The following is a 244,290-nucleotide window of genomic DNA, read 5'->3' as shown; positions in this document are numbered from 1 at the left end:
AGACCCGAATAACGACGGGGTAGACGTCGTTATGGGTCTCGCACCAAAGGGGGCGTGCTGTCGATGGTGAGTGACAGCACGCCCCCTTTGGTGGGCGTGCCGGGGGTGTGGCTGCCAGACGGAGGCATTCCCATGGGAACGCCTACCGTCTGGGTCCGGCCCCACTGACATCACTAGTGATGTCAGTGGGAGTGATTTTGGCTCTGATAGAGCCAAAAATCACTCCAGGGCTTGCGGTCACCGAGACCCTACCACAGGGTCTCGTCGCGATGGTCTTGACCATCGCGACCATCATCATGGACGCTCGCATAAGCTGTGGGTGGTAACCCACAGCTATGCGAGCGTCCAAAAGGCCGCTTTGCAAAAAAAAAACACGCCCTGATTCAGAACAGGCGCTCGTTCAGAGCGTCCGGCTCTGAATCAGGCCCTGTGTCCCAACATTTTTACCTTAAAATAGATTTCTACTTCCGGGTCCATAGGGTATCCACAGGATACCTTGGGGTATAGGTGATGACGTCAGGCACGGACACCACAGAGTTAAATTTTCAGCCTCCCAGGATGCACCAGGGTCCCTCTAATATACCCCACCCCCCAAGCCAAGGCAATTCAGTTTTGTGGGTGTCCGGCCAGAGGTCGGATCACATTCACAGAGGGGGCTGTAATAGCCCCAGAAGATTTCTTCAGAGTGCAGCTGTGGCTGCACAAGATGAGCCTTACAGCATGGACAGTCAGTACTGACGTCCAAGCTGTCGCTCCTACACCCCGCCGGTACCGATCCGGGGATGCTGGTAGGTAGCTGGGGTCACTGCTAGCGGTGACCCCGGCTACCTGGACTGTGGCCGGATGTACGGGGGACAAGGTAAGCGGCGGGGTCCCGCGGTGGGCACCTGCCGGTAACAGTCCTTTTTGGTCCACAGGCAGGGGGCTCCCTGGGGACCGGCTGCGCGAGGGGGCCCAGGTACTGATCCTGCGCCTTCCACTAGACCACCAGGGACAGCGGACCGCAGCATGTGCGGTACAGCGCGGCGTCCCAGGGGTTAATAGCAGGCCAGGGGAGAATGCCTTCCCTGTCTCACAGCCGGCGTCTCCCCCGCTGCACAGTGCCATTCCACAGCGGGCTGTGTCAGCGCTCCTCCCCCGGGCCCGCCTCCTCTCTGCTCCTCGGTGGCCATTTTCTCTCTGCATGTGCTGGGGATGGCAAACGCTGCTGGAAGCTGATACAGGTGCCATTGCGGTCCGGGTCCCCCGCATACCTCTCCTTCAATTAAGGTCAGTGTATGCAGCACTGTTTCCTACCAGGCTCTGGTCTGTGTAGTTGATCGCAGTGCTTGTAATGCAGGATATTATCTTTGCATTGTATGTGACTTAAATGCTAGCGCTGTTTGCCTGTACTTTCATTTCTGACTGTCAGCCATTTTCCTATCCCTGTTCTTCTTCTGCTACAGCCCTTGCGGTGCAGTGTTGCAGGGTGTTTATTACCTCACAGTAAACGTGGTTTTTCTGTGTGGGAAGTCACATACGCTCCGTTCACACTCCTCATGTCGGAAAGTGAACGAGGATATCCTCTTCCAGCTATAATGTACTGATATAATGTGCAGTTAGCGGAGGGATATGTAGACGCTGAGGGTTTATGGTTAGCATGTTGTATTATATATCACGCCCCATTTCTGTCACTGTGCCTGCACAAAAAGGGACCGCCCTCGGCTGGCTAAGATGCTTACAGCCCTTGTGGTGCCATAGGGGTTATCGCAGCGAGTGGTGGTCTCATCACATGCAGGGCTCCCTGGGCCGTTGATGGTACCCCAGTGTATCCTGTTTTTCGCCCCCTCAGGTCTCGCAGGAGCCTGTGTGGGTGAATTTATTGTCCAAATGGTATAGCACCTGATGGACGTTTTACAGGGGGAGTCACCATTTCGGCCTTCTAAACGGCCTTTCGGGTCTCAGATGGCTAAGGAACATGACGTCTGATGACTGCGACATTATTGACTTTTTCAGACACGAGCCCCTTAGTGCAGAGGAGGCGTAGTCTGGGTCTAAAGTCTATATACCTGGCCTTATACGGGCAGTCCGTGCGGCTTTGGTTATTACATATCCCCCGTGGCTAAATCCAAATATCCCTTCTTTAAGGATAAGGGTGTTGCCACTGTAATTCCTCTATCTGGTCAGGTGGATCATTTAGAGGAGGCGTGGAAAATCCGGGTTAGCGGTTCCAGCCTCAAAAACGGTTGACCTTTTGCATACCCCTTTGCGGATAATTACTTTTCCGAATGGAGTTACCTTTACGGGTAGATTCTCATGTTACACGCCTAGTGAGGAGTGCTACGTTGCCCATGCCCTCCAGGTCCTCCTTGAAGGAGGTTACAGATTGCAAGGTGCAAATATATCCAATTATTCCCTTGCTGGAGGGGCGTCCAGGCCGGCTACGGCCGTGTGCTGGGGGGCCAGAGCCATGGAGCGCTGGGTAGGTAACTGGATCTCTGCACACTGACTCCAGCAGAGCAGGTGGATAGTGGCAAATTCTCAGAGACTTAGCCACGTTCATAATGAGACAGTCTTACATATAGCCTGCTCTTTTCCAGAATCTCCTCGGCAGCAGTAGCGGCTCGCCGCTCCCTGTGGTTGCGCTCTTGGAAAGCGGACGCAGATTCCATTTGGAATGCTTTGCCTTTTACGGGACAGGTCCTGTTTGGCCCTCATCTGGACACAATTGTGGCCCTGCAGGCAGCAGCTACGTCTGCGTGTCTGCCATTGGCTACAGTCCCATCGGGGTCTGGGGCTTCGTCTTTTCGGCCCTGTGAGGCCAGGGTAAGTCTAAAATACAGCTTTCCAAGACAGTCAGTAGCCAGGAAATCTGCTCAGCCATAAGAACAGGCTTGGAGTACAAGACGTCCTACTCCCAAGTTGGACTATAAGCCTGCAGCCTCACGGGACGGGGCTCCTCTCGAGTTGGAGGCCGGCTTCTCCAGTTTGCCCAGTGCTGGTGTCTGACCACCACGGACACTGGGGTAAGAGAAGTATTTTCTTGAAGGTATGTCCTCTCCTCCCGGTAAAGGCCTCCCAGCCGGTTTTTCGTTACAGGTCTTCTGTCAATTTAAGACAAGGCCCTGTAATTTTTGAGGGTGTTACACTCCAGGCAGGAGTTATAGTACCTATTCCGTTGCCCCAAAGGGGAACGGGGTATTACTCCATCCTCTTTCTGGTACAGAAACCCAATGGGTCTTATCAGGACATCCTCAACCTCGAATCCTTCAACAAATTCTTAAGAGTTCCTCGGTTCAGGAGGGGGACCCAGCATTCCATCATTCAATGGAGCCTGGGAATTTTGTGGTGTCGTTAGATATATTCAGGGTGACTACCTGAATATCCCTATTTTCACCAGTGTTTTCCTCAGGTTTGCAGTGGTCGATAAGCATTTCCAGTTTCTGGCATTGCCCCTTGGTCTGGCCTCTGCGCCTCACGGTTTACCAGGGTCATGGCAGTTATGGCAGCCCACCTGTGGATGCAGGGGGTCCGCTTGTTACCCTATCCGGGTGACCTCCTGTTGTTACCAGGGTCTCCAGAGATACTTCAGTGCCATCTGCAATGGACAATATCTGTGTTGCTACGTTACGGCTGACTGATAAACTGGAAATGGTCCTCTCTGATTCCTCACAGAGGATGCTCCATATCCCAACATCTGAGGATCTTTGTGATTGAGGATAAGATCTCTGCATTACAAAGCAAAGGTACGCAGTTGCCTGCAGAGTCGCCGAGTGTCTATTCACTCGGCAATGTGGTTCCTGGGTTCCAGGGTGTCACTGTTCGACATGGTGGAGAGTACCCAGTTTCACTCTGAACCTCTAGAAAAAATTTATCCTCTCCGGATGGGATGGGTTGCCCCATAGGATAAAGTCAATAGTGCTTTCCCCGGAGGTTTGTCTCTCTCTGGCCTGGTGGCTGCGGAAAGCTCATCTAAACAAGGGGCACCCCCTTTGGGATTGCGGACAGGGTCCTTCTGACGACAGATGCCAGTATCCGTGGCTGGGAAGCAGTGACGGGTCCACACTTGTTCCAGGGCAGGTGGACACCAGCAGATTATGCGCTTCCCATAAACATCTGAGAACTCTGAGCAGTATTCAAGGTTTTCCAGCATGCAGGACAGGTCCCCCACGGAAATACTGTGCAGGTACAGTCTGACAACGCCATCATGATGACTTATGTAAACCACCTAGGAGGTTCCCGAAGTCAGGCGACACTAACAGTGGTGTCCCAAATTCTGGCTTGGGTGGAAGGCTATATCCCTGCCATCATCGGCAGTGTTCATTTAGGAATCCTCAGATGGAAAGCAGGCTTTCTTAGCAGTCATGACGTGCATTCAGGGAAATGTCCGCTTCATCAAGAGGTGTTCAATTTTCTGGTGAACAAGTGGAGCCTTTCAGAGATGAGACTCTTCTGGTAGACGTATGTAGGTCCAGTGGACCTTCCAAGTTGTGTACCTCGTCCCTCCGTTATCCCTTCTTCCTCCAGTAATAGCAAGAAGAAGGCACGCTCCTGCTGATAGCTCCAGCGTGGGCCAAACGGCACTATTACTCAGATCTTCGGAGCCTCTCAGTTAACACTCTGAAGCTGTTGCCTCTACGCCCAGACCTGTTGTCTCAGGATCCTGGCTGACACCCAGACCTGGGTTGTCTGTCCTTGACGGTGTGGCGGTGGAGACTGCCCTCTTAAAGTCTAGGGGTTTTCCAGCTCTATAGTTAACAGGGGCTCTGTCCATGCTAAGAGCTCGGAAGCTTTTATCTGCAAGAATTTACCATCAGGTATGGCATACTTTCTTTCAGTTGTGTCGCCCTATAGGCTTTGCTCCTCGGGTATTCCGGATATCCAGAGTGTTGGCTTTCCTACAGGTGGGCTTAGATAACGGTCTTCGCCTTGCTTACCTGAGGGTGCAGGTTTCTGTCCTGTTAGTATGGTTTCATCGTAGGATTGATACTCTTCCTGAGGTCCGCACCTTTGTGCAAGGTGTACGTTATATTCAGCATCCCTTTGTTCCACCGGTGGCTCTTTGGAATTTGGCCGTGGTCCTTAGGGCTCTCCGAGGACCGCCATTTGATCCATTGGGCTCAGTGGATTTCAAATGACTTACGGCTGGGACTGTATTCCTTCTGGCCATTGATTTGGCCAGTAGGATCTCAGAATGGGGGGCTCTGTCATGTAGACCTCCCTTTTTCTCATCTTTCCTAGGAACAGGGCAGTGCTTCGCACTTGCCGTGGATTTTTACCTACAGTGGTGTCTAGTTTCCACATCAATGAGGAAATTATGGTACCGGCGTTTACTTCCCCAGTCCTGTCTGCTGGTGAGGCCTCCTTGGATGTGGTACGGGCTCTACGAATTTAAGTTGACCGTACCAGTCCATTTAGGAAATCAGACTCTCGGTTTTGTCCTTTCTGGTTTCCATAAAAAGGGTTGGCCTGCCACTACGCTAACTTTGGCAGGATGGATTCACAAGTCTTCCTGTTCCATCCTCTGTTAAAGCTCTTCCACCAGGTCTGTGGGTCCTTCGTGGGCAGCTTGACGTGGCGCCTCAGCGGTTCAGCGGTGATTGGCAGCTACGTGGTCATCTGTCCATATTTTTGTAAGGTATTATGCGTTTGATACCTTTGCCTCTCAGGATGCTTCCTTCGGGCGGCGGTTTCTCCTTACAGCACAGGAGCGTCCCACCCTTAAAGGATACTGCTTTGGGACATCCCCAAGGTATCCTGTGGAGTAGAAAATATGAGATATGGTAAGAACTTACCCTTGTTATCTCTATTTCTACGAAGTCCATATGGTTCCACAGGACTCCCGCCCTGTCGCACCTGTACTGCAGATGGGCTTTGATCTGGTCACCAGTTTCTCCGTCTCCTTCTGGTGAGAATGTGATTCTTGTGTGTTCCTTGTGTGTTCCAGACTTTCTTCTCTCTCTTTGTTCTCCTCCGGCCTATGGCTTGTTACGAAACTGAATTGCCTTGGCTTGGGGGTGGGGTATAGGAGAGGGACCCTGGTGCATCCTGGGAGGCTGAAAATTTAACTGTGGTGTCCGTGCCTGACGTCATCACCTATACCCCAAGGTATCCTGTGGAACCTTATGGACTTCGTAAAAATAGAGATAACAAGGGTAAGTTCTTACCATATCTCATATTTTTCCCTACCTTTTCACCTGATCAGGGTGGTGTGCACAAAAAAATTGTATTGCCTCTGAAAACTCAATGAGAGTTTGGTATTGGATTGCAAATGTAATTCGCAGTGCAAGTTCGCTATGAGGAGACTGGCTCCACAAACTAAAAACTCTTTTGTGTGGAACTCCATCAGTCAAATATTCCTGCTCTGCAGGAAGTAGCTTTGTTAGGAAGGACGGGCTTCTTAAACTAAGTTGCAACAACTAAAATAATTACATTCTCAGCTGTTTGATCTGTATCTGTGCCAATTAGGAGAAGTTTCAGAGGTCTGTAATAAGTTGGGTAACATAGGATAGAGTAATTGTGGACCGCCACCGGGCTTTACATCTCATCCTACTCCGGAACCACCAGGTATATAGCATCCCTTAACAATTGATCTGATTATCGTGCATCATTCCACCACAGACAGTGACTGCTACAATCACATCTTGGTTTGTTTGCTTTCACATGAACTAAATTTCTAGCATCAATTACACTGGTCAACATGATTTTTTCACAAGACAACTGAATAGTGACTAATGCAGTTTTAAATTCTGAATTCAAATATGTGATTAGAATTGTTCCATCAGGCATAGTGTGTTTGTGAGAGTTACTTTTCTTTTTTCAGATTTTAGTGTTCTTTATGGCCGGTCAGACAGACAGACAGACAGACTGGGGCATACAAACAATATGTCACCCTATAGTCCCTCCCCACTCGCCCCTCTCGTCTTTATGTGGAGCCTCCAGCAGCTTCCTCCTCCTCCATGCAGCCTGACCTGCAGGTGTAGCCCCGACCCCTGGTTGGGTCAGGGGAGCATGTGTGCTGGGCTCCTCCAATCAGGGCTCAGCACATTGTCCTGTGATCCCTGGGTGTCACTCACCATAGAGTAGGGATGGCTATCGGTACAGTTACCATCGATGGTAACCAAACCGATGGTCATCCCTGTTCAATCCGTGCTCGGCTTATGGACTAATCAGAACTGGGAGCGTGGCTTCACGGATGTCGGGGGCGGAGCTATGCTCCATGTGTCGGCACCTTGTGGAAAAAAAAAAGCCTTCGGTTATGTTCTTAAATCAATGGAGGGAAACCATCTAGTTCTCCCCCAACGATGGGAAAAACATTGACATCGGCCATCAACCATCAATGATTATAAATCATCGATTGTCGATGGCAGTCCCTACCATAGAGGAGCCTGTTAGCACAAGTATTTGTTGTATTAGTTAATGCCAAGATAGTGTTTAAATAATCCAGACAATTTCTGTTATGTGTGTGGTGAAGTAACCTTCCAATCTCAGAGGTGAAATTTCAGGCCACTTGTAGAAAGTGTTATGAACTTTACTTCAGGTGTAAATTTGGTGATCAGGTTAAGAACTGGACCCCGCATATATGCTATGTATCATGTGTTAGGCTTCTCATTGGCTGGAAAAATGGTTCACATATGCCATTTACAATCTCTATGATTTGGAGGGAACCGAAGGACCATTCAACTGATCGTTATTTATGCTTAACTAACATTAGGAATTACATCTAAAACAAAATATATGGTAAACTATTCATCTGCAACGAGTCCTGTGTTATATAGTGAAGAGTTTCCTGAACCAAGGCAAATGGCGTTCCAGTATGCTAGCTGGCTATTGCTGGACCATGAAGTGAGACATCCCAAAGGCAAAATATGCCTGAAAATCGTCATCTACAACTTTTTAGGTCAGCCAGCATGAGGTGTATATTTATCATTTAAACTTGCGTAAGTACTAATTTTATAAAACTTTAAATGTATGTCACACAAAATAAATCTGCCCGATAGAAAAAATCTGAATGCATATTCTAGTTCAGCACGAAAAATACATTTGGATTTAGTTTATTTAGTTCTTGTGAAAGAAAAAAAGTTAATATTTGTAGACCAGTGCTATTAGCATTCCTTCAATTCTTTATACTTATTAACAGAACTGCAGTGAAATGACAGAACAGTATATTTTAGTTTATACCTGAAAATGTTAATTCTAGGATTTATTTTTCCTTAAAATCTGCCTCTTTGTTCTTGATGATGAATATTTGATTCACTATCACTTTCACATAGTTATTAATATTTATTGATATCACAATTTTTTTTTTATAACTGAATGCAGGTATAGCTTAATAACATCTGTGTTATTTCTACCAAGATTGTGAACATTGATCTTATGTATCTTTGGACTTTGAAATGTTCCAAGTTTTATGCAGTTATAATATCAGGAATTGCAAGTTGGTAAAACTTTGATTACATTTAAGTGTTGTTGTTCAGAATGGAGGAACTCATTCCCATGTCAATGGGCACAGAATACATAACATATTTTGGAATCCCCGTCATATCGACAATCTATACTCCTATAATATTAATCCAATTTTCCAACAAATTAGCAAAAAAATTAACTTGCGACAGTCCTTGGGCCACAACTTCTATGGTTGAAGCAACTTACATGTCATGCAAATGACTCATCTTCTATTACACAAAACTGATCTAAAAAAGTTTGATAAGAGTATCACAACCTTCATAGGAAAGGGGTAAAAAAAAGGTAAAATTTGTCCATATAAACTGCATTAATATGGCCAATACTAGCTGGGATGAGACGGGTACTCATTCTCTTAGTAAGCCCATGATTTTTGACTCCCCTAGAAATGGAATTTGATGACGACTTCTGCCACATCCTCAAATTTGATCCCTCAGGTAGCCTCTACTTCTTTGAGATTTGTGTCATGGACTGTGGCAGGGCTTAATTCTGCTATTAACCGATGTCTGGTTTTGTCACATCTCAAACGTTTAGCCCCTGATATTGTATCACTGCAAGAAATGCACTGGCTACGGGGCACTCAGGCCACATAGAAATCTTCAATATATTATTATTAAAGTTGTGTCGGATAAAGAGGGTTGTTTCCTATTATTACGTTTATCGATCCAGGGTGAACATTTCACGATTCTTAGTGTCTATGCTTCCAATACTCCAAATTTGGCTTTTTAAATCTGGAGATTTAATTTCTTTCCATGACCCTCTCCTAAACCACTCAGCTCAACCCCTTGTCACTTCTCAACAACGTACAAATGGCATTGATTTAATTGCTCCCACCATGATATAGTTGATCCCTGGAGATTGCATAATCCTTATTGTAGGGATTATTCATTTCATTCCCAGGTCCATAATGTGTTTACAACATTTTATTATATCCTGGTGGCTGACTCTTTATTTTCTCGTGTACATAATGCACACATTGATTCTATCATCTAAGACCATGCCCCCATACTTTTTTACCTATTTAGAATTAATCCTTGGCACATGTCCCGCTTTTGGCGCTTCCCCTCCTTCTTGTCTCAAAACAATGACTTTCAGACATATCTGAAGAACAAATGGAGAGAATATATATAGACGATAACCTTGAACACTGGTATGACCTGGTTTTATTTTGGGAGGCCTCAAAAGTGGTGATGAGGGGTCATGTGATTTCCTATGCAGCTAACCGCAATTGTGCCTATAAATCTGATTTGCACACTCTCCAAGTCCATCTAAAAGATGCTTTTCGTCATTACCTTAGATTCACAACTGCTGATAATAAGAAACTCTATCTTCAGCATAAACAAATTTTGGAGACTTTTCTTCTGAAAGAAGCCAAGCTCAGGATAGATTATACCAAAAATACTTATTTCCGTCAAGGAGGTAAATCAGGTTTTGGCTCATATGGTGAAGCGGCAGCAGAGAAAAATACTATTTATTATGAAATTGCTTGACCCTGCTACCAATAATGTTGTGACTTCGCCTGCTGACATAATCATACCTTTTCACTGCTATTTTACAAATCTGTATGCAGACTCTCTAATTGACCCGGAATTGTCCCGTTCTTTTTTGCAAGAGGCTGCTTTACCTGAGTTGTCGACCCAACAGAGCTTTTTAATAGTGCCATAACGGAAGATGAGGTAGGCTTTGCCATTGCCGGTTTACAACTTAATAATACCTCTTTTCCACCAAAAACCCGGGTCCGACCTGAGTTTTCAGACATGGTTCCATCCCGGATCAGACACTGTTTACACAGCACCATCGATCTGGGTTATTCTCAGGTCAGCCCCGTTCACACTGAACCCAGGTCTGCCCTGCTAAACTTGTGAAGTCTTAAAAAGTGGGAGGTGACTGCTCCACAACCACCAATCAGCTCATTTTAGGCATGACCCAGGTTGGATAACCCAGGTTGCGCTGTTTACACTGCACCATTACCCAGGTCCATCCTGGGTCTGACCCTGGTAGCTACCTGGGTTGGATTGCCGGGTCACTTGACCTGGGTTATTTTTCAAGGACCCTTTTGCACTGAGCTACGACTAGGGTAGATCCAGCAATAACCAGGTTTTAGCTCTGGGGTAAAAGGGGTAGAAGTCACCAGGCCCCGATGGCTTTAATGGAAGTTACTATAAAATTTTAAAAGATGACTTAATTCCTACTTTGACCAAAGTTTTTCAGAAAATTCAAGAAGGGAGCCTACAATATCCTACTTTTAATACCATCCACGCAATTCTTATACTGAGGCCTAATAAAGACCTCGATTCTCTTAACTCCTATAGACTCATCTCCCTTCTAAATCAAGACTACACAATTTTGTCTGATATATTTGCTAGTCGATCACAATCTATGATCCCTTTTCTTTGTGCGTGCACTGCTGAATTAGGCACTCAATGCCTTGTGTAGGATGGACTGGTTGGAGACATATAAGGCCTGATTCTGAGGAGGACGCAGAAGCGCATGCAGAAATGTCTATTGGCGGTTGGCAGTTTGCGACTTTGCAAATGCTGCCACAAACTCCTTCCTGTGTGTACAGTACATCCATGTGATGTGCAAGGGCAGAGACCGCCACTTTTAGCGTCTGTACACACAATAATACTGACTGATGCCTCCATATAAGCCACTATCAATGGCAGGTAAGCATGGCACCCAGTGGCGTAACTACTGTGGGTGCAGGGGATACGACTGCTATGGGGCCCAGGCTGCCTCCAGGGCCCGCTGTTCCCCCTGCACCCATTAGTCACGCACGGACCTGTGAGTCCAAGGCACCCAGCCGACCGGCCAGAGAAGGAATAAGAGTGGCAATGGCACATGGGATTTGTAGTTTATCTTCTATTGCTTAAACTCTGAACAGTTAAAGATGAACTACAAATCCCATGAGGCTATGTGTAAGGGTCGGGCTAGGCAGCAAGGGACCAGGGAGAGTGTGGCGCGGCGGCCGCCGAACACCATCATACGAACAGCATCTGTCATAAGCTCTGCTCCGTGAAGGTGGTCAGCCGGGTGATCGTGGTGACTGGGCTGTCCGGCTGCTGCTGATGATTGGGGATGGGCTGCTTCTGCTGATTGGAAGGTATCCTAAAACCTGAGCCTCCATGCAGTGCCTCTGACTAAAGGTATGCTCCACCCCCTCTATGAGTGCACTGCCATATATATATATATCTTTGTTAGAAAAGAGCACACTCACCAGGAGCAATAGCAAGTATTGTATTTTTCTAAATTCACAGCATAGTAGCTTGGGGGGGGGGGGCTTTCAAGATTTTGCTATGGGGCCTACAACTTTCTAGTTACGCCTCTGATGGCACCTGTGCGCCATGGTTATGTCAACATTTGTCATGTTGAGCAAGGTCATGTCTACCAAACTTACCAGCCGTGGGGACAAACCAGTATGATGGGACAGTTAAATTAGGACTATCCCACCTAAAAAGGGCCAGTTGCAAGATAAATCGTTGTGCAAAGTGTGTGAGTAGTTAATGACATGTTCACTTTCATTGATCGGCTTGGATCTTCATCTGACAGCAAACCCAGGTAAGTGGACTTTTATCAAGTAAGTTAAACTCTAGTGTACAGTATGGTTGGCAACAGTCAATACAGTGACGCAAGTTCATCCCAAACGCCCGGAGGCAAGTTATAATTTGGCTCCACCCCCCCTAAAAAAAAGGGATAATAAATATGGTGCATATCTATCTATCTATCTATCTATCTATCTATCTATCTATCTATCTATACGCACAAACACACTAAAAATAGAATATGTGAATTTGTTTCTATTAAGACTATTTGCTCAAATAAATTTGTAGGATATCCCCCCAAAACACCCTTTTTCGGGTATATACAGCTATGCGTTAGTCACAGATAAGATAGTTACCTGTATAGTGCAATTAGCATGAGGCTCAGAGTCCACCTGAAGGAGCAGAAAGCCATTGGAGAAAGCCATCTGATGTGGGGTGGGGAGCCCTCCTGATACCCCTGATGGAGAGGAAAGCCATCTGATGTGGTTGAGGAGTCTCCTGATTCCCCAGATAGATGAAAAAAACACCTGATGTGGGGGCTTTGAGGACTGAGCTTGTGTCAAGATACTGTAAGACTGCTACTGAGCTGGAACTACAAATCTCAAAATGCCCAGTCTACTGCCGACTGCTTCACATGCCGGGAAGTTGCTCCACCAAAGATCTGCCCCCAGACTCTGTTGCTGGTGCCCCAGGCCCCCTCCTCCCATGCCCTCTTTCCCGCAGCTCCATCTGGTGCATCCTTGTTGACATCCAACTCCTGGAAGATCTGCAGCTGCGCTTATGCTCGGGCCCGCAGCACAGGTCAGCGGCTAGAACTGCCACCATAGAAGAGGTGCCAAGTATTGGGCGGCCGTGACGGTACACTCTGGGTACATATTTACAGCCCTAAGAACTTACAGGAGCTTTAGGCACTAGAAGGGACAGTTAGGGTCAGGAACCTTCCCCGACGGTTAGGGTTAGGTACCAGGAGGGAGGGTTAGGCACTAAGGGGAGGGTTAGGGTGAAGATTAGGGTTAGAAATAAACAAACAAAAAAACGTGCTGAACATTTTTTTTGTCGACCATATGCATGGCGACCTTTCGACTCCGTCAACCATTTGTACATGTCGATCTTTAGTGTATCGACCTTTTGTCCCTGTCGACCTATTGACTGTCTAACATCAGGTTTCTATCTACTGTAGACATTGTCTACCTTTTTACTGTAGATCTTTCAATCCACATATGTCCTTTATCACAAAGCAATATAGTGATCAGTGAAACAATGTCACACTGTGATGCCATGCTAATTTTTATGGTTTATTTTACTAGTGTGATGAAAAGTTGATTACCTTATTATGGCCAGTCTATGAAATGATAATGGCAGTACACCTCACGGGGGCTAAATATCTTATTAAAGGGTTTCAAGTATACCTAACCATTTAGAAAATAGGTGTTGTATGTGTAGAAATATAGGAAAACACTATGGCCCTGATTCAGAGCCGGACGCTCTGACCAGTGCGCTCGCTCTGAATCAGGGCCCACCTCCATTAATATGGAGCGTCCTCCTGGACGCTCGTATAGCTGTGGGTCACCACCCACAGCATATACGAGCGTGCAGGATGATGGTCGCGATGGTCTTGACCATCGCCACTGCGAGCAACAGCCTGCGGTTGAGGTTTTCAACCGCAAGGCCAGGAGTGATTTTGGCTCTATCAGAGCCAAAATCACTCCCACTGACATCACTAGTGATGTCAGTGGGGCCGGCTTCATACGGGAGGCGTTCCCTTGGGAACGCCTCCGTCTGGCAGGCACGCCCCTGGCACGCCCACCAAAGGGGGCGTGCTGTCATCCAACATCGACAGCACGCCCCCTTTGATGAGACACTCTGAGCGAAGGAAAGTCCTTCGCTCGGCGCGTCTCGCGCATGCGCACGACGGAGCTCCCTCCATCATGCGCATGCGCAGTGCAGACCATCGACCCACTTGCGAGCGGACAGCCGCCTGCGAGTGGGTCTGAATGAGGGCCTATGTTTTTGCAGAGTTTTCATCTTTCCATTTCAGGTGATATAAGGTATTTCCTTTTATTTTTTATCTGACACTCTTGTAGGTGCAAAAAAAGGCCTAAGTTGTAACATGTTCATACTCACAGAATGACAGGTAAAAGTCATGTTTATGTAACATGAGGGCGGTAAGTGTTACCGGGTGACACCTCTGTGTGGGCTCTGAACTCACAGGTCTGTCAGTAATGTGTGTACACACAAGGACGCTGCTGCACTGACAGGGACACTGAGCCGGGGGCGGGGCTAGTGATGTCAGGGGGCGGAGCAGGAATCTGTGCTGGGGCTAATGCTACTGCTGAGAGGACGCATCATCAACCTGCAAGGAGTGGCTGCTCCTTCCCTGCTGCAACAAGGCACCCTGGTCTACCCTGCTGCCTCCAGCACCCTTGCTGTGCCACATCCTGGGAGAGGGGGGTAACGCATTGGAAGGAAAGGGGACTATTTAAGGTATTTGCTATGGCAGCCCTTCGTTGATAGCCTAGTAAGAAGGATATTAAGAAACACCGGTCTCTAGGTTGTTTACTGTGTTCATGGCAGGAAGATGCTTACCAACCAATGGTCTGCGCTTTCATCAGCTGGCCTGTGTCTGCATTATTGGCAATGCAATTTGCAGATCTGCCCAGTGCACGCACACACGTATTTATATAGATATATTGCATTACACTGCTGCAGTACTTGTTTTATATAATATGTATCTTTGATGATGCTTATCTTCCCCATTATATTCTACAGCTGTCTCATTGGCCTGGAGAGAGAGTCCAGTCTGCTGACATTCTCATTCCTTTTACTGACATGCACCTTTCGTTTCTATTTGTTGTGGATGTTGTATATACATTGAGTTATATGGTTGGACATAGTGCATGTTTAAATGCTCTGCTTAAAATACAGATGTAACTGCCAAGTAACTATATTAAAAATAATTACCTGAAACAGCCATAGCTAACCTGCTGATTATGGGGTATACAGCTGAAGATGTAAAGAATTATGCCAATTTTAGTAATACAATACTTTGGTCTTCACTACTTCTGTAGGGGGCTGGATATATGTAAAAGCACTTTCTGTATTTTGTTTTAATGCTACTCGAAATCTTTTTCTAGTTACTAAAGGTGTTATAATATTTTAGTGTATATACTGTGGAATCATTCCTCCTGAAGTAGGGGTAGTGGTTAGTAATGACACTATATCCAGATAAACTCTGAGTATGCAGCTTGCCTTGGTTAGTGTGAAATATATACTGTACAGTCCTAAGGGAAAGCTGCCTTGTCACCAAGTCCTCCAGTGCTAGTTTTTGCTTTGATCCAATGGTTCTCAAACTCTGTCCTCAGGACAGTTCATGTTTTCCAGGTCCCCTTTGGATCTTTAAAATGTGATAGTTGGGAATACACCTGTGCACCTGCTACGAAAATATGACCTGTTAGGGGTCCTGAGGTCCATAGTTGAGAAACACTGCTTTACTCCTTAGTGCCATATGGCAACAAATAGACTAGGTTTCCCTCCTTACTACATTCTCCTATCCAGATGCTTTGATCTTTCCCAGGCAGCCTTTCTACCTGCACTGAATTATTGTCATACAGGTAAACTGTTTCCTGCCAGCCTTGCTTTATTCTTGGAGATGACATTGTTTTGAAGTGGCAATTAAGTATCCATTAGAAAATAAAGTAATAAAACCACTGCACTCGCCACTCCTAGATTTAGGGTGCAAACCTGCACCTGCCATTCCCAGGCCTGGGGTGCAAAGTGGCCTGTGACCACATTGCTTAAACAAATAAAAACACAAAACTCAGCACTCGCCATTGTTAAATCACTCACTATAATACATAAATAATAAGAGTTTTGGTTCATGCATTGATCAATGCATTTAAGCCTGCAGCCCACATCACGGGACCCCACTTCTCTGCAGGTCCTACATTATCCGTCATACTTATGGAAACCTGGTAGCTGCTATCACAGAGTTTAAACTGAAAACATGTTATCTGGTTTAAAGCTCACCTGCTAACTAACTTATGAAAAAAAGATATAACTTGGCCAGCAATCCATAAGGATATAGCTTTCTGTTGTGCAGAGGTTATGTGGCTGGCTCCTGTATGGCTCACACAAACATTGTTGACAGCAGGGCTTCCAGGAAGTTTGTTTCAGATATATTGTGTGTGTGTGTGTATATATGTATATATATATATATATATATATATATATATATATGTGTGTGTATGTGTGTATATATATATATATATATATACACACACACACACACATCTGTGCAATACGAATGGTTGTGAGTTTGTGGTGTGTTGTAGTATTTGCTGATACCACTTCTTGGCAGGAGTCTGTGTACTATTCACAACATAGCACCTGTGATTGGAAAATCGCTTTAACATGGATATTATACCACTATGTACTGTATACCTTTCAACATGGTTCAATATTATACGATTATGTATGCCTAATGATGGCTTCAACCAGGGCCGCAACTAGGGGGGGGCTGGAGGTGCACGTGCACCGGGTGAGCCGCTGTACCTGGTGCCAGTGACCTCCAGCCCAGCGCTGCAGAGAGGCTCCAAGCCGGACGTCCGCTGGTAATATTTATTACCAGCGGGCGCTCGGCTCCTTCTCTGCAGCGACGCGGTGTAGCCGGAGCCGGAGGCTGGAGTTCTCTCCCGAACTCCAGCTTCCGGCTCTCCCCACGGGCACTATGGGGGAGACGTCATGACATCTCCCTCATAGTCCCAAGGAGCAGCCCGCGGACCGGACGCGACGCTGGATGCAGGAGCGGGGTTCAAGGTAAGTATTTTTTTTTTTAATAAGCTGCACTACAGGGGCATTATTATGGGGGCAGGGGCATTACCACAGGGGCATTACTATGGGGGCATAGGCAATAAGGGGCATTACTAATGGGGCATGAGCACTACAGGGGCATTACTATTGGGGCATGGGCACTACAGGGGCATTACCACAGGGGCATTACTGTGGGGGCATGAGCACTACAGGGGCATTACTGTAAGGGCACTACAGGGATATTACTATGGGGCATGGGCAATACAGGGGCATTACTATGAGAGCATGGGCACTACAGGGGCATTACTATGAAAGCATGGGCACTACGGGGGCATTAATATGGGAGCATGGGCACTACAGGGGCATTACTGTATGGTGGGCACTACAGGGGCATTACTATGGGGGTATTAACATATGGGCATTACTATGGGGGCATTACAATATGGGCACTACTGCAGGGGGAATTACATGGGGGGCGCCAAATTACTGTCTTGCCCCTGGTGACAAAAATCCTAGTTTCGGCCCTGCTTCAACACTCTACCAGCTCTACCTATATGTATATTTGTGTCATCCTCCACAGATGTATCGAACATGTTTGAGCTTTATAAATACCTGACAGACTAATTATTCTTGACTCACAGTGAAAGCAGCAAATACCACTGGCCTGTATGTTGGTATGGCACTTAATTGTTTGCTGTCCTGTCATATCAATGGTATTTATCTTTAATTAAGGTAATAATTTCTTTGATATTCTTCAGAGCTTATTTATTTGTGCAAGCAGGGCTTGTGCTGTAACTCACAGGAACCAATACAATATTTGCTTTTACTAGGCTAACTACAGTGGACTACATAAATGTGATTGGTCACTATTGATTGCAGTATATTACCTCTTTTCCACCAAAAACCCAGGTCCGACCTGGGTTTTTGGACATGGTTCCAACCCTGGTCAGACCCATTTACACTGCAGCTTCGATCTGGGTTACTCCCAGGTCAGCCCTGTTCACACTGAACTCAGGACTGCCCTGCTAAACCTGTGAGGTCATAAAAAGTGGTGGTTGTGGGGCATTCACCTCCCAATCAGCTCATTTTAGGCATGACCCAGGTCAGATAACCCGGGTGGAACCGTTTACACTGCACCATTACCCAGGTCCATCCTGGGTCCAACACTGGTGGCTACCTGGGTTGGATTGCTGGGTCACTTGACCTGGGTTATTTTTCAGGAACCCTTTTACACTGAGCTGCGACCCGGGTAGACCCAGCAAAAACCCAGGTTTTTGCTCTGGTGTAAAAGGGGTATAACACAGAAATCTGCATCATGTAATTAAATATATCTCATTGGTTTGATTATCAGAGATGTTTGGCTGTGCATATCCCCTATATTTACGGTGGCGCAACATTGTTCATTTTCCTGTGCACCTCTCAGTTTCCAGAGAAAAATGTTGATTTTGGTGACTGCAACCTACCAGTGTTCCCAACGGTACTTCATAAACATATGCGAGAATGAAATTTCCCTCATGGGATAACAGTATAAAGGTAATGGTAGGTGGCATCACTGTACTGTGACACCTTGGAAATGCCCAGACCTGCATCAGTTGTAATCTGACATCTTGTGAGTAAGTTTAAACACTGGCTACGCTGCTCATGGCCAGGAAAAGCTGGTGCTATAGATGAAATCCCTTATAGTCTGTCAGGAGTAGTGCGGCTACCTGGGCGAGCATAACAGTTTGCTTTGATTTTGTTTTTCAATTCTTGTACATTTCAAATTATGATCAAAGGAATATTTTGAGATCAGTAAAATTGTTAGAAAATTTAGTGACCGATATCTATACTGACTCAAAGCCCTCTTAATATTATTTGTAAAGGCTGCAATTATCGAGCTGATTGGCCCGATAATCGCATAGTGTATGGCCACGATCGAGCATCAATTTTCAGATCTATTGAGTATGAGAAATCTTCCAGCATGCCTGACAGATGTGAGAATTGCTGCCCACAGTAGATATATTCACCATCAGACAGACCGACCAATTATCTGACCGTATATATAGCAATGCCAGATATTTGATCTGTCAGATGGTGAGTTTGTTCTCACAGTGTATGGCCAGGATAGGACGCAGAAGTGCCTAGCAGCAAAGTGTTTTCTGGAGAACAAATTGTAGGCAGCAACACTGTAATTACAGTGGTAATTGCCTTTTCTGAAATACAAATTGATAGCTATGTACTATGACAGTTGCTGTTTTGGGGGCGGTTTACTCAAAGGCTTACGTTACATTCGCTTTGGTCCGTTTAAGACTGACGTGTGTGGTAGTATGATATACCCTGTATGAATAGATCCACGTGAAGTACATACTGCACATAGAGGATGCACTTCAGTGGAGGTATATAACACTGGCATAGAATACAGTGGGGCAGAAGTACATGGTACAAAACAGGTAATAGCATATACAGCAAACAGTGATGCAGTTCGGGCAAGACCTATACGGGTGACTGAAACGTATGTAATATGATACCCACTGAATCAATAGATCCACGTGTTTGTTCATCCTGCCCAAAAAAAGAACCATCCGAGGCAGCCATCTGGGGCGCACTGCATAGGTTGCATCTGGCACGTTATGCAAACAGCGGAAGTATTACATACAGGCAGAGAGAATAAATAAATAAAATACTGTATTAAAACAATGGTGACAGCATTATAAGTAAAAAAGTATGTTAAAGTTAATCAGAAATTAAATATTATTGAGTAAACTGCAACAAGCCGCATGCGCCTAGCGTCTCCCCCGCTCTTTGTGTGCGGTTTAGTCCTATCCAGCAGTTTATTGAGTGTGATATGGCTGCAGCATGACACTGCCCCTGGTCCCAGTGTCAGGGGAGTTACATTGAAGGTGGGGTAGTAGCATTCCCGAGCTGCAGTGTTAGAGAAATTGTTTGATTTTGGGTTAGAAAGTTGTCCAATCCCAGTTCAAACTCCGGTTCTAACTCCATGCTTACATTTAAAGTCATCTCTGAATGGGCCTTATGGGATTTTTATTCAAATACTATTCAACCACTATGAGCAGTGTGTGCTGGGCTGCTGTGGATGGGGAGCTGTGCCGGAGTAGGGTAAGTAGTACCCGCTCGCGGCTCCCCCCCATTCTCTGCACCCCTGTGTACGGGCGATCGGCTGATTGCCCGTAGACACTTGTGTTTGGACAGCTATGTCTGCAGACATATCTGTTCATTGGCTGTGCAGCACAGCTAATGCGATATGTCTGTGAACGACGTAGTTCAGACATATCGTCTGTACACACTGGCCAACAGGGCCCGATATATTGGCCGATCAACTGATCGCCCAATATATCGGCCAGTGTGTACCCAGTATTAGTATGTAACTGTCAGTGAATCTGATATAAGATAGATGTTTCTTTTTAGAAGTTGTGGGTTAATTTGAGCTTACTTGATTATACACTTTGACTGTGGAGTCTTGCTCCCAATTATTATGTTTACATTTATGTATAAGAAATAATTAGCTCTGAATATTTGTCTATTTAGATATCATGATACTGTTTATAATTCTAATGTTTCTGTATAATATACAGTTCTGTAATAAAATATTTAGAAAAGATGCAGGCTAAGGTGGCAGGCCAAAGCTTTCCGAGAAAAAAACAGACGCCATTCTCTTTCTACAAGTGCAGTACTTGGCATCTGACCTGATCCTCTAGGGAAATCCTAAAAAAAGTACCCCCGTATCTGTAGAGTACCGACTCCTTACAGAGCTTTTGAGTAATCCACGGGAACCAGGTACTGAAGGTTCGTGGAGAAAAAGCCCTGGGCCCCTACCGAGCTCCTCCAACAGGCCCGGGCCAATGTAAATAGTACTTGGTCTTCCCACGCACCCCTGGCCAAATCATGGAGGCGTAACCGCGCCCCTCCAAAAAATAATAATACTGGGCCCCTCCAAAAAGACTGAGCCCGGGTAATCCGTAAATGTTGCCCTTTCTCTGTGCCACTGTCCTTTTCACTCCTGTGTAATGCTAGGTCCTTTTTCATTCCAAGTTATTTTATTTGCAACAACAGTTTTTTTTTTTGTTTTTTTTTTTAATAGTTATTTATGAAACTATACTTTATATTTTCTATTTTTGGTTTGTTTGTGGCCTGTTTTCTAAACACTAATACTTGTTTGGTAACAGAGATACACATACTATTACTACCGTGTATACTCGAGTATAAGCCGACCCGAATATAAGCCGAGGTACCTACTTTTACCCCAAAAAACTGGGAAAACTTATTGACTCGAGTATAAGCCTAGTGTGGGAAATGGCAGCAGCTGGTAGTGCCCCCAGTAGTAATTACCCCTGGTTGTGCCCCCAGTAGTAATCCCTCCTGGTAGTGCCCCCAGTGGTAATCCCCCCTTTCAGTGCCCCCTGTAGTAATCCCCCACTGGTAGTGCTCCCTGTAGTAATCCTTCCCTGGTAGTTCACCCAGTGGTAATCCCCCCCTGGTAGTGCCCCCTGTAGTAATCCCCCCCCCCCCCAGTAGAGAGAGACGTGACAAGAATAAAAAAAAAAATCACTTACCTGAAACTCCCGCTCCTGGTCCCGCCGCTGTCCGCTCCTCCGGCCGCTTTGCATGGGAGAGACGTCGTCATGACGACGTGTCTCCCATCACCCACTGCGGGAGCCGGAAGATGGCTCCCGCAGTGGGAGCAGCAGCAGCCGCTGAGAGTCTGACAGACTCCCAGCGGCTGCTGATTATACCAAACACGCAGCTGCCGGCTCCGGCGGCTGTGTGTTTGGCAGTGTGTAGCGCTGACCGAACTCCGTCCGGTCAGCGCTACACTTGACTCGAGTATAAGCCGAGGGGGTACTTTTTCAGCACATTATTTGTGCTGAAAAACTCGGCTTATACTCGAGTATATACGGTAATTGAGAGGACAAATTGATAGTTGTGTTTTTAATGCAATATTAGATTTCTTTGTTTAAACAAACATAAATGCAGGACATATTTTGAACTTTTTATTTGTTTTTTTTAATACAGCACATTAAGTCAATCATAAACTGTATAGGAATTAGTTCTTTTAAAACAATGACGTGTTACAAGCATTTAAGTACATTTTTAATGTGTACAATTTTAAAATGCAATAGATTCTATGCTATTCTGATGACCACTTTGTCTAATCTATTGGTTTATAACACTTACCTCTGTATTTAACCTCTTCCCCTTGATGTTCTCCTTACCACATACTTTTTTAATATACAGCTGTGGGGGTGATTCAGCTGCGGACGCAGGAGCTATCGCAGCTACTAACGTGTTAGCAGCTGTGATAGCTGTAATATGGTAATTCAGCAGGAGGTGTCACGCTTTCTACATGCATTACTGATCCGAGTGCATCGGATCTACTTTGTGTCCCTCAGCCGCCTGAGTGACCATGGGATAATTGAAGCCGGCCATCGTGAAACGCCTTTGTTTTTCGGAAACTGAGGCCATTTCCGTCCCCTCCCCGCCCACAAACAGCAGCAGACTGTCATAACTGACCGCCTGCATGATCACGGAGGACCCATTCTGCACATGCACAGAATGGGTAATCAGGAATCTGCGTTCAGCATTGCACTTACGTGTAATTCTGAATCAGGCCCTTAGTCACATTGCACTGGCTGTCTGCCTTCACCTCTGGATCCTTAATTTCAGCAGCCAGCATCTGAGGAGTACAGGGGTAGGTGTGAAGGAGAAGGGTCCCACCCTCAGATCGCAGTATTTTTCTTTTAGTGATTTGCTGCTCAGACCATCACTCTGTGAAAGTTATGTGGCTTATACATCTGATTCCCTGACTTACCGATAACAATCAGCGGACTCCGGTGATCGTCGATTCGTCGGGGGAACGGCAATATCCAGTATGTTAAGAATCTGAGTCTGCAAATTGAGATTGTCCAACATAATTGCTTTTCAAAGTCCCCCAACCCAGTCATCTGCAGGACAGGGAATTGCCCCAATAAATTGCAAATGTATGGGCCCTATGACTCTTTTAATGTGTGTGTTGTGGGGGGGGGGGGGGGCATAGCAAATGCAAGATACATTTAAACACAACTAAGGGCGTCAGAAAGTTTTATGTTGGGTGGTCAAGATATTATTCTAATTTTGTTCCTACACCAATTACCAACTCGCCTATTGCTGTGTGAAGGCAGAGGCTGTACTACGTGGGAGGAGGAGGCCACCATCGCGGAAGGAGAGAGGGACGACCAGGGAGAAGTAGGCGGGAGCACAGTGGAGTAGGAGGCAGGGGCTGTGCATTATAGCAGTAGGCTGCACTGCACAGAGAAGGAGGGGTAATGTGCAATCTTTTCACATCTGCCCATTTGCGGCCGTTGCTTCACTAGTGCCTCTGAAATGTTTTTCTGGGGGGGTGTGACCTGCCCCCTTCATCCTTCCCGCCAGTTTCAGCACCTATGCACACAACATGACTAGAAAGTATTAAAATAAATAAAATATTCTTGAAAAATACATTTCAAAGGTGGCCGCGCTGTACTAAAATAAGCCTGCTATTCATTTAAGTATGCAAACTATGTTACAAATACCTTTTTTGGTGTACCTACCTGCCAGGGCCGAAACTAGGGTTGTGCGGCCGCGCAGAGTGCAGGGCTCTGGGGGCGGCAAAGTCGCCACCCCACAGCCCCTGCTCCTGGCTGAATGGTGCCTGGAACGGCACTCTGTAGCCAGTATTGCTGCGCCAGTGCTGCTGGTAGCGTCCATTGGACGCTACAGGCAGGCACCCTGCCAAAATGACAGCTGCCCGAAACATCATCAAGATGCACCTGGCACTGCAGTAGTTCCAGGTGCCGCAGCTCCCTCCCCCTATGCATGATGTCATGCACAAATTGGGCGGGGCCAGCACAGGGCGCTCAGGGCCTGATTCAGAACCGGACGCTCTGACAGAGCGCTCGCTCTGAATCAGGGCTGTCCTTCTTGTTTTTCAGAGCGGCCTCCTGGCCGCTCGCATAGCTGTGGGTGACCACCCACAGCTATAGCGAACGGCCAGGAAGATGGTCGCGATGGTCAAGACCATCGCGACAATCGGGCTTGCGACGAGACCCTTGTGGTAGGGTCTCGTTGCCGCAAGCCCTAAAGTGCTTTCGGCTCTACCAGAGCCGAAAGCACTCCCACTGATATCACTTGTGATGTCAGTGGGGCCGGCCCCAGATGGTAGGCGTTCCCATGGGAACGCCTCCGTCTGGGCAGCCACGCCCCTGGCCCGCCCACCAAATGGGGCGTGCTGTTACTCAACAGCACGCCCCCTTTGATACGAGACCCGGAGCAACGGTTTGCCCGTCGCTATTCGGGTCTCGCGCATGCGCACGACGGAGCCGGCTCCGTTGTGCGCATGCGCACTGGGCCACCATCGACCCGCTTGTGAGCTCATAGCTGAATCAGGCCCTCAGTCTTTGTTACTCCTTCCCAATGATTGCGCTCATCTGAATTTTTATAAAATGTTTGGTCTGCTACAGATAGCAGCTTCTGCAAATGAAGATCCATTATCAACACCTGCTTAGTTTATTTGAAATATATTTTATATAATTATGTGTATAATTAAAAAACAGCAATCAGGAGATACTCACAGGACTTTACAAATGACTCAGAGTTTATCATGTTTTTTTTACACACACATTGCCATTACAGGCACACACACGCTCTTTATCAAGATATATACAGCGTTACTTTGAAAAAGGCTCAAGTTGTCACAAAACATCATAATGTCATTTACCTTGCTTTAATAAACCAGTGTTTATAGAATTTCTAGAATGCCGCTGCTTTTTTAAAATTTTTATTATTATTACTTTCTTGTATCAATTGGAGTGCCCATTATCCGGGTATGTATGTGTATATACTAGCAGTTGCCAGCTTCTGCCAACATTTTTTATTTTTTATTTTTTATTTGAGGTGTTCTAGTTGTATTGCATTGCAAAGGGGCCCTGTCGCGGGCGTGACCCACATGACCAGCAGCGCTATACAGACTGGTGGCAGCAGTGCCTTCTTCCACCTCTTACACCAATGTCACTGTGTGCCCTGTGCACAGACTGCTATGTAGCCTATCTTATTCACCCACCACTCACACCAATGTCACTGTGTGCCCTGTGCACAGACTGCTATGTAGCCTCTCCTATTCACCCACCACTCACACCAATGTCACTGTGTGCCCTGTGCACAGACTGCTATGTAGCCTCTCCTATTCACCCACCACTCACACCAATGTCACTGTGTGCTCTGGGCCTGATTCAGAGCCGGACGCTCTGACCAGAGCGCTCGCTCTGAATCATGGCCCTCCTACCCAGGGCAAGATTAAAGGCAGGGTGACAGGGGCGGTCGTCCTGGGGCCCCCACACATAATGGGCCCCCACAAACTGTCCCCTGCCTCCAGCCATTACTTCTATTGCAAACCGGACTACAGCATTTAGCTGACTCCGCTGCAGTACTCCTCGGCAGCTCAGCTGTTTCCTTTCAGCAGCCGCGGAGGAGCTTCATTACAGTCACAGTCTCGTGAGATTATGATGCCAAATCTCGCAAGACTGTGGCTGATCAGACCAGAGCCCAAGCAGCAACCCAGGGACCAGGCTGTGTGACGACAGCGTGAGGCAGAGCAGACTCTAATGGAGCGTACACACGGTCAGATTTGTCAGACTTGTCAGATTTGTCAGATGAACGATTAAACGATTTGAACGATTTGAACGATTTGACCAAAGTTTTGAACGATTTGAACGATTGAACGATTTTTGACTGCAAAATGAATGGAATCGTCCAAGTCTGACTGCAAACCCATCAGATGTCAGATATCGTTATCTGACAAACGGGAACGCGCATCGTTGATCGTCCATCGTTCAGGCATGTCAGATATGAACGATTTTCCTTCAGATATGAACGACTGAACGATTTTTAAATCGTTATCGTCCATATCTGAAGAAAAAATCTGATCGTGTGTATGCACCATTAGGTATCATGTTACTCTGCTTCTGCATGTCACCCAGCCATGGAGCAGAAGAGGAGAGAGCCTGTGTGCAAGTAGGTAATTGTGTGTGAGTGTGTGTGTATGTAGGTAATTGTGTGTGTGTGTGTATATGTAGGTAATTGTGTGTGTGTGTGTGTGTGTGTGTGTGTGTGTGCTCGGTTCTACTCGGTTCCGTTCGTTCTTTTTACCGAATCTTATTGGCTATCCAAAACTCGTGACAGCTGATACCCAATAAGATTCGGTAAAAAAAAACGAACGGAACCGAGTAGAACCGAGCCTGCACATCCCTTATATATATATATATATATATATATACCGTATATACTCGAGTATAAGTCGACCCGAATATAAGCCGAGGTACCTAATTTTACCACAAACAACTGGGAAAACTTATTGACTCGAGTATAAGCCTAGGGTGGGAAATGCAGCAGCTACTGGTAGTAATCCCCCCCCTGGTACTGTCCCCAGTAGTAATCCCCCCCTGGTAGTGCCCCCAGTAGTAATACCCCCCCTGGTAGTGCCCCCAGTAGCAATATCCCCCCCTGGTAGTGCCCCCAGTATTAATCCCCCCCCCTGGTAGTGCCCCCAGTAGCAACATCCCCCCTGGTAGTGCCCCCAATATTAATCCCCCTCCTGGTAGTGCCCCCAGTAGCAATATCCCCCCCTGGGAGTGCCCCCAGTATTAACCCCCCCTGGTAGTGCCCCCAGTAGCAACATCCCCCCCTGGTAGTGACGACGTCTCTCCCATTACCCACTGCGGGAGCCGGAAGATGGCTCCCGCAGTGGGAGCAGCAGTAGCCGATGAGAGTCTGACAGACTCTCAGCGGCTGCTGATTACACCAAACACATAGCTGCCGGCTCCGGCGGCTGTGTGTTTAGCAGTGTGTAGTGCTGACCGAACTCCGTCCGGTCAGTGCTACACACGCGGTGCAGCTGTGTCACAGTGACACAGTCTGCACCGCGGCCCGCATGGTACGCTACTCAGCAGCGTACCATGCGGGCATGACACGCTACTCAGCAGCGTACCATGCGGGCATGACTCGAGTATAAGCCGAGGGAGTGCTTTTTCAGCACAAAAAATGTTCTGAAAAACTCGGCTTATACTCGAGTATATACGGTATTTATATTTATAGTGATTCTGGGGACCGGCACTCTGCTATACTAGCAACAGTGTGCCTCAGTGCCGTGAGTATGTACCCAGTGCCGTGAGTATGTACCCAACACATTAAATATTTTTCTACAGTCTCCAAGTGCCGCCGATTTTTCTTGTTCATTATATATATATATATATATATATATATATATATATATATCTTATAGCAAAGTATTGCTGTGCTATAATTTGTTGTTTGTGGAGTCTTGCAGAGTGCTGCCCCTAGTCCCGGACTTGTGTTTATTGACAGGAAGGGCACCAGAGGCATGTTTTGATACAGAGAGTGCTGGGTCCTGCTATTAGTGTGTATATCTGTGTGTGTATATGTGTATATATATATATATATATATATATACACACACACAGTACATTATATTTTTTTAAACATCAGCAATATATCACTTGTATAATTTTATTGATAGGGGCCCCAACAACTTTGTTGCCCAGGGGCCCCCACAGAACTCAATCCAGCCCTGCTCCTACTTAAAAATGGAGCGGCCTCCTTGCCGCTCGCATAGCTGTGGGTGACAACCCACAGCTTATGCGAGCGGCCAAAAAGATGGGCGAGATGGTCAAGACCATCGCGACCATCGGGCTTGCGACGAGACCCTGCGGTAAGGTCTCGCTGCCGCAAGCCCAGGAGTGCTTTTGGCTCTATCAGAGCCAAAAGCACTCCCACTGACATCACTAGTGATGTCAGTGGGGCCGGCTCCAGACGGAAGGCGTTCCCATGGGAACGCCTCCGTCTGGGCAGCAACGCCCCCGGCACGCCCACCAAAGGGGGCGTTCTGTCAGTCACCATCGACAGCACACCCCCTTTGGTGCGAGACCCATAGCGACAGCTCGGCTGTCGCTATGCGGGTCTCGTGCATGCGCACGACGGAGCTCCCTCCGTCGTGCGCATGCGCATTAGGGCACCATCGACCCGCTTGCGAGTGCTCAGCGCTCGCGAGCGGGTCTGAATTAGGCCCTCTGTGCACAGACTGCTATATAGCCTATTCTATTCACCCACCACTCACACCAATGTCACTGTGTGCCCTGTGCACAGACTGCTATGTAGCCTATCCTATTCACCCACCATTCACACCAATGTCACTGTGTGCCCTGTGCACAGACTGCTATGTAGCCTATCCTATTCACCCACCACTCACACCAATGTCACTGTGTGCCCCGTGCACAGACTGCTATATAGCCTATCCTATTCACCCACCACTCACACCAATGTCACTGTGTGCCCCGTGCACAGACTGCTATATAGCCTATCCTATTCACCCACCACTCACACCAATGTCACTGTGTGCCCCGTGCACAGACTGCTATATAGCCTATCCTATTCAACTCAACACGGGCCCAAAGCACCTCCCCCACCCCTTACTTTCCACGCGCATGGTACCACACCTATCTCTTGCATTGATGTCAATAAAAATTGGTTGTTATTATGGTTTAACTTGACGGATCATGATTACACAAAGTACAGGTTATTTCTAGGAGTTTCCAATGCAAAATGATTCAGTTTTCATGAAAATCAGTTTAGTAGTTTTTGCCCCAACTTGGAAGAGACAGAAAGACACAACATTCTTATTATATTAGTATAGATACAAATTTTTGACCATAGGATCCTCTTGTTTTACCTGCCCCAGGCCCCTGGAGCTGGCTCTGATTATGTACAGTATTGGCCTGTCTGTTAGCCAATCAGAAGCCTGGCTGTTGATTGGCTGTGAGCTGCTTGGTTATCAATCAGCAGCTGCTTACTATAGTAAGTTGTTATTTTTATTGCCCGGGATGCTACAGGAGAAGAGGACAAACCTGCGCCAAGGGTTAGGTGAGTATTTATTTTTTTTCCAAACGACAGGATTCTACTGGACAAGAGGCCGCGAACACTGGGGACAAGGTGAGTATAGTGAGTGTACGTGATAAAAGTTACTTTCAACGGTGTGTGTACAGTGTTTGTTTTATTATGTCTGTTACAGGAGGACTATAGACACCATTGAGCCCTTAATGCCCTGCATGCTGGTACTTGTAGTTTTACAAGTACTGGCATGTGGGGAGGCTCGCTGGGAGCTATAGTCCCCCTGTAAAAGGCAATATTAGTTTATACACCATTATTAACCCTATCAACTCCGCACCCAAGGGCCAGGGGTGCGTAGAATCACCCCAGGGCTTCAGCCCAAGACTGGGGTACCCAGGAGAGGAGTGACCCCTTTATTGGGGGTGTCCCCACCTACCCTGTAATCCCCAGCCTGCGCTGACTAGTTTGGGGTGAGAATGCTTTGGGTATGCTTCACCGGGTCCCCCGGCTGCGGCATTGCACCCCAGCTAGAGGAGACCGGTGCTGGTTGTAAAAATACAGGGGACCCCACACCATTCTTTTCCCGTATTTTTACAACCAGCGAGCCTGGTGCTGGTTCATGAAAAATATATATATATTTTTTAAAATTTTTATTGAATAATTGAAAGACAATTCGCATATGACCTTTTGTAGGGGTCCGTAAAGATAAATGACAGTAAAATATAATAAAAATACAATAACCATAAACAGTTCACGCATAATTTGTAATGTAGTCTTATCCAATTTTATAGTGTGTAAATAGGAATATAGAAAGGAAGCTGGACACAGGACTTCGCTGGATACAACTACATAGATGGTAGGTAGGAGCCAAGAATAGGGACTGCCTGTCTACGTGCAAAAGTAGAGAGGGAAGAACGCTAAAGGATGTCAGGCAAATGTTGGGGGGACATGAAAATGGGAGGTCCATGGTTCCCATGTTTTAGTAAAGATTTTGGAAGAGGGGGACCATCAGGTTTTTGTCCCCAGTGCTAGTTATGCTGAGGGAAGCGGTGGGGTAAAGTTTTTTTTAACACTTTCTTTGCTCAACAATATAGAAACTTGCAGCCTGCACGTATCTCACTGCGGCTTTGCTGTATTTTCGATCATCTGTACCTCAGTCTACAGTTCAGCTGCACCATATGTAGCCAGACGCTGTTGCTTCCTGCTGCCCAGTTGTGTACAAGTCAGCGGTTCTCATTCATATCTGCGACCCTTACCAACTAGTGCAGCTCCTACCACAGCATATCTCCATCACTACCTGTGGTCCACTCGCACTCTGATGTGTGATCATATCTACAGAAATACCATCCCCGCTGGCAACAGGAAACTGCCCTGCCTATTGTTCACCTGCTGGTGTATCTGTTCTTGCTAAGTACATTGCTGGTTATTCAGATTCAGCCTTCACCCAGATTGAGATTGCCAGCTCAGGTATGTCCCAACTGTGTGCCATCTGCGACCTGCTGTGTTAATCAGATAAGCCCACACTGTGTCGGGAGTAAGACAAGGCAGCAGCCTAAGTACCGGTGTGCATATTAAGTCACTAAGGGAACAACGGGTTGGTGTTCTAGGCCGAAGAACTCACTTAGTAACTCTGAATTTTTCTTGCATCACACTGTAGCATCATAACACAGACACGATTCTTAGTAAATATATCCCTAGGCCTCAATCCATACAATGACATGAAAATCTATTTAATAATCCATGAAGATCGCTGACTTTACCAGCTTCTCTAATAAAAAAAACTTCTCTCAAGTGAAATGTTAAAAGCATATCTACCAACCATCCTGGCAGTACAGTTAATTTGAGGTACTGTCCCATGGTTCCATGCTCAACATGGAGGTATTTCCTCTATTGCATGCAGCAGAGGCAGGTGCCTCCAGTGTCTGAACAATAAATATATAAACCTATATTATGTTGGCGTAATAATACACACATAATTTACAGCTGATATAATCATCCAACTGTAAAATTGTAGATAGACTTACACACGTAACATATGAAAAACGCATAGGATGGAATGTAGCATTGTTCCAATTTGACTGCATTAAACTAATTAATGATTTGATCACAGACTACGCTAATTCGCCTTTTTAGCGTTTAGATCGCAGAATCCACATGCATCCATAAAACAGTCATGGCTCCAAACATTATATAAATATACACATTTTTATTATAAAAATATGTTTCATATTTTTATAATAAAAATGTGTATATTTATATAATGTTTGGAGCCATGACTGTTTTATGTAAAATATCAACTTTCAATTGACAGATACGCTATCACTTAGATTGCAACAATAAGACTCTACTGAGCATAAATAACTAAATTAGAAACACCACTTGAATAAATAGTGCATAAGAGTATCATGAGCAAACTGAATTGGAATAGTTGATAGGCACCTAATAGTGCAAAAGAAGTCCAGTTAAATTACTAAATTAATGTCCAGAAAAAAAGAAGAAAAAATGTGTCATGTGCAATTGGTCTGATCAGGTGGGTATGCCGCTGTGGGTCAATGGTACCTGTCCATAGCCAAATAAGCTGTGCAGCGCTGCGGTGTTTAGAGGACGGCTTTCCCAGAGACTGATGGCGGGTGCCAAAACAGGGCTGACGTTGCCTTTTTCAAAAAGCCCCCGTTGTTGGGGGCAAAACGTGTCAGAGGACTCCCCCTTATTGCATGTTGCATTTGCATGTGGATGATCTACTTTTGGATGTACCATCTCCATACTTTACAAGCTGTTTCCTGCTCTGCTCAGCGGTATCCCAGGCAATTTAAGGAGGTCACTTCATATTGGCTCTGACCCGGCAAGTCTAGCGGGCTGCACAGCCAACAAGGGAGACCTAGCGATTGCTGAGGCAACGTCAGCCCTGTTTTGGCACCCGCCATCAGTCTCTGGGAAAGCCGTCCTCCTCTAAACACCGCAGCGCTGCACAGCTTATTTGGCTATGGACAGGTACCATTGACCCACAGCGGCATACCCACCTGATCAGACCAATTGCACATGACACATTTTTTCTTCTTTTTTTCTGGACATTAATTTAGTAATTTAACTGGACTTCTTTTGCACTATTAGGTGCCTATCAACTATTCCAATTCAGTTTGCTCATGATACTCTTATGCACTATTTATTCAAGTGGTGTTTCTAATTTAGTTATTTATGCTCAGTAGAGTCTTATTGTTGCAATCTAAGTGATAGTGTATCTGTCAATTGAAAGTTGATTTTTTTACAAATTGAAACATATATTTTTATAATAAAAATGTGTATATTTATATAATGTTTGGAGCCATGACTGTTTTATGGATGCATGTGGATTCTGCGATCTAAACACTAAAAAGGCGTATTAGCGCAGTCTGATCAAATCATTTTTCCTCTTTTATGGGTATTCACAAACCCCATAGTACAAGACTTGCTGCTCTATTTTAATTAATTGAAAACATCTGTGTATTTAATTTATTTAGTATCTCCTTGATAAGCGCCAGGATCATTAGTTTGTTGTATAAAACTAATTAAATTAGAATACAAGTCAAAATAAATATAAATCTGAAAAAATTATATTTTAAAGGTGAATGAGTGAAAAAAAATAAAAAGTGTACAGGACTGTATATATTTTCCATATATAGCTATTCAGCAGTATATTGATGGAAGTCAAATGAAAAGGGAGGTAGTAATTCCATTCTGATGTTTGATTCCGCTTGTATGTAGTGACTGGGCCTGTTACAGAGGTGGGGGCAGTGCTGATATAACTGTTTTATTGTACTGCGCATACATCCAATTTGCACCACGATTGTCTGCGCACAGAGGCGCAGCACAGAATTGGATGCACAGTCTGTGAATTGTAGTGGGGGTTCCTGTGATGTAACGGTAGGGGCGGATTGGGATGGAAAAAACAGCCTGGGAAATTTCTGTTGAGGTGGTGGGGTTTGTTAAGGTGGTGGGCTCCCTCCTCATAGGGCCTGATTCTGAGTCTGAGGCAATCATGGCCGTCCTCGCGACTCTTACTGCAGTTGTATCTATGACTTTATGCTAATGCCACTACAAAGCCCTTCCCTGGTGTATACCCATGGATCTGAATGTGCAAGGACTATAGATGTGCATCGACGCTTATGTTTTGATCCATCTTCATGTTTTGGATTTATATTTTTTATTTTTTTTATTTAAAAAAAAATGAAAATGATGTCATTTTGATCTGTTTAAATGCAATTGAAAACCTTAGTTCGGTTTTAAAATCCGAATTCCGAACCGGGGGAAGATCTGAACCAGGATACGGTTCGACTCGCTACCCCTAAATACGGTTGCTGTCTGTTCCATGGAAACCAAACCTGCACATCTCTAGCAAGGATTGAGACGCCCTCTGTCAGTGTCTGCAGACGCTGCAATCATGCTTTGTGCGTCGCACCGTTGAAACTTGCACCATTCCTTTGCTAGGTGCAGATCATCCGTCTGTGTACAGAGATGCTGAATTGCTCACATTGGAGGCCATACTCCTGCACCTTACAATAACACACCCATACTACGCTACATCTGCATCCGATTAGCCAACCTCCTGTTACCAACCAGGAACGCCCAAAACACATTTTTTTATACACTTCTTTGTGCGTGCTTCTGTACTGTGACTCTGTATAAACACCACAACGCAACTCAGACGCATGAGCAGATGAAAAACATTGCACAAGAAAAAAATAAAACACATTGGCCACTGCAGGAAAATGAAAAAACACACAGAAACAACAAACAAACATTGGTCCTCATAGGAAAACTATCAAACACACTGGCCCCGGCTCTGGGCACTGCCACTGTCACCTCTCAACATTGTGTGCGTGGAGGGTTGATCTTAGTTTCCCTTCACCTAGCAGGCCCGGACGTGACGTCGAGTGAGGGGGGAAGTTCCATGCCCTTACTATGCTGTTATCTTGTTTCAAATGTAGTATCTGCCACCAACAGTAGAAACTTGTACCCTCGCGGGCATGGTTACTATTCCTATGGATGCTCCATGAGGCACTACTGCATAGATTCTGGCTGCAGGGTGCCATTCTATGCACCCTGATAGCCAGATGAGGGTAGCAGAAAAAAACTCAGAGGGCCAGACCAAATGATTCCGCAGGCCTTATACGGCCCCCGGGCCTGAGGTTCCCCATCCCTGTGCTGTAGAGTACATTTGTACCCTTTTCATAACATGATTTGAATAAAAAAAAAGTACATTTTGTAAGCCATTCACGTGCCCCTGTTTTTTTAATAGAGCTTTTTGGTTTTCCTATGCAGTCACAACAGCACTCTGCTGGACCTTCAGCCCATTACCAAATTCTATAATCCCCTTGCACTCAGCTCACATTGCAGGCATCCTGCTCCACCCAATGGTCCTATGAGGTGGTGAGGAAGGGTGACCACTTCCGTTTTGCGTTCCACAGTGGAACGGCAGGCAGTGTGTGCTGGACGCAGGTAGTGTAAGCCGGCCTGTTAGAGGAGAGGATGGGACCAGCCCAGCGGGAACTTTCCCGGTGGCCCAATCCACCCCTGTGTAATGGGGTGGTGAAGCCGATGCAGGTTGTTGCTGAAAGCAACTGCGTTTAAAGACTCACAGCCCCCTCACACAGGAGCCCGTAGTCAAATGGAGAAACTGTACCTGCCATAGGGCTGGTGCAAGCGATTGTACATCACAGACACAAATGGGTGTCTCAGTGCTTTGCAAATCGGAGGCAGCATTAGCATAAAGACACAGACACGACTGCGCAAAAGATGCAGCTGTCGCGTCTGCAACTGACGATATTAAATTGCATCACTAGATGCAAGGATGCTTAGCGGATGTCCATGATATGTTCAAGGTTGTTGCTGATTCCGGCTGTATTGACCGGTTTCCCCTCTTTTAAAGGAGTAGGAACCGTCTACAAGTCACCCCATCCAGGCACACTGGGCTCTCTGTTGTATGGTTTCTCCCAATGGAGATGGTATAGCAGGGACAGAGCTAAGCTTTCCTCTTCCTAACAACAGGTCTCCATGACAGCATCACTGGATCACGTCCTCTGGAGCTAAGCTTCATCCTCTGGATGTAAGCCTCAGAGTTCTGCTTCCTGCAGTGTGTGTATAAAACACATTGAACCACAGGTGAGCGGCTCTGTGGCTTCCCTAGTCACCAGAATGAGTGCAGAAGATCGGCACTGCCGTGCAATAGGCTATCCCCTCAGTGCCCTGATGTAAATACAGTGCAGGGACACAAGCAGGGTGCGCTGATGCACCGAATGTCCAGGGGAAGATACCTGTCACAGAAGAATGGCTGCTCGTAGTAGTACTATGTTATTACACCTCCCTGTGATGGTGCCCTATATACTGATTTCATCCATAAACTACATAGTGGGTATTACCCTGAATCTCAGGGCATATATTCAGTAGCCGCCGATGTTTATACTGAAGGGTACATATTTATGTAATTGTTTTATCCCTTCATTCTATATTTTTGCCATTTACTTGACCATAGTGTCTTTATTAGTGTGTCTGACCCATAATTTTGGGTATAAGATTATGGACACATAGGTGCCTGAAAAAAAGAAGAGATAAGGACAACTATCTCTGGACCTATTGTGGCCCGGACTTTGTTATGTTTTATTCATTCCTTCTGTTGTATGTGTTCTGATATCTATTTTTCTGGATATCATTATTTTATTTACATATGAATAAAAGTTATATTTTATAAATACAATTATAGTAGGTTGAGTGCACCACAAAAGAGAGTACCCTTTTCTCCTTTTTTGCTTCTTCATATACAATTTACTCTCAAGGGCGCACCTCCATACAGAGATTCCATTGGATCGGATCCATATATTATATTTATTTTGGAACATACCTACCACATTCAATTCCAATAGTAGTCCAACCAGTGCTAAGGATATCCCCTTTTCCCCTTTTCCCTTACATATTTTAGGCTGGTAAGTACCCTAGCCCTCCCCGCTAACCCAACCATAACCCTCCTTTAGTGGTGCCTAACCCTAAGACTCCTGGGTTGGTGAATAATCCTAAATCCCTCGTGGGGGTGCCTAAATCTAACCCTCCCTTCCCACACCCTAAACCTAACCCTTCTGGGGGTGCCTAACCCCCCCCCCCTAGTGGCGCCTATCCCTAACCCTCCCCGGGGAGGTGCCTAACCCCAAGTCACCCCAGGAGTCCCTAAATCTAACCCCCAGTGGCTGTGCTAAATTGCCCGGACTTAACTCGATCGGTCCGGCGTCCTTCTGCATTCCGGCGTCGGGATTAAGATAGGCGTCAGTATTTCGATGCCTATCTTAAGTCCCCCGTCGGGCTTTCATTGTCGGGATATACAGTAGACCTGGCCGCATTTCTCATATGCATAAAGCCCTAGGAATATGATCTATTCCGGGGCTTGGATGTGGTGGGCAATGCTATCTTTAGATGTCATTGCCCAATAGAAGCCTACGGAACTTTATGTGCAACATCCCTCTTAAAAAATAGCTAATTGGATCCACCCCCCCCCCCCACACGCGGTGTGTGTGCCCTTCTCTGTATGCGCAGAACATCGCCAGATGTATTCTGAGTCATAAACCTGTATGTCCCTCACTCACAAAGGATGGCTCTTCCCAAAAAAGCTGTCCTTTGCGTTTTCCTTCGTAATTAACGCCGGCATGCATTCGATGAGTGGCGGGATGCATTGCATACAAATTGCGATTCATCATGCATCCCGCCCCTTGTGATGAGAGCCAGGTGGTGGGGATTGAGCTGCGAGAGTAGAACGGTCCCAGAAAGGACAGTGGAGGAGATTTATCGAATCTTGGAGAGCGATAAAGTGGAGCGAAATAAACTACCAAATCACATCTAACTGTCACTTTGCAGGCTGTGCTAGAAAAATGACCGTTAGATGCTGTTTGGTTGTCTCTCTCTCTCCCTCTCCCTCCAAGATTTAATAAATCTCCCCAGAGTGGAGAGATCTTAATGCAGGAAAGTGGAATTTCCTGCATTAAGAGATTCAAAAGCTGCCAATATGGATGAAGAAGCGTCGCAATCTGCAAATAAGGTGACATAAAATAACTGGTCAATGAGATATATTGGGAGAGAATGTAAGCTCTTGCGAACAGGGCCCTCTTCCCTCCTGTGGTTCTCCTTTACTTTCATCTACCCCACATGGGCATCTAACACTTATTATTTAGTTATTTATGCCAGGATTTAAAGTGGGCGGGACGGGACGGAACTTCTATTTGGAGACTGAACCAGTTCCACCTCCGACCCACCTAACCATGGCACGGCGAGACTCCATTTGCCGGGCTCCTGCTGAGATTTTGTTACCAGCGGTCGCCCGGTTCCCTCCCCGCAGCACCAGTCAGAGGCTGGAGCTCACTCTAGAGCTCCCCCCACGGGCACTATGGGAGAGACATCATGATGGCAGTGGACGTAGGAGCGGGGCTCAAGGTAAGTATTGTTTTTTTTGTGTAAGCTGCTTCATATTGGGGGCATAACTTCTGGGGGCATTTACCCGGGGGCACTAGTACTGGGGTCATTTACTCAGGGGCATTACTATTGGGGACATTACTACAGAGGGCATTGCTATTGGCATTACTACTGGAGCATTACTTCTACAGGGGGCATCACTACAGGGGGCACCACTACTGTTGGTACTGTATAAGGGGCACTATCACTACTGGGGACACTGCATAAGGGGCATTACCACTGTGGGCACTGCATAAGGGGCACTACCACTACTGGGGGCACTGCATAAGGAGCATTAGAACTGTGGGCACTGCATAAGGGTCACTACCACTACTGGGGGAACTGCATAAGGTGTACTACCACTACTGGGGTTACTGCATAAGGGGCACTACTGTCGGCACTGCATAAGGGGCACTAACACTACTGTGGGCACTGCCACTACTGTCGGCACTGCATAAGGGGCATTACCACTGTGGGCACTGCATAATGGGCACTACTGCTGTGGGCGTTGTGTAAGGGGCACTACTACTGTGGGCATTGTGTATAAGGGGCACAACTGTGGGCATTGTGTAAAAGGGGCACTGCTGTATGTCATACATGAATAAGGGACACTACTATGTGGTGTAATGTTAATTGGATGAATCAAGATTGTGCGTAATTTGAATTGGGAATACTATTGTGTGACTACGCCCCTTTCTTTTAAGACCACATCCCTTTTTTTCAACGCGCGCCAACGGCGTGCGCTGTCCCTTTTTTTGCAAAAAAAGCTGAGGGGGAGGGATTAGTTCCACCATTTCTCTAGTATCACTTTACGCACTGATTTCATGCTACTTATTTTGAGTGTTCTGATCACTAATGCAGCAATGAGTTTAAACCACGTCCTTGTTCTGCATTGTATTGTACAGTATGCCACTAATTTCTTGTTCACTTATTTGTTTGTGTACTTTGTAAAGTCCGGCGAAACACTTGTGGCACCATATAAATAAAAGATAATAATTTATCAAAGCTTGGAGATAAAGTACCAACCAATCAGCGCCTAACTAATTTTTCAAAGCCTGTAAAATGACAGCTAGATGCTTATTGGTTGGTATTTTAGTTGCAGGTGGGTGTAAAGGTGCGTACACTCGGTACGATATCTATGAATGATAACTATTTCGTTCATTTTTATACAGTGAACGACCAATGATGCGCGTTCCCGCATGAACGATAACGTTATCTATGATCGTCCGTACATGCATGCCAATCTGGATGATATCATCAACTTTGTCTGTTCAGAGATGTGGCAGGATGACTTCACTGAAAGATATCTTTCTAGTCATTGGTGGTACAGATCGTTCCGTGTGTACCCAACATTAGAGGCGTATTTTGAAGGTTTTTTACAAGTGTTTTTAAATTAGACAAATGTATAATTATAGGCATTTTTATGCACCCCTAATTTAAAAAGAACATTTTATTTTGCAAAAAAACACTTTCTATCATTATTTGACTGTTTTAGAAATATGCATAAAACAGCAATTTGACACAATTTAAGAACCCCAAATATATTTATTAGGGCCACGTATACACTTCTATATTGGTTTCCTATATCACTTTTCCTTTTTTTGCGGTACAGGCAAATTTCCCCATTTTCACCTATAGTTATCACGGGTAAAACCAGAAAGAATTTTTGCGTTAATGCCACATTGCGACCTTTTGAATTTGAAATTTGAATTTTGGAATTTGAATGAAAAACGGGAGCGTGCAAAGAAGTGATAAGCAAAATTCGCATGCGAAGGGTGCGAAAACTTAGCCCACAATAAATTATCGTGGCTAATTGAATTCCCACCCAAGACTGCCATGGACTGCTAACTTGTTCATCAGGTCAGCCAACTGATCAAGAAATTGACTCCATACACTGCCAACTTTTTCACTAGGTATGGGTTATTCCATGTCAAGTGGACCAATTTTTAAGTTCGTCCTCACCTGACCATTTCCAAGTGTGATAAACTTTTACATGTAGGTTGGCAAATATAGCAAACTAAATTTGTGAAAGTTTTAGTTCACAATATGCAATAGTATTAAGACTATGACCCCCAGAGTGGGGGTAGGTAAAAATGTCACTGACTCCGCGTCGTACAATCAGCCATACAGGTTGAGTCTCCCATATCCAAATATTCCGAAATACAGATATTTTTTTTTTTTGCATGACTGAGGTAGTGAAACCTTTTGCTTTTTGATGGTACAATGTACACAAACTTTGTTTAAGGCACAAAATATTAAAAATATTGTATAAAATTACCTACAGGCTTTGTGTATAAGGTGTATATGAAACATAAATGAATTTCAAGTATGTACACAAAATTTGAGACACAAAATTATTCCAAAATAAGGAATATTCCGATATCCATCCAAAATACCCCTGGTCCCAAGCATTTTTGGATATGGGAGTCTCAACCTGTATTTAGGTTACTGTCGTGGTGGAAGTAGAGGAGTACAACTTTTGGAGACTATTTAAAAAATGTAAGCCCCAAGACTTCATTCCTTTTACTTTTTTCTGAGCATGAAGCCAAAGTAGGAAAAAAATATGTTGTGTAAAATGTATTTTTTAATTCAGCTACTTATATCTCCAAAGGTTAACATTATTTTAATATAACATCAATACTGATAAATCCCTAGGTGGACACCATCACACTGCTAAAAATAATCATACTCCAAACTCCTTTAATTCCTGTAATAGCATTCCCTAAAGTTGCTCAAATATCGCATTAATCTTTTCCCTATTTTTGAACTCCAACAGTAAAAAAAACAAAAAAACCATAATATTTAAAAAATAAATAAAAAAACGACCTTCAATAAAAAGATCAAATTTTGATCTACCACATACAGGGCCTGATTTAGAGCCACTCGCTCACGCTGTGCGTTCGCAAGCGGCCCGATGTTCTGCGTACGCGCATGCTCCGATCTGTGTGTGCGCGAACTATACACTGCGATCACGACCCGCTCGCCCAGCAAAGGCAGCCCAGGGTAATGAGTGACAGGAGAGGCCTTTTGTGGGTGGTAACAGAGGCAGGACACTAATAATGGGGGCTTGGAGATGCGAACGCAGGCGTGCCTGAGTGTTTCCACGCTGTTTTAGAGGCATGCATAATTAACAGGCAGCGTCATAGTACACATCACTTGGCTTTTTTTTACACTGATTTCCACGCAATGCTTGCGGTAGGGTAAAGCAATCGCAAGCACTGCGTTAGCATCCGATGGTGTTCGATGTACCAATGTTTTAATACACTTCCTGGAGATGACGTGTGCTGGTGGGTGGCTCTGCCTGTGCAATTGGGCGTACGCTCAGACAAAGTGGCCGCTCGCTAAGACATGGTGGGCGTGCTTATGCCTTGGAGAGCGTTCGCTTCCCGTGGCGTCACTTTGACAAATTTGCATACACATCCAGCGAGCATATACGCAGCTAGAGAGCGGGCCTGAATCTGGCCCACAGTTTTCTAGATAGGCGTTTTGCCACTGAAGGGAGAAAGCCAGCTTTAAGTAAGGTAATTTTTGGCTAGCGGCAACAATATTATGAAAAAGGCACTTCTCTATGGCTGTTATAAAGCAAGAAGAGCTAGAACCCTGTATTTAGGTGTCTTTGTACAACTTTTGGTGATAAACACTGAGTGCTTTTTGCATGTAGCCCACAATTGCTGCAATTTAGAATTTAATTTGTGCACGCCCCTCCAAATGTAAATCTCTCTGAGCATTTTAAATCTGCCCTAACATGCAGTGCTACATGCAGGGGCGTTTCTAGAGAGGAGGAGGCCCATGTGCAGTCTCCGACACGGGTCCCCTCCTCTCTGATCGGCGGCCGGCAGTGCACTGAGCTGTGCGCGGCCAGCGCTGGAGTTATAGACTCTGGGCACTAGAGTGCGATCAGAGTCTATAGACTATGTGCAGGTCACCGGGATAATGGCCGCGACGGCCATTTTTCCCTGTACTGCGCATGCGCAAACGATGGGAAAATGGCTGTGGCGCCCATTTTAAAGTCGTTTATACAGCGCCGGACCCCCGTGCCGACGTGGGAGTCCGGAGAGGTAATTAATACTATTGGTGCAGGGTATGCGGTGTTGGGCCCCCTGGACCCAGGGGCCCGTGTGCTCCGCACACCCTGCACCCATTATAGATACACCCCTGGCTACATGCCAACTCTGAATCAGCCCCATTGTGCATGTCCTGCCAGTCTATAGGTGAATCCTCCTTCTTGGGTCATTTGTCTACAGGTGTTCACTTTGTATCAAGAGGGTAACCATTTCTGAATACCCTCCCCTCTGAGCATTTGCAATTCAAATTATCCATGAACATTGGATGGTACAGTGATTCTAGAAGTACAGTAACCGCAGTTACTATATGGATTTGTCAGCTTAATGATCTTTAATTTGTATTAATACCCAGTTACATTCACACATGGTACATTTAGATGCCAAGTAAAAAGATTCCTCAATAAACCCCATTATGTCAGCAGACTGATTTCTTCAGTTTAAGGCCCTTTATCCAGTGGAATCAAATTATGTTTTTACTAGTGTTTTTTTTTATTTTATTTTTTTACCCCCTATCTATGGACAGCTGCATTGGCGTTGCTTTGAGACCATACATGCTTCCAATTAACTTTTATTAAATGCAATGTTATTAGTGTCCTCCATTAAACACACACACACACACACACACACACACACACACACACACACACACACACACACACACACACACACACACACACACACACACACACACACACACACACACACACACACACTACAAGTGTCAGTCATGAGGAATATCAGATTCTAAAGTGTTTAAATATCTATTGTATATATTGTTAATTAAATACTTAATGTCATTGCTATTGTACTGTGTCTTATTGTTTTGTTAAATTAGTATATTATAAAACAAAGGTACAGTCATTAGAAACTAGCAGTAGTATGTGATGTGTTCCTGCAGTATAAGAGCAGTTTGTAAGATGTTCTCTGTAATAAAACAATCTTAATATTCAACATGCCTGCTCCACATCATAATAATGCTTCTGCCAGTAATACACTACACTGTATATCAAATATTACAGGAGAGGAATCTGTTTCTAATAGTGTATAATTAGGTAATGGAACTGGTTTATTTACTATGTGGTTACGCTGTCTCAGATCTACTAATGTTATGTCTTTCTAGTACACTAGAGTCAGATCACCAGACTATAACCTATATTTGAGCCTGTGTTCATCACTTTGCAATACTGACATTAATATGAGTTGCCTCTCCAGTGTGAAATGAGGTTAAATAGATGGATCTATCATGAACATTTTGATTTACCTGCTTAATCCGATCACATAGGCTCTGTGGCTGTATTGCTATAATTCAGCCCAACACCCTGTATAGATGTGATTTGCCCTCATTTTCAAAATCTCATGTGACAAGTCAAATAATTTCTGAATTCCAAATGCTCCATTCCCAGCAGGTTTGTAACACTTAGCAGAAAATTGAAATGCTTACTGAAAATTAATTTCTTCCCTCACTTTCCTGCAGGGAATATTGTTCATCCTAAATATATAAAGTACACATTCAGGATTTATTAGGGGACTCACAGCTGCAATAGTGTACGATGGCTCACTTAATCTGGGTACACACCGAAACTATCGTCTGGCCATTCTTTCAATATTGTGTGTGTGTGTGTACGCACCTTCGATCATATTTTGTCGGATGAAAACTGTCCAAATCAAAGGATCACATCTTATGTGCTATTTAATGTTCATTTGATTCGAACAGGCCATATCGGACCAAGGGCCTGATTCAGCTTTGGGAATAGAGTAAGATATAGCACGTAACTGATCATCTTGGTGAAACGATGTTGCACTGCAGGTGGGGCAGATGTAAAATGTGCAGAGAGATTTAGATTTGGGAGGGGCTGTCCAAACTGACATCTAAATTGCAGTGTAATAATAAAGCTTTTTAGGATGTCATGCACCCATGTGGGGTAGTGAATGGATTTACAGTCCAACATGGCGGCATCTGCTTGGGGCACTAAATCTTGCATCATCTGATTTGGAGTAATTGGAATAGAGGGCCTGATTCAGAGCCGCTCGTAAGCGGCCGCTCGTTCGTTCCGAGCGATGTTTGCCCAACTGCGCATGCGTACGGATCGTAATACGCATGCGCGAACCAGTCAGTGCGGCCGAAAATCGTTTGTTCGCTAAATAGCGAATGCCTGCTATTTTGAGTGACAGGAGGAGGCGTATGTGGGTGGTAACAGGGAAAGGTGCTTGAAAACGGGGAGTGGAGATCAGAACGCAGGTGTGCTTAAAGGTCAAAACGGGCGTTTTATGGGTGTGCATAATTAATACAGCAGCATCATTGACCACGGCACTGGGTTATTTTATAGTCAGAACTGCTCGCAAGATTGCGGTAAGAAAAACCAACCACAAGAATAGCGAGCAGTTCATACCCTGGTCGATGTACTCGATTAATCTAATAAATAGCGGACATGACGTAGGATGCGAGCGGCCAGGGGGCGTAGTTTCCAAAAAAACGACCGCATGTTTTGTTCGCTCGTTCAGACCTAGAGACGTGAATAGACCGCAAAGAGCAAACGGTTCATTTGAATAGCCACCCCTATTTTCTGAACGAACGACCGCAAATAGCGTCCGGCTCTGAATCAGGCCCAGAGAGTACACATTCAGGACGTATGCAGGAGCAGACATAGTCATTTTACACCTTTTCAGATGCTTAGTTTGGACTTTGAAGTGCAGTTTCATTTTAATCCACATGCGTGTTGTTATTATATCTACAAAGTTAGTCTTTATTGATTCAAGCACTGTGAAGGGTGCATGCACCTTGAAATATGCTAGGCAGAGTTGCAGGTAGACATTGCGTACAGGAAAAAGAGTCCATGCTTTCTGTGCAATTCTAAGTTGACATTTACTTTCTGTTGCTTAAGGGTTGTAATAGGAGTTTACAAATTCACAGGATACCTTCTAGCTGTGTGGTTAATACTGTGTGGGCAGCTAGAAGAAGTACAGTAATGCTAAGTCACCTCTTGAGCTCTCTTTCAATGTGATTGGCTAAGAAATGCTAATGGTCTATTTACTAAGCAGTGTTAGGAGACAGAATGAAAAGTGATAAGGTACCAGCCAATCAGCTCCTAACTGCCATCTCGCAGGCCGTGTTTGAAAAATGACAGTTGGGAGCTGATTGGCTGGCACCTTATCACTTTTCACTCTGTCTCCTAACACTGCTTAGTAAATAGACCCCTGAGAGCCAGTGCTCTTGTAATGTTCTGAGACTGCACTCTACACTTACACACATCGTATGGAGTTGTTCATACAGTGAACTAATATTCATTATCATGTAACCTGTTATTTATTCAGTACCTATAATATCATACAGCTGTCTGTGACTGTGTGCCCCACAGACCTACTGTGACATTCAGAAGTTAGATCTTCCAGGTATAATCTTTTATTGTTTACCTGACAATGATGGTATCACTATGTGCAGACTAAAGGATGGTAAGTGAGCAACTTTGCTGCACATTTATGCATCCAAATTAAAAAAAGATTTTTTTGGTCGGAAATAGAAGGCACCCGCAATACGTTCCACCAGTGACGTGCGGTGAGGTAAATGGCTGGGGATTCAGACACACATGGAGATGGAAGCCTGTTTCACTCCCTACTCACTGTAACTCTCTCGTCACTATGCTAAGCTTCAGTGTCCATTGATTCTCCTGCCTGCATCACTGTGTATTTTCTTGCTGTTGAGCTCCAATCTCAAAACACTGCAGTGCATTTCCTGGTAACATGGCACTCTCCTACATGCAATCTCTAAACACTGCAGTGCACTTCCTGGTCACATGACACATCCAAGGTGTCCATCAATGTTCTGGGCACACCCCCCATACTCAGAGGCATGCCTCTATTGGCTTTCTTTCTGTGCAGCTTACTGCCCGTGGTGTGGCCCTGTCCCCAGCTCTGCAAGCAATGTTTGACTATACAGAAGCGAGGCTGAGCTGCTGCTGCCTCATCTCTCATCTTCCTGCAGTCCTAGGGAGCTCAACAAAGCTGGTGACTGTTAACTATAAAAATGATTACAATAAGCAAAGAAGAATATTTATAAGTTATCTCAGGTGTATGACAGGGGAGGCTCTGCATCCCCTGACTGCACGTTCCTGCGTTCCACAGTAACATAATTATCAGATTAGGGTCTAACGTGCCAGTGCTTTGGGTGGACTTCCTCTCAGACCCATGTGCTTCAAACCGTGTGAGCAGTTGGATATATGGGAATGGTCTGTTTAAATAAGCTCAGTAACAAAATGGGCGGCATATCTCTGCTTTCTAAATTACCCCACTGTCTTCTTTTTTTTTTTTTTTTACATTCAGACCTCCATTTCAATAAACCAAACAAGGAAAAGTTGTTTTTTATTATACTTCCTTAAAAAGGCTTAGTTCCTTGTTTTGCAGTTTCCTTCTTTATAGTATGTCATCAATGTACTGCTTGTTTCCTTGGGCTACTTTATATGTTGCTGTTTATATCTTTGCACTTTGTTTCATGCAAATTTGGATATAGTATGTGTGTCAGTGAATAGATGAGTGGCTGCTTTAGGTGCATATCTGGAGCTAAATGTAATAGCCTCCACGTTTTCGATGCTGCAGGGATTTATGCGAGTCTCCCTGTTTTTGTTTTTAAACTGGCAATCATTATAAGCCATACCATCTTGGTTCAGTCTTTATAAAAAAAAAAGACTCCCATAAATCCCAGCAGCGTTGGAAACTCTGAGGTGATCACATTTAGCCGCTGGTTTTGTTGACTTGTGCTTTAGCTATGGCGGTGCACACAGCAGTACTGTTCATATGGAGAGTTAATCAGACTAAGCGCGCCCAATGGGGGTATATTCTTGGCATGCTGCTCTCCTGTCCAAGGAGAATACTTCTTCCCCTCCCCCTCCAGCATTTTGTCTGCAATACACCTATGAAGTTGGGCAGGATAACAGCTGCAGGTAAAGGTAGATGCAACACCTCAATCCCACTCCATCTCCCATAATCTATAACTTGTATTTATTTATTTTTATTCATAGAATATGCACTTTCATAGGCATGATCTTGGTGAGAAGGTTACTGGGAGAGAAGTGACTTGATACAGAGAAGCAAAACTTACATGTCTCACAAGTGTGTTGTGTCATTTCTAAACAAACACCTACTAGTGAAGTTACCATAGCTCTATCTGCATTGCACACGTTATGTATACAAGCTATAGGGACAAATGTAACTTTAACCCAAACATAGAATATATTTCTATATATTGTAGAAGAGGACGTCCTGTATTATTATGCCTTTCCTTAAATCTCAAACACGGTCACATATAAAGGGTTATATACCTGTTTAAGGCTGATCATCACTACTATAATTAACATAATTTTATTTATGTACAATGTGTTATAGTACATACAATGCATAAATAACAAGATGTAACAATTTCATTGGTGGAAAAAATTCCCCTTAACCACTGAATAATATTGTCCTTCATTGTAGGGTCAATATTTGTTTCAGTTGCTATAGGAGATGACATTTTCTTTTGAAAATGAATGCTATATAATAGTTATGTCTATACACATCATACCATGTCATCTTGTTATATGTAATTGACTTGTAAGTGGACACAATATCCAACCCTATAATTCCCAGATTATTATTATTTTGGCACATATGTAAATAAATTCAATGTACACACACGCAAGTTATTCTGTCCTTGCTAATATGCAAACTGCAGCAGGAGGTGTATGAAACCCAGATGGTGGACAGCGCCGGGCCACTGGCCAGCTGAGTAAGCCTCAGTTTACTCAGACTGGCTGGCTTTCAAGGCTGGCTTACGTGAACGCAGCCCTGGCTTTGACACTCACGTAAAACAAGGACGACAGGCCCCCGTTTACGGGAACGCGGGCCGCCCCCCACCCCGCACTGCCCCTTAAATGCCTCTGCCTCTAAATCGGGCAGAGGCATAGCAGGGGCTGTGTGCGATCACGCAGGACAAGTGGTGTAAGTTCATCTCAGATGCCCAGAGGCAAGTTATAATTTGGTGCCCCCCCGTCACAGCCGCTGACACACTAATGTAGCAATTCGCATGCAGACAGACTATAGATAGACAAAGGCAGCAGCTTATGGTCTGACATGGAGTTCTCCACTAGTGTATGGTGGCTTCTCAGGTGCTGGGAAGGGGTGCCATGTATTGGGCAGCTGTGACGGTACACTCCGGGTACATAGCTACAGTCCTAAGTGGGGTGAATATGTTGACAATGGAGGAGGTGCCCCTGCAGAGCTGGAGCCTGGTGGCAGACGCCTCCATTGTCTGTCATAGTTCTGCCACTGCGCAATATGTACACTTCCTTTTCTGACAGTTAATTGTGCAAGGAAGAGGCCGCATACTGGCTTACTGAAATTGCAAAAATCTAATGTCCCCAATGTCCAATGGTACTCTCATACAGCTCTTCTACACTATCTTATAGACTAGTTGCATGGTCATGATGTTTACGCTAATATGTCCTTGGAGAGGAAATTCCTGGAAGGGGGCACCTTGTCATTTTTCTGTACCTCCCACGATCAAGAAATCCTGACCCACATTCAAGAGAAGCCACTGTTTTGGCCTCCCAGAAAATTGTGGCCTATACTGCGCCATAAATGTCGCTTAAATGCGCACAAATTCCTTTACCTCCCCTTTTTTTCAAATTCTGATTTTTAGGAGGGACAAGCACTGTACCCCTTTCAGTTTATGGAGGGAGGGAGGGAGGGGTAGTCAATATTGGTAAGCTGATTAACACATTGACCAGATGGCCTCTCACGTTCCAGGGGGCTATTGAGAAATTCCCTGTTTTGGCCGCAAACCCTGTTGAGTTTCTTTTAGCCCGACATTATGTTAGTTGAGTTATCTGTCATCTGTCATTTCTCTCCTGCTAATGATCCCTGTAGATATATTGCTCCAGCAACCACCTGCCTGTCAGGGGGCAATCTCCTTGGCATATAAGCACTTTGAGTTTCCATAGACCATTCTATCTCTCATGGGGTCATTGCAGCCTGGACTTCACAGCTTCCAACCTTGCAAATCGCAGACCTGTTATGGGTGCGTACTAGATCCTGTCGGCTGCTCTCTTTTACGATGTACACTGAGATGTTTCTTAACATACTTAGTCGCGAAGGGTGTGAATCGGGTGAGCTTTGCTGTTGCCATGGCGTTAAAATGCCGGCAACGGCTCCACATCTCGCGGCCCTCTTTCAGGCTGAACTTGTACGCAGCCCTGTGGGGCTGTGCACAGTTTTGAGCAAATTCTGCCTGCCATCAAGTGCTGCCATTGTCACGATGACTCTCACCCGCAAGTCCATCTCATAAAATTGGATTGACCCCTTAGATCTGATCTCTCCCCACACAGAAGTTTCCTTACAGGTCTCTCTACTACTTATACTTGCTTTAAATTCGGTGTACCCCAGGCAGATCTGTTTCACTGTTTATGGTCCTGCCCATTAATTTGCAAATTGTGGCTGCAAGTTCGTGATTACTCAGAAAAGCACTTGGTCATTTATCTGCCCCTAACCCCTGTATGGGCACTTTTTGGCATCCTCCCACATGAGCTTAGACTCTCCACAGGCAGCAGACAGTTACTATTAGCATTTGGTGCAGTGGCTAGAAAATCTACTCTACAAGTGTGGATACACCCTGAACCCCCAACTCTGTCCTTTTTCAAAGCAAAACGTTTTTCTTTTCCCTATGGAATGGGTGAAGGTTATAATGGAGAGGGAGGGAAAAAACGGAAAAGTTCTTTGAAAAGTGGGAAAGTTATATAGCGACTGTCTGCAGCCGTACAATCTCAGATCTACAGATGTCTTTGTAATACTTCTTGGTATCTTCTGCGAGTGGTGAAGTGTGATCATCCTATTGCCTTGTAGCCCTGGGGGGTGGCGCAAGCAAGCATGATTTGTTTGTTATGTGTTTGTTTTTGTTTTCTCTTCCTATAACTATTGTGGGCTCAACACTGCCTGCTAATCGTAATGTCTTCTTGTTCACACAGTGTATTCTTTATAGCTGTCATTGCTGCATTATGGGTGCACCAGATACTGACTGTATCGATATCTTATTACGCCTAATTACTCCCTAAAAGCACCCCATATGTGTTGCCTTAATGTATTGGTTATGGCTAGCTCTTGTTAATCACCTCGATATATAGTTTTTTTCCTATTATATTATATTGGGACTTTTTATATATGTTGCTTATGCTGTATATTACTTATAATGTTTATTGTGAACAATGTATCACTCATTGCTTTAATAAAAATATCTCTGAGTTTAGTGGAAAGAGAGACCTGCATTCTGTCATGTGTCTCAAAATGAGTAGGGGTCCCCTGTATTTTCCATAACCAGCGCCGGACTCTTTCTAGCGGGGGTGTAATGTCACAGCCAGGGGAACCCTTTCACCAGGTCCCCCGGCTAAAGCATTACACCTGACCGCTAGTCAGCCCAGGCTGGGGGTCCCTGTGAATTTGGAAATCCCCCCAATAAAGGGGTCCAACTCTCCAGGGCACCCCAGGTCAGGGCTGATAGGCCGGGACTATCCCAGGCACCCCTAGCCGGTGGGTGCCGGGTTGATTGTGTAAATGTGTGGTGTAAAAAATAGATGAAATACAGGTCCCAGCAAGCCTTCCCTGCATGCTGGTACTTGGAGAACCACAAGTACCAGCATGCGGGGAATTAGGGCCCGTTGGTACCTGCAGTTCACCTGCAAAATAAATATTAAAATAAACACAAGACACACACACTGTGAAAATAAAGTTTTATTAAAACATTTACTGAAATAGGTGAAAACTTATTTAGTGGAAAAAGTCTAATCGTTTTAAGGTTTGGTATTCTTCCCCATGCTGGTATAACATGGGGTGGCTCTTTTTGTTGAAGTTAGTAAATATAAATACGTTTTTTTTTTGTTTGTTTTTCTCGCTGGGTTTTGACCCAGTGGAAGTTTGATACCATCAATCATTGTTTAGAAAAGGGGACGACAACTTTTTTTTCTCTTTGGGTGCCAGACGTTCGATTTTACAAACCAAAACATATACAAACATTTCCAAAATGAATTAGGTACTAAACGTGTCATTATCTTCCATGTGCTTTCTTCTTTTTAAGTTTGTTTGCTCAGGCTAAGGTGATAGTTTGCAGTCTGAAGATGAAGACATCTTCCAGAACTTTGTACTGGCTTTGCTGGGCATGGAGACCACACTCTGGTTCATCAGTTTGGAGTGGGTTTAGCGCCCCTAAAAAGTCTTCTCTGTGAGGAAAGGAGGTGGAGTAGGAGGGGAGCAGTGAAGGGACTTACCGGGCGGTTGCCACTCTGAACATCCTTGTGGTACTAGAGCAAAGGGGCCTTCCCAAACTGTTCACAAAGTTGGTAGCACATAATTCTTTAGAATGTAATTGTTTGATGCAGTAGGCAGTATGTTTTGGGGCAAGAAGCATTCTCCTCAACCAAACCCAGATACATTCATCAGAGATACAGTGCCCTTTAAACCACTCTTAAACATTGACATTTTCCATTGTGTATTGTTCAGCCATGGAAACACATTCCATGAAGTTCCAGGCAAACCTTTCTTGTACCGGCATTGCTCCCGGAGGCAACATTAAACTTGGTAGTGAGTGTTGCAACCGTGGACAGATTATTTTTACGTTCTGTGGAGGCAATTAAATAGTTTTTTTGGCAGCTATTTGTTTTGGGCGCCCGATGAAGCAATTAAATTGTTGCTTCGTTTGGGCGCGCTAGCCGCTGGCACTGGCATTTCTGTTTGCACCCCCTGGAGGGTGCAAGCAAATATGTGTGATAAACTCCTGGTTAGGGCACCCAATCAGCAGTTTGGGCACCCCAACCAGGGGTTTAAACTGGTTTAGCCATTTTATGTGGCTAAACCTGGTCTAATTGGGCGTGAAGACCGTGATAATTAATGCGAGCCCAGAACAATTGAATTTCAACACTGGGAACCCATTAATTATCGCCACCCACAAAACAATTGAATCACCCCCTGTGTGTTTCAGCACTCAGCTTGTACCATTCTGTGAGATTGTATGGCCTACTGTATCTTGTATACTGTACCTAGTGTATCTTTACACTTCACAATAACTGCACTCTGTTGACCAATGCAACTTTAGAAGGGATGAAATGTACCAAATTAGCTTGCTAGGCATGTGATGATTACTGAACTTCTCAGTATGACCTAAGCTGCCACTTATGTGTGACTATGGAGGTTACATGGTTGGTTGCCAGATTTTATGCACCTATTTGCAATGGATGTGAATGGGTGTCCACATACATTTTTTTTCCAAGCAGTGTATCTTGGAATTCAAATATATTGTGGAGTATGACTGCCAAGTTTAATGGCTTTAGGATGGAGTAGTAATTTGTAAATATGCACAATTCATATCTAGAAATGTGATCCGTTTTCTTCAGACCATTACATACAGAAGAAAGGCATTGAATTTGCTGGATGTAGCAGGTTATTTTTTGGGGGATTTGTTAGTTAATGTAGTTTTAACACTTGAGAAGAAGGCAAATTTGTAGTTATAAATAACTGTGATTCAGTACTGCAAAAATACGTGCTAAGCAGGAAGTGTTATAGGTTCAAAACATAGTTTTCTCTTGTAGTTGTTTCTCACGTAACACCAGCAAGCCCACATTGCCTGGATGTTTAAAGGAGTTTAGTGACCAAGAACAAGGTAATTGGATGTTGCGACTTTGGAGCAGACTTTATGGCACCTTTTCAGAATGTGTACCTAGCTGTACGACACAGCCACTTAACATGCCCAATATATGCCATGCGCGTTCCACTGTTTAATCACATTTCCCAGTTATCTTTGTATGAGACCAAAACTACCAGTGAATGGCATAAAATGCATTGAGCTGATGACCAACAGTATGTTTAAGTGGTAATTGACTGCACTATAACTGTGCTTTTTGTGTGACCAAATAGAACATTGATGCAGTCTATTGGCGTTCATGTAGTGTTCAAAGGGCCTGATTCAGAGCTGATCGCTATTAGCGCTCGCTCGTTCTGAAAAAGGGGGTGGCTATTCAAATGAACCGTTCGCTCCTTGCGGTCTGTTGCCGCCTCCATGTCTGAACGAGCGAACAAAACATGCGGTTGTTTATTTGAAAAATACGCCCCCTGGCCGCTCGCATCATACGTCATGTCCGCTATTTATTAGATTAATCGAGTACATCGAACAGCGTATGAACTGCTCGCTATTCTTGTGGTTGGTTTTTCCTACCGCAATCTTGCGAGCAGTTTTGGCTAAAAGACACCCAACTGACGTGGTTGATGACGCTGCTTTGTTAATTATGCACACCCATAAAACGCCCGCTTTGACCTTTAAGCACGCCTGCGTTCTGATCTCCACTCCCCGTTTTCAAGCACCTTCCCCTGTTACCACCCACTTACGCCTCATTCTGTCAATCAAAATAGCAGGCATTCGCTATCTAGCGAACAAACGATTTTCAGCCGCACAGACTGGTTCGCGCATGCGTATTATAAACCGTACGCATGCGCAGATGGACGAACATCACTCGGAATGAGCGTACTGCCGCTTACGAGCGGCTCTGAATCAGGCCCAAAGTTTGAGCAAGTGATCAAAGCCTTGATTATATATTGCTGGCATTTAATTATTATAATAGAATTGGTTGGTGCCTATAGCTTAGGTTGCAATGCTGCATTCAAGAATCTTAATGATGTATTTGGGAGCAGGTAGCAGTATCGCAGTATATTTCACATACAACACTGCAATACTACTACATTTCAGAGTATTTCATTAAAAGGCTATCACTCAGCCTAGTTCAGCATTATAAAAAAAATATAAGAGTACTGATGTTAAGTATCCAACGTGATCATGTAAATATATGGCACCATGATAGAATGGGAAACCATATTATTTCAGCAGACAGTTGCACGCAGTGTTGAACGTGCTAAAAAACTGCATTATTCTATAGTAAACTTCCAGCTAAGTACACAATCTACCAGCAATTAAATTAGTATTAGAAGTACTGCCATTCTGAAGCCTTTATAGAAAGTTTACTCATAGCTTTCTCACATCCAGAGAAACCGGGGAATCATGGAATGTCACTTATGCAGAACAACATTGAGAATTACTAGCATTTCCACCTTGTACAATAAAAGATGTTTCTTGTAGTGTATGTGTCATTCTCAGTCATTTCTTCTTTTGTGCCGGAGCCTATGTATAAAGCCATTTTTTAAATCAAATTATGCAGAAACGGCAGTAAACCTATGTACTAAAGGCACAATGCTGGAGATTTCACAGAAATCTCCAGCAAAGTGCTAATTAGTGCTGCAGATCGCAGTCCCCATTATTATCAATGGGGACTACGATCTGTCCTCTTTGTACTAAATGCCAAAAAGCTAAGCATTTTGGAGTTTAGCCCTGATAGTTTACACCATCTTCAGATCTTCACCATCTTTAGATCTGTCCCCCGCAGCCCCCGGCCAGTTCCGGAAGCTGACACTGTGCGTATGCGCATTGTCAGCCTCCCCCGGGGAAGTCTTTAATTTCTGTGAAAGACTTTTCCTAAACGCCAGGGATATAACTCGTGGGGACAGTGTTTATCCACAACCGCTGTCCGTGCGAATACCCCATAGTACATACATCCCCTGCGAGTTACAGTAGGTATTATTATTATTATTATTATTATTATGTACATAATAATCGCGGCTGGTCCGCAATTATTAGAACATAGGGCCTGATTCAGACCCGGTCGCAAGCGCTGAGCGCTCGCAACCGGGTCGATGGTGGCCCAGAGCGCATGCGCACGACGGAGCCGGCTCCCATGTGAACGCCTACCGTATTTGGGGCCGGCCCCACTGACATCACATCACTCTGTTAGAGCTAAAATCTCTCTGGGGCTTGCGGCAATGAGACCCTACAACAAGGGTCTCGTCGCAAGCCCGATGTGAATGCCTACCGTTTGGGGCCGGTCCCACTGACATCACATCACTCTGTTAGAGCTGAAATCTCTCTGGGGCTTGCGGCAACGAGACCCTACAACAAGGGTCTCGTCGCAAGCCCGATGGTCACCATGGTCTTGACCATCGCGACCATCTTCCTGGCCGCTCGCTATAGCTGTGGGTGGTCACCCACAGCTATACGAGTGGCCAGGAGGCCGTTCTATAAAAAAAAAAAAAAGACCGGCCCTGATTCAGAGCAAGCGCTCTGTCAGAGCGTCCGGCTCTGAATCAGGGCCATAGACCCTTAAACGTTAATTTCAGCCTAACATTAGATTTATATGAAGTTATAATTTTATTCTTAGATGGGAATATTAAGAAGTTTTTATTTTTTATTTTTATAATCTATGTTATGCAGTAAACACACTGTTTTATCTTGAACATATGAAGTTTCATGCTAAGTGCATCATTAGAGCCTCATGCGGATGTTTCAGAATGTTCTCTGGAATAGTTTAATTAAGGCAATCCATATTATCAGTAAACCCAAATTAAAATCTACCCCTAGTCTAAAATCTATAGCTCCTGATTTATTGGTAAACCACTTCTATATTAGCTGGATGTTTGAATCTATGGGAAGCATGCTGTTGGCAGGATTGTATTAAAAACGGAATTGATATTTAATGCCGCCGGTCAGCTGCCGGATCAAATACCGACAGCGGAACCCTGACTGACCTAATTCCTGACTGGGGATGGTAAGTAACCTAACCCCCTTACCCCACACCCTAAAACTAACCCTCCTGGGGGGGGTGCAATACCCCCCCCTAGTGGTGCCTAACCTCCCCTTTCCCTACCCTAACACTCCTGGGGGGTACATAACCCTAAGTCCCCCCCGGGCGTCCCTAATCCTAACAACCCCCCCGCGCGCGACTAGATGCCAAGCCACCCGGCTTACCTTCGTTTGGTATGCTGGGTGTCGGTATTTTGTAGTGGGGCTAATGGCAGACGTTGGGATTTCTACGCCTCTCTTTAGCCCCCTATCGGGCTGCCAGTGTCGGGATATGGGATATTTTGGTTGTCAACCATTTGACCATATCAACCTTATGACTGTCTATGCTTTGATTGTAGATGTTTTTACGGGATGCAGTCAGGATGTGACATAAAGTCCACAATCATATCTTTGACGATCAAAAGGTCGACATGGTCAAAAGTTTAACATTCATAATATATACATTACAAAACCTAGGTTAAAATGTTGACATCCAAAATATAGACAGGTCGTAATGTCGACAGATATATATCATTATGTTGTCAAGTCCACCACTAGTTTATCGATACATCAATTAACAGACCATTAATGATCAATTATCAAACATGTTTAGCTCTGTGTTTCCTAGCATTAATAATTGATATAGGACAGATTTAGAAAAATTTATTGACAGATGGAAATCGATTATCAATATAAAAACTTAACTGATTCTAAACCCTTGTGATTGTTAATATCAATCTCATAGAAACCTATGGGGGTTGCAGCTGTTCTGCTAGAGCAGGGGTGGTGTGTGTATGTGTATAAATTAGGGGTGTGCACCTGCCACTTTTCGTGTTTTGTGTTTTTGGTTTTGGATCTGGATTGGTTTTGCCAAAACCACCCTTCCGTGTTTTGGGTTCTGGGTTTTGTGTTTTGGATCTGTATTTATTTTTTTTTTAAAAAGCATAAAAACAGCTAAAATCACAGAATGTGTTGGTTTTTCTGCTCCTGTGCTATTATTAACCTCAATAACCTTAATTTCCACTAATTTCCAGTCTATTCTGAACACCTCACACCTCACAATAGTGTTTTTATGTCCAAAAGGTTGCACCGAGGTAGCTGGATGACTATGCTAAGCGACACGAGTGGGCGGCACAAACACGTGACCCATCTAGGAGTGATACTGCAGTGGCAGACAGGATGGCAGTTTGAAAAACTAGGCCCCAAACTGTACATAATGCAAAGAAAAAAAAGAGGTGCAAGATGGAATTGTCCTTGGTCCCTCCCACCCACCCTTATGTTGTATAAACAGGACATGCACACTTTAACAAAGCAATCATTTCAGCGCCAGGGTCTGCCACACAACTGTGGCTGAAATGATTGGTTCGGGGCCCCCACAAAACAAGCTGGCAATTAATCTGTCCCTGCACAAACTGGCTCTACGGAGGCAAGATGTCGTCCTCATCCTCCTCATCCACCGATTCCTCACCCTCTTCAGTGTTGTGTACATCCTCATCCTCACAGAGTATTAACTCGTCCCCACTGGAATCCACCACCTGTACGTTCTGGAGGAATCCACCACCTGTACGTTCTGGAGGAATCCCCTCTCTACGTTCTGGAGGCTGGTCTCCCTGGAAGAGTTGATAATTCATTTTTATGAACATCATCTTCTCCACATTTTGTGGAAGCAACCTCCTATGCCTTTCGCTGACAAGGTTCCCGGCTGCACTAAACACTCTTTCGGAGTACACACTGGAGGGGGGAGGCAACTCAGGTAAATTAGAGCCAGTTTGTACAGGGGCCTCCAAATTGGCTCTTTTTCCTGCCAGTACAGGTATGGACTGTCTGACATGCCTACTTGGATGCTGTCACCGATATAATCCTCCACCATTCTGTCAATGGTGACAGTATCATATGTAGTGACAGTAGACATGTCAGAAATTGTTGCCAGGTCCTTCAGTCCGGACCAGATATCCAAACTTGGTCCTGCCTGCCCTGCATCACCGCCAGCGGGTTGCTTAGGATACCTAAGTTTTTTCCTGGCAGCCCCAGTTGCGGGAGAAAATGAAGAAAGAGCTGTTGACGTGTCACGTTCTGCTTCAGCTGACAGTGTTTTCATCAGCAGGTCTTTGCACCTCTGCAGGCTTGTGTCGGCCAAAAAGAGAGACACCACATAGGCTTTAAACCTAGGATCGAGCACGGTGGCCAAAATGTAGTGGTCTGATTTCAACAGATTGACCACCCTGGAATCCTGGCAAAGCGAATGAAGGGCTTCATCCACAAGTCCCACATGCCGAGCGGAATCGCTCCGTCTTAGCTCCTCCTTCACTTTCTCCAGCTGCTTCTGCAAAAGCCTGATGAGGGGAATGACCTGACTCAAGCTGGCAGTGTCTGAACTGACTTCACGTGAGGCAAGTTCGAAGGGCTGGAGAACCTTGCACAACACGGAAATCATTCTCCACTGCGCTTGAGTCAGGTGCATACCCCCTCCTTTGCCTATGTCATAGGTGGATGTATAGGCTTGAATGGCCTTTTGCTGCTCCTCCATCCTCTGAAGCATATAGAGGGTTGAGTTCCACCGCGTCACAACCTCTTGCTTCAGGTGATGGCGGGGCAGGTTCAAGAGTGTTTGCTGGCGCTCCAGTCTTCGGCACGCAGTCGCTGAATGGCGAAAGTGGCCAGAAATTTTTTCGGGCCACCCAAGGCGTCTCCTGCATGTCCCTGTCACTTTTCAGAAAATTCTGCACCACCAAGTTTATTGTGTGAGCAAAACATGGGACGTGCTGGAATTTGCCCAGATGTAATGCCCGCACAATATTGGTGGCGTTGTCAGATATCACAAATCCCCAGGAGAGTCTAAGTGGGGTAAGCCACTGGGCGATGATTTCCCTCAGTTTCTCTAAGAGGTTGTCGGCGGTGTGCCTCTTACTGAAACCGGTGATACACAGCGTAGCCTGCCTTGGAACGAGCTGGCGTTTCTGAGATGCTGCTACTGGTGACGCTGCTGCTGTTGCTGCGTAAGCTGATACATCTACCCAGTGGGCTGTCACAGTCATATAGTCCTTAGTCTGCCCTGTTCCACTTGTCCACATGTCCGTGGTTAAGTGGACATTGGGTACAACGGCATTTTTCAGGACACTGAGGACACTTTTTCTGACGTTTCTGTACAGTCTCGGCATCGCCTGCCTAGTGAAGTGGAATCTAGACGGGATTTGGAACCGGGGACACACTACCATCAATTGTCTAATTCCCACTGCACTAATGGCGGATACCGGACGCACGTCTAACACCAACATAGCAGTCAAGGCCTCAGTTATACGTTTTGCTTCAGGGTGACTGCTGTCGTACTTCATCCTCCTCGCTAAGGACTGTTGGAGGGTCAATTGTTTAGTAAAAGTAGTGGTGTTCCTACTTACTCTCTGGGATGATGAACGACTCCCAGCAGCAGCGGCAGCAGAAGGCGTAGCAATGCAGGATCCTCCGGAGGAATCCCGGATAGAAGAGTCAGTCATGCCAGTGACATGGCCTGCAGGACTACTTCCGATCCTGACTAAGGAGGAAATTGACGAGGAGGGAGTTGACGGTGTGGTTTGCAGGCACTTGGATACAACAGGACAACTGGATTTAGGTGTCCCTGGACTGCTTACGGTCTTAGCCAAAGTTTCTGAACTTGACAGTAACTTTTTATGAACGCGCTGCAGGTGCCGTATAAGGGAGGATGTTCCTAGGTGGTTAACATCCCTACCCCTACTTATTTCACCTTTACATATGGTACATATGGCAAGACAGTTGTTGTCCGGATTTGGATAGAAATATTGCCAGACCAAAGAGGTGGAATGTTTGGTCTTCTGCCCAGCCATGACCGTGATGGGCTTTTTCATCCCACCGACAACAACTGTCTCCCCCGGAGCCTGATTTAAACAAACCACATCACCATCAGAATCCTCCTCGCCAACTTCCTCCTCAGCGCCAGCTACACCAGTATCCTCATCCTGTTGTACTTCAACAGTGACATCTTCAATTTGCATATCAGCAAGTGGACTGTGGGTGCTCCTTTCAGCACTTGCAGGGGGCGTGCAAATGGTGGAAAGAGCCACCTCTTCCCGTCCAGTGCTGGGAAGGTCAGGCATCGCAACCACCACCACAGTTGGACTCTCCTTGGGGATTTGTGATATCTTCTTAGAAAGCACAGTTCTTCGCTGTACTTTTGCCAGCTTAACTCTTTTGATTTTTTTAGTGGGAGGAGGGCTTCCATCGTCATGTGAAGCTGAACCACTAGTCATGAAAATAGGGAAAGACCTTAGCCATTCCTTGCCACTCCGTGTCGTAAATGGCATATTGGCAAGTTTGCGTTTCTCTTCAGATGATTTAAATGTTTTTTTCAAGGTCATTTTCCTGAACTTTGCCATTTGGGATTGTATGTGCCCTCTACTATGACATTGGGCATCGGCCTTAGCAGACGACGTTGATGGCATGTTATCGTCTATGTCATGACTAGTGGCAGCAGCTTCAGCACTAGGAGGAAGTGGTTTTTGATCTTTCCCTATTTTTTTTTTATTGGAGAAAGTTTGGTCCTCCATTTATGTTATATTGATATATACGTGCAGCTAAGGCACGCACAAACACAGAAAATAATTTTTTATTTTTGTTGGAGACTAGTGCACTTTGTGGGTTACACCACCCTTTAAGAAATGAGCCAGCCGGCCCTTTACTTATGGGACACAGGCGCACGCTTGGCGCTGCTCCTTTGTTGATGCATGTGCAGCCACAGTGCACACAATTCACAAACACAGAAAATATTTTTTAATTTTGTTTGGAGTGTACTTTGGGGGTTACAGCACCCTTTAACGGACAAGCCAGCCGGCCCTTTACTTATGACACAGGCGCACGCTTGGCACTACTTTGTTGATGCACGTGCTGCTACTGCGCACACAATTCACAAACACAAAAAAATATATTTTTTTATTTTGTTTGGAGTGTACTTTGGGGGTTACAACACCCTTTAACGGACAAGCCAGCCGGCCCTTTACTTATGGGACACAGGCGCACGCTTGGCGCTGCTCCTTTGTTGATGCACGTGTAGCCACAGTGCACACAATTCACAAACACAGAAAAAATATTTTTTTTTTTTTAGTTCTTGGGGGGAGCACCCCCTGGACAACACTACAGCACCCCTTTAGGACTGGGACACTGCACAGGACTTTGGAGTGGACACAGCCCCTATGGACAACTGACTGCACAACACAGTCCAGCCAGCCCCTATGGACTTTGAAGTAGTGGACACAGCCCCTAGAGACAACAGCAGCACAGCACAACACTACACTACAACACTACACTACACAGCCCAGCCAGCCCTAACTCCCACCCTCCCTCTTCACTGTCCACAGCCGAGTTATATAGGATCCAAAACCCGCGAGACCCGGAAGGCGGGATGATGACGTTTTGCCTCGATTTCAGATCCGAGTCAGGCGGGAAAAGTCGAGCCTGACTCGGATCGGCCTCGGATCGGGGGGGTTCGGATTTCAGAAATCCGAACCCGCTCACCCCTAGTATAAATATATATTATGTGTATATCATTATTCGCGGGTCTGGTGCAGGCCACACCCTCTTCGTGTGATGTCATACGGGGCGGGGCCGCAATCGTCCGTGATTACTGCAATGCCCGAAGCATACTGAGGATGCTCCTGGGAGCTGTAAGGGCAGCGGTGTGACCGTCTGAAGCATCCTCAGGACGCTCCAGGCTGCACTGCTGCATAGATTGTGGCTGCAGGGTGACATTCTAGGCACCCTACTATCCAGATAAAGCTATCGGCCAAAAGTTCAGAGGGCCTGAGGTTCCCAATCCCTGTGCTAAAGTATAGTTTCTTCTCAGGTTAATAACTATTTTATCACCGATATACACGTAAGTAACATAAGATATTCGCACTACATCAATAATAAAACAAAACACAAATGCATAACAAATAATGACTTACACATGTGCTCTCCATGGTACACCTTCTTCCCTACGCTGCTGCTAACTGTGTATACTACTCCCTCCACTCCAGTACTCTAATCCAGAGTTTCCCAAATTCGGTCCTCAAGGCTCCCCAATAGTTTAGGTTTTGGAGATATCCATGGTTGAGCACAGGTGACTTAATTAGTACCTTAGTCAGTTTGATTTAACCACCTGTTTGGGTGCCTTAGGGACCGCGTTTGGGAACCTCTGCTCTAATCAAATTCCCAGCCCACTAGGGTTAATTTTGTTTGTAGTGGAGATGAGCAAATCTGTTTGTGCAAAACCCAGACATTTTTTTTGGATTGTGGTGAGCAGGTACGTATTGACTGCAATGAGAAAACGTACTTTTTTTTTTTCATCTTAACTAATGCTGGCCATACACTAGCGCGATGCAATTCATCTTAGGATTTCCCTTGAACTCCCCGTCAGCTACCTGGCAGTCCCGGCCACACGATTTGGTGCTTTGGACACACGATGTACATATGATCTCACGATGCGATCGGTCGTGTGCCTGCTGAAAAACTGATCATCATCTCTCTGTACAGGATATTACTACCAGGGTTGGCAATACTGCTGTACACCGCACCGGACCCTCCCCACCGTGTACACAAAGAGTAGCCGCGCCTACAGCGTACGCAGCATACGTACACCAAACGCAGTGAGACAGACCGAGACTCAGAGAGTAGGTGCATGCTGAGACGGGGTCTGAAAGATCAGGGTGCTGCCATATGTAGGACCGGCTGCCTGGGGTGCACAGCTGCTGCTGTGGGGATACTTATTATCTGCAGTTTAGGAGGGAAGGTCATTGAAAGAACACACACTTCTTCAAAATGTCGCTCAAATGACGCCGGTCGGACGCAGGATGCATCGCATGCACAAATACACGGCACGGTCTACATACGATTACGATAGATAATATGGGCTGCACATCTGATCATACGATACGTTTTAAGAGCGGCAGGAGCGAGCATTGGATCGCATGCTACCTAAATACTACACGATTTCCATACAATTCATTGTACGACGCATCTAAAATCAGGCACTCGGCCCGAAATCACACTAGTGTATGGCCAGCATAAGCTTTCAAACGTTTTTTTTTTTTTTTTTTTCCTCATTCAAATCAGTATTGCAGCAGCTGTGGCTCAGATTGTTGGAATATATTTTATCATAATTGTAACAGAAAAGTCCAGTGTACACACGGTGAGATTTTTTTTTATTTTTTTTTTTACACGATTTGGCCGTTTTCAACCGATCATAACGACCAATCTTGTAAAAAGTGGCGTCGTGTATCAGCATTGTAGATAAACTGAGCCTGCAGTAAGATTTCAACCTATCGTGCACACATCGTTCTGTGTTTGTGCACACAGAACGATGTCATGCACGATAGAGATGCATGTAGCACGGACCAGGGAGATCCGTGCTAAATGCATCTGTGTCATTGAAACAGAAGCACACACGGACCAGGAGATCCGTGCTACATGCATCTGTGTCATAGACACAGAAGCACGGACGGGATAGGAAAGTAAAAAAAAAAAAAAAGACCTGTGTGAAAAAAGAAAAAAAATGGCGTGCCCCCCCCCCTCCCCCCCCCAAAAAAAAATAATAATCCAGCCCCGGGATTTTAGTGACCCAGTGCTGATTGTGCTTAAATACAAGGGACAAACGACGTAGGGGCCCCCTGAACTTAAGCACAACAAGCACCGGGCTAGTCAGATTCAGCCCTGGTTGCCAAATTACGGGGTACAAATGACGTAGGGGTCTCCCGAACTTAGAGCAACCAGCACTGGGATTTGATCCGATTCTGGAAATACAGGAGGAAAAAATTAGTAGGGTTCCCCTCTATTATCCAGAACAAGCACCGGACTTTTTCTAGCGGGGGGCTAATGCCACAGCCAGCCTTTCAGCGGGCCGCCCCAGCCGAAGCATTAACCCTGACCTCTAGTCAGCCCAGGCTGGGGATCCCCCCAATAAAGGGCTCCCCCTCTCCAGGCCACCCCAAGCCTTTAAGTCAATGGTGGGAACCGTTCATTGGCTGATAGGCGGAAGGCTCGCCTCCTTCAGCCAATGAGCGCTCAGCGGCGGGGTTTCCATAGTGCTACCCCGCCGCTGAGCTCACAGAACGGTACTTTTGTCCGGTGGCTCGAGTATTTTTGTCTGTTTTGAGAAGACCCCATGGGATGCCTACTTTGGAACGAAGAGGACCCGAACCGCATAGGAGACAGTATGGATATTTTATTTTACAGGTACCCTATGGATTCTACTGGACAAGTGGACGTGATTGGCTTCAGAGATACATAAGTGAGTATGTGAGATAGTGTGAACATGTGTGAGTGCATGTGTGTTTAATAAACTTATACTTTGTATGGTGTGTGTGTCCTGTGTTTATTTTAATATTGCTTTTGCTGTGGAACTACAGGTACCAGTGGGCCCGTAATGCCCCGCATACTGGTACTTGTGGTTCTCCAAATACCAGCATGCGGGGGAGGCTTGCTGGGATCTGTAGTTCCCCAGCAGAAGACAATATTTTAACTTTTAGTAAATGCACTACACTGTCAACCCGGCACCCACAGCCCCAGTGTAGGCCTGGGGTGCCCTGGAGAGGGGGACCCTTTTATTGGGGGGGGGAGGGAGTCCCCAGCTAACCCGGGATCCCTGGCCTGGGTTGACTAGCGGTCAGGGTTAATGCTTCGGCTGTGGGGCTCGGTGAAAGGGCTCCCCTGGCTGTGGCATTAGCCCCCCCCCCCGTTAGAAAGTCTGGTGCTGGTTCTGGATAATACAGGGAGACCCTACTAATTTCCCCACCCTGTATTTCCAGAACCAGGTCTCGATCAGAGCCCAGTGCTGGTCGCTCAAAGTACGTGGGACCCCTACTTTGTTTGTCTCCCGTATTTTGGCAACCAGGGCTGAATCTGACTAGCCCGGTGCTTGTTGTTCTTAAGTTCAGGGGACCCCTTCGTCGTTTCTCCCCTGTATTTAAGCACAGCCAGCACTGGGTTACTAAAAGCCTGGGGCTGATTGCTCTTTTTGGGGGAAGGGGCACGCCATTTTTTTTCCTTTTTTTTTTTTACACAGATTTTTTTTTTTATTTTTACCGCAGCAGCACAGACGGGTCTCTCTAATCCCGTCCGTGCTCTGTGTCAATGACACAGATGCATGTAGCATGGATCTCCTGGTCCGTGCGCATCTGTGTCATTGAAATGCACAGCAGCACAGACTGGTCTCACTGATCCTGTCCATGCTTTTGTGTCAATGACATGGATGCATGTAGCACGGATCTCCCTGGTCCGTGCTACATGCATCTGTGTCATATCGCACTCGATCTAATGATTATGAACATCATTAGATCGTGCACGATTGATTGAGAGAACATCGTGCAGCTTTTGCTGCACATCGTTCACCTCAGCTGCCTGAGAGAGTTTAAGGGCGATTGCATACTAGATAGCATCGTATGCAAATCGCACCGTGTATGGGTACCTTTTGAGTGACAAAATGGCATAAAAAGTAGTAGGTTTGCTTTTGGCTCAGGATGAGGGTACTAGCATGTGAGTAACATTGTGTGCTAATTACATTTATGGTGCATACACACGGTCAGATTTCCCTTGTCGATTTGAATAATAATGATATCGATATATCGTTATCGTTCAAATCGACCTGTTTCTGGTCCCTTCAAACATCCAAACGATGGTCGATGCGCGGGCACGGATGGTCGATATCGTCCATGCATGCAGGCCAACCTGGTCAATATCGACTAGGTTAGCCTGGTTACTATAAGGACCCTTGATCGAGGGTCGTTATAGTAGTTGAGGGGTTGGTGCATGTGCTTTATGTTCGATAACGATCATCCAGCACATGTAGGACGATCAGACAACGATATATGATAATTGTCTAATCTGACCGTGTGTATGCATCATTAGATTTTTGTTTTATTAAGTATCTGATTGCAACACCTATGTGTGGCAAATACTCTAGAACAGACATTTATTACATATTGAAACCATTCTCCAAAAGAAGCATTTGAAAGTATTGTTCTTCTCTAACTGCTTCACTGTAGATGATGTTCAGCACTAGAGTATAATGATTAATTCACAATATACTCCACAAGATGTGTTATGGTGCACATGTTAGGTGACTGTAAAGGCAGGCATGTTTGTATTATGTGGATTGGTTATATAAGACTGACATTTACACTCTGCTGCTTCTGCATGGAGATCTCCTGTATTACTTCCAGCATAATTATTGGATGTGTGTGAAGGGACTTGCTGTCCTGTACCATAAAAAATAATTGGAACAACTAAAAATAACTGCTGCAACATTAGTTCAGAACCAGATGTAAATGGAAATAACTATTACAACAATTTCGCCTTTGAAAGCTTTGACATGTTTGTCAAATTAATTTGCAATGGTTTTTTTTTTTTTTACTTTTATGTTTTTTTTCACAGTTATAATTTTTTAAATGGTTTTAAGTATATGTTGTGTGATGATGGTATTTCTGAGTGGTACTCTCATGTTCTAATAATATGAATATATTTGTTTCAGTTCTTGGACATAAGGGTCTATGTATTAACAATCGCGGTACTGCCGCGATTATTAACAATCCCACTCGCCGTGAATATTTTCATTTTTAATGAAAATATCCCGGCTATGTACTACCGGAAACTCGCAGGGACAGCGGTTGCGGTAACCGCTGTACTCGCGAGTTATATCCCCGGCATTTCGGAGAAGTCTTTCACTGAAGTGAAAGACTTCCCTGGGGGAAGCTGACACTGCGCATGCACACAGCGTCAGCTTCCTCTACTGGCTGGGAGAGATCAAAAGATCTCTCTCTCCTGCACCGGGAACGCCCATAGGCTTACAGTACTTTACACCATCTGAAGATGGTGTAAACTACCGTGGCTAAACACCGAAAAGCTTAGCTTTTTGGAGTTTAGTACATAAGGGTCAGATCATAGTCCCCAATGATAATAATGGGGACTGCGATCTGAAGTGCTACTTAGCACTTTGCCAGAGCTTTCTGTGAAATCTCCTGCACTGTGCTATTAGGCACACTATGCATAGGCACAATACATACAATTATTCTGCATCATTTTATGTAAAAAATGACTTGATACATAGGCCACATAGTCTAGTGGTTTGAAACGAAGGATCAAACATGAACTGATGACATTATATCCAGTCTAACCTTATGTAGATGCAGATAACTAACGTACACACCCGTGCAGTGGGCCAGTGCCACTATCCATGTGCTATTTATGCTGAACTGTTGTGTTTTGATTTTTGCATTTGTTAATTTGATCTCTTGTCTGTTTTATTTTCCAGTGTGTGACAAATAAATGCTCAGCGGGAGGAAATGTTACTGTATTGTGGAACTGCTAGAAGATGAACCAAGTGAGTACTATTAGCCAGACTTTAAGCTATGCACTCGTTGAAACATTGCTATGGATAAAACATCTTTTGTCACTATTTTTCTATTACTCTTGTTTAATGACATAGAGTGTAATATATGTGTATGTAGATGGTTTGTGCCCTAGAGACGGTGCCACATCTGTCTATTTTACAGAGAAGCTGTAAAATATATTACCCGAGCTGCTAAGGCTCTGACCTATTTCCTTGGTTTGTTCATTATCATCGCCTGGCTATGTAATATAGGGGGACAACAAGCTAAACCTCGGGGAGCACCTTTATTCAAGCCTGGTTTTATGCTATGCGGATAAAGATTATTTTATCCCATTTTCTTGAGGAATCTCCAGATTCACAGGAGGTAGCTACTGTAAGTATATACAAATGTAGAAAGTATTAAATGAACATGATTTGCCTAAAGCTGGCCACACACATAGCGATATTTTACCCGATCTGGCTGATTCCAACGCATTGGAACGACGGATCGTGTAAAATATGCCAAAATCGTGAGTAAATTGTGAGTCCCCACTCACGATCACGATGCGATGCTCGTCCCCGCTGGTCGCACATCGCATTGTCAGATCTGCCGTGCAGTAGGGCAGGTCTGACAATCTAGGACACGATGCACTGTGAAAGTCTGGATGCAGGAGAGATCGTATGAAGATTGGACACCAAATCGTGTGCAGAGCTGCTGGGGAGAGTTTCAGGGGAAATCGTACACATCGGCTGATCGTGTGCACATCGGTATGTGTGTGGCCACCTTAAATCATGCAACATACATTATTCTAGCACAGTCTATAAATGACAGAAGCTCATTGGTTGCTATGGGCAACTTCCCCACATGGGATTTTTAAGGAAAAACCTCAAATTGTATTAAGTAAAGAGGCATCACAGGGGAGTTGTGGACCGCGCCCGGGTGTCACCATTCCGGGGGGTGACACCAAAATGCCGGGTGTGCTGCACTGTGACATTATCGTGCAGCACTTGGCTCCTGTCGCTGGGGAGGAGTCAGCAGTGTAGGTACAGTATCTGGGAGCAGCCCAGCATCTCCGGAAGCTGCCCAAAGATAGGTGTGCCAAGCTGTGGCATCATATTCAAAAAGACTTGAGGCTGCCAAAGGTGCATCAACAAAATATTGAGCAAAGGTTGTGAATACTTATGTACATGTGATTTCTTCGTTTTTTAAAATTTATTTTTATTAAATTAGCAAAACTCTCAAAAAAAACTTTTTACACCACTTGTCATTATGGGGTATTGTGTGTAGAATTTTGAGGACAAAAATTAATTTATTCCATTTTGGAATAAGGCTGTAATAACAAAATTTGGAAAAGGTGAAGCATTGTGAATACTTTCCGGATGCACTGTACGTGAAACATTCGCCTGACTTGTCCAATGCTTTTACAAATTGTTTCATTAAACCCAGTTTGATATGGATAGGCAGCAGAATTATTTTTTTCCTGTCAATTAAGGACTCATGAATGATGTTGGCTTTTCCTACAGTTAGAACTTCTCTTGGAGGCCATACAGTTTGCTGCCAGTGCTTTTGTTTTGCACGACTAACCCATAAGCATATATCCACTTTGCTACCCAAGAAGAAAGTTTACCATTTTTAAATCGACCACTGATGCTGAGAATAAACAATTTTTTCTAAGACTAACTTGATATTTTCATACTGTTCTTTAAGTTTTGTTGAATGACCGATAAGAATCGACGCAAATTTATTCCCATTGTGCAGTAATACGCATTTTAAGATCCTTTTAGAACTATCCAAAAAGAGCCGCCTGTCTTCTGCTCGATATTCTGGTAAACCCATCATCTGGAGAAGTTCCAGAATATTGTTGCAATACACAAGATTGTTATCTTGGCTAAAGAACGGCAGTATGGCTTGCTCTCTATTTCGATACGACGTTATAGTAACATCCGGCTCAAGACAGTGCTTTTCTTGAAGTCTGGATGCTAAAAGCTCAGCTCCTTTTTTCGATAAATTCAAGTCACAAATTTAAATCGTTTAGTTCCTTTTGAGAAAATTTGTTTGGAGTAGAGGAACTTTCTTCAAACTCACTTTCATCTGTGTTGTCACTTGCACTGGATGAAATTAACATTTCCACATCATCACATTCAACTTCGCACAAAGAACTGAATGATGGTACAGGTAAATCTTCCCTATGTGGTATCGGTTGTTTTGCAGAATTCATACTTTGGTGCTTTGGATTCATACCCTTCACAATTACAGCACAAAAATAACAGTCACTCAAGTGATCTTTTGGCTCACACCACATCATAGGTATGCCGAATTAAGGGCCTGATTCAGAGCCACTCGTAAGCGGCAGCTCGTTCGCTCCGAGCGATGTTTGCCCAACTGCGCATGCGTACGGATCGTTATACGCATGCGCGAACCAGTCAGTGCGGCCGAAATTGATGTGCTCGCAAAATAGCGAATGCCTGATAATTTGAGTGACAGCGTATGTGGGTGGTAACAGGGGAAGGTGCTTGAAAACGGGGAGTGGAGATCAGAACGCAGGCGTGCTTAAAGGTCAAAACGGGCGTTTTATGGGTGTGCATAATTAAAACAGCAGCGTCATTGACCATGTCACTGGGTTTTTTTTAGCCAGAACTGCTCGCAAAATTGTGGTAGCAAAAACCAACCACAAGAATAGCGAGCAGTTCATACCCTGTTCGATGTACTCGATTAATCTAATAAATAGCGGACATGACGTAGGATGCGAGCGGCCAGGGGGCGTTTTTTTCAAAATTACGTTCGCATGTTTTGTTCGCTCGTTCAGACCTAGAGGCGTGAACAGACTGCAAGGAGCGAACGGTTCATTTGAATAGCCACCCCTATTTTCTGGACGAGCGAGCGCAAATAGCGACCGGCTCTGAATCAGGCCCTAAGTCCTTTTCAAATAGTCCAATTGCGGAGTGATTCCACGCAGGTTTTACAAACTTTGTGAGGCACCCAAATCTTGTCTTGCAGGCTTATGTGACGTCTAAAATAAGCTTGATACGCTTGTTTTACGAATACAGTTATATATTTTTCTTTCTTTTGCAACACTATATTTGCCACAAATTTAATAAAAAACATCAGTGTTGTTAGTACACAGTCTCCGAGAAGAACTCATTTTTACGGCGTTCATTGCTAACTCCCAACAAAAGCTGAGGATGTACTGAACAAAACAAGCCCAAACGGCAGGGAATTGGTTGTGGTAGGACAGAGAGAGGGCCGAACAAAGGAACAGGAGGTGTGCTAGCTGCATCACTCGGTCCTCTCCATTGTTCCCCTCTGTATGCTGGGAGACGTGGCTGTGGTCTGAGGATGTCCCAGCAAAAAATTGAGCCTTCTTTCTCCCACTAGCCCATCTCACCCTAATCATGCTGGCTTGTGGCACTTATGATAATTTATGTTAATAAGATTTTAACAATTGAAGGGACAGTTCTGCATAAAAATATAATGGGCAATGTTCCCTAAGGTCAAAGCTCATTATAGCAAAAAAAAGGGTAAAAATTGAATTATTCAATTTTATTGTAAATTTAGTGTATAAACAACTTTTAGCAAATTGTATTTTTTTATTACTCCCTGCAGCATTTATGGTATGATCTGTGGTAACTGAACAAGTTCTCCACTACTCAGTCAGATTTTCTCTGAAAACCCCCCTCTCCCACAGCTTAGTATGCCATTTGATTCATTCTACATTTGATTCATTCTAAAATTAATTGTTTTCAATGGGCCTGATTCATTACTGATCGCAACTGCGAAGGCAACAGCGATTACACATGCAGTCCAACTGCAATAGTATGCTAATCCATTGCGATCGCTATGCAGCCGCAGCACAACATAAGGACTCCCACTTTACCTTACACACATCCGTTATTTTTAGCAAGACTGTGAAAACGTCGGTGTAATCGAGTACCATCTCAGCCTCATTCACACTTGCACAAGCTCTGACCTTACTCAGAAATAATTGCTAACATCAGCGATGGGTCTGCGTAGCCATTGTGATCGCAGTCCCGATCTCAGTGGCCGGTTCGCGCACTGCAATGCACGCAATGTACACAACAATCGGACGATTGCGTGCGTATTAGCAGTTGCATTCCTTGCTGAATCTGGCCCTCTGTCATTCTATGTAAACCCATAGACTTAGCATGTATTTCACCATGGTTATTCATGTAAAACATACCATAACTTTAGATTATAATGTTAACATTAACACAATGGCAGCAGAATCTCCCAGGGATAGTTTCAGTATCTTTTAGTTTGGTTTGCAATTAAACAGTTAAGGTGCACACACACGTAACGATTTTTTGAACGATTTAACTAAAATGACGTCGTTATCGTTAAAAAAATCATTCATTTTTTTGGGGTGAACGATAATCGTTCATGCGCTCTCCCGTTTGTAGTTCATCATCCATTCTGACTGTCCAACACACTATTTTCGTTCACAAAATCGTTCATGTTGTACAGAATGAACGATGAACGATGTCCATTCACTGTATGCATGATTAAAAACTCGTTCATCGTTCATGAAAATCGTTTACAAAATCGTTCATTAATATAGTAACCAAAGTTTTTTGTAAACGAATTTCGTTCACTTTTTCAAGGGAAAATCTGAACGAAAATCGTTGGTTACTAACATCGTTATGTGTGTACGCGGTATGCAGTCGGGAAGCCGAGTGCCTAAATACCGGCAGCCGGCTTCCCGACTGTCATATCCCGGCAAGGGTGAAATGCCGGGCATCTAGATGTAGATGCCCGCATTTCCCCAACGCCGGGAGACAGGCGCCCGGCATCCCGCTCGTAGTGATGCCGGGCGCTGCGAGCGGACAGCCACGGGGGGGGAGGGTTAGGTTTAGGGCTCCCGGGGGGGACCTAGGGCTAGGCACCCCCCCGGGAGGGTTAGGGTTAGGCTAGGGGGAGGGAGGGTTAGGGTTAGGCACCCCCGGGGGGGACTTAGGGTTAGGCACCCCCTCGGGGGACTTAGGTTTAGGCAGTGGGGAAGGGGGAGGTTAGGGTTAGGCACTTGGGGGGGAAGTTAGGGTTAGGCACTCCTAAGGAGGGTTAGGGGTGTTAGGTTAGATTAGTAGATACTCACCTATCCACGATTGGGATTTCCAGCGCTGTCGGGCTTCCGCTGCTCGGAACTCTGCTCATGTCGGGCTGCCGCTGACGGGAATCGGCCGGCGGTATTTCATACCCATTCCGTGTATGCACCTTAAGAGATCATTATACGGACTAATTGGCTTACTTTTAGCATTTTTTCACATCTGTGTTGAATTTGAAAGCATTCTGAAGATTGATTCCTAGGTGTTGCTGAGTCATTAGAACATTTCCTTTTGTAAGTGACCTAAATTGCCTCCCAAACTTGTGCTCAGTAGAACAAGAAAGACAAGTTTTCTCGTAAGGTTGCTAGTGTTGTTTTTTTTCTTTTTCTCTTCTTAGAGATACAATGTTACTTTTCTAGCATACAGAATATATAGGTTGTCATGAGTAAACCTAGTACACATGTAACTGCACACAAATAATGGATTACATCTCCTTTTCTGTAGTTATACATTCACCTGTTTTCACACAAATCCCCTCACGTGCCTACAACTACTTCAGCACATGAGACTGATTTTAGAGCTACCGCAACTAGTGTAATTGTGTTTAAAATTTGTATTAGTCTTCCACATAGACCAAAAACAATGTACATAACATCCATATCTGTATCCTTGTAATGAATGTGCTTTAGTTTGGGCATTGTTATTATTATATGGGAGTGCTTTCATAACGTAGTAAGGCCAGGCAATTAGAGTCACTCTATTGCCCCTATTATTCTGTTTGAGCCCTCATCTAGATTCCAGCTAAGGTTATGTTTAAGAAGGGTGCGTCTAATTTGGGTTACAATCCATAATGTTTTCAACGGAAGTATCTAAAGTATTTGCTGTTGCACAAAGCAAGAATAAAGAAAACCCCGATTTATGTTTCAGAGCTCGGTCACTCATATGGACGGGGAAAAGGGTAAATGCTCTTTAGATGAACCAGCATTCCATGCATTTTCAAGGCATTACATTGCTTTTTTTGCCACTACTCTATTGTACTAGTAGCATGATTAGCGCATGAGAGCTAGGTTATGCCGCATTCTAAATTTGTAAACCTATTTTTTTTTAAAAGCACTTTAATGCTTGGAAATCTTAAAAAAGCAGATAAGTGTGGACAAGGATTTACTATTTTTTTAAAGCAACAGCTATGTTCATCACATGTATCGTCCGGGCAAGATGGTATTCAGAACACTTCCAGGAAGAGGGGGGAGCAGGTGAGGTTTGCTTTACCCTCTTATAACCAGAACAACATAATAATTGAACATACATAATAATGGAATCTACACTGGATCAATTTTTCTTTTCCAATGCAAACAACCTAGTGTACCCATCAGCTTATTTGGATAAGTAATATAATAAAAATTGACAAAGTTTTGACGCATAAAGGCATTGCCCTGGCACAGTCAACTTTGAGACTTTTTATATTTATCTCCCATTTTACAAGAAAGACAAGTTTTCTTGTAAGGTTGCTAGTGTTGTATTCTTTTTCTCAGAGATACAATGTTACTTTTCTAGCGTACAGAATATATAGGTTGTCATGCGTAAATCTAGTACACATGTAACTGTACAAAAATAATGGATTACATCTCATTTTCTGTAGTTACACATTCACCTGTTCTTCACACAAATCCCTTCATTATAACAAACACTTGCCTACAGCTAATTCAGCACACGAGACTGATATAGGGCCACCGCAACTAGTGGAATTGTGTTATGATACTAGCGACCCGCTCCATCTTTGCACAGGAGCAATTTTGACTTTATGGCGATTTTGTCTTTTTAACCAAGGTCTTATAAGATTGCCTTGTAGATGACATTAGTCATTTCCCCTCATGACTTCAGCATGAAAAGATTTAGGGGTCTATTTACTAAGCAGTGTTAGGAAACAGTGAAAAGTGATAAGTCTGTGATAAGGTGCCAGCCAATCAGCTCCCAACTGCCATCTCACAGGCTGTGTCTGAAAAATGACAGTTGGGAGCTGATTGGCTGGCACCTTATCACTTTTCACTCTGTCTCATAACACTGCTTAGTACACAGGCCCCTTAGTTTTGAAGTGACACGCAAAAGGGGCATGTAAAGTTGTCCAAAAGCAAAACAGTCTCCACTTAGGTGAACTCCAGCCACGTATCCGACTGTGGGCCTGATTCAGATCCGCTCGCGAGCGAAGGACGCTCGCAAGCGGGTCGATGGTGGCCGAATGCGCATGCGCACAACGGAGGGAGCTCCGTCGTGCGCATGCGCGAGACCCGAATAACGACGGCCAAGCCGTCATTATTGGTCTCGCACCAAAGGGGGCGTGCTGTCGATTGTGAGTGACAGCACGCCCCCTTTGGTGGGCGTGCCGGGGGCGTGGCTGCCAGACGGAGGCGTTCCCATGGGAACGCCTACCGTCTGGGGCCGGCTCCACTGACATCACTAGTGATGTCAGTGGGAGTGATTTTGGCTCTGATAGAGCCAAAATCACTCCAGGGCTTGCGGTCACCGAGACCCTACCGCAGGGTCTCGTCGCAAGCCCGATATCGCGACCATCATCATGGACGCTCGCATAGCTGTGGGTAGTAACCCACAGCTATGCGAGCGTCCAAGAGGCCGCTCCATTTTTAGGGAGGAGGGCCCTGATTCAGAGCGTTCGGCTCTGAATCAGGCCCTGTGCTCGGAAGTATGTGTCCCTGTGCTTTATTTGTCATGTCAAGCAGAATCTTACAGGGAACTGGACTCATTTGAAATGAAAGCATTGTTTGTCACATAAATGAAATAGCAACAGTAAAAAAAAGGGAAAAACTGAAATGTATCCATAAGCAGGGCATACATCAATTTTTCTTGAGAAACGGGGTAATGCATATCAATCTCTACATGGTATAAACAAAGGGGGTCATTCAGACCCGCTCGCGAGGGAAGTTTGCTCGCAAGCGGGTCGATGTTGTGCGCATGCGCGAGACCCGGCGAGCGACGAGAAATACGTCGATCGGGGTCTCGCACCAAAGGGGGTGTGCTGTCGATGGTGACTGACAGCACGCCCCCTTTGGTGGGCGTGCCAGGGGCGTGGCGGCCAGACGGAGGCGTTCCCATGGGAACGCCTTCCGTCTGGAGCCGGCCCCACTGACATCACTAGTGATGTCAGTGGGAGTGATTTTGGCTCTGATAGAGCCAAAATCACTCCTGGGCTTGCGGCAGCGAGACCCTACCGCAGGATCTCGTCGCAACCATCTTTTTGGCCGCTCGCATATGCTGTGGGTGGTCACCCACAGCTATGCGAGCGGCCAGGAGGCTGCTCCATTTTCAGGTAGGAGGGCACTGATTCAGAGCGAGCGCTCTGGTCAGAGCGTCCAGCTCTGAATCAGGCCCAAAGTCCATAGTTGTGATATATCTTTAACGGTTTAGGCAGCCTAGGCCAGGAATGTGCTCGGAAATTCAGTTTTTTTCATTGACTTGCTTCACTAAAATCGTCACTGCTCAGCTCCCTTTTGTCATACATTAATGTTTCATACACCTAAACCTTCCTCGACAAATGCTGTATAGAACAGTGCAAACTGCATCAAAATCCATCCAGTGGTTCTCGAGATTGGCCTGAACAAACAGACAGCCGCCTACCAGGGACTTTATATTATACTATGTATGGGGAGGGGAGCCATAGGAAAGAAAGGGCGAGTAAGTTGAAATGAAATATGAATATTCCGATTGACCTATCCTTCAAATGTTTCAAAGATAGAATGGATTATTGGCTTTTAATCGTTCTGTCATTTATCACTTTGATAAAATAAATATAATAAATGGGAGCTATTTCAATATTAACTTGATAGTCATTTTTTAGTTCACAGTGGCAATGCGGGATGTACTGTAGTGTGGGGTCCTGGAAGCGGGTTATGCTTCAACCAGTTGACCAGATTTTGCTACAGTGTGACTAGGTTATATTTCTCTGGCTTGGAAAAATGTAAGCCTCTTTTGTTTTTCTAGTTTTAGATGATTCATATAAGACAGTTCTTGACTTTCCTTTTCCAAATGAATTGTTGAGCTTTGGTGCTTTAACACGACTGTTTTGTTTATTTTTTTCTTTATTTATTTATATATATATATATATATATATATATATATGAGTGTGTGTATGTAGAGAATAGGGCATATGAATTAGATGCGAAATCTGAGAAGTACTGTCATTTTAATAAGATGCACCAAATATTTGTCATTAATGTTTTGATTAACTGGTTGGAGTATAACTGTAGAATACATTTGAATAATATTGCTAGGAATGCATATGCAAGTAAACAAAATATAGGTTACTATTTTGATGGTGATGTACAGATGTGTCCTCTAATATTATTATTATTATTATTATTATTATACTTTTTTATATGGCGCCACAAAGGTTCCGCAGCTCCTTTACACAGTACATAAATGAGCACACAAGAAAAAAACAGTTAATAGTAATACAAAACAATGCAGGACAAGGACATGATTTATAAACATAGCTGCATAACACAAGCAGCAGGGCGTCACTTGGGAAGTTAGGAGTAAATGATTATATAAGTAGGGGGAGGAGAAGCACGTGAGGGACGAGGGCCCTGCTCGTGAGAGTTTATATTCTAAAGGGGAGGGGCGGGCAGACAGGGGCGACACAGATGGAGTAGATAGTGAGGAAGGAGCATGGAGCAGTGGGTTAGGATTAGGGATGTGCAGGCTCGGTTCTACTCGGTTCCGTTCGTTTTTTTTTACCGAATCTTATTGGCTATCCAAAACTCGTGACAGCTGAAACCCAATAAGATTCGGGGAAAAAAAACGAACGGAACCGAGTAGAACCGAGCCTGCACATCCCTAGTTAGGATATGTGCTGCGGAATGTGTGTTTTTAAGATGACCTGATGTTATGTCAAATTTAAGTCCTTCATTCATCTATCTCTATAACAAAAAAAATAGATTGTTTATGTGTTATTAATATGAGAGATGTACAAAATAGTTACACTTTAATTTTTGTCTGTTAAATTTCAGCATCTAAATACATTCAGCTAAAAATGCAGCTATTATGGGACTGTCCTGCCATCCTAATAGTGAAACATTTAGTCCCAGCTGCTGGGTGCTATGCCATGCTCCTGTGAGTGGGTGCTTCTCACATGCTAGACCCACCCACAAAAGGATGCAGCCATGCCCAACATGCTCTGGTCCCACAGGATGTTGCTGTACCCTGGCCCGGAATTTCTCTTGGCAGCCCACGAGGTGACAGGCTGAACCAGGAGGGAATGGGGCTTAGTGGTGGGGTAAAAGGCCATGAGGGAAGGGAGGTGAATGAGAGTGGAGGAACAGGAAAGATGGGGGAAAGACACAGAGGGTTGGAAGGGAGACTGATGAGAGAAAAAATAGGAACAGCGAGTGGAGAAGACAAGAGGGGGAGGATAGGGATGGATAAAGAGGATTATGTGGACATAGAATATGGGGAGTGTTTGAAGTAAAGGTGTTCATGCTGTGGATGAGGTAATAAGCGAGATGAAAACTGGAGTGGAGGCTGTGTGATATAGAGACAGTGTGATGTAGAGACAGTGTGATATAGAGACAGTGTGATGTGGAGGCTGTGTGATATAGAGACAGTGTGATGTGGAGGCTGTGTGATGTAGAGAGAGTGTGATGTGGAGGCTGTGTGATGTAGAGAGAGTGTGATGTGGAGGCTGTGTGATTATAGAGACAGTGTGATGTGGAGGCTGTGTGATATAGAGACAGTGTGATGTGGAGGCTGTGTGATATAGAGACAGTGTGGATAACAGTTGTTAAATGTTCAAAAATACAGGTAAAAGAACAGTGCTGCTAATGTATGAGCGCAGCTCCAAAAGTGATATATAAAGAGAAGTATGTGAGTAGTGGGTGCAGGAGTTAGTTATTAAAATAAAGAATGATTAACGTGGTTCGATGTGATGCAATGGAAAAAGGCAATACAAAGGATTTTAAGTAGTATGAAGGCAAAAATTACAATGTACAGAGCCGAAACCAGTCAGAAGTGTTTTGAACAACAAGATCAATGAACAAGAGTAGCTCACAGATTGGGAAGTACTTGCAATGTCCAAGCAGTGAGTTCAGTAAGGAGTTTCCTGGATATGCATACAGCAGCTGTTAGTGAGTTAGGTAACTAATGCTTGATGTCCTTTATAAAGTGTTCTGGCTTTCAGTATGTTATCCTCCAGCTTAACTCTGGCGTAACTCTGTCTTAGTTATCAAATTGTAATTACACTTATAATTTAACACTTTGAATCAGAGACTGACTATAGCACCTATGGCTATGTAGCCTAACTAATCACTAATATCTTTGCTTTAGTCACCCCAAACAGCCCCTTCTTGCTGCACCTGTTTCCGGGAGAATCTGCTAGCTCTTTCACATCTTTTTCTGCCGAACATGCGGCTATCACAGTGCAATGCGACTAGGACACACCAGGAGACTGTGATTAGTTTGATAAGTGACACTTTTATGCCTCTGTGCGACTGAGTCTCTTAATCAGCATACTAATGCAGCTGGCGCAGTTTGTTTTATTTATTTTTTTTACGCCAGGTTCCACTTACAGGCTTAGTGGCACACAGATGTACAAGTGTTACATATCAAATTAATCAGCGAAGTCTTTTGGCTCGTCCCAGTCACATCACATTGCGATTTAGACGCACTTTCGGCAAAAAAAATGGCAGACGCTGGCAGAATTGCACATGACCTGGCGGCTCACTCGTGCAAGGCATATCGCGCTGTGTGGCGTATTGAGGATATATGTAGAAAGACACCTCTGTAGTTATCGATTGTTTGCCTACCTCTCAGAGATACTGAGTGCATCTAATTTTGTACACTTAATTAAAAAAACAAAACCTCCTGACTATCCTCTGTCATTCAAAGCTTTCATTTTTATGATGTTACAGCGGTAACAGATTTTTGCTTGCAATGTTATAAACTGTAGCTCTCTTCATAGGTCATTAACAATTAAAAATCGAACAATCGCGTCACTCTCTGGAGGCCCAAATGACAACAAGACAGCGAAGTCCTCGCCATGGGGCCAGGCCTCATTCCACCATCGATGTCACCTCGGAAATGCTGAGTTTATCACTGGGGGGTGAGTTATGTATAGTGGGGAGTATACACAAACCCAACCAAACGGTGAATAGGTAATCTCTTCCTTACTGCTAACTGTTAACCACTGAGAGTTACTGGCTATTAGTTGAATATACTCATCACTGTCTCTTTATTGATATAATAGGACAGGTGTGTATTAGAGATCTGCAAACAGATTAGGAGATATTTTAACGTCAAGTAACCTTGTCTGCCCAAAAATGGTATTTAAAGTTATTTTGTGTTGATAAACACTGTATAACAAAATTGTATGTCTTTACAAATGACAAAACGTGTTACCCCACTATTGTAAAATCTATAGATGTTAGAAGCCACAGAACAGGTCACAGAATTCCATGGTTTGCATTTCCTTTGTATATTCCAATAAATAATTCATAATTTCTTACATAATGCATGTTTCACTATGAAACAGCAAGTTGCATGTATGAGGCTGCTATCATACCTAGAGCTGCAAGAAAAAGTGATCAATTAAGTCCTATATCCAGGTGTTATGCTCATTGCGAGTCTCCGGCATATTACCCGTGGTAAAATGCTGTGTGAGTCTGCCATCTATTTGAATCGCCCCCACTGAGTGGTATATTATTTATTATTATTTATTTATATTTCAATTTATATTTGCAGGAAATTTCCAAGACCCTGATGAACCAATATTGGAGTTCAGTTTGGGTAAGTTGTGTCATTTTATGTTTATTTTATGCACATGCAGACATAACACTTTTACTTTTTATTATAGTTGAATCATGTGATGATTTATTTAGCAGAACAATACCCATAAAGTATAAGAGTTACTCCGCGCAAAAATAATTTGCCTAATGAAAATAATTATGCTGGATTCTATAATTTACTGGATTAATTTTTGAACCTTAAAAAAGGATTTATGCCTGAAATTACCTGCTTAAAACTCAGAAACACTATTGTAACCCTTTGAAAATATATATTGCAAATATGAAACTCTCCTTCGCAACATTTCTGTTTCCTCGGATACAGATGTTGCTAAATAAGGTCAGTTATTCACAGGTCTTTCTGACAAATGACATCAACTGTGTATCTCTGAATTCAACAGGCAATTCAGCCATCGACCATTTTCACAGTAAATTGTCATTTTATCCATCATAATGTAAATTTGTGAATGGTGGTACCTTTTTCAAATCTTTAATTTATTGGGAATACATTTTGTCTTGCTCAAAGAAATTAGTTTTTCCAATTATGGTAAAGTTTATATTTCATTCTACAGACCATAACATACAAGCTACTTTTAGCTCTTTCTTGGGCAAGTTGGACATTTGCCAATGCTGTTGCATAATCTGTTCTCTGTCTACCCATAACAGCGTGCAGTGAGCTTACTACTCGATCACTGGATCGGAAACCAAATAGTTTTGTTGCTGTTAGTGTCACAACGCCACCTCAAGCTTTTTGGACAAAGCATGCACAGACGGAGATCATAGAGGTGAGAGACACTCCCAACTGAGAGACTTCTCTTTCCTGTATTATGTGTTGTTAAAAATTTTAAAATGGGCTGTTCAGCCAACCACAAAGTGGAGGCAGAACCAACAAAGTGCTTCATTCAGGTTAGTTCTTCACAATCTATCTGTGAAATGGCAACAAGCGCCATGGGGGATTTGTATTAGACCGATCCATGCAGTTATTAAACATCTTCAATTTAATGTCCTTTATAAATTGCACAGCCCACCCCCCTGCTGATCTTCCCAATACGAAGCCCAGTCCTGATATGATGTGAAATACAAGGTTTAACTACAATACCCAAAACATTCCTGCTCTTTCTATGGTAGGGTTGTGCCACTTACCCGCAACAAGCGTTGTCCGTGACAGCTGCATAGTATGGGCAGGGTAGGACTTGCTAATTTACACCCTGGAGAGCGTTACTAGCCATGTTTGACTCATTCAATGCAGAGACTATTCTAGTACCATTTATACAATGACAGAGCATTCTAAATGGCTGATAGCAACATAAGGAAATCTATACAGTACAGAGAAATTTTATGGGATCTCTATGCAATATACGAAATAACCTAGGTACATCTGTACTATACAGGGATTATTTCTTGAGGCCTCTATACTATACTATACACGGACTGTTTCTTGTGGCCTTTATACAATACAGAGATTATGATGGGGTTTTGTGCACAATACAGAGAGCATTCTATTGACCGATATACAATACAGGTTTTCTCTTCTCGGACTGTCATATTGATTTGACATTACTTGCTCTTTGATTTGCTGGGTAGTTCCAGACACTCAGAAATCAGTGTGTTAGGACCTCCTGACACTGGTATCTGTTGCAAACCCTACAAGTGGGCCCCTGAAGAATGATTAAAGCGGCACTGTAACTTCTACCATCCTACAGCTTCAACGGTGTCTCTTTTAGGAAATTTTATCAAGTAACAGAAGTTTTTCAGTTTGTTATACATTTACTTTTTTCCTTTACTTTTTGTTACCTTTTACTGTAAACCATGTTCACTAAGTAGCTGATCTAAGTTTAGTTTTTTCTCATTAAGGCCTGTTTGGAGAGTAAAATGTTAGCACCCACCATTCCTGGTGGGATATTTATAACACAGGGATCACATATCACGTGAGTAGAGTAAATGCACACAACGCAACAATAATAAGAACTATATTTATGAGCAGATAAAGGTTATCAAAAGATATACTAAGGTTAGCTTCAATGCAGTGCATAGACATCAGCTTCTTCCAATAGGTACAGAACGCCGTCCTTGACTCCGGTCTCAAGTTATGGCATCTCATATTGCTGCAGTAGTTAGGGGCGGTCTTGTTGGAGGCAGCAACGTCAGTTACGAATATATATATATTAACAGAATATTTCGTATTTTGGAATATTTGCATATCATAATTAAATATCTTGGGAATGGAAACCCAATATACACACAGAATGCATTTATGTGTTATATACACCTTATACACACAGCCTGGAGGTAATTTTATACAATATTTTCAATAATTTTGTGGCTCAAGCAAAGTTTGTGTACAGAAATGAAATTCATTTATGTTTCATATACACCTTATACACACAGCCTGAAGTTAATTTTATACAATATTTTTAATAATTTGTGCCTTAGACAAAGTTTGTGTACTTTGAACCATAAAAAATCAAAGGTTTCATTATCTCAGTCATGACAAAATTATTCCGTATTTCTACTTCAGGGTCCATAGGGTATCCACAGGATACCTTGGGGTATAGGCGATGGCGGCAGACATCGGGCACCTCAGAGTTAAAGTTTTCAGCCTCCCAGGATGCACTGGGGTCCCTCTCCTATACCCCGAGCCAAGGTAAATCAGTTTCGTAGGTGCCCGGCTCGGAGTCGGATCAACATATTCAGAGGGGGGCTGTTACAGCCCCTGAAGTTTATTTTTAAACAGCTTTGCTGCACAGGATGAGCTGTACAGCATAGACAGTCAGCTCAGACGACTATGCTCTCGCTCCTTCACCACGCCAGTACTGATCCGGGGATGCTGATGGGTGCCTGGGGTCGCAGGTGCCGGTGACCCCGAAATATCCCTGACTGTGACTGTATTCAAGGGGGTCAGGTAAGTGGTGGGGTCAGGTACTGATCCTGCGCTTTCCACTAGACCACCAAGGACAGCGGGCTGCAACAGTGTGGATATGCTCCAGCGTCCCAGGGGTTAATAGCATGCCAGGGGAGCGCACCTTCCCTGTCTCACAGCCGGCGCCTCCCCCACTACACAGTGCCTTTCCACAGCGGTCTGGTGAGCTGTGTCAACGCTCCTCCCCCGGGCCCGCCTCCTCTCAGCTCCTCAGCGGCCATTTTCTAGGAAGTGTGCAAACGCTGTTGGAGTTTGATACAGGTGGCATCGTGGTCCGGGTCTCCCCGCATACCTCTCCTCCGATAAGGTCAGAGTGTGCAGTGCTGTTTCCTACCAGGCTCCGGTCTGTGTAGTTGATCACAGCGCTTGTAGTGCAGGTTATTTAATTATTTTGGCATTGTATGTGACTATTTGTTAGCGCTGTCTGACTGTAGTTTCACTTCTGACTGTCAGCCATTTTACTATCCCTGTTCTTCCTCTGCTAAAACCCTTGCGGTGCAGTGTTGCAGGGCGTTCTTTGCCTCACAATAAACAAAGTTTTTCTGTGTGGGGAGTCACATACGCTCCGTTTACACTCATAATGTCTGGGAGTGAACGTGAATATCCTCTTCAGCTAAAATGTACCACATGTAATGTACTGTTAGTGGAGGGAGATGTGAACGCTGATGGTTTATGCATGGCATGTTATCTTATATCACGCCCGATTACTGTCACTGCGCCTGTGCAGGAACCGCCCTGGGCTTGTTTTGCTAAGGCACTTACAACCCTTGTGGGCCAGTTGGCGATGCCCCCTGCGTTTCCCCAGATGGGGTTATCGCAGCAGTGGGTAGTCTCATCACCCATGCAGGGGTTCCCCAGGCAGTTGATGATACCTCAGGTTCTCATGGTTTCGCCCCCCCCCCCAGGTCTCGCAGGAGCCTGTATGGGTGAATTCATTGTCCACTACGGTACAGCACCTGACGGATGTTTTACACGGGGAGTGACCATTGCGGCCTTCTAAGTGGCCTTTATTGTCTCAGACGGCTCAGTATGATGATGACATGACGTCTGATGACGGTGAAATTATTGACTTTTCAGACCAGGAGTCCCTTCGTGCAAAGGAGGCGGAGTTAAGTCTAAAGTCTATAAACCTGGCCTTATACAGGCAGTCCGTGGGGCCTTGGTTATTGAGGATGAGGATCCCCATGTGTCCAAATCTAAATACGCCTCCTTTAAGGATGTTAAGGGAGTTGCCACTGTATTTCCTCTATCTGGTCAGTTAGTGGATCATTTAGAGGAGGTGTGGAAAAATCTGGGTAAGCGGTTCCAGCCTCAAAAACCCTTGACCTTTGCAAACCCATTTGCGGATAATTATTTTTCAAAATGGGAAACACCTCCACAGGTGGTTTCTCATGTCACACGCCTAGTGAGGAGTGCTACATTGCCCATGCCCTCCATGTCCTCCTTAAAGGATATTACGGATCGCAAGGTGGAATTATGCCTAAAATCCATTCATTCCCTTGCTGGCGGGGCTTCCAGACTGGCTATGGCTGTGTGCTTGGTGGCCAGAGCCATGGAGCGGTGAGCGGATACCTTGGAAGCATCTCTGGACACTGAATCTTCCCCTGAACAGGTGGAGTTAGTGGGCAATCTCAGAGACTCAGCCACATACATCAATGAGGCAGCCTTGGATATAGGTCTCCTCACTTCCAGAATCTCTTCGGCAGTAGTAGCGGCTCGCCACTCCCTGTGGTTGCGTTCTTGGAAAGCGGATGCAGATTCCAAGAAGGGATTGGAATGCTTGCCCTTTAATGGACAGGTCCTGTTTGGTCCTCATCCGGACAAAATTGTGGCCACGCTGGCAGCAGCTAAATCTGCATGTTTGCCATCGGCTACAGTCCCATCAGGGTCTGGTACTTCGTCCTTTCGGCCTTATAGGGCCCAGGGTAAATCCAAGATACAGTCTTTTCCCAGACAGTCGGGTAACGGGAAATCTACCAAGCCGAAGAAGCAGGCTTGGAGTACAAGACGTCCTACTCCCAAGTCGGACGATAAGCCTTCAGCCTGACGGGACGAGCCTCCCCTTGGGGGACCCCAGAGTGGGAGGCCGTCTGCTTCACTTCGCCCAGTGCTGGTATCTGAATACCAAGGACACTTGGGTACAAGAGGTGGTCTCTTGGGGGTATGCCCTCTCCTTCCGGTGAAGGCCTCCCAGCCGGTTTTTCACCACAGGCCTTCCGTCAGATCAGGACAAGGCCCTGGAACTCCAGAAAGATTTGCACTCTATGCTCCAGGCTGGAGTTATAGTGCCTGTTCCGTTACCCCAGAGGGCACTGGTTTCTATTCCAATCTTTTTCTGGTGCAGAAACCCAATGGGTCTTACCGGCCCATCCTCAACCTCAAATCCCTCAACAAGTCCTTGAGGGTCCCTCGGTTCAGGATGGAGACCCTGCGTTCCATTATTCTGGCAATGGAGCCTGGGGATTTCATGGTGTCGTTGGACATTCAGGACGCTTACCTGTATGTCCCTATTATCTTAGCACACCAGCAATTCCTCAGGTTTGCAGTTGTCGACCAACATTTCTAGTTCCAGGCACTGCCCTTTGGTCTGGCCACAGCGCCTCAAGTCTTTACCAAAGTCATGACGGTCATGGCAGCCCACCTGCGGATGCAGGGGGTCCGCTTGTTGCCTTATCTGGATGACCTTCTGTTGTTAGCAGGGTCTCCAGAGATCCTCCAGCTCCATCTGCAACTGACAATATCTGTGTTGCAGAATCACAGCTGGTTGATAAACTGGAAGAAATTCACCCTGGTTCCCTCACAGAGGATGCTCCATCTCGGGGTCCTGTTAGACTCTCAACAACAGAGGATCTTTGTGATGGAGGAAAAGATCTCTGCATTACAGGCAAAGGTACGCAGTTGCCTTCAGAGCCGCCAAGTGTCTGTTCACTCGGCGATTAGGTTACTGGGCTCCATGGTGTCAATGTTCGACATGGTTGAATATGCCCAGTTTCACTCCAGACCTCTGCAGAAATTGATCCTCTCCAGATGTAATGGGTTGCCCCATCGAAAAAAGACACAGACCATGGTGCTTTCTCCGGTGGTACGTCTGTCTCTGGTCTGGTGGCTGCAGACGAATCGCCTGAACAGGGGACGCCCCTTTTGGGTGGCAAACTGGGTTCTTCTGACAACTGACGCCAGTCTCCGAGGCTGGGGAGCAGTGACAGGTCCACACTTGTTCCAGGGCAGGTGGACTCCAGCAGAATCTGCAATTCCAATAAACATCTTGGAACTTTGGGCGGTATTCAAGCTCTCCAGAAAGCAAAACATGTTCTCCACGGAAAACCCGTGCAGGTACAATCGGACAACACCACCACGTTGGCTTACATAAACCGCCACGAAGCAAGCTTTGGCAGGATGGATTCGCATGGCGATTTCTGAGGCTTACATTCATGAAGGCCTTCCTGTTCCATCCTCTGTTAAAGCTCATTCCACTAGTTCTGTGGGTACTTCGTGGGCAGCTCGCCATGGTACCTCTGCTGTTCAACTTTGCAAAGCAGCCACGTGGTCTTCTGTTCATAGCTTTTGTGAGGTATTATGCGTTTGACACCTTCGCCTCTCAAGATGCTTCCTTCGGGCGGCGGATTCTCCTTTCAGCACAGGAGCGTCCCCACCCTTAAAGGATACTGCTTTGGGACATCCCCAAGGTATTCTGTGGATACCCTATGGACCCTGAAGTAGAAAATATGAGATATGGTAAGAACTTACCCTTGTTGTCCTCCATTTTCCTTGAAATAGAGATGACTGAAAGCAGTCTCTCCGTAAAACGTCCTGGAACTAAGGGCAGTATTCAGGAGCGCTTTTCAAGCTCAGGAAATACTAAAGGGGCAGGCCGGTCTAGGTGCAATTTATCAACACCACTGCAGTAGACTTCCTCATCTATCAGGGGGCAGAATGTCATTTTCCAGCGAGATCGGTTGTGCTCATACCAGGAGTCCTTATTTTGGAAGTAGACTTTCTAGGCCAGCAGGATACGTGCCAGAGAGTGTGGGCTCTTCATCCACAGGTATTTCAGAGCCTTGTGGATGGATGGGTCTTCCAGAGTAGACCTCATGGCCTTGAGTCACAAGCACAGGGTCCCCAGGTAGGGGCACAGTGTTTGTGGATGCTCTGGCAGTAGAGTAAAACTTCAAACTAACGTATTTGCTTCACCCACTATCCCTCCCTCTAAGGGTTAATGGGAACATGCAACAGTAATACTGATGGCCCCTGCTTGACCCAGGCGCTTCTGGTTCGCCAACCTGCAGAGTCACTCCATAGACACTCTGTGTCCTCTTCTGCTAAGGTCGGACCTGTTAATACAGGCTCCCTTCCTGTATCTAGACCTGACTCGTCCATCTTGGATGGCATGGTTCTTCAAGACCTCCTCCTTGTGAAAGGATGTTCTGTAATTTAGAGGACAAGGAACTTACTTCTGGCTGCAGTTATTAAAAACTTTGTATGTTCTCCGGGATGAACTGAGAAAATGTGGCCCTAGGGGGTTAGGTTTTCTCGAGTATGTTCTTTTCGTCAGACTGGAGGGTCTCTGATCTAGCAGCACTTTCTTCCCGCTTCCCTGTTTTATAAGTCATCGGGAGAGAGCGTTATTTCATACTAGGGCGGAATACCTTCCAAGAGTGGTATTCTGGTTCTATATGAATGTAGAGATTGTGGTCCCAGCTTTCAGACTACAAGCCTCTCGGTAGGTGAGGCTTCCTTGGATGTTGGCCGTGCACTACATAATTATGTGGATCGCGCCAACAGCATCAGGAAGTAGGTTTCCCTTTTGTACTGTATGACAGTCATAAGGCTGGCCAGCCGATAAGTGGACGCTGGTCAGATGAATTTATATGACGATTTTTCATATAGACACAGACTAGTTTGGTGGTGCCAGACTCAGTAAAGGTACATCCACACGGTCAGTGGGTCCTTCGTGGGCGGCATGCTGGGGTGCCTCTGCTGAATAGTTCTGCAGGGCAGCCACATGGTCTTCCGTCCACACCTTTGTCAATTGTTATGCCTTTTTACATTTTTGCCTCTCAGGATGCCTCCTTCGGGCGTAAGATTCTCCTCTCTTCCGAGAGCCAGGAGCGTCCCCGCTCGTAGGGTTAGTGCTTTGGGATATCCCCAACGTAATGGCCCCCGAAGAAGAAAATAAGAATTATGGTATAACATACCTTTGTTAACTCTTTTTCCTCGAGGTCCATGGGGTACACAGGACACCCACCCAGACGCACCTGTAGTTCTGGGGGAGGTTTTTCCGTAGTTTCTCCTCTTGAGACTCATGAGTTATGGGTTTCTTCTTTCTTACCCTTTGTTTGTCTCCGCCTGCTTGAGCTTGGTAACGAACTGGCTACCTGAAGCAGGGGGTGGGGTATATGAGGAGGAACCCCAGTGCATCCTGGGAGCAGAGAGCTTGCTGTGTTAACTGTTTGGTGACCGGGATTCATACCCCAACGTAATGGCTGTGGACCCCATGGACCTCGAAGAAATAGAGTTAACAAAGGTATGTTATACCATAACTCTTATTTTTTTTTTTATTATTATTGTAGACAACAATGGTTAGAGGAACAATTAAAAATACAAATAATTTAAAAACACGGTATCACAAGTTAAAAATCAGGCTTAAAAATAAAGCATGAAAGAAAAATTAAATTTTCACTTATAATTGCATTTCACAGCACCTGGCCACATCCTCAGAGTAAAATAAAGGCATACACACATTTACACAGATGGCTAGAATATGGGGCAAAAGTCACATTATTGTCATTAACCCACACTGGTACAACTCACCATGTGTATTTTTTTGAAAGCACTACACCCTTCCTTCGCTCATGGGTGTGGTATAAGAGATAGACCGTTATTAGATAGACAATGTCTAGGTAGACACCAGACGTTAGAAAAAATGGAAGACCGGGTCAAAAGGTCGACGTGGAAGAAGGTCGACAGCTGCAAATGGCCGACAGTGTCGAAAGGTCGACACAAAAATGGTCGACACATGATTTTTATTTTTCATTTAACCCTAATTTTCACCCTAACTCTACCCATGGTGCCTAACCCTAACCCTCCTTCCTGGTGCCTGATCCTAACCGTCCCTTCTAGTGCCTAACCCTCCTTCCTGGTGCCTAACCCTCCTTGCTGGTGCCTAACCCTAATCTTCCAGTAAGTGCCTAACCCTTTAAAAAAGGTCATGAGTCTATCATTATTGTGTCTATCATTTTAATGTCGACCTTTTGACCCTGTTGACCATTTGTACCTGTCGACCTTCTTACCTGTCGACCTTTAGTGTGTTGACCTTTTGGCTCTGTCGACCTTTTGACCCTGTCGACCTATCGACTGTCTAACATCTGGTGTCTATCTAGACATTGTCTATCTAATTACTGTCTATCTAAAGTCCGGAGCCCCTCAGGATTTGATGCATAATATCTGTACATTGGGCTGTTTTTTTTTTTTTAGGCATATGTGTATATAATTTTTCACATACAGCAAAAATGTCTTGTTCTACACATGATTGTTTGATGCTTCAAGAAAAAAGATGCCATTTAAACAACATTTCTTGTGCCATAATGTAGTGTGTTGTGTCTTTACTTGCCAAGCATTACAAAGCGTTTTTAATAGTTTTTATATATGATTTCTTATACCAGTTTTTCATTGCACCTTACATAGGCCATACAATATATACAGTATATTATTCTATGTAATATAAATATTATTTAGGAACATTGTAATATGATACCAAAGCTAAAGGTTGGAAATGGTGCCTCTTAGCCCCTACCTCTCTGCTCTGTGTTATTAGACAGCTGGTCACAGGACAGTCCTCCAATGCCGCTACAGTTGGCCGACTGTGCTATTCTCTCCTACCTGCTCTTTTAGCCTTGACCACTTGTTGCAATTCGTGGCATCTACTGTAACTCTGTAGCTGCTTGGCTACTGGAATGTTATGGTTCTGTTTGGAAAATCTGTAATAAACACATCCTGAAAAGCAAAACAATGATTGTACACTCTACTTGTAGTTTCTACAATTTGTAGATATTTAAGAATTAACTGATTTGCATTTATTTAATTTGTTTTATAGGGAACAAGTAATCCCATATTTCTTAGCAGCATTGCCTTCTTCCAGGACTCATTGATAAATCAGATGACCCAGATTACACTTTCTGTGTATGATGTCAAAGACAGGTCTCAGGGAACTGTAAGTTGTTCATATACTGGACTTTCATTGTAGAGAGAGAATCAAAGAATAGTTATAATACACTGTACCATATTGTGCAGTTTAATTGAATACATTTAATTAAAATATATGTATTATTTTGAAATAAACAGTTGTATTATATTGACAAAGTCATTGTTCCTATTTGTGTATAAGTGAATGTGCGATCAGTACTGTGGACTATGGCAAACTTCTCCTTTTTTTTTTTTAATTGGATTTTTTCCCAATACTTATTTACATACTTTATATTGAGTCATTTTCTGCTTGTGAGCATGAAATTAGTGGTTTCGTATATACAATGAGGGTCACATGACATATCAAGCACACAACACTCTTGTGTAATATTTTGTCTGAGTCTGGCTTTACTTTTCTTGATTTTATTCATGTTGATTTACCAAATCTAGCAGAATTTAATATGCATTTCAATTTAAAAATACTTAGGGGGAAATTTCAATTAGACCCAATAATTTTTGGGGAAAATAAAATGGGATTTTAATGCTTGAATGCAATTCAATTAGATCCTGTTTTATTTGTCTGAAAAATTATCTATTTTTGGGCAAATACACACAGGATCGGTGATCTTATCATGGATCCTATGTGTTAACTCTAGCACCTGCCCGAAAACAGATAGTTATCAGGGATTTTTTTTCGGAGCCTGCTGAGCTCCTGAAAAGAAATGCCCGATAAGCAGCTGTCAGCAGCCGAACACACGCTGCTGTGTGCTGGGCTGCAGTGGGAGCCGGGAGGCTGCTCCTCTCCTCTGCCTTTGCGGGGTTGGGGGGAAGCGATCACACAGGTCATACCCTTCTGGATTTGCCCCTGGCTGAGGGGCTAACAGCACCTCCCTTCTCAACGCTGCAGTTTGCAGAAAATAATAAAATAATTTTCCTTTTTTTTCTCTAAGCGGGGTTTGCTACACCTCCCAAATTAGGCCACGCCCCCTGATAATTGACGGTTTCTGGGCTAATTTAATTAGCCGCAGACCTTTTCATCAGGACTGTATAACTGGTGACCAGTTATACAGTCCTGATGAAAAGGTCTGCGGACCTTGAAACGTCGACATGCTGCTGTATCTTTTGTTCACCATGATTTAAGTATATTACACTTTTTCCATTTTTCTAAAGGAGTGCCTCCTGTGTTGTTTTTTTCCTGGGGGTTGCTACACCTCATATGGGAGAGACAGTTCGTTGCTATTTATATATATATATATATATATTTTAATATTATATACAGTGAATCCGGGAAGTATTCACAGCCCTTCGCTTTTTCCACATTTTGTTATGTTACAGCCTATTGCAAAATGTAATAAATTCATTTTTGTCCTCAAAATTCTACACACAATACCCCATAGTGATAAAATGTAAAAAAAAATTTCTACATTTTATAAAAAAAAAAAATATTAAACCACATGTACATAAGTATTCACAGCCTTTGCTCAGTACTTTGTTGATGCAATTACAGCCTCAAGTCTTTTTGAATATGATGCCACAAGCTTGGCACACCTATCTTTGGGCAGTTTCGCCCATTCCTCTTTGCAGCACCTCTCAAGCTCCATCAGGTTGGATGGGAAGCGTCAGTGCACAGCCATTTTCAGATCTCTCCAGAGATGTTCAATCGGATTCAAGTCTGGGCTCTGGCTGGGCCACTCAAGGACATTCACAGAGTTGTCCTAAAGCCACTCCTTTGATATCTTGGCTGCGTGCTTAGGGTCGCTGTCCTGCTGAAAGATGAACCGTCGCCCCAGTCTGAGGTCAAGAGCGCTCTGGAGCAGGTGTTCATCCAGGATGTCTCTGTACATTGCAGCATTCATCTTTCACTCTATCCTGACTGGTCTCCCAGTTCCTGCCGCTGAAAAACATCCCCACAGCATGATGCTGCCACCACCATGCTTCACTGTAGGGATGGTATTGGCCTGGTGATGAGCGGGGCCTGGTTTCCTCCAAACATAATGCCTGGCATTGTCGCCAAAGAGTTCAATCTTTGACTCATCAGACCAGAGAATTTTGTTTCTCATGGTCTGAGAGTCCTTCAGGTGCATTTTGGCAAACTCCAGGTGGGCTGCCATGTGCTTTTTACTAAGGAGTGGCTTCCGTCTGGCCACTATACCATACAGACCTGATTGGTGGATTGCTACAGAGATGGTTGTCCTTCTGGAAGGTTCTCCTCTCTCCACAGAGGAATGCTGTAGCTCTGACAGAGTGACCATAGGGTTCTTGGTCACCTCCCTGACTAGGGCCCTTCTCCCACGATCGCTTAGTTTAGATGGCCGGCCAACTGTAGGAAGAGTCCTGGTGGTTCCGAACTTCTTTCATTTACTGATGATGGAGGCCACTGTGCTCATTGGGACCTTCAAAGCAGCAGATATTTTTCTGTACCCTTCCCCAGATTTGTGCCTCGAGACAATCCTGTCTCGGAGGTCTACAAGCAATTCCTTCGACTTCATGCTTGGTTTGTGCTCTGACATGCACTGTCAAGTGTGGGACCTTATATAGACAGGTGTATGTCTTTCAAAATCATGTTCAAACAACTGAATTTACCACAGGTAGACTCCAATTAAGCTGTAGGAACATCTCAAGGATGATTAATGGAAACAGGATGTACCTGAGCTACATTTTGAGCTTCATGGCAAAGGCTGTGAATACTTATGTACATGTGATTTCTTAGTTTTTTTTTTTTTTTTAAATAAATTAGCAAAAATCGCAAAAAAATTTTTTAGACGTTGTCATTATGGGGTATTGTGTGTAGAATTTTGAGGACAAAAATGAATTTATTCCATTTTGGAATAAGGCTGTAACATAACAAAATGTGGAAAAAGTGAAGCGCTGTGAATACTTTCCGGATGCAATGTATTTCTCATTTTTATCATATTACAAAGAAAAAAGCTAAACAAAGCAGGTTATTTTAATTTCCAAATGAGGATACATATATTCCCCATTATGTAGAGACATATGCTACACTCCCACTGCAGTAACTGCTGATCGCTGCTTTGACAGTGGTCAGCCAGCAGAAGTTTAAAAGAGGGCGAATGGAGCATTCTGTGCCATAGGGGAAATTCTGTAGTTGGACGGGAGCTGCTCCACCACCTTCAAAACTTCATTCGGGCAGCCATTATTCCTTGCAGAGAATAACTATTAAACAAGGTGAGTGTACTTCTAAATAAAACCGAAGATACTGTAGAGCTAAAACCTAGACATAAATAGCATACCAGAAAAATAAAGCAACCGTAATAACTTTTTTTTCTTGTTTACCACACAGATGTATTTGCTGGGCTCTGGAAAGTTTACTGTGAAAGATGTTCTGCGGGAGAGGAGCCACAGATTGCATTTACCATTGTGGTCAGTGCTTATTTGCATGTTTTTATTTATTTATAGCTAAAAATAAGAACAAAATCTCTATAAATATATACACACAGACACACACAAACATAGATCTGTGTTTGATATATATATATATATATATATATATATATTATTTGGTAGCAGCGGCACTCCGGTCATACAAAAAAATTACAATAGCGTTGAAATATGATTCAAAGTTTCAGCGCTTTATTGGCGCCTTCGTCAGGAAACAGCATGATAACAAATACAATACATAACACTTACCTAAATACATTCTCACCATGTTTGCTGCACGCCTCTGCCCGTCCTCCAAACTCCGTGGACGTTGCGGGAAAGTGACGTCAGCAGTGTGCTCCCCGTTGCTAAGTAACCCCTGGATGTGTGATAAACAAAAAATAAATGTAAAACATAACAGTGTTGAGCAAGATCACACTGTAAAGTTATGAAATGTGCTGTATCAATGTGATAACAATGATCAAGTCTACATGTTAATGTAGAAGAAATCAATTATAGAGGGAAAATGTATGAGAAAATCACATAGCTAGATACTGAAACTCCTAAAAAAGGGTGTATATATAATAATCCAAGTTGTCCGCACTCCACCAAATAATCAGCGAAGTGGGGAGCTCAATTTAAAGACATAAAGTCCATGGATAGAGAACATATAACAGAATCGGCACTCACAAGGTTATGAAAAAAATGCAAAAATGTAATTACCTCATAGGTAGGGATTAAAGTGCATAGTCAATGTTTCGGTCCTTTTAATTTGTCACTTTTCATTTGGCTGTCTGTTGATTTGTCCCTCCTGCTTTGTCCTGAGGATGGTCTAGGACCGAAACGTCGACTATGCACTTAATTCCCTACCTATGAGTGTTAATTAAATTTTAGATTTTTTTTCACAACCTGGTGAGTGCCGATTCTGTTATATATTCTCTCTCGCTCTCTATCTATGTATAACGCCAACCAGCGGCACTCACGGGACTTGTTAATGAATAAATAATCCACTGTTCGTCTCAGGGGTTTTATACTCCAACGTTTCAGATCATATTTAATCTTTTTTCAAGGATACAGCACACACATAAACAACGTTCTTACCTTATAAATGTTCACCCACAAGTGCACACCTTCCGTCCAGCGCCGGCAGCGCGTCTCTCCCCGATGACGTCACCTGAGTGCGCCCACACAGGAACACACGTCCGTGCCACCAAAAAAAAAAAGAAAAAAAAAAAAATATATATATATATATATATATAATTGATTGGTGGGTCATAACCAGTTCTAAATGTAAATAATCCCAGGAAGTCTTTCCTTGCAGCATCCAAGGTTAACTCGTTGGTGAACACTTTAATTTTATATCATATCATAAGAGTTTCATATCATAAAAATTCCATATACCCATCATTTTCAGGTAGGTTTATGCTTAGGTGTGGGTGCTCCCAGTGATTAACCTGCTCTGCTATTAGTACAGGTCACAGACCTGCAGTTGCCGCTAACAAATCATCAAATACAAAGTGGTAACATTTTAATGAGAAATATATAGTTTTAATCTTTTAATTGTCATAACACTCAGGGCCTGATTCAGACCCGCTCGCAAGCGCACAGCACTCGCAAGCGGGTCGATGGTCCCCCACTGCGCAACACGTCGACGACCTAGCGACGGCAGCTCTTTTGCTGCGGATCTCGTTACAAGACGGGGCGTCTGTCGATGGCGAGTGACAGCTCGCCCCGTTTTGTAGGTGGGGAGGGGGGGTGGCTGCGTTCCTTTAGTAACACCTGGCATTTGTGGGCGGCCCTACTGACATCACTAGTGATGTCAGTAGTGGACTTCCTGCTCTATTAGAGCAGGAAGACCACTCGGGCTTGCAGGAGCCGAGACCCTACCACAGGGTCTCGTTGCAAGCCCGATGGTCGCGATAATCACCACAGACTCCAGGCCGCTCGCACAAGCTGTGGGTGGTCACCCACAGCTTTGCGAGCGGGCTTGAGCAAAATTTTTTTTAAAAAAAAACATGCCCTGATTCAGAGCGAGCGCTCTGCATCAGTGAGCGGCTCTGGATCAGGCCCTCAGTATGTTGATTTTAGTACCTAGCAACAGAGCAGGGATACAACATCTGAGGCATATACCTATATTTTTAAAGAATATTGTTCAATTACTATACACATATTTAGACAATTAATTCAACACCTTCAACACTAATCAGATCAATCAGACAAGACACATATTATTTTAAACAATATACTTTAATGATTGAGTGCTTACAGGTAACACCGTAGGTGGTGTTCTATAGTATATTCTTTAAAGATAGTGGTTTCCTTACCAGTAAGTCGCTCTCATTAATATCACGGGTTGTTTTGATGTTAGAGCGCATTGGCCTTTCTTATTTTTACTATTATCTGAGACTTTGTCTGGTGAATCCAGGTGATGAGATGAGCCTGGAATTCCGGTGGCTGGGAGACCTTATTAGGAGGGACTCAAAATAGAGCCAGAAACAAAAAAAGGAATATATAGTGTAGTACTTCCTTTTTTAAATTATAGAATAATATTTACAGATGTCCGTACCATATATGAGATCCCTGCTTAGTTGGTGCTTACGTCATGGAAGGAATATACTCCACGAATTTCAGGTATCTAAGTCAAGGGGTTTAGGCTGGGCATTGATGAGTCAGTGAGTACATCAGTCAGAACATTTAATTATATATATATATATATACTGTATATATAACTCGTCCAAAATGCAAATAGGGGAGCCACACCAACTGCCACCCCAAACACTGCCAAACATTGCCGGCCGGGACTTGCTGGCACAGTTAGTACACAGTCACTGCGGATGGACTTGATGTTAAGAGGAATACCAGAGGGACTATGGTAGAAATTAAATTATATGAGTAGTTTAGTGCAGTGAGTAAGTACCCGAGGTGAGCACTGGCTGAAACTATACTTGTGCTCCAAAAGGAACAGATGAGGACAGTTCTTTGCACAGAATGACAGGAAAGATATGGAACTGTAAGAGGCTAAAGAGAGAGTGAGAGAGGACAATTTGAGTGAATGGGTACAAAGACTCTATAGATCTTGTACATAGTAAAATCCATATTCTTTGCAGGTCTGCTGAGCAGGAGCGTGTGGGTAACATCACAGTAATAGGCTGGCAAATGGAGGAGAGGGCTGACCAGCCGGTCCCTGTAACTAGATCACCAGATACAGTTAATGGGAGAGTAAGTATGCTCTTGTCACTACAACATACCCCACCATAGTCACAACATAAATTCAGTGGGGGGTATATATACCCAGTCGTGCAGGATATAAACTGCAAAGTTGGTGGTTGCTAAGTGGAGAAATGTTTGGAATACCGGTATCTCTGATTCCCTTGGCCATGACCACTGATTGCATAATAATTGTTTCAAAGCAAAGATGTAATATACATAAACGACAAAAAAAAAATTTAAATTGAATGAGGGGAATAAAGCCGGTTTACCTTTCATTCTCATTTATTGCACTAGCTGCACTATATAGACACATTTTGTTAAGCCAATTTTGCTTTTTATTTGAAGTATTAATATGTGTTTGAAACCGGGAAATTATGAAAATGACACTGAGACAATATCATTAATATAACAGAATATATAAATAACAACATAACTTAATGAATTGCCAGGTGTCAAATATGTGTTGACGTATGAAGTCTATCAGGCAGGAATAATAATAAGATTTACAGTGACGTAAGTACTAATATGAAGTGGAACTCTGAAATTGTTAATCTATTTTCACTCACACAGTATTGATGTCTAAACAAATGCAAAAGTTATGTATAAAAATCCCTTTTTTTAAATATGTTATATATAATTGTGTTTTTTTTTTTGTTTTCTTTAGACTGTAATTCCTGTTGATGAAAGTTTAACAGAATCTTTAGGAATTCGTTCAAGATATGCATCACTGCGAAAAGATACACTACTGAAATCAGGTGATTTCATTTTACCTAAATGATTTACAAAAAGTTGTTTGCCTGTGCCCATCATTTTATAACCATCAGTACCTTTTTGGCCAGCTACACCAAACAAAGGGTTAACCCCTTCACTGCTGTAGGTTTTCTCACTCTTGATCTGAGGCCATTTTTCGACGCTAGGGCTCGTTACATTTCTCACAGATATTTTTATGTGATGGACACACAAATTATACCTTGTATTTTTTTTTTTTCAGAATACTTTCTATTTTCATAAACTACCATTAGTCTGTTTATTCAGTCTAACACTCAAAAAATGTATTTTAACAAATGGCCAACAAAGTGTTTTTTTTTTTTTTTTTTATTGAAATTTCACTGTTCTTGTTTCACCAGTAATCCACCTTTTCAAAATAATAAAATGCAGGATTCTACAAAATGTGCACTTAAAATTAAAATTCATTTTTTTTTGCTGTCTTCATCTAAATACTTCCTATGTGTAGGAAGAATATGGTAGCCCAGCAAGGCCTGTCATTTTAGACCAGTGGTTCCCAGTCTTTTTTGAATCACGGCTCACTAGTGGATCAGCACTGTTTTTTGTTTTTTTTTATGACAAAATTTGTCATTTTATTGAAATAAATCGTACAACAAACATATATCAAATACAATGTTGATCACAAAATAAATTAAAAACATCCAAAATACACATCAAAAATGAATTACATATACATAAGAGAAAAATTCAAAAATCCATAAACAGAATAAAAGAAAATCAAGTACGAAAACATATTCGCATAATTCCAAAAAATTTGTGTTGTAATAGGAATCGAAAAATAAAAAACAAGGAAAAAAGATGAGTAAATGAATACTATTAAAGAATAATATATATATAAAAAATAGAAAAAAAAGGAGGGGGGGGAGAGGTAGAAAGGTCAGCAGAGACCTGGAGTAATGAGACACTGAGATTGGTACCAAGGAGACCAATTCATCTGAAATTTAGCAACCCCATTAATTTGTAAGATGATAATATATTCCATGGAGGCTATGAAATTAATCTTAGCTACAAGGGTAGTCAACGGAGACGGGTTTTGGTCTTTCCAATGTTTGGCAATTAGGGATTTGGCTGCATTGCATATGTGTACAAGCAATTTGTCTTGAGACTTTGAAATTCCAGGTATAGGAGCATTCAGAAGGGCCGTTAATGAGTTTTCAATATCTACCCATTTCTTAATCCCAGTTGCAGAGTGCCATGATACAATGTGATTAAGTTTACATGCTGAGTAGTAGTTTTGCAAATTGGGGAGACCCAGACCACCCGAGACAGTACTCTTAGCTAGGATGGCCCTACGAATCCGGGGTTTATGACCAGCCCATATGAATTTGTTACATAGTTTCTGCAGGGAAGCGAGTGCCGAACACGGAATAGCAACTTGAAGGGTTTGAAATAAGTACAATAAACGGGGGAGGAAATTCATTTTAATTGTATTAATCCTGCCTATCCACGAAATATATAGATTAGTCCACCTGTCTAGGTCTTTTGTGTAAGTTTCTTAATCATGGGGCCATAGTTTGCTTTATAACGGGAGGAAAAAGTTTTAGTGATAGACACTCCTAAGTATTTAATGGCTAGAGGTCTCCAAAGGAATTGGAATTTGGAGGTCAGTGTTGCTTGAGTTCGAGGGGGGACATTTAAAGCAAGAGCTTCTTCTGATTTTGAATGATTTACTTTGTAACCCGAGGGGGAACCTTACAACAGCAGTTCCGTCTGGAGATTGGGGAGAGATACTAAAGGGTTAGACAATGTTAAAAGAATATCATCCGCGTATAATGATAGTTTGTATTGATTTTGCCCTATAATGATCCCTCCAATGTTCATGTTGTTCCTAATACGGTTCGCCAGTGGTTCAATAGTAAACCGTGGGGAGCAAAGGCCATTGGTCATAACCGCTGATGAGGGGTTAGAATATAGAGTCTTGATTGCAGACAAAAAATTACCCTGAAAGCCAAAAGAGGACAGCGCTGAAAATAAAAAAGGCCAGGAGATGCGATCAAATGCCTTTTCCGCATCGAGGGCCAGAACAAACGAAGAAAGTTTAGTAGAGTTGATATGGTGAATTATGTCAATAGTCCTTCTCGTGTTGTCCGAAGCCTGTCCACACGGAACAAAGCCCACCTGATGAGGATCCACAAGAGAGGCCAAAATGCCATTCAGTCTGTGATTTTGGTGAATAGTTTAAGGTCGGTGTTTAGTAAGGATATAGGTCTATAATTAGCACAGAAGGAAGGATCCTTACCTGGTTTTGGGATGACTATAATCCGGGAAGCCGTCAAGTCAAAGTGAAAAGGAGCTCCGCACAAAATTTTGTTAAATAATTGAATCATGTAGGGCATAAGTTGGGGGCAAATTATTTATAATATGCCATCGGGAACCCAACCGGGCCCGGGGCTTTAGATGGTTTTTGAGATTTAATAGCTATTTCTAACTCTTCTAGCGAGATATCATCATTAAGCATTTGGCAAGTCGCCAAATCAATGGATCAGCATTGTTTTCACGGCACCCCTAAGACAAAAGTTTGTTATTGAGAAACTCCGAAAAAAATTGTAGTACAGTGAAGTAAATTGTGCTTTCCTGTTATCCTTAGGTCCAGTTATGTGGTGGTGGACAGGTTTGCGCTTCTGTTTGTCCACATATTTACATTACATTGATCGTTAAGAATTTGATTTGGTGCTGTACCACCAACCTGATGTACCGCTGCAAGTGTCCGAAGGCACCCCAGGGTGCCACGGCGCACAGTTTGGGTACCACTGCTCTAGACAACCTACTGCATTAAAATAATGGATCACTTTTTTTTTTTTTTTTTAACACAAGAAGGAGGAGAAATGGGCTTTTAGATCCCCTCCCCCATTTGTAAAAAAATTAATTTGTTGTTTACTGTTTCAGACAATATCTACTAAAGGGGCCCATTGTTTGAAACTGGAGACTCCCCTCTTTCAAGACATTTCCGTAGCGCACTAGACAACAGCTGCTAAGGGGACCACATAATTTGAAAGAGGGGAATCCCCTTTCTCACGAGAGTGACCCTACAATTTACACGTGTAATAATGAGCGTTATAGGCCTCCCACCCATATAGGGAAAACATCTATTTTCCCCAGCGCAGGGCAATACTGTCTTTTGATCAGAGGTGGTCAACAGACAATAGCTACTAGAGGGACACTTAATTTAAAAGGCGGGTCTCCCCTCTTTCAAATACGGGTGCATACAAAATTGCCGGTGTCATTCATGGGGATGAGATGGCATATTGTGCCCTCTCCCCATATACGAAAAACTTTTACATAGCACAGTGTAACAATGTCCAGTGATCATAGGTGACCACCAGACAAGAAGTACTAAGGGGACCCATCATTTGAAAGAGGGGGCCCACCCTCTTTCTAAAATAAGTGCCTGGGATTTTATGGGTGCCAGATGGCGGGGAGACTCTCCCTCATCCCTGGACTCCATGATTTCTCTATAGTGCAGGGGTTTTTGCAACATTATGAACCTCGGCACTCCCTACCGGTGATTAGTGTTGGTGGGGAGAAGGTAAGCACCTGGGGGGCACTTTGCTGTTGGTTGACTAGTCATCCACAGTTTTAAAGTATGTGCCACACTCGTCCTCTGCAGTGAGGGGTCAAAGGCTTATTTAAATAAAACTATGTAAGTAGCACACCTGCTACAGCACGTAACAACCAATCATCTAGCGGTTCTGTGCAGAGTAAATCAGACAGAAAATGTCAGCTGAAAATGTCCTATTCTTGCTTTTCTATTTTATTACCATTACTGTTTATAATGGTTTGCACATCTTAGTGGGCCATAGAGCCTGGTTCAGATTTGGACGCAGTGCACACAGCAGGTGTGACTGTGGAGGCTGCTGCTTTTTGTACATATGCTAATTATACACCAACTGAAAGCTTCTGTGATCCTCTGCTATGCCCGAGGACGCAGCATCAGATCATCTGCACAGGTTACACAAGATAGCCGGTGCTTTCACTCTGCCGGGACCAGGTAGTCTGCATGCCTACAAAACGGGGGCATCACCCAGCCATTTTGTAAATCGCTCACCGTTGCCACCCCTGTCCTGCCCATAAATGGCTAGGGGGCAGTGTGAACGATCTCGCGTAAGGAGACCTGCACATGCGCATCACTGACCCTGCATCGTGTTTGCGTACAACACTGAATCAGGCCCATAGCCAAGACATTTAATTTGCATCTCTCCTAGTCAGTGCAAGTAGTTTTTGCAAACAATAAATACAACGAGCAATCGCACAATCTGCATTGCTACTAATGTTTAGGCTGTATCCATTTTTTTTTTTGGGGAGGGGGTGGGGGCTTTTCCATGCTTCATTTAGTTACAGTTTGTCACATTCCCAAGGTAATGGCATTGTCAGTATGAATATACTGTCAAATTAGCTACATGTCTATGGAGATAGGCCAAGGTCATAATGAAATAAGAGCAAAAAAACTAAGAGAAACGTGCAGGAGAAAATTAGTTTAACCTTCAGCCTTGCCATACAATATATGCCCCACCGTATTAAGTACAGTATAGTGCCCATGTCCATATACATTGCTGCTAGTACTCCGGTCACCTGTCCATAACTGCTCTTTTAGTAACAAGAAAAAAAAAAATGATTTGCACTATGGTTGTTACCTATTGGCTATAGTGACTGCATGAACCTGAGAGGCAGCAGGATGAGTTGGGTATGGATGTGATCATCCCAGGTTAGCTTTGTGTCTGGAGTGTCCATTACTCCATACAAATTAATGATTTCTATGTGAGTTATAATCTATTTTTACATTCTTCTGTGACAAAATAGGGAGACAAAATAAAAATGCCCATGTACAAATGGAAAAAAAGCCAGGTTTTCCATGTAGATTGTAACCATACTGTAGTTATTCAGGTTTTGCAGTATATAGTTCACTGTTTATACAGATGTGTCCTCATACATTTCGCCTCAAATGCCACACAGCGCAACTTTCCTGGCGTGACTGAGCCACCTGGTCCCGTGCAACTCTGCTTGATTCAGGCGTCTTTTTTTCCGAAAATGCTTCTAAGTCACAATGTGATGCAACTAGGACGCACCAGGAGACTGTGCTGAGTAATTTGATATGCGACACTTGTATGTCTGTGTGCACCTAGCACTAGCTGAGTCTCACGGGACCTGGCACGCCGAGAGGGGCTTTTTAGTGCAACTGCAGCAAAGATATGTAAGGACACATGTATTATATATGTATGTAAATATATATAATGTATGTATAATGTTAGAGCACAGGTTCTCAAACTCGGTCCTCAGGACCCCAAACAGTGCATGTTTTCCAGGTCTCCTCACAGAATCACAAGGGGAAAAGTCAGCTCCACCTGTGGATCTTTTTAAATGTGTAAGCAAGTAATGAATACACCTGTGCACCTGCTAGGTGACCTACAAAACGTGAACTGTGTGGGGTCCTGAGGACTGAATTTGAGAACCACTGTGTTAGAGGATATATTTATTGTCCACTAAGATATGTTTTATCCCAGTGGGGCTTCTAAACTAGGTTCTATACATTATACATGTTCCAATACTTGCCCCGCTTTAGTTTCATGATGACTTTAGTGATCGTTCCATCCATCATTAATCGCTGCAGTGTGTACCGGAAATCATGCAATGCCCAGGGTCAGGGGCGTATTAAGAGAGGAGGGGAGCCCCCCTCCTCTCTCTCCGGCGGCCAGCAGCAGAGTGACGCGGCTGACTGGCAACCACAGCATCAATAGACTCTGTGCACTAGTCTGTGCCCAGAGTCTACTGCGCATGGTCAAGTCACTGGAAAAATGGCATGGTCGCCATTATCCCAGCGATTTCTTCACTGCGCATGGGCAAAACACCGGAAAAATAGCCGCGAGGCCATTTTCCAACGTTTTGTGCAGGGCTATGATACCCGACGCGGGACCTAGGAGAGATAAGTATTAGATAATATGGGTGCAGGGTGTGCGGTGCGGGCCTCCCCATGACCCAGGGAACTCTCTGCTGAATATATTACGACAATATCCTCAGTTATCGGTGAAGCCGGCCTTCCTCTATACCCTGTCCTGGTGATTCTGTTCTGACTCCCGCAACTACCTACTGGAGTGGGTATAGCTTACTGGATTTATACTTGCATCCGGCAGTGTCTCCTGAAGTGCTGCCGCATCCTGCTGCTGATTTCTCCGTGGTCGCTAATTACTAGCTCCGGTGTTTGGGGCGCCTGAAACTGGGCCCGTCGCCATTTTGTTGCTGGGATCCTTCTGGCTGCCTTCTCAGTATCCTTGTGGTCCTGACGCTTCTTAGTATGCAGACTGGATGATCATCACACTTGTCTCTCTTCACACTGGTAACTTCCTGCCCAATGCCTCCTATCTCCTAATATTTACTTTCCTGTTGGTTTGGTACATTTTGTGGAGGAATTCCCCACCCATCACCTCAGTTGTGATCAGCTAATTGTTTTCCAAATATTCTGCGTGCTCGCTCACTTGAAGGATGGACAGTTCTTTGTATCAGATCCTTCGGGCAATTGAAATATCTACTCAGAATGTTCTCAGTAAATTAGACAACTTACAGATGGACACCATGACTCACTGTTCTGCTCCTTGATTGATATCTGATGGGGCTGAGATGGCTGTGCCTAAATCTCTTGTTCCTGCTGTTCTGATATCCTCTCCAAAAGAGGATATTCTGGATTTATTTTCTCCACTGGCTGTGGACCTGCCTGTATTTGTCAACTATTTTGAGGCTGGCGGGGTTGGGCTTACAATGGTTTGCCACAAAATTCTGTTTCTATTTAAATTAGATGTGCTGAGATTCCAAGATTTTAAATTCACATATTTTACTTGTTTTTTTTTTATATGTTTCCGAGTAGGATGGGACAGGTCAATTTTTCTGTTTTTATTTTGGCAAGAGGTTGAGGCCTGGCCAGACTAATATTATAGTTGATATAATCCTGATTGTTGTACATTTGAATGTGCGGTTTCAAGTAATTTGTATGGAGGGAACTCCATAATTATTTTCTTTAAAGCTGGAGAGCTGAGTTGACCTAGCTTAAGGTCATTAATTTATAGACTTGGTTATTTACATTGTTCTAATATCCTGTATTAGGGATGGAGGGAGGGGGAGGCGGTTAGTTTCTTAGGTAGAAAGTACAGATTTGGGGGGTGGGCTGTTTTGGGGATCCAAGTGTGCCTGGGTTGGGGTTAGGTCATACAGGGTGGGGGGGTAATTGGGTGGTTTGTTTTGGGTTTATCATTTATTTTGGTAGATGGGGTTTATTTATTTATTTTATATATTTTGTATAATATAGTGAGTGGTTATTCTCCATGTCCCACTTTTTTTATGCTGGTTCAAGTTGCAGGTATCCGGATGGCGCCTTCGGGTACCTGTTCTATTCAATTATTTGTTGGGGATTGTATTTATATCCTGTTTGCTCATATATATTCTTCAACATGTTGTTTACGATATATGCTATTATCAATGCTGCATTTCTGTATTTTTTCATTTCTCATTGTCTACCACATTTTTTGGGTATATTTTGTTATGTTTGTTTCTATTTTCTTAAAATCAATAAAAAATACTGAATTTAGAAAAAAAAATAGTTTAGCAGGAACTCTAAATATGAATAGTATAGGCTACAGAAAAGAGGTGGGGTGTGAGAGGGCACTTTAAATGATGATTAAATATGGTCAAGCAGGGTAGGAAGTGGCATGGGCAAAGTCTTTGAAACAGGAGGGAGAGATGCTAATCAGAAGATAGCGCCATGTCGATGGTAAGGAAGACTAGAAGGGGTAACTTAGAAGAGAGAAGATGATGGACATAATGAACATTGGGAATTATTCCTAAAACTCTAGAATGAGATATGAAAGTTAATTTTCCAGACTATGCTTTGAATCATGGAAACTCTGACTCTCACTGACCATTCTATGTCACGGTGTCCATTCTATAGCCGAAAGTAATGAAAAGTGAACTGATCGTCTGTGTGAGCTGTACTTTTTTGTTAATTATATATACATTTTTTACATTGCAGTATTTGGCGGTGTAATCTGTCGCATGTACCGCTACCCTACAACAGATGGCAACCACCTGCGGATATTGGAACAAATGGCTGAGAGCGTCCTCTCCTTGCACATACCCAGGCAGTTTGTAAAACTCCTACTTGAAGAGGATGCAGCAAGGTGAGAATAAAGGCTATGGGGCTGATTTTGAGTTGGGAGCACAAAATAGGAGTAACTTTGCATCCGAAAGAAACCATGTTGTAGTGCAAGCAGGGGTGTAGCGTAGTGCAGTGGCACCAGGAGCATTACCATGTAAATGGCGCCCACTCCTTTCCTCTGAAGTGTGCCTAGGGAGAAGGCTTGGCTAGCATGTGGTGAACATTAAAGGGAAAAAAAATGAGTAGTGACACTGTCTGACTTCAACATGTGCTTGTACAGTACTTTACACACTAATATATATCATGATGTGCGGAGTACAGGTTACACAGAGACAGCACAGCAGTGGGAGGGTGCTTTGATATTGAATATATTAATTCATGTCAGAACTGATCACTGTCCTGATATTACTCACTTATCCCAGCGCTGTATGTTATCTGGTTTCACACCCTACACTTAACCCTCACCAAGCACACCACCCATCCACTGAAGTACCCCTCATCCATCCATCAATGCAGTATACATAACCTCATACCAACTACTACACACGCCTGCCATCCCTGTGTACTCCTCACTCAAGGATAACTCCAAGACAGCGCACTTTGGGGCTAGAGGAGATATTTGTGTCATTAATAGATAATGAAATTGTGGGCAGTAAGGTTATGCGGAAGGTTCGGAAGACATGTTAAGTTTAAGAAAGCGCTGGGACGTCCAGGAAGAGATAGCAGAGAGACAGTCGAAGATAAGAGTGAGGAAAGAGGGGAAGAGGTCATGGGAGGAAAGATAGACCAGCATAAAGATGATATAGTAGGCCAAAAGAGCTGATAAGTTCACCTAAAGAAGATGTATAGGGGAGAATAGGTGTGGTCCAAGAATAGAACCTTGGGGAACACCTACCATTAGTGGAAACTGGGGGGGGAGAGGAGACATGAGATGAGACAGAAAAGGAACAGTCAAACAGTCAGAGAGGTAGGAGGACAGCCAGGGAGTGAAGGATCTGTATGAAGAGAAGGGTGGTCCACAGTGTCAAAAGCGGCAGAGAGGTCAAGGAGAATGAGCAGAGAGTAGTGGCCCTTAGATTTGGCAGCAAGGAAGTCATTGCTGACTTTTGTAAGGGCATTTTCAGTGGAGTGGAGAGATCGTAAGCCTGACTGAAATGGGCCAAGCAGGGAGTGGGAGGAAAGAAAGGCGGTTGTAGACAACATGCTCAAGGAGTTTGGAGACAAAAGGGAGGAGAGAGATGGGTCTGTAGTTGGAAAGAGTGTTAGGATCAAGGGTAGGTTTTTTTAAGAATGGGGGAGACAAGAGCATGTTTGAATGCAGAAGGGACAGTACCAGATGACAAAGAGAGATTGAGGAGGTGGGCAAGATGGGACCAGGCAAGGGGAGAAAGGTAGTGGAGGTGGCGGGAAGAGATAGGGTCAAGGGAGGAAGTGGAAGGGGGAGAATTGGATGAGAGCCATAACTTCCTCTCCAGATACAAGGGAGAAGGATGTCCGAGTCGGTAAGATGGATGGGGAGGGGTGGTCAGGGTAAGGAGGGGGCAAAGGCAAAGAGTGAGGAGGAGAGGCGAGGAGGGGGTGGGCAGAGGAGGGAGTTGAAAGTGGTGAAGAACCGGGGGATTTGAGGACTGGGAGGAGATGAGGTTTTTGAAATATGATCGTTTAGAGAAGGAAAGGGCAACACTGTAGAATGAGAGCATAGATTTGTAATGGAGGAAATCTGCCGTAGATGTGATCTTCTCCACTTTCGCTCAGCAGTTCGTCAACACTTTTGCAGATATCTGGTGCATCAAATGTCTATGGGTTCGATTCAACTGAATGCAAATTAAATAGCGCTGGGAGGGAGCTCCCAGAGCTATTCAACTCAGCTTGCTGTGAAGGATTTCTTCTCGCACCCCTCCAGGGGTGCGAGCAGAAATCCAACCGAAGTACAGGAAATATACTGTTTTCTGCCCACAGCGCCGCGGCAGTTTGGTCAGAGAATGCAGTTTCCCGCGACTAAGGCACGAGGGACTGGGGGACTGGCATTCTCCGACCTAACAGCTTGCTGAATTGAAAGCTCTGGGAACTCCCTCCCAGCGCTATTTAATTTGCGTTAAATTGAATATAGCCTTATGTGTTTAAATGTGATATCTAAATTAAATGTATATTAATTTATAATAAAAAAAAAGTGTTGTGACATTGTTTTCTGTCATATCATTATATTTATTTATACATGTTAGCGCAATTCCACTGGGGGTTTGTAGTAATTATTATGGTTTGGTGAATGCACACTCCATCACAATTGGAATGTGCAGCTGTTATAATTTTTTTATTAGGAATACTTAAATTTATTAATTAGCGCCTGGTAACGTGTGTTTTGTTAGTATTGTTAGTATAAAGGTTATATTTCGGAATCATAGAATATATTCTGTCTAGACTATTCTTGCCATTTTACAATTTTGTTTTTCTTTGTTCTGTCCTCCCATGTCTGTATATTCTGTGTTATGCTTCCTATACCCCCCAATAGCTATATGTGCATGTCCCCCTCCCCATCATAAAATACATTTCCCTGTCCACACCAGCTTACCACAAACATGCCCCATCCTCCCTGTTCACCAGCTTATTATACAAATATCCCCGTATCCACCTTCTTTTCTCAACCATGCCCCCAATATTTCTGAAATCGGCCCCTGTGCACACCAACTTCCTACAAACCTGACCTCCTGTATAACAGGTTAGTTACACTATTTCCTTACCTGATTCAGGAGCTGGAGGTCTACAGCAGTACTCAGATAGGACGAGGAGCAGTACAGCCAGCCTGCTGAGCAGTCAGTGAGTGTGCAGTGTATCATGTGACGCAGCAGTCACATGGCACAGCAGGAACCAAGAAGTCGCAGGGAGCTGTAAAAATTATTTTCAAAAAATCTGCTTCTCTCTGGCTGCCCCTTCCGTCTTCAGCTCCTCGAGCATGAACTCCACCTGCTCCACCCAAGCTGTGCCCCTGAGTACAAGAGTGCAAATATATGTTTTAATTATTTTTTTTTTAACATACAGTGTAAATATTGACTGCAAGTAGCTCGCAAATACTGGACAGCTTTATTTTTATACTGCAATTTACATATGAACTAGAGAGCGGTGAGACGGTCTTCATTCCATATGTCACATTTGTGTAGTTTATGATGTTTATATTGCTTTGGCAGAGTTTTTAACTCCAAATGTACTTTCCTATGTAAAATGTACCCGGATGGTGTTAAAGATTCCCCATTAAAAGTATGGGCCAGTCATATACGTACAACAGAAGGCACTTGGGAGTAGGGCTGCCAGGAGCATGCCTAGTCTTTACCTGTGACGCACAGCTACTTCTCTCAGCTACAGCTTACACTTACACTTTGTTTAATGCCCCCACTGAGCTTTACCCATGACATGTATGGACATTGTGTGGCAAGTGGGAGTCCTGATGGAATCCTTGTGCTGTTAGAAAAGGGTTATGTGCAGTTTTGATGTCAGAGTGCTGGACATGGGGCTCTTAAACTGTATCCAGTTGCCCATCACTGGTATAGGTGAATGCCTGGTTTCTAGCACCTCGGAGGATATGTAAAAGCCTTTGCCAAAGGATGGAGGCTTTGTGGTAACCCGCCAAACCAGGACCACCCCAAATCTTGGTTCTGCATATGGGTGTCATTCCAACCCTGTATCCCATTTAGCTAGGAATGCCCTGAACCAATCAGCTTCTTCCAGAAGTAGTACACTTTGCTCCCCTCCTTCCATAATTTTAATCCATGGACTTCCCATATAAATGGTAATAAAGACCGTGCATACCAATTAATGTGACATTTGGTTTATGGGCCCCAATTTTTTAATATTTTGTTTTCTAAATTAAAAACTGTGGCATGTAAACCTAACAAGAAGAAGGTTTTGCACACGTTTACTGTATCAGCACTATCCTGAAATGTTTACAGAGGAACTAAAGCTACTATATTACATTAACATATGTCAAAGAATTGTATTATGGTGCTGGATGATATACATGAAATAGATGAATTGTTTAAACTTACTAAATATTTCCATAGATTGGAAGGAATCTGCTTCTCTAACTAAACAAGCAATTGTGTCTGACAGCTAGGTGTCAGAAGTGCAGCATGGATATGTGATGTATGTACAATGGGTAGGGCCAGTGGTGCCACAGCAACACCCATCAGGGTTCTGCCCAGGGGCTGGCTGGCAACTTTTAGCCTGGGGGGCAAATGCATGCAGGCGGCCTTGGCAGAGGAGTAGCGTGTAGCCAAGGTGCCCGAAGAACGTGCGTGCTACAGCGCCCCTCTTCCCCTCAAGTGTTCCAGGGAGGAGGCGGGTCCATATGGGATTAATGTAAAGTAAAAATAAAGATTAGGGGCAGCCCCGTCGTGGTGCCCATATGCAGTGCTCCCCTGTGCCCCAGGAAAGGACCCCCTTATGCAGGCCTCCAGTAGTGATCCCCCCCTATGCAGTGCCCCCAGTAGTGGTACCCCTATGCAGTGCCCCTTATATAGTGCCCCCAGTAGCAGTCCACCCCCATGCAGTGCCCCCAATAGTGGTAACCCTTATGCAGTGCCCCTTAAATAGTGGCCCCAGTTGTAGTCTCCCCCTATGCAGTACCCCCAATATTGCCCTTTTTATAGAGCCTCCAGCAGTGCCCCCTCGATGCAGTGCCCCCAGTGGTAGTCCCCTCCCCCCTATGTAGTGCCCCTAGTAGTAGTCCCCTCCCCCCTATGCAGTGCCCCTAGTAGTTGTGTCCCCTCCCCTTGTAGTGCCCCTATTAGTAGTAGTGCCCCTAGTAGTAGTCCCCCCCTTGTAGTAGCAGCCCCCCCCTTGTAGTGCCCCCAGTTGTAGTCCCCCCCCCTTGAAGTGCCCCCAGTAATAATCCCCAGTAGTGGTCTCCACCTTGCAGTACCGCCAGTAGTGGTCCCCCCTTGTAATGCCCCCCCCCTGTAGTCACCTCCCCCTTGTAGTGCCCCCAGTAGTGATCTCCCCCTTGTAGTGGTCTCCCTCTTGTAGTGCCCCCAGTAGTAGTCCCTCCCTCTTGTAGTGCCCCCAGTAGTGGTTCCCCCTTTGTAGTGCCCCCAGTAGTAGTAGTCCACCCCCCCATGTAGTGCCCCCAGTAGTAGTAGTCCCCCCATTGCAGTGCCTCCAGTAGTGGTTCCCCCCTTGTAGTACCCCCAGTACTAGTAGCCCCTCCCCTTGTAGTGCCCCCAGTAGTGGTATCCCCCTTGTAGTGCCTGCCCCTCCCCCAGTAGACACACGTAATAAAAAAAAAACACTTACCTGAATCAGCGCTCCCGACTTCGCCGTCCACTCCTCCGTCTGTCCTTCCCGGGCCGGGCCGCTCTGCATTATGGGAGAGATGTCATGACATCATGACGCCTCTCCTATTGCCCACTGCCGGAGTCAGAAGATGGAGCGGCTCCTGCAATGTGCGCAGCAGCAGCTAATGAGAGTCTCACAGACTCTCATTGGCTGCTGATCAAAACAAACACACCGCTGCCGGTGGCGGCGGCTGTGTGTTTATCACTTGTGTAGCGCTGACCGGACTCCGGTCAGCGCTACACACGCGGTGTAGTCTGTGTCACAGTGACACAGACTGCCCGCAGCCCGGGGGGCACGTGGCACCCTGCCCCCCGGCCCAGCCCGCCACTGGTTCGGACCTAAAGATATGGGAAGAGTGGCAGCAGTCAGCAATGGGGGAGAGATAATATTCTACTTTATGGTAGGGCTGCAGCGGAATATTGGATTAGCGATAAACCAATATATGTTAACCTTAATGGTTTGGGGGTAAAAATAAAAATGTTGGGGTTTTAGTGGTTGTTTTAAATGGGTGTAGTATCAAATATCGACAGTGTAAAAGTTGTCAGTCAATAGGTCAACACCAGATGGTCAATGTGCAATAAGTCGACAGGGACAAAAGGACAAGAGGTACAAGAGGTCGACTGACAAAAGTTTGACAGTGCAGAAGGTCAACAGGGTTAAAAGGACGACAGGTTCAAATGGTCAACACAATTTTTTTTTTTTTTAAATGTAACCCTAGGCCTCCTGCTCGTGCCTGATTCTCCCTCTAACCGTCCCTTCCGGCAGCCTAACCCTAACCTTAAAAATGTTGAAAAAACTTAAAAAAAATGTGTACACCATTTGTGTTGACTATTTGTGTGTCCACCATTTGAATCTGTCAACCGTTTAACCCTGTTGAGCTTCTGCACCTTTTGTCAGTCTACCTTTTGTCCCTGTCGACCAATTGCATGTCGACTATCTGGTATTGACATGTTGACTGTCGACCTTTGCATTGTCGATCTTTTATCCGGATACCTGTTAAAAGAAGGTCTTGACTGATAAAGAGGAAAAATAAACCTGCATGGTTTCCAAGCTGGGCAACAGTTTGACCTTTCTGCTGAGCATATTTGCCGTTACGTATTTTCATGTCTCTGTACGGGTGAATTTCTCTAGCTGACTAAGCCAATAATTTCCTCACTGCTCATAAATGAAGCTGTGTACTGCATACGGTCCTAAGGGGAAGGGGTTGAGAAATTCATGAATACTTTATGGCAATAGAAAATACAGTGTGTTTCAGTATTAGAACATTTCAGTAACTGACTGTGGTTAATCACATCCTGTTTGTCATGCAACAGCAGTCATTTCTGAAATTCAGTTTTACACAGTACCCAGGTAATAATAAATGGTTTATGTACTAGGTGTGCCTAGATATTCTGTAACATGTGTCCTGCCATCTGATCAGTAATGCACAAAACACTTACTCCGCCTGGAGCTGCCACCCACCTGAATACAAATATGGTACACCTTAACTCTGACTAATTAGCGGGTACAACGTGGTTCAGCGGATCTGTGGATATGGATTAGGACAGAGATTTTCATATAGACAATGATAAACAAAAATACGCTAGTGTACTTATGGGGATGTTGGGGATTTGCTACCGTGACTAAGGTCCTATATTGGACCTAAACGTCGGTGATGCTTAGATGTTTGTACCTGTCTGATATTTTTATACACATGGCTTATATTGAGTGTTTTGCTCTGTAATGAACTATATGTTGAAGCAAGCGATGAGAATGCTCTACTATGCAGCTTCAGGGGGATGAAGTCAGGATACTGGTGGGCGCCTGCTGATCTACCGACACTGCAAGCCTGACATGGGTCTAAAGATAGGCGTTGAAATCCTGACTCCTATCATTAGCCCCACTACGAAATCCAGACACCCGGCATACCATACGAAGGTAAACCGGGTGTCTTAGCTTTCAGCCGCGGGGGAGGAGGGTTAGGGACCTCCGGGGGGGACTTACTGTGAGCCACTTCCCCCTTGGGAGGGTTAGAGTTAGGGTAGGTAAAGGGGGGGGTTAGGGTTAGGCACCACTAGGGGAGAGTTAGGGTTGGGCACCCCCCGGGAGGGTTAGGTTAGGGTGTGTGTGTGTGGGGAGGGGGGTTAGGATAAGGCACTAAAGGGGGAAGGTTAGGGTTAGGCACCACTAAGGGAGGAGTAGGGTAGGGGGGGCTTAGGGTACTTACCACCCCCCATTGGGATTTCCCTCCTTCTGGTGTCGGTATATGATCTGGTGGCTATTCAGCCGCCGGCATTAGATACCGATTCCGCTTCAGGAGCACCCTAGCTCTAAATCATGGTGACCCTGAGTACTGAGCTGCACTTGTGTGGATATACACATAGATAGATACCAACTTGTAATGCTACGAATTTAGTTATGTATTTTATCTTCTCAATCTGAAAGTGAAATCTTATTTATTACAGCACTGCAGTAAACTGAACTGAACACCAGAATGACACTGATAAAAGCTAATTTATGTCCTATGTGGTGTGTGGGTGTGTTTCTGTTTGCCTAATAGGTTCCATCTCTCCCTGTCATGTCTTACAGGGTGTGTGAGCTGGAAGAGCTGGGTGAGCTATCTCCATGCTGGGAGAATCTTCGCAGACAGATAGTAACTCAGTATCAGACGATCATATTAACATACCAGGAAAATATGACCAATCTCCATCAGTATAAAGGTGGGATTAGGAAACGTGGTGTCAAATTTCTCGCTTACTTCCTTTATATGTGCAAATCAGTTTATCCCTAGGGCAGTTCTTTATAAATGCAACATTTTTTACTGTTTTATAGACTTTGTAATCAAACATATTTAATGATTAATGAATACACAGGTCCAGGCCCATGTCAATAAATGGCAGAAATTGGGGCAGACAGATGAGACACAGTAACCAGGCAATAGAAGGGGACAGAAAGTGAGGCAGCATTTAGGCTGAGGACACAGGGCACTGACATAGCACTCTACAATGTCATAATAATGTATTCATTCTTTCTATGGGTTGGTGGATTGGGTACGGGATCCCGGCGGTCAGATCAGAATCCCGATGCCGGGATCCCAAAAGGGTTAGGATACCGACACCTGTCGGTAAGTGTTCTAACTCTAGCCCTACCCCTAAACCTAACCCTTCCTCCTTGCAGCCTAAACCTAGCCCTCCCCCCCCCCCCCCTCAGTCTAAATTTAACCTCCCTCTCCCCCCCAGAGCCTAAACCTAACCCCCCCCCCCCCCACAACCTAAACCTAACCCCACTACCTGCTGTCTGGATGCGGGGATTCTGAGCGTTTGCATCCAGACAGCCGGGATTTAAAATACATCCCCTTTCTATGTAGTATTTCTAGATGCTTGAGTAAACATATCAAACATCACAGAAGGGTTTCCAAATCTGATCATAGTAATGAAGCTCTTGTTTTCAGATTCTCACTATGAAATATGGGGTCTATTCATTATGTTAATTATCAGTGACCCCGATAATTAACATACTAACTCTCCGCGAGCACCGGCGCGGAGACATCACTGCTCCAGTGAAGAGACAGCTGATCCGAAAATCAGTGAGCATTAAAGCAGTGAAACTTAGCACTGCTGAGTCGACTCTGCAGTGCTAGCGCGCCTGCATGAACTAAGCCCCGGGTTCCGGTGGAAGGAGCCGGACAGGGGCCGAGGGATTTGATAGGATCCCTCTTCACAATCAGGGACTCGTGTAGGGTACTCGTGTATGGGGACAGCAGCCCACGTCGCATGTGAAAGGCATTACATTTTTGATAAATGGCCCCAAAACTTACTTTCTATAAAAGCAGGTGAAAATTAAAATTTTCACCTGCTTTTGTAGAAATTAAGTGATAATGAATAGTCCCCTATGGGAGATTATCCTATATGCCAACAGTAAATGTTTTGCCCTAGGAGATTAAAAGTTCTAGGAATACATCTCTAGCAGCCATAACCAAATTACTGACATCATGGCCTATAAAAGTCTGTGCCAAACAGTCCACGGATCCGACTATTAAGCATTTGTACCAGTGGATCACATACAGTCCAGTAAGAATAAACCATAAACAAATTCAGGCGCTAAAGATATATTTATTTTTCCTCCATAGGGGGACACAGGCTTTACGCTGGGTATAGGTTGGTGGGATGGAGTCCGGGCACCACATAGTTAATAAATGAAATTCCTCAGCCCAGGTTCCCTACCCCCCTATATCCCGCCCCCAGCCACAGGCACCTCAATTTTATGTTGGTGCCTACAGCAAGCGGCACACACCCGCTCTGCTGCTCCATCACATCAGCTCCGGCAGCCGCAGTGCTGGCGACTGGTTCAGCGTCCTCGGTCGGAGTTAAAGACACAGTAGGGAGCTGGAAGCCGCAACAGGTGCAGCAGGGAGACAGGTAAGGCGGCTCCCTGCTTTAGGGAGCCGCTTGGTCGTGGCTTTTCACCGCCGGTCAGGAAGACATCGGCGGTGCTGGCAGTGGGGACCTAAGTCCCCTTCGCATCCCCACTAGACCACCAGGGCAGCTGGGCAACGGGGCGTCGCGATGTAGAGTCATGCCAGAAGGGGTAGGTAGGCTATCCCCTTTTGCTCCTCCTACGCCCCTGGATGCTATCCCTCAAAAGAGGCATTTCATCCCAGGGTGTCGCCTCCTCTCTCCACTTTTTCAGGGATGCTGGGCAGCCATTTTCAGAGTGCTTGCTAGTGTAGTTTGTCTCAGGAGAGTGCAGGTTTCTGGTCTCCCTGTATTCCTCACCCTCAGCAGTCAGGTTATACTATACAGCTCCTTCCTCCCTTCTTGGGGCTGGTTTGTTGCGCACTTATTGCCTTTTGTTTATTGGATTGAATGTTCTGTGTGTGTGACTGTCTTGTGCACTTTGTATAGTCTCTGCATAGCTCCACTTATATTTCTATTTGTGGTGCATTAACATTAATTGCTCTACCCCTTATTGACACACTACTGTTCCTTGCTGTAGTGTGTGTGTGTGTGTGTGAACTTCCTTGACATTCTATACTATTTCTTCTAGGAGAAAAGCGCAGGTTTTCTTCACAGGTTCCGGACCCCTGTTTTACATCCTCACAGTAGGAGGCCCCTTCAGCTTCACTTGCTAGTCAAGAACCTGTTTGGGTTTCCTCGCTATAACCTTTGGTTGGTGTCCCTTCGGTATCTCCAGTATGATGCTGTCCCCTTTGCTGCCTTCTGCTATAGAGCCTCTTTGGAGTCAGTACAGAGTTTAGCGCATTTGTCAGAATCTTTCAAACAGATGCTGGACCGAACACCTAAGCATAAGCCTACTAGATCGGTCAGCTCTACACCCCTGTCTGATATTGAATCAGATTCTGAGGTTTTCTCTGATCGTGAGGAAAACATGTCTATAGCCTCTGATGTTTAGTCCTCTTCTATTCTGGAGAATTCTCAACTTCAAGTAGATGTAGTTTATTTGATTAAGGCGGTCAAATCGGTACTGCTAATCAAGGACGCTGAGCCGGCCCCTATGTCCAATGCTCCAGTATTTAAGCATCAAAAGAAGGTAGTTTCAGAGTTCCCCTCCTCTGTGTAGCTTGAGCACCTTTTGGCAGAGGCATGGTCCCAAGCTAATAGGCACTTCTAGGTTTCTAAGCGTATTACTTCCTTTTATCCTCTGCCTGCTGCAGATCGAGCTAAATGGGAGTTTCCTTGCCTGGTTTATGCGCATGTTGCCTGTCTGTTCAAAAATACCACTCTTCCAGTTCCTAATATGGCATCCCTTAAGAATCCGATGGTTAGGAAGTTGGAAACTTTTCTCGGACAACTTACTTCCCTTGGCCTGGTCTCCGGAGAGCCTCAGGGAATATATTTGGGTCACAGGTGGACTTTCTCCAGGCCCTTGTATGGGTCATCAATTGGAAAAAGTCTTCTCTAACTCCGTCTCAGGAGATGGTGTATTTGGGGGGCCTTGTGGACACCCAGGGTACAGCGGGTGTTCCTACCGTTGGACAAAGTTCGAGACTTACAAGCCAAAATGTATTTATTTCTGAGTCATCACCGAGTGTCAATACACACTTGCATGCAGATCCTGTGCTCTCTGGTCTCTACCTTTGACATGGTGGAGTATGCCTAGTTTCATTCCAAGCCTCTCCTGTTGGAGATTCTAGCCCAATGGAACAGATCCCATCTGCAGCTCAAGTCTCAGGAGGCTGTCCTCTCTTCGGGGGTGGGGGGCGGTAACCTGTCATCAGACGTTTCAGGGTCAGTGGTCGGCTCAGAAGAGCCAACTACCGATCAACTTTCTGGAGCTCCCAGCGGTCTACAGAGCTCTTTGTCTAGCTCTGCCTATCTTCCAGTGTCGTCCGGTCTAGGTACAGTACAAAAACGCGATGGCGGTCGCCTACATAAACCATAAGGGTGGCACTCGGTCGATGTGCCATGAGGGAAGTCAGTTGCATTCTCCTTTGGGTGGAGCGACATCTCCGTCCCTGCTGGCAGTCTACATTCCCGGAGTGCAAAATTAGGAAGCGGACTTCCTAAGCCGTTCATTTGGGCGAATGGACCCTACATCCAGACGTCTTTCAATTCCTGGTTCTTCGCTGGGGCCTGCCGGACATCAACGTGATGGCATCTTTTCACATTCACCAGGTTCCGAGGTACTGCTCTCACACTAGAGATCTGGAGGCCGTTCTAGTGGACACCTTGGCAGTTCAGTGGACCTTCCCGCTCTTGTACATCTTCCCTCCAATCTCTCTGATCCTGCGGGTCCTCCGCAAGTTGAAGTTGGATGGCGGCACAGTGATCCTAGTGGCTCAGATCAGCCGCAAAGGGCTTGGTACGCGGATCTTCTGGGCCTCTCCATTGACGCTCCTCTGCGTCTTCCTCTGCAGCCAGATCTTCTGTCTTAGGGCCCGTGCTTCCACCCGGATCTGGCTTTGACAGGGTGGCTCTTGAGACATACGTCCTGAGAACTAAGGGGTTTTCCAGGTCAGTCATTAGTACAATGCTCAATGCCCCTACACCCTCTTCGGCTAGGATTTACTCCCTCCCCTGCAGCAGGATAAATACAGCAGGACTCAAAGACATTTCCATAAGCAGGGTAAGGAATACTGCTGCTTATGGGACTTGGACCCAGGGGGGAGGTAGAGATAATCACTGGGAAGTGGCCACAAAAATGGCTATATACTGCCCAGTTTATGGAGACAATTGGAATTTTTGTTATATATTAATCCCCACTATATGGATTACAATACCTCTCCATATGTACTGCCCAATATATGCCAGTAGTATGAAATCTCATTTGAAAGAGACATGCTGCATGAGTTTTAAAATACTTTTGTGCTTTTTTATGCATCTTTTCTGTGGCGTCATCACTTTCTACAGAATATACTAATGTTGTAATTGTTATATGTACAGTACCAGTGAAAAGTTTGGACACACCTTCTTATTCAATGGTTTTTGTTTATTTAAATTATTTTCAACATAGTAGAATAATACTGAAGACATCAAAACTATGAAAGAACACATATGGAATTATGTTGTAAACAATAAAAATGTTAAACAAATCAAAATATGTTTTATATTTTAGATTCCTCAAAGTAGCCCCCTTTTGCTTGGATGACGGGTTTGCAAAATAATTTAAATAAACAAAAACCATTGAATGAGAAGGTGTGTCCAAACTTTTGACTGTATATTGTTATTAAATTGAGTCAATTTTAGATAATGTAATTTATGATTATTTAGTCCAGTAAAAACCTTTGCAGACTGGCTGGACCATTATGCTTTAGGTAGCACCTACCTTGTGTATCGATGCCTATTTCCCTATAGATTGTAAACTTGCAAGCAGGACCTTCCTACCTATATATCTGTTATTACCCAGCTTGATCTATTACTGTTGTTTCCAATTGTAAAACACAAGAGAATATGCTACCCTATATAATAACCGTTTCAGACATAGCAAGATTCCCAGGTTTCGCATATGTCTGAAAGGCACCAACCCGGGAACACGTTGACAAGGGTATTTCCAGGGACTTAAGGTAGATAACCCTGCTCAAGTCTGAATGGTGCAACCTGGGATTTTACTCCCGGGCTGCACGTAGAGGCCTCTGATTTGCCGTTTGAGGCTGCCTGGAGGGGCGAGACTGTCTGTAGGGGGCAGGACTGCCTGGAAAAAATGGAAAAAACACGGTCAACGCTGGATCTGGGGAGCCCTTACATCAAAAGGGGTGAAGACCAAGTACCCGATGGATTAAAAAGGTGTCTGGTCCGTGCTGCAGTGTGGAGAAGCAGCCCGTGCACATAAGCTACAGAGACACTGCCTGTTGTGAGGTCTGGTGGCTGGAGAATGGGTGTGTGATTGCGTCGAGTGTGTATAAGTTTGTGTGTATAAACATGACATGAGATCAGCCTGTCATGACCTGGAATGCCAGGGCAGACAGACTTATGTCTGAATGGGGTCGATCCGGGAATCTACCGGGTCTCGGTTTTGTAGTGTAAAAGGGGGTCTCGAGGAAAAAGCCGGGTTTTTGCTGAGGTGAAAAAGCCGAGTCTGAGCAGGGAAATTCCCGGGTCGTATGTCTGAAAGTGGTATAAAAAACTGTTAATAATAAAAAAAATAATAGTGTAGAGCTCCTCCGCTACATACATGAGCACACATTTGCATATCACCTGCTGCCAATCCAGGTAGCGCTTTATAAAATTACAACATGCAGATAAGGGTGCATAAAAGAACAGGATATATAATAATCATAATCACCGGTAATCAATGTTCTTAGAATGTAAACTCTTTAGAGTGAATTGCAATTATGCCCTTAACATCCAGTCATTTTGTAACATGTTATTCCACATTGTGTTATTAAATGAATGTCTTGTTTTTTTTCTAGGTGTTTCTTTTAAAGCCAGCAGCCTAAAGGGCGATAAGAAATTAGAATTTGTACCTACCAATTTACACATTCAAAGAATGAGGGTACAAGATGAGTCTACATCAGGTATCCTGTTCATGTTTTTTGTGTTTTAGGAAGATTACATATACTAATCATTTCCTCTTTATACAAACTCTGCAGTAAATAAATAGCTAAGGTTAAATGTGCAATTATATATATATATAAGCCAATGTTCTATATAGCAGCCAAGTTCTATATAACAGCCACTGTTCTATATGGGATGTAGGGCCTGATTCAGAGCCGGACGCTCTGACCAGAGCGCTCGCTCTGAATCAGGGCCCTCCTACCTCAATTTGGAGCGGCCTCTTGGACGCTCGCATAGCTGTGGGTTACCACCCACAGCTATAGCGAGCGTCCATGATGATGGTCGCGATGGTCAAGACCATCGCGACCATCGGGCTTGCGACGAGACCCTGCGGGGTAGGGTCTCGCCGCCGCAAGCCCTGGAGTGATTTTGGCTCTTATCAGAGCCAAAATCACTCCCACTGACATCACTAGTGATGTCAGTGGGGCCGGGCCCAGACGGTAGGCGTTCCCATGGGAACGCCTCCGTCTGGCAGGCACGCCCACCAAAGGGGGCGTGCTGTCACTCACCATCGACAGCACGCCCCCTTTGGTGCGAGACCCCGAGCGACGGATTCCCCGTCGCTCGCCGGGTCTCGCGCATGCGCACGACGGAGCTCCCTCCGTCGTTTTGCGCATGCGCACTTCGGCACCATCGACTCGCTTGCGAGCGTACAGCGCTCGCGAGCGGGTCAGAATCAGGCCCGTAGTGCGGATGCCGGCTGTCGAAAGCCCGACCTGGGACTAAAGATAGGCGACGCCTATCCCGACGCCTATCTGAATACCAATGCTGGAATCTCGACAGCCAACATCACAATCAAAGGTTCACTGGGGCGTCTTAGCTGTTAGCCGCAGGGGATGGGGGGGAGGGGGATTGGTTTAGACACCACAGCTGGTTTAGGGTTAGGCACCACTGAGGGGTGGAGTGGGGGGTTAGCAGTGGCGTAACTAGGGCAGGGCGAGCGGGGTGCTTGCCCTGGGCGCCGTGGGACCGGCGGCGCGGGGGGGGGCACCGCCGGCCACGGTCCGGCCCGCCCTAGTTAGCCAGTGTAGCGCCAACCATAGTGAGTGCGGTCAGCGCTACACATTTACACAGGACCGGCGCTAGGCTTCCAGCGCCGGTCCTGTGCTGCACATCTGAGCCCGTTCACTCCCCCTGAGCGCTTGCCCAATAGCGCCAGGAGGCGGGCTCAGGCTGTGCATAACACACGCATCGCCGCCAGCGCTGGCGGCGATGCGTGTGTTAAACAGCAACCAATGAGAGTCAGATAGACTCTTATTGACATTGACTGCTGCAGCACCCACTGCAAGAGCCGGACTTCCGTCCGGCTCCTGCAGTGGGTAATGGGACAGACGTCATTATGCTGAACGCGCCAGCCCGGGAGGACTGGCGGGCGGCGGCGGGAGCGGCGTTGCGGACTGGAGGAGCAGCAGCAGCGTGGATTCAGGTAAGTACGTTTTTATATATATATTTTTAAAAACCTGTCAGCACTACTGGGGGCACAACGGGGGTGGCTACCACTGGGGGGACCTCTACTGGGGTGGGGGCACAACGGGGGGGTGGCTACTACTGGGGCACCATTATTAGGAGGACCTCTACTGGGGGGGGGCTATTACTGGGGGCACCATTATTGGGAGGACCTCTATTGGGGGGGCTATTACTGGGGGCACCATTATTAGGAGGACCTCTACTGGGGGGGGGGCTATTACAGGGGGCACTTAATCGGCAGGGGGAACTTCAACTGGGGACCACTACTTGGGTGGGGAACTACTACTGGGGGCATTATAAAAGGGCCTACTACTAGGGGCACTGCACTGGGGGGACCACAACTGGGGGAAATAACAGGAAGGACCACTACAGGGACCACTGGATAGGGGGGGTCACTACTAGGAGCCTGCATCAGGGGGACCACTACTGGGGGCACTGCATGGGAGGGGGGGACTACTGCTGGGGGCACTATATAAGGGGCTTACTGCTAGGGGCACTGCGGGGACCACTACAGGGGGCACTAGATAGAGGGGATCACTACTGGGTGCCTGCATAAGGGGGACCACTACTGGGAAACCTGCATTGGGGGGACTACTGCTGGGGGCACTATATAAAGGGCACTGCATAGGGGGGGGACTACTACTGGGGGCACTATATAAAGGGCACTGCATAAGGGGATACCACTACTGGGTGCACTGCATTGTGGGGACTGCTACTGGGGGCACTGCATAAGGGTGAACACCACATAGGGCACTGCATTTGGGGGGACCTCTACTGGGGGCACTGAGTAAGGGGAACTAATTGGGGGCTGTATAAGGGGGACCACTACTGGGGATACTGTATAAGGGGCACTACTATGGGCCTGCTTAAGAGGGACCACAACTGCATACTGGGGGTACTGTATAAGGGGTACTACTGGGGTTAAGGTGCATATGGATAGGAATGTTCAGCATGAAAATAAAGGGGTGTGTCATGTTGACACGCCCCATTTTTAAGTGACCACGACCATTTTTTCCCCCGCGCGCACATATCGGAGTGTTGGGGGGGGTGCTCCCTTTTCAAATTTGCCCTGGGCTCCAAATACCCTAGTTACGCCACTGGGGGTTAGGGTTAGACACTAAGTTGGGATGGTTAGGTTTAGGCACCATGGGGGGGAGGATTAGGTTTAGGGGCAGAAGGGGGAGGGTTAGTATACTAATGGGATACCGAGCATCGGGATGCCGGTGTCAGCATTTTGACAGTAGGCACCCCGACTGCCGGTATTTCATACCCAACCCGTTCTATATAACAGCAGAGTTAAATAGTTAATTCATTACTTTTCAGATTAAATATTAAAATGAATATACGGTAAGTATAAATGACAGCCAGTACAATGTGTACATGTGAATAGAACGTTATTGTTTTCATAAGCTGGGGAAAATCTTGTACACTGTTTGTTCATCAGGCTCCTTGTGAACTAAACTGTCCTTTTATTTCCAGTGTACTTAGACACGTGCCAGGCTTTGGCTATTGGTACTGTATAGTAATACTTGCAGTATGAATATGATTTTTAACTTCTTATTGTCCCAACAGATCAAAACTATGATATAGTGACCATAGGAGCACCAGCCGCCCATTGTCAAGGTTTTAAATCTGGGGGTTTGCGTAAAATGTTACACAAGTTTGAAGATGCAAAGAAAAAGTAAGTTTCTCATTTATCCCTTTTCAATAAACTGCTGATATCTTTATTGTACTCCCTTTATGGCACCTGATGATGCCAAAGCAGATTGAGGGGGATTACAGATGTGTGATTGCAAACAATGCTGCAGTATTGCATCTTTCTAGCAGGTGATGTTGCATCGTTTATTCCTGTATAATCTATTTACGTTTCTTATGACTATGGATATATGCAAAATATTATAGAGCTGAACATACATATTTTACATATTTGCCACCTTTCCATAATTTCCAAGGACAGTCCGGGGTATAAAATATCTTCTTCCTGGAAATCTCCCTAATTTATAGTATTGACTAAATGAACAGTGCAATGTGAATATCTGTGTCTCTGAGGATCTAATAACCAGAATTTATCAATTATTCTCAGTCAGGACTCAAATTAAGTGTAGGAGTCTGGTCCCAGGGGCAGAACTATGGGAGACAATGGAGGCGCCTGCCTCCGGGCGCCAGCACTGAAGGGGCACCTCCTCCATTGCCCACAATATATTGACCCCACTTAGGGCTGTAACTATGTACCCGGAGTGTGCCGTCATGGCCACCCAATACACGGCACCCCTTCCCAGCACCTGAGAGCCACCATACACTAGTGGAGAGCTCCATGTCAGACCATCAGCGGCCGCCTTAGTATCTATAGCCTGTACCTACTCATTGGTGTCGCTGATCCTCAGATTATGTCAGTGTGACACGTCCGACATTACAATGTCAGCGGCTGTGACGGGGGCACCAAATAATAACTTGCCTCCGAGCGTCTGGGATGAACTTACGCCACTGTCTGGTCCTCAGGTTGAAGGACAACTAAACCTCAAAGTTGAAATTTTGAAATATAAAACGGGAAGATTAAGTGTATATTCAGAGGCAGGAAGATATAGTATATATATTCAGAGGCAGGAGGATAAAATGTATATTCAGAAGCAGGAAGATAAAGTGTATTTCTTCTTCTTCCACTAGGGGGCACAGGGATCACTCTGGGTATAGCCTGGAGAGGGAGAGTCTGGGCACCAAATAGTTATTGATTTTCTTCCCAGCAGCCCCCAGGCTCCCTCTGTACTATACCCTGCCCCCAGCGTGTCCCTCGCTTTTGCTTGGGCAGCTAAGGCTAGGAGCTGTTGGGCAGATGCCTGACAGGACGGTCTCAGTTCAGGGACAGAGTATTGTCCCTTTTGGTGCAGTCGGGCTACTACTTAGTTAATTAAGAGGTCATTGACATATTAACCTCTTAAGTGCGGACATCTGCCGTGGTGGCCAGGTCAGTCCTCTGGCTACATTCCTGGCATGCTGTCATGGACTTTAAGTACTTGGAGGCTCTTCTGTGTTTAGAGAAAGTCCTCATGGTCCAGGGTCGGACAGTCTCTAAGTAGTGCCTAGATTTTTTGTCTGCCTTCTGTACCAGGCCATCTACCTTCTAGATTAAGGTGTTCCATCTCTATGGGCCCTGGGCCTTGATGTAGGTGACATTAGTCCGCCATACAGCTAGCAAGGTCTGATCCCCAGGTTGGGGTAGACTTTCACTTGGGGAATCGCAGTGTGGAGTCAGAATGACCAAGTGGTCTAGGGCGCAGTCTTCTCTGGAGACGTGGGTTCAGATCCCACTTCTGACACAGGGGTAGTGTTCCCGTCTTGGGACCAGCACAGTCCAGGTTCGAGTCCCATAAAGGATTCATATATCCCTTAGCAGGTCTCCCAAGCACTCCCAGGAGCAGCACTCTGGGAGACTCTGTTCGCTCCCTTCTGACCTCCACGGTTATTGTCCAGGTCCTTGTCTTTGAAATTGCAAGTTACTTTACCAGTCTCTTACTGGTCAGATTCTGGACTGCTTGTTCCAACCCATCCTCATTCTCTGGGTGCTAGCAAAAACTCCATGATTCTCAGGTTCCGCATGGGGTCGCTCCGCTCCATCATGTTCTCTTACTAGAGGTTTACAAAACATCCTATCACATATAGGAGGCCTATTTACATATTGCTATCCGAATGAGTCACCAGCACTTCTTCCGGTATGTTGTGCAATACAATCACTTCCAGTTCTGGTATCACCTTTATGGTAGGTCCTCAGCCCCTCATGGTTTTCACGAGGATCAGGACAGTCTTGGCAGCTCCTCTAGACCTGCTCATCAGGGCTCAGTCACTGGATATCCATCTGTCGCAAGGTAGATCTTCGGCGGTCCCACAGATGGATAATTATTTGGAAGCCTTTTCCCTTGGTAGAGAGCTTTGCTGCATTCCAATGTTACCTGCCATTAGACTTCCGGTCTTCCGGTTACCGTTCTCTCCTTTCTGGCATCTCTAATTAGTATACTTACACTCTTGCAGGCAGATCTTGGGCTCTCTATCCCTTTGACAGGGTGGAGTTACAGCAGTTTGCTTTGTTTCACTCCCTGTCGCTTCACGTAACATAGATTATTATTATAAGCTAAAGGGGACCCATTTTGCTATGGGCCGCTCCCGTAGGGACCCAGAACAGGTGTCATTCTCACCACCAATCCACATCTTCATGGGTAGAGGGCAGTAACCTGTCATTAGCCATTTAGGATCGATGGATGACTCAGGGGAGCCTGTCATCAATCTCCATTCTGCTGTTCTGGTTGGTTTTCAGAGCTCGCTGTCTGGTTCTACTTCTCCTCAAGCTTCATCCGATACTAGTCTTGCCTGACAGCGTGATATCTGTTGCCCACATAAGCCATCAGGGTGGCGCTCTCAGTTGTGGTTCCATTAAGATTGTCAGCCGCTCCCCCAGTTGGGCTGAACATCATCTTTTGGCTCTTTCGGTGGCCTTCCTTCCTACAGTTCTCCTGGAACAGAGGACTCCTAGGCTGCCAGGTCGTTCACTCAGGTGAGTGGGCTCTACATTCTGATGCTTTTCTGTGCCTTGTGATCGCTGAGGCCTGATGGACATTGAGATCATGGTGTCTCGAATAACCACAAATTACCGAGATACTGTTCTGGCTCCAGAGTTCCCGAAACTCTCCTATTGGTAGCTCCAGCAGTACAGTGGAAGTTTCCACTCTTATTTATAGTTCCTCCACTGTTCACTGATCACAGTTGGAAGGGAGCACGGTAATCCTCGTGGCTTAGCTTGGCCACGGCAGCTGTAGTATGCAACACTCTCTGCCTCTCAGTCGGCGCCTAATGCATCTTCCTCTAAGGTCGGTTTTTGGTCTCCAAGCCCGTACTTCTATGAGATTCTAGCCCGCCTCGCTTTGCTGAAGTGGCTCTTGTCACCCATCATACAAGCTAGGAGGGTTTTTTCCAGAGGGATCTGTTGTACCTTATTACATGCAGAGTGACCCACTTCTGTCTGAATTTGTTACCGAATTAGAAGACCTCTTGGGGAGTTTGGTTAGAGGCTTCTTCCTCAGATCATTTCAGCTATTTTGAATACTCTCTTGTCTACGAATTATACAGGTTTCAGATCTGTCGATTCTCTTATTTCCGGGCGTCCTCTGTGTACTATCACCATTTGTTCTGACCAGGTGGCTCCTTTGAACCTTTCCTTGGTTCTTATGATTTGTCGGTAAGCTCCCTTAGGAGTCCTGGATTCCTTGTTTACGGTGCACATTGCTCATTTATTGGTTGACCGGGACAACTGTCTTACTACTTGCCATTGCTTGGCACGGTGGGTGTTTGAGCGCTTTGTCTTGTCGCTCCTCCTCTCTGATCTTATCCTTAGATCCGGCCATTCTCCTCATGGGTAAACACATCTAAGAATGTAGGCCCTGGTAATTTTTCCATGAACAGACCAGGAGATCAGTTTCTCTGTGGTCCTGTATGATTTTCACAAGCGGGGCTGGCCAGTTTGTGAACAGATTATCCTGGTGGCCCTGCTTGCTATCCGCCACACTCTGTGGCGGATCTCCTGCTACTGCTGTGATGACTGCTCAATCCTTTTCTTCAACTCCATAGGGGGGGCACAGGGTGCACACCCTGACACATCTGGCTTGTGGTGTTTATTTCCTCTGATGCCGGTTCTTGGCACACCTTTCCCTGACGTGTTCTATGTATGTGCCGGTCTTTCTTCTTCTCCTCGCTCTTGCCATTGGCTTGCTAACTTAAACTGGCTGGTCAAAGACTGGGGACGGGGTATAGTGCAGAGGGAGCCTGTGGCTGCTGGGAAGAAAATCAGTAACTATTTAGTGCCCAGACTCTCCCTCTCCAGGCTATACCCCGAGTAAGCCCTGTGTCCCCTATGGAGTCGAAGAAAAGGATTTAACCAGGTAAGACCATAAATCCTCCTATTCAGAGGCAGGAAGATAACGTGTATATTCAGTGTTACCCAAGTTTCCCCTTAAGTTCTGTTACATAAGTCAAGTATTACCTCCCATTACAGGCAGTCTTTCCCACATCTTTTTTTTTTTTTAATTCAATATTCTGTAAAAAAAAAAAAAATCCATATCAAAACAGTAAGAGAAGTACTATTATCTCAGACACTATATAGAATACATACGCATTGCACATCATAGGTGATAACCGTACACTCTTTACAGTTACATACCTAAACACAGAAACAGTTCAAGGCAAAACAAAAACACAAAAAATATATATATATAAAATAATATTTTTACTCATCTCCCCCCTCCCCCCCTACCAAAGCCAAACAAACTACAAAATGGACACAGTAGATGAATACATTTGTAAAATATTTAAAATTAATCCACTTAAACCTGATTTTATTAAACTTGGATTCTCTGACCAAATATGCATACTTCTAATGGGCCAGGGTGGTATTTACGACCGATATCCATTGTTTAAACACTAGACCTTCCTGGGCCGTCCACTTATGGGCTATACATACTTTAGCTAAGCTGCATAGATTCACAATATATTGTTTATTGTGTCTATCCAGCCCATTTTCATCAACTGTGCCCAGTAAACACACATTTGCTGATAAAACAGCCCGCGGAACTCCAATATCTGATATAGCCCCTAATACTTGAGTCCAGAAATGTAGACTCTGTGGACAATCCCATACCAAATGAAAGAAAGTACAGTCATCTGCCCCACATTTAGGGCACTAATGGTGGGTACACACTACACGATATGCTCCCTGAGCGATATTGTGTAGTGTTGTCCCCGGCAGGCTGTGCTCAATATCGTTCATGACATTGAGCACAGTCGCTGAACGATATCATTAACGATATCGTTCAGCGCCGGGCTCTCTCCCCCATTCCCTGACATGCAGCAACCTGACGAGATCGTCAGGTTGGCCTGCATGTCAGCCCGATGAACGATAATGACGAACGACCCGCGCGAACATGCGTCGTCGTTATCGTTCATCTTTTTGGGGTTAAAAATGGACGATAAAGTGGACGACTGAACGATAACGATATCATTATCGTTCAGTTGTCCACTTTATCGCCCAGTGTGTACGCACCTTTAGTTTGTCCTATTGCCAAATTTATGTAAACGTATTGGAGTAATATATACCCTAGAAACCGTTGATACCTGTGAGCATTTAAATGCCATTTTCCATTCATCCTCGCATAGGGCCCCCAAATCATTCTCCCATTTAGTTCTAAGATCCGATAAGCATCCAGCAAAAAATAATAAAATTTGGATAAAGATCTACATGCGTCATTATACACTTTTTTAAAAAGGAGTCAATAATATCTGGGGTCCCCCTGAAAACTGAGCAGACAAGGCATGCCTTAACTGAAGAGATCTAAAAAAACAGAGGGAATGCTGAACTGTCGTTGTAACTGGGAGAATGATTTCAAAACCCCTGAAGAGTATAGTTGACCCACTGAGACCACTCCCCAATCACTCCAAACTTCACGGTGTGAAATTCCCTCTAATTCGGGCAACATCTTGGAGTGCCAAAGAGGTGTATCTGGATCTAAGCCCCCTTCACTCAACAGCTTACTAGAGTTTTCCCAAACTCGAGTTGCCTGGGCAATAAAAGGAATGGTATTACAAAACACCTTGCCACTCAACAACATCTGTAATGGTGTGTGAGAAATTCCTAGTTGTGCAAACATTAGTTTAGGCAGTGTTAACGGATCCAGATCTCTAATCCACCACCATAGGTATGCCAACTGGGCGGCATAATAATATAATCGAAATGGGGTAGCACAAGTCCACCCCGTTTTGTCTTCCTTGTCAGTATGTTAAGCTTTATTCGGGCCCACTTTTCAGCCCAAATTGGAGATTAAACCAAATTCTCTATCTGTCTAAAGATTGCTATTGGGAGATATAGGAGAATTACAGAAAACATACAATAGTATAGGGAGTATCACCATCTTGATTAAATAAACTCGACCCGTCACAGATAAGGGTAGTTTTATCCAGCTTCTCGCCTTTGTTTTTAAATATTCCAATTGGGGTTTAACGTTCAACTGAATATAATCTTGAGATGTATTTGACTCCCATATACCAAAATATTTAAAGTTGTCTACCCACTGTACTGGGAAGGTAACTAAGGGATTACCCGGATATGATACAAGATATGGTCCAGTTTATAGATAGGCCTGAAAAGCTACCATATTGATTAATAAGATCAAGGACTATGGCCATAGAAAACTGATTATCCTTAATAAACAGCAATAAATCATCTGCATATAATGCCAAATTATCTGTCTTTGAGCCCAGATCTAGTCCCTGTATACCTTGTTGCGATCGTAATAAGCAAGCTAAGGGCTCGATTGCAATTGGAAAAAAACCTTGTCTCCTTCCATGTACCACGGGAAAGGAAGGGGATCTAAAACCGTTCATGGATACTTGGGCTTTTGGAGCACAATATAAAAGCTGCACCCATTTTATAAATATGGGTCCGATAAAAAAAAATCTTTTCATAGTCTCCCATAAAAAGGCCACTTAACTGAATCAAATTCCTTATTAGCATCTAAAGAAACAATTGCTGATAATAATTCTTCATGGGAGACCTGAAGATGAGTAAATAAACGTCTAAGATTAATGGCTGTGGATTTACCAGGCATAAACCCAGTTTGATCCGGGTGGATTATATCTAATATTACCTGGTTAATCCTAGTTGCTAATATTTTAGCCAGAATCTTTCCGTCTGTTGCCAATAAGGAAATGGGGCGGTATGATTCAGGCAGTTTCTGATCCGTTCCTGGTTTTGGGAATACAATTATAAGAGATTCCGACATAGACTGTGGAAGAACACCATGATCAAATATAAGATTATAAAGATTCAATAATCGAGGTATATAGAATCTGGAGTATTTCTTTATAATAATCAAACGGGATTCCATCCAATCCCACATCTTATTGCTGGATACATTTTCTCATTAACATTCATTTCTAATTTATGTTAAGCACATATGGTTGTGAAAATTAAAATCACTGAAGCAAATGAGACCGTACATATTGTCATTGCATTGCACTGCTGTGCGTTCTTTTCAGATGAAACCTGCAATCTATCAGAACACATACACAATGATACGCGATTACTTTTGCCCTCTCACATGCATTTGGCTGTAAAAAGATAACCATATCCTAGTTTGTCACAGACGCATGTTAAAACACAGATTGAACTCATTTGTAAATACATCTAAATGCATACATATTACTGTATATAACATTTTGATATAACCACAATTCAGTTTTATATATGTACATAGATTTAGGGGGAGTATCGTAGTGGGCTCTAGCACAGACAGAAAGCTGCAACGCCAGTAATTGGAACTGTCGGGATATCACTGTCCCTGACTCTGTATGAATTACCTGGGCATTTCTGAAAGGTTAATCTGCCACCTGTCAGTTACTGTGCCTATCCAGTTAGAGAAGCACCTTCCTCCTAACGTGGCAGCCTGCCACAGAGTAGTGACATAGAATGATGGGCATTATTATGGAAGTATCTTGTCTGTTTATGATGATGTGTGTTGGTTTGTTCTGAGACCTTATAAGACTGATGAATTACGGGAGGATTATTTTATGCATTTGTAGACGTACAGCTTCACATCATTTCCTCTACCGGTTGTCCTAAAACATCATTTTATTTTCATAGCTACAGCTTAGTAGCCTACATTAGAATGGAATTTGGTACACTGTGACAATAATTTATTATTATTATTATTATTATTATCCTTTATTGCAGATTAGTGAGAGCAAATATTTAACTGTCTACTATGGTTTACAGCACATTTGACAAACCATTTGGAACATCAAAATGTTAAAAATACATATAAACTGATTTATTTTTGCTATTAAATAACCTATCCTTAAAATAATGAAAAGGAATAAAGATTGTGCAAGATTAAATACATTAGGGACTAGATTTACAAAGTGACAGCTTTTGTAAGCTGTCGATTTTCTCTGGTTTTGACCCCAAAATGTAAAAAGGCAATAATATTAAATGCAAAACATACCTGATTTTGCATTTAATATTATCGCCTTTTTTAAAAACCACCGCTTACTATATCTAGTCCTAGGTGTTAAATACAGATATTTTGTTAACAGAGTTTATTTAATTTCATTTTTTTTCATCTTTTTGTAATCTAATATTGCATTTTGTTTCTTTGTTCCTTATAGCAGTTATGAGGAAAGTTGGTGAGTTGGCTCTGTAGCATCTAAATAATATATTTAGTTTCATGCATTTTGCTACATGGTATACTTGTGTTTTTGTGTACGTGTTTAGATTTCCATCGTTGCTTTGTTATACATTTATTTTAAACACTGTTTTGATGCCCTGCAGTCGTCTTTAGAATGGGCAGAATGCACCAAAATGCTGCTGCTTCACTTCACAGCCCTCCTGGATATTCCATCTTGTCTTGCATAATAGTGTATGCTGTTATCAAATGCCAGGATCATTTTAAAGCATGTGTTTGCCATGCCAACACGTAATTGTCACGCATATTGTATTCATTATTTGTGATATTGTGATTTTCTAACACAGACAATTTGTGCATTTTGTTTTTGTAGTTCAGTTTTATTTTACCTTTTTCTTTTCTAGTCTGCTGACAGCCTTAGGCCATTTGCACACTGGCAGTGAACGCGCATCGACCCGGGTCTGGCATATGTGTGAAAAGTCTGACCCAGGTTGACAGTTCCGGGTCCGTGACCTTGGTCGCTATCAGTATTTTTCCCGGGACTTGCAACCCAGCTCAATTCTGAAAGGCGCGACGCGGGTCTTGATGACCCAGGTGACACCTTAAAGAATTTATTGGCCAGGGACAATAGGCTATGGAGATAATACCTGGGTCCGGTGTGAAGGGTGACGACCCGGGAATAACCCAGGTCATCACCCTTGTGTGAAGAGGGTATCCCAGCTTCAACCCGTGCTCAGTGTCCCGGGTCCAAGCCAGGTTGAAGCTGGGATTTTATATCTGAAAGGGGTATTTTTAATATATTGTTTAGTTTTATTATACAAACTAGCTCATTGTCATTCTTTCAATTGTGCAAATCATACTGGCATGGCACAAAGCTTACATGTTATTTGTGTCATTGTAATTTAACTAGAGAAACCATAATAGTTATATTATAGGTGGAAATCAGACTAAAATTTAATGCATTTATCACAAAAATTCCAGATAAATATTCTAAAAATAAATGTACTCGGCTTGAATAAATTAATTTACTCTTGAGCCACTTATCCATCATTTAGAGCACAGTTTCCCAAATTCCGCCATTACAGTCCAGGTTTTAAGGTTATCCATGCCTGAGCACAGGTGACTTGATTAGTACCTCAGTTAATTTGATTTCACCATCTGGCAAGCATGAATATCCTTTAAACCAGGACTGTAATGGCAGAGTTTGGGCAACTCTGGTTTAGTGGATGTCATTTGCAGATTGATATGTAGTAATTGCTTATAGAGGTGTATTCTGCCACAGGTTGTAATATGTACAATAAAGCAACTATTTTTGACATTTGCAAAGTGCTGTGATTTACACCTAATTGGCTACAAGCCACAACCGCTAATACTGTTCGACATCTGATCAGGATCTATGAGATATTAGATGGCTTGTACAGTATCCCTTCTCAGGCCATTAAAGCCTCTGTATGCAGTTACCATGTGGCCATGAACAGGTCCAAATAGTAATTCATTTTAGGAGTAGTCACCAAAGGGATCTCTAAATCAGTCTTGTGAATGATTACAACATAGTATGTCATTTTTTAGTCGTCTTTCTTGCTGTTCTGAAACACATTCAGGGCCTTGCACGTTACAAGTACTTAGCGCTCCTTGCTGGGCCAGCTAAATTGCGGTGTGCAGCCTTCTACCTCCTACAGATACTTTCTGCAGTCAAAAATAAAAGGCAGAGTGTTACCATGGTTTCTGTAAGAGCTAACGGTGCCCTGTCAGGGTTCTCATTAGCACAGGGCAAAAAGCTTGCTCTATATACTAGTGAACGTCTCTGCAGAGCATCGCTTTTGTTGTTGGATATTCTGCATTTTGCCTTATTTGTAGTTACTATGCTGTCCTATAGCGTATAAAAGAAGTAATGCATTACATTGTTTAGTGTTTTTCCAAAAATATGACTTAAATGAATGTTAGCCTATAGAAATTCCTCACATCACTGTCCTTCCTATTCATTTACTTCTATAATAACATTATGAATAGTGGGTGTTTCTTGTGGCTGTCACTACATGAAGTCCTCCTGTCACTGCTTGGTGGGGAGTCCTATCTTCTTGCATTTACACTGTACTTAATCTTTTCTTCCAGCACCACAGCATATCCCCAGTCCATCCTCTACATCCCACAAGATATTATTCGAGCCAAGGAGATCATTGCCCACATCAATACTCTGAAGACACAAGTCAGTTATTATGCAGAGAGACTCTCCAAGGCGGCCAAGGACCGATCGGCCACTGGGATTGAGAGAACACTCGCCATTTTGGCAGATAAGGTATGGCAATAATGTCTTAGATTGTATTACTTCTGTATACATGTTTTGCACTGTATTCTTTTATTTCACTAACTAAATGCGACTACGATTGAACCATTTATTAGGGTGAAGTTTCAGAATGTTTATTCGTGTGGGTGTGTAGGTAAATTACCCCACTCATAGTAAGTGTTAACCAAGCTGCCAACCTCAAGATACATCTCTTTGGGGGAGATGTATTAACCGCCAAAGCTGATACCGCTTCTCCCCCATGTATGATTGGGGGTCTGAGCGGTAAATGACAGCGGCGCTGCTATGCATGAACGGTCAGTTCGCCTGACCGTTCCGTCCTCTGCAGCTGTCGCTATCGACAGCTGCAGCCTGGCGATGCCCTATCCCCACAGCAGGGACAGCGCTGTCGTTGCTGCGGGCGCTGCGGTCTCCAGGCTGCACGCGGGATCTTGCGATACTTGCGAGATCCCGCACAGGCTCAGTGGAGCCCGTCGGGACTGAGACACAGCGCATCAGCATTAGGCTGCTGTGCTGTGGTCTCTAGTGGGGATCGCCTGAGGGGGGAGTTATTACTCCCCCGCTCCAGCCGATGAGATGTTCATACATCTCATTGTTAGTGCTTCCTGCTTTAACCCAATGTTTATTAAAACTGCTTCTTATTTCTTTTTCTCTATGGTTGTATTGTGTTACAAAGATCACTTCATCCTTTTTTAACTCACGAGCTTTATATGTGAGTAGATCTTTTCTCTCCAGAGTTTTCACTTTATTAACAGCTGCTTGTATAGTGTCCTCTGGGTATTCTCTATCCCGGAATCTTCCTGAATACACTTCCAGTTGTTCAATAAATACCAAATCTGAACTACTACCTACTGTAACATGCTTTCCTAGTACTCAGACTATGTTATAGTGTTACTCTGAGCAAGTAGTGTGAATATATACAATCTACTCCAATACTACTACTTGTGATTAAACCTTGCAGCTGGGCATGAGGAACCCACATTAAACACTCTGTAATGTTAGTCTGAGTGAGTAACAGTTTATGAAACCAATTTTGCAGCCCTATAGAGGGAGCTACAACAATAGCACTGTATTGTATTAGGTATAACTAAAACCAACAGGGGGTGCCACATTCTGAGCATAAACCAAATACAGTACCATACTGCACGAATAAACCCTATAGCTATACAAGGGAATCCTTATATTTGGGTTAAGCAATAATATCAACTAGGGCATTAAGATGTCCGCATATTAATTAGTTTAAATATTATAACATTTCTATCAGTAAATTATGATGCAATCCAATAGGGGGAGCTATAATAAGTAATTTCAACCAGCTAAATGTGATGCAATTCAATAGAACCCAATAGGGGGAGCTGTAAGATACAATCCTTATTAATCAAGCTGATTATGTTATATACTAGTTATTACAGCTTCCTTCGAATAACTGATAGTTTATATATCATTTGAATTAGTATTATAACTCATTAATGCATTTTGCAGCCCATAAGAGGAGTTAATATAATATAAATATAATCTTTATAACCCTTATGGGAGACACTACAATAGAGGTATAACATACTTATCATATAAATTGAAGTTTAATATGTGATGTACACCATTTAGCACAAATGTTAATGCTTTTTGATTGATATGTTATCAACACTTCTCAATATATAGAGACTATCAAACCTATTAATTTATATGATTGCTGCAGTTGGTTTATTTCTTAACTCAATAGGGGACACAAAGATTTGTATTAGGAACTGGATACATGTACCCATGTGACAATATTCCATGAATACAAATAGGTGGCCCTCATAGAGGACATTGTGCATAATATAGCACCCATTAAATTAACCTGGTTTCTTTTCTACATTTAACAACTAAAGGTGTAATGGCATACCATAATCAATAGATGGCAGCATAATATCACCAATGGAATTTATATCTTGGTTTAGTTTCAACTAGGGATGTGCGCCGGACCATTTTTGCCGGATTTGGATTTTGTTCTAATTCGTCGTCCGGCTTTGGATTTGGATTTGCCAAACTGCGGTGACTGGCTTTGGATTTGAATTTGGATTTTTTTACAAAAATTGACAAAAAAAAGCTAAAATCACATAAATTGGCCTTTTTTTTTCTTCCTAGAGTATTATTAACCTCAATAACATTAATTTCCAGTCAATTTAGACCATATCACAGCTTATAATATTGTTTTCAACATTATTGGCCAAAGGTTGCAGTGAGCTGACTGGTTACTAAGCGACAAAGCAGCGGCACAACGACACAGACACCACAGTATAAAGCACATCTATGACACATTGCCACACAGCAGTGGCAGAAATGAAAAGTAGTGCACCCACCCAGTGGGGTACGGCCAGCAGAATCACAGTACTTGTTTACAAAGTGGGCTACGGCCCTAGGAGTCACAGTGCACAATCTTATTCGCATTACACCGCACATAGTGCCCCTGATTCACATTACACCATAAAGTAGTGTCTCTTATTTATGTTACGACACACAGTAGTGCCCCTTTTACACAATGCCCACAGTAGTGACCCTTTTACACAATGCCCACAGTAGCGGTGTCCCTTACACAATGCCCCCAGCAGTGGTGCCCCTATGCAGTCCCCTTAGTAGTAGGGTCCACTATGCAGTGCCCCCAGTAGAATGCCCCCCAGTAGTATGCCCCCCATTAGCAGGCCCCCCCAGTAGTATGCCCCCATTAGCAGGCCCCCCCAGTGGTATGCCCCCCATTAGCAGGCCCCCCCAGTAGTATGCCCCCCATTAGCATGCCACCCAGTAGTATGATCCCCCCAGTAGTATGGCCCCCCCAGTAGTAGGCTGCCCCAGTAGCAGGCCCCCCCCAGTAGTAGGCTGCCCGAGTAGTAGCCCCCCCTGTAGTATGGGCCCCCCTGTAGTAGGCTGCCCCAGTAGTATGCCCCCCCAGTATAGCCCCCTCAGTAGTATGGCCCCCCCAGTAGCAGACCCCCCCCCAGTAGTGCAGACCCCCCCCAATAGTATGGCCCCCCCGCACCCCCAGTAGCAGACCCCCCCAGTAGCAGACCCCCCCCCCCCAGTAGCGTCCCCGGCCCTTGCACAAATAAAAAAAAAAAAAAACTTACCTGAATCCCCGCTCCCGCGCCGTCCGCTCTGCTGTCACACGCTGAGGAGGGAGCCGGAAGACGGAGCTCATGTGTAAGCTCCAGCCGGCTCCCTCCGTGCAGCAGCCAATGAGAGTCTGTGTGACTCTCATTGGCTGCTGTAACAAACACACAGCTGCCGCTGGCAGCTGTGTGTTTGTGTCTGTGTAGGGCAGAGTGCTATCACAGCGCTCTGCCCTACACAATAGGAGCCCTGATGCCGGATTCTCTAGTGAGAATCCGACATCAGGCGGCCGCCGTTCGGCCCCGAACGGGGATCCGAGTCAGGCGGTGAACACCCGAACAGGGTTCGGGTGGACTCGGATCCCCAATGTTCGGAGCGGTTCGGATTCCACAGAATCCGAACCGCTCATCTCTAGTTTCAACACAGTATATTTAACTACAATTGTGGGTAGTACATGCAGGGCTAATTGATTTCAACTATATAAATATATGTTATGATTAATGACACTGGAGACAACAACATTTAATAGAATCTTTACTCAGAAACATAACTGAAAGGGACACAGAGACAAATGAATTATTAATAATTTAATATCAATTGATGACACACATTTCTTTCAATGGTTTTATTATATTTTTTCTTGGAATATTTCACTAATAAAGGCGAATTTTTTTAAATAATTTATTTAATAAAAGTTATATTTTATATATAATTATCCTCTATGTGCGCCAACAAAGAGACAATACCCTTTTCTTCCCTTTTTAAATATACCCTGCATTTATTTATGTATTTGGCATAATTTGCACAAAGACCATAAGAAAATGGCCATCGCATATGTGAGACCACAACAAAATGGGCGACTTACCGGAGACATTTTGTCTATACATTGTTGTAGGGGAACAGGTAATTGTTTAAGCTAATGGTCTTTAGGGCTGGCATCCCGCGGGTGTCTAAAGACACTATCCCGCGGGTGCGCGACATGCCCTGATTGTGCAATAGCGGCACTTAGCAGAGATCCATGCTCTGCGTATACAGCGGGAAGTCCCGCGATATTCGTGGATCCCGCGCATGCGCACTAGGATCCAAAATGGCGACCGGACCTCCGAAAACCGGATGTGCCATCCATGGACATTATGGGTTAATCAGACAGGGTATATATGTTTGAATACTCTCCACTTGCATTGCAAATATCCTCCTGACGAAGTGCAGCCATATAGGCAGAAGGGACGAAACGCATTGAGGCTGTGGTGACCCCCGCTATCTGGGACTGCTATATCAATCATAATAATAATAATAATAATAATAATAAAGATAAGCTTTAAAACCATCTTTAAATTGTAATTGTGTATTTTTTTGTGCTATGTGTGTGTAATTAAAAAGTTTTTAAAATATACTACACTATGCAAGCATCTCTTTCTCCCCATTTATAATCCCACCTGGAGTGAATTAACTGTGCCACATTATAAAGGGACGCAAGGGTGTTGACCAAGGATACATCAATATATGCCTATTTATTAGGCACACACGGCACGCTTTGTAAATTATTATGAGTGTGCAGCTGATGATATAATCTACTACACTATAAAACGCTTGATCTCACCTCTTGTACTTTCATAAATCTTGTGGCCGTATTTATCATCTTAACCTGGAGGGAAGTTCTACACTATAAAGGAATGTAAGATTGTGGACCAAGAACACATCACTATATGCCTGCTTATTAGGCACATACGGTACGCTTTGTAATTTTAATATGAGTGTGCACTCAACTACACCACTTACTATACTATAAGGCGCTCGTTCTCACCTCTTATATTTTCATATATATATATTTATGCAGGAGAGCTGCATGGGCAGTCAGGCAGGACAGGGAGTGGGTGTGCTTGGGCAGGTGCCCAGACACTGCCCTGACACGGCGGGATACGGTGGACCATTGAGTTTGCCGGGATCTCCATCTCCACGCTGCGACCATCCCAGAACAAGGATACAGTCAGCAGGGACAAAAGCAGGATCTTTACGGGGTGGGGAGGGTTCTACATAGATATAGATAGATATATATATATATAGATATTGGTGGGTATATAAGGTGTGTGATAGGCTGTCTGCACACACATCACTCGTTGCTGTCATGGGTAAACAGGGCAAGTTGCAAAAAGGGATGATTATTGGCTTTCGTGCCAAGGGTGGCAGTTCTGAAACAGCGCAGTTTGTGAACTGTTCGCATGCTGCTGTGGTGAAGGTGTGTCGTGACTGGACAAATGGCACCATTGTGAATACCCGATGTGGAAACTGAGGTGCACCACGTGCCATTGATGTGAGAGGTGGACGTCGGCTACGAAGCTGCGTGAGGGCCGAACGACATGCTATAGTGGAGCAGCTCACCGTCAAAATGAACCTGGGGCCACCAGATGTATGTCTAAAATGACAGTTTAGTGCACCGTTCTGCATATGGAGCTTCGAAGCAAACGAATGGTCACTGCACCTATGCTAATGAAGGTGCATTAACGGAAAAAGCTTCAATTTTCAGTCTGTATCAGAATTGGACCTCCGCTGATTGGCAATGGGTTGCCTTCTCGATGAGTCACGTTTTCTGCTTCATCGAACAGATGGACGTTGGCATGTCTGGCGAGAAACATCGGAGAACAAACACCCTGCAACCATTGCGGAAAGAACACAAGCTGGTGGTGGCAGCGTTATGGTCTGGGGAATGTTTTCATGGCATTCCCTGGGCCCACTCATCCATGTGGAAGGCACCCTCAACCGATTTGGTTATGAATCCATCCTTGCAGAGCACGTACACCCATACATGCTGATTGTCTTCCCTGAGGTGGATGGGATCTTCCAGCAAGACGATGCAACATGTGACATTCCCTGGACTTGAACCTAATTAAGCATCTGTGGGATCACCTCAATCGTTGTGTTCGCTCTTTGGATACTCCACCACGCACCCTCCAGCAGCTGTGGGATGCACTCCAGTCAGCATGGCTCCAGATACCTGTGCCAACCTACCAGCACCTTATTGAGTCACTACCAGCCCATCTAGCTGCTGTCCGTGCTGCACACGGCGGTTACTCACAACACATGTATATATTTACATACATATATTCACACACAAAAACACATACACCACACAAGCATGTGTCACACATACATACAAACATACATATATACATACACAAGTCACACACACACACTTAACTTGCAGCATCTGCAGACTGCATGTTATGGATGGGATGGGGACGGGACCTGGATGCTGCCCTGGCAGGAAGGCACCATGTTACTAAGCCCCCCTCGCGGCAAAATGCAGCGATTCGCGGGTCAATCGGAAAAGGGTGGCGCCAAATGACACCATGTTAATGGAATCGCATCATATTGGCTCCGCCTTCAACCAATTGACCCGCGAATTGCAGCATTTTGGTGACTGCTCTGGTGCTGCTGCTGTGTGCGGGCCCCCTAGGTGTGGGGGACCCGTGGCGACCACTCCTGCAGCCCGGGGGCGGAGTCTGCACAGAGCATACTGGATTACACCCCTCCCAAATCTAAATCTCTCTGCACACTTTAAATCAGTCCCACCTATAATTTAACAATGTTGCTAAAATGCAAATATACTTGCTTTCATTTCTTTGTTCCCAACTCTGAATCCGCCCCTGTATGTAAGCATTTTGTTTCATTCTGTTAATTCTATGCAGACAAGGCAGCTTGTCACAGTGTGTGACTGCAAGCTGTTATCCAGTGCAATACATGGACTTAATGCTGCTCGGCCTGACTACATAGCTTCCAAAGCATCTCCGACATCAGGAGAGGTGGATCAAGTTATGCTGAGGAATGACAAGGATACTCTATTGGCATGTTGGAAAGGCGGGAACAGCAGGTCGTCTCTTCAGGTTGATTGGCATGAAGAGGAATGGGTATGAACTTGGATTTTTAATAACCAATATTAGTTGTTATTCCTATATCATACTGCTATTATATCCTTAAGCAAAAATATATTTTAATGCAGTCTGAAGTTTAGTGATCATATCAAAAATTTCTGAAGATCTGTAAAATTTCTTATAATTTATCTGATTGTAAAGAAATGAAGCTTTTATGCAAACTACAGCTGATTATTAACGATGGATGCATTAAATCCATTACCTGTATGTATTTTATGATTCTGGTGAATTCTAGACGCAGGACAATCTCCTCAAGGAACTTCCAAAAGTGTATTGTATATCTTTGATATGTCCAAACTATTGCCTTTCTTGGCCTTTCCAAGCGGACCAACTCTTTTACTCGTCATGGTGAACACTGCCTTGTTCTTGTCTTCTCCAGATTCTAGTCAGATTCTAATCTTTTATTTTAACACTCCCATTTATCTCAGACCATCACCTTCGGCTCTTCCCCATCACTTTAACCTCTTTGAACGCTAACCACAAAGCTGCCTCGTGTCCATAGAAATCTCAGTTCTATTAATTTCCTTCTTTCTTCAACAACTTCTACATGTGCCTGTCCTAATTTGGCAGTGCCATATCTTAATCGCAACCTAGCAATAGCCCTTGATTAAGTATCTCCAACTATTCTTTCATCTCTGCATCAATTATGATCTTAGCCATGGCAAACCAAAGACTTAGGGGTAAATTTACTAAAGGTCGATTTGGCATTTTGAGTGATTTGAGGTGCGATTTTCATTCGATTTGTATTCGAATTTGCTTTTGGGTATTTACTAAAGGCCAAATCGAATGTAAAATCGGACTTCAAATCGAATTATGAGTCAAATCGGCCATCGGAAAAACATTGGTACTTTTACATAGCCCAACACACAAAACCCTTATTTACTATCATTCAATTTGAAATCGACCTCAAAATCGGACTTCAAATCGAACTTCAAATCCCCAATAGAATAGACCTGCTTCATGCTTTCGATTTTAGTATGAGCAGGTCGGATTGACACAGATACAGGCAGACATCAGTGAGATGCCTGCATGTATCTGACTGAATAAAGTAATTAAACAGTTAAAAGTAAGAAGAAAATTGACGTGAGTTCCCCCCCCCCCAAAGTACAGGGAAAAAATGACGTAGGGTCTCCCTGTACTCAGTACAACCAGCACTGGGCTATGGGAAGCAGGGCTGGTTCTGGATTTACAGGGAAACATTTGCGTAGGGTCTCCCTGTAAATCACAGAACCAGCCGTGGACCCTTTCTAACGGGGGACTGATGCCACAGCCAGGGGAGCCCTATCAACGGGCCCCCCAGCCGCAGCATCAGCCCTGACTGTTAGTCAGCCCAGGCCAGGGATCCCTGGGAAGTTGGAGACCCCTTCAAAAAAAGGGGTCTCCCTCTCCAGGTCACCCCTAGCCTAGGCTGATAGCCCGGGGCTATCCCCGCCACCCCAGGGAGGTGGGTGGCGGGTTGATTGTAAGAGTGATGTGTAAAAATAGAAGTAATAAAACATTGTCTTTCCAGTAGAACTGCAGGTCCCAGCAAGCCTCCCCCGCATGCTAGTACTTGGAGAACCACAAGCTCCAGCATGCGGGGCATTAAGTGCCCACTGGGACCTGTAGTTCACCTTTAAAGAAATGTTGAAAGAAACACACACACCTTACACAGTATAGGTTTAATACATACATACATACACATACTCACCTATATTACCTCCAGTGGTCCCCTTGTCCAGTAGGCATCCATGGGTTAAAATAATAAAACGAGAAACCTGACCATCGCATTAAGGAATAATCATTCTAACCAGAATGATATCACTTTCCCGAATGAAGCGCACAGACGCGGCTTCCTCTTTTGAAGCTCCGTGTCTGTGCGTTCATTGGCTGAGAGAGGTCAGGCCCCGCCTCTCAGCGAATGAACGGCTCCCCCATTGAACTCAGTGGTGGGAGCCACAGGATAAACTTTAGTAACCCTGCGGCTCCCACCATTGAGTACAATGGAGGAGCCGTTCATTGGCTGAGAGGCGGGGCCTGACCTCTCTCAGCCAATGAATACACAGACACGGAGCTTCAAAGGAGGAAGCTGCGTCTGTGCACTTCATTCGGGAGGAATAATCATTCTGGTTAGAATGATTATTCCTTAGTACTATGGTCCAGTTTTTCGTTTTCTTATTTTAACCCATGGATGCCTAGTGGACAAGGGGACCACTGGAGGTAATATAGGTGAGTATGTTTGAGTGTATGTATGTATTAAACTTATACTGTGTAAGGTGTGTGTGTGTGTGTGTGTGTGTGTGTTTCTTTCAACATTTCTTTACAGGTGAACTGCAGGTCCCAGTGGTCCCTTAATGCCCCGCATGCTGGTACTGTTCTCCAAGTACCAGCATGCGGGGGAGGCTTGCTGGGACCTGCAGTTCTACTGGAAAGACAATGTTTTATTACTTCTATTTTTACACATAACTCTTACACTCAACCCGCCACCCACCGCCCAGGGGTGGCGGGGATAGCCCTGGACTATCAGCCTAGGCTAGGGGTGCCCTGGAGAGGGATACCCCTTTTTTTGAAGGGGTCTCCAACTCCCCAAGGATCCCTGGCCTGGGCTGACTAGCGGTCAGGGCTGATGCTGCAGCTGGGGGCCCGGTGATAGGGCTCCCTTGGCTGTGGCAACATTCCCTGTTAGAAAGGGTCCAGGGCTGGTTCTGTGATTTACAGGGAGACCCTACGCAAATGTTTCCCTGTAAATCCAGAACCAGCCCTGCTTCCCATAGCCCAGTGCTGGTTGTACTGAGTACAGGGAGACCCTACGTAATTTTTTCCTTGTCAACCAGACCTGGGTTTCAGCAGTCCGGGGCTGATTCTGTTTTGGGGGGAGGGACTCACATTTTTCTTTTTTAATTTGAACTCTAAACACTTTTTCAAGGCAGATACATGCTGGCATCTCACTGATGTCTACATGTATCTGTTTGAGAATGAACTGCTCATGCTGAAAGTGAAAGCATGAAGCAGTACTAACGTGTCGGGGATTTGCAGTTCTTTTTGAAGTGTGATTTGCTGTTCGATTTGGACATGAACATGCCAAATCGAACAGCAAATCACTGTTCAAAACCGACTCAAATCGAATTTGTTTCGCAAAACAAATCGAATCATAGTAAATGCAGTGAAAAAACATTTTTCACTGCATTCGATTTGAGAAGAGGTAAATCACTCCTTAAATCGACCTTTAGTAAATTTATCCCTCAGGCTGCTTTCTATTAGCTCCCACATTGGTGAAAATCTTGAAAATCTCATAATGTTCACAAACCTGTCCTCAAACCTCCCCTACTGACATTTTCTTGACAACCCTGAAAACCTATTTAATGCATTTAAAACTCTTTTCACCCTCTCCTCCAAGCACCATTACTGCCCACAATCATGCTTCCTACTTCAGGAACAAAATACTATATGAAATGGTACCTTTATTCCCCAAAGTCACCAACCTGCTCCCTTCTATTACTGTAACATTATTATACCACAAATGAAGATGATGTATCTGGTCCTCTTCAGCTCCCTCGCTAATACCTGTCCAGGTGATCCCCACACAAATCAGTCACTTTATTATGTGCTCATTATAGCGTTAACTAGCAACTGTAATATCTCTTCACTGGTATCTTTATGCCGCTAGTCAAACATGTGGTTATAACTCCTTTACTATATCATGTACAGTAGTTCTTAAATTTTTTTGTCATTTTTATTTTGAGTGCTGATAAGCGTGAAATAAATAAAGTACATAACAGTAAAAACATAAGGAGAGACATGTGAGAACAAATATAGGAAGTGAATCAAGCATGGGTAAAATTTATATCTACGTCTCTGTTAGGAATGGGGAGGGGAAAACAGGAGTAGGACAGAAAAAGGGGCACATTAACTCTGATGCTGCAACATAGGAATGCAGGAAGGGGTGTGCCACAGGTAGTAAAGAAGAGATTAAAAAAAGTACAGGGGCTGAAGGTAGCATGGCAGAAGGTGAGTCATACCATCGCATTGTGCATGAGTCAGATGGGGATCATCAGGGGAGCGGGGGAGAAAAGGGGGTGCCTTTGTCTTGTAGGTAATAGGTGATACTTTCCATAATCGCAGTTGCCGTATTTGGATTTTTAGGGCAGAGAAAGATGGAAGAGGGTTCTTCCAATTACTTGCGACAAAGCTTCTAGCAGCGATTAATACGTGGGATGCTAATTTGATGGAGAGTTTGCTGAGATTTGGCGGTGGGTTATATACAAGAAACATCCACGGATCATTTGGTATTGGGATCTCAAGTAAGCTATTCAGGAGGTTATGGACTGCTGTACAGTAATGGGCAAGTATAAAGTATCTCAACCAGCTATGAACAACCCTGGTGGCCGCAGTTTCCCCAACAGATGGGCAAGGCAGAAGGGAACATCTGGGAAAGCCAGCGGTAGTATAGTTTATAAGATGTTTCTTCAAGACATGTGGAAATTGATCTTTGGCTATGGCTAATCTCATGTCTTCCCAAGCTTCCTCGTCAGGCGGGGGACTTTTCCTAAGCTGGAGAACACTATAAACTTAATATATCATGCCTTTGGACATAGGATGATATTTACAGGGGCGTTCAAAAGGAGTAGTAAGGTCACAAAGAAGTGGGATCTGGGGCTGGGAACTTAAAAAGTATTGTATTTGAAAGTATTCATAGGAATTGAGGATGTGGGCAGGGGACTTCAGTTGGAGAGCTGGAAGAGGTAGCCAATGTTCACACAAACAGAAATCAGCAGAGAATTTAAGAGACTCTTCGATCCAGGACCTCATACGATCCAGGACAGATTTCAAATGAGTTTTTTTAAAAGGACTCCTAAAATATATATCTGGAGTATCCCAATTATTTAGTTTTCAATTTTATGTATTTGTACACAATAAAGTCTTTGTACATCTCCCCATTCAATGTTTGATAGCCTGGTAATTATAATTATTATATAAGCATATCCTGGCAATTATTTGAAACCTTTTAACTAGTTGGCAGACCATTCTCTGTTTTGGTTTCCTTATGTCAACCTAATGTTCTGTATAGCACATTGTAGTAAATGGATTATTTTATTTTTTGCTACACATACATGTAAAGACTGTGCTGTCATCTGTCTGTAAAAATATAGTGCATTGTCTTTTCATTGTGTTGGTTTTAGGACAAAGTTTGGTCAAACGTGGAAAAAAGCCTGGAGTGCATTATTCAGAGGGTAGACAAGCTGCTACAGAAGGACCGCTTGCAAAGTGACAGTTGTGAAGACGTCTTCCAATGTGAGATAAGCTGTTCCAGCAAGAAAGGTAATCAGAGAAGGAGAGCGTTTTGGATAAATCCTGGTGCCTCAGATGAAGAGGCCATATTATCAACCACATCATCTTCATCATCTCCTGCATGCCATCCTTCCCAGGTCACAAGTGCGTATGACTAACATCAACATCCTTGCTCCCTCCGCACTAATCTCGCTATACCTGAAAGGCTTAAGTGACTTACACATGTATGTTGTGGCTTCCAGTCATTTATGTATTGGAGCTTGAAGCTGTTTACATATACAGCACTTACTTGGTAAGAGCTTGGCCTAATTATAGGCTAATTAATATGACTTACTGGAGTTGCATTTGCCAAATGTTAATTTTAGTTTTTTTTCAGCTTTTCAGCACTTAGCCCAGCAAACATTTGCTAATTCAGGAAAAAAAACAAGACTGATTAATGGTCTAGATTTCTGCTGGGCAGTATTATTAACTGGCAACTCCAGTTCATTTATTTTATAGCGTGGTGTAAACAGCAGCATGCCAACCAATATACTTGTTAACTTGTCAGTAGCTTAATTATCGGTAGCTCTTTATATGGATTACAGTGTATTTGTACTGTTTACTACATGTCATTTAATATTCCTTCTGATGCTTATTTGCAGAGTTTTCCATATCTGATCATTTCTAATACCGCAGTTCCACTTTCCAGTCTGTGTTCCCTTTAACATTAACATTTTACTCTCTGCTGTGCGTGCAAGTGCAAACTAGATGGGCCAAGTGGTTCTTATCTGGCGTCAAATTCTGTTTCTATGTTAAGTGCTTGGGATGTCTGATACATCAAAGTGTTTGAACAGAATTTTAATAGCGTATGTGTAACAAATTGTTTTTAGGTATAGAGTTTTATTCACATCATTCAGAGGTTTATAACAAACAATGCGTTGCATTAAGCTTAAAGGTATTCTGTAACTAAGCTGAATCTCTAAATGTACTTCCTGGGGGCTGTATAATATTTATGTCTTAATTGCTGGGATATGCATTGCAACTACAACCCCTTCCCTGTTCCAAAGACTCCTCATTGCACAATAGCAGCCCACCAGCAGTACATACTGACTTTTTTTTTTATTATTATAAAATCTGTGTACCACCTTTTTAAAGTGTCTCATTTTTAGAACATGGTGGGCAATGTGATCTGTCACTGGTTGATTTTCCCAGCCTCTACAGTAGATTCTTTTTTATTAATTTTTTTAAATCTATAAAATCAATTGTAATCCTTTTGTCAGCTTCACTATTAATTTAGAGCATTCATTTTAATTAAGTGGGGAATTAAATCATTCTTCAGTTAAATTTTAAATATCGCTCAGGTGTCAAAGTTTTCAGGGCTTCAAGTTTTTTAAACTATATGTAAAATAATGTGATCTTTGTGGTGGATTGAATCTCTTCCCTGGTTTAGAACCGTGTTAAGCATAAAGGGCCCTATTTGTCAACATTATTTTTACTAAAATAATGTGAAAAAGGGTGTTTTCACACCCTTTTCACATTATTTTAGTATCACCTATAGTTACTACAGGGCAATTGGAGTAGAATTCGTAAAATTCTACTCCAACCCCTAAGTATCACTTATTTTTAGTAAAGCAGATCGCATTTCCCATAACTGTAATGGGAAATGTGATCCGACCATAGTTACTAAAAATAAATGTGAAAAAAATATCGGGGAAAGCCCTGTGATAATAACGCCACCTGGAGGAGGCGTTATCCAGGGTCTCCCCTGGTTACCGGACTCCTGCTCCGCTGTAACGGGGAGAGCAGAGCCGGGAGTCGGTCCCAGTAATCAGCTGTGTGGTCTAAACAGACCGTAAGCTGATCACTGTAAAAAAAATAGTAAAAAAAAAAATTACTTACCTGACTCCAGGGACCGGTGATCGGGCCTCCGGTGATGTCTCCCCTCCGGTCAGCTGGTCTGCCACAGTGCACTGCGGCCCGGTCATCAGGTGATCGGGCCCCTGTGCAGTATGGGAGATCACCTGACCGGAGGAATGGAGAACATCACCGGGGGCCCGGAGCATGCAGGTAAGTGTAAGTAAGGGAGGGGGGGTGTCTGTGATCGTGGGGGGCGGGGCTTAGCGCCGGAGGGAGGGTAGCAGCAGCGACCGGTCAGCGCATGCGCGGGCACTTAATCACGGTATTTTTTGCGAAAATACCATGATAAGGCTCCGAAGGGGATTCGCAGGGACAGAGCTTTATCGTAAGCTCTGTCCCTGCAAGGGATTTGTAGTAAATCCCTGTGATATTGCCTGAATTCGCAATGCGAATTCAGTCGGTAATATAACACTACAATCTGCATTACCAATGCGGATTGTAGTAAATCGAGCCCAAAGAGAGCCTATCGACATCACTACCTGAGTAGTATTCATGATAAGGATAAAGCTGGGTACACACCTATACAATCACACATTCGATGCGATGGTTCAATCCACAATGCTCCCGTTCGGAAGTACCGATCACAGTGCTGATACACTCGTACACACATATACAATCCAATGTGCGACGTTCGATCTCGCGCTGCCGAATTATCACAAGGAAATGATTGTACCAGCGTACATATTTTACCTAATTTAGGCTGCGCTCACAGTGGGTGTACCTAAAATTAACATAATGGTTAGGGAGGGGGTGTGATTATGAGACCAAAACAAGCCTACGTGATCATTTTTCAGAGCTATTACATCCATTCGTTTCTGAACTAGCTACAGTAGTTTCAGTTTTTTAAACAGCTAAATACAAGACTAATTATATGAGGGGGACGTTGGGATTCAACATGCCATAAAGCCCTGATTTTAGTTGATAGTATACCAATATGGAGTATACAGTATGTGGCGGGTAAAGGTTTTAAGGTAAAGGACGTATGCTTGTGTCCACTATCAATTGCATTACTACACAGCCCAGCAAGTTGTGGAACTACACACTCCAGCAAGCCAAGCCTTGCAGTATAGGTGGTGGGGTAAAGGTAAAAAAATAGAGAATATGTACACAAGGAGGAGCGTGGCACACAGAATGACCTTCTGTCCTGACCTTCCTGAGTGTAAGTATGCATGCCCAGAGAGGCAGCCCCAGGTTTGGTGTACAAACGTAAGAACGGTGGAAGGTGCATACACACAGCACTTTCAGTACCACCAGGCCCTGTCCAAATGGATGAAATTTAATCTGCATAGAAGATGCGATCCTTCGATTCAACCAGTTTTCATCCGAAAATACAGGATCGAACATGCGTACCCACTCTACATCGAACGAACGCCTCGAAATCGTAAGAACGGGCCGATGATTGTATAGGTGTGTACCCAGCTTAAGTATGACAGATGGAATTATTATTAAAGGCTGCAGAGATCCGACTGACTGATTTCAGATGGATCTTTTGCACCAAGGATAGGTCTGGTCAGCGCCATAACAGGGCAGCAATGCGCCCTTTCTGTGCTAGTCCCGCCCCCAAATCCATGATATATTATGACGTCACACCCAAGGAGCGGGGCACCGGCTCTAGGAAGTAGAGCACTGCCCGGAGAGTCCCTTTGGCGCAAGAAAAAGCTGTGGGTACAACACAGCGAAACGCGTCAGTATTGGCTGCTTCTTCATATCATCCACACACTACAGGAGTGCCGATACGTGGTCAAAGCAACGTGCTATCTAGCCACACAAACGGACTGCCGAAACCTCTGCCCGGGGACCATTTCTTGCGGAAGCCTAACAGCACTGCTAATTAGGACCCCTAAATTCAAGTGGACACTGGATTTGGTAATTATAATTCTGGACTGACTTTTAGAACTGCACATGCTCAGTACCATTGGATCAATTATTATTGGATTATCATCTAAGCCTCCTAGCATCTATATGAGGCCAATGTGACTGGTGGATTGGACTGTTTTTATGCTCTTTTTTTGCCCATTTTAGATTATATGCATATTGGTATTTTGCATTACTGGTGAAGCAACCTAAAGTCAACAATTCACATAATTATCAATGTAAGAGTATGTGCTAGTAGCACTTTTGTATTTTCATAAATATGTTGAAATACGTGCATTTCATCTGCTGTTACCTTTTAGATATTGTTTGCTTCACTATCCAGTTACGTCAGAACCAGCAGTTTGTCTGTGTGCTCAGAGATCGCACTTCTTTATTCATTTTATTTTTATGGTTTAAAAAAAAATCCAAAACTCCAAACCCCAGACCTTTTACTGCCATAATCCAAGAGCAGACACAAAAGAGCAAACTGGGGAAAAGCTGCATATGTTTCATATATTTTAAATGGTTCCTTCATTGGAGGTTTGCATTTGGTGTTTGTGCTTAGCAGAGAGCAGCAGCGTTATGTTTTCTAAAAGTCATGGTAACTTGTTTATATTATGGCTGCACAAACAGACCAGACTCTTTCTAATTACAGAGGTTTCCTCATACACTATTGCTGCAGGTGCGCTAAACAGGCCTTCTTGGCGCTCCAGGTCCTGTCAGACTCTGCTTCCGCCAAGTGGCTTTTTAGTGTATTTTAAGCCTGAAAATACCTCTTAGTCTCAAACGGATGTAAAATAAAAACCTCTTCACGTGACCGCACTAATTAGTTTGATATGTGTCACTTGTATATGTGCGTGCGACTGAGTCTGTATCTAGTGTTCCCGCTAGAATGCAGGCAGGGCGCAGGCTCGCAGATAGGGCATCCTCTGCGCGCGTTCCTGAAAAAGGGACGTGGTCAACTGGGGAGGGGGGGTGTCCTTGTGACACGTCCCCAAATCGTCACACTTGTTGGCTTGCCCAACACTTACAGAGGTGCTGGGGTTCCCCCAAGCTGTCCTCTCATGGTGAATAGATGCTGTGCGCAGTCGCACGGCATCTATTCACCCAGCAGTGATTGGTCACTGCAACTTTTTCCATCTGTGGGACACGGCGGCCTGCTGGTGGGGAAGGCACAGGGCCTGAGTCGGTAAGGATCGCTATTGCAATTACACATGCAGATGGCCGATTGTTGCGTTCTGCACCTGCATATGCATCGCAGTGTGCAAAGACGCCACTGTGATCAGGACTGCGATCGCCTTGACTACGCAGACCCATCGCAGAGTGATTGACAGGAAGCACCGTTTGGGGGTGGTGATGTGGGGGTGGTCGGAGAAAAGCAGGAGTGTCAGTGCGTTTGAACGCCATTGCATCGGAGTGCATAAATTAGCCATTGCGATGGCACACGCGGCTTGAGCTCCCACTGCGTGCAATAAGGTTAGCAATCTCTAAGTAAGGTCAGGGCTGCTGTAATTCAGCAGGAGGGACCGATGGTACCAATGGTTTTGTATTTAGCTAAGTATTACGGATGTGTGTAAGGGGATGTGGGCGTCCTTTTGTTAGGCTGCGATGGCATTGCAATCATTAGCATATTTTCGCAGTGGATCTGCGTGCGATTACGGAGCTGCAATCGCAATAGTGATCCCTACTGAATCAGACCCTCAGTCGCACACAGATATACAAGTGCCGCATATAATATGAATCGGTGCAGTCCTGAGAAGTGGTTTATCGCATGCATTTTTGGGTTAAAAAGACGCTCGGCGCAAGCAGAGTCGCATGGGAGCTGCCAGCTTACTCTCGCCAGGTGCCTCGCGCCGCATGGCATAATGAGGCTAGGTGTGTGAGGACACATCGACAGTATACAGCATATGATTCCCATTTTGTTGTGTCCCTAGTTTTACTAAGACACTCTCTTGCATGTAGCTACTGTATAACCGGAATTAGTGCCAGGTTTGTAGATTCAAATCTGCTGTTTTGCAAACTCCTTCTTTCCTGCTGTACAGCTATATCCCTTCTGCAAGCTTAGTACTAGATTTATATACTACATGCTTAAACCTAAGTTGCTTGCAGATCGGGTTTGTTTTTGTTTGGTTTGTTTTTTTTTGCTGTCCCTTAATCATGCATGTTACACCTCCATTTCTGTGCAGAAAGGAGCTCGAGTACAGAAGATGCTGGACCAGGTATGTTCTGCTTTCCTTTCCTTGCACTTGGTGATTCCTCTTTCAGTTTGCTGCTGCAAGTTATGGTGCTGCCACTTATTAATTTATTAGTATGATCATTGTAGTGAATTTCCAGAGAATGGCTTGTAAAGAGAGGAGGCATGAGAACTGAATTTATCAACTTATAAACTTCTAGTCCCCTAGCCCCTCACAGCTCACCATTTACAGAATGCAGCTTTCACTTTTTAAAGAACAATTCGATGGTTGGATATTAGCATACAGGAAAAGCTGTGTAATACTAAACTGACAAATATACCTGACATGACTGATGATTTTCTAGGTCACCAATTATGCCCTCTCTCATTCCCCTCCAGCGTATTGCCATTAGGCTAGGAGGGAGGTGAATTTCTAAGTGAACATGCAGACAGTGACTGACTGACTTGCTTTGCAGAAATGCACTGTGTGGCTTCAGAGCCAGAGCTGAGACCAGTTTGGATCACTGTAGTCTCTGCTTTCATACCTGCATCAGAACACAATGCAAAACATGTGGGAGCAGCTTCACCTGTTAGAGTAGAGTAACACTTTCCTTTTTAACAGAGGATATGTGGAAAGTCAGGTCAAGACTGAGAAGTGTATTTTATCTTTATGGTTCATACCTGAAAAATACAGGGGTTTACATTTTGCAAACCTTATTATACTTTGAAACCAAGGGCTGTATTTACGAAGCGATGGCTTATAAAAATGTTGTAGACCCAATTGGTCATTCTTATCAATTATTGCGCTCAGTAGATGTTGCACCATTTTAAAGCAGGGATCTTATTACAATAATATTACAATAAGGTCCTATCTAATGTAACAGCAAAGAGCTTGTGTTTGACATTTCGGTGCATCTTGTGAATTTGTTGAAAATCCTTTTTCTTTTTAGCACAATTATTCGGTATACCATATTCCTTCAGTACTTGAAGATATCCCCATTGTAATGAAACAATAGCTTTTAATTTTAAGTTCTAAAAAGTTTGTATGACTTGAGAACTGAACACATTTAACTTCAAATTCTATAACTTGTACTTACCATGAGGTAGGATAGCTCTTCTCAGATTAACAAGGGATTGCCACCTTTTTATATATAGGTTTCTGCAAACTCACTCCAGAGTAGAAGCTGTGATGCATCTAGCACTGGCAGTAGATTATGCATTTAGTGAAAGCTGTGCCTTATGGGTGTGTGGTGTCAGATTGGCCCTTTGAATGCCTGCAGGTTCCAGTTGGTGTTCATAGCTCTCAATTGCTGCAGTGTGGGGAACGCTCACCCACAGTCACATGGAGACATTCAGTGTATTGGCATTTCAGCACTGTGAATGTTGGAAAAACATTAGCATAGGAAGCGCCTGTCACTACTGTATTGCCAAAATGTCACTATTTGTCAGCTGCTGCATTCCTTAGTTTACATGCCAGATGTATCATATGCTAGAAACGTTATGCTAGTCACACATAACCTCCAGACCCTCCAACATAACCCGTTCCATTAGGTACACAATGCTCTGCTCCTGGACTTCCCTCTTAATGTATGATTGCAGACACCTGTGCTGAAACACCTGTCTTATCAATTACCTAGTTCAACACTGGTGGCTGCAATCATACATTAAGCTGACCACACACTAGACCAGTGTTGGCTAACCTTGACACTCCAGCTGTTGTGGAACTATATATCCCAGCATGCCCTGCCACAGTTTTAGCATGCCCTAATAGCAAAACTGTAGCACTGCATGCTGGGTTATGTAGTTCCATAACAGCTGGAGTGTCAAGGTTAGCCAACACTGCACTAGACCAACTTACATCCAACCAGCCAACTTGTTGATTGGTTGGAATGAAAATCTGGAAACGTATGGGAGTAAATGATGATCAGCAATTTGCTCCTAAATGCCAGAAAACAGATGAAAATGGTCGTTCAGACAAGTTTGCTAAATTTTTGAGCTAAACTATTTGTTCAAACAACAGTTTTGGTCCATTTTCCAGCATTTGGAAACAAATTGCTGATTGTATACCTTACCAGATTTTCATTCCAACCAATCAACTAGTTGGCTGGTTGGACAGATAATCTTTAGATGTGTGGCCAGCTTAAGATGGAAAGTCCAGGAGCAGAGTATTTTGTACCTAATGGAATGGGTCATGTTGGAGGGTAGGGACCTCATCCTGCAGTCCTTAAAGGTACCATGTCTGATATTTGGTCACTAGGTGGTGTTGTGGGCTGAGGAGCCCAGCTCTACCATTTCTCTTTGATTTACATTGGCTGTGTTATCAAGACATTTGTCTATTACTGCCCAGTGTCACAGTGCATGCACCTTTAAATGAAATACTAATACTCCAAGTATTAATGCTGCCTGCTTCCTTTCTGCCATCACCCTGCAGTGACATTAGTAAATGTAGATGCATCAGACTTCTCATTATGGTTAAAGAAAAAAAAGCGATTTCCCTATGTTACACCTATTATGGATTTGTAGGTAATTCTCAGGTAGAATCGTTTGGATACAATTTTATTACGAAGTTACTGAACATTCTGTATATGGAGATGTTTTTGGTTGCACAGTTTATTTATTAGCTCTGTGTTTCTGTACACCAGGGGAATGGAGTGAGGCACTTTACCCCCTACTAAGTACACTGACAGACTGCGTGGCCATGATGAGTGACAAAGCAAAAAAAGCCATGGTGTTTCTGTTAATGCAGGACAGCGCTCCCACAATTGCCCTCTGCTTGAGTCTCCAGTACCGCAGAGATGTCGTCTTCTGTCAAACGGTATGTCTGTATCCATGCACTCTACTAACACTGCTCAGCGGGAACAATGCACAGCACATGACCTGCGAAGGATTCCAGCTGTAGCTTAAGAATACATCAAATAAAAAGATAATTATATTACCCTGGCACCTTTACCTGGTTTGTTAAATACATTTGTTGATAGATTAAATATGACTACAGTGGAAATGTAATTACACAATAGTACTTTGTTTTGTTACTTTCTTGTTTCAGTAGTTGGAACAAGAGTTTAACTACTTGATTGCCAGGTACTGCGACAATAGCTCTGGCAGATTTACGAAGCCAATGCTCAAATACCACACGGACAATCAACATAGCTCACTTCAGGGCTGGATTAAGGCTTGTGGGGGCCCTGAGGCAACTAAATTGTGGAGTCCCCATCAATAAAATTTGCAGGGCCCCACACCGCGATTACTATGGCCCTTCACCTCGTCTTCAGACTCTCCACTAACCGTCAAGGTCGCAGCATACTACTGTCCACAACACTGCTGGTAACAGACTCCCGGCAGCATAGTGGACATAGGAGTGCATTTATCGTTATGTATTTGCGGTTTAATCCCCGAAAACACCCGTTTTGAGGGGGTTAACTGCAAATATTAGATTTCTCCCCCCGAAGTATGAGATAGGGACCATAGCAGATATCTCTGATACCGGTTGTGATCCCTCCATTCCCGATGGCAGCCGCATCTCCCATTGTGTTATTGGGGGGTGCGATGCTGCCAAATTTACCATCTTCCGGAATGCGATGTATTCTGGAGATTGGCCCCCGCAGCTAGCGCCATATCAAGATGGCTACACATCGCATAATTAGCCGGGAAAGAGTTCCTCCGGAACCCTCTCCGGCAATGGTGGCCGCGCATGTACAGTCAGCAGCAATGCGCAGAAGCCCGGCAGCACTCCGGGCACATCGCAGCGATGGAGCCCCTGTCCCTGCGTGTGCCGTTTGATACATTGTACCGGTATCGCATCTTTCAGTGCGTGCCTGGGTGGTAATGTCATGCCTAGATCGTATTGCAGTTGTGATCATTAATAAATTGGCCCCCATGATCTTGTATACTGCCAGGGGCAAACAGAATTTTGAGTGGTGGGTGAGAGAGAGAGAAGGGGATAGGAGAGAGGGGGAGAGACAGAGAGGGAGGATTGAAAAAGAGAGAGGGAGGGGCAAAGAGGGAGAGAGGGGGAGGGAGAGAGTGAGACGGGCAGGGAGTGGGATTGGAAGGGAGAGCAAGATGGAGGACGAGAGAAAGAGAAAAGAAGAGGGAGAGAGACTGAAGAGAACGAGTGACAAAGTGAGAGGGAGAGAGAGGAAAGGACAGAGGGGGCGATTCAAACCCGGACGCTAAGCAGCTCACTTTCGCTGCCATCAGGGTCAGCGTATGCAAATTCCGCGATCGCATGGCAAGGCTTAAGGATGCCCTCTATGTCTTAGAGAGCGATGGCAGAGCGAACGCACGCCGGTCTAAAGATGCCCACTTTTCTTTCTTAACACATATCATCTCCAAGAAGTGTATGATTAATCAGAGCCATTGGAGCTGCTCGTAGCCCTTGAGGTAGACCATACTCCACCGCAAGCACCGCGATCACTGCAGGCTGAAATATAGCTAAGTGACGTGTACAATGACGCTTCCATGCTAATTATGCACACCCATAAAACGCCGTTTTGATGCCCAGACACGCCTGCATTCGCAGCACCATTCCCCCGTTCACAAGCACCTTCCCCTGCTACCCCCCACAAACGACACTATCTGTCACTCAAAGTAGTATCCAGTCTGTGTACTACGAGCGCACAATTCCCGAGCGCAGTAAATGTCTTGCGCATATTGACTCATACGCATGCACAGACGGGCGACTATCGGCCATACCGTGGGTCCGTGGCTTAGCGTCCGGGTCTGAATCAGGCCCAGAGTGCACACACAACACACTACCTGCTGCAAGATCAGATCAGACATGCAGCTCTTCATTTCGGTTCTGTCCCCTATTCATTCACCTGCGGCAACGAGGGGGCGGGGCTTCCAATGTCAGCCGCAATCAGTGACGGAGTCAGTGTGCTCAGCTGTCACTGCTGTCTGCTGCCGGGTGGAGCCGGCCAGAGAGTGTCTAGACTCCAGAGTGGCCCAGAATGCTTGAGGCAGTGTGGGGGCCTCTGGACATCCGCTCTGCCTATAGTCCAGCCCTGGCTCACTTAAAAAAACGGAAAGGACAACCTTCTAGATGTCTTATTCTTAGAATGCTGTATACTATTGCTTTACAGTGTCCCCTGGGTTTCAGATGAGCATTGGTGACATCAATACTCAGTATGCACACAGGAGAGAGAGGTTTTGGGCCTTCTAACGTATGGAGGAGTTGTCCCGCAGCACCCTCCAATGTCAGAACTTGTGTTTGCAAGCTGAAACATTAGACTTACAGGACAGTTAATCATCACAGGACAGTAGTTTATTATCACAATAAAAATGAATCAAAGTTCTTTATAGTCCGTATATGTGACCCAAACCAATAATATGGTATGTGAAACCCTTCTCAGGAATAGAAATCACAATACATTTAGGTGCATATTTTTGCGGTTGCAATAACAATGAATGGAACCATATTTAACTCAAATGTTTTTGGCCCATGCTTGTGATTTTGTTTTTCGCCACCATATGTCCCAAACAAAATTATAATGTAATTATTCAGGTTCGTTACTAAAAGAAAATGCTATTTATGTTGAAGGGCAAATACAGTATAAATACCAGTAGGGTGGACTAAGGGATTGAAATGTTGTTCTAGTTGTGACTAATTTTCAGGTACAGTCCACTGTTTTAGTGATTTAGTCCCTGGAAATGTGCTTATTTTTCAGTACTGACCGTCTGCACAGTACGATTGATTTACGTCTGTGGGGCATGTTTATCAATTATCGGGTTTTAGACCTGATAATTGTAATTTCTTATAGCCGCCAATCTCATAATTACATCCCCTAATTTCCATCTTGACTTCACCAGAAGTAATGAGTTTAGATGCACTCGATGAGCAATGTTTCACTGGAAATTCATTTTAAATGTTGTCAATTATTTAATAATAATATTTAAATTTATCTGTTTATCTGTTTTAGTTAACGGCCCTGATCTGCAGTTTTATTATTAAGTTGAGAAACTGCCTGAATGACGATGGCTTCCTTCGCCAGCTGTACACCATTGGTCTGTTGGCTCAGTTTGAAAGTCTGCTCAGCACGTATGGTGAGTGGTCTGCAGGCCAAGAACAATATTGTCTGGATAACAAAGTAGAGATGTATCTTTGTCTAGATTTTTTACTGTAGCTACTGTTTACGGCTTTTCACATCAGTGGTAGTCACCACATAATAATATATCCCACCTGCAGCCCACTGAACAACTGCCTTGGTTAAAAAAAAAAAAAATACAGCACGCCTTCCACTATTTTATCACCAGGGGAGGTTTAAGAGAGAAGATGGACCCTGTGCAGGCTCCGCGCGTGCCCTCTCCTCTCTGCGGTGCAGTAGACGCTGATATTGTGCCAGAGTCTATAACATATGCGCAGGCCTCTGGGAACATGTTCTAGGTGGAATCGGTATCTAATGCCGGCGGTTAAATAACCGCTGCATCAAATACCGACAGCGGAACCCCGACTGACCTAATTCCCAACTGGGGCTGGTAAGTAACCTAATCCTCCCCTCACCCCCCCCCCCTTCTAACCCTAACCCTCCCTTAGTGGTGCCTAACCCTAACCTCCCCCTGTTAGTGCCTAAACCTAACCCCCCCCCTCCCTGCACCCTAAACCTAACCCTCCCGGGGGGTTGCTTAACCCCTACCCTAGTGGTGTCTAACCCTCCCGGGGGGTGCCTAGCCCTATGTCCCCCGGGGGTCCCTAAACCTAACCCTCCCCCTCCCTTCCCGCTCGGCTAGACGCTAAGACACCCGGCTTACCTTTGTTCGGTATTTCGGCAGGCGGGATAGCGCCCACCAGTATCCTGACTGCATCCCATTCCATGTGACTTCTCTACTGCGCATACGGAAATCTCCAGGAAAATGGCTGCTGAAGTATTTTCACAGTTATTTCTGCTGCTGCGCCGATGCGGGACTCCGGAGAGGTAAGTATAATTACATGGGTGCAGGGTGTGCGCCATTATGGATACGCCAATGTTTATCACTATTCTTTATGCTAAATAACACTCTTCTTAGCGAACATGTATAGATGACTTTGGTCTATTATGTAGATAGAATGTAGCAGTAGTAGCATTTTATAAGGTTCCTTATAAATGTTCAGTAACATAAAGTGGGGAAGTAGAGCACAGTACACAAAACATAGGATTCCATCAAGCACAATACAGATATAGCAAAGGTAATATACAGATTATTCAAGAAGCATAAACGCAAAAATTCCAAAACATTAAGCGTAATAAGCAAAGTGCAAACAAAACATAATGCATAACATGCAGCAGTAAGAATACAAGGATACACAAGTGGATATGAGATAATCAGATCGGGCTCTAGTCAATAGGTCTACATTAAAAAGGTTGAGCATGATTAGATAGACCTCACATGGGGTAGGATCAATATGTAGACAGGGACAAAAGGTCGACATGGTTGAAGATATACAGGTACAAAAGGTTGGCAGGGTGAAAAGGTTGACATTTTAAATGGGTGACACTTTTTTTTTGTTAGGGTTAGTCACTTACCGGAGGGTAAGGGTTAGGCACTAGGAGGGATGGATAGGGTTAGGCAGCCAAGGGGAGGGTTAGGGTTTAGAAGAAAAAAAAATGTGTCGACCATTTTATATCAGCCTTTTGTACCTGTCTATCTTCATTCATGTCAACCCTTTGTATGTTGACCTTTTGTCTCTGTCCACCTATTGACTGTCTACTATGTGGGGTCTACCTAGACCGGAGGTGATGGACTTCCTTGTGAGTGCTTACAATGTTAATGGGAAGAGACAAGATGTTGTGGGAGGTGACATAGACTTGAGGATATGGGTATAGACCGAGTCAGGGAAAGGAGAATGCTTTTGGTGGGCAACTGGCAGGCTTTGAAAGTGTGTGTTTGAAATCCTGGCTGGTGTAGAGTCTGGTTGGGCAGGCAAGGGGGAGAGCAGCAGAGAAGTCTTAGAGGAAAGAGTTGAGATATAGGAAATCAAGGCTTCAGTCATTGGCAGAACAGAAATGTTGGGGGGTGAGTGTTAAATGAGATGTAATTGGTGGGGTTGGGTGTAGTAGCTGAGGACTTTGTAGGCGAGGATGAAGAGTTTTATTTGAACTCTGTTTGGGAACCAGCATAGGGATTGAAAGAATGGAAAAGGTTGTTTTAAATATGTTGAGCTTGTCAGAGAGAGAGAGAGAGAGAGAGAGCTGAACAAATGAGAGTACAGAATGGGTGAGGTTGTAGGAGGACTGACGAGTGGATTGAAGATGGTAGAAACCTGGTTGCTTACTGTCAAGGAGAGAATGAGACAAGAGAAAGCTGGTGAGATGGTCTATAAAGAAGCCACTTTAGCAGTTTGGAGGCAAATGAGTGGAGAAACATTAGACAGTAGTTGGATAGGGTCAAGAGAAGAATTTATTTATTTTTGCTAAAGCATGAAATCTAGACTTTAGGTGTTAGGGTTAGCATTAGTGTTAGTCTTACCTTAAACATATATTGTTGACATACTGAACATGTTGACATTTCATCAGTGTTAACATGATGAACATGTCAATATGTTCACTGTTCTCATGGTGAATGTTGACATTATATCCCGACCCCAATGTAACAATCAGGGGAAGTGGAAGGTGCAGAGTAAAGTTGTACAGGGGCAGGTACCAGGAGACACAGGTGCAGGCATAGCAGTAGTGAGCAGAGACCCTATTTGTAAGCAAAACAGACAGTACAAAATCAGCAAAGTCAGTGTCAATGAACAAACATAAATTCAGGGCATGTTCAAATTTACAGACTTCGATAAGAGGCCGGACAATTAACCAAACCGATTTACACCCTGGATAAGCAGAGCCATTCAACCAGATACTGTAGTACACCAGAAAATGATTGAAAATGGCACCATCCATGTGTCCAGTTGCTTACTCATGCATGTTATTCTGCGCAACCACATATATGTCCTTGCACTTGTGCACAGGCTGCCACTGACAGTCCTGTAGAGCTAAATTGAATAACTTAATGTAACATCCTACTTCTGCTTTAGGAGAAGAGCTGGCAATGCTGGAAGACATGAGTCTGGGAATCATGGACCTGAGGAATGTTACATTCAAAGTCATACAGGCCATATCCAACGTTTCCACAGATATGCTGCCAGTTATAACAGGAAATCGGTAAGAGTTACAATCTCTATATCTTGTGTAATTGGTCTGACTAGTAGACCTAGAGGGACAAGAAAGGGGGTGAAATTACCTTTTTCATTCACTGAAAGTGATACCTTTCTGATTTGTAAGGTGCGCCCATGTATTACGCACAGTGTAGGCAGACATTTTGAGGATGGAGCTGGAGCCAATATGAGAATACAGGCCCTGATTCAGAGCCGGGACGCTCTGACAGAGTTCTCGCTCTGAATCATGGCGTCTTTTTTTTTTTTTTACGGAGCGACCACCCACAGGTATTGCGAGTGGCCAGGATGATGGTCATGATGGTCAAGACCATCGCGACCATCGGGCTTGCGACAAGACCCTTGTGGTAGTGTCTCGTGGCTGCAAGCCCCAGAGAGCTTTCGGCTCAAACAGAGCCAAAAGCTCTCCCACTGACATCACTTGTGATGTCAGTGGGGCCGCCCCCAAACGGTAGGCGTTCTCATGGGAATACCTCCGTCTGGGCAGCCACCTCCTGGCCCGCCCACCAAAGGGGACGTGCTGTCGATGCGAGACCCGGAGTGATGGATTGCCCGTTGCTATCCGGGTCTCGCGCATGTGCATGACAGAGCCGGCTCCGTCGTGCGCATGCGCTCTGGGCCACCATCGACCCGGTTGCGTGCGCTCAGCGCTTGCAACCGTGTCTGAATCAGGCCCACAGTTCTCTAAGAACTTCATTCTTTGTTCTTCATTCATCACTTAGCAGTTCTTAGTGGATTGATGGGCTGCATTCCCAGGAATATTACTATAGTCCCCAAAATAATTTCCTGTAGCTGTAGGCCTGGGTACCTCAGCTTCTAGTTCATGTAACCCAGGGATCCCACAGGTAGATTCAAGGGGTACTTACCCTCATACAGTAAACTCATAATAACAGGTTGTTTTATTACTAATAAATATAAAATACTGTATATATTTCAAACAAATTAGGTAAATTTTACAAATATTTAAATACATAAAGAATATCCTATTACTTATTTATAAACTCTACAAGTGTTTTTGTGAAGTAAAGCCGTAAATCAGAATAAATCATTTTGACATTCTTACATCTTTAAAGCTGTATCCAATTAGCCCCGATCTATTTTCGAGAGGGTGAAAAACAGGGAGTTTTCGCTGATAATCCCTGTTTTTCACCAATTTGTTTTTATCACCCTATCATATTTGTTCAGGCAAACAAAGAGGATAATTCAGCCAAAAACACATAGCATCTCTGATAACTTCACGTACCTATGTGTTTTCTCCATTGCGCTTGGAAAAATTCTGCACTTTCTTGGGGATTATTTTTCGGGAGACATCAGGTCCCGAAAAAAAAAATCCCTGATAAGTGCCGGCGTCCGGCCGGACTGTGGGGCTAATTGGATAGCCCCAGGGGATCCATTAGCAGTGGTAATTTATCGCTGCTAATTTGATACGGGCCTTAACGTAACTTAGAAACCAACAATGTTCTAGTGAAAAACAAAAAGATAATGACTGCACACCCCTGAACTAATACTCTCCATCACTGTCACATACCTAGACTTTGCTATTCTGTTCCACTTTTCACTGCAAAATGATTGAAGGTCCATCAAATAGCAAGGAGATGTCCTGTGCACAGGTCTCCACAGATATTCATTTGAGTTCTGGGATGTTACTGGGCCATTCCAAGACTTTCAGCTGTGGTGGCATTGAAGATGTGTCTGTCTGTCTGTCACAGTCTGTTTAACTTATTTATTCTTATAGTGATGGATTTAATGTCCGCATTCCATTACCAAGCGCCTTGTTTGATGCCCTTCCCCGCGAGATTCAGAGTGGGATGCTGCTAAGGGTTCAGCCAGTTCTATTCAATGTGGGAATCAATGAGCAGCAGACACTTGCAGACAAGTAAGCGCTATCCCATATCATATGAACATATAGCAAACGTTAGCTGATGACCTGATTTGCTGGAATCTCTTGTCTCATAAATATTAATTTCTTAAACACAGAGTAAAGCAATATAATGTAATATTTAATGCATGTTCCCAGACACTAGCACATATCTATATTATACATAGATAAATAGGGACATGAAGAGTTTTGTGTTGCGGTTCATGTCTGTTCCTTCAATTAATAAATATTTCTAAGAGCTGAAGACGATTTGAATATACTTAGTAGTGACAGAGAGAAGAAAAACTATTTTATTGTCTAACAAAAACCTCTTCTTGTCCCTCTTTCGCTATGTATAATATTGATTTATATAGAGTTTTTTCCTAGTAGCACAAATCTGTCTGTGTGTCTTATAAGCTAATACATTTATTAAACAGCAGGTGTCCTCCAATACCAGTCTACAGGTAGGCAACTTGTGTCTTTTACAAGCTTTGCTGGGATGATAGGAAAATCCCACTCACCCTCCCATAATATATATGCAACACATGTATACATATAGTGGTGGGGGATATTTGTGCTGTGCAAAGCTTTTCTTTATCTCGTTCCAAGCTTTTATGTCATTGTGACCAGTTATTACTTTTATGGACTTAGGTTCGGAGATACGTCATTGCAAGAAGTCATAAACGTTGAGAGCTTGGTGCGGCTTAATTCTTATTATGAGCAGTTCAAAGAAGTCTTACCGGAAGATTGTAAGTTTTTATGTAACAACCATGGGGCATGTTATCACACTGACTATTACCTTTCAGACAGCCACTTACATGAATTGGGTTTTGTACAGAATCCTGACGGTCAGGATGCCGACGGACACAATATCAACAATGTCATCTCGACAGTTAAGGTGCATATCCACTACACAATGAAAGAACGAATATACGATAATGACATCGTTATCATTCAATTATTCCTTATATTGTGCAGTGGATAATGTGTCCACACTGAATGATATGTCGGTCAGTGCAGGCACCCTCCCTCATCCCCGAACATGCACAACCCGACAATATCATCATGTTGACCTGTATGTTCAGGCGATGACAGATACTGACAACAATTAGCGGGTGCGCGCATCGCTGGTCGTTGCCGGCATAGTTACTGCATGATTAATGAACGATAACGATGTGGTTATCGTTCAATCAATAATTTTTATCGTGTAGTAGATATGCGCCTGTCAGGGACCCGTACCCAGTATCCCTGACGTGGGGGTGTGCACCTCTGCTATAGACAGAGGGCCGTGATACAAATACCTTACTTATGAAACTGCCACCACCGATGGAACAATTTAAAGAGGCCACCGGTCCTCTAAATCCCAATAATTGCACAGGCTCAGCAACAAGATCCCCTCGCAGTTAATCTGTTGCTTAACCTCTCCACAATTGCGCAGACTAGGCGTCCCAGACGACCACACAGTTCGCTGTGACCAACCCTCTGCTTCCCGTACTTAACAATATGTGTAGCGTCACTAACAATCTCTTCAAAGACGAGGTTTCGGAGCATATATGAAATAAACTAATAAAGAATACTTTATTTACACAAAAGGTAGTACAATGCTTAAAAAAGAATGTTACAGAGAAAAGAATGGTTACAAAGGTACATACAGCAATATAAAATAAAAATGGTAGAGGTAGACTTACGGAAAAGACGCTGCGTTAGAAACACGTAGCGTTCCGCCCAGGAGGAATGGTAAGAAATGCAGAGACTGCAGGTTAAACTTCAATGCGACAAATTGATCCCCCAGTTGAACCCAGAACACAGGGCTTCAATCCATTTTATCAGAAGGGTATCACACCTCAGGTGAGGTCATCACAGCCCACTCTGATTGGTGGATGATTGGAGGTCAGGAACCTCCCAGCTAAGTTTAAATATCTTTAAACTTATAACAGAATAAACCTAATAACTTCCCCTGTGGATGGACTACCTACAATATGGGGTATTCATCATAGTTGTCCATATTTTATCTGTTATACAAGTGTAAATATGATGTGGTTGTCATAGTGCATTCCTGAGATATCTCATGTCTTCAAAACTGTATGTCTCAGTGATCTGGGAATTGCACACAACCTGGATATGGAGTCCAGTTATATGTATATAATTTTCCAAGCTTCCATCTATCACTGATACATCACTTTTGTCACATAAACCATCCAAATATGACTGATCATTGATCTGCCATATCTCATCAGCCTGGTTTCTATTTGTTTTACCCCCTATAGTGCTGACTGTCTATAGAGGCAGACACAAAGGCTGAGGAATACACATGCCCTGGTGACAACGTTATCATAATTGAACGGAAACACAGATAGGCTCTAAGCTAGACAAATCTGTGTTGTATTTCCTAATTTCATTAACAGGGAACTTAGCCTGTCCCTGTTAAATACATTACCTGGGCAATACTTTAACCAAAAGGTTTCCTGACTTGTAAACTTCAAAGAATAATTATCATGTGAGTCATATGACATTTAACAATTCTTAAAATTAAGCTGTGGCTCCGAAATGTGAAATAGGCCCTTTCAGGAACATACAGAGCTAGGTGCTATTTGCATGTGAAAGGGTTAGTTTCCATCTTCCCTGCCTCAAGGACTCAAAGAATACATGAAATAATAAAGACAGTCAGCTCTCCTGCCCTCGCATTCAGAAAACTAGTTATTCTATGGCTTTTAATTACCAATCTGTTATGATGTGAGAACTATAATTCGCACTATGTGCCATATCGCTATATTCCTCACAGCGCCATTAGAATCCCGACAGATTACTGAAAGTATTACTTACCTTTGCATTCTGACAGTTGGTCGGGATGCCTCTGTCGGTATTGTGTCCATCAGTATTCTGACAGTGGGGATGCCTCTGTTGGTATCGTGACCGTTGCCATCATGACTGTCGGGATGCTGATTACATCACCATGAATTGAAGCTGTAGATTTAGAGGACAGCTTGACTATAAAATGCATCATGAATGAAGCTTTTAAAATGGAACAAAGGACAAATATGTCATTTTTATAAAATTTTAAATCAAATTTTATAACCATCCCAAATTGAAAGTCTGTTAGGGTGTTTCACCTTAACCTACCTCCTTCTGCTTTCTTAGTTTCTGAATATGGTTCTTCTCCATAGCTCCTTCCTAGCACATTACCTAGCACAATTTTCTTGCAGGTCAACCACTGCTACCATCCTTACACCATATGCTGCTGCTGGAGGGAAAAACCTCAAGATCCTCAGCCAGAAAACATGTCACTGCCATGATAAATGTACATACATTTGTACTCCACCTCCTTCTGTCTCTGCCGCTATCACTTTTTGTTTTCAACTCCGCAAGAGAAGCTTAATGTTTCATTACCCATAGTGATATAGTATGACGGTGTATTAGCAGTGTTGATGGCAAATATGATTTTAATATTATGTTAGGATTTATAACTCTTATACTATGGCAAGGTCTGATTTCTTGGATTTCCACTTCTTTACATCTGATTGTATTTATTTTAGGTTTGCCGCGGTCTCGGAGTCAGACGTGTCTTCCTGAGCTACTCAGGTTCCTTGGACAAAATGTCCATGCACGGAAAAACAAAAATGTTGACATCCTTTGGCAAGCTGCTGAGGTATGATGTTACATTTTTTTTGTGTATTTCTGGTTCATCACTTAATTTGTGTGATAATACCGATGTGTCCACATACATCTATTCTCCGTGCGCTACAAGTCGCGCTACGCATAACGCGGGAGCTCCTTGTGACTCTGTAATGCTGATCGTCTTTTCATACGTATTTTTACCTTCAAATGCGTCTTATTCGCACAGCAATGCGAATAGTTAGCACAAGCAGCTTCTGTTGATTAAAATGATATGCGGTATGCCTATGTTCTGTGTATCTACATGCAAAATGCTACATTACACTGTTACAGTCGCTGACACTGTAAATTAGCATTTTGCATGCAGATACACCCGCAGTCACACACAGAACATAGGCATGCCGCATATCATTTTAATCAGCAGAAGCTGCTTATGCTTTCTATTCGAATTGCTGTGCGAATAAAACGCATTTGAAGGTAAAAAGATGCACGAAAATATGCTCAGTACTACAGAGTCACACCACGGCATGGCACGACTAGAAGGGCTGTTTAATGCACAAGGAGGCTAGATGTATGAGGCCCCATCTGTATATGTCTGTATATGTTATTTATATTCTCTGAATAGCACTTGTCATATAATCACCTGTTGAACAGCATTGCACTTGTTACCTTTCTGCTATTATGTTTTAAAGGATAAGTTTATATGTACTCCCCTTTTCTGCATACTCTTCAAGGGGCTTGGAGTATACGGTCCTTTGACTATGTTTGCCCAAAGCTGGAGAGTCTGCAGCAAAGGTAAGTGCTACACGCTTGTTGGCAAATTAATGGGCATAGCCAGTGATGTCGTCTTAATGATCCAACTTTAAGCACTGTCAGTGTGGAGAATAACAGCCTTGAGTGCAGCAACTTATATGGGTACCAGCTGGAGTCAGCTCTCCTTTGTGTCCCTGGAAGCAGATCCTGCCTTCATCAATCTTTAAAAGCCTAGGAATCCTGCTATTAGCTGGCACCCTGCTGTACAGTATCTATCTACTTCCTATACATTATTCTCCCCCTCCTCACCTCAATAGTCCCTTGGCACCCCGTCATCTGTTCAGTGCAACAGGGTGCCAGTATGTCCTTTTTACTGCTCCTGAGAAATGTCTTTTGCTGTTAATCATTTTAATCCCCATTTTTTTACATAGATATGTCGACGACTGAATGGCGTTCGATTTACAAGCTGTAAAAGTGCCAAGGATCGTACTGCCATGTCGGTGACGCTGGAGCAATGCCTGATCCTACAACATGAGCATGGAATGGCCCCACAGGTTTTTACACAAGCACTGGAGTGCATGCGCAGGTAAGTGAGGCCTGTTGTTCTATGAGGCTTTCTTTGCTCTTCAGTACAAGAACTAGGTGAGCTACAGATGTGGGCGTCCCTTAAAATTACAGGTAACATGTTTTTCAAAAGAACAGACATTTATGCATGGCAACTAGAAGTTTTGTTTTACAAAGCATGAGGACTTCTGTCCAAAATGGTTATAGTATAATAATTAGAAAGGTCTCTATTATTGAAGAATTTCTTAAGAAATTACTTTTGAGTTCCAAAAAGACTTGAAAGATGGATCTGATGGACTCCTGAGTGCTGGAAAGTGCCATGGCCTTTCTCTTACTTGGGAACACATCTGCAGGTTGCTCTGGTTCTCCATTCTTACACTCTAGAGCCGGGTAGGATCCTTTTGCTTTCCAGATGTTACAAGTCATCAGCTGGCAGAGTTTGCTAGGATCTGTAGATAAAACAGCTGGAAAGGCACAGGATGCCTAGATCTGCTCTAGAACCACCCAGCTCTTACTTGTTAGGGCACCCATGCTATATGGATGTTTGTCATGACTTTTCCTCCCCTTACCATCTCATCCTGTTTTCCCTTGGCATATCAGCATTTGTGTTCTATGTGCAGAAGCAGCAGAGATGTTACTGTGGAATAACAATCTTAACAACAAATAAAAAATAGTACTACGTTACTTCCTCCAATCCGTTCCTGTACATTACTTAGACCTTAATCCCTGCACATCACTTGCCTCAAGAAAGGACAAGAAACTAGTCTGCAGCCTCTGTAGTTCAGAAATACCACTCAGTCTTGTTCTCCTCATCCATGTCTATGAATGTCTTTACTGAAATCACACATCCATTTCTTCTTATCCTTTCTATTGCGTTCTTTTATTTGACCCTTTCTTACTTTCTAACACTTATTTGTCTGAGCAGAAGACAGAAAACCTTATGGGTTTTTACTGAAAAATACAGGCTACCTAAATTATCTTTAAACATAGTAAGTCCTATGATGCTGTATTTGAGAATAATGTTTTTTCACTAATTATATCTGTTTCTTTATTTCACACTGCGCCTGTTTTTTCAGATTAAATCCAGATGCCAGGGTGTGACCCAGCTATACAGATGTGTCCTCATATCCCTATCTTCTTTGCACAAGACGTCTGGCGGGACTAATGGTGCATTCACACGGTCAGATTTTTCTTCAGATCTGAACGATAACTATTTAAAAAATCGTTCATATCTGAAGGAAAATCTGACATGTCTGAACGATAAACGATGCGCATTCCCAATGGTCAGATAACGATATCTGACATCTGATGTGTTTGCAGTCAGATTTGGACGATTCTATTCATTTTAATGCAGTCAAAAATCATTTGTAGTTCAAATCGTTCCAATTGTTGGTCAAATCGTTCATCAAATCGTTAAGATCGTTCAATCATTCATCTGACAAATCTGACCGTGTGTATGCTCCATTAGACACACCGACATGGGTAGCAATTCCCGTGCTTGAGTACATCTTCCCTAATTTTGCGTCTTAATTCGCTATTTGTGTACTAATTAGCTAATAGCGTACTACGGGGGTAATTCAGCAGAGGACGGAGCTTTGTAATTCTGTTCTTGAAAATATGCAAATGCAGCTGGAGGTGTATGATAGCCCCTGCTGCATTTGTGATCCCAACACTGCTACATTTGCGATCCCAGCATAAGGATGCATGGCGCGAGTCATTCGTATACTGTAGGAACCCTGTTTTATTGCCTTTTTACCCAGATTACTTACTTTTTCCTGAATCTTGCGTCTTAACTTGCTAATAGTGCGCTAAAGACCTGATTCAGAGTTGTACACAAACGCGATGGTTTGCGTACAACTCCAATGGTGGCAATCGGTGCATATACATGATCTGTATTGTGCATGTGCCGATCGGTGTCAGCTACAATGGTTGCAGTGCCCCCTAAGACGTAGCATGAGTGACATGCTGGAGATGTTTGGGGGCGGGGATGGGCCAGTGTTACAGAAAATGGGGGCGCGTCGGGCCTGTTTTCTGGACGCACCGATGGCTTCTAAACACCAGTCATACTGCGTAACCGGAGGGATACTTGCCGGTGTACATGTTGCGGATCCGATGCTGTGTCCTCGGATGCAGTAGAGGATCACAGAAGCAGGCAGGAGGCATCAATTTATACAAGACTCCTTCTGCATCATTAGCATAATTTCGCATTGCCGCTGCATACAAAGACGCAGCAGCAATGCGATTGGCCTACAAGTCTGAATCAGGCTCTAGAAATACTGAGGATTAGTAATTTTGTTGCAAAAGAACTGGTAAAAGTAGCAGATTAAGGCGCATATTGTAAGAAAAAGTTGCATGGCCCGACTTATGGTGCGTACACACGGTATGATAAAAATGCACGATATGAACGATAACAATATCGTTCATATCGTTATTGTTCAGGTCATTAATTTTTTGGTGCCTTCCAACCCTTAAACGACCAGCGATGCGCGGGCACGTATGGACAATAACGGTATCGATATTGACCAAGTTGCAGGTCGCTGGCCTGTCGGTGGTGGTGTGCCGGATTATCGCTATCGATCATCCAGCACACCGGGAAGGTGCAGGGAGGTCAGTCAGTGATATCGTTATCGCTGACTGATTGTACCGTGTGTACGCACCATAAGTCGAAAAGTCTGTGTCACGCCAAATGGGGTAATTTGGTACGATTTGAGGATAATTGTATGTGAACACATCTGGTCTTTAATAAAGCATGAACTGGCATTCTCTATACTTTCTAAAGTATATGGCATTACAATATAAAAAGTTTAAAATATGAATTAAAATAAAATATGATACATTATAATAATTAAGTGATATGTTTTTCCTATAAAATGTAACAATAATAATAATAAGATAAATATAGTAGTACACAAGAGACATTACAGCTTGTGTAAACTCCTATCTAGTGATTTAATTACTATATGTTTACTTGGTGTATTGCTATGTATGTAGCTCCCTACATGACATAATGCTCAGGAACAACACATGTAATATCAGTGTACACTAGGAACGGCCTCCCGTACACTGTAACGTCTAAGTAGGAGATAGACACACACACAGGGGAGTAGGCAAAGTGCAGCACTGATCAGGAAGGTATGAAAGGTCTAAGGAATGACATAGAGGTGGGGGCAGATGGGGCAGAAAGGAGAAGGTTATGAGAGAAGTGAGGGAATCATTGGGAATATGGGAACATGAGAGCTGCGATGTTAGGATATGCAACAGAGGAGAAGCACTGTGTAGGTAATGGAGTAAGGTATACGGAGTGAGAGACTTGAATTAAATGTCACTATATGGATATATAAAAATAAATATACCCCTAGCTGCTGTGTTCAGTATGGATGTATGAGGGAACAATGAGAAATCCTGAGTGATGCTTGGAGATTGCATCAGTCAGTATGTGAGAGATGATGGCATGCATGAGGATTTGCTGGTAGTTTTAAATAGACAAGTGAGTATTTTAGCAATTGTAGGAAACAATGACAGGTTTTAGTCACAGACTCAGTGCTTTGTATGAGGCAAGAAAAAGAGGGAGGCTTATGTGGAATCCCCTAGATAAAAAGAATAGAGAAGAGAGAAAGAAATGCCTGAAGTGGTGCACTAGGGTATCTAATATATAACTTTTATTGTTGCTTTTAATATTGTCGGTAAGATAAGAGGAGCAGCGGAAATAATTTTAAAACCATAAAGAGGTGAACAAAAGTAATGAATTCAGTGAATTAAAGGCATAGTGCATAGAGGCCCTGATTCAGAGCCGGACGCTCTGACAGAGCGCTCGCTCTATATCAGGGCCGGCCTTCTTGTTTTTTAGAGCGGCCTCCTGGCCGCTCGCATAGCTGTGGGTGACCACCCACCGCTATAGTGAGCGGCCAGGAAGTTGGTCGCGATGGTCAAGACCATTGCGACCATGGGGCTTGCGACGAGACCCTTGTGGTAGGGTCTCGTTGCCGCAAGCCCCAGAGAGATTTCGGCTCTCACAGAACCGAAATCTCTACCACTGACATCACTCGTGATGTCAGTGGGGCCGCCTCCAAACGGAGGCGTTGACATGGGAACGCCTCCGTTTGGGCAGCCACTCCCCCGGCCCGCCCACCAACGGGGGTGTACTGTCACTCAACATAGACAGCACGCCCCCTTTGGTATGATACCCAGAGCGACGGTTTGCCCGTCGCTATCTGGGTTTCGCGCATGCGCACGACGGCGCCGGCTCCGTCATGCGCACTGGGCCACCATCGACCCGATTGTGAGCGCATAACACTCGCGAGCGGGTCTGAATCAGGCCCACAGTCCTGTGTTCAATAACTGAGCATGTTGAATGAAGGATAAATGCTATATATATTTAATAGCTTCATCCAATATATGAATGTGTGTAAGGACAGGGTTTATGCCTATATTTTAATTCACTGAATTCATTACTTTTGTTCACCTCTTTATGGTTTTAAAATTATTTTCGCTGCTCCTCTTGTCTTGCGGACAATATTAAAAGCAACAATAAAAGTTATATATTAGATACCCTAGTGCACCACTTCAGGCATTTCTTTCTCTCTTCTCTATTCTTTTGGTCTAATACCCATTGCCTGTGGTAGTACCCCCCAACCAACTATAATAAATATTGGGGGTCACCATTGTCCCTTACTGAGGGGTACAATGTATCTCTGGTGCGACTAGATAACCCTTTTTGAATCCCATAGATAACATGCTGGGTCCACTGGGCTTATATTAGTTCCATGAGCTGCAAATCGGAGGCCAGGTATAGGTCCAGATGTTCTGCATTGTCAGCGTTATATGCAAGGGTCAGCGCTCTCAATGAAGAACAAGCAATCTATGCACCCCGGGGGATGTAGTCAGCATCCCGGCATATGGGATGCCAACGGGCGAAATACCGGCACCAGAATCCCAACCGCCAGTATCCCGAAGGCAGGGCCTCAACTAGGGAGGGGCTGGAGGTGCACGTGCAACTGGTGCGCCATTGGACTCGGCACCAGTGTCCTCCAGCCCAACGGCGCAAGGAGGCTCCAGCTCTCCCCACGGGGCACTATGGGAGAGACGTCATGATGTCTCTCCCATAGTTCCGAGGAGCGCCACTACAGGGGCATTACCATATGGGCACTACAGGGGCATTGCCATATGGGAACTACAGGGGCATTACTATATGGGCACTACAGGGGCATTAACATATGGTCACTACTACAGGGGTATTACTATATGGGCACTACTACAGGGGCGTTACAATGGGGGCACTACTACAAGGGCATTACTATATGGGCACAACTACAGGGGCATTATTATATGGGCACTACTACAGGGGCATTACCTCCAGGGGGCATTACTACATGAGCACTGCTGAAGGGGGCATTACTATATATGGTGGAATTACCAGGGGGGCGCCAACTTACTGTCTTGCCCTGGGTGACAAAAATCCTAGTTTCGGCTCTTCCGAAGGTAAGTATCGGGAGTTAGGGGGAGGGTTAGGGTGCACAGTTAGGATTAGGCTTTAGGGGGAGGGTTAGGTTTTGGGTGCGGCGAGGGGGGTGGTTAGGTTTTGGCACTATGGGGAGGTTAGGTTTAGGCTCCAGGGAGGGAGTGTTAGGTTTAGGGTGCGGGGAGGGGGAGGTTAGGTTTTGGCACTAGGGGGGAGGTTAGGTTTAGGCACCAGGGAGGGAGTGTTAGGTATAGGGTGCGGGGAGGGGGAGGTTAGGTTTTGGCACTAGGGGGGAAGTTAGGTTTAGGCACCAGGGAGGGAGTGTTAGGTTTAGGGTGCGGGGAGGGGGAGGTTAGGTTTAGGCACTAAGCGGGGAGGTTAGGGTTAGGCACCAGGGAGAGAGGGTTAGGGGTAAGGGTAAGTCTTACCTTCTGTCGATATGGGTGTTGGGATTCAGACTGTCGGGATGACGCTGTCTGTATTCTGACCAGCGGCATCCCGACTGCCAGGATCTCTTACCCAACCCGCTCCCTGGATGTTACAGGAAATGAATGAGGGATCATGGAAAGAGCATGATCAATGGTTAGACATCCATTTACGTAACAGCTGGATCATTACAGAGTATTAGAGCAATTATTCTCCCTCCAGAGCACTTGTACTGTATGTCTAAGTTTTCATTACACAAAGTGTCCTAATATAATATGATCAGAACATTATATTTTTTATAGTAATCCAATGGTTATTAGGCAGGCTACACAATCTGGTAGTTGGCGCTTCTTTATCTGCCGTGAAAGGGTCAAATCCTGTACTGGTTTGTTCATGGTCTGCTTGCATTCAGGTGGCCACTGCTTAGCAGCATGTTGATGCATGGCAGCATGGACTGGTGGCTGTCCAAACTAAACCAAACATGGAAACCTGGCTATTTTTTTTTTTTACTTTTCACTCGTCTACAATGCTTTCTTCTTATATTTTCTCTTTTGTTCTCTCTTCTCTCTCCTTTTACTCTTTAATGCTCATTTTGTTTCAATTACATCACCTTTATGTGTGCGTTTCAAAAAACTGTAAATCTGTGAATTCCTTTATTTTGCTTCCTCCTCCTTGCTTTTTTATTTTGTCCATTATATGTGTTTTTTATTTTGTTCTCCTTGATCCTTTCCTTTTGCTGTATCCCCCTCCCCTCCTCCAACTCTATCCTCTTCACAGCATTGGAACTCGAGAGATAGTCACCCAGAAGAACTTGAGTGGCTTGGTTCCGATCCGAGATTTCAGGCTGGATCCCAGCCTCCTCTATTCTGTCCCTTTGTTAGCACTCAGTCCAAACTTACTGATAGTGTGGCTGTTCCTCAGCATAGCATACCTGGTTGCTAGATTTCGCTGCAAATAAAGACAGGCCAGGAAAACATATGCCTGGGAACATGCCGCCCCCTGGAGACTGATTTCTCACAGCGGTGACCGGGCTACGCCCTATATTATGCCTTACAATTTTACATTGTCATTTCAAAGTTTCCAAATCTGGGGCGGCTTATTGGTATTGTGCAAACAATTCTTGTACTCGCGTATACACACACACACACACACACATCTTACTCATGACCACTTACCTCACGTCCTTGATGCTGCTTTGTTCCTACAGTACCATACATACATGCAAATAGCACCATGTAGCTTATGTGCATTGCTTATGTACCAGCAAATAGTATATCCTAGCAGATTTTGTACTGCTCATGCTGCTGCCATTGCACATTTCCTAGGACACCAGATGAACAGTGATTCCTCTCTGCGTTCCCAAGCCATATATGCTTGGGATTCCAGAGCTACTGTATAATGTCATTTTGATGTTTTGAAAGCATGACAGTGGCTACACGTTTGCCTTCATGGTTGTCCTTTACAGTACTTTTAAAGCTATGGCTCTATATAAAGCTTGAATTCTTGACAGATGCGTATATACATCTATTTTTCAGTATATGTTTATAACAGTAGAACAAACCAATCTTCCTGACCTGTTGCCTATTGTGCTTCCATGTTTTAGTAATAGGCACAGTGTTGGAGTATAGTCCATGTACCCAATTCATTCTCCCACTGCTTGTGGCACCTGTGTTGAAGCTGGTGCTTCATTGCTGCACACCCTGTTGATGTTGGTTTGGATGTCTGACATTTTTTTCCCATAAAAGTGCCTTTCGCACAGAACTGCCTAATATCCAGTTCTTATTTACAGTATATGATATATTATGCCTCCATATTCCTATGCCATGCCAAAGTAATCCTTATTCTGCAAGTATCACAACTAGTTTGTGTAGGAGGAAAATAAAATGGTCTACCATCTGGAACTAAAGCTTTAATAAAGTTGCTGTAGAGGTTATACTTTAGTATAAACTGATTCAGCAGACATTTCATTCAAAAACATCTCATAGAACTCTTGGGGGTCCATTCATCATCACTTAATGGCCCGTTACACATGCGGAAATGCTAGCTTCCGCATATATTAGGGCTCGGGGCCATTTGTCATCAGGGGTCTGATAGGACCACCTTATATTTAGCAAACTTCCAAAACTTTAAGTTTTTGGAGTTTGCCTTGCGAGACAAACACCATCTTCAGATAGTGCTTGTTCTCTGAGCTATGGGAAGGAGTTCCTGGAAAACGAAGAGGAATCCAAGCAAATTCCTCCACCACCTTCTCACTGTGTAACCAGCCATTTGTCCCCCAATGATGAATAGACCCCATGACGATAATCAGACATTGTTTGACTTCTTAATTGGGTTTTCTAGATACAATTGTGTAAAAGCAATGGAACTGTGTGTCACTCATTATATTACCACACTGTGGAATAGCCACAGCATTTTTTTCTACTATTGAGGGGCAAACAGAAGTAGGAAACAAATAAACATAGATTCATTCATTCATTCACAATCTAATATCAAAGTATATTAGGCTTATTTGTCATTTCATCTTTTAAATTGTCTGTGTTTGACCTACTAAGAGCATAAAAGCGCACGCGTTTGTTACCATTGTACAGTTTTATAGTGTGGCTTTCTTTCCTATCATGCATATATTCTGCTTTTCTGTATGCATTGCTGTACAGGTGAAAAATAACAGTGTGTTTTCACAAATCACAATGTTATCCAACACCAATTCCAACTGTGTACTAAAACATTCCCAAGAATTCCTGACCTATATTTTTTACAACGCATTTCTCCATGTTTCTTACTGTATATACTGTAAACTTTGTTTCTAGGATAATGACCTAGTGGTAGAATATAATTTAGTGTTATTCAAAAGTGCAAATGACAGAGCTGTAGGATGAGTGGTAAGCAGTTTCACAGGTCATCAGAACTTTCAAACATTATTTTGCACAGTGTAAGTTTATTAAAAAATTGGTGCGTTATGCAAAGTTTAATACAGGCTTAAATTACTGTGCTCTGTGTAGTGCAGAGTTCTAGTACAAAAATTATAGTTGGTGTACCATGCATTACAGGCTCCTCCTGACCGCATACAGCACCTGTGACGTCTTAGAATTGTAACCCTAGCAGCCCTATATTCCGGTTACTTACCCGTCTACTTAGTATTCTGCTGCCACCGATGTTTTCCTCAGATAGGTGCTGGATTAACTAGAAAGTAACGTCAGCAATGTGGTCTGCTTCACGGCACAAAGGTTGCTGGAGTACAATCTTACCACTGTGTTACTAATCTCAACTCTATAGTTACTTCATAGTAAAGCTGCATACACACACAACGATGTTAGTAACCAACGATTTTAGTGAACGATTTTCATTCAGATTTTCCCTTGAAAAAGTGAACGAAAATCATTCACTAAAATTCGTTGGTTACTAAAATAATGAACGATTTTCAGAAACGATGAACGATTTTTTAATCATGCATACGGTGAATGGAAATCGTTGATCGTTCATTCTGCACAACATGAACGATTTTCTGAACGAAAATCGTTTGTTGGACAGTCAGAATGGACGATGAACTACAAACGTGAACGCGCATGAACGATAACGGCTTCGTTATAGTTAAATCGTTAAAAAAAGCGTTGTGTGTGTACACACCTTTAGTCTGGCATCTGCCTCTGTGTATTACTTTACCCAGATGAGTAGAACCTCCCCCCTAAATGACCTGCATTTACTTGGTGAATTACTGACATGGGCCCAGACTAGATAGGATTATGTAATTTGGTAGGTCTGGGTCATGTTGAGAGTTGCCGTTACACATCTAGTCATCTTGAGGTTGTCCAAGCCTGTGCTAATGTCTGTGGGACTGATTCAGATTTGGGAATAGAGTAAGAAATGGCAAATAACTGTGCACCTTGGTAAAATCATGCTGCACTGCAGGTGGGACAGATGTAAAATGTACAGAGATTTAGAATTGGGAGGGGGGTGTCTAAACTGACATTTACATTGCAGTGTAATAATAATGGTGTCCAGCATTTGTGGGCTACATGCAAAAACAGCCAGTATTTACTCCACATGCAAAAAAATTCTGTATTTGCACCCCTTGCATTGCTACATGGTTTTTCCACATACACAGGGGTCTATTTATTAAGTGGTGAAAAGCGTGGAGAAGTGGACCAGTGGAGAAGTTGTCCATAGCAACCAGTCAGCTCCTACCTATTATTTGATAGACTGTACTTGATGAATACTACTTCAAAGCTGATTGGTTGCTAGGGACAACTTCTCCACTGGTCCACTTCTCCACGCTTTTCACTACTTGATATGTAGACACAGTTACTTTATCTTGCTCTATTCCCATATCTGAATCGGGCCCTGTGTGTTTGGCCAGTAAGGAATAGGTAGAGTCATATTTTTTATTATTATTTTGTCTGATTTGTCTGCCTCCAACTTTACTCCTTTATTTAAATAATTGTATGACCCTTTTTTTGTCCTCTAATGCAAAGTAACACAGCTGGTTTTGCCTTGCTGCAATCATGCTTTGCATTTGAACATAAAATACCACAAATAAAAAAATTGATTCCACCGAAACACAAAGCTGCTTGAAATGCTGCACTGCATATACCACACCTTTAACATACATTATTTACATCCTAATTTAATATGCTTTCATATGCTACTGCTTTTGCCCATATTTTTCATTTGTTATTTGTGCAGGTTATATTTTCTTTTTTGTGCCTGTTTGTTGTTTTTGTTTTTCCTCAGTGAGGGTTGTCGTCGGGAAAACACCATGAAGAATGTTGGATGTCGCAAATATGCGTTCAACAGTCTACAGCTGTCTACATTCCCAAAGCATTACAGGCCTCCTGAAGGAACCTATGGAAAAGTCGAAACTTAGGTTATACTGAATGTTCCCCAGAGTCCCCCTACAACATCTGCAGATATTCACTATATTATATGTATATATATATATATATATATATATATATATATATATATTCTTTGTATGGGTTTTGGATTCGGCCCCCATATAAATGGAGCATGCACCAGAAGATCATTTGTTACAGCGTTTTAGCGTGACTTCTCACTAACAAGGCTAGTTGTGAACTGAATACAAACTTACTAGTGACCTCACAAGTCTGGTGGAGCAGGATAATCATGTTCAAAGTCCTTAGGAGGTTGTACTGTACATAGTTTTAGCATTCTCACTGAGATTCCTCTACTAAAGACTCTAGAAAACCCTGGCATGTTAGTCTGCAATTGTCAATAATAAAATATGGGGAAGTTAAACAAATGTTTAAATGTTTTAGGCATTTGGGTTAAAGTTACTGTAGCAAATATTGTTGTGGAATTTGCTTCTACAGCTCATGAACATCAAGTGCATCAGAGTGTACACAGGGCCATTGGTTGGCATAGTTTATCCTTATTAATCCTGATTTACAGACCTTGCTAAAATAGCAACAGGTTCCAGTTCACAAACTCCTCTACACCCCTATTCTGTTATGAGACCATTGATGTTATATGTATTCTGCTATCAAATGCTGTGCATGCTGTCCCTACTGAATTGTGCGGCCTGCAGCTTGCCATCATGCTCATACAACCCTGCATTAAAGGCGCTCTAGCCCCAATTTGTTTTCCGGATTCTCTAAGTTATGACTGTAGAGCACCTCTGTGTTTTTACCCATATGGAACGGAGCACACACACGTATTCTCTTCCCTGTCTTTCCTGCATTGCAGTCAGTCAGCCATTTGCAAAGAAAACCCAGCATTTGCAGAATTACTAGGGGGTCATTTATCTCTATGAAAAGTGGTTTGTTCAGTCCTATTTTCATCTTAATCAATTTAGCAAAGTAGTCAGTGGTTGTTTGTATTGGGTTAATCATAGGGATCAATGATGACTTTGTAACCCTCCTTTAGAGCCATATAGTCTGCCTGTGTCCAGCTAACTGACTGCAACAGAGCATAGAGGGGAGAACATTCGTGTGTTCATTACCTTTCAGTAATCCGAATGCAAGTCCTGTGATTCCTAGATCTGTAAAGCAGCTATTATCCCATGGGTGTGTATGAATTCCTGGTATGGTAGACATTGTATAAATAACATATGAAACCTAAGTCTGAGTGGTCTTTCAGCTATTTTTCTTTACTGGCAGGTTGTCATCCCTGCATCACTGAACTCCATGTCCTTTATGGTGCGTCCTCATGATTCTCTTGTCAGTGTTAATGAGTGTCTAATATTCATTACTTAGGCCTTTTCCTATTTGTTATATGTAAGCAATACTGTTTAATTTTATACAACAATAATTTATTAAAATAAAGTACATTGCTAATGAACAAGTTGAATGTATGATCTTTGTGTCATAGAGAGGCACGCTTGGCCTCACAGTCATCCCTCCTCTATGCTGTTGGAGGGAGTTTCTCCTCCCATTATCCAACTCTCTGTCTGTGGCTCAATTTCCCTCCTCACATCACAGTCATCTCCTAAAATAATCTGTGATCTTGTGAGAATACTACAGACAAATGCACATTAAAAGCTGAGCCCTGAGATCCAAAGCTGATTCTCAGGGATAATTTGTGAAAAATAGTAACAATCCCTTCAATGAAGGAATTTTTGCTGAAGAATGGACATCTAGGTTAATTATAGTCATGAGAACCATACTGTACAGGGGCCTATCCATTTGCCGACTTTCTGCACGATGCGACCAAAACCAGGAGGTTTTGGTGTGAACGTGCAGAAAGTCTGCTAGTGGATAGCCGGCAAGGACCAGCGATGCGCGTGCATGCTGGGTCCTTGCCGACCCAAACTATCGAACATGCTGGTCAACCTGACGATGATCGTCAGGTTCCACATGTTAATAGATAGGGAGCTTGGGCTCCTGCACTGAAGATGTTCAGTGAAGGTCTTTCAGTGCGGTGCCCGCACCTCAGCGACCTGAAAGTCTGAACGCTGGACGCTCAGACTTTCATGTCGTTAAATGGATAGGCCCCATAAGTGTTGTTGTCAGCTTAGAGTGGGAATGTAGTCTTTTTTTTCATATAGAACAAAACAACTAACCTGTCTTCAAGTACAATTATAGAACGGTATGGCTACGGTTAGAGTGCCTTTGCATGTATTCCATGGTGCATAGTGTAAACTGACTTTACTTTGGTTGATACTGCATTCCACATTTAGAGATTGCTTTTTAAACATAAGTTACATAATGACAGAGGGGTCTATTTACTAAGCAGTGTTAGGAGACAGAATGAAAAGTGATAAGAAAGTGATAAGGTGCCAGCCAATCAGCTCCCAACTGTCATTTTTCAAACACAGCCTGTGAGATGACAGTTGGGAGCTGATTGGCTGGCACCTTATCACTTTTCACTCTTCACTTTCACTTCTCCTAACACTGCTTAGTAAATAGACCCCTTAGACATTATTTAGAGGAAGTTCTTATGAGGTGCTTTAAACAGTAATTATGCCCATTATTTTTTATAAACCTGCAGAATTGGAGCCAGTCTCTGCATCATCTTGGTATATATTATTGCCTGTTAGTCTAGTTATGAGCGTGTCTCGTCTCTGACCACAATACACAAATAGCGGTAGTCATTTTTAATGTTGAAATACATTTAGTCTCCCTAAAATGGAATAAGAGACTTTCAAAACAGCACAATGCTACACGCGGAAAAACACCTCTGTAGGGTCTCCTCTAGTAGAATGGTTTATTTTCACAACTGTTGACATGTGCTTAACTTGTTATTTGTAATGCTTGTGGGGAGTTAGATTTCAAGTCAACTAAATTATTCTATAAATGTGCTTTGAAAGATTACAATTTTTATACACATAGGTTTCAAATAAATGGTCACTGTCCCACAACTATTAATGTACTAATCCAGTAAAACTCCAAGTCTAAAGGAAATAGTTTAACCCAGCACATTAAAGGCAAAATGATAAATACTACAGAAAGTATATACCAATAATAGAGAAATAATGGTTTATTTTTTTAACAATCTAATGTAAATTCTAAAGTAAATAGCCAGGAAAGGGAAATTAAGGAAAACTATCCACTATATTTAATCTAATAAATCCCAGATATGGGAAGTTCAATCTCAAAACTGGAGGTGCTCCCCAGAGAGTAAATGTTAACAATAGTGCAAACTCAAAATAAAGTCTAAAATATACTTTTATTAGGTATATATTAAAAGGTTAAAAGTTCATAAATTCACAACTCAATAAAGGTATCCAAGAAAAAAAACTGGACTAAAAAAGAAGATAGCTGGTGAAATATTCAAATATAATAACACAGTAATAATGGTGTAATAATAACCAATAATGGATGTAGCAGTCACGGCAATAAAAGTGAAATTCCCGTTTTAATCAATCAGCGTAAACCATCATTATTGCAGATCTGCAGTTCTCAAATAAGACATAATGTATAAATAATCACAAGGCTCTGAATTGCCCATAAGCTATGTATGAACCTCCATAAACAGCAGGTATTTTCAGCATAGATGATAAATATAACAGATTTGAAGAGCTTGTGTGCGTTATGTCAATACCCATAAATATCAGATGCTGGGCTCGTGCAAGTGTGCGTGAGGCTGCGATGGTACTCCACTGTACCGATGTTTTCGCAGCCCTGCTAAACATTACGGATGTGTGTAAGGTAAAGTGGGCGCCCTTATGTTCTGCTGAGATTGCATTTAGTTTGCAATAGATTAGTATACTTTCGGAGACTGCGTGCGTAATCGCTATTGCATTCGCATCTGCGTTCCTTGCTGAATCAGGCCCTGTATCACTTTGATGGTGTATTTACTTAAATTCAGCCTTTTCAGAGGTTTGCATGATTAGGAAACTAGCTGGCAGGTTTGTCACCAACACTTTATAATTTGATTACAGAGTAAATTTATTGAGTTGTCTGTTTTTAAACTTGCTGATTTTCTGTGATTTCGCAATGCTGTTAAAGGCAAATCCTGTTGTGTTTTGCCTGTATTAACATTGCCGTATTAAATGTGTCTGGCAAAATTTGCCACAATCTGGAATTTTAAGAGTACACATTTACCATTGCATGACTGACCACACCCAGTTTAAGAACAGAGTAAAGAGACACCAAATATTTTGGACTCCTAAATGTCAATGCCACCCTCTGATTGGTGAATCTTCCTAACATGTCACTGCCATAATCCTGAAACTTGTGTCTCCTGGGGTGTATGTGCTTTAAGTAATGTTTTTGTAGTACAATAAACGCAGTGAGGCAGATTCAATTAGGTATGAGGATCTGCCGGAATCTAGCATGGTAACACCAGGAGAGTTTGTTTGGTTATGCTTTCTTTCCATAGAGGTATGAGCAGGATACAAGCATGGTTTTCTTACTGTAGTAACCCATTATGAATGCAGCTCCATACCGCCTCCTGCTTAATTGAATCTGCCCTAATTTTAACAACATAGAATGGTTATTGTATAACTAAAAAGTTTAACAAAAATGCTCTTTGAGGATTTGTCTTAAAGGTAATGGGGTCTATTCATGAAGCAGTGAAAATCCCTTTATCGGTGATAATAGGGCTTTTCACTGCTTCCTCCTATTCACAGAGGGGGTTACTGTGGAGAAGAGTTCTCTAGCGTTGCGCCAGCTCTGCATCAGGATCGCTGCCCCATACACTAGTTCAGCTCAGCTTTCCCTTTTTTCCGTTTCGCTTCTACATGTTGTTTCTCCATCTCAGGATGAGGTAATGTGTCTCCTGAGGGGAGAAGAGCAGGGAAAACATCTGTCTCCCTGCCTTTTCCCCGCCCCCTTCCCTGACACTGGCCAATCAGTGGTGTTTAGGGAGAAAGTGGGAGGGAGAAAAACTCCCTCCTGCTCTCTGTGTGTTACAGGGACGTTTGGGGAGAGCAGCCGGCTTGCTCTGCCCTTACCCCGCTGGCCGTGTCCTGAGTGAACCGGCATATGCCGGGTCACCTCTGCTTCACTGCCCAGTGCCTCCGCTGCTTGCTCCCTCTGCTCCCTTCCCGCCGGCACTGTCCTGTGTTTAGATTAATGAAGTGACCCGCATATTACAGAACTAAATATTCTGATTATCTGGTGTCCCACCGACACTCCGACTGTGGAACTGCCCAGCACCTGCTCTGCCCCAGTGCCCCTTAGGACCCGCTGCTGTTATAGTAAGGTGATCCCCACCTGACTGCACCAGCCATGCCCAATGCCCCCTCGTTCTGCCGCCCTTACCTACCCCCCATCATGCCACTGCCGGCACATGCGCAGAACTAAAAAAAAAAAACAATAAGTCACTGGCAACAGTGAGAAGACAGGACTGCTGGTCGACGTTTTACCGCATCTCTTTGCAACACAGGTAAGGGTACATAAATTGCTACTTAACTAAGCTATACTGTATATCACATCAAACTGATGCAATCTATAGTGAAATGTGGCATTTCAGTACAGCACATCTTCATGAATAGACCCCAATGTATGTCTAATGACCCAGGAAAATGATCCACACCTACAGTACAAGTATCAGTGAGTACATACTATTGTCAGTAGTGCAGCTACATAATGAACAGTTGGAGGATATGAATTTATATGATTTGAAGATTTTATTCAGTTTTCTACTACCAAATGGCTAAATATCCTATGGACTAAGGATGCTTTGCAGATGGCCGCAATATTGTTCCAACATACTAAAAACTAACTGCATGCACGCTTGTATTGCTGTGACCATGAAAGAGAGGGAATTTGAAGACCACCATCTTTTCTTCATGATAGAATTTCCATTCTAGACTGACTAGAAACAAGTTTAAGATTAATAAATAGAAGTGTTTAAAGCATACGCTAACCCTGGCTGTCTATTAACAAGCAACCAAAATGTTTCACCTAATAACACATTTAAAATAAAGTAGATAACTGAATATAGGTTCCAGATACAGGAGCTAGAGGTATAAAACATATGAAAGACTATACATTCCTTAGAGATGGCACAAATCCATGATGTCCTTCTTAATTATGGATGCAGAACTTCTTAATCGTGTCAAAGTTCCATAATCATGTATAACATAACATAGGGTAATATTTATAAATTATATTTGAATTCTACCCTGGTGTTTCAAACAGAGTATGAATAAAGGGTGGTGTTGAGATGAATCGGTCACTGTAGAGTGGAAAACGTCCCCCCTAGAGGGTAGCACTTAAATATAGAGCAAGGAATGCCTGTAATGGTATATTTTTAATTAATTGGACCCGGTCTTTTACTACACATAGTGTTTATCTGTAGGGCTATCCCCAGAACAGAATACAGATCCAAAATAGATGGAACACTCAATAGTGTAATCCAGTTTTATTATAACATAAATAAAGTTAAATAAAAACTGTTAAAAAAATCATAAAATACAGAAAAGGCCACAACTGGCTGAAAGGTATTTCTACCATATAATGGAGAACATACATGTGTATAATTAGTAGCAGGTGATGGAAATAGCCTGGGCCACTCTCCCGTTCTCTGATTCTCCTCACCAGTATGAGTCCCGTCCTTGCCCTAGCGGTCCTGAATGTGAATACAGCCTCACCACCGACGCGTTTCGATCATAATAGATCTTCGTAGAGGTTTCATATTATTAGAAGGTAGGAGCAGTGTTGGTAAAAAAAAAAACATTTGCTAATAATTTAATTTGGAATATTTTTTTTTACTTTTGTTTCCATTTCATGTTATCCTTGTAGGGGACTCTGGCAGATAAAATTGCAATAGTGGATGTAAGTTGAACTCCCATGTTTTAAGATAATGTAATAAAAATAAATAAACCTAAATTACAGCACGGACATGGAAAAATTACTATTGCTCAACTTTTAATTCCTTGTGAATGCCTTGTGTGGATCGCTGCTCTAGAACTGCATGTGGACACCCTTTCACTACACATTAAAGTGTTTACCGATAAAATGTCCAACTTTGAAGCAATATGGCATAAAGGGCGTCCTTATCAGCCACTTTCTTTCCTAGTAACCCTGATTGTATAAAGTAACTTCCAGCTGTTATTTTGGTCAAATGAAGTTTATCTGGAACTCTAATGTATCTTCATTAAAGTTCTACTAATGCAACTGTAAGATCTGTTATCTCAGTCATGTTTTGTAACCTTTGCACTTGTAAAGATATTGTATGATATAACACACTTGTTGTTTGATGCCTTTCTACTTGCCAAGCACTGTACACTTTTTATTTTTTTTTAACTGTATTTAATTTGGACAGTATTATGTATATGGTTACTGTTTCCTGTACTGTCACTTGCTGAAATTGCTGTAAATGTGCTAGTCTTGAAATAAACAACTGACAAATGTTCTGCAGGTTCAATTTTTTTCTTTTCTTTATATTTTCATTCCTGTTACGTGTTTTCTTGTGTATACTCTGATTTGCAAAAAAAAAAAAAAAAACTTTATATAAGCCAGGAAAGACTCTAAAAGTTGGCACGAGGCAAATATAGTATAATATTAATTTTAGTGCTGACAGGCAGGAGGACCTGATCCAGGACTTATGATGTGGAAGCACCTAGAGCATTAGCTTTATACAACACACAGTTTGAACACTCTGCAAGGGATGTAGTCAGACCGGCGGATGGGATGCCACCGTTCTGAATCCCAACGCTGGAAGTCCGATACGGGACTTAAGATAGGCATCGAAATCCCGACGCCGGAACACAGACAGACGCCAGCCCGAACCAGGTAGGTCCGGGGCATCTTAGCTGTTAGCCGTGTGGGGTGGTGGGCTATGTTTAGGAAGCATAGCAGGGTTAGCGTTATGTTTTTTTGGGGGGAGGTTAGGGTTAAGCACCCCTAGTGGGGAGGGTTAGGCACCACTGGGGGGGGAGGTTAGGGTTAGGCACCAAGGGAGAGGGTTAGGTTTAGGCATGAAGGGGGAGTCTTAGGTAAAGGCACTAACGGGGAGGGTTAGGCTACAAGAAGGGAGGATTAGGGGAAGAAGAGGAGAGAGTAAGTATACTTACCCGACCCCTGACGGGATTCCCTCCATCGGGATGCCGCTGTCGGTATTTTGACAGGAGGCATCCCGACATCCCGCATTACATACCCGTTCCCTCTGCAGAGATTGGGGAGTGAGGGTCTAAATTAAACCGTTGCTGCCTCAGGGCCAGATTCAGAGATGGACACAAACCCGATATTTTCGCACTTAGCCGATATTTTAATAACTGCTCATGCATCAGAGTAGCACAGATTTGTTATCATTTTCGCCCGCAGAAAAAAATTACATGCAGAGTGATTGACGGGTAGGGACCGTTTGTGAGAGTTAACAGGGGTGGTGGGGTGTGGTTAGAAAAACACGGGCATATCACAACCGTTATGTAGGTGTGTCACAGCCAATTACTGCATCCTTGTTTCGCTGATTCGCTGGCTCTGGCTTATTAGTTCCAATGGTCATTCTGAGTAACCATAGAGTTACTCAGGAGTTCGATAATTGTCTGATCTGCGTTCGATGGTATGTCTTTGTATGCAATCGCTTGGATTTGCAAAGATGCCGGTGGCTGTCTCAATACAAATCTAGACAGCTGCGACATTTGTATATTTTCGCAGAGTTGTGTACAAAGGCGCAGTTACAAGGAGATTTGCATCCATCTCTGAATTTGGCCCACTGCTCCATAATACAATTTCAGTGACATGTTTAATACAAACCTATTAGCCACGAAGGGGCGTGTTGCCATTGCAATGACATAGAAACGGCGGCAACGTCACGGCAACTCGTTCCACTCACAGCCCGATCTCACAACGGACTCGCAGATTTTTGTATGCAGCGCTATAGGGCTTCAAACAAATATACACGAGTCTGAAGGTATGGTAAGTGCGGCATACAGTCTCATATACTTGCACCACAAGGGAACTCGTGGCTTATAGTGTTCTTAGAGCTTGCTATGGATACATACAAAGCAATGCAATGCAATACAAAGGACGGTTCCAAATACTGGGTAAAATCTTGCATAGCTGTATACAGTATTTCTGATAGGGGAGAGATGTATTATCAGTTGATATGTGTCAAATACACTACATCCAGCACATTTGGCCGTGTGACACCTCTGTGCAGCAGCTCTTATTAAAAACGATCAGCTCACCTTTGTAGCTTATACTTTTTGTCAGATATTGGCAGGATTATGTGCCAGCATGTGTACTGTGTCCAGTGTTGTCTGACTGGGAGCAGCGGCAGGTATCTTGCACATGAGATTTTGGGGCCTATACATCAACACTAAAATAACGGTTTTAAAGGACATTTATCCTTAATTACCGTTTTGTAGTATTCATTAACATAGGAGATATCACTGATATCTCCTGCTTAGGTGCGTCTGCGTTACTTTCCACACTCCCCATACTTTAAAAAAGAAAGTCTACATCCCCCTCGGGGTCCGCGGCTGCAGCGTTTGACAGCCGGCCAGGTAGGTGCCGGGGGGAAGGGGGGGGGCGGGAGGTTGTTGCGGGGACATAAGAATCTTTTATATTCAATTACCACAGTTGTAATCAGTGTTGTGCATGCGCCGCTTCTGTGAATGGAACGGCGCATGCGCAGCACTGATACCAGCTGCGGTGAGGTAGGATTAGGCAGGGAGAAGTATTTCCCGAAAAGCTGTCATCGCAAAAATGCCAGCTTTTCGGAAGAGATACTGATGGAGAGGAGGAATGATGAATTCCACTGGTAATTAGGTAGAACTCCATGCGAGATCTAAACCGAATTACCTCCAAGGATATGTAAGTATGAATGAATAGGCCTCCCTTGAGCGTGCGCATTGGGACTTCCCAGTGGCGATGATGATCAGCACTAGGCTGCTGCACTATGGGACTTGCCGAGATCACCGGATGGTGGAGTTTTCCCTCCCACATTCTGATTGCTGAGATGTTTATACACATTGGCGCTATTGCTTTCTGCTTCAGCTTGATAAGCAGCAAAACAGGAGCAGCTTTAGCAGCATGCTACAATACATCACCTATGGTGCAGTAGGAGGAGTCAGTAACAAATGGTAAGCAAGAACCACTATACACGAAGGCAGGTATCTTGGTTGGCCGGGTTAGCCCATCTGGTCGCAATAGCCCCCTAACTTGATAAAATATATACCATACAAATCCTTACTTGATTGATAAGTTTGCTTATAACACTATTTTTGAAACACTTTATTTACAGTATATAAGGAAACAATTGGAGACAGCAACAATAAATGGTATCAAACATAATCAAAAGTGTTTCCTTAACAATTTAAAGATTTATGAAAAATCGGAAGGCAGGGGCGTATTTATAATGGGTGCAAGGTGTGCGGTCCAGAGGGGCCCGCACACCCTGCACCTAATTAAATATACTTACCTGCCCAATGGTGCAGAAATCACCGGGAAAATAGCCATCGCGGCCATTTCCCTGGCGATTCGCACATGCGTAGTAGAGATGTCCCGAGAACGCGCAGCGGGTGCCATGTTCCCGGAGACCTGTGCATGTGCAGTATACTTTGGCACAATGCCAGATTCTACTGAACCGCTGGACAGCTGGGGGCCCTATGGGAACCTGCACACGGACCTCCTTTCTTAAAGCGCCTCTGTTGGAAGTAGAAGGGTAACAAAAGGAAAAAAAAAAATGTGGGGGGGGGGGGGGCAGATATATAATGATATAATGTAACTTGAACAGCCTTTAAGACCAGGTAATTACATCATCATTTCTCAAAAGTAGTTTGTGTTTTTTACATCCTTTACTCTCCCTGCAGCTCATCCTTCTGTACATATTGCTGCCTTATTAATCTCCTATCCTCTTATAAACACACATGAGCTTTTAACTTAGCTATACACATTGACAATAGCATCCACAGCCTGTCGCCATAAAAATCTTTCATACAAATCCCACAAATATATTTATATCATAAACAGAGAAACAAAAAGGCTGGGTGCTAATTAATGAATAGAATATAATAAATAATAGCAGCAAATTCACCCAATGGGCTTGTGTCTGCCCACTACTAATATAGAGATACCACAACAAGACAATGGTGATGCGCTAATAAACAAATAAATAATATACTATATAAGTCCTGAAATGGCAGAAAAAAATTCTCAAGACACCACCTATATAATATTAATAATCTTTATAAAAATGGATGTCAGTACATATAATCACATTTACATTTATAAATATTCACATTTATTCAATATAGAAAGACTCAAATGCACTTCTAAGAATTCAAATAAAATATACTGCCTCTAATAAAAATGAATCACTGGATCTTTGATGCCTGTAGCAGTCTCTAGTCAAATTAATGACATGTCGAAAATCCAATTATATATATATATATATATATAATTATATATATATATATATATATATATATTATATAACAATTGCTGACATGGGCCCACGCTTCTCGTTTTGCAGGTCATTTAGGCATTCGTAAGACCTTGGAGTTCCTGAAAAGATCCTACTGGTGGCCATTGATGAAAACCGAGGTAACCAAGTTTATCTCATCTTGTACCCAGTGTGCCCAGCATAAATCTCCTCGACAGTCTCCAGCCGGTGAATTGGTGCCTCTTCCTGTACCATCTCATCCGTGGACACATCTGTCCATGGATTTAGTGACAGACCTGCCAAATTCTAATGGATATACCATATGGGTTGTAGTGGATCGTTTCTCAAATATTGTTCATTACATTCCGCTAGAGAAGTTACCCACGGCACCTGATTTGGCTCACCTATTTGTTTACCATATATTTCGCCTTCATGGATTTCCTTCAGATATCGTCTCTTGCCGGGGTGTCCAATTAGTGGCAAAATTCTGGAGAGCCCTCTGCTCTGTTCTGCAAGTGAAACTTAACTTTTCCATGGCCTATCACCCTCAAAGTAATGGGTCCACCGAGAGGGTGTAACCAGGATCTCGAGACATTCATGAGAATCTTTATGTCCTCATCCCAGGACAACTGGTCTGAGTCCCTTCCCTGGGCCGAATTTGTGCACAATGCATCATACCACTCTTCTACTAACCAAACTCCTTTCTACACTGTGTATGGTATTCATCCTAGGGTCCCTGAGTTCCAAAGTTTACCTGCCTTTGATGTACCAGCTGTGGATACCACAATATGGAACCTTGCTTCAATTTGGGCTCAAGTGCAGGCTGCTCTTGTTAAAACCTCCCTGCGGTACAAGGATCAGGCTGATAGTAAGCGAAGAAAAGTTCCTCAGATGCTGGTCAGGGATCAAGTATGTCATTCTCTCCACAATCTTTGCCTCAGTGTACAGTCTATGAAGTTCGTTCCCCAGTTTATTGGACCATACTCCATTACAGAGAATCAATCCAGTCTCCTATCGTCTTCAGCTCCCGTCTTATTTAAAAATTCCTAATTAATTTCATATATCTCTGCTCAAGCCATTAGTTCTCAATAAATTCCTCAGTGTTCTCCCTGTTCCCCACCAGTAGCCAAACTGAAAAAGGGGTGGAATTTGAGGTGTCTCAGATTCTGGATTCTCGTAACCGTCATGGTCATTTGCAATACCTACTTGATTGGAGAGGCTATGGTCCAGAAGAGCGTTGTTGGACCAGAGCTGAGGACGTCCATGCTCCCAAATTCATCAGCAAATTCCACTTGGCTCATCCCGAAAAAACCTAGAAGGTGTCCTCAGTCCACCCATAAGGAGGGCGGTACTGTCATGACCAGGGTTTTGCGGCATGGAGGTTTGCGTTCCTTACTGGTGAGGGTGCTCTGGCGCTGTCCTTCTGGCAGGGGAGCCTGCATGTGGAGACTGGCATTACGTGTATGCAGAGGTCTGTCAGCGTTGGGCCATCCTGGCAAGGGTAAGTCTGGTGGCGTCTCCGCGTCATGGCTGTCTGGGCACCACCATGTTGTCTTTGGCCATGTGACATAGCAGGCCAATTGTCTGTGGGTCACCTGCTCTCTCTGGCCTATCACGTTCTGTTACTGGGTACTTAAGGGTGTTTGGAGAGCCTTGTAGTTGCCAGTGTAATGTGTTCACAGCATCAGCTGTGAGAGAGAGTTCTATGTGCTCCTGAACCTTAGACTTGTGCTCCGGTGCTTGCCCTAGCTCCTTGTCAGCCTCCGGCTCCCTGCATAGCGTACACCGCTCTTCCTTGCCTTGCACTCCGCTGGAGATCAGCCCTGCACCTTCCACCAGACCCACTCCTGCCTGAATCTGTCTTTGCAGTTAGCCCATTCCTGCGCAGCCATAATCACAGCATTGTCGGATTCTCCTTTCAGCCACCATCACAGCATTACCGGATTATCCTTTCAGCCATCATCACAGCATTTCCGGATATACCTCACAGCCACTATTCAGCATATCAGGATATCCACTTCACTCTTACAGTCTATCTGGATTCACCTCATTCATCTCTGTCACTGATCTGGACATTCATTTGTTCTCACTCACTACAGTTCCCTCCAGCCACATATATTAGTTTGTATTACTGGAATTTAGTTTATCTTAGTGCTCATGTCTACCAACATTCATTAAACAACCTACCTTTCAGTTTAAACCTGTTCCGGTGTGTGCTCCCTTTACCACCCCGGGTCCACAACAAACACAATTTCTAACACACAGATTGATTGTGCAAAGATTTGCTATGAAGGAGCTGATATTACATTCCAGCAAGCCTTATTCCAAACGATGGACAGAGACAATGCAGAAACTGGCACGTTTGACAAAGACAAACATCTTTGAGACATTTGAGAAACTTTAAACAAACACAGCACGGAGTACACTGGATGGTCACTTGCATTGTTTTGTTTAGGGAACTGAAAAGTTCAATGTTATATATAGATTAGATATTATAGTAGGATGCATATCTGTTTATTACAGTATAGCAGCTGATTAGAGAAAATGTTTGTTTAATAAGATTAAACAATTGTTAAGGAAGTGATTACCAAACTGGGAGCTGTGGCACCCTGGGGTCAGAACCGTAACTAGACTTTCTGGTGCCCTGTGCCAGAAAGAACATTGGTGCCCCTCTCATTTTTCAAAGGGACATAATGCACCCAAAAAAGGGCCATAGCCTGATGGGGAAGGGCCAGGGAAGACATAGGAGAGGCCAGGAGATGCTGGGGATGAAATAAGAGGAAGTTACAAGCAAGAATGATAATAAACAGAAATTTGACAGGCCCAAACAGCGCCCCCTGACCTGTGGTGCCCTGTGTTATGGCACCGGCCGCACTACCCTCGCTACGCCCATGCCTGGGGTGCCTCAGGACACTTGCAGGGGTGCCTCAGGTTGGTGGTCCAGCACTAAATCAAATTGTTTATGGTGAATGTAATGTAAATATATGGACAAACAGAAGCACAAACCTGTCAACCACCACATAACTGAACCTAAGGATGACCTATTAGCACAATTTACTACATTTTATTCTGAATTTTTTAATAACCAACTTTTGGCATAGACGAGCCGTGAAAATAATGCTGATACTCTAGGGCACCGTGATTCCAAAAAGTTTTGGAACCACTGGGTTAAGGTATAGATTTTACTGTTAAGCAAATACACTGAAACATTTAAATAGAAAATTATATCTATAGGACTGATGTATTATGTTGTGTTAGATATTGAGACTCACCCTGTTTCTTTCTCCTTTCAGGATGTATTATTAAGAAAGATGATGTCCCTTATGTATATATGTACCTCACTTTTTATTTTCATTCTTTATATGCAGCAGTAGCTGCTCCTAACTATCTCTTTCACACTGCACTTTTCTTACTATGGCGGTGCCCTGGGGCGGCTTAACTGGGCTAGTTTGGGGGTGTCCTGCACTCTGGATTTGAATCGTAGTATGTTAGGGACCTACCGTACAGAGGTTACCTGGATATGGTGGGTAGGCCCGTAACCTTGGCCAAGATTATGCTAAAAACCTCTATTGATTGCAAAATTTTATTGCATTTATATATTATTAATAATTTGGAGTTGTGCACCTGAGATTTGACTGTTTTTGTGCCTGCAATTTGTCTCATCAGGTAGCACCTCCCATTATATATATATTCAGGGTGTGCAGTCCAGAAATCTTTCCCATATACTCCATTTAATGTGCTTTATTGCACACCTGAGGGAAAGGAGACGCCCTCAGTCTGGATTAGCACCCCTACCTTATTGGTTTAAAAGCATGGAGTCTTGTAATGAATATGCACACTAGTAATAGGCACAATTCTAGGTAAGTCCTACAAGTTTTATATACTGTAGTGCAACTTTGGTTCATTTTTGGGGCGTGGGTCCCCCTGGATTGCCTTTGTTGATCTGTTTCAGGGCATCGCATTATAACACATTTTTCTTTTATAACACATTTTAACCCTTCACTGTTTATTATATATGTACCTCACTTTTTATTTTCATTCTTTATATGCAGCAGTAGCTGCTCCTAACTATCTCTTTCACACTGCACTTTTCTTACTATGGCGGTGCCCTGGGGCGGCTTAACTGGGCTAGTTTGGGGGTGTCCTGCACTCTGGATTTGAATCGTAGTATGTTAGGGACCTACCGTACAGAGGTTACCTGGATATGGTGGGTAGGCCCGTAACCTTGGCCAAGATTATGCTAAAAACCTCTATTGATTGCAAAATTTTATTGCATTTATATATTATTAATAATTTGGAGTTGTGCACCTGAGATTTGTCTGTTTTTGTGCCTGCAATTTGTCTCATCAGGTAGCACCTCCCATTATATATATATTCAGGGTGTGCAGTCCAGAAATCTTTCCCATATATGTCCATTATGTTTATCCTGGGCTTGTGATACCAGAGCTAGCTTGTCTACTGTATCAGAGACTGTACCCGATGATAAAAGGGGGAAGACTGCTAAATTGCATGGGATCTCGTGCAGGGTGGGGAGATACTGACTTTACATGAGACTTTTACAACAACTGGAATATGGTGTGATCTCACACAGGACAATTTCAGATACCATCAAGGACTCAATATGTAAAAGCCAAAGAATGGTTAAATAATATAATGGTAATGGAATGTTAACAAAAGGGGGTTTTACACTCAACAGAATACACACAGGGATTTGTTATATGTTACCTGATAATGTGTATAACCTTAGTGGTAGAAAGGTGATAAATGAATGAATGCCTTCTGCATCATAAAACTAAGGGTGGATTGTAATGGGAGTGCAGAAAATGGCTGCTGAAAGCCATGTTGTGTGCAGTGATTTTATAAAGATATCAGACATTGGATAATGGTCAGACATTAGGAGGTGGTAAGACATTGCATAAGGTATTTTTGGCTGAAATAAGCTAAGAAAAGGACAAAGGTCACTAGTTATGTGACCAGACATACAAAACCTTCAATTAATCTGAAATCACACATCATAAATAGTTGTTAGTGAGATTTCCAACATTCATAATTGGGGCAACAGTGCAACTTACTGTCTATTAATATTTATATATATTTCCAAACATGACCTTTATACTTATTAAAATGCTTATGTAGGAGTTTTTGTCCTATATAAGCTGTAATTTGTCAGTATATAATGAGCCTATTGCTCGATATACGAGATTCCAGCTCCAAAGTATGGAGTGTGTATTTGTGGGTGTGGCTTGATTAATGTTTTTGTATCCAAGAATCTTATCTTGTTACACCGAGAACACACCTCCTTGCAGAATCTGTGTGATCCCAGTGCTGTGACCTAGGTCATAGACTGGGATCACCATCGGAACAATCATGAACGGTCGCGATTGTTGTTCCTTCAGCCAGGCTGCAGCAGCCGAAGCTTACCGCAGCCTGATAAGGTCCTAGCAGTTTGTGTGGCCAGGAAGTCTGCATCCACCAATGAAGACCCTGGCCTCGTCCCTCCCGGAAAATGGGGAAAATCTGCCTCCTAAACGCCGCAGCATGATTGACAGGGGGAGGCTCTTTGAGCGAACTCGCAAATGGAGGGCTGCACGTGCGCAGCTCTCTCCCCATCGGAGATGTGCACTAACCATTGAGTTAGCATACATATCTGAATCAGTCCCTGAGGTACTAATTAAGTTGCCTCTGGTCAAGCAATAAAATGTGATGCAGAATGGTCTAGCAAAGGTAATACATATAGGTCCAATTAGAGATTAAGGGCCTGATTCAGACCCACTCGCGAGCGGCTGTCCGCTCGCAAGTGGGTCGATGTTATGGACTGAGCATGCGCACGACGGAGGGAGCTCCGTCGTGCGCATGCGCCAGACGCGACGAGCGAAGGAAAGTCCTTCGCTCGTTGTGTCCGATCAAAGGGGGCGTGCTGTCAATGTTGATTGACAGCACGCCCCCTTTGGTGGGCGTGCCGGGGGCGTGCCTCCCTGACGGGGGCGTTCCCACGGGAACGCCTCCCGTCAAAAGCCGGCCCACTGACATCACTAGTGATGTCAGTGGGAGTGATTTTGGCTCTGATAGAGCCAAAATCACTCCGGAGCTTGCGGTTGAAAACCTCAACCGCAGGCTCCGGCTCGCAATTTCGATGGTCGCGATGGTCACGACCATCGCGGCCATCACAATGCATGCTCGTATAGCCTGTGGGTGGTGACCCACAGCTATACGAGCGTCCAGGAGGACGCTCCATTTTCATGGAGCCCGGCCCTCATTCAGAGCGTGCGCTCTGCTCAGAGCGTACGGCTCTGAATGAGGGCCTAAGTCTGTGATGGAGAAGTAAGGTTTATTAGGTAAAAACAGAAAGGGTAAGGGTTGTGGAGAGGCACAAAAGGTAGGGAGGGAAAGGTGGTTAGTAAGGGGACGAGAGGTTTCAGCATGCAAGTGCATTCACTCCAGGCACAGCAGAGGCAGCACCACAGGCATCAGATGAGGCAGTTGGGGATGGAGGACTTGTCCCAACCACAATAAAAGTCCAGATGGGTCAGAGGGTGGTACCAATCTTCACACAGGTCTAACCCACCGAAGAACCAGGCAGTGAGCAGGCACTGGAACTCACTGTAGCAGAAGTGGGAGATATGCACCAAGCCGTGAACCGGAGGACCTATGATCCAATAGGCAATAGCAGAGTAGTCATCAGCTGCAGCACCCAGGCAGAAGCACTGAGAACAGTAGGGATAAAGGTAGCCAGAATACATAGCAGCAGGCAATCAAACACGCAGGTCCAGGTAGCAGACGGGAAGGGCTGTTTGAAGGCTTGGGTAGGGACCAGCAGCTGCTGGGAACCACTCGATGTAGTCACTTGCGATGCACAACAGCAGAGCAGAGCCAAAAGCAGAGGTCACAGCCAAGCTCCCACCTGCACAGAACTAGTCCCACGGAGAACCTTAGGCTGGACATAGATTTATATATGACCATGGGCCAAATGTAATCTGATGTAATAGAGAGCCCAGTATAGATGTTAATTAGGGCTCACTATATTTTTTTAGATGGAAATTTTTTTTTTTTTAGAAGGACGCTTTCAAAGTTCCAGCTTCCACATCAGTATCTGAAGAAACAAACAACAAACCCAACAAATAAATAAAACCCCTAATTTTATTTATGTATGCAGTTGTATAACATATTTAAATGATAGTAGGTTTGCTTACCCCTTGGATGTTCAGTGACACCGGTTTTCTGGCTGATGTTACGTCTCCATCTGTTACCATATTAGATATAAATGAATAAAGGTTAGGTTTTAAAAATGTGTAAAACAGATAATAAAAGAAGTAACGCAATAGTTACAGTTTAGATTGGTGGTAGCGATGGCCTAGAATAATGCTCACCACTATTCCTGTGCACACAATCATTATGATCACTATGGCACCGCAGGTGATAATTAAATAATTGGTGTTCTGGGCCTTCAGCTTTTCCTTCAGTTTACCCAAGGAGTATTCTAGGTCACCTGAACAAAATGCAAGTCAGAAAATTACGTTTTAAAAGGACACTAAAGACATTTGTGCAATTTTTTTATGTCTTTAAAATGATTTGTACTTAAAAGTTTATTTTTTCAGAATTTCATGCTAGTTTTCTGATTGTAACTTCTTATTCTGTAAATAGCCCCCACACATGACATGCATTTTACTACTCTCTCTTGAGTTTAGATATGTGTGGAGGTTTTAAAACAGGTCTGGCTTAGGTGCATGGCTTCAGATGGAGACAGTGTAACATGACTGTGTCTAATACCCCTTTTACACCAGAGCTAAAACCCAGGTTATTGCTGGGTCTACCCAGGTCGCAGCTCAGGTTAAAGGGTTCCTGAAATATAACCCGGGCCAAGTGACCCAGCAATCCAACCCAGGGAGCTACCAGGGTAGGACCCAAGATGGACCTGGGTAATGGTGCAGTGTAAACGGTGCAACCCGGGTTATACGACCTGGGTCATGCCTAAAATGAGCTGATTGGTGGTTAAAGAGCAGTCACCTTCCACCTTTTATGACCTCACAAGTTTAGCAGGGCAGACCTGCGTTCAGTGTGAATGGGGCTGACCTGTGAATAACCTAGATTGATGGTGCTGTGTCTGACCTAGGTCGGAACCATGTCTAAAAACCCAGGTCAGACCTGGGTTTTTGTTGGAAAAGAGGTATTATGGGTGTAACTCTGCACCTGGTTACTCTCTTCCCACAAAATGCTTTAACTCTTTTGTGGCTCATTGTCCAGACCCATTTCCCCAATTCAGAAGATGGAACTGTGCCTAATGCCAAACAGTCTGCTGCTAATATCTGTGTGATAGTGTTCAATTAAGAAGGAATCTAATGGTGCGTACACACGGTACAATCAGTCAGCGATAACGATATCACTGACTGATCGTCCTGCACCTTCCCGGAGTGCTGGATGATCAATATTGATCATCCAGCACACCACCAACCCACCAACAACGGCCAATGATCGCGGGTCCCTACAGTAAACTGGTCGATATCGACCAGGTTGGCCTGCATGCACGGGCGATGGATGATATCGTTATTGTCCATACGTGCCCGCACATCGCAGGCCATTGGTGGGTTGGAAGGGACCAAAAATGCACGATATGAATGATAACAATATGATTGATATCGTTATCGTTCATATTGAGCATTTTAATCGTCCCGTGTGTACACACCATAAAGTTTATATTAAAAATGTTGGGAACATGCAAAAGACACAGACCCTGCCATCTGATCACTGCAGATGAGTATTCCAGGCTACTGTATATGCTCTAATCAATAGGAAATATGTTACTCAGATTAAAGTCACTTTTCTGCTCTTAGGTAATAATGATAATTTGTTTAATTTGAACTATTTAGCTGCTGACCTGAGTGAAGTATAACAACATGTTTCTGTTAGTGCTTTGTAAATAAATTCTATTAATACAGAATAAACATAGGGACAGATTCAATTATCTGCGGTTACTTACCATGGGCTATTTGATCAACCGGGACTATTCATTTATAGCCAGCGGCAACCTGTAAACTGCAGTTGACACAGATTTCAATTCAAGCCTGTGGAGGCTCAAACTAAAATCCGCGCTAAGTGCCCAGACCGCGGGTGCCCGGATACTATGGGATAACGCACATTAGTGGTTAATTTACCACATGAGGAAAAGGGGCTGTAATTGAATAGTTCCGAGCATTAAAGCTCAAGGCTACCACCATATTTTTAGTGCATAATTAACTGTGGGGTATTAAATCCGGTCCATAGAGTATAACCTAAAACTATACATATAGAATATAAAACTAAAAGAGTGGGAATGATAAAACCTGGGAAGGTGAGAAAACATTACTCAGGTCACTGTATCACTTCTTGAACCCTCACTAACATGTGAGCAGCTAATTTGCATAGCAGCCTCTCTCTGGGCTTTGTTCTGGGCCCACTGGGACAGTTGTTACTGGGGAAACTGGTGTCAGTAACTGTCAGTAATTAATGTTACATTTCATAAGACCATTTAGGACATTGATTCCAGTAACTTCACCCTTATTTTCCCTCTGTATTGTCACTTCTATTATGCTGTCTGCAGTCTGCAAGCTTAACATGGTCCAGTACCAGAAATGGGTAGACAAAGATATAAAACAACTGATAACTAATTCTATCAGCAGTAATGTACTGTATGATGTGTGTTATAGTCAGCAGTGTGAGGGGGTGTAATAGCTTACTGTCTTCTGATGGTCCCTCCTGCACAGTGCTCTCCGAGGTAGCAGGTAACTCTGAAAACAACAATTGTTATACAGTATACAGTCACTAGCACTAATCTTAAGGACAATTCATCTTTATTGTTGCTGCATTTATGTTATGTAACATGTGAGATTTTTTTAATTATTAACAGAATAAAACTGTGTCAGCAAAACTTTATCATCACAACATTAGTATTGCTAAGGGGGAAGGAAAGTCCTGTACAAAGGCTGGTAAGAACCAAGTGATGGCAAACATATAAAGAAATGTCCTCACTGTAAAAACACTGATAACTAATTGATTCAGCCACAATGTACTGTATTATGTGTGTTATATCCAGCAGTGTGGGGGGTGTAAAAGATTACTTTTTTCTGATTCCGCCTGACTTTCTGCTTCTGAAGTAGCAGGTAACTCTGAAAACAAGAACAATTGTTATACAGTGTACAGTCACCAACACTAATCTTAAGGACAATTCATCTTTAGTTATGCTGTGCTTACATTGGGCCTGATTCACTGCCGACCACAACTGCGGTTGTAATAGCGATTATGCATACAGTCTCATTGCAATAGTATACTAATCCATTGCGATCGCTATGCCATCACTGCACTACATAAGGATACCCACTTTAACTTACACACATCCGTATCTCTTAGCAAGCCTGCAAAACCATCGGTAACATCAAGTACAATCGGAGCCTCACGCTCACTTGTTCAGAAATTACTAACTTCATTGCACGCTATGAGTAATCAAGCTGTGTTAAGGCTTCACAGTGGATAATTTACGCATGCCCCTGCAACGGCGTTCGAACGCACTGACATGCCTGCATTTCGCTGACCACCCCCCGTCACCTCCCACAAGCGGTACTTCCTGTCAATTACTCTGCGATGGGTCTGCATTGTTACTGCGATCGCAATTCCGAACGCAGTGGCTAGTTCACACTCGCGCACTGCGATGCAACAATCGCCCTATTGCATGCGTAATTGCAGTTGCGATCGGTAGTGAATCAAAGGCTGGTAAGAACCAAGTGATGGAACTGACATATAATAGGGGTAGCAGTAGCACTCCTATCCCAGGAATTGGATTTACAAAAATAGGCATTGGATAGAGACATAAAATTTTCAATTACTCCTATTTGTCACTCAATAAACAACTGTGAGTGACTATTTCAGTGCGGGAACTTATCCCCTTGTTTCTAAAGAACCAAGTGACGTGAAATATGACATGCTAAATGTACAAATGCCTCACTGTAATTAGCAAATCATATAGTGGACCCATAGTACTGCATAGCAGATGCAGTACACTCTGGAGCTCAGCAGGGACCAGACAGATGCTCCTTCTAGACAGATAAAGTGCTAATGGAGGTATGAAATTGTTTTAATGTTATCTAGGGGGTGATATACTGTATTTATACACTGGGGAGAGGTGAATTTGTTATTTTCTGGGGGGTTGGTGTGTGTTTTAAATTTGATACTGTCTGTGGTGGTGTATTAGTGGTGTGTGTATGCGGGGAGTATTAATTTTGTATGTGTGTCTAATGTGTTTAATCATATTATCTGTTATATGTGGGTCCTGGATGGTCTTTGTATTATATGGTAGTCACTGAGTTGCTCTCTCCATTATATGGCTGGCACTACAACACTCTCTGTAGAATATGGCAGTCACTGTGACTTTCTCCTTATAATATGGCGGTCACTGTGACGTCTGTTTCTGTGGTCCCTTCCTATTGCAGATACTGTGAACTCTGGAGCTCAGCAGGGACCAGATAGCTCCTCCTTCTGGACAGATAAGTGTCAATGGAGGTGTGAAAATATTTTAATGTTATCTAGGGGGTAGTATATTTTTATATATATATATATATATATATATATGGTGGTCACTGTGACGTCCTCTGTATAATATGGCGGACGCTGCAATGCTCCCTGCATTATATGGCAGTCACTGCAACGCTCCCTATATTATATGGTGGCCGCTGCGATGTTTTCTGCATTATAAATGGTTCTCAACTCCAGTCCTTATTATATATATATTATATTTATTTATTTATTATATTTATTTATTTTATGACTGGTTAGGTTGGAATGGGGTGGGGTGCCATTGATTTAATAGCAAAAATGATTGGGGGAAGAAAGGCCTAGAGTGTTTAGTCATTGCTCTTATGGCCCCCATACACTAGCGAGAGATTGTCGCGATGCTGCGATCCACAGGTACCGGGTTGGAGGATTGGTGAAATCCAATATGTCCTTTTTTAGAAAAAAACAGCACCTCAACATTATAGAATCCAGAAACGCAGCAACTGAGCTTAATACACAAGCAGCAACAGGTAGCGGATGCTGCAAAGACAGGTAGGAGAGAGCAAATGATTCTGACAAGTATCCTAATTCTGTGGGGGGGGGCAGTCACAAATTTAAGTGAATGTCTTGTTCACTCACTCAGGACTTTGGGGGAGAGAAATCAAAGCTTGGAGAGGGAAAAAATGGAGAGCGATAGATTACCAACCAAGAGTCTGTATAGAAGCTGATTGGCTATTACTGTATCTCTCTCCACTTTATCTCTCTCCAATCTTTGATAAATCTTCCCCTTTATCCTAACTTCAAAAACATTTAGGTGTTGTGAAACACTTAATACAATTTCCTTTCTTTTTTTTTGGTGGGGGGGGGGGGTGATTGAGCAGAGACTAAGTTGGCTGAAACCCTTTATCAGACTATGCAGTCTTCATTTAACTGCCAGGTGAGACCCCAGCTTCTAATCTTCACTTCAGGGAACTGGATTTAAATGATTATTTATCTTGGTATAAACTACAATTGAAATACCACACCCAGCTCTGGACTAGGGCAATTATTCTCTTTACTTCTGCTGCTCTGATGGTCCTTCACACCCCCTCAATGGGCTGGCCATACCTTTTCAGCTTTGTGCCGCCTTCCTTTAGTGGGCTCTTACCATTGCATTCTCCCTGTGGGCCTTTTGTGCCCCAGTTCAAAATTGCTAATACTAATCTTATGGACAATTCTTCTATATTTTATGTGAGTTTACATATTTGCCTACTCTACCGGAACCTGCGGGAGGCTCATGAATTTTTTGGGTAGCCCCCCGCACCCCCAGAAGAGTAGACACTTCTCCCACATCATGCCCACTTCCTAGTGAAGTGGGATGAATGGGGAGAATCTTACCATGGTTCTGTGACCTGTTGGGAGGGTGCGGGGTTTAATGATACAATTCTATGCAAATTGTATAATTTGGCTCTGCCTCCTATTCAAATGCCCACTATTCCCAACTTTTGTCACAAGGGGGCATGGCTTAATGACACGATAGTTCTTCCCCACCCCCATCACTGCCCATTTCTCCTGGGGAGCAGACTTCAAATGTCGTTAAGTATGGCGTACATTATTCATTAAGTAGCAATCGTATGCAATATATACTACATAATATGTTATTATGTAGTATATATATGCAATATATACTACATAATAGCCATGATCTGATATTTTACCTTCAGAATATATTTTCGGCTTCTCAGTGGCCAGATTAACAGGAACTAGGTGGCCTACACAAAATGTAAGATTCTTCAATCAGTTAACAGAAATGTTTTTCATCACAATACTAGTATATTAAAAAGGGGAAAGAAAAGTACTGTACAATGGCTGGTAAGATACAAATGACAGCAAATATGACATGCTAAATGTACAAATACCTTACTGTAATCAGCCAATCATACAGTGGACCCTGCACACTCAGAGACCAGACAGGATAGCCTATGAGCAATTTATATTTAAGCTACAATTTACTGATAGTACCACCGGTCTGATAGAGTAAAGCCTATATAGAAGCAGCACAGATGTAAGGTAGGTCATTCCTCTTTGTATTGCCTCACAATAGGTACAGATAAAAAATAATGCAAAATTTGCTACAGCCTATTTTATACCAGACTAGTGAAAGCTGGCTAATTTGGTAACATCTCCCTACATAAGCCGATGTTGCCACACAAACTGTTTTGAAACATACATCCAATATATCCTAAAAGAGGAGGCTGGTGAAGTAGATTACCTATACAGTGACATTTAGAAGACTGACATTACAGGAACCAAATAAGGCATCCCAGCACTTGCTCTAAGCCTACACTTTGATGATGAATTGTCAAGATAAAAAAAAAACAAAATTGATAAACCAATCAATCCCTTTTTTATCCCCAGGTACTATACTAACCCCACACATACGAGAGAAAGGCTATTAAATAACGAGATTGTACTTCTCACTGCCGAGCAGAAAGAAAATTGAAAGTGAATTTGTACAGACATTTTGGAATAATTTGAAGCAGGTTCACATTTTATAGATAAATTTATTACCTGGATCTCCCAGTAAGATTCTGAGTAATATACCAGTTCATGCACTGGAAAACACCATTATTACCAACAATGAAGAAAGCATGTCAAAACAAATCCAAATTCAAAGCCATGTTAATTGTTTTCTTTGATATCAAGGGTGTTATTTTGGGAGAGAGGGTGTCAGAAGGCGCAATAGTGACTCAACATTAATACAAAAATGTTCTAGCAACTTTGTGGGAAAGAATCAGAAGAAAAAGGCCAGAGTTGTACAAAAATGGTTTCATCCTCCATCAGGACAATGCACCAGCCCACACAGCTCTCTGTGATGCAGATTTTGTCTGAGAAACAGATTGCAGTGCTAGAACACCTTCCATACTTGCCATAATTAGCACTGTGTGACTTCTTTCTTTTCCCTAAAGTCATATCTGTACTCAAGTTACTGAGGTAAAGAAGAAAATGATGGCGCTGTTGAGACAGCAGACAGATAATGAGCTACAGCAGAGTTTTGACCAATGGAAAATAAGAATGCAGCGGTGAGTCGATGCAGAAGGGGAGTACATGGAAGGGAATGGATTTAAAATGTACTTAATATAATTAAACATAAATTATAGCATCAGTCTCGTTATTTAATAGCCACACCTCATATCATGGGAGCTCATTTCAATGATATGGCTCTTATTGCCCAAGACTGATATATTATAATCAAGACCTTTATAAGTATAAAGAGGCAAACTGTACACCCTGCTCCCATGTTTTTTTTAAATATATATTTCTATATTTTAAATACAAGAACCACGGATTTATATTGAATGCTCTTGGATGCCAAGCAGCAAATTCCAAGGTGCCTTTGTAATTATGCCACAACATTTAATGACTCTTGCTTTATATACTTTTATGTAATCTGTTGTAGAGAGAAATTGTTTTCAATCCCATTTACCTGAGCCACTGATAACAGCTGTGTTCCCGACTGTTAGTGCCAGAACTAGCTGAGAACAATGAGGGCCTGATTCAGAGGTACACGCTATTGCAGATGGGACTACATCTGTTGCCAAAGCTCTGTATGCTAATGCTGTAGCCAAAGCACTAATCTGCTGCTGTACGTATTAAGAAGCACCATCGAACACATTGATCACACCATCGGTTGTCCCATCAAACATTGCACCCAGGGCTGCCAAGAGCCAGGCCCGGGGTGAAGGGGCATGGCCTAATAATGAGAGGTGTGGCCACATCCCCTTAAGAAAAAAAAAATATGCAGCAGCACAGCGAGCTTGGGTGGGGGGCATTGTGAGCTCCTCAGCCCTGTGCATATCCGGGAGGAGCCCGGTCAGGATGATTGCTTGTCCCCCACAGGCATAGGAGACCGCTGCTACTCTGCAGTAGTAACCAGTCTCCCTTTGTAGCTCAGCACACAGCAGCATATGCTGGGCTCCTCAGCTGACAGGGAGGAGGGGGAAGCGGTGTCGGTCTCGGGCCCCCACTGGGCCCCTCCAGTAAGCCCAGGCTCGGGTAATTAGTACCTGCTCCCCCCCTCTCGGCGCCCGTGATTAAACTAGCCCTATGGAGGTGCAAATTATCTATCTGAACATGGCCACTTGTGTCAATCAACTGAAAATATTGGCTGCCTGCATGTGGCATCGACACTGCGTGCACTGAATCAGGCCCTAAATGTGACACCTCGGAACACTAATTGAGCCTTTGGTTTTAGTCATATTTCCTTCGATGTTTGTTTCCTTGATCAAATTGCTTTTGGGGTAATCCATGTTTATGTTAATATTAACGGCAGAGCTGCTGCCCTGCTGAATGTTAAAGAGCAAATACTACATGTATAGTACTATGGATGGCTTACGTTTCCACGCCTTCAATTCATTTTGGATTTCCTTCAAATCCATTTCGTCCTCCACAGTCAGTGGATAATCTGTGCAAAAACAAAACAAAACATGAATGGACATTGGGGGCTATTCATAAATAATATTAAGGGTCATATTCAATAGGCTGCGAGATTAAGAAAAAACCCGCACCTGCGAGCTTTTTCCTGCAGGTGCAGGTTTTTTACTATCCTATTAGGTGCGTGTTTTTTTTAAAAACACACGCAGGGAAGTTCTTTTCCACGCACCTCCTGAGTAAGCGTGATTTTTCCCCAAAAAATCGAAGATTTTAGGTTAAATCACCGACACTTGTTCTGACACCCCCGCAGACATCATGTCTAGCTGATGGGAGAACAACATATATTTTCACATGAACCATCCTAAAATCAGTCAGGGAAACGAGGTATTAATACATTATGTGGCAACTGCATATGACTTTCCATATTATATACTGACTTTAATGATCCTTATGATTTTGATGCTTAGCCACATGAAAACATACATAAGTGAAGCAAATAACCAGGATGCAAGGAAGAGATTCCTAGTCATACTGTATATATAGAAACCGCAACCTTAGCTCAGGCCTGAACAACCAATGGATCTGCAGGTGTTGTGATACTATAAGTCCCAGTATACCCACCTTCTGTATCATTAGACATTATATCTAGCTGATGCAGGAACATTATAAGTAATCTTTGTGAGCTCCTTGCTAGTTACAGCAGTCATAGCAACATCCTTCTTCTTATAATATTATAGTCTGACTTGCTGGAGATTTGGGGCCATATTTAATTAGGCTGCGAAAAGTCAGAATTGGTGATAATTTTTCGCCAATGACATAATTTTCGCATGTTTGAATTATCCCCGTATTCAATTTCAAAGACTTTTCGCAGGTTCGAAAAGTCTTTGAAAAAAAAAACGGGGATAACTTTTCACCACTGAAATAGGTGGCAAAAAAAAGTACAGAATTTGGGTTTAGGGGTGCAGGCTTAAAAAAAATAGGCTGCACCCCTGGGAATGTCATTTAAAAATAAACTGTGTCAAAAATGTAAAAAGGAAAAAAAATCAAGACACCCCAAAAAATTTATTTTCATTTTTGGGATAAAAAAAAAAAAAAATAGGGAACATACTTCTAAAATAGACAAATTAAATTCAGAGGGCTCCCCGAGTATGCGGCAGGTGTTTTCTTCATTGCGGGAGTAGCGGCAGGTGCATTTTTGCTGAATTTTTAAAAATCATTTTAGTGACTTAAAAAATGCTTACCCCCATTTTCATGTACCCCAAATTTGATAGATTTGTTTTGGTAAAAATAACTATTGCTAAGTGCTATTCTTCACCCCGTCTTCATAGCCGCAAATATGCACCTGCCGCGGGTATTAGAAACCCCAACTTCCTTCAGCAGATAAAAGCGGGGGTACCCATAGTGATCCCCAATGTCTACACATCTTTAGGTGGATCCTTGGAATATTTCCCGAAAATTCCCGTTTCTTGGCGAAACTTAACTTTCCGCCGGCTCCCGTTTTAGTTGATTTCTAATTGAATACGGGGATAAAGCGGGCACGCGCCCGATACTTTTTCCCCGGCAAACCTGCAATGTGGAGCGAAAAGTCCAGCACGGACTTTTCGCTCCCAGATTGAATATGGCCATAGAAGAAAAGTGGGATTGTATTCATAAATCTAAGTGTGGGCAGGAAAGTGTATATACTTATTTGGGACATAGGTGAGTTAAAGTTGGTATGGAAAATAAATCGGGAGATATACTATAAAATAAATATTGGGGTTAGAGAGTTGAGAATAAATGAATGTGACTATACCTGATGTTTTTCCTCCATGTGATATTTTCATAAAAATACCAGGCAAAAATAACCAGAGCAACATAAAACACACTTCCATCTTCATCTCAATGCAGAGAAATACAGATTTCCCTGATTTGTGCCTATTATGACATCACTACTTTATGATGTCACTTTGTCACATGATGTAGGAGGAAGATACTATTGCTTTCCATATGCTTTATTCACTATACTTTATTACTTTGCTAGCTTTCCTGTTTGTGCCTCTAATCGGGTGTATTTCTATTCTACATGACCAAGAGCCGGTCCTGTTCTGTCACTGCTAAAGTTAGTCAGGGAAACGAGGTATTAACGCATTATGTGGCAACTGCAGATGACCTTCCCATATTATATTTACTGACTTTAATGATCCTTATTATTTTGATGTTTAGCCACATAAAAATATACATAAGTGAAGCAAATAACCAGGATGCAAGGAAGAGATTCCTAGTCATACATGTACAATACAGAAACAGCAATCCTAGCTCAGGCCTGAACAACCAATGGCTTTCCAGGTATTGTGAAACTACAAGTCCCAGCATACCCACCTACTGTATCATTAGACATCATCTCTAGCTGATGCAGGAACATTACAACTAATCTTTGTGAGCTAGATACAGCAATCAGACAAATTATGGACAGTAAATTGAATATATTTATTTGGGAGAAATGTGAGTTTAATTTGGTATTGAAAGGAATTAGGATTCTGAGTACCCAGAAATATTCCTTGATGGATCAACTTTTTTTCTGAGACAAAGACAAAGTTCTAGGATCACTAAACGTCAGGTTTACAAAGCCACTATGACCGATATTTTTAAAACATCATTAGTAATTAATGCTAAATCAGTGTGGTTTAGCATTAGGTATTATTACCAAAGTTACTGATCATCAGCGGCTTTGTAAATCTGATGTTTAGTAAATCTGGCCCAAAGTCTCTGTTTCTACAATGGCTAAAGCTGTCATAGTGAGGATCCAATGATCCTTCATCATTGCAAGTTATTTTGTTCGATGTTCTACTGATGTATTGGGGGAAGGGGGCAGGTAGGCTCATTTGATTGTTTCCTGCATTTCTACAAGAGATATGGGCACCTTCAGTTAACAAAATTTTGAGAAAAAATATCTGCACACAAATTAATAGTAGATAGTTATTGACCCTGTAATATAGCGTGTTATCGGGTATTCTCACAGATGGGGGTGCAGACTTATCAACCAGGATTAAACTTGAAATGTAGAAGAAAAGAGAGTGGTTATATATGTATTAGGTGCACTAGAGCTGCCTTGAAAAAGTGGTTTATGTTGGTGGTGGATGTGTGCTTGTACTAGAAGTGTCTATATAAAAAAATGAATAGGATTAATGTATGCTGGTAAATGAGTTCAATATGAATGATTCAGGTGATCCAGTTTTGCTGCTATAAATGATCCTATATAAAACAGAGACCTATTACTAATAATGACAGCTGTGTATGAAATTGTCTCCTAATTGAAAGAAACCCACTCACATATTACATAGAGTGTGTGAAATTTATATGTAGTCATAGAAACTATAATGTAGTAAAAGTTAATAAAAGCAAATCACTCTGATTAATAAGTATAATATTGGTGATACACTCCATGAGTGTATTTTTTGCAACACCGAGTATAATATGGCTTTTTAGATGACTGATACATATTAGATTAAATTGTTTTGACTACATAGTATAGTGGAGACATAAATGGGAACTTTTCGTTCTGCCCAGAGATAGGGCCTGATTCAGAGCTGAACGCTCTGAACAGAGCGCTCGCTCTGAATCAGGGCCCTCCTACCTTTTTTTGGAGCGTCCTCATGAACGCTCGCATAGCTGTGGGTTACCACCCACAGCTATAGCGAGCGTCCATGATGATGGTCGCGATGGTCTTGACCATCGCGACCATTGGGCTTGCGACGGAGACCCTGCGGTAGGGTCTCACTGCTGCAAGCCCTGGAGTGATTTTGGCTCTATCAGAGCCAAAATCACTCCCACTGACATCACTAAAGATGTCAGTGGGGCCGGCTTGAGACGGTAGGCGTTCCCATGGGAACGCCTCCGTCTGGCAGGCACGCCCCCAGCACGCCCACCAAAGGGGGCGACCTGTCAATCAACATTGACAGCACGCCCCCTTTGGTGCGAGACCCGGAGCGATGGAGAGCCCGTCGCTCGCTGGGTCTCGCACATGCGCACGACGGAGCTCCCTCCGTCGTGCGCATGCGCAGTGGGGGAACATCGACCCGCTTACGAGCGTACTGCCGCTCACGAGCGGGTCTGAATGACCCCCATAGTTCATTCTATCTGAGCACAGATTAATGAATCCTTACCCAGTGAAATAAATGGGAGACAGATTATTTTAACATAGATACAATTGTTTAAATTATAACCAATTGTTACAACTACTGACATACTGTTAAGGGGTATTTATATACCCATCTCCTGATATACTGTATAAACCACCCTCTGTATGCAATGAAGGAACTCCCTAATATTATACCACAGTGTAATGATGTGTAAAACAAAATTAGGCAATAAAACTGCTCATACATTATTTGTGTCACTAAACTCCAGATTTGTAAATTTGGGAGATTGCATTGTACCAATTATCCATTAAATTGATTTCTGCAACTAAAGCCGAATACGCATAACATTTGGGGGATCACATTGTATGAATTATCCATCAGTTTTTTCTACAGCTAAGGCCAATGTAAGACTGAATATCTCAACAAATGTGGTATAATTAAACAGGATATATGAAAATATACTCAAACAATAGGGGAGAAATAGCCTAATGATAGATCTTATCTCCATTACTTACTATTAATAAAGATTCTCCATGTATATCCACAGCTTGACTCTAGATCAGGTGATCGGATTGTAATAAAGAAGGAAAATTATATCCAGCAAACAGCTACATATTGATTGTCACAGCTCGGGTAATTGGGATTGGTGAACCCGAACTGGGTTGATGAATAGAGACACCTGGACCAGTAGGTAGTTGGAATTTAGATGGTTTAATGTAATTCTTGGTCATACAGCTGAATGAGGACTTTAATATGAGATGGAGAATAATGTCCTCTATGCAGAGACGTGCAACAAAAGATACTGAATAAAACTATAACACAAAAGTCTCTGGAGTACACAAAGTAACGTGTCGACAAGAACTGTAGCCTTGGAACTGTAGAATTAAACGAGGAATATTAAAACTTGAATTAGAGTCCGGGCTGAGGTGTGCTGAATAAAAATTGGATACTTGAATGTGACTCCTGGGTGGAGTACGCTGGATTGGAGCGAGAACTTGAGTCTGACTCCGGGATGGAGTATGCTGGATTGGAGAGAACACTTGAATAGGACTCTGGGATGGAGTGTGCTGTATTTGGTGAGCACTTTGAATAGGACTCCGGGATGGAGTGTGCTGGATTGGGTGAGCACTTTGCATTGGAATCCGGGATGGAGTGTGCTGGATTGGGTAAGCACTTTGAATAGGACTCCGGGATGGAGTGTGCTGGGCTGGAAGTATACAGGAACTTGAGGTAGGCAAACTGGAAAGGAAACTAGCAGAGTTCAGGAACATAGGTCTTTCTGTAGCAAAGAGCACTATTGTACTGGCAATGAGACAGAGTCAGGGAAGGGCTTTTATATCCCTGGTCGGATGCTGATTGGCTGGAGCAACTGGAGAGTGCTGCTGACTGGATGGATCTGGACCACCTGACTTGATCCAAGATGGCCACGCCCATGTGGCGGAGGTCTGACACACTGAAGTGCAGGAAGTGCATGGAAGTGTGGCTGGGACACATAGGCAACAGCGGGGATTCAGGAAACCACCTTCAGGCATAGGCCCCAGTCTGGATTCCACTGACAGGAGCGGCCGGTGACTCAGCAAGGCGCGATGACATAAGCACATGGGGAGATGCAGGGATCTCAGCCGGAGGTCTCGAGCACGGTTTGTGACATTAATAAAACAACCCATAAATAAGACACAGTAGACAGGCACTTGTTTTATACACTATCTTTATTCTTTGAGCACAATTTATATGTATAAATCTTTGTTTTTTCTTCCATTTTAACCTTACAATTTGACTGTTGACTTATCCTACCCAGTGGAAATGGGACAACAATTTTAAACATATTCAATTAAAAGTGAAGTTTTATTTAATGTGGCTCTAATGTGGCGCCTAATATACTCTCTTTTCTTCTATATTTCACCTTCAGTTAACGCCTCCTTCAGGGGTGGTGCATCAATTGGTATGTAAATCAGGGATGGCTAGACATGGTGGAGGGTGGACACAGGGTAGAGAAGGCTGGATATTAATGGGGGGGCAAAGGGTAGGGAAGGCTAAAAAATTGGGGGCACTTGGCTGGGAAGAGTGGATTGGGTTGGCAAAGGGCAGGGAAAGCCGGCTGGACTAGGGGAGAGGCAGGGCAGTGAAGGCAGGCAGGCTGGATAGACATAGGGGTGCCACAGGGAAGACTGGCTGGACTAAGACAGGGAAGACAGGCTGGCTGGACTAGAAGGGGGAATGAGTGCAGGGAAGGATGGATGAACTGGTGGGGTAGGCAAGGAAGGATGGCTTGCTAGACTGGGGAGGTGGGGCAGGGAAGGAAGGCTGGCTTCACTGGGGGGGCAAGGAAGGAAGGCTGGCTGGACTGAGGGGGTGGAAAGGGAAGGAAGGATGGCTGGGAAGGACAGGGCTTAGGGAAGGCTGACTGGACTGGGGGAGGGGCAGGGATGTCAGCATGGCTGGCTAAACTGGGGGGAAATAGAGCACAGTACACAAAACATAGGATTCCATCAAGCACAATACAGATATAGCAAAGGTAATATACAGATCATTCAAGAAGCATAAACGCAAAAATTCCAAAACATTAAGCATAATAAGCAAAGTGCAAACAAAACATAATGCAGAACATGCAGCAGTAAGAGTACAAGGATACACAAGTGGATATGAGAGGATCAGATCGGGCTCTAGTCAATAGATCTACATTAAAAAGGTTGACCATGATTAGATAAGCCTCACATGGGGTGGGGTCAATATGTAGACAGGGACAAAAGGTCGGCAGGGAGAAAAAGTTGACATTTTAAATGGGCGACACATGCTTTTTTTTCGTGATGGTTAGTCACTTACCGGAGGGTAAGGGTTAGGCACTAGGAGGGATGGATAGGGTTAGGCATCAAGGGGAGGGTAAGGGTTTAGAAGAAAAAAAATGTGTCGACCATTTTTGTGCCAACCATTTTATGTCAACCTTTTGTACCTGTCTATCTTCATCCATGTCAACCTTTTGTATGTTGACCTATTGTCGCTGTCTACCTATTGACTGTCTACTATGTGGGGTCTATCTAGACCAGAGTTGAGGGACTTCCTTGTGAGTGCTTACAATGTTAATGGGAAGAGACAAGATGTGGCGGGAGGTGACAGAGGATATGGGCATAGACCGAGTCAGGGAAGGGAGAATGCTTTTGGTGGGCAACTGGCAGGCTTTGAAAGTGTGTTTGAAATCCTGGCTGATGTAGAGTCTGGTTGGGCAGGTAAGGGGGGGAGCAGCAGAGAAGTCTTAGAGGAAAGAGTTGAGATATGGTATTCAATGGGAAATCAAGGCTTCAGTCATTGGCAGAACAGAAATGTCTGGGGGTGAGTGTTAAATGAGATGTAATTGGTGGGGTTGGGTGTAGTAGCTGAGGACTTTGTAGGCGATGATGAAGAGTTTTATTTGAACTCTGTTTGGGAACCACAATAGGGATTGGAAGAATGCAAAAGGTTGTTTTAAATATGTTGAGCTTGTCAGAGAGAGAGAGCTGGACAAATGAGAGTACAGAATGGGTGAGGTTGTAGGAGGACTGACGAGTGGATTGAAGATGGTAGAAACCTGGTTGCCTACTGTCAAGGAGAGAGTGAGACAAAAGAAAGCTGGTGAGATGGTCTATAAAGAAGCCACTTTAGCAGTGGAGGCAAATGAGTGGAGAAACATTAGACAGTAGTTGGATAGGGTCAAGAGAAGAATTTATTTATTTTTGCTAAAGCATGAAATCTAGACTTTAGGTTTTAGGGTTAGCATTAGTGTTAGTCTTACCTTAAACATACATTGTTGACATACTGAACATGTCGACATTTCATCAGTGTTAACATGATGAACATGTCAATATGTTCACTGTTCTCATGGTGAATGTTGACATTATATCCTGAACCCAATGTAACAATCAGGGGAAGTGAAAGGTGCAGAGTAAAGTTGTACAGGGCAGGTACCAGGAGACACAGGTGCAGGCATAGCAGTAGTGAGCAGAGACCCTATTTGTAAGCAAGACAGACAGTACAAAATCAGCAAAGTCAGTGTCAATGAACAAACATAAATTCAGGGCATGTTCAAATTTACAGACTTCGATAAGAGGCCGGACAATTAACCAAACCGATTTACACCCTGGATAAGCAGAGACATTCAACCAGATACTGTAGTACACCAGAAAATGATTGAAAATAGCACCATCCATGTGTCCAGTTGCTTAATCATGCATGTTATTCTGCTGCAACCACATATATGTCCTTGCACTTGAGTACATGCCGCCACTGACTGTCCTGTAGAGCTAAATTGAATAACTTAATGTAACATCCTACTTCTGCTATAGGAGAAGAACTGGCAATGCTGGAAGACATGAGTCTGGGAATCATGGACCTGAGGAATGTTACATTCAAAGTCATACAGGCCATATCGAACGTTTCCACAGATATGCTGCCAGTTATAACAGGAAATCGGTAAGAGTTACAATCTCTGTCTTGTGTAATTGGTCTCACTAGTAGACCTAGAGGGACAAGAAAGGGGGTGAAATTACCTTTTTCGTTCACCGAATGTGATATCATTCTGATTTGTAAGGTGCGCCCATGTATTACGCACAGTGTAGGCAGATATTTTGAGGATGGAGCCAATATGAGAATACAGTTCTCTAGGAACTTCATTCTTTATTCTTCATTCCTCGCTTAGCAGTTCTTAGTGGATTGATGGGATGTATTCCCAGGAATATTACTATAGTCCCCAAAATAATTTCCTGTAGCTGTAGGCCTGGGTACCTCAGCTTCTAGTTCATGTAACCCAGGGATCCCACAGGTAGATTCAAGGGGTACTTACCCTCATACAGTAAACTCATAATAACAGGTTGTTTTATTACTAATAAATATAAAATACTGTATATATTTCAAACAAATTAGGTGAATTTTACAAATATTTAAATACATAAAGGATATCCTATTACTTATTTATAAACTCTACAAGTGTCTGTGTGAAGTATAGCCTTAAACCTAAATAAATCATTTTGGACATTCTTACATCTTTAAAACTGTATCCAATTAGCCCCGATATATTTTTGGGAGGGTGAAAAACAGGGAGTTTTCAGTGATAATCCCTGTTTTTCACCAATATGTTTTTATCACCTTGTCATATTTGTTCAGGCGAACAAAGCGGATAATTCAGCCAAAAACACATAGCATCCGTGATAACTTCACGTACCTATGTGTTTTCTCCATTGTGCTTGCAAAAAATTCAGCACTTTCTTGGGGATTATTTTTCGGGAGACATCAGGTCCCGAAAAAAAATCCCTGATAAGTGCCGGGGTCCGGCTGGACTGTGGGGCTAATTGGATAGCCCCAGGGGATCGATTAGCAGCGATAATTTATTGCTGCTAATTTGATACGGGCCTTAACGTGACTTAGAAACCGACAATGTTCTGGTGAAAAACAAAAAGATAATGACTGCACACCCCTGAACTAATACTCTCCATCACTGTCACATACCTGGACTTTGCTATTCTGTTCCACTTTTCACTGCAAAAAGATTGAAGGTCCATCAAATAGCAAGGAGATGTCCTGTGCACAGGTCTCCACAGATATTCATTTGAGTTCTGGGATGTTACTGGGCCATTCCAAGACTTTCAGCTGTGGTGGCATTGAAGGTGTGTGTGTCTGTCTGTCACAGTCTGTTTAACTTATTTATTCTTATAGTGATGGATTTAATGTCCGCATTCCATTGCCAAGCGCCTTGTTTGATGCCCTTCCCCGCGAGATTCAGAGTGGGATGCTGCTAAGGGTTCAGCCAGTTCTATTCAATGTGGGAATCAATGAACAGCAGACACTTGCAGACAAGTAAGCGCTATCCCATATCATATGAACATATAGCAAACGTTAGCTGATGACCTGATTTGCTGGAATCTCTTGTCTCATAAATATTAATTTCTTAAACACAGAGTAAAGCAATATAATGTAATATTTAATGCATGTTCCCAGACACTAGCACATATCTATATTATACATAGATAAATAGGGACATGAAGAGTTTTTTGTTGCGGTTCATGTCTGTTCCTTCAATTAATAAATATTTCTAAGAGCTGAAGACGATTTGAATATACTTAGTAGTGACAGAGAGAAGAAAAACTATTTTATTGTCTAACAAAAACCTCTTCTTGTCCCTCTTTCGCTATGTATAATATTGATTTATATAGAGTTTTTTCCTAGTAGCACAAATCTGTCTGTGTGTCTTATAAGCTAATACATTTATTAAACAGCAGGTGTCCTCCAATACCAGTCTACAGGTAGGCAACTTGTGTCTTTTACAAGCTTTGCTGGGATGATAGGAAAATCCCACTCACCCTCCCATAATATATATGCAACACATGTATACATATAGTGGTGGGGGATATTTGTGCTGTGCAAAGCTTTTCTTTATCTCGTTCCAAGCTTTTATGTCATTGTGACCAGTTATTACTTTTATGGACTTAGGTTTGGAGATACGTCATTGCAAGAAGTCATAAACGTTGAGAGCTTGGTGCGGCTTAATTCTTATTATGAGCAGTTCAAAGAAGTCTTACCGGAAGATTGTAAGTTTTTATGTAACAACCATGGGGCATGTTATCACACTGGGAACTATGACCTTTCAGACAGCCACTTACATGAATTGGGTTGGGTACAGAATCCTGTCTGGATGCCAAAGGACACAATATCAACAATGTCATCTCGACAGTTAAGGTGCATATCCACTACACAATGAAAGAACGAATATACTATAATGACATTGTTATCATTCAATTGTTCCTTATACTGTGCAGTGGATAATGTGCCCACGCTCGCTGAATGATATGTCGGTCAGTGCAGGCACCCTCCCTCATCCCCGAACATGCACAACCCGACAATATCATCATGTTGGCCTGTATGTTCAGGCGATGACAGATGTCGACAACGACTAGCGGGGCCGCGCATCGCTGGTTGTTGCCGACATAGTTACTGCCTGATTAATGAATGATAACGATGTGGTTATCGTTCAATCGTTAATTTTTATCGTGTAATGGATATGCGCCATTAGAATCCCGACAGATTACTGAAAGTATTACTTACCTTCGCATTCTGACAGTCGGTCGGGATGCCTCTGTCGGTATTGTGACCGTCAATATTCTGACAGTCGGGATGCCTCTGTCGGTATTGTGTCCATCAGTATTCTGACAGTCGGGATGCCTCTGTCGGTATTGTGTCCATCAGTATTCTGACAGTCGGGATGCCTCTGTCGGTATTGTGTCCATCAGTATTCCTACAGCCGGGATGCCTCTGTTGGTATCATGACCGTTGCCAGGGGCTGGCTGGCAACTTTCAGCCTGGGGGGCAGACTCAAACAAAAGGCCCAGCTTTTCTACCAGTGCGTGCAACAGAGAAATGGGTGTAATAAAAAATGTTGTAGGTGTGGTTTGCCTAATGTGGGTGTGGTTTAAATAGCTATTGCAAATTGTGACAAACTGTTATGTAAAAGAGCTACAGATATATCACCTACCAGCCCGGGATCAGTATGATTTTCTAATCCCAACAGCGGAAGCCCAGCAGGGGTGAATTTTCCGACTGCTAATTAAGGTAAGTATCACTAATCTAATTCCCTACCCTAACCCTCCTTTAGGGGTGCCTAACCCCCCTCTTAGTGCCTAAACCTAACCCCCCCTTCCCCGCAGCCTAACCCTAAGTCTCTCGGGGGGGGTGGTGCCTAACCCTAACCTCTCCCCGGGGCTGCCTAACCCTAACCCCCCCTAGCCTAGCCCTAACTTCCCGGGGGGGTGCCTAACCCTAAGTCCCCCCAGGAGCCCCTAACCTAACCCTCCCCCCCCGCGGCTGTCCGTGCCCGGCAACCGGCTTACCTTTGATAGGTATGCCGAATGTCGGGCTCCCGGCGTAGGTCTAAAGAGAGGCGTCAGGATTTCGACACCTGTCATTTGAACCTTGCCGGGATTAGACAGTCGGGATGCCGACGGTCAGCATTTAGACCGTCAGCATTCCGACTGCATCCCACTAGCCCCATCTCACCAATGCTGAGACTATTCTAGTGACCGATAAACAATACATGAACCATTCTAATTACTGATATACAATGCAGGGGCCGTTCCAATCCATATGCAAAAAAACTAATATTACTGAATGTACATGATTTTTATTTTCACCTATATGCATTATACAAATGTCTCAGTCACAAGAGTTTGTACTGAGATGCCCACTAGCGGTACCTGAAAAACCATTGCTTGTATACAAAGATGCACCATCAGTCATACCATCCATCTTCTGAGCAACCCTATGGTCACTCAGAATGTCCGTCACAAGTAAGCACACACCGGAGCCTTCACTGTGTACAAATTCACAATCACAGGCGGAGATATGCCCGCCAAAATGGCTTAGACACACCTGCTTCTGCCTCGCCATCCCCCCGTTACCTCCCACAACCGATCCATCAATCACACTGCATCCAAGTCCTCACTGCGACCGTCGCTGGTAATATCACTGTGCACATGTGCAGTGTGACTCATAGACATGTGCTGTATAACAGGAATTGCTCCATCAGGCCCTATGTAGCATTTTATGCCAAATACCTTTACCCTGCAAACCCTGCCTTCATTATCGATGCCTCAATATATAACCTACAGTAGCACACAGTAACGCTACTGACATTATTTCTAAAATCAGAGGTAACATTTATCTGATAGAATATGTGGCCTACAGTAAAAAGGTAAGACTTCAAGAGCATTACAAGTCTCAGCAAAACAACTCCACACACACATACTGTATATCATATACACATAAGCAAGCACTCCCGCCACACACATATATTATATACATATCATACACACATAAGCAAGCACTCCTCTTTCTCCCTGATACACACATACACACACACACACATATCATACACACATAAGCAAGCACTCCCCTTCCTCCCTGATACACACACACACATATACATATCACACACACATAAGCAAGCATTCCCCTTCCATATCACACACATATCATACACATATGAGCCGACCCCCCCCACCCTCACACACACACATATATATACTATATCATGCACAAGTAAGCAAATACTACCCCTCTCACAACAAGCCACTTACCTGTGTTATAGGATGCTAATGTAGGCAGTGCAGGCAGCCATGGCTACAGAGAGGAGCAGTGAATAGGAGGTGACATGGGTACTGGGAGGAGTCGGGACAGGACGGAGTGGAATAGAGAAGGGAGCAGAAGAGGAGGGGCCAGACTGAAGGAGCTGAGGTCATTGGTGGCTGGCCTTAAGGGAGGGGCCAGCCACTTTAAATCCTGCACAGCAGCTGCAGCTGAGCTATGTACTAGTGTAGAATAGACCAGGCAGGGAACTGCTGCTTGTGACTCGGACAGCTCTGCTCCGCCCCCAAAACGCTGCATCTCTCTGGTCACACACTCGGAGCAGCTGGGAGTGTAATATACATGTCTCCTGACTGCAGTGTCTCTGCGCAAGCGCAGCGCGCCTGCGGCCCACACAGACGGCAAAAATGTACCGGCCCGGGGGGCAGGTGGCACCCTGGCCCAGCCCGCCACTGACCGTTGCCAGGATGACTGACTGTCGGGATGCTGATTACATCACCATGAATTGAAGCTGTAGATTTAGAGGACAGGCTGACTATAGCATGCACTATGAATGAAGCTTTTACAATGGAACAAAGGACAAATATGTCATTTTTAAAATCAAATTTGAAATCAAATTTTATAACCATCCCAAATTGAAAGTCTGTTAGGGTGTTTCACCTTAACCTACCTCCTTCTGCTTTCTTAGTTTCTAAATATGGTTCTTCTCCATAGCTCCTTCCTAGCACATTACCTAGCACAATTTTCTTTCAGGTAAACCACTGCTACCATCCTTACACCAAATGCTGCTGCTGGAGGGAAAAACCTCAAGATCCTCAGCCAGAAAACATGTCACTGCCATGATAAATTTACATAAATTTGTACTCCACCTCCTCCTGTCTCTGCCGCTATCACTTTTTGTTTTCAACTCCGCAAGAGAAGCTGAATGTTTCATTACCCATAGTGATATAGTATGACGGTGTGTTAGGTTAGCAGTGGTGATGGCAAATATGATTTTAATATTATGTTAGGATTTATAACTCTTATACTATGGCAAGGTCTGATTTCTTGGATTTCCATTTCTTTATATCTGATTGTATTTATTTTAGGTTTGCCGTGGTCTCGGAATCAGACGTGTCTTCCTGAGCTACTCAGGTTCCTTGGACAAAATATCCATGCATGGAAAAACAAAAACGTTGACATCCTTTGGCAAGCTGCTGAAGTATGATGTTACATTTTTTTGTGTATTTCTGGTTCACAACTTAGTTTGTGTGATAATACAGATGTGCCCAAATACATCTATCCTCCGTGCACTACAAGTCATGCTACGCACAATTCGGGAGCTCCTTGTGACTCTGTAGCGCTGATTGTCTTTTCATACGGATTTTTGCCTTCAAATGCATCTTATTCGCACAGCAATGCCAATGTTCTATGCCTATTATCTGTGTATCTACATGCAAAATGCTACATTACACTGTTACAGTCGCTGACACTGTAAATTAGCATTTTGCATGCAGATACACCCGCAGGCACACACAGAACATAGGCATGCGGCATATCATTTTAATCAGCAGAAGCTGCTTATGCTAACTATTCGAATTGCTGTGCGAATAAAAATGCATTTGAAGGTAAAAAGATGCACGAAAATACGCTCAGCACTACAGAGTCACGCCACGGCATGGCACGACTAGAAGGGCTGTTTAATGCACAAGGAGGCTAGATGTATAAGGCCCCATCTGTATATGTCTGTATATGTTATTTATATTCTCTGAATAGCAGTTGTCATATAATCACCTGTTGAACAGCATTGCACTTCTTACCTTTCTGCTATTATGTCTTAAAGGATAAGTTTATGTATACTCCACTTTTCTGCATACTCTCCAAGGGGCTTGGAGTATATGGTCCTTTGACTATGTTTGCTCAAAGCTGGAGAGTCTGTAGCAAAGGTAAGTGCTACACGCTTGTTGGCAATTTAATGGGCATAGCCAGTGATGTCGTCTTAATGATCCAAATTTAAGCACTTTCAGTGTGGAGAAAAACAGCCTTGAGTACAGCGACTTATATGGGTCCCAGCTGGAGTCTGCTCTCCTTGTGTCCCTGGAAGCAGATCCTGCCTTCATCAATCTTTAAAAGCCTAGGAGTCCTGCTATTAGCTGTACAGTGTCTATCTACTTCCTAAACATTATTCTCCCCCTCCTCACCTCAATAGTCCCTTGGCACCCCGTCATCTGTTCAGTTCAACAGGGTGCCAGTATGTCCTTGTTATTGCTCCTTAGAAACGTCTTTTCTACTTCAGGGTCCATAGGGTATCCACAGGATACCTTGGGGTATAGGTGTGACGTCAGTCGCAGGGCACCAAAGAGTTAAGCTTTCAGCCTCCCAGGATGCACTAGGTCCCCCTCCTATACCCCGCCCCCGGGCCAAGGCACCTCAGTTTAGTTTGGTGCCCGGCCGGAGTCGGGTGCACCTGTTGGAGTGGGGGCTAGAAGAGCCCCTGAAGCTTTTTCTTCATGCAGCTGTGGCTGCATATCTGGATGAACAGCATGGACAGTCAGTCCTGACGTCCATGCTGTCTTCCCTACACCCCGCCGGTACCAGAACGCCGGTACTGATCCGGGGATGCTGGTGGGCGTCTGGGGTCACAGCTAGCGGTGACCCCAGATGCTCCGGACCATGGCCGGATTCAAGGGGGACAGAGGTAAGCAGCGGGGTCCCGCGGTGGGTCCCCGCTGATCACATGGTCCTAAGTCCCCAGGCAGGGGGCTCCCTGGGGACTGGCTGCAGCGTGGAGCCAGGCGACCAACCTGCGCTTCCACTACCCCCTGGGACAGCGGACCGCAGCAGAGCGGTAGCGCTGCGGCGTCCCAGGGGTTAAATGCATGCCAGGGGAGCGCGCCTTCCCTGTCTCACAGCCGGCGCCTCCCCCGCTGCACACAGCCCTCTCTGCACTGTGCTGACTGGTCCTGTGTCAGCGCTCCTCCCCCAGGCCAGCTTCTCTCTGCTCCTCGGCGGCCATCTTCTCTGCAACGCATGGTGAACGCTGCTGGAAGTCTGGAAGGAAGCATCGTGGTCTGGGTCCCCCCGCATACCTCTCCTCCGCTGTGGCTCAGGTCTGTGTATGCAGCGCTGTGTCCTACCAGGCCCTGTGTCTGTGTAGTTGAGTGATCAGCGCTGTTAGTGCAGGAATTGTTATTTCTCTGCATTGTATGTGACTGTGCTAGCGCTGCCTGTAACTATTCTTCTCTAAACTGTCAGCTTTATTACTGTCCCTGTTCTTTCTGCTAAAGCCCTTGCGGTGCGGTGCTGCAGGGTGGTCTCTCGCCTATTTAATACTTAATTGGTGAGAGAGGTCACATACGTGGTGCCATCATGTCTGAAAGTGATTTTCCCCTCCGGCTACAGTGTACCACGTGCAAAGTACCGTTAGCGGAGGGGGAGGGTAGCGCGGAGGGCCTTTGCCGGCAGTGTTGTCCATGGCGCGGCCTATTACGGTTACAGCACCGGTACAGGAGCCGCCCTGGGCTTGTTTCGCTCAGGCGTTAACAGCTTTAGTGGGCCAGTTAGCTCCGCAGCCCGCGTTTACTCCGATGGGTTTGTCCCAGCAGTCTGTGGTGTCGTCACCCAGGCAGGGGTTCCCACGACAATTGGTGGTACCACACAGTCTCCCTATTTCCCCGCTCCCGGGTTCTCAGGAGCCAGCGTGGGTTAACTCCCTGACGAGTTCTTTACAGCACTTGTCGGATGTGTTGCAAGGGGAGTCTGTGATGCGGCCTCATAAAAGGCCGGTGGCGTCTCTGTCCGCTCCTTATGAGGATGACGAAGGGACGTCTGATGATGGGGAGATTCTGGATCCTTACGATCAGGAACCTTTCCATACTAAGGACGCTGATGCTAAGTCCAAAGTATATATTCCTGGACTTATTCGGGCGGTCCGCACAGCCTTGGTGATTGAGGACGAAGTTCCCCCAGCGGCTAAATCTAAGTATGCCTTTTTCAAAGATGTGAAGGGCGATGCCACAGTCTTTCCTCTTTCGGGTCAGTTGGTGGACCATTTAGAGGAGGCGTGGAAACAACCTGGCAAAAGATACCAGCCGCAGAGACGCCTGGCGGTGGCTTATCCGTTCGCGGATAATTATTTTGCTAAGTGTGAATCCCCTCCACAGGTGGATTCTCACGTGACCCGTCTTGTCCGTAGTGCCACATTGCCGATGCCATCCATGTCCTCCCTTAAGGATGCTACGGACCGCAAGGTAGAAATCTGCCTGAAGTCCGCTTATTCCCTTGCAGGGGGGGCAGCACGGCCGGCTATGGCCATTTGCTGGGTTGCCAGAGCGATGGAGCGCTGGGCGGATTCATTAGAGGCTTCTTTTGAATCCGACTGTCCGGCCGAACAAGCGGAGTTGATTGGCAATCTCCGTGATTCGGCCACCTACATCAACGAGGCGGCTCTAGACATTAGTACTCTGGTGTCTAGAATTTCTTCAGCAGCGGTAGCTGCTCGTCGCACCTTGTGGCTGCGATCCTGGAAGGCGGACGCAGATCCAAGAAAGGTCTGGAAGCGTTGCCGTTTACCGGAGAAGTTCTCTTCGGTCCGGATCTGGATAAGATTGTGGCCACGCTGGCGGCAGCCAAATCTGCTTGTCTCCCGTCGGCCGCTGCTCCTTCTGGTTCTGGACCATCGTCCTTTCGGTCATCTAGGGCCCAGGGCAGGCCCAAACCACAGTCGTTTCCTCGACAGGCTGGCCCTAAGAAATCGGTCAAGCCCCGGAAACAGGCATGGAGTACCAGACGTCCGGCCCCCAAGCCAGATGACAAGCCTGCGGCCTGACGGTCCGGGTCTCCCCTTGGGGGATCCCAGGGTGGGAGGCCGCCTGCTGCAGTTCTCCCGGTGTTGGTCGTTCACTACGACAGACACTTGGGTTCTGGAGGTGGTCTCTCACGGGTACGCCCTCTCCCGGCACAGACCCCCGGCTCGATTCTTCACCACGGGTCTACCATCAGACCGGAACAAGGCTACGGAGCTGCGGAAGGTATTGCACACTATGCTCCAGGCTGGAGTTATAGTGCCTGTTCCATTCTCCCAGAGGGGCCAGGGTTTCTATTCAAATCTATTTTTGGTACAGAAACCCAATGGGTCATATCGTCCGATTCTCAACCTCAAAGCACTCAACAAGTCTTTGCGGGTCCCGAAGTTTCGGATGGAGACCCTACGGTCCATCATTCTGGCGCTGGAACCTTGGGACTACATGGTGTCATTGGACATACAGGACGCTATGGCGGTCATGGCAACTTCTCTGCGGCTGCAAGGAGTCCGCATGTTGCCGTACTTGGACGACCTGTTATTGGTGGCAGGATCTCCAGAGCTCCTGTTAAACCACTTGGACCTGACCATTGCACTGCTGCAACGGCACGGCTGGCTAATTAACTGGCAGAAGTCCACTCTAATCCCGTCTCGGAGGATTCTGCATCTTGGAGCCTTATTGGACTCGGGACAGCAAAGGATCTTCGTGACGGAGGACAAGATCTCTGCTTTACAGTCAAGGGTGCGCAGTTGTCTGCACAGCCGCCGGGTGTCCTTACACTCGGCGATGAGCTTACTGGGCTCCATGGTGTCTGTGTTCGACATGGTGGAATACGCCCAGTTTCACTCTAGACCTCTGCAACACCTGATCCTGTCCAAGTGGAACGGGCTGCCTCAGTCTCTGAAGTTCCAGACGATTGTGCTCACCCCGGAGGTTCGCCTGTCCCTTGCGTGGTGGTTAAAGATGACCCACCTCAACAAGGGACGTCCGTTCTGGGTTCCAAATTGGGTCCTGTTGACAACGGACGCCAGTCTTCGGGGCTGGGGAGCAGTTTCGGGTCCACACTTGTTTCAGGGCAGGTGGACACCGACAGAAGCGGAGCTTCCAATAAATATCTTGGAACTCCGTGCGGTCTTCAATGCTCTCCTGCAGGCACAGCGGTTTCTCCAGGGTCACCCGGTGCAGGTCCAGTCGGACAATGCTACCACCGTGGCCTACATAAACAGGCAAGGAGGAACTCGCAGTCGGGCGGCTCTCGTAGAGGTCTCTCGGATCCTGGTTTGGGCGGAACGCAATCTTCCGGCCATATCAGCGGTCTTCATCCCGGGAGTGCTAAATTGGGAGGCGGACTTTCTAAGTCGCCAGGACGTTCATCCAGGGGAATGGTCCCTGCACCCGGACGTTTTTCAACTACTGGTGGACAGGTGGGGTCTTCCAGAAATCGACCTCATGGCGTCCCGGCACAACAACAAGTTGCCGGTGTACGGGTCTCGCACAAGAGACGAAGGGGCGTCTCTGGTGGATGCTCTGTCCGTCCGGTGGACGTTCAGGTTCGCATACCTGTTCCCTCCGGTCTCCCTTCTTCCACGGGTAATCCGGAAATTCAAACAGGAAGGAGGGATGCTCCTGTTGATAGCTCCCGCGTGGCCCAGACGGCACTGGTTCTCAGACCTTCAGGGTCTGTCCGTGGACAGTCCTCTGCGGTTGCCGCTACGACCGGACCTTCGGTCTCAGGGTCCTTGTCTTCACCCGGACCTGACTCGGCTGTCTTTGGCGGCGTGGCTGTTGAGACGGCCATGCTGAGGTCCTGGGGGTTTGCCAGCTCTGTGGTGCGTACCATGTTACGAGCTCGGAAACCGTCTTCCGCGAGGATATACCATCGCGTGTGGCATACGTTCTTCCAGTGGTGTCGACCGAGAGGTTATGCACCGCGGGAGTTTCGTCTGTCTCGGATTCTCGCCTTCCTGCTAGCGGGACTAGATCATGGGCTTCGCCTTGCTTCTTTGAAGGTACAGGTTTCGGCCCTATCTGTCTGGTTTCACCGTAGGATTGCTACAATCCCGGATGTGCGCACCTTTATGCAAGGTGTTCTCCGTATTCAGCCGCCCTTTGTTCCACCTGTGGCGCCTTGGGATTTGGCTGTGGTCCTGAGGGCTCTCCAAGGACCGCCGTTTGAACCACTGGGCTCAGTGGATATTAAATGGCTAACAGCTAAGACTGTTTTCCTTCTGGCCGTTGCTTCAGCCAGACGTGTTTCTGAGTTAGGGGCTCTTTCTTGTAGACCCCCTTTCTTTGTTTTTCATGGGAACAGGGCAGTGCTCCGCACTCGGCCCGAGTTTCTTCCCAAAGTTGTTTCCCAGTTTCAGGTTAACGAGGAAATAGTTGTTCCGGCCTTTAACTCACCGGGTCTGTCCGTGGGTGAGGCCTCTTTGGATGTTGTGCGGGCCTTAAGGACTTATGTGGACCGCACTTCTTTGTTTAGGAAGTCGGACGCTTTGTTGTCCTCTATGGCTTCTGTAAAAAGGGTTGGCCTGCTTCAAAGCAAACTTTGGCAGCCTGGATCCGTATGGCTATTTCTGAAGCTTATCTTCATGAAGGCCTACCGGTCCCTCCTTCTCTGAAGGCTCATTCCACTAGGTCTGTGGGTCCTTCGTGGGCAGCTCGACGTGGTGCCTCGGCAGTTCAGATCTGCAAGGCTGCTACGTGGTCTTCTGTCCATACCTTCGTGAGGTATTACAGGTTTGACACCTTCGCCTCTCAGGATGCTTCCTTCGGGCGGCGGATTCTCCTTTCTGCACAGGAGCGTCCCCACCCTTAAAGGATACTGCTTTGGGACATCCCCAAGGTATCCTGTGGATACCCTATGGACCCTGAAGTAGAAAATATGAGATATGGTAAGAACTTACCCTTGTTATCTCTATTTCTACGAAGTCCATAGGGTTCCACAGGACTCCCGCCCTGTCGCACCTGTGCTGCAGATGGGCTTTGCTCTGGTCACCGGTTTTCCGTCTCCCTCTGGTGAGAATGTGATTCTTGTATGTGTCCAGATCTTTGTTCTCTCTCTTCCTTCTCCTCCTCCGGCCTATGGCTTGGTAACTAACTGAGGTGCCTTGGCCCGGGGGCGGGGTATAGGAGGGGGACCTAGTGCATCCTGGGAGGCTGAAAGCTTAACTCTTTGGTGCCCTGCGACTGACGTCACACCTATACCCCAAGGTATCCTGTGGAACCCTATGGACTTCATAGAAATAGAGATAACAAGGGTAAGTTCTTACCATATCTCATATTTTGCTATTAATCCTTTTAAACCCCATCTTTGTACATAGATATGTCGACGACTGAATGGCGTTCGATTTACAAGCTGTAAAAGTGCCAAGGATCATACTGCCATGTCGGTGACGCTGGAGCAATGCCTGACCCTACAACATGAGCATGGAATGGCCCCACAGGTTTTTACACAAGCACTGGAGTGCATGAGCAGGTAAGTGAGGCCTGTTGCTCTTTGAGGCTTTCATTGCCCTTCAGTACAAGAACTAGGTGAGCTACAGATGTGGGTGTCCCTTAAAATTACAGGTAACATGTTTTTCAGAAGAACAGACATTTATGCATGGCAACTAGCAGTTTTGTATTACAAAACATGAGGACTATAGTATAGTATAATAATTAGAAAGGTCTCTATTATTGAAGAATTTCTTATGAAATCACTTTTGAGTTCCAAAAAGACTTGAAAGATGGATCTGATGGACTCCTGAGTGCTGGAAAGTGCCATGGCCTTTCTCTTACTTGGGAACACATCTGCAGGTTGCTCTGGTTCTCCATTCTTACACTCTAGAGCCGGGTAGGATCCTTTTGCTTTCCAGATGTTACAAGTCATCAGCTGGCAGAGTTTGCTAGGATCTGTAGATAAAACAGCTGGAAAGGCACAGGATGCCTAGATCTGCTCTAGAACTACCCAGCTCTTACTTGTTAGGGCACCCATGCTATATGGATGTTTGTCATGACTTTTCCTCCCCTTACCATCTCATCCTGTTTTCCCTTGGCATATCAGCATTTGTGTTCTATGTGCAGAAACAGCAGAGATGTTACTGTGGAATAACAATCTTAACAACAAATAAAAAATAGTACTACGTTACTTCCTCCAATCCGTTCCTGTACATTACTTAGACCTTAATCCCTGCACATCACTTGCCTCAAGAAAGGACAAGAAACTAGTCTGCAGCCTCTGTAGTTCAGAAATACCACTCAGTCTTGTTCTCCTCATCCATGTCTATGAAATGTCTTTACTGAAATCACACATCCATTTCTTCTTATCCTTTCTGTTGCGTTCTTTTATTTGACCCTTTCTTACTTTCTAACACTTATTTGTCTGAGCAGAAGACAGAAAACCTTATGGGTTTTTACTGAAAAATACAGGCTACCTAAATTATCTTTAAACATAGTAAGTCCTATGGTGCTGTATTTGAGAATAATGTTTTTTCACTAATTATATCTGTTTCTTTATTTCACACTGCGCCTGTTTTTTCAGATTAAATCCAGATGCCAGGGTGTGACCCAGATATACAGATGTGTCCTCTTACCCCTATCATCTTTGCACAAGACGTCTGGAGGGGATTAGACACCCCGTCACGGTAGCAATTCCCTTGCCTGAGTACATCTTCCCGAATTTTGCATCTTAATTTGTTATTTGTGTACTAATTAGCTAATAGCGTACTAAGGGGCTAATTCAGCAGAGGACGGAGCTTTGTAATTCTGTTCTTGAAAATATGCAAATGCAGCTGGAGGTGTATGATAGCCCCTGCTGCATTTGTGATCCCAACACTGCTGCATTTGCGATCCCAGCATAAGGATGCATGGCGCGAGTCATTCGTATACTGTAGGAACCCTGTTTTATTGCCTTTTTACCCAGATTACTTACTTTTTCCTGAATCTTGCGTCTTAACTTGCTAATAGTGCGCTAAAGACCTGATTCAGAGTTGTACACAAACCCGATGGTTTGCGTACAACTCCAATGGTGGCAATCGGAGCATGCACATGGTCTGTACCACGCATGTGCAGATCGGTGTCAGCTACAATGGTTGCAGTGCCCCCTAAGATGCAGCATGAGTGACATGCTGCAGATGTTTGGGGACGGGGAAAAGTCAGCGATAGCCAGTGTTACAGAAAATGGGGTGCATCGAGCCTGTTTTCTGGACGCACCGACAGCTTCTAAACACCAGCAAAAGAACTGGTAAAAGTAGCAGATTAAGGCGCATATTGTAAGAAAAAACAGGATTTTGGTACTTACCGATAAATCCCTTTCTCCGATTCCACAGGGGACACTGGAGTTCAAGACAGTGGGGTATAGACGGTGGTAGAGCAGAGCCTGGCACTTTAAATAATTCTGAAGTGTGACTGGCTCCTCCTCCTCTATGCCCCATCAGCCCCAGTTTTAAGAACTGAGCCCGAGAGGAGACGGTAGACAACAGGAAAATGAGGAGAAGGAGAAGACCACAGAACGGAACAATACCGACTGAAGGAGAACAGAGGAACCCACTGCAGGGAACACATGCAGTCACACAACTAGATAAGGACCCAACAAAACGGCAGGAACGCAGCGCTGGGCGGGCGTCCAGTGTCCCCTGTGGAATCGGAGAAAGGGATTTATCGGTAAGTACCAAAATCCTGTTTTCTCCTTCATCCACTAGGGGACACTGGAGTTCAAGACAGTGGGGACGTCCCAAAGCCAACCTCCCAGGTGGGAAGCGCGGAGAACCTGCCAACCTTTCGGCCAACCGAAACAGGGACAGCCCAAGACTGGAGGCATGTCGTAGAGCCAGGAGACAATCAGAGCTCCTTGCTGAACAGTCACAGACATTCCACAACTTACAGCGTAAATTCAATGGAATACGGCTAGAGAGTAGCCGCAGATGAGAAGCATCAGAACACCGTAAGCTCAGCCAAAAACAGACCAAGCAAGACCGCTGGGAGCAGAAAACCCCAACTAGAATCCATAGAATGGCAGTAACATGAGAACAAAACTTGAGAAAACCGTACCAGCGACAACTACAGGAAGCTGCAACAGTCTCAGACAGCAGAATCCCAGCACTGCGGGACATCAATCATATAGATAAAAGTATAATGATACCAATATACAGAGACGGAGCTGAACCCGTCCACATACTCTTAACCAAGCAAACAAGGAGGCAAGAGTCACGACCTAACAGTCGCCCTGAACCATTCTCGAGGTCCAACTATAACTACTAAAGGGTTGGTAACCAGTGGAAGGTTTAGACCATAGAAGTTGTCAACGAGTGGCGATCCCACTGGGCATGAGACGGATATGAGAGGATTGAGACTACAATTCCTTCCAGTGGGTCAGACGGCAGTACCACCCCTTCTGTCAAACAGCAGACAACTTCCTACATGATGGTAGAGTGTAATCAGTACCAACTACTGGCCTGAACATAGTATGAAAACACCCAGGATACCCTTAGCAGAAAAAGAGCATGGATGCCACCTCCACCCAGGGAGAGTTACCAATATAGGGAAGTATCCCATCCGCAAGGCTAAAGCACTAGGACAACTATGAAGGTACCATTCAGGTACCTGTCAGTGTGCTGAATTTATCAACAGATACTGAACAGGAAACTAACCAGGCCCTCTGTATGGAACATAGAGACTGTCACACTTTATAGTAAAGATGTGCATTAGCCCATAGATGCGCTTCAGTCCATAAACCCAACAGATTCCAGTAGAATAGGGTCACAAATCTCAATGTTACAACTATGCACCTACACACCAGGAAAGCTCTAAAGTGTACAGCCAACTGATTTAAAAGAACTGAAGGCTGCTAGGACAGCAGCTAGGGTGCGTAAGAGAGAATAACAGCTATGTCAGGATGCATGAAAAGGAAGCATCTTCCGAGGCATTAGTGGGGTAAGCCTGCTTACCTGTGAGCGACCAGAAGCCCTCTGGACGCTATGTAGAATGTCACTGACCTTATTCATCTCACAGCAACCCACCACGACAGGTACAGAGAGTAGCCTCAGTGGGCAAAGATCAATGCTCTACAGCACGGACTTCAGTCTGGAGATGCTGCAGAAGAAAATACTGTAGAAACTAGCAAATTGTTAGTGGAGACAAGAAGGCCGTACAACAGGACGCTATACCTGAGCCTGTTCCATTAGGGATATGTATCCATATAGAGATTACACATACCCCAAAAACGGTCTGCTAGTGTATCCTTGCATTAACACTTATAATGGTGAAGTGTGTATTACGCCCACAATCTGATACAACCCAGGCCAGACCCTGCCTATATCGGCGGGTGGCCCTAGGCCTCATGTAAATTAACTAAATAAGCCATGAGGATGGAATAGATCCAGGATTCTCTATGTACTGATAGGAAATGTACCCAAGGGACCATCAGATACCCATTTTATTGAGATATGCGACAAGACAATAATATAAAGTACCAGAATCGATGCTGGGAAAGGTACCTGTACATAGACATAGAATGCGTTAATTATCCCTAGTAAGAAGAGAGATATATATATATATGTAGTGATAACGCCAGTCAGGGCCAAAAACAGATTTCTCCAATTATTAGGAAAATTCATACAAGGAACGGGAATATATCAATATATATACACATACACACACACATAAACATAGCTGCATGAAAAGACAAACTCTTTGAAAGGAAGAGTTAGTACCGACATAGTAAGTCACTTGTCAAACTCCTGCACCAGGAGATCAGCACGCTACATACATATACATATATACACACACACACATATATCCCACAATAGGAGATCAGCATGCTATATCTATATATACACACACTGCATTCCTAGTGTCTTACAAGTTGGTTACTAAGTGCGCCCTAGAGTGTAGTTGTAATTAATAGGTCCCCCGAAGTGGACGCCGTAGATATAGACTGATGGAAACAGGACTATAACCCGAGGCGGGTGTAAGTACATATCCTTATATACATGTGTGGACATACAGGAAGGCCCCAGGACATGTATAGAGTTCATACTAGAAGCAATGCCGTAGGAGCCTCTGACTATCCTATGTAAGCTGCAGAACATGACTCTAGTCTATAGAGCCACCATATAATATGTATGTATATAACAGACAGCTTCTGGTAAACCCTGGCAGCGTTCCAGACGTGGAATAATATGTACCTTAATGATTGTGGAAGTATAGGCATACCTACACATATCCATAATTATATACATATACACACACACCACCCAATCCCTAGGGAGAGATGGTGTAAGCGGAGTTATAGAACAAACTACCGGATCAGGAGAGTCCAGCCTCTCATCGCAGCATCCTCTTTAAATATGCTAGGTATCAGACATAAAACTGAGAAGAACATATCCTACCCCTGCTTTAATGGTAAGGATAAGAAGCAATATATATATACATATATTATATACACATATATATAAACATACATATATATACACATACATATATATATATATACACACAACATACATATATATACCATATACACACACAAATCCCCACATGCCTACGCGTACCTACATACAAGATTAGTAGGTGACGATATAATTTGAAAAATATAACAAGGGCAATAGTCAGAGCCATGGAAGGAACTAAGCCCCAGGTCTTAACGCCGGGTTTAGTATAAAATAGAAGTATATACATACATGTGGCTTACCTCCACGCAGGGAGACTGCTCATGTGCCGCGTGTGGCCGTCATTCTGCTACGGCGTTGGGGCAGGAAATGTTAGCAACGTACTATCCCAGACTGATTGCGATCCTGGGACCCTTCCGTTACCGGTGTACTCGCCTTATCAGGTGTGCCCCAGATGATGGAAATCAAAAGATGACCTCAGTGATGCGAGACAGCAATGCCAACCACCACAACGGCCATATGTTAGTACTTCGTGTTGTGTGTGCTGCCGAAGGGAATAAATAAGATATAAATCCATATAGATGCATACCTTCTAAGGTAAGCACCGAAGGCTGTTGAGATTTAACATATGTGCAGCCACATATATGCATGAGAACAGTACGGCTCATTCTTAAGGTGAGCCAATGTGAGGCATAAGCCTGAGGATGGGACGCACCCTTTTTGTAACCTTGAGTTAAAGATATTCAATAACCGTAATTTCTGGCAGCAGCCAGAACACTGGCCCCGACTATGCATACCATACACATTTAGGCAGAGTGATCTCTGGCAGCTATAGATGCAAGAAACACACTGCATTATTCTGTTACACATCAAGCATATTTGCCCCAGATGTTCAATATAATAAGCCTGCCGCACCTGGTATGCCCAGGCGGTCTCCCATCCAAGTACTACCCAGGCCTGGCGCTGCTTAGCGTCCAAGATCAGACGAGATCGGGCGTGTGGCCATAGGCGCTGATAGATATGTGGTGGGCAAAGTGGCATGGACACAACCTCTATATTAGGCTGTGGCATGTTCCTCCCTGTGCTTCATTTTTTTATTTTTTAAATATAATATTAAACCAGTACACTGCCCAGTTCCGTAGGGGAACTACCGACGTGCAATATAACAGAGATGAGGCAGAGCCAGATCTATATAAAGACTGCAGGTTAAATTACAAACTCCACAGTTGTGTCGTTAAACCTAATAAGACCAGTGCTGTAGGTTTAAGTAAAGAAAAAAAACGGGAGAGGCCATATGCAAGCACAGGGAGAACATACAAACTCCCAACAGCTAGGGCCGTTCTGGGAATAAAACCCACAACCCTTTTAAGGGTTGCACCCCCCACAGAACTCCAGAGTGAGGATGCAGGAGATGCTGGCAATAAGCCCCAGCTCCTTTTAAGGCAGGTGCATATGCTGTTTTAAAATACTCGCTGGAGGTAATGGCGGCATCTGTGCACGCCAGCATGGACTAGACTCCGCCCCTTATCAATAAGCGGGCGGGGCGCAAACAATGGCTGGTATAGCAGCGCGAGTGGGGGAGCGGGAACGTAATAGCCAGCGCCGGTGCATCTTCATACAAGCACCGGCGCCGCAACCAGCAGCCGAGAGCGCTGAATAACAGCCTCGCTCTCCGGCGGCTGTGTGCAGAAGCCAGCGCTTCTACAAGCACCAGCGCGGCAGGGAACAGCCGCTCTGAGCAGCTTCCTAAGCCCCGCCATGCGGCCAATTGTAGGCAGCGCCGGTGCAATCTTCATACAAGCACCGGCGCCGCAACCAGCAGCCGAGAGCACTGTGAATAACAGTCGCTCTCCGGCGGCTGTGCTCCTCCCCCTGCAGAAGCCAGCGCCAGTGCTTCTTCAAGCACCAGCGCGGCAGGGAACAGCCGCGCTGCTGCGCAATGAAGACTCCCTTATGGGAGTAGCGGGACGCGCAGGCTCCCTCCCCGTGGGGATAGAGAAGAGGGAGGATTCGGCTCTCGTGAGAGCTGACAAACAGAGCGCTGTCAGCTCTATTAAGTCAGACAGCGCTCAGTAGCAGGATATCAGGGCTCGCTGCTAGGCAGCAACATTACAGACTGTCTGAACAGTCTCCCTGTACATGAATCCGCGCTCTATGCGCGGTAGCTCTGCCCCTTGTAATAATGCTAGCGGTGTTTTAACAGGATTCCAGGAGGGGTTATACTACAGTGTATACCACCAGAGCCTGGGAGGGGGCAGAGGGGCCGCAGATTAAACTCCGTTCCCCATAAGGGGAACAAAGCTATACTTACCAGCTGCTGGCATCAGGGCTGCGGCTAGGCATTCGGAAGCACGGACACAGCCTCTATATTAAGCTGTGGCGTGTCCTCCCTGAGCTACTGCCAGGGTGCCTTGGACTCCGACACACACTCTTATTTAGTGGTGGCGGGTCTCCTGATGCCTCCATGTAGCAGGCTGACAGACGCAGCACTCTGTCAGCCTGTCCTCAATGCTTTGTGAAAGCTAGAAATTAAAATAAAGTTGAAATAAAAGAAAAAATACTAAGTGTGGGCTGGAGCTCAGCCCTATGTGACCGGCTCTCTCGGGCACATTCTAAAAACTGGGGCTGATGGGGCATAGAGGGGGAGGAGCCAGTCACACTTCAAAATTATTTAAAGTGCCAGGCTCTGCTCTACCACCGTCTATACCCCACTGTCTTGAACTCCAGTGTCCCCTAGTGGATGAAGGAGAAAGTTGCATGGCCCGACTTATGGTGCATACACGCGGTACGATAAAAATGAACGATAACGATATCGTTCATATCGTTATTGTTCAGATCATTCATTTTTTGGTGCCTTCCAACCCTTAAATGACCAGCGATGTGCGGGCACATATGGACAATAACGGTATCGATATCGACCAGGTTGTGGGTCGCTGGCCTGTCGGTGGTGGTGTGCTGGATGATCGCTATCGATCATCCAGCACACCGGGAAGGTGCAAGGAGATCAGTCAGCGATATGACTGACTGATTGTACCGTGTGTACGCACCATAAGTCGAAAAGTCTGTGTCACGCCAAATGGGGTAATTTGAGGATAATTGTATGTGAACACATCTGGTCTTTAATAAAGCATGAACTGGCATTCTCTACTTTCTATATGACATTACAATATAAAAAGTTTAAAATATGAATTAAAATAAAATATGATACATTATAATAATTAAGTGATATGTTTTTCCTATAAAATGTAACACTCGCCTCCCATAATTATTATTATTAATAATAATAATAATAATAAGATAAATATAGTTACACAAGAGACATTACAGCTTGTGTAAACTCCTATCTAGTGATTTAATTACTATATGTTTACTTGGTGTATTGCTATGTATGTAGCTCCCTACATGACATAATGCTCAGGAACAACACATGTAATATCAGTGTACACTAGGAACGGCCTCCCGTACACTGTAACGTCTAAGTAGGAGATAGACACACACACAGGGGAGTAGGCAAAGTGCAGCACTGATCAGGGAGGTATGAAAGGTCTAAGGAATGACATAGAGGTGGGGGCAGATGGGGCAGAAAGGAGAAGGTTATGAGAGAAGTGAGGGAATCATTGGGAATATGGGAACATGAGAGCTGCGATGTTAGGATATGCAACAGAGGAGAAGCACTGTGTAGGTAATGGAGTAAGGTATACGGAGTGAGAGACTTGAATTAAATGTCACTATGGATATATAAAAATAAATATACCCCTAGCTGCTGTGTTCAGTATGGATGTATGAGGGAACAATGAGAAATCCTGAGTGATGCATATGGGCACTACAGGGGCATTATCATATGGGCACTATAGGGGCATTAACATATGGGCACTACTACAGGGGTATTACTATATGGGCCCTACTACAGGGGCATTACAATGGGGGCACTACTATATGGGCATTAATATGGGGGCATTACTATATGGGCACTGCTACAGGGGCATTACTATATGAGCACTACTACAGGGGCATTACCTCAGGGGCATTACTATATGAGCACTACTACAGGGGCATTACCTCAGGGGCATTACTATATGAGCACTACTACAGGGGCATTACCTCAGGGGCATTACTATATGAGCACTACTACAGGGGCATTACCTCAGGGGCATTACTATATGAGCACTACTACAGGGGCATTACCTCAGGGGCATTACTATATGAGCACTACTACAGGGGCATTACCTCAGGGGCATTACTATATGAGCACTACTACAGGGGCATTACCTCAGGGGCATTACTATATGAGCACTACTACAGGGGCATTACCTCAGGGGCATTACTATATGAGCACTACTACAGGGGCATTACCTCAGGGGCATTACTATATGAGCACTACTACAGGGGCATTACCTCAGGGGCATTACGATATGTGCTCTGCTGACGGGGACATTACTATATATGGGGGAATTATCAGGGGGGCGCCAAATTACTGTCTTGCCCCGGGTGACAAAAATCCTAGTTTCGACCCTGCCAAAGGAAAGTATCGGGCGTTAGGGGGAGGGTTAGGGTGCGGGGTTAGGGTTAGGCATTAGGGGTAGGGTTAGGTTTCAGGTGCGGTGAGGGGGGGACTTAAATTTCAAGTCAACTAAATTATTCTATAAATGTGTTTTGAAAGATTACAATTTTTATACACATAGGTTTCAAATAATGGTCACTGTCCCACAACTATTAATGTACTAATCCAGTAAAACTCCAAGTCTAAAGGAAATATTTTAACCCAGCACATTAAAGGCAAAAATGATAAATACTACAGAAAGTATATACCAATAATAGAGAAATAATGGTTTATTTTTTAATAATCTAATGTATTTTATAAAGTAAATAGCCAGGAAAGGGAAATGAAGGAAAACTGGAGCACTATATTATATAATGTGTAGAAAAATATCTATAATGTATCCACTATATTTAATCTAATAAATCCCAGATATGGGAAGTTCAATCTCAAAACTGGAGGTGCTCCCCAGAGAGTAAATGTTAACAATAGTGCAACTCACAGGAGAAAAAGACTCTCAATTTTGGGGGGCACTTAAAATAAAGTCTAAAATATAACTTTTATTAGGTATATATTAAAAGGTTCAAAGTTCATAAATTCACAACTCAATAAAGGTATACAAGAAAAAAAACTGTACTAAAAAAGAAAATAGCTGGTGAAATATTCAAATATGATAACAGTAATAATGGTGTAATAATAACCAATAATGGATGTAGCAGTCACAGCAATAAAAGTGAAATTCCCGTTTTAATCAATCAGCTTAAACCATCATTATTGCAGATCTGCAGTTCTCGTGCAAGTGTGCGTGAGGCTGCGATGGTACTCCATTGTACCGATGTTTTCGCAGCCCTGCTAAACATTACAGATGTGTGTAAGGTAAAATGGGCGCCCTTATGTTCTGCTGAGATTGCATTTAGTTCACAATGGATTTGCATACTTTCGGAGACTGCGTGCGTAATCGCTATTGCATTCGCATCTGCGTTCTTTGCTTAATCAGGCCCTGTATCACTTTGATGGTGTATTTACTTAAAATCAGCCTTTTCTGCTGATTTTCTGTGATTTAGCAATGCTGTTACAGGCAAATCCCGTTGTGTGTTGCCTGTATTAACATTGCCGTATTAAATATGTCTGGCAAAATTTGCCAAAATCTGGAATTTTAAGAGTACACATTTACCATTACATGACTGACCACACCCAGTTTAACCACTTGCCTGGCACGGTCGTATCAGATATGACAGCACCAGGCTGGGCTTTCCCTGACATGGTCGTATCTGATACGACCAGTCAGAAATGCCCACTAGGCGACTGTGGGAAGCTAATCTTCCCGCAGCCGCCTACATCAGAGGGACCTTCTGGTCCCTCTGCAAGCGCGGCCACCTCTCCAGTGTGTCCTGATCACTGCTGGCCACAGTGATCGGGCACCGCCGGCAGTCCCCTTCCATTAGAAGCAGCAGTGCTGCTGCTGTGACCCGATCACTGTGGCCAGCAGTGATCGGGCAGCCATCTCCACCCCCTTCAGTGAACAGCAGTAGCGGCGGCTCTGGTAGCCGCCGCTGCTGCTATCTATCCGGGCCGCCAGCGGGAGACCCTCCCGCTGCGGCTCCGGAACTACAGTGATCACTGTGTGTGAAGAAGCAGCGGCGGCGGCTCTGGTAGCCGCCGCCGCTGCTCTGTATCCGGGCCGCCAGCGGGAGACGCTCCCGCTGCGGCTCCAGCTCTATATATATATATATATATATGTGTGTATGTAGTGTACCCAGTTTCAATAATATAGTTTAATACACTATTTTTTTGAACAGGGGCAATCTTAGAGTGGAGGGGGCCTGTTTGCAGACTCCATTTGGGCCCTATCCTCTCTATCAGCACACTGAGCGCAGTAGATTCTTGCTTCATGCCAGAATGTACTGCGCATGTGTGGCCGCCATTTTAACAGGGTCATGTTTCCTGCGCATGTGAAGAGCTCCCTAGTAGAATTGCTTTATGCGTGTGTAATCCCAACAACATCCCCTCAGGGTCATGACTTTGATATTGCGCTATCACTGCAGCTATGGCTGCTTGAATCGCTCTTACGGAGTATCTGCCTCGTACGAAACCCATTTGATGTGGGGTCAATAAATCTGGCAGTATGGACTGTAGTCTATTAGCTATAATCTTGGACAAGATTTTAAAATCTGTACTCAAGAAAGAAATGGGACAATATGAATCAACCAAAAGTGGGTCTTTGCCCCTTTTAGGAAGAAGCGTAGTATAGGCTTCCGTAAAAGAAGGTAACAAGAGATTACTATTTTGTTATACAGTTCCAACAATGTGGGAATTACATCAGGCTGTAGTAATTTAAAATATACTCCAGTAAACCCATCAGGCCCCTGGAATTTATTTGGTAACAGACCCGAAATGACCACCTGCAATTCTGCAGTGGTGATGTCACAGTTCGTTACTTTGTTCCTGCGTCAGAGTAGGAAGATTAGCAGCAGAGAGCATCTGTTCCTGGAGTTGGCCATCTATCTGAAAAGATTGGTACAAATTAGTATAAAAATCGTGAAATTGTGACAAAATGTCAGAGCCGCTCGTAAGCGGCCGCTCGTTCGCTCCGAGCAATGTTTGCACATCTGCGCATGCGTATGGGTCATAATGCGCATGCGCCAACCAGTCAGTGCGGTCGGAAAACGTGTGTTCGCAAAATTGCGAGTGCCTGCTAATTTGAGTGACAGGATGAGGCGTTTGTGGGTGGTAACAGGGGAAGGTGCTTGAAAACTGGGAGTGGAGATCCGAACGCAGGCGTGCCAAATGGTCAAAACGGGCGTTTTAAGGGTGTGCATAATTAACAAAGCAGTGTCATCGGCCACGTCACTTGGTTGTCTCTTAGCCTGAACTGTTCGCATGATTTCGGTAGGAAAATCCAACCACAAGCACTGCGAGCAGTTCAGACGCCTTTCGATGTACTCGATTAATCTAATAAATAGCGGAGATGACGTATGATGACGTCTTTTCAAAATAGCGAGCGCATGTTTCATGCGCTCGCTCAGACATAGAGGCGTCAACAGACTGCAAAGAGCGAGCGCTCAATTTAAATAGCCGGCCCCTTTTCTGAACGAGCGAGCGCAAATAGCGTCCGGCTCTGAATCAGGCCCTGAGTTTGTAAATGGACTCAATTTGTAACAGAATCTTTTATGGCCGTTATAAAGGGAAGTTTCCGCCATGGTTTCGACATCACAGACAACAATCTCTCCCGAACTTGTAAAAAGCTTGTGTAGAATAATTGAGACGAGATTGAGCCTGCGATGTCGAAAAAGATTCCAAAAGCTTCTTACTCTGTAAATACAAGTCGAGAGTATCATCTGATAGATGTGAGCCATAGAGGCGAAAAGCTGAAGCTACTGATGCCTGAAGTGCCTTATATTTCTTATTGGATTCCCTCTTAAGTTTAGAGGTGTATTAAATGATATGACCCCTCATGACCGCCTTTGACGCTCCCCAGAACAAAACCGATTCCTCCCAGTGTACCAGATTATCATCTCAATAATTTGCCCATAAAATGACTAAAAAACATTTAAAATCGTCTGCCTTAGAAAGATAATCTGGGAAGCAGCAGAAGTGATCAGTCGGGTAAAAGAGGAATGCCACAGGTCTAGGGACACATGGGCATGGTCAGATATTAAGATATCTGTAATCTCAGTCGTCCGTACCTGTGTCATCAGAGAGTTCGCTATCAACAAGTAATCTATCCTTGACAATGATCTATGGGCCCTAGAGAGATGAGTAAATAAATGGTCAGTATCATTGAGAAGGCGCCATGGGTCGCTCAACTGTAAAGTGTTTTATGAGTGTGTATATGGTACTAGGTAGGGTTGGGAAGTCTAGTGTTTGGAGATTTATCTATGGTTGAATCATCTACTGTGTTAAAATCCCCTGCTACAAACAGTGTATATAATGTGCGATGGGACAATATTTGAGTTATGCTAGACAAAAATTGTTCAGGGTAGGCATTAGTAGCATATAAATTGACAATAGTATATTTCAGCCCCTCAATTTCTATGTCTATTAGCAAAAATCTTCCTTCAGGGTCCGATAATGAGTCTGATATGAAATACCATAGATCATGATGAAATATGGCCACCCCCCCCCCCCCCCGTGATTTAGAAGTATAACATGCTGATCTACACTCCCCTATCCAGCGAGCCCGTAGTGTCGAGCCATCCCCCTGCACCCAATGGGTCTCTTGTAAGAGGGCAATACCCGAACGAAGCCGCCGCGTAAATGTGTCACTATTTTTTGCGTTTAATAGGAGTATTAAGACCATCCACATTCCATGATATTAATTTGAGATGGGGAGGAACTAAAGGGTCGCCTGTAGTATTCATCGAAGAAGGCATAATGAGCAAAATTTGTAAGAGTCAAGAAACACACTAATAAATCCCAAAAATAAAAGAAACAAGTAGGGTTCCAGCTGCGTCCGATCCCGCACCGCTCCCCCCCCCCCCCGCACAGTAAGCCTATGCATCCTATAGAATGGGAAATTAAAAATAGGGTGTAAACATGTGACATTCGTGAGTAAAATCAAACAAGTGAGTGGAAATGAAATACAGTATTCATCATTTTTTCTTAATGTATGAAAAGGTGGAAACCGTCCACCAATTCCATCTGAGAATCCCATCCCAAAAAAGGATGGCTGCTCCATTAGAAAAACACAATTTTAAATAAATGAAATACAATAAAACATAACAATGGTGCTACGACCCGCTATACACAGAATTATCCAGAATAACAATTAGGCCTTCTAATAATTATCTATAAGAACCATTAGGCCTTCAAACTAAAATTATTGCTCTAATGCCGAAGTATTGAATTATGTATACGTATACCATCAATTACCTGGTAGACTACAGAATCAAAACATATGAGAATTAGAATCAGGTGGATACACATCACTAACTTAATCACTGGAATGTGCAGGAGACAAGGGGAGACCCCTGGAAAAATGATCCTTAGCCCTTTGCGGATCAGTAAAAAACATAGGCCTATCAGTTTTTATAACCCTTCATTTAGCGGGATACAGAAGTCCGAATCCTTTGTTTTGATCTATCAGCATTTTGCATACATCAGCGAACTCACGCATCTTTTGGGACACTACTTGAGCTGAAAAATCTTGAAAGAGTAATATTTTCTGCCCATCAACCAGTAGGGACTAGGAAAGCTCTGTATGCAGTCAGGAGTTTCTCCCTGGCCCGAAAATCTAGAAATTTTGCAATAGCAGGTCTAGGTCTGCCATCCCTATCTGGGTGGTCTGGACCCAACCTATGTGCCCCCTCCATTTGCGAAATGGAAGACTCATCATGGATTCCCAAAGCCTGCTGTATACCGAGGCTAATAAATTCCACCAATTGAGGGCCTTTTATTGACTTTGCTATAAATGTTAAATTGCTTCTCCTGTCTCTGTTTTGTAAATTGTCCGTTTTGGCTGACATGGACTGAAAGGTTTGAGTTTGACTGTCTATTGTGGCCTGTAAAGCATGTACAGAGTCCTCAGTATTACTAGTGCGTTGTTCAAGGGTTACTATGCGGTCAGTATTGGAATCAATCTTCGTTAATCTTAGCTTCAAGCCTAGTTTGAAGGTCTTCAAATCTTTTGTCCATTAGAAGCATCAGCTTTTCAATAACCACCCTAAATTTATCCTCAGAGGACGGAACAGATGTACTGAGAGGAGGACCAGAGGATTGATCCTTAGAAATCCCCCCATCTGATGGCGGTAGGGGAGAAGGTGGATCAGAGGCATTAGCTTTGTGAGTGGTTTGCTGATTTTTACCCATAGGCGTTTCTGGCACTAAACTAGAACTAAAGGATGCTGTAGCTTTATCCAAATATCTGTCCATACCACCTTATGGGTACCTATCAAAACTGGGTTTTGGTTTCTCCAAGTTGCAAACAGCAATGGTATATAATATGCTTGCAATAACTTAAATAAGGCCTAAAAAGAAAAAAGCAGCTTACAAATCCCCATATGTCTAAATGGCTACATAACTTTTAAAAGGTAACATTGTATTATAATCGTCTTGATTGTATAAAAGGAACAATTCTCTACAACAGTAAATATAAAGCAGCACAAGGTGGCAGTGTGGCCATACAAATTAATTACTAAGGATACCTGCAAAGGAGAATAGTCACATTGGAAAAGTACAGACACGCAGAGAAAAAATATAGCAAGTATAAACAGTAAGGTATATATCAAAAGGAATCTCAATAGTAGAATCATATACCTACAGAACACATTCAGTAATACTACCTGTTATCAGTATAATTCTACTCAGACTTTGTATACATGTAACACTTGTAGTAAATACGTGTTAAAATCATAATGAATTAACCTGTATGTATTCAATGCCTTTGTTTATTTTCATTTCTGTATGTTTATTATATAAGGGATTTGTAAAAGGTGAATTGTGACCCTTTAGGGTTGGTGTTCAGCTACTCAATATAGGGAGGTGCGCAAGGGGAGAAAAGGGGAGGTTAGAGAGGACTGAGAGGACAATTGAACAGTTGGTAGGGGATATAAATACTGGGGCAACTGTCATAACGGACGGTCTCCAGATGCCCCTCGAGTGTTAGCTAACCTGATCGGCCTCTGCTGCTGGATTCTGGGACTGTAATAGTGGACATAGCGGTGCGACAGGTTTAGTTAAACCAGTGTGGGTTGTGTGCGGGACCACGGATGATCAAACCTGCTCCTTAGACCGAAGGATTAGCCGCTGAGCTGTGAGACCTGCTGCCGGACTGAGTGACGCCACACCTTGTGTCTAGGAGAGGCAGCAGCTCAGCTAATGGTGCATACACACGATCAGATTTTTTCTTCAGATATGGACGATAACGATTTAAAAATCGTTCAGTCGTTCATATCTGAAGGAAAATCGTTCATATCTGACATGCCTGAACGATGGACGATCAACGATGCGCGTTCCCGTTTGTCAGATAACGATATCTGACATCTGATGGGTTTGCAGTCAGACTTGGACGATTCCATTCATTTTAATGCAGTCAAAAATCGTTCAATCGTTCAAATCGTTCAAAACTTTGGTCAAATCGTTCAAATCGTTCAAATCGTTTAGTCGTTCAGTCGTTCATCTGACAAATCTGACAAGTCTGACAAATCTGACCGTGTGTACGCTCCTTAATCCTGCCTTTCAGGGGAGCGGCCTTGATTTATTGACAGGAGCAATACTAAGCTCTGTATTGCTCAGTTCAGCTGTGAGAGGGCTGCGGAATTGGGAGACCAGTCCGGAGGATGAGGTTGAGCTCAGCATTAATCAGGTAGCTTCTCTGATATTTCACTCCATACGGACAGCAGCTATTAATTAGAGGAAGGAGGTACACTCCAGCTACTAACTGCAGACCTGTGCATATCGATTTAACCTGATACATTAATATCACTTATTCAGGCATATTACTATCTGTTCAGGTTTCACTGTTTATAGAAGAAGCCCACAAATAACTTGGCTACTCTTATTGGATTCATCTACTATAATACTGAATGTGGTGAGCCTGCACTATTTGATTCGTCTGTACAAAAAAACGACACTACGTACCCTTAGATCTGGGATAGCGCAAAGACTGAATTAGAAAGGTGTAGGGAGTGAATCGGAAATAAGCTACAGTGGTCAGAGCTTCAAAGCTACTATAAATAACTACACCTCAGTGTGTACCATCCCTTAGGGTCGTGATCCATCTTAGTGAGATCAATTGGCGTAGTAGAAGTGTATTTGAAAGTTGATATGTAAAAGAGAGTCTTATAAAATTTTCTGGATATAGACGAAGGTCAAATTTGGACAGGAACTATTACTCACCATATTATCGACTGTAAAATATTGCACTTAAATCGAACTACTGGGACTAAGCTAAATTATAGTCTAAAAGACTCTGAGCCTGATTCAGATCCGCTCGCAAGCGCTTAGGCAGCCCCGGAGCTAGCGAAAAATCACTCGCTCTGGCGCTCACATCCAAAAGGGGCGGCTGGTAGGGCCGTTTGGCCATTTTGGTAGACGGGTCGGGGGGGGTGGTGGCCAAACAGAGGTGTTCCCGAAGGAATGCCTGCTGTTTGGGGGCGGCCCCCACTGGTATCACGAGTGATGTCAGTGGTGAGCTTCCGGCTCTATTAGAGCCGGAAGCTCACTGGGGCTTGCGGCAGATGAGACCCTAC

General features: G+C 44.1%; 2 protein-coding genes across 7 annotated transcripts; one reads left to right on the top strand and one right to left on the bottom strand.

Moving 5' to 3' along the window:
* Window positions 1-14,294: 14,294 nt before the first annotated feature.
* INPP4A (inositol polyphosphate-4-phosphatase type I A) lies at window positions 14,295-179,328 on the top strand. Of its 5 annotated transcripts, none has more exons than XM_088454103.1 (26): window positions 14,295-14,468; window positions 66,199-66,267; window positions 78,284-78,424; window positions 79,063-79,107; window positions 79,770-79,888; window positions 89,117-89,233; window positions 92,507-92,586; window positions 95,691-95,802; window positions 96,458-96,548; window positions 104,591-104,738; window positions 112,610-112,740; window positions 118,890-118,994; window positions 122,074-122,182; window positions 130,702-130,719; window positions 132,831-133,014; window positions 139,794-140,012; window positions 145,196-145,448; window positions 151,241-151,273; window positions 153,870-154,042; window positions 157,149-157,272; window positions 160,223-160,349; window positions 162,096-162,236; window positions 162,870-162,967; window positions 165,752-165,864; window positions 167,015-167,169; window positions 177,760-179,328. In XM_088454103.1, the coding sequence occupies exons 3-26, from the start codon at window positions 78,334-78,336 to the stop codon at window positions 177,890-177,892; spliced, it is 2,919 nt and encodes a 972-aa protein (XP_088310229.1). In that variant the 5' UTR covers window positions 14,295-14,468; window positions 66,199-66,267; window positions 78,284-78,333; the 3' UTR covers window positions 177,893-179,328. The 5 variants fall into 5 exon arrangements, with proteins under 5 accessions (XP_088310229.1, XP_088310232.1, XP_088310231.1 ...); XM_088454105.1 differs by having other exon boundaries at window positions 14,296-14,468; window positions 145,196-145,334; XM_088454106.1 differs by lacking the exon at window positions 151,241-151,273 and having other exon boundaries at window positions 145,196-145,334.
* Window positions 179,329-195,515: 16,187 nt separating this feature from the next.
* Window positions 195,516-218,556, bottom strand: LOC148480590 (uncharacterized). 2 transcript variants are annotated; one of them, XM_088454042.1, is made up of 8 exons: window positions 218,408-218,556; window positions 205,157-205,225; window positions 202,479-202,532; window positions 199,356-199,403; window positions 198,975-199,025; window positions 196,632-196,750; window positions 196,455-196,504; window positions 195,516-196,354 (listed from the first exon to the last, which is right to left on the bottom strand). In XM_088454042.1, exons 2-7 carry the CDS (start codon window positions 205,197-205,199, stop codon window positions 196,493-196,495), a joined length of 327 nt encoding a protein of 108 aa, XP_088310168.1. In that variant the 5' UTR covers window positions 205,200-205,225; window positions 218,408-218,556; the 3' UTR covers window positions 195,516-196,354; window positions 196,455-196,492. The 2 variants fall into 2 exon arrangements, with proteins under 2 accessions (XP_088310168.1, XP_088310170.1); XM_088454044.1 differs by lacking the exon at window positions 196,632-196,750.
* Window positions 218,557-244,290: the final 25,734 nt, after the last annotated feature.

Source organism: Taudactylus pleione, unplaced genomic scaffold (assembly GCF_031769625.1).
Source record: "Taudactylus pleione unplaced genomic scaffold, aTauple2 ptg000609l, whole genome shotgun sequence".
NCBI classification, from domain to species: Eukaryota; Metazoa; Chordata; class Amphibia; order Anura; family Myobatrachidae; genus Taudactylus; species Taudactylus pleione.
Note: the sequence above shows the minus strand (reverse complement) of the source record. Positions and strands in the feature narration are given on the sequence as shown.

Excerpts from the sequence above, each read along its gene's own strand:
- INPP4A (XM_088454103.1), top strand. The coding sequence starts at position 78,334 with ATGACAACAAGACAGCGAAGTCCTCGCCATGGGGCCAGGCCTCATTCC. Across the intron at positions 112,741-118,889 it reads CAATCTCCATCAGTATAAAG|GTGTTTCTTTTAAAGCCAGC; the intron begins GTGGGATTAGGA and ends TTTTTTTTCTAG. Across the intron at positions 118,995-122,073 it reads ACAAGATGAGTCTACATCAG|ATCAAAACTATGATATAGTG; the intron begins GTATCCTGTTCA and ends TTGTCCCAACAG.
- LOC148480590 (XM_088454042.1), bottom strand. The coding sequence starts at position 205,199 with ATGGATTTGAAGGAAATCCAAAATGAATTGAAGGCGTGGAAAC. Across the intron at positions 202,533-205,156 it reads TGAATTGAAGGCGTGGAAAC|GCCACCTAGTTCCTGTTAAT; the intron begins GTAAGCCATCCA and ends CATTTTGTGTAG. Across the intron at positions 199,404-202,478 it reads GCCGAAAATATATTCTGAAG|AGTTACCTGCTACTTCAGAA; the intron begins GTAAAATATCAG and ends TCTTGTTTTCAG.